This window comes from Aquarana catesbeiana, linkage group LG04, assembly GCF_042186555.1.
Source record: "Aquarana catesbeiana isolate 2022-GZ linkage group LG04, ASM4218655v1, whole genome shotgun sequence".
In the NCBI taxonomy this organism is placed as follows: domain Eukaryota; kingdom Metazoa; phylum Chordata; class Amphibia; order Anura; family Ranidae; genus Aquarana; species Aquarana catesbeiana.
Window position 1 is genome coordinate 402,200,192 of NC_133327.1, and position 288,358 is coordinate 402,488,549.

Sequence of the window (288,358 nt, forward strand, 5' to 3'; positions counted from 1 at the left end):
GGGTGTTCGCGGCAAATTCGAATGCCGCGGAACACCCTTTAAAAGTCTATGGGAGAAATCAAAAGTGCTAATTTTAAAGGCTAATATGCAAGTTATTGTCATAAAAAGTGTTTGGGGACCTGGGTCCTGCCCCAGGGGACATGGATCAATGCAAAAAAAAGTTTTAAAAACGGACGTTTTTTCAGGAGCAGTGATTTTAATAATGCTTAAAGTCAATCAATAAAAGTGTAATATCCCTTTAAATTTCGTACCTGGGGGGTGTCTATAGTGTGCCTGTAAAGGGGCGCATGTTTCCTGTGTTTAGAACAGTCTGACAGCAAAATGACATTTTGAAGGAAAAAACTCATTTAAAACTACTCGCGGCTATTGCATTGCCGACAATACACATAGAAGTTCATTGATAAAAACGGCATGGGAATTCCCCAAAGGGGAACCCCGAACCAAAATTAAAAAAAAAAAATGACGTGGGAGTCCCCCTAAATTCCATACCAGGCCCTTCAGGTCTGGTATGGATATTAAGGGGAACCCCGGCCAAAATTAAAAAAAAAAATGACGTGGGGTTCCCCCTAAATTCCATACCAGACCCTTCAGGTCTGGTATGGATTTTAAGGGGAACCCCGCGCCAAAAAAAAAAAAAAAAAAACGGCGTGGGGTCCCCCCAAAAATCCATACCAGACCCTTATCCGAGCACGCAACCTGGCAGGCCGCAGGAAAAGAGGGGGGGACGAGAGTGCGGCCCCCCCTCCCTCCTGAACCGTACCAGGCCACATGCCCTCAACATTGGGAGGGTGCTTTGGGGTAGCCCCCCAAAACACCTTGTCCCCATGTTGATGAGGACAAGGGCCTCATCCCCACAACCCTGGCCGGTGGTTGTGGGGGTCTGCGGGCGGAGGGCTTATCAGAATCTGGAAGCCCCCTTTAACAAGGTGACCCCCAGATCCCGGCCCCCCCTGTGTGAAATGGTAAGGGGGTACATAAGTACCCCTACCATTTCACGAAGAAAGTGTCAAAAATGTTAAAAATGACAAGAGACAGTTTTTGGCATGGGGGGGAGGCTCCCGCTCTTCTCTTCTTCTTTTCTTCTCTTCTTCTCTTCTTCTTTTCTTCTTTTCTTCTCCGGGCCGCTCCGCAATCCATGCTGGCATGGAGGGAGGCTCCCGCTGTGTGACGGTGCTCCTCGTCTGACAGTTCTTAAATAACGGGGGGGCGGGGCCACCCGGTGACCCCGCCCCCCTCTGACACACGGTGACTTGACGGGACTTCCCTGTGACGTCACGGGGAATGCCACAGGGAAGTCCCGTCAAGTCACCGTGCGTCAGAGGGGGGCGGGGTCACCGGGTGGCCCCGCCCCCCCCCGTTATTTAAGAACTGTCAGACGAGGAGCGCCGTCACACAGCGGGAGCCTCCCTCCATGCCAGCATGGATTGCGGAGCGGCCCGGAGAAGAAAATGAAGAAGAGAAGAGCGGGAGCCTCCCCCCCATGCCATGGGTGCGGAGCGGCCCGAGGAGAAGAAGACAGAAGACGCCGCGGAGGAGATGCTGGACGAGAACGCCGGAGGAAGAACCAGAAGAGCCAGAAGAACCAGAAGAACCAGAAGATGAAGGAAGATAGAAGAAAGAAGAAGCATTTAAATAAAGGAATTGTCAAAAACTGTCTCTTGTCATTTTTAACATTTTTGACACTTTCTTCGTGAAATGGTAGGGGTACTTATGTACCCCCTTACCATTTCACACAGGGGGGGGGCCGGGATCTGGGGGTCACCTTGTTAAAGGGGGCTTCCAGATTCCGATAAGCCCCCCGCCCGCAGACCCCCACAACCACCGGCCAGGGTTGTGGGGATGAGGCCTTGTCCTCATCAACATGGGGACAAGGTGTTTTGGGGGGCTACCCCAAAGCACCCTCCCAATGTTGAGGGCATGTGGCCTGGTACGGTTCAGGAGGGAGGGGGGGCCGCACTCTCGTCCCCCCCTCTTTTCCTGCGGCCTGCCAGGTTGCGTGCTCGGATAAGGGTCTGGTATGGATTTTTGGGGGGACCCCACGCCGTTTTTTTTTTTTTTTTTTGGTGCGGGGTTCCCCTTAAAATCCATACCAGACCTGAAGGGTCTGGTATGGAATTTAGGGGGAACCCCACGTCATTTTTTTTTTTTAATTTTGGCCGGGGTTCCCCTTAATATCCATACCAGACCTGAAGGGCCTGGTATGGAATTTAGGAGGACTCCCACGTCATTTTTTTTTTTTAATTTTGGTTCGGGGTTCCCCTTTGGGGAATTCCCATGCCGTTTTTATCAATGAACTTCTATGTGTATTGTCGGCAATGCAATAGCCGCGAGTAGTTTTAAATGCGTTTTTTCCTTCAAAATGTCATTTTGCTGTCAGACTGTTCTAAACACAGGAAACATGCGCCCCTTTACAGGCATACTATAGACACCCCCCAGGTACGAAATTTAAAGGGATATTACACTTTTATTGTTTGACTTTAAGCATTATTAAAATCACTGCTCCTGAAAAAACGGCCGTTTTTAAAACTTTTTTTGCATTGATCCATGTCCCCTGGGGCAGGACCCAGGTCCCCAAACACTTTTTATGACAATAACTTTCATATAAGCCTTTAAAATTAGCACTTTTGATTATTCATGTTCGTGTCCCATAGACTTTAACGGTGTTCGCATGTTCGAACGAACTTTTTTCCTGTTCGCATGTTCTGGTGCGAACCGAACAGGGGGGTGTTCGGCTCATCCCTAGTCCCTACCCTCAAGGAGCTTACAATCTAAGGTCCCTAACACACATTCATACATACTAGGGACAATTTAGACAGGATCCAATTAACCTACCAGCATGTCTTTGGAATGTGGGAGGAAACCGGAGTACCCGGAGGAAACCCACGCAGGAACAGGGAGAACATGCAAACTCCAGGCAGGTAGTGTCGTGGTTGGGATTCAAACCAGTGACCCTTCTTACTGCTAAGCGAGAGTGCTACCCACTACACCACTGTGCCGCCCTATATTGCTGTATAATTGAAACTGGCATGGAAGGGGTTAACACTAGGGTAACACTAGGGGGCGATCAAGGGGTTAACTGTATTCCCTAGGTGTGTTCTAACTGTAGGGGGGGGTGGGACTGACTAGGGGTAGAGAGAGATCGGTGTTCATACTTAGACTCTACTACCCTTAAAGAACAAGGATTTGTGTGTTTACACACACACATCCCTGTTCTCATTCTGTAACAAGCAATCGCGGGTGCCTGGCAGTCATCGCGCCCGCTGGGCACTCGCATCAGCTCTGGGGACATGCTTCGGGTGCGCACGCTGCCGGAGGCATCTTAAAGAGCCGATGTACAGCTACGACAGCTCAAGCAGGGGAGACAACCTGCCGCAGTATAACTGTGGCGGCTGGTCTGGAAGCGGTTAACAAATCTGCTGTCCAAAGATGCCCCATGTGCTTCTTCATCCATAGTGGGGGCACCCTAAGACCCCTTTCACACTACCACGACTTTGCCGTGATTTTGCAGCAGCCATTTTGACGTGTTTTTTGTCGTGATTTTAGGGAATGCCTGTGTAACTCACGTCAAAGTCGGACCAAAGTAGTACAGGGACTACTTTAAAGTCGGCACGACTTGTAGTCATACTAATATGAATGGTAGTCATTGGAAATCATGGGGAACGACTTGTCATATGACTTTGCAGTCCCAAGTCGTAGGACAAGTCGTATAAGTGTGAAAGGGGCCTAAGGCCAGGTTCACACTAGTATGACACGACTGTTGTATGATTGTCATCCTACTTTACCCTGCAACATCGGTCCTATATCGGTCCTACTTCGGTCCTACTTCCAGCCGACTTGAATGAACAGGATACGATTTTGCTCCAACTTTGAGATAGTTTGAATTGTCCTTTGACCAATCAAAACAATCCCAGTGTGACATAAATTCCTTTTCCTGCTGCTGTAATCACCATGTTAGATGTCACAAGTCGGTCGGTTAAGACAAGGATCCGACTTTGATCTGACTTCAATGATATTGAATGGGCTGAAAACGGATCAAAGTAGTGCATGAATGCCGGACCGACTTGTGTCGGACCAGTTAAGACGGCTCTCATAGGGAACCATTAATTTGCACATGTCATGCGACATGTGCTTCCCAAAGTCTGAACCGGCCCTAAGGCATTGGGAGCTCATGTCGCATGACATGTGCAAATCAAGTTTCCCTATGTGAGCCGTCTTAACTGGTCTGATACAAGTCGGTCCGGCTTTGAAAATGCTCCCTGCACTACTTTGGTCCGACTTTGATCCTACTTCAGCCCATTGAATATCATTGAAGTCGGATCAAAGTAGGATACTTGTCCTAACCATCTCCCGCTCTAATGCTGGGAGCGCGGTGTGCCGCTACTTATATTGGCATGGGGCGGGGTCACCGGGTGATGCCACGAAGGCCGCCCCCTATGATGTCACCGTCTCATCATGCCCAGGGAGGTGGCGTCATACTTATTGCGATTTCAAGTCCGATATGCATCTGACTTCAATGAACAGGGATCCGACTTTGATCCCCGACAATACCAGACACTGTCTGGTATGAATCTTTAGGGGGAACTCCACGCACAAAATACCGGCATGGGTTCCCCCTCCAAGAGCATATCAGGCTCTTCATCTGGCATGGATTTTAAAGGGAACCCCCACGATGAAAAAACTGCGTGGGGGTCCCCCCCAAAATCCATACCAGACCTTTATCCAAGCACACAGCCCGGAAGGTCAGGAAAGAGGGTGGGGATGAGCAAGCGCCCCCTCCTCCTGAACCATACCATGCCGCAAGCCCTCAACATGGTGGGGATGGGTGCATTGGGGAAGGGGGGCCCTGAGCCCCCACCCCAAAGCACCTTGTCCCCATGTTGATGATGACAAGGGCCTCTTCCCGACAACCCTGGCTGTTAGTTGTCGGGGTCTGCGGGTGGGGAGCTTATCGTAATCTGGAAGCCCCCTTTAACAAGGGGGCCTCCAGATCCCGCCCCCCACCCTATGTGAATGAGTATGGGGTACATTGTACCCCTACCCATTCACCTAAAAAAAAGTGTCAAAAATAAAACACAGTACACAGGTTTTTAAAGTAATTTATTAGGCAGCTCTCTTCTGACTTCTTCTCCCCTCTCTGGCTCTTTTGCCTCCTCCGCTGATGTCTTCTGCCTCTCCCGGTTCTTTTCCCCTCTCCGCTCTCCATTGATGTCTTCTAGCCCTCTCCAATTCTTCTCCCTCTGTCCGCTGTCTTCTGCCTCTGCCGGGTCTTCTCCACTGTCTTCTCACTCTTTTGCTGGGTCTTCTCCACTGTCTTCTCCCTCTGTTCTTCTTCCGATGTTGACTTGACGCTCTCTCCAGCGCTAATGCTGGGTGCGTTGTGTGCCACTACTTATATTGGCATGGGGCGGGGTCACCGTTTGACGTCATACGAAGGCCAGCCCCTTATGACATCACCTCCCAGGGCATGATGGGGGGTGATGTCATAAGGGGCAGGCCTCTGGTGTGCAGAGCTCTCCTCCTCTGCTCCTCCATGCTCATTGGAGAGCTGAGCAGTGGAGGGGCGTGGAGCGGCCGTCTCAGCCTCTCAGTGGCTCGCTGAGAGGCTGAGACACCTATCAGTCCAGGCACCTGCCGGATACAGACTTCCAGGGTCAGGATGACGCGGTGCCTGGACTGATCTTGGAGACATCAACAGAGAGCGGACTTCAGACTGGTCTCTGCTGAAAACGGGTCACAGGAGTGCAAAGAGAATTGCACTTCTGTGACCCATAGGAGAAGCCCAGCCGAATGAGCTTAGGCTGGACTTCTCTTTTAAGGGCCATGCCTATTTTTCAAACTTGGTGTTTAGTTGAAATAATTTTTTTTTGCTAGAAAATTATAATTAGAAAAATAGAAAATTACTTAGAACCCCAAACATTATATATAACACCCTAGAGAATAAAATGGCGTTGCAATACTTTATGTCACACCGTATTTGCGCAGCGGTCTTACAAGTGCAATTTTTTTGCAAAAAATACACTTTTTTGAATTAAAACATAAGACAACAGTAAAGTTAGCCAAATTTTTTTTTTATATTGTGAAAGATAATGTTACGCCGAGTAAATTGATACCCAACATGTCATGCTTCAAAATTGCGCCCGCTCGTGACATGGTGACAAACTTTGACCCTTAGAAATCTCCATAGGTGACATTTAAAAATCTCTACAGGTTACTAGTTTTGAGTTACAGAGGAGGTATTTTGCTAGAAGTATCTGAAGATCACGATACCTCACATGTGTTGTTTGAACACAGTTTTCATATGTGGGGCACTTTAAATTTACTTTTTCTTATTTATTTTACTTTTTATTTTTTATTTTTACACTGTCCTTTTAAAAAAAAAAAAAATTGGGTCACTTTTATTCCTATTACAAGGAATGTAAACATCCCGTGTAATAGAAAAAAGCATGACAGGACCTCTTAAATGTGAGATCTGGGGTCAAAGAGACATATTTACACTTAAATGCAATAAAATATAAATAAACAAATAAATAAATGTCTTTTTTTTTTTTTTTTTGGATGACGTCGCTTCCGTCATCCAATGTTATGGAGCCGAGCGGGGGCCATCTTTCCCTCACTCAGCTCCATGTCTCAGAGGGGAGAGGACCCGAACGGCTCCGCCACTACAGACGGCTCCGGTAAGAGGCGGAGATGACCAGAGCATGGCAGGAGGGGGGCCCTCTCCCACACCCGATAAAAGTGATCTCTCTTGTGGCAAATCCGCCACGGAAACCACTTTTATCAGAAAGAGGACCATCCACTGTTTAAGAATATACTGGGGTTATGGTAGCTATCTGTTGCCATTACCCCAGTATTCTACATCAAAGTACCGTCATACAACAACGGTGGGCGGTCCGGAAGTAGTTAAATATGTTTTGGGGTAAAAAATACCTTAATTATCCTATTTGACAGTAGTTGTACATTGTTCTTGGTAAGGCAGTGGTTATTATTATTAATATTACTATTATTATTTTCATAATGTTCCTGTTTAGCCACAGACCAATGTTAGCAAACCCAACCATTACTCCCACCACTTCCATCACTTCCTTTCTGTGTCAACCAGATGAAGGGTAGGTTGCACCTACTCCTGACATGAAATAGGGTATCAGGAGCAGGAAAATAAATAAAAAGCAACACAGCAGCCCTAAAAATGCATTTCAAGCCTGCCTTCGAGTTCTGCATTAAGCCAAACTGAGTGAATGGTAGGTCTTGTTTTACAGATAGCATTGGAAAATCACTAAATTAATTTACTTGTTACATAGAGTTAACCTTTAAAGAATTAATGTCTTGAAAACAGATTGCTAGCAATAAGCATCAGAAATATTTTTCTTTCATACGTTGTTACATTTATCATATTAGGCTAGAAGTCTGCTTCATTTATTAGGTCAGCTGCTGTGTGCTTCCACACAAATCACACTCTAGCATTTAGTATAGTAAAATGCTGATTGCATGATTTGCAAAGAAAAGACAAACTACACGAGGTGACGGGATATTTTTACAAGTGGTACATTTCCTGAGTCTTAAACATGGTAATACTTGTAGAGGGGCTCCTGAAGAGTTCAGTGCTATGCACATTTATTTCATTTGTATTGTAAATGTAATTGTATTATGGCATAGGCAATCAACCTTACTCCATGGCTACATGCTTTAAACCACTGAAGTGAGGTCTGGCGGAACCACTCAGAGTATCATAGACTGGAGCTTAGAACTTTTCTGCCCTTTCTGTTTATTTAATAACACTGCTGTTTGAGAAGGTGGTGCTTTCTTATCCACTAGAGTTGTAGTTTTTGTGTCTGGGATCCTCTGGTTTGGCAGCTTTAGCACCTCATTAATTACTAACTCTGATGGAGTCCTGCTGGTTTACAACCCCCTGTATAGCTGTTAGAAAATCACAATCCTGTGCTAGAATGTCAAGGGCTACACCCTGTTAGGCACCGTGTGAGCTGCTGCACTCTGGGTCACTGAACATTAATTAGCAAACTGTCCTTACTGATTTCTAGCTGCCTATTTAGCAGAGTTCATCTGATATTTATGTTTTTACGTTGAGTATGTCTAGAAGACTTCAGGAAATATAAGATGTATCTCCAACTTACTCTTCAGCAGTGGTGGGCAACCTGTGTTGACATCATTTTTACCATGTGTGCAGTTATCTAAAAATCTAAAACAGATTTAGATTGAAGACACAATTATAAAATGTTGTTTCAAATCACTCTAATCATCAAAAAGTCAAAAAACAAAACATACAAATATACAACAAACAAACTATATTATTTTAAATTAGGTGTCCTTTGGAGTGCAACATTAATGTAAAAGTCCATTAAATCAATAGTGTCCATGAATAGTGAAACTTTCCACTTTCCTCTTCCTTGTGTAATATTCAATTCTACATAAAGTGCTCAGTGCAAGTTGTGCAAAATATTAGCTCTCCAGATCATAAAGTGCTTGCTAATCACAAAGTGCTCCCTTGCTCCATTTCACCTTGATGAGCCACCACCACACTCGAGAACTCACCAGACAAAATTGACCTTCCACAATGGAGTAGGTCTGCTTTTTCCTCCAACAGTTTTAACATCCAGGGTTATACTGCTTCATCAGGGATATCTTCTTACATACATCCATAAAAGCCATTAGCTATTGTGTGCACATTTGCCTGTGCATTTTGCCCTGCACCCATGTTAAATAATGTGTTTGTATAACAAGCCTGCTCGACTATAACAAATGCTCATTCTCCCGATCAATCAGGTTTCTCACCACTTCCAGGTGTCTCCAGCGGAATGACGTCACTTCATGTAGCTCTACCTTGACATACATACAATTATGAAATGGTCTTGGGCAGGCTTCGTATTGTCTCAGTGTTACCTCTTGAGCAGCAGAATGGAAATTTCATGAAGCCACCTCCAATTTTATAGTAAATCTGTCTCATTGCTCCTGATTTACATTGTCTTTTATTTTACATAATAAATGTTTATTGAGTTTATAAACACGAACCAGCTCAAAGTTTCGACAAACAATAGGAGTTACAGACTCATAGAAGGCTCTTCAGTGGTCCGGTATACAACCATCAATTATTATGTGTGCATTAGAAATATCCAGCCCACTCTGTGGCCTAGAGGCCATGTTATGATGCTGTATATATCTTTAAAAAAGTAAGCTGTAAGCTATAATTACCATTTGGACTAATCACAATATTATCAGTATTAGTACTTACGTGTGTATGAGACCAGTGCCTTGAACAGGGAAAGCATGACCATAAAAAAAAAAAAAAAAAAAAAAAAAAAGACGTCAAGAAAAGTAGTCTAGAGAGGAGAGCTCATGACCAATGCTACACCAAAACCTCTGGCAGCACAGTTGGGTTAGTGAAGGTTGCTAGAGAAAATATTAAAGTTTATATTATGTGGAAAGTTCGATCCACATTTGCACAAATTTCTTTTCATGTAAGCTATCAGTTATTTCCTCCATCCACATAACTTATAGTTAATTTCCTCTACCCATTCCCTAACGGTAGGGGTAGTGGTCTTTTCCTATGTCTGGGGATAAATGCATATGTTGCAGACATGAGGAAGCAGCGAGGAGAGCCACCTCTGGAGTCCCTGGCCATGTTCGACCAGTGATCTGATGACATAACCTAAAGATGGTGGTCCAAGGGGGCCTAACTCTGGAACAGGTCCACCACAGATGCAATAGTGTACCCTCCAGTTCTCCACATTGCCAGCACATACAGTATCTGAAATGATTTGCATCATCTTAATGGCCCAAATTCTCATGACAGAAGAGGTGTGTTTAATCTTTTCTGCAATGGGACTCCAAAGCAAAAGTGCCTCGGGAGCACCACAAAGATTCTGGTTGTTAAATTGAGAGCAGACATAGATCCTAGAATCTTTTGACTCATATATAGTAACAAACATTTCTGCAAAGCGGGTCTGAACTGCATATGCTCCAAAGAACCATTCAGCACCATAGGGAATATGGTGCTTTGTTTTCCCTGCAACCTAGATAGCACCCGACTTAGAACCAAGACAAAACTATCAATTGCAAAATATTTACTCTTCAAAGAAATTGAGGACTGGAATGCCACAAGTCTCAGGCTTTTCAATTGTAGTAATGTTAAAGTAAACTCAAGCAGATGAGCACCTACTTAACCTTGTAAGCTAGAGCTGTTCTTTCAAAGAAAACATTTCTTAGCAGAATTTACTCTTAAGAGATTGATGTTGGAAACCATTGTGCTTCTATGGGAATAATAACATGTGAAGCACATCCAGTTGTACAAATCCTCCTATCACAGTGCAAACACAGTGCTGAACTAAATACTTGCTTGTTTAAGTGTATACAAGTGTACAGGGCACAGTGTCTATTTAAAGGGTAACTCCACTTTCAGGGGAAAAAAAATAACAAATAATAAAAAAAAAAAAGTGTATGCAATTGCGACACAAGTCATATTGTAATTAAATGTTATTAAAAACTACCTTTCCTTTCTATATCTGCATCTCTGTAATTTTCTGTAAAATGCAATGCAAAATTGGCTACCTAGAGGCGTTCTGTACACAGATGGTGTACAGGCCGCCCCCTGAAAATGTAATTTCCTGCTTGAGTGATTAGCTTACTGATTTTCCCAGAAGTCTGCACTTAGTTACATGTCAGATTTTGGGCATCCCCTGCAACAAATATGTAATTTTTGGTGAGATACTCTCAAAGGGAAATCACGTCTAAAGGTATGCAGATCTTGCCAATTTCCTCATTAGAGCCCTGCAAGTGTAGCAGCTGATTAATAATAAAAAGAAACTCCCATACAGATTCACTCAGACAAACAAGCAGCTATTTCTTCAGAATAGCAAAAGGTAGGAATCTGTAACAAAATTTGTAAAATCCTTGCAATGTACATTGATCACCCAGAGGGCAATGCTTTTTTCCCAACAAAAGTGGAGTTACGCTTTAAGTCAAAAATATATTGCCTATGTACAAATAAGCAAAACTATGCAAACATCAAGGCCTCTGTTATAGTGTAAAGAATCCCATTTTTGCATCAGGTAGAGTATACCTCTATAACCTGTTTTGGAGGAGAAAAGATGCAACTGTGATAGGCTAGCTAGATAGGATAGGATGATTGATAGCTGATTGTGGACCTGCAGAACACATGTAATGCTCAAATGGAGAAATGTTCCCATGGAGGATGAAATACTTGAATGAGATTCAAGAATGAAGATAGGTTAATTTACACTGGTGTTACTGGTGTAGTGAGTATTTTCACCCTGACTGTTAAAAGTACAACACCTACATGTAAGTATGTCATAAATGTTTGCAAATTTGTCCATTCAAGGCCTTTCAGAATTGTGCTTGGGCCATTGTACTCACTATGCTCTATCTCCCTGCATGTCAAAATTTCAAATCCTTTCAACAATTGCAAATAGAATTTAGTTTGGGCAGTAAGGTACTGCATCAGTACCTACACCTTCAGTACGCATTTACAACTCAAAATACTACTCTTGTTTTCGCTACTTCTGACATCCATGTTTTCAATCTAATCTGATTAGATCTAATCTAATCCCTAATTTTGAGCAAATTCCTTCCCAAACTCCCGTTACCCTGTAAACAAAAATGGGAAAGAGATCTAAGTCCTAAATTGGAGGATACCTGGGAAGATATATTACAAGCCATCCAATCCATATCTCTATCACCTTCGCACAAGTTAACACAGCTAGTTATCTTAAATAGAACATGCTATACACCAGAATTCCTTTATAGAATAAAGCTACTCTCTGACTCCTACTGCATCAAATGTGGTCAACCCAAGGGGAATTGATATACTTCCAATGGTAGTGCCCCAAGCTTAAAAGATACTGGGCAAAAGTTATAACAACCTTAACTCCCGTAATTGGTACTCCATTGGAGACAAACCCCATTACTTGTATCCTGGGGAATTTTGATGCTGCCTCCCTAGATGAATATGAGATTTTAGCAGTTTCTAGAACACTCTTTGTTGGACGGTGAATGTTAGCCATAAAGTGGATCTTTACATGCCCCCTTTCACTTAAGAAGAATAGTTGCAAGAACTTAATAGGTGAATGGCTTTGGAAAAGCACACTTAACATCTACAAAAGGCCATGCGGAAATGTGACTGTATCTGGTCCTGCTGGCTGGATTTCTTAATCTTTATAGTTAGACTAGTTAGATTACTAATGATCCATGGTGTCCATGGTATCATCTTTATGGTATCCTTTACAGCTTTTTTTATTGAACAAATATTTTCATGGACTGCATATTCAAGTAAAACTGCTGGTCTGATTTTGAATAATCTTGAGCTGTATTGGACTGTATCTTTCTATCTCTGTGTCTTGTTTAATGTGTTCTGTTGGGTTTGGCCTCTAATTTTAAAAATATCAATAAACAAAATGTGATTTAAAAATAGAAAAGGTTCTTAGTTAATTTAGTAAATCAAGTCAACAGCTTTGCCAGAATATGTTAACTTGATTTTAAAAGTATGACAGGGTGCTTCTGACCCCATCCATATGATGCTGTGTTTCTTGAAGGGTCTGGGGGCACCTTCATCATGATGACACCACCTTCCACTCTTCATTCTTTTTCTCCTTCCTCAACATACTTCCCATCTCTCTGCGAAGAACTCTTTACACATGAAACAATCCAGCTAAAACATATAATTTTCAGAAAATGATCAATCAGAACAAATCTGGCATGGCAGACAGAAAAAGTTTCCAACTTACAGATCACCTTCTATCCAGAAGACCACTGCAAACTGCCACTTGTGCTTTCCTTATCCTAATACAGTAAATATTTTAGTAAAAGATTGCAAACATAAAAGTGGTCGTAAAGCCCAAGTTCAGCAAAGATTTTTTTTGTGTTTGATTTGGGTGGAAATGGGTTGGACTTCTGCAAGGTTTTTGTGAAGTATTCATTGCTATGTTTGTTACTACTGGGAATTTACCTCTCACTTCCTGTATGAGCCACAGAGACAGTGGGGGGGATTTACAAACTGGTGCACACAGAGCCTGGGGCAGGTGTGCATAGTAACCAACCAGCTTTTATGTTTTATTGTCAAAGATTGATTGAACAAACTGAAGTTAGAAGCCGATTAGTTACTATGCACAGCCGCACTGGATTCTGTGCGCACCAGTTTTAGTAAATCTCCCCCAAAAAAGTAACAGAAAATCTCTCCAGTGTGAACATAGATAGTACTAATAATGCTCTTTTCTTTTGCAAAGTACGGAATGGTTAAAATCCTCTCTTGGATTTTTATTGCTGATTTTTTTTTTTTTATAGTAGTGCCTCCTGTTCTTTATTTATATTTCTTGTTCTGGAATCATAAGGGCAAAAAGTGGTGGCACAACCCCCTTATAAATAAAAAATAAAATTAAAACATTTTTAAAGGTGGGCTTCAGAAGACTTCTCAGGCTTTACAAGTCCCAGCATCTTAACAAAAGTTGGATTTGTCAGTTTTTACTAATGCTTGCTCCTTTGACAGTCAGCTGAATTCGCCTTGTAGGGGTATAACCTGCTCCCTAAAATGGTGCCAAACAAAAGCTAGTTTAGAAATACACTTTTACCATATATTTGTGATTTTTTTTTTTAGGCATTACTTTTACGTATTGTAATTTTTTTGATTGGCTTTGATAATTGACTTTGCAGAGATAGGCTGTGGTCTTCCACTGCTTGTTTTTTGGTATGCATGAAATTACAATGAAGGCACTGCAAACATGGCTAGTGATAACTAGTCAGCAGGTGAACCTTTAGCTTATCACTTTTGTGACATGACATGTCTTGAGTTGACTGCAGTATGTACTGAATTAACCTTGACTAATTCACTCCTAGTGCTGATCTGTTGTTTCTCCCATATATCCTGCTGGAATTACTTCAACATCATGATTTTGTGGAAAGGCTATTTCTGACGTATGTTCTAAGGCATTCAAAAACTTGGTAAAAAGAAATGAAAATGCTAAATGCTCTTTTAAACAACATGTGCATGAACTTCTGTAGGAAACTCGACATCCAGGCCAGCCAGAAAATGTTGCATGAACCCAGACCTGGGTAAGGTCAATCAATTAAGAGAGCAAACAAAAAAACTCTAGAGACAAAGGAGAGTCTTTAGAAATATTGCATTAATTTAAACATGCAACATGAGAATTCTAAGGTATTAGCTTCCTTCTGATGCCTTTTCTTCTTTTTGTATACCTCCCTGGACACTGTGAATCAAGGGTTTTGAGCTGGTAACACTCTCAAGCTGATCTGCCCCGTTGCCTAAGGCATCCAACCTTTGCCTCTGTGTGCTATTGAGTTACTGTAAAGTTCAGTGGTCTAAAGCTTGATAGATATATACCTTAATTTATGTCTACTAAACAAATCACTTATGTGTAATTCAGCACTAGACCAAGTAGTGACATAAGTAGGGGGTGGTTGGTTGTTTTTGGAGCTTTAAAAGCTTTCTAAAATACGTTTTTATGTGCAGTGCTCAATTGGTATTTGGTAATAAATGTCAAATGCTTAGTATCTTCTGTTTTAGAGTACAGTTAGCTGATTTATGTTAAAGTGTCTTTTGTCTATGTTTAGCAAATGGTTTACATTGTAATTTAAAAGCCATTACAATGAACACAATACTGAAAACAGACCATTTCTGTGTAAAGAGCAGCACTTCTTGAAATATCTGGCTATAAAGTGCGCGTTAAATAAATAAAGACACTATCTATTTACACAATTAACTGAAATAATTTGCGTATCTTTAATTCAAAATAAGTCAGAATTGAACAGCTAGAATTTCGAGACAACCCCACTTCCCCCCAAAATTGTGAAATTAGATAGTTACAAATGTGGGGGCAGGGCTGGTACACTAAATGACAAAAAATATTGCAATACGTTAGTAAAATTTTTCCATGTATTTACCATCAAGAGTTTTGTGTATATTATGCCACCAGAGTTTTCCAGATGTAAAATGATGGTTTTAACAAGCACCCTTAAAGCCATATCTACAGAAATGTATTTATTTATTACAGGTACTTATACTGAGCTGACAATTTACACAGCACTTTACTTATACAGTATATTGTACATTCACATCAGTCCCTGCCCTCAAGGAGCTTTCAATCTAAGATTCCTAACTCACATTCACACTAGGGCCAATTTAGACAGGATCCAATTAACCTACCAAAAGGTCTTTTGGGAGGAAACTGGAGTACCCGGAGTGGAGAGAATGCACATGGAGACCAATGAATGCAGTAAAGTGCATTAACACGACAATGTGGTGACAGGATCTATGTAACCTGGTACAACAACACTTTACAGACAGTCTTGCAAACACAGTTTCAGTATTACAGAGGGCACTCTGAATGGCTTACGATGCCCAGCAACATCTGACAAAGGAGACATCTAGAAGGCAGTCTAGCTACAAGGTACATGAAGATGGGTGAGCTCCTGCTGGAGACACAGCAGTCCCTACTCTGTTTCTCCTCCACTGGAACCTTTCCCTATGCTAGACAAGCTGTCCTTAGTCTTGCAACTTTGCAAATGCGAGACAACCTCAGTGGAAAAGCAGTATTTATTAGCATTGCCAACACTAAAGATGGCCACCAACATCATCCAGGGCAGCAGCTTTCAATCAGGCAGCTTCTCCCCTGATGACACCTATGGAGGCCTCAGAGAAACAAGAGTTTCTCCTGTCCTCTGCCCTCTCTGTATGGCGGTGGCCATCACAGTGCCACCTCTGCAAGGAGGCCATACTGCACCTGCCCACATGGAGGAAACCCACGCAGGCACAGGGAGAACATGTAAACTCCAAGCAGGTGGTTGGTATGCAAATTGATGACCCTAGTGCTGCCAGGCTGAAGTGCTAACCACGTAGCCACTGTACTGCCTGTGCCACTTTTCTTTTCACTGTGCATTTTTTTTTTGTTTTTTTTTATACCAGTTTGAAAGGATTCACAATATATCAATTTGTTAGAATTTGTGTATTTGTAGTGAAGATTGCACTAATACAGTAAGAACGATGCATTTGTGACACAGTACTCACCTATGCCTGTATCACTTTATGTATACACCCCCTTAAAAATTGTATTATACATACTGCAATAATTTCTTTGATATATGCATTTCTTGCAATATCCTCATCCAAAACATTTTCTCAACTTTTGCAGTAATTCAGTAAAACATTTGCAACTCATTTCTGGTGGTGTGCATATAGTCGGAAGCCTTGCACCAAATTCATCAAATCTGTACTATATTTTCATTGTAAGTACTGACGCATGACAGTTTTATGTAGTTCTAATTTGTGACACTTTTTTAAGGACTGAGTATCAGACAGTATAGGCCAGTTAAATAGAAACCAGCTGAGATTTGGCCCATGAATATGGCAACTGGTCGAAGAGGCATGACCAAAAAAAGGTCTGCTGATCGGCACCCAATCAGTGCTCTCCGCCAATGGCTGAGAGTGCTGACCAGTGTGTTCTGGCAGGGGTGCTGTTTCCCTGTTAGAACACAATAGCTCAACAGGGGCAATCGCTGTAATAATATTGAATTGTTAGTACAGCAGCTCCTCCTGAGCTCTTCAGTTTTTATTCCCGTTTAGCCTACTGGGATGAACAAAAAAGAACTACTAGTGGGCACCAGGCTTTACTGTCTGGAGCTATTGTTTCAACCAATAAAGAAATGCTGTCATATCATGATAAGGAAAGTGTAAGTAAATAAGACTTCTTTCATGTTGGAGGAAATTGTGTTGACCATGTAAAGCCTTGTACACAAGATCAGAAAACAAAATATTCCACTTTTGATGCGATCGTACGATAACCTGATTGTTAATACACAGCTGTCGTCCGAAATTTTCCAAAGGAACAAACACGAAAATGTTTCTCGTACGATACCATATCGTATGATTTTCGTTTAATCGGTACAGTTTTAACCTGAAAATACAATACAAATACATTACATTACTTCAGAATTTTTTTTTAGTCGTACAAGAATTTTCGTACTTTAGTAATCTATTCGCATTCGATACGGAGATTGGCATGCAAAAAAAATGGATGATCCTTCATCTGATAATCTCATCGTGTGTACTAGGCTTAAGTGTTTTGCCTGAGACAAAATTTTTCTGCAACAGCTTACTGACACATCCACTAATCTGTCACAAGTTACTCACTACCGCAAAAGAGATTTCTAATGAGTGCCCTTTATGAATTTCATAGTATATACTGTAGTTAGCGGAAAAATGGAAAATAGAAGAACATTTTAATAAAAAAAGGGCAAACATCCACAGCAAAGTCATTTATCAGTTTAGGTAAAAAAAAACTGTCTGAACAGAAGGTTAACATTAGTTTCTAGCAACTGTTTATATTTGTAGGGAACAGCATGCAATGTATCTGTATTTGTATTGGTCATCATGGGTAAACAGAAGAAGAATAGGAAAGTACAAAGCTTACACCACTCAGTTGTATGTTTTTTGTTTTTTTTTTACATTTACTAGCTCTAGATAAATGATTGGAATCTTAATGGTTACAATGTACAACACCATCACTTTCCCTTTCCTAACATTTATGTACAGGATGTCTATTGTTTTTAAAAGTTTGAAGGTACCAATAGATATAATTTATCTATGACCCTGGATTTACAGTGATTATGTGAGTGCCATGCAGCACAGAAATCATCATTAATATGGCAACTGGCTATAAAGAGCTCAAATCATACAGACATGTGGAGCAGATGTATTCTTTATTTTCAGTGCTTGCCTGCAGTTACACACAGCCACAATGTTTGCATGGCCTAGGACTGTGCTAATAGTTCTGAACGCACAGTGAAATAAAAGAGATGAGAGGTTGTTTTTGCAAAGTTACTAGATCCCTGATCTACTAAATTGTACTAAAGAACTACGGTATTTTAAAAGTACAGATAGCTTATGGGGCTATTTTAGTTCAAAATGATCAGTAGACACAAGTACAGGAAGTCCCCGGGTTACAAACAAGATAGGGTCTGTAGGTTTGTTCTTAAAGAGTAAGTTCACTTTTACAGAGACAAACTGTAAGGTGAACTTACACTGGACCCCTGCCCATCACACCCGACCCCGCTGTACCTGAATCGAGCAATCTCCTGCACTGACAAATCGTATCGCTGCTTTATGGATAGGAGGCATTCTGATTGGTCGCGTCATCTCATGGGTGGTGCCCACCAATCAGAACCCACATATGCCCATCCTGTCAGTGCTGGAGAAGAGGAGAGAAAGACGCCGGGATTTCAAATCCCTGGAGCCATAAAGCGGCGATACGATGTGTTTCTGTAAAGGTGAATTTACATTTTAAGTTGAATTTGTATGTAAGTCAGAACATTTTTTAAGTTTAACTGCAGCCAAAAAAAATGTTTTATGTTTATTGGCTAGCACAGGGAAGGGTTAACACACCTGTACCATTTGTTTTGCTATCTGTGCCCCTGTTCAGAAGATTTCACTTTACTTTCTGTTCCTGTGATAATTGGATTTTGAAAATTCTGGGTTGTTGTGGAAACAAGGATTGGTGATAAAGCTTCAGTAGAAACATCTTTTTTCCCATTATAATTCTAAGGCCCCTTTCACAGGGGGTGGATCCGCTCAACGGGAGATCGCTTTGTTGATCCCCGCTGAGCCAGCAGATGACAGGTCCAATGACAGGACTGACCTGTCAGATCCCCGCTGTTCTCTATGGGAAGATCGGATGAAAATGGACAGCAGCGTGTCTGTTTTCATCCGATCCGCTGAACGGATGGCGAACGTATCGCCATCTGTCTGTTTTCAGTGGATCTTGTTGGATCGGATGGCAGGTGGGTGTCAGCCGACACATCTCCACTGACATCCGCCTGCCCATACAAGTCAATGGGTGGTCCACTCAGATCCACCTGAAAAACGGACAGGCAGATCTTTGCGGGCCGATCATGTGAAAAGAGGCCTTACAGGAGTAAATTTCCCTTCCTAGGGGTAGATTTCCTCTCACTTCCTGTTGTCTACCTCTGTTTGTAAGTAGGAGTTGTTTGTAAGTTGGATGTTTGTAACCCAGGGAGCGCCTGTAAATAAATACTTACACAGTATATTTATCTCTGAATTTCATATGGAGTTCTTTTATGAACAAGAAGATATGAATTCTGTGTATATGTGTATATGTATGTGTCTATCTACCTATCCATGATGAATTCTATTTACATGCTTTTTTTCCTTTCATTTTAGATTGATTGTTTGTTTCTTCATTTCTAATTGTTTTACTTGTTTGTTATTTTACATCTCATTCACTTAAACAATTAATTTCTCTCGCAAGCTTCCCCCATTTTCCCACACTATCAGCCAAAGCTTGTAGTAGTCATCTTGCACATGAAAGGAATCATTTCTCTCCAGGCTATTGTACAAATGTGCACAATATGACCAGCTAGACTCCTGGAGTATACTGTGCTTGTGTGTTTATAGATGCTCTTTAGACTATCATACAGATGCACTGCTTACATGCTGCACAATTGCCTATATTTATGTGAAATCTGAAAGCATATTGTTGCCATTATGTCTGTAATTTATTCTATAGAAGTCCTCAGTGTGGCTGCATAAACAATTATATGGGCATAACGAACACCATCTGAATTGGAAACTTTAACTGCTCTTTTTTGTTTATGTCGCACATACTCAGGGTACATATCTGTAATTGATGCATATTATTTTGTCTTACCAAGAACAGTGTAGTGTATGCGTTTGTGCGTGTGCATGCACGTGTGTGGGTATCCTACTAAGTGTGTGTGTGTCTTAATACTGGTAGACATTCTGTAAATTAAATTCTATAATATCTGCACCTCAAATTAAATATCAGATTGGGATAACAGTGGTAGTGTCTCCATCAATAATGCTAAATTAGAAAGAAGACAAAAAAACAGGAGTAGTTGATTAAAAGTAAATTTCTTCCAATTATAGTTCATACAATCTCATATTTTTGGTGTTGGATCTATGTGGGAGGGGTTTGGGGTAACCAAACCAAGTTTCAGCAGAATAAAAAGGAATTTAAATTATGGATTGAGGAGTCAAGCCCTCATAGTGAAAAGTTTGCCATCCTAAATATCAGAACTCATACTTTTGTATGAAACAGCTATTTTAATGGTAACTATAGAGAAAATGAATTGTTGCATATAAAAACACAAGATTTTATGGTGCCTAATTTGAGAACTTAGAAAACGTAGTTATTTAGCAATTAGATCTTAGTGCCAGAATGTAATTCTAATGGTTAACACATATACTGGCACACACATACGTACACACAAAGTCTCTCTTTGTTTTTCAGAGATACCCATAGGATCTGGATGGTCATTACATAAGCTGGCCAATTTAGAATGATTTGGCTATGTGTAAAAAGGCAATGTTCTTTGAGCAGTATCCTACAGTAATAATAAAGTAATGTCAGTGCTCAACAGCGATGGAATCTACAAGTCTATGTCTGCCAAAGTTCTAGCTATTGGCATAGAGTCTATTTCTTCGATATAATGTAGTAGAAAAAGTTGGCTCTGATGATGAAGTGCTGCCTTGAAATGCATTAGCTAGTATATTAGAGGTTGGTCTTCAAAGGAAGCACTAATAGAGGGATGAATGTATTCACTGGTCAATGAGATGTTTCTTATGGAAATTATGTGAGAAGAGTGTCTTTATACCATTTTTGTGAGTTCAATATAGTTATTTTACCAATTAAAGATTTTTTGAGGAGCTTAGTCTATGCCAGCATTCATTTATGGTATCCTAGAGTAACTGAATTTACATTTTACAAATCTGTCTTCAGTAAACAGAATTCTGGTTGTCTACTCTAAGTTCCTTAACTTAAGTTAATTGTAGATATAGGCTTGAAAAATATTAGCACAAGGTGACATATAAATTTGAACGGGTGAGTGCAAAGAGAGTTATTTGAGTAGCTGTTGACTGACTAATGCCAACCAGCCCACAGCCAACCAGCCCACAAAACCCATGTAAAATAAATCCCCAAACCTTATTAAAATAATGCAAAAAATACATCTAATGGTAAGAGTTGGTCACATGTAGTAGACAATAGTAAGTTGATTTTCCTGTTCCTAATGCTGAAATTGAAATTGAAATCATTTGAACCAGATCTCATCACTAACACACAGAATGGCCCTTTACACCAGCAAGCACCCCTGAGGACAGCTTTAGACCATAAATAGTCTGCCACATGACCTGGGCTTTAATATTTTCAAAATGTTGTTTTTTAGGCTGGAAACATCTAATAAAATAGAGACATTCCTACAAATTTTCCCAAAGATCTGATCTCATGTCATATCACTAACATGGTCTGGCAGGCACTCTGCTTGTCGGGCAGCCAGATGTTTGTGATATTTAGCATACATGCATATGGCCAATTTTGAAAGATCTGGACATTCACTGTTTAGGCTAAATTTGATTCCTGTAATGAAATTAGTTCTTTAAAGCTGGTAATATATAGTTGTGTGGAAACATTCATAAAATAATGATCTAGCAAGGTCCATTCAGCTGGGCGTTGTCCAGCCATTGACTCTCTGTGTACCGCATTCTTTTAAATTACTATGGGAAACACTGCTCATTTTATCCACTTCCATACACTCACAATTTCATATTCTGAATCTCAGTTACTGTCATGGATTAATAATATATTTACAGATCGATCCCAAGGGCCAAATTGCTATGACCCATTATGCTAGATTAGCAATGTAAAATACTTTGTATATATATCTCTTTGTGCAAAATCCTCTCTTAGATATCCCCACATACTGGCACATTTTCCTGCGATCAATGAACAGTAGGACAGACTAGAAATATTTGAACCTAAAAAGGTATAGCTTCTGGTATAGGAACAGTGAAAATATATTTCACTTTCTAAAAATTCAAAAGGAAAATCAACAATCACTTCTGATGCTGGAACATTCTTCTTATCATAGCCAAGGATGACCCACACAACTAATTATTGGACATGTGCACACTGAAATATTTTGTTTCGGGATTTTGGTTTCGTGTGATCAAAAAATTTATTTAGTTACTCCCGAAATTCGTTTTTATTTACTTTGTTTTGGTAAAAAATGCATTTGTACGAAAATCTGAATTAATTAAGGTTGAATCTGTCAATTGAAGGCTTATGGTGTCTGTCGGATGTTCTAAGAAGATTCGATCAAGCAGCTAAACTATACGACGCTGCAATCGTATATTTATGGTCGAATGCTCCGCCCACAAGCTATAGTAGAATTCTAATGTTGTTTGACTAGTAATAATTATAATTATTAATTATTATTACTAGTCAAACAACATTATAATTCTTCTATAGCCTATGGGCGGAGCATTTGACCGTAAATGTCCGCTCGCGGCGATTGTATGCTTTTAGCTGCTTCGTCAAATCTTCATGTCGAACGGTATTATACTTATTTTTGATCGTATTGAATGATACGATACTTGTTTGTTTCTGTTCATGTCGAACGGTCTACTCCAACAGCTAATGAAATTGCGTTGTATCAAAATTTAAGCATATAACTTCCTTCCTGTTCACCCTGTGCTCCTAGCAGTTCTGGTTCACACTAGTGATGGCAGCATCCGACGGTGGCTCCGGGTAGTTCGACCCCATGGAGGTTTCTGGCCCTTCTATGGAGGCAGCAGCATCACCACCGATCAGCCAATAACATTCATCATCATTTTTCTCCCCCCCCCCATTTCAGCAGAGACCACTAACAGCTCTTTTACTATTGTCTCTTTAATGTCGAATCTTTTCTCTCTATGTCGAATAATCTTGGACTAATAGAGTTAGGTTAGGCACATACGAGCGCAGGTTCGATAGACACAGATCGCTATTGTCATCGTCATGTCGAATTTTCTATCTATATCAAATTGTTGTCGCAACTATATGAAAATATAATGGATATGAAAATAAAGCATTTTTTTATTTCGGTTCTTTCGAATTTCGGATTCTGCGCGTTCAAAAATCCCCAAAATCCGGACGAAAATGCATTTGGACGATAACGAATGCACATGTCTACTAATTATAGCAAACTTACTATCAGGGTGGGAGTATCAAAAGAGGTGAATAATGTACAGATATCATGACAATATATGGCAGATAGATAGATAGATAGATAGATAGATAGATAGATAGATAGATAGATACTCCCTAATAGGACAACACACGACTGTGCAGTGTGCTGCCGTAACTAGAATGAATTTCCATTTTTACCTCCCGATATGCAGAGTCTAATAAAAAAGTTGCAGCACCCATTGGGAAGCGTTTCAGACATACTGTATTGTGCCCTTGAAAGTCTTGCAACCTTAAGCTGGCCTTAGACAGTTCGAATCTCGGCCACTTCAGCAGTGACCAGCAGAGATCCAAACCATGTATGGTCAGGCTGATTTTACCCAAGTTGATTGAATGATCAATTAGGATGCAACTAGCATGTCAGACTCCACAAGCGATTAATGCCAGCAACTATAGCTGCTAGCAATAATGACTGTGTTCTCCTGGCAGGGATGGCTCCCCCCACCCCCAACCGGGAGAACAAAATAGCTCCATAGGAGGGTTTTCCCCATCAATACTGACTGTGTTGATGGGGCAATTGAATGATTTTCTTTCCTGTAACCCGTGGTTACAGGAAAGAAAATCACTCCATCTATGGCTGCCTTAAGACCCTATACATTTACATATTTTAAAACAAACATAACACAATTGTTTAAAAACATATAGAAAACAACTAACATAAAAGTCACTACAAATCCATTATAGTTTCCCTTTAACAAGGCATTGCTGTACAGAATTTAGTATTTAACAATGAGCTTATTCTACAAACAGTGCAGCAATTAAATAGGAGAGTTGCTTTTATAATTGAGGTAACATATCACCAACTGTAAATTAAATTATGCAAACTTTGGACAACTTTGATTTTCTTGAGTAGTTTTAATTAGCTAGGCATAGAATGAGAAGCTCTAATTCTGAAAAAGGCTCTCTGCATGGGTTCTTCACCAAGAAGGGTGTATAGTTTCTACTATGGCCTGAGGGAGCAATGTAGCACTGTAAGAGATCATCAAAAGCAAACATAGACTCTTCACAAAGCTGGAATATAGGAAAGTCATCCTAAGGACAGGCCTTTTAATGAAAACATGTGGTCATATGGTTTAACAGAATGAAGACACACATACACAGACAACCATGGTGAACCTCTGCACTGAGGATATTTATGGCCTTCTGTTAACTTTTGCTTAACCTCACCTTCTTTGTATGTGGTCCAAAACAAAGTGTTTTCCTTGTAGTGATACATCATGGCTAATTCATTATATCAGACCTGCTGTAAATCATTTTAAAATGGCAGCTAAAATGTGTAGGGATGTAGTAATTTTGCTAAATACCTATTTGTATTTTTGTGAATTCTCTAGCTGGCAGTGGGCTGTGGTCAGCCTTGCTGTACCTCAACAGAAGTGTTTCTCTAAGCATACAGGGTATTTTCTCTGCTACTTTTTGTTTGAGTTTGCTCCAACAGGGTGTGTTAGAGAGGTAGCATTATGTCTTAAGGGTGTTTGGTTGCCCGGTGAATCAGTGGGTCTGGGGAACCTGCAGAAGCATGCTGGGGGAACTATTAAATATCTGAGGTACTTCCTGTTCTTTCCCTTCCCTCCTGGACTTTTGCCAGCTTAAGAAGTCTCTCTCTCTCCCCTAGGCCTTGGGCTTAGCAAATGCAGTAGAAGAATGCAAGGATCTCCCCTCTTAGGAAAACCCCTGAAGATGTTGACTGCTGGAGAAAAGAGTGTAATACCTAGAGGAAACAAGTTGCAACTGTTTCCACATATGTAGATGTGGTAAGTGACTGGTTGAGTGGGAAGGTAAACTAGCCATAAACGGCTTGAATTTGAGCCAATTCCTGTTGAACTTTGACGTGTGGGTGACACTGTCAGCACCACCCAGCTCAAAAAACGTAGTTAAAAATAGACTGGGCAAGATAGACTGTATCAGATAGGGTATTCGGGCAGCTACAATTGCAATTGCTGCCTTAATACAATGGCCAACAGTGGAGATTTCTCTATCTGGGCTGTTTGGTGTGTTTCTAAACAAGGTAAAATCTACACATGCATGGCTAGCCTTATAAACAAGGACCTTCCTATGTTTGCCTGTCTTGGATTTTAAACATTGAGGTACCACTAGAACCTCAATTGCCAAGGTGCCAAGCTCTGGCAGAGTCCAGCCAGCACACGTAATAATAATATGTATTATCAGACAATGATCATTTAATATGTATAGGATATTTATCAGATATGACTTATAAAAGAGCCTTATCACATAGTATTACACTTGTTTGATAGCCTTTATTTACAGAAAACTAAGTGCCCACAAATTTATATCTTTTAAGACAGTGAAAAGTCATAATTTTCGTTTCACAAAAAAATGAAAAGCTATAGTTACTATGTAACTATGTAGGTGCAATCAAACCATATAAAGAGACAACCTACATCAACCAATCCAAATTCGTTGTGGCAGCTACACTATAATGAATCTTTTGTTGGAAAAGTTCCTCTTTGGCTGTTATAAGAGATCAGGTTTGGACACCCTTTGGACACACATTCCCAGGAAGACAGATTGAATATATATATATATATATATATATATAAATTAAATATAATATGTATTGGACGAACTAAGTTAGCATATCACACAGTGTTTGCAAATAGAAAGTTCATACTATATTAATTATGTGTTAGACTGTCAGTATCAACAGAAACAATGGTACAGGTACTTCATATAATGCATTTGCATGATGAATATTTAAAGCCCACTAGCATCATATTATGCATATTACAAGCCCACACATGGGACATGCTATTGTAACATAAGCCACAAGTGTAAAAAGCTGCTTACAATGCAAAGTCCCCAGGTTTCCTTGAATGCAGTGGAAAAAAACAATATCCTAGTGTGTAGCTAAGATAGAAAGTCCTATATTTAGGGGGGACCAAATACCACCCTTTATTATAACCTTAGAGCATTACAAATTAAAAGAAAGATGATGAGGGCAATTACTTTTTCAAATCACTAAATTATTAAAAAATAAAATAAATGATTCAATGGATAAGAAAGTATTCCTTGCTTTGTTTGCAGTAATGTCAATGTGCCATATGCAATCATGTCATTACAATGATGTTGCGGTGCTTATAGAGCCTGTTTCACCTACTGCAGCACTGAGTACAAGCTTCCACCCCTAGGTGTAAAAGCATGTCTGCTGTGATAAAATTCACATTTAGCATTTCTGTAGACCACAGTCTGTTTTCTTTCTTTCGTTTTCTCTTTGTCATCTCTGAAGTATAAATTATTTTTCTGAATGGTTTAAACGACTTTTCTCAAATTACTTTATGAGTTGCTGCAAAAAAGTAATACTTTTAATTTACAATTACTTTTCTTTGCAAACTTTACTTTACAGTGTGATTGGACCCTTAAAGTTTAAAATATACAATTATACAATCTTCAGAAGTTTACTTTACAGAGTGAACAGTGTCTGAACCTCTCAGTAACCAATCCTAACCACAAACTTCATTAATACTGCAGAGTCCCATTTATGTATGTATGCATATATAAATGGGGTTCTGCAGTATTAATGAAGTTTGTGTTTTTATATTTTTTCTTTCTACTGATAATACAGCTTTATTAGTTTTATATTTTGTACACAGAAGAATTTTTTTCAGCAACTCTCTCTCATCATTCGTTAACCTTTGTTAAAGTGAACCTTAATTGCCCAAACTATGAACACCAAAGTATTTACCCATTCTGAACAAGCAGTAAAGACAATTAAAAAAAAAAAAACTTTTTCACCTTATGGAGAAATTCATTTTCACAGTTTATAACAGAGGCACTGAAATCTTTTTTACTGCTTATTGGGAATATGTAAATAGTTTAATGTCCATAGGCTGGACATAAGTGCACTTTATTGCTTCATTTATATGGAGTTTTGGAGACACAGGCAGGGTCTGGTGTAAAGGTGACAGTTTTTTCCATGGCCAGGGATCTGTAGGTGGTACATACATGGTGGTGGTACGTTTTTGCATCAGCTTTTACCTGCACATATAACATCTTCCCTGAGAGTAAAATGTGCATATTTGGGGAATTTGTCAAACACACACATATGTGAATGAGGGCTACGCTTTATAAGAATGCATTTTGTGCTCTCTTTGTTACCTTTGTGTTAGCTATAGCTGTTTATTTAGCTTTGTCCCAACTGTATTTTTTTTTTTCAAATAACAATTTTTTTTGTCATCCCAGCAGAGAATAGTACAGGAACAGAACAAAGTAAGCTCCAAGTAATACTAAAACATGAGTACAGCAAGTTCAAGCAATGTCGTAACAATTGGCACAATCTCCATGCTAGATCATACCATGAACTGTTGGGTAACATATGGAGTTTGCCACAGCTGAGATATAATCTTATAAAGTAAAAGAAAGAGTGTGAAAAAAGAGGAAAGAAAAGGGTAGGGAAAAGAGGGTATTTGGAGGAAAGAGGGAATAAAATAATAGCAAATTAGCACATCCACCGGCTCAAGAGGGGTCCTCCCGAAGATGCCACAGCTCCCAGACCTTATCATGTATTTCCAGCCTATCCTGTTTTCTAGCAGTCGTTTTTTTCCATTAGCTCCACGTCTTTTATTCTGGCGTACAGAGCGTCTTGGAAAGGCAGGGAGCTCCGCTCCCAGTTGAAGGCAACCAGACAGCGTGCAGCAGTAAAGATGTGTCTGAGTAGTTTCTTGTGTGGTTTGGGAATTTGTAGCGGTGATACACCTAGCAGGAAAAATGTTGGCGTCAAAGGAACCAGTACCTCAAATAGGCGGGACAGCAGGTGCTGCGTCGAATGCCAAAAGGGCACTATCAGGGGGCAACTCCAGTAGATATGGTAAAGAGTACCTCTAGCCCTTTGACATCGCCAGCATCGGTCAAAGCTAGACGGATAGATGGCGTGAAGCACGTCTGGAGTCAAGTACCAAAAGTAAATTATTTTATAGGCATTTTCCTTGTAAAGCATACAAAAGGAGCTCTTAGCCGCCTGGGTCCAGATCTGTGTGCATGCGATGAGGGGCGGAATAAAACGTATACTGCCAGTCTGATAAGTTGACAAAAGAGTTTCGACTCCCTAGAGGCTCGGGCAGGCAAGTCCCATGGGTTCACCACGTGACGATCCAGAACCGCAGAGTGAGAGTGAAGACTGAAATGAGAGTGGAGACTGAAATCTCCACCTACAATTAGGAATTAGTTTGGTGTGCAAAAGAGATGCGCAAATTCCTTAGTTAAGAAGCGGATCTGGTAGACATTCGGGGCATAAATGACACAAAGGGTAACTGCCTGCTCCTGTCAGTGGCCGCACAGAATGATAAAATGTCGCCGCGGGTCATTGTACGACTCAAAGCATGAAATCCTGGACAGCCGCACTCAAAAGTAATCTTCGATCTTTATTGAATTATAATCATAAAAATACATGCCACAACATCACAAAGCAGGAAAACTGATGCATTTCACACTGTAGTCAGTGCTTAATCATGATTAAGCACTGACTACAGTGTGAAACGCGTCAGCTTTCCTGCTTTGTGATGCTGTGGCATGTATTTTTATGTTTATACTTTAATAAAGATCGAAGATTACTTTTGAGTGCGGCTGTCCAGAATTTCTTGTTTACCTCTCAATTACCAGCTTTGCCTGCACCTGTACCATGCTGTACTTCCAGCATGGAGAAAATGTTTGTTCCTCACAGACCTCCTTCAGAGCGGTGATATTTTTCTCTCACAACTCAAAGCATGTGAATGGTGCCCCCTGTTTAAATAGTATAGCTACACCGTAATGCTTGCGGGGGTTAAACGCCTGATAGGCCGGAGGATAGTATCTGGATGGGAATGCGAAGGAGTATCCCTTGTTAAAATGGGTTTCTTGAAGCAGGATAATATCTGCCCCCGACTGCCTCAACTCTCTAAGTGCCAGGTGTCTCTTTCTGTTGGAGTTTAGGCCATGAACATTCAGTGACATTACCTTAGCCATGGTGCTGGATAAAAGCAAACATAAAAGCACTTATCTGAGCCATCTGGGTAATAGATGTGATACCAGAGCCGGAAGAGTGCCATCTCCAGGAAGAAGACCAGGTGGTTGTAGGGGACCATAGGGTGAGCCAGTGGATGGGAGACAGAAAGAAGAAAGAAGCTAAGAAAAAAAAAGAACAATTAAATCAATATTTAGTATATTAAGTGCAGAATACATTGTTAACAGATTCTATGAGACCTGTGAGGCCTAAGTTCCTATATGTCCTCCCGACCAAATGTAATAAAAAACAGGCTGGGGGGACACAGAGAACCACAATAATAGATTAAAAAATAAACAGTGAGATGTTTAAAGGAACTCTAGGGGTAGATCAGATGGGTTTAGTGAACAGAAGTGTGACCACTCTCATATCTCGTTCGAGATATGCCCAAAATTCTTAGCTAAGGGAAGTTAGGGGCCTAAGGGGGCCAGTAGCAAGTTAGTAAGGTTAGCCATGGGTGTCATGCAATTGGAGACCCGGTCTACGGGTAAAAGTGACCGAGGGGAAAGTCCCATGGTAGTCAGCCTTTTTTTGGTTTGGTAGCTTTGCGGGGGGGTATCCGGTCCCCTGGAGCATTTGGAAGAGGGGACTTTCTGCCAAATTGCACGCGGTGGTGGTGGGGTGGCAACCAAGTCCCAGTCCTGAAGCTGGGGGACAGGAATCCCCAGAGTATCACAAAAGGCATCCATGTTTTCTGGGTAGCGCAGCACTGCAGATTGTCCCTGATGTCTTGCTGTAAGACTGAAGGGAAATCCCCAAAGGTAGATGATGTTCTTATCCTGAAGTATGTGGAGAAGGGGTTGGAGGAGCCTGCGTTTTCGTAGGGTGATCCAGAAGAGGTCCGGGTATAGCTGTACAGGTGTATTATTAAAGACAACTTTGCGGACAGAGCCAGCTTTGAGCATGATGTCTTCCTTCAAGGGGTAGGAGTTAACTCTACAAATTACATTGCGTGGTTTGGAAGCAGGCCCTTTGAGGCGTAGAGCTCGATGGGCCCTATCCATCTTGATATGTTTAGTAGATGGCTCACCCAGAAGGTTATTGAATAGGGCTTGCAGGGCGGTTTGCAAATCTTTAGAGCCCCCTGACTCTGCAAGACCCCTGACACGAATGTTGTTCCTGCGCCCTCGGTTGTCCAAGTCTTCAACGTGGCGCTGTATATCTCTCAATACTAAGCAATGGTCTGCACCCTGTAGTTGAGTGCGGTGAACTGCCAGTTTGGTCTCTTGCATCTCTTCCTCAGCCATCTCCACTTTATCCGCTAGATGTTTAAAGTTTGCATGTAATGTCTGAATCTCTGCACGGCATGTGGATTTAACATCTCCTATAAGTTGTTTAAAGCCCTCTTTAGTTGCTATAGTCTGAAGATAGGGTTGCCATAAGGGTGGAAACTGATGGTGGGGACCCACCGCCTCTTGTAGGTGCAGGGGGGGTGATAACAGAGGTTGCATGGTGGTTGCATATTGGACCTGTATGTTAGGGCCCATTGGAGTTTCCCATGGTTTACACCATGCCAGGGCCTAGGAAGGTGAAAAGGCCTGCGCTGCTGGGGCCCCTGTGTGAGATGGGACTGAGGAGCTGACAGCCTGGGCGTAGGTGGGAGCTGTGGTTCTCCCAGAGGAGCTGGTGTCTCTGGAGCGGGCCTGCCTCTGAGCTTTAGGGTAGGCTGGGGCTGAGGAGCAGGCTGGATGCGGTGTGAGATCCCTCTAAGGTCCGGTGTATGAGCCCATAGAACCCCGGGAGTGTGTGGGGCCCGACAGGGGTGGAAAGTTCCCCGAGTCTACCAAGAGAGAGAGGGAGAGCTGGGTCCTTCAGCCTAGAGACCGGGGGCTAATGCTGTGCGCAGCAGCCATGGGAAGGCATGTGTGCACTGAGTGTACGAGGCAGGAAGCAGGCCTAGTACAGATGGCTGGGTCTCGTGTGTCGCTGCCACCATGTAGGCAGGATGATGGGGAAGACTCACTGCCTCTACCAGTGCTGGATGATTGCCTGGTGCTGTCCATGGGTGTTCAGGTGTGCTCTGGTGCAGAGCTGGAGCTTGCCATGCTGGTTGCGGAGGGGTCCGCGTACATGTGGTGGAGCCGGCTGGCGCCACTTTGTCCGTCCCACCGGGCGGCATGTGAGGCGATGCAAAACAGCCGCAGAAGGTCATAGAAGACCCGAGAGGAGGTTGGGAACCCTATTTAATTGAACGTGGGGTAAACTTTTTGCCATAGGTGCAAAGCATTGTATACGTGGCATGTCACCCCATCCAGCTTCAATTGTAGCTTGAGGTGGGTGGTTGGGTGGCAGTAAAGCAGCAGCTCAACTATGTATTTTTACTGGACCCCTGGCCGCAAGTGTGAACAAAGCCTTAATTCACATGTGTAGATAAAATAATACAGTTTAAATGCAAAAGTTATATTAAATTAAATGTACACATCCTACCTGCTACAAGTAACCATTTTCATTAACACCAAGCCTTTTCAAGTGACAACATGCTACAATATAATGGCATCGGAGGAGCAGATGTCTCTTAGGTTACAATTGTTAATGAGCCCTAAAGGAACAAGGACCTCTTCTGCAGTTTGCTTCTCTATGAGTTGCTGCTGTCTGCATCTGTCATCATTTATCTTACAGTACCTGTGCCTGTGGGTTCTTTCTTCTTTCTAGGAAGTTGGAACATAAACATCACAAGCCAGGGAGGCTTTCTTCATGCTAAAAAGTTTCAGTTGTGGATAGTTGAGATCTTACTGCTGGGTTCAGGTGACTGTATAGCGCAGAGGACTGTAGGAGATTTCATGGAGAACAAGATCAACCCTGGACAGGACTTCTGCTTAATTTCCGCATATGATATTATTTCCATTTTGCATTTCCATAGAGCTGTAAATAGCGGAAGTGTTCTGAATTAGACTCTTATTGTTTGACAAAAACTGATTCAAAAAATCACAAGCTGGGAGGGTGGGCCACAGAGCCACCCACAGGTCAAATTTACCCAGTTCTCCAGGAATCAGCCAAAATTCAAGCAGCTAATAGTTGGGGTTAGACCAAAATAGAATATGGTGGTAAACCAGTTTGGGGTAAAAGGCTTTCATACAGGTTAGCTTGTAGCACTTTGTTACTCAAAGATAAAGTGGTAATGTGGTAATGTGAGTCTCAGATGTACATATACTAGTGGAATTGCATTATATTTAAGAGCCCTTTCACACTGGGGCGGGTGGGCGTCGGCAGTAAAGAGGCGCTATTTTTAGCACCGCTTTACCGTCGTTTTAGCGGCGCTATTCGGCCGCTAGAGGGACGGTTTTAACCCCGCTAGCGGCCAAAAAAAGGTTTAAAACCGCCCGCAAAGCGCCGTTGCGGCGGCGGTTTGTCGGCACTGCCCCATTGTTTTCAATAAGAAGGGGCGCTATAGGAGCAGTCTATACACCGCTCCTACAGCGCTGCAAAGATGCGGCTTGCAGGACTTTTTCTACCGTCCTGCAAGCGCACCGCTCCAGGGCGAAAGCCCTCGAGCTTTCACACTGGAGTGAGAGGAGAGGCTCTTTACAGGTGCTATGCAGGCGCTATTTTTAGCGATGTAGCGCCTGTAGTGTTAAAAAGGGCTCTTAATGTCCAACTTTGGTCTAATAGTTTTATAAACAAAATGCTAAAAGTGGGAACACTTGCATGATAGGGGGATTCCCTCCCGCAGAGCTATTATATTCTCTCATTGGTGGGGGGGCTAAGGAAGCCATCCCTGCCGGGAGAACACATTGTTTATTGCTAGTGGCTATGACAGCAATAATCGCATGTAAAATCTGGCAGGCTGGTTGTACCTGAGTTGATCGGTCAATCAACTTGGGTACATTCAGCTTGCCCCTCATAGGTGTGCACAGCCTATTATATTAGGGTGTGCACCGCAAAGCTCAAATACATATGGGTGTGTGCATGTGTATATATGCTGGCGGTGTCAGTAGAGCAGTGGACGGTGTCAGTAGGGCAGAGTTTGGTGTCAGTAGGGCAGAGTTTGGTGTCAGTAGGGCAGAGATTGGTGTCAGTAGGGCAGTGGATGGTGTCAGTAGTTTTTATTTGTATTTTTTTTTACACATTTTTTTAGGAGCCCCGTTGGGGCCTTGGTGAAATATCAGAGGTTTAAACAAGGGGAATCTGCACCACACAGGATGAGTAGGGTGTGCGACACACCCTGTGCGCACGCCTGTGCTGCCCATACATGGTATGAATCTCGGCTGGTTCAGCAGCAACCGTCTATGACCAGCTTAAGTAATTATGTGTTATGCTACTTTATGGTTCGCTATTTAAGTTTAACAGCTTCAGCCCCGGAAGATTTTACCCCCTTCCTGACCAGAGCACTTTTTGTGATTCGGCACTGCGTCGCTTTAACTGACAATTGTGCAGTCGTGCGACATGGCACTCAAACAAAATTGACGTCCTTTTTTCCCCATAAATAGAGCTTTCTTTTGGTGGTATTTGATCACCTCTGCAGTTTTTATTTTTTGCGCTATAAACAAAAAAAGAGAGCCAATTTTGAAAAAAAACGCATTTTTTTTTACTTTTTGCTATAATAAATATCACCCAAAAATATATATAAAAAAACACTATTTTTTTCCTCAGTTTACGCTGATATGTATTCTTCTACATATTTTTGGTTAAAAAAAATCACAATAAGCATATATTGATTGTTTTATGGCATTTTTATTTTTAATGTTTTTTTTTTTTTAGTAGTAATGGTGGCGATCTGCGATTTTTATTGGGACTGCGACATTATGGTGGACACATCGGACACTTTTGACACTATTTTGGGACCATTGTCATTTATACAGCGACCAGTGCTATAAAAATGCACTGATTACTGTGTAAATGACACTGGCAGTGAAGGGATTTACTACTAGGGGGCAATGAAGGGGTTAAGTTTGTCCTATGGAGTGATTCTAACTGTGGGGGGGTGGGCTTCAAGTCACATGACGGCGATCACTGCTTCCGATGACAGAGAGCAGTGATCTCATGACACAAGCCAGAACAGGGAAATTCCTTGTTTACATAGGCACTTCCCTGTTCTGAGGCTCCGTGACACGATCACCAGTCCCGTGGGCATGGTCACGCTGTACGCAGCTGGTGCGCAGCTGCTATGCCCGGCTCCTAAAGAGAACGTACACGTACTCCCATTTGCCCACCGCTGCCATAGTGCTAACGTATATCGGCGTGCAGCGGTCGGCAAGTGGTTAAAGTCTGTTGGTCTATTTTAATAAAACCAAAATAAAGTGCCACTGCCATTTTATGATGCCAAAAATTAATGGTATTTGTGTGTTATTTAAATATCTTATTTTTTATTTTTATATACTGTATTTATCGGAGTATAACACACACTTTTTCCTCCTGAAAATAGGGGGCAAATCACGGGTGCATTTTATACTCCAATAGTGTACATCGGAGGGGAAGAAGGGGGACGAGCGCCGAATTCACTGAGCCGTCATCTCCTGTTTACTCGGGTCTCACACGGCTTTCATGTCACACAGGTGTTGGTCCCATGCTGATGGCAGAGTCGGAACTGTGTGTATGACTGCCGACTGAGAGCCGAGTGAGACCCGAGTAAACAGGAGATGACGGCTCAATGATTTCCTGCACTGTTTAGGCTGCATTGATGAGAGATGGTGAGGCTGCAGATAGGCATTGAGGCTGCATTGAGGCTGAAAATGGGCATTAATCAGGCTGCCTTGATGGGAGATGGGTTGCAGATGGGCATTGATCAGGCTGCATTGAGGCTTCAGGTGGGCATTGATCAGGCTGCATTCATGGGAGATGGGCTGCAGATGGGCATTGATCAGGCTGCATTGATAGGAGATGGGGAGGCTGCAGATGGGCACTGATCAGGCTGCATTGATGGGCACTGACCCTTATTTTGCTTCAAAGTTCTTTATTTATTAAATACATTTTTTCCTGAAACTTCCCTCTTAAAATGAAGGTGCCTGTTATACAGTATCTCACAAAAGTGAGTACACCGCTCACATTTTTGTAAATATTTTATTATATCTTTTCATCTGACAACACTGAAGAAATGACACTTTGCTACAATGTAAAGTAATCAGTGTACAGCTTGTATAACAGTGTAAATTTGCTGTTCCCTCAAAATAACTCAACACACAGCCCTTAATGTCTAAACCACTGGCAACAAAAGTGAGTACACCCCTAAGTGAAAATGTCCAAATTGGGCCCAAAGTGTCAATATTTTGTGTGGCCACCATTATTTTCCAGCACTGCCCTAACTCTCTTGGGCATGGAGTTCACCAGAGCTTCACAAGTTGCCACTGGAGTCCTCCTCCACTCCTCCATGACGACATCACAGAGCTGGTGGATGTTAGAGACCTTGTGCTCCTCCACCTTCCGTTTTAGGATGTCCCACAGATGCTCAGTAGGGTTTAGGTCTGGAGACATGCTTGGCCAGTCCATTACCTTTATCCTCAGCTTCTTTAGCAAGGCAGTGGTTGTCTTTGAGGTGTGTTTGGGGTCGTCATCATGTTGGAATACTGCCCTGTGGCCCAGTCTCCGAAGGGATGGGATAATGCTCTGCTTCAGTATGTCACAATACATGTTGGCATTCATGGTTTCCTCAATGAACTGTAGCTCACCAGTGCTGGCAGCACTCATGCAGCCCCAGTCCATGACACTCCCACCACCATGCTTGACTGTAGGCAAGACACACTTGTCTTTGTATTCCTCACCTGGTTGCCGCCACACACACTTGACACCATCTGAACCAAATAAGTTTATCTTGGTCTCATCAGACCACAGGAAATGGTTCCAGTAATCCATGTCCTTAGTCTGCTTGTCTTCAGCAAACTGTTTGTAGGCTTTCTTGTGCATCATCTTTAGAAGAGGCTTCCTACCGGGATGACAGCCAAGCAGACCAATTTGATGCAGTCTGCGGCTTATGGTCTGAGCACTGACAGGGTGACCCCCCACCCCTTCAACCTCTGCAGCAATGCTGGCAGCACTCATACTTCTATTTCCCAAAGACAACCTCTGGATATGACGCCAAGCACATGCACTCAACTTCTTTGGTCGACCATGGCAAGTGGAACCTGTCCTGTTAAACCGCTGTATGATCTTGGCCACCATGCTGCAGCTCAGTTTCAGGGTCTTGGCAATCTTCTTATAGCCTAGACCATCTTTATGTAGAGCAACAATTCTTTTTTTCAGATCCTCAGAGAGTTCTTTGCCATGAGGTGCCATGTTGAACTTCCAGTGACCATTATAATGCCCCTGTACACACGGTCGGATTTTCTGACGGAAAATGTGTGATAGGACCTTGTTGTCAGAAATTCCGACCGTGTGTGGGCTCCATCACACAAAGTTTGAGAGCTTGCTATAAAATTTTCCGACAACAAAATCCGTTGTCGGAAATTCCGATTGTGTGTACACAAATCCGACGCACAAATTGCCACGCATGCTCAGAATAAATTAAGAGATGAAAGCTATTGGCTACTGCCCCGTTTATAGTCCCGACGTACGTGTTTTACGTCACCGCGTTTAGAACGATCGGATTTTCCGACAACTTTGTGTGACCGTGTGTATGCAAGACAAGTTTGAGCCAACATCCGTCGGAAAAAATCCATGGATTTTGTTGTCGGAATGTCCTATCAATGTCCGACCGTGTGTACAGGGCATAAGAGTGAGAGCAATAACACCAAGTTTAACACACCTGCTCCCCATTCACATGTGAGACCTTGCAACATTAATGAGTCACATGACACCGGGGAGGAAAAATGGCTAATTGGACCCAATTTGGACATTTTTACTTAGGGATGTACTCACTTTTGTTGCCAGAGGTTTCGACATTAATGGCTGTGTGTTGTTATTTTGAGGGGACAGCAAATTTACACTATTATACAAGCTGCACACTCACTACTTTACATTGTAGCAAAGTGTCATTTCTTCACTGTTGTCACATGAAAAGATATAATAACATTTTTACAAAAATGTGAGGGGTGTACTCACTTTTTTGAGATACTGTACGTTATACATTATATGTAGATAAATACATATATATATATATATATATATATATATATATATATATATATAAGAAGGCCAGTATGGTGGCCTGAATTTATGGGAGGAGCCCAGAGGGTATTTAAGCAGCCCACTCGCCCATGCTCTTTGTCGGTTCAGTGCGCAATTCGTTACGTCACCAGGCCAACTCTTCAGCTCACTGCGTGTTCATGAGTCTGTTGTTCCCGAGTAGTGCATTGCTTATTCGTGGTTTGTCAATCAAGTCTTTCTTGCTGTCGCAGGTAGGAGTCGTTACTTTGCATTTGCATCATGTCCTAAATCGTTGCCATTTGTTGTATTCCCCCATATCATGTGTTCAGTTCCCGCTGTGGAACTTACCAATCGTTTGTACACGGTCCCCCCCCCCCTCGTTACTTGCCAAAATCGAGTCATGTTGTGAGCGTCATGCACGGCGCCCCACCACACTCTTCGGATAAGTTGCATACCCGCTACAGACCGATGCAGAGCCAGTCGCGCGGCCACTGTTGCAGGTAGGATTTGTTACCGTATTTTTTCTTATGCCAATTCGTAGCCACTCGCAGTGTCACCCATACCATGTATTTGGATCCAGCAGTGCAACTTACAAATCATTCGTACGCGCTTCTCTCATTTTACTTTCTACACCAAACTTGTTGTTGCCTCGTGCACAGCACCACGCCACACCTTCCGGATAAGTTGCACTCCCGCCACAGTCTGCCGTGAACCACTCGCATGGCTCACTGTTGCAGGTTAGATTTGTCACCAATTTCTTTATGTTGTATCATTTCGTTACCATTCGTTTTCCCCCAGGTCATTCGTTAGTTCCCCCTACGGAATCTCCGAATCAAACGGATGTTGTCCTTATCCCTTATACTGCCCGCTTAAGGGTACGGTGAATCATCGAACAAGCCAAGTGTTTTTTTATCCTTTTATCACCAACCCAACTCCCATTCATTGAGACCCTGCACCCACGCAAAACCCTATCAGCAGCCTGTCACTCTTATTGAGACTCTTGCAAAAACGCAATATCATCTCAGCTACCCTCACTCATCAAAAAAAAAAAAAAAAATTATATATATATATATATATATATATATATATATATATATATATATATATTTATTTATTTTATTTATTTCAGGTACTTATATAGCGCCGTCAATTTACGCAGCGCTTTACATATACATTGTACATTCACATCAGTCCCTACCCTCAAGGAGCTTACAATCTAAGGTCCCTAACTCACATTCATACATACTAGGGACAATTTAGACAGGATCCAATTAACCTACCAGCATGTCTTTGGAGTATATATATGTATGTGTGTGTGTGTGTGTGTGTGTGTGTGTGTGTGTGTGTGACTCTTACAAAACGCAATACCGTCTCAGCAGCCTGACACCCTTGCAACCATGCAATATCGTCTCAAAACAACTCTCATATTCATTGAGACCCTTGCAATCACACAATATCATCTCAGCAACCGAACACTCACCAAGACCCTTGCGACCACGCAATATCGTCTCAGCAAACCAGACCGAGGCCCTTGTGACCATGCAATATCGTCTCAGCAGACCAGACTGAGACCCTTGCAACCACGCAATATCAACTCAGCAGCCTAATCACTCATAGTGACCTTCGCAACTACACAACTTCATCTCATCTCCAGTAGTGTTAAACATTCGGGACACAAACCAACTTACAAATACACCACGGGGGCACGCAATTAGATTCGCATGCACGCAGCAACATCCAGTTATACATTTATCCACAGTGGCGTACTGGCTACTCCTTGTCCTCCCTGTCTTTTCCTCAGGTCAGTCGAGTTCAGGTTTTCATCCTACACCAGGTTGGTCATTTCTCCCCAGGTAAAAAGAAAAATGAAAAAAAAATAAACTAAATATATATATATATATATATATATATATATATATATATATATATATAGCCAATCGCATGGCAAGGAACACACATGTCACCCTCATCGCAGGTTTCTGGTCGACCCAGTCTCGATCCGTGCCAGGACCCCGCTACTAGGGCGTCACTCAGGTGTGTAATTCACGGATCTTTCTCCAAAAAAAACAGTCACTGTGCCTCACTTGCTTTCTGTCCAATACTACATCTACACTTGCACCCCCTTATTCTCTTACAATCTGAGTCATGTCACAGGCCGGCAGTGATGACCTCACACCTGCCCCTCTGTCACCCTCTACAGGCTCAGAGAGTGGCAGCCTGGAATCCCTCCACTCATGGACCATTCCCAAGATCATAGCTGAGCTTAGACGCAAGGGCATCCCCTATCCTGCTACGGCCAGGAAGGAAGAGCTTTTCGGGCTTCTCTTCCCACTGACAGCTACTACAGGACCCATCTCCCATCAGGCGTCCTTGCAGTCCATATCTAGGGCCATCTCCCATGTGTACTCAATGGTCCCCTCACAGTCCGCAACAGTTACGTGCAGACCAGAATGGCAGCCCTGGAGGTTCGCCCGCCCAGGACCCTCCCTGACCCAGTCATGGTCACGGCTCTGGCATCTTCTTCTGCAGGTACGCCAGAGTCCTCTTCTACCATTCTCCCTGCTGAAATCCATAAAGAGTTATTTTTTTATCTGAGTCTTTTGCCCCCTTTTCTTGGCATACCAGACCACCAAGGCACACTTCAGGTCTATTTATGTTGTAAATCTTGTCGCGTGTTTATGTGATTCACATCTCTCTCGGTCATAGGGCCACGACCATAAAAAAGAAGGCCAGTATGGTGGCCTGAATTTATGGGGGAGCCCGGAGGGTATTTAAGCAGCCCACTCGCTCATGCCCTTTGTTGGTTCCAGTGCGCGATACCCTCCCACCCTTCCCTATTTCAGGGCACTTCTCAGCACATCCTTCTTCATAAACTACCCATTACTTACCTTGGGTATGCCCCCTTTTCTTGGCATACCGACCAGACTACCAAGGTACACTTCAGGTCTATTTATGTTGTAAGTCTTGTCACGTGTTTATGTGATCCACATCTTTCTCGGTCATAGGGTCACGACCATTTTATATAATATATATTTTTTTTTTTTATTCGTGGTTGTCTTGGGGAAGCTAAGAGTATGGGTGAGGGGGGGGGGTTATGTGTGGCCTACAGTCCCATGTATATATGTGCTTGTATATGTTGGAAACCCCATACAGGTTTAATGGAGACTAAATTGGTCATTACAACACACATTCTACAGGCATGGCCCACTAATGTCACCAACGGGAAACCCACCCTCAGAAATAACATGCAGCCATTACCGGAGTGCCTGCATGTTGACAGGAAGTGGCTGCAAAGGGTCTGCAGATGATCAGCAGCACTGAGGTGCAAAAAGGATGAAAAAAAAACATGAAAAAATGTACATTATTAAAAATGAAATTGGCAACCATTCATGATACACTCATAAACAAACTAAAATTTATTCAGTTAGGGTTTACATCCACTCTAAAAATACTACAAGACTTTGGTACAAAAAGACATTTTTAACCTAATTTAGCTGGTAACAGCATGCATGCTATTTCATTTACATTCACTCTAACTCTAACATTTACATTACACCTCGGTATTCACATACCCTGCTTGAATAACAATATATAAACTTCTTGGTTTAGTCAACTGATGACTTTATCACCTTAGGCAGTGTCATTGTAGAAAAAAAAGGTAGGGATTAGCATATGGAAGGTGAGGTTAATCCCTGTAATTTCTTACCTCCCATCTATCTTCCTATGTTTACTTTGTGAAAGAACAATCCTATTTCATTATGGTTGGACATGACAGTTCCTTTCTCATATGGAGTGTCATTACTGTGACTGGAATTTGGATGCACTCTTCAGAAAATAACTATAATTTAAATTTCCCACTGACTGCTTGGGGATTACTTTCCCACATTCCCCAAAAGTGTGGAAAAAAACCAAGTAAACCAGTAACCAGCTAAACACCATAAAAAATAAAAAGGCAAGCTGACAAATTTTAATTCAAATGATACATTTTGGACATGTATATACAGTATAAATTTTCTGAGAAGACTGTTTAGGGGAAAGTCTGTGCTGAGAGCCTAGCTTACTATTGCTGACCTGGAAATGCTCAATAACTGGTTCCCCTGCAGATCCTTTTCCTGTTCAGTGATTCCTGAATCGCTGAACAGGAAAATGTTTGCAAGATAGGCATTCTGAACTCTCTATACAGCCTCCTGGCTGCTCCCATCCCACACGGACTTCCTCTCAGGCTTGGGCCCTGTCCCAACCTGACCTTGATGTACGTCAGCATCTCACATGGCTCCCCTGGAGGGTGGAGCCCTGAACTCTAAGGCTGGTTTCACACGGGCGTTCTGTTTTTTAGTTCAGTTGAGTCACGTTTTTTTTTTTTTTGTAAAAAAAACGGATCAAAAAAGGATACGGATGTAAATTTTTACATCCGTTTTCATGTCCGCTGACATCCATTTTTTACAAAAAAAAGTGACTTAACTGAACTTCTAAAAATTTTATATAGCCGGTTGCTAAGGAGGGGACCAGGAAGCCGGCCGTCATATCCTTAAAGCGGAGTTCCACCCAAAAGTGGAACTTCCGCATGTTGTACTCCCCCCCTCCAGTGCCACATTTGCCACCTTTCAGTGGTGAGGGGGGACAGGATACCCATCTTTCACAGGTATCCTGTTCCCACTTCCGGGAGCCCCAACTGTGGGTATTGACGTCACCGCTCGGGCCCATCCTCCTCCCTTCTTCTACCCTTGTCACCAGGCCAGTAGGAGAGAGAAGCAGAGCCTCATGCATGCGCAGTAGGGTTCCCGGCGCGAAGCCGCAGGCTTCCCTGCCGGGGGTTTCCTTACTTGCAATGGAGGCAGCATGCACCCGACATGCGGTGCCGACATCGCTGGACTCCAGGACAGGTAAGTGTCCGATTATTAAAAGTCAGCAGCTGCAGTATGTGCAGCTGCTGGCTTTTAATTTTTGCAGCGGTGGATGGACCTCTGCTTTAACAACCAATGAGTCATCAGCTGTCAGCTGAAAAAAATCACAAAAAAAAACAGCATGGGGTCCCCCCCAGATTCATACCAGGCCCTTCGGGTCTAGTATGTCTTCCTCCGTTGTGTATGTGGCGCTAACTAAAGTGCATGAAAAGATCATAAATAATGTGATTAAACATAAAAATAATGACAATTCTTCGGTGTGACATCAATACACTAACAAAATCATGTACTTTAGTTAGCGCCACATATCTTTTTTAATCATATTTTTACTGTGTGGGAACACTTTTTTATGTTTGGCGGCTTCTTTGATCTCTTTATTTATAACTGCTTCAGCTAATTTTGGTTTTGCGCATTAGTTCCCTCCTTCTGTTCAGTTCTTCCTCTCTGGGTGATGTCTTGTGATGGCCACGTCCCATTGCTATATAACAGATGACAGACAGCAGGGGACAACACAACGGAGGAAGACAAGCACAGAAAAACAGCAGCGAGGAAGAAGAAAGCAACGGGAGAAGACTGCGGTGGGAGAGATGGTGGCAGGAGAAGACAGCACCGGGAGAGGTGCCGGGAAAAGACAGCTTAGTTTTTTTAAACTTTTTATGGCTTATTTGGTGAATGGGCAGGGGTACGATGTACCCGATACCCATTCACATAGGGGGGGCCCAGGATCTGGGGGATTCTTCCAGATTCAGATAAGCCCCCACCCGTAGACCCCAACAACCACCAGCCTGGAAGAGCACCCACCCCCCCATGTTGAGGGCATGCGGACTGGTATGGTTTAGGTGGGGAGGGGGGGCAGTGTTTGCTCTCTCCCCTCCCTTTCCTGACCTGCCGGGCTGCATGCTCGGATAAGGGTCTGGTATTAAACCCCGCTGACATCTAATGACTCATTGATTGTTAAGGATGCAGTGGCTGGCTTCCTGGCCCCCTACTTAGCAACCAGCTATACACAGTGTGTTTAATGAGGGAAATTTTTAAAAAAGGGTTTAAAAATGGATGTCAGCGGATTGGATGTAAGCGGATCGTCGGTAACATCCTTCTTCGTCCGTTCTGTTCTTTTCAACGGAAGTAAAATAGGGTTTTCTCACGTCCTAAAAAATGGAGCGCAGCTGAGATGGTTTTCAGCGGATGATCATCCGCTAACATGCGCTAGCCTATAGAGATATATCTATGTCCATTTTTCACCCACCAGCGGATGAAGGAAAAATGGACATAAGGAACGCCCGTATGAAAGGACCCTTACTCTGGCTCTATTATGAAGCCAGCATACACCTGAGTAATCAGTGTGCTTGCTTCTCTCAAAATCTGGCATAAACCACAATTTTACCGAGTAGCACGGGGTCCCCCTGCTACAATAGATATATCAAATACAGCATGTGTTAACATACAGTGTATACACTGTCACAGAGCATTGTTGGATTTCAAATTTTTCTAGTGAGATAACACAACAGTAGCTCTTTGCTTTTAGACTCCGTGTTCCTTTTCACATTGACCTGTTTTTTTTTCTCAGATGCTGTCTGGAAAAAAAAACTCTGCTGTTCACAGCACTCAATCAAGCTTAAACTGCAGTGCAATCAGAAGTTTGGGAAAGAGAAAGAGTCCGAAGGCAGTCAGCTTCAACTGTGCACTTAAGCCAGCCATAGGCGGAGCGAAAGAAAATCGCTTGATTCCCCCACAGTCAGTGTTGATGGGGGAATCCCTCCTGTGGAGCCATTGTGTTCTCCTGGTGGGGGCGGGTGAACTAAATGTTTATTTGCAAAATAAAGATTTTAAGTGCATATTTTAAAACGTTTAAAAATTTCTAGACATAAAAACTGAAAAAGAAAAAAAGTACCACCTGTGTGTCCTTTTCACATGATTTCTTCTTCTATTAACAGGCATTGTTATGATCCAAAGGACATTTTGCTTAGTTTTTCTGATAGCACTGAGCTGACTGTAGGCAGCTCAATAAAAGTGAATAGATACGCAGTGACTGTATGGACTTACCCACACAGTTGGATTTGACAGTTACATGTATATAGACCAAGATGCACAGGCTCTGCAGTAGTAGAAAAAGTAAACAACTAGCTCTTAATGCTGCAAGGGGTTGAATTCCTGTATGATTGAGCCCTTAGGGAGAAAACCAACCTGGAGTGATATGGGTAATCTTGGGTATACCTTGCCATGGTTTACCCTATCTGGGGCAAATAAACCAGACATGCTTAAAAATTTCAGATGGCATTGGACTTGCTGAACTCCGGTAATTAGACAAACTCTACCCTTGCAGTGCACCCTCCCCCCTGAACTGCATAGGTTAAATGCTCATTAAGTCACATTCGCTGTCCCTCCTTTCCTGGCCTGCCAGGCTGCATGCTTGGATAAAGGTCTGGTATGGATATTTTGTGGGGACCTCATACTTCATTTCTTTTTTTAGTAAGGCATTCCACCTGAATATCTATATTTGAAGGAGACCTCTTGCCTTTTTTTATTGCATGGGGTCCCTCTTAAAATTCATACCAGACATGAAAGGCCAGGTATGAATTATGGAGGGAACCTCCATGCCGTTGTTTTTTTTTAAACTATTCCTGGCTCCTCAGTTTATCCAGTGTTTCCTGGCCAGTAAATTAATGGGGTCAAGTGATGTCACTGGTTGCTAATGACGCAGCGAGCGCAGATAGGAAGAAGGAAGTTGTAATGCATAGTGGGGATAAAAAAAAACATGCTGCTATATACAATGTTCAGCTTCTGGTGAATGGGCTACAGTCCGGTGTTGGGACGAATGCCCAAACAAGCGAAGTTCGATCTGAACCTCTGCTTGGACCTAACCGGGAGCTCAACCCTACTATAGCTATTTTAAACAGTATAGCAATGCATAGCACTTTATACAGCAGCTCCAGTATAAATGATTTATATGATGTCATTGACCCATAGAAAATGGGACTTTACAGGTTTGGCTAGGGTTTGTCAGGACAGGAAGTCCTTATATTTAAACCTAACTTACAAGAGCTATCAGTTACGTACCTCTGTATTATTTCCTGTTGTCCCATCCCATAACACAGTTTACCTGCCCAGGGCACTTGTCATATAGGCATAGGACACCAGACCACACCACTTTCTTTTGTCAGTAATATGGTAATTATACATAAATTCAAAAATGTAATTTTTCGTTTTTGATTGTAGTACACCTTTTCTTAGTAGTGTAATGCCCCGTACACACGGTCGGACTTTGTTCGGACATTCCGACAACAAAATCCTAGGATTTTTTCCGACGGACGTTGGCTCAAACTTGTCTTGCATACACACGGCCACACAAAGTTGTCAGAAAATCCGATCATTCTGAACGCGGTGACGTAAAACACGTACGTCGGGACTATAAACGGGGCAGTGGCCAATAGCTTTCATCTCTTTATTTATTCTGAGCATGCGTGGCACTTTGTCCGTCGGATTTGTGTACACACGATCGGAATTTCTGACAACGGATTTTGTTGTCGGAAAATTTTATAGCCTGCTCTCAAACTTTGTGTGTCGGAAAATCCGATGGAAAATATGTGATGGAGCCTACACACGGTCGGAATTTCCGACAACAAGATCCTATCACACATTTTCCGTCAGAAAATCTGACTCTGTGTACGGGGCATTAGAGTAGCCATAGACTTGTTCTATTTGCCAAAACTGAGAGAATCCCAACAGCTACTAATCAGACCCAAACCTACCTTGTAAATTTTAATCTAAGAGGCACACCATGAAGCAAATTAACTCACACATGGTGGTGAGGCTCTCTGGAACATATCTGCAGTGGATGGTAATAAGATCAACGTATATGTAAATGCAAGAGTAAAACATTCATATATTGCAGCTTACATGTTCTTAGATGTGATGGCTGCATTAGCTTTCTTTTTTCAGACAAGTACATTTTCTGCAAGTTATGTTGTAAAGTGCTGCATAAACTGTTGGCGCTATATAAATCTTGTAAAATTATAATAATAAAGTACAGAAAAATACCTGCTGATCCTGATAGAAATCCAATAATCTTGTAACTTCTTATGTATTAAACTAAAATCCTGAACAATGTTATCAGCTTTCCAATCTACCTCCTGTAAACTACACAGGCCCTCCTCCCCTATGTAATGGAGATGAGGAGAGGAAGAGTGTTTATGGTCTAAGGCTGGCCATAGATGGAGAGATTTTCTTTTCTATAACCATAGGTTGCAAAAAAGAAAATCACTCGATTCCCCCATCAACACAGACAGTGTTGACAGGGGAATCCCTGCCGTTGAGCCATTGTGTTCTCCAAGTAAGGGGGGGGGGGGGTAAGTGGTGGAAGCTAACCTCACCGGGAGAACACAGTGATTATTGCCGCTACCAATAATCTCATATAATCGATCAAACAACTTGGGTACTTTCGGCCTGCCCATATATGGTTTGAATCTCTGCCGGTTCAGCAGGATTCGAACCAGCAATGGCAGGCTTAAATCAGGAGAGTAGCCTGGGGTCACAATGCTGCTCCTTCATTTAGTGTGAGTGAACGTTATCATCCCTAGGACCAGGAGTGGGATACTGACAGGATCAGCAGGTGAAAATAAAGGAAAAAAGCCTCAATAAAGGAAACAAATACAGCCACCGTATCTAGGGATTGGTAAGATGCAGCAAACAATTGTTTTGTTTTTGGGATTAGGTACCCTCTAAAACCCAACCTGGGAATTAGAAAAAATTGATCCTGACAGTGGGGCTTCCTGCAAGGGTTAAATGTCTGATATGTCTAAGGGGTAGAGCAGCCAATCTCAACCTTTTCAACAAAGAGGAACACTTGAAATAACTTTTCAATGTCAGGGAACCTCTGCTAAAAATTATTATAACTAAAACTCATGATACATTAGTGTGATGATCGGTTGGAAGAATATTCCTTCAACTTGTGGTCTTTGGGAGGACTTACCCCCTTACAGATAGCTAAAAAAGATCAATGATGTTAGTGGGAACTTATCTGAGAAGCAAAATTTGCTCAAGGAACTCCCAGGAACTTCTGGAGAAACTCTAGGGTTCCATGGAACCGAGAAACCCTGGGATAGAGGAACAAGTGATATTACTTACCCTGGCCCAAATCTTTGTTCCAGCAGGCTCCAGTGCTGTCCTCTTCTACATGAAGTTCCAATCTGTGGGGGTCCGTTGGCGTCATTACATACAATGAGGAGCTATTAACCCTATACTGTATGTGTAGAAGGCATGTGACCTCGGCTGGAAGCACCTTAGAGAGAATACTTTGCTAGACTGGTCACACAGCTGGAGGATCCCTGCTGGAGTGAGAAATAAAGTAGCTATTACCCCTTATTCATGCCCACCCCCAGGCTTAACAACATTTAACCCTTGCAGTGCAAGGGTATTTTTTTCTCTTCTTCCCAGAGTTTGGTTTTAAGGTAAGCTGGATAAGCATTCTGTCTGTAACACTGTTGTTCTCTTTTCTGAGTAACATTAGCAGTTCTGTGTTTTATTTGTAGTCTTTAAGTTCATGTATGTAACCTGGACCTGGATGTATGTCATTTGGACATACATGTGAAGCTGATTAATTAAAAAGTTGAGAGCAGTCACTAAAACAATTGTGTGAATATTTACCTAAATTATTCAGTCATGTAAAAACCATCTGCACGTGATTAGATATTTAAAAGGAACAGGAATTTGCTTGTCACACGATTTGATAATTAAAGTGAATATTCACAGAATTTTTAGTAAATCAGCCCTAATGCATAAACTGGTAAGCAGCATACATACCCCTCCTACAAAATTTGTATATAAGTATTTTCCTCCTATGTTGGATTTAACAGCCCTATAAGCCAGCTCAATCTTTATCATTCAAAACTATTACTGTTATTTTTATTTTTAGTTCTCGGTAGGAATAGTATTGCTGATTCATCACTTTTTGGTTTGACTTAATATTGGCACATAGATCTGTCAGCTTATTCAGAATCAGACAATTCTAGAATCCAGGCAGTCACAGGGGTTGGTTTACTAAAACTGTAGAATGCAAAAGCTGGTGCAGCTGTGCATGATAACAATCAGCTTCAACTTCAAATGGTTCTAAAGGCTCAAGGTTTTCTTACCTTAATTCAATCTATGCATAAAGGTAAAAACCTTATCCGTGCAGCAGCTCCCCTAATTCTTCAGAAGATACCACAGTAATCTCTCTCCTGTGCTGTGCAATAAGTCCCAACGTGGTGTCAAACTCCTATCTTGACATCTTAATGTATGTGAATGCTGCACTCCTCATCATCTTCCACTGACTGGGGATGCCCAAGTTGATTGCAAGTATAGGAAAACACAGATGGGGCATAGGCCAGACTTGAAAGGCATGGATTATGACCACAAGAGCTCCTCCCCCATACTAATAGCCATCCAGACGAGGCTCTGAAGAAGAGGGAAACCTCGAAACGCGTTAGACAATGTGTCTGCAAGCATTACGAAAAAGGATTTAATCAGTTGGTGTTATGTTAAAGCTATTATGCAAGCATTGGTTTGTGAGTATAATCACCTCCATTTTTTATTATTCAATAAAAACATGTATTGAGGATAATGCGCTAGGCCTACGTGCCAGCTGTGTTTTCCTATACTTGCCCCCTAATACTTACCAGAGCCCCATCGTGATCCAGTGAGGTGCACGAGAGCCTCGGCTCTCTGGGGACTCGCCCCCTCATTGGTTGAGACCGCAGCAGGAGCCAATGAGTAGAGAATGGGCACGCAGGAAAGTGGGTCGAGAGTGAGCCTGCTTGGGTGCCCCCACAGCAAGCTGCTAACTTTGGGGACACTTCAAAAAGCGAGGGGCCAGAAGTGCCAGCGAGGGGGACCCAAAAAGAGGTGGATCAGGGTTGCTCTGTGCAAAACCTTTGCACAGAGCAGGTGAGTATGACATGTTTGTTATTAACCATTTAAAGACCACCTCATACCAGTTTTACTGCTACAGGGTGGCTCTCCTGTGCAAAATCACACTTATATTGTGATTCTGCACTTCTCCCTGCAGGGGGAAATCTAGCACCCCCAGCGAGCTGCTTCTGCTGTGATTATTCAACGTTCAACCAATCATCAGTGAAACACACAGAAATGACATCTGCCTATGTAAACAAGGCAGATCTCCATTCTGGCTGGGAGGAAGGGATGGATTTTGTGTTCCTGCAAAGCAGGGAAGAAACTCCATCTCTTGCTTTGTAAAAGCACCTAACACAGTACACAAAAACCACTGGCTAGGCACACAGGTAAAGTGGTTAAAGTGGTTGTGCAGCAGCCCCCCAGCCCCCCAGTGATGTCCAGGAGAGCCTTGCCTCTCCAGGAACTCATACTCCTGAATGGCTTTTGGCAGCATAAGGAGCCATTGAGCCAGTGAGCCAATCAGGAAACGGAAGAGGTGGGGCCTAGCCGCTGCTCCGTGTGTGAATGGACACACTGAGCCATGGCTCGGGAGCGTGCCTACTTGGATGCCCCACCAGCAGGAGGGCATGGCCAGGAGTGCCGGCATGGGACCCAAGAAGAGGCTGCTCTGTGCAAAACTGCTGCACAGAGCAGGAAAGTATAACATGTTTGTTATTTTAAAAAAAGGCTTTAATATTACTTTAACCCTTTGATCGCCCTAGATGTTTCCCAGCCAGTATCATATATCCCATAGTTTAGACGCTTTAACATTAACATCAGTGGCGGCCCATCCATTAAGGGCGCCCAGGTGCCGCCCCCCTTTCTCCAGGCCACCCCTACATGGCAATGGATAGATTCATGCATAGCATGAATCTATCCATGGCCGCCATAGCCGCCCCCTATTCATGCGTCCAGCTCCTTTCGGGTCACCAGGCGCATGAATTACAGCGGCGGGGGATTTTTTTTTTTTTGAAGCACCTGATTAGAGCCATAGGCTCTAATCTGCTTCAAAATTGGGTGGGTTCGGGTCGCAGTGCATGCCCACCCAGGTGTGTTACAACAGCGAGTGAATATTCGCTGTTGAAACACTGATCCTCAATCTGACCAATCAGAAGCGGCTATGAGACCCATTTTCTGATTGGCTGAAAAGAGAAGACTACTGATTGGCCGCCGAGGAGGGAGGAAATGTAAGCCGCAGCCGTGGAGAGCAGGAGAAAAAGTAGCCGCCGGTGATGGAGAATGGGAGGCCGCCGAGCAGGGTGAAGTCGCCGGTGATGGGGTAAGTGCTCTTGACCGACCCAAACATTTTTCCTACCAGCCGCCACTGGTTCACATAAACCAATCAATATACGGTTATTGTGATTTTTATGATCCACAACATGTAGCAGAACACAAATTGGCCTAAATTTATGAATTTTGTTTATTGGATATTTTTTAGAGAAGAAAGTAAAAAATGTTTTTTTTTTCGAAATTGTTAGTCTTTTTTGTTTAAAGCACAAAAAAAAGCACAAAAAAAATAAAAACCGCAAAGGTGATCAAATACCACCAAAAGAAAGCTCCATTTGTGGGTAAAAAATGACATAAATTTTATTTGCGTACAGACAGTGTTGCATGACCGCCAGTGACAGCTGGTGGTTTTTTCTTTTGAGGGGGTGGAAAATGAAAGGGGCCGGACGCATGAAAAGGGGGTGGCTGCGGCAGCTGTGGACAGACCCATGCTGTGCATGAATCTATCCATTAACCATATAGGGGGTGGTGTGGATAGAGGGGGTGGCGCCCATACTGGACGGGCCACCCCTGATGACTGCACAATTGTTAGTTAAAGTATCGCAGTGCCGTATCGCAAAAAATGGCCTGATCATGAAGGGGGTAAATCTTCCGGAGGTCAATTTTTTAAAAAAAATGCCTTTAACCACTTCAGCCCCGGAAGGATTCGCTCTCTTCCTGACCAGAGCACTTTTTTCGATTCGGCACTGCGTCGCTTTAACTGACAATTGCGCGGTCGTGCGACGTTGTACCCAAACAAAATTGACATCCTTTTTTTCCCAAAAATAGAGCTTTCTTTTGGTGGTATTTGATCACCTCTACGTTTTGTTTTCTTCTGCGCTATAAACAAAAAAAGAGCGACAATTTTGAAAAAAATCCAATATTTTTTACTTTTTGCTATGATAAATATCTCCTAAAAATATATTAAAAAAATGCTTGTCCTCAGTTTAGGCCGATACGTATTCTTCTACATATTTTTGGTAAAAAAAAAAAAAAAAATCGCAATAAGCATATATTGATTGGTTTGCACAAAATGTATAGCGTCTACAAAATAGGGGATAGTTTTATGGCATTTTTATTATTCATTTTTTTTACTAGTAATGGTGGCGATCTGCAATTTTTATCGTTACTGCGACATTATGGCGGACACATCGGACACTTTTGACACTTTTGACACTATTTTGGGACCATTGTCATTTATACAGCGATCAGTGCTATAAAAATGCACTGACTACTGTGTAAATGACACTGGCAGTGAAGGGGTTAGCCACTAGGGGGCGATGAAGGGGTTAAGTGTGTCCTAGGGAGTGATTCTAACTGTGGGGGGATGGGCTTCAACACACAGGACAGTGATCGCTGCTCTCGATGACAGAGAGCAGTGATCTCTCTCATATCACAAGGCAGAATGGAGAAATGCCTTGTTTACAAAGGCATCTCCCCGTTCTACCTCTCCGTGACAGGATTGTGGGCACCCGGCGGACATCAAGTCCGCGGGACCCGCAGTCATGGTCATGAAGAACGCGGCGTGTGCACGCGCGCAGCACCACTTCTTAATGGGGACGTACCTGTATGCCCTTTTGCCCACCCGTGCCATTCTGCCGACGTATATCATTGTGCAGCGGTCGGGAAGCGGTTAACATCACTTTAACCACTTCGCTACCCCACCATAGACAAATGACGTCCACAGATGGGATCTCCCATCCTGGGTGGACGTCATATGACGGCCTGGGCTTCTCGGCCGCCTAGAGGGCGCACGCGTGCGCCCGCCGCGTTGCTCGGGACACGGTGCGTGTGCCCGGCGGCCGCGATGTCCGCCGGGCACCTGCGATTGCCCGTTAACCGGGCCGGACCGTGGATCTGTGTGTGTAAACACAGATCCACGTCCTGTCAGGTGAGAGGAGACCAATCTGTGTTCCCAGTACAGAGGAACACTGATTGGTCTCCTCCCCTTGTACGTCCCCGCCCCCTACAGTTATAATCACTCCCCTAGAAAACATTTAACCCCTCATGTCCCCCTAGTGGTTAACACCTTCACTGCCTGTCACATTTATACAGTAATCAATGCAATTTTATAGCATTGATCGCTGTATAAATGTGAATGGTCCCAAAAATGTGTCAAAAGTGTCCGGTGTGTCCGCCATAATGTCGCAGTCACAAAAAAAAATCGCGATCGCCGCTATTACTAGTAAAAAAATAAACAAATATTTTTTTTTTTAAATGCCATAAATCTATCCCGTATTTTGTAGACACTATAACTTTTGCGCAAACCAATCAATATACGCTTATTGCGATTTTTTTTCCCCAAAAATATGTAGAAGAATACGTATCGTCCGAAACTGAGGAAAAAAATGTGTGTTTTTTTTTTTTTTTAAATTGGGATATTTATTATAGCAAAAAGTCAAAAATATTGTGTTTTTTTCAAAATTGTCGCTCTTCTTTTGTTTATAGCACAAAAAATAAAAACCACAGAGGTGATTAAATACCACCAAATGAAAGCTCTATTTGTTGGGAAAAAAGGATGTCAATTTTTTTTGGGGTGCAACGTTGCACGACCGCGCAATTGTCGCTTAAAGTGCGACAGCGCTGAAAACTAAAAATTGGCCAGGGAAGGAAGGGGGTGAAAATGCCCTGTATTGAACCGGTTAAGGTTGTTCAATAAGGTTAGTTACCGCTGGCCATTTTTTCTTTCCCCTGCAAGGTAAAGTCATAATGTGCTAGTATTCATCAGACACTAGCACATTATGTAAAACTCACCTTAAAACTAAGCTGTTCCAGCGCCGCAGTATGAGTGCTGCAGAGGCTTCCATCTTCACTCGTCTTGCTTTTGGGTACGCCGACTCCGGCTCTGTGACTGGCCATAGCCGCGATCATGTCACTCCCGTGCATGCGAGCGGGAGCCGCTGTTCATGGCACAGGGCTCTGAAGAAACGGCACAGGTGGCTGTTCCTTCAGAGCGTATTCACCAGTGATGTCACTGCCTGCATGTATAGTAAATATGTACACATTTAGGAGATATTTACACTATCTATAGGTAAGCCTTCTTACCTATAGGTAAAAGTTAGTAAAGGAAACCTACCCCCACTTTAAGCTTTGGCTAAAAAAAACAAAAAACTAGAAACTGCACCAGATTTTACACCAGTTTTAGTAAGTAACCGCCTATATGATTTTCTCTGCAGATTGGGTAGTTTAACATGCAAGGGAAAATAAAACAAAAACAGCATTTTGCAGCTTTGCCAATTTTAGTTTTCAAACCAATTTGCTCATTACTAGTTGCATCAGTATAGTAATAATTATCAGCAATTAGAAACATCACCTTAATATTTACTAAGCAAAACCTCACCTTAATATTTACTAAGGGTAGTAAATCCTATTTGTAGGGTTTTATTTCCTAAGTATTTGTTTTTGCACCTAATTGAAACTTAAACACATTAAGGCTATAGAAGGTTAACTCTTCTGCCAAGTCCTCCTTTGGTGTTGCAGTCATCCATGCTCATAAATAAATAGTTAACAGAAGTGTGAGCACAGCCACATAGTGTGTGAAATGTTGAGATAAGTGGTAAAAAGTCAGCTTTACTGAAACTTTTAAAGCCAAATCAGTTTGTTTCCATCCTTTAAAAAAAAGTTATGTTCTCCTGGCTGGTGTGATGCACCTCTGCCATGCATTGCTGGTGTGGCATGCCAGTTTTGGGAAAGGCATTATATGCTACCCATTTTTCTGCAAACTCCAAGCTGCTTTTTTTATTTTCTTGCACCCTCACCCTCTGGATGGGCTAATTCGACCCAGAAGTGCAGTACAGACAAGGTTTGGCTTCCCCTTAACACTTTTCTTTCCCCCCTAGCACTGCCCACGTCCCATTGTAGTTTACTTGCACACTTAATCTTCGGCTCTCTTTTAAAAAGAGGAGGGGGTGTGCAGGGAGAGAGAGGGATAGGGGGAGGTTAAATACATGATCGGTGTAGTGAGGGGAGTCTGACAGAAGCAGCCAGTCCTAACAGTGTGCAGCCAGGGAGTAAGAGAGGCTAGGCAGTATGCTATAGTGGGAGTCAGATGATTTACAGTAACCTATACAAGGCACTCTGCCCCCCAATAAATGCTCTTCTGCAGTCTGATGAGCTTCCCAGACTGATGGCTCTGTACAGACAGACCACCCTCTGATGCTAGTAGTCCTGCCTCTGGATAGTACTCTTGGCAAACTTTGGAGGTAAAGTGCTCCAGCACAGGACCTGGTCATCCTCTCCTGTCTACCTGTGAGCTGTGCAATCCCAGATGGCTGGATGTCTGATGGATCTTTTCCCTGTGTAGGACAAACTGCAAAGAGGAGGTGGCTGCTGGCTTGACCCTGTGGTTTTTTTGGAAAGTGACAGATGATCCCGGGATTACCAGCACCACATGTGTGCCGGAGTTGGGTTTCTGGTGGGCTTATCTTGGTCAAGGCTTGCGTCTCCTGGGATGTCCAAGAACTTAGGTTCCTCCACGCAATATGCTACCTGCATCCCAACCAGGGAGCCTGCCTGCTGACTCTGTAAGGTACTCTACTGCCTATCTCACCATGCACAAACAGTCCTGTCTTCTTATCATCCTGTTTCACTAATTGCCCTGTCTACTTTATCTCTTGGAAGTCCTGGTGGATTGTGTTTGCTTTTTTGGATCGCTGGGAAGAGAAGAATTTGGAGGACACTGCACTCCATACTAAAGAACTTAAGGGGGGGAAATCATTACAAGGTTACTATGCAATTGCGACTGCTTTCTTTGTGTTTGATCATTGTGAACTTCTTGGAATACATTGAGAGCCAACACATCCCTAGAGGGAGGCGACATCGAAGAAGTAAGTGTCACTTGGTTAAGCATTCACCTGTTACCTGTGTGACTTGTGTGGCTATGGAGTCCTGGAGCTTCTGGGTGTCAATTTAAGCAATCTTTCTAGGAAGAGCTAGGTGCACTTGTCCCTTTGGGATGACTTTGCATAGCAACAGGTCAGATTTGAATCTTGGTTTCCACAAGCAACTGCTTCACTTTTGTTCCATTTTTTTTAAAGGAGCAGTAGGAGGTGTAGGTGACCTATTAGAGATCTTCCTATCCTGATGTACACATGACAATGGTGCCTAACTAGCTTTTGGGAATCTGCATACCTTTAAATAATATATAGTCATAATGACTCTCTCTCTCTCTCTCTCTCTCCCTCTCTCTCCCTCTCTCGTCACTAAGCTTCAGTTTTGAAGCTTGGTTTCCACAGACAACTGCTTCACTTTTGTTCCATCTTTTTTAAAGGAGTATAGTAGAAGATTTAGGTGACCTCTTAGAGATCTGTCTATCCTGATGGACACATGCCAATGGTGCCTAACTAGCTATTGCTAATCTTCATTCTTTATATTTTGCTAATCTTCATTCTCTATTCTTTATATACAGTATATATAGTCACTAAGCTTCAGATCTGAAGTCTGGTTTCCACAACCTGGAGTAGTAGAAAGTTTAGGTGACCTCTTAGAGATCTGTCTATCCTGATGTACTCATGCCAATGGTACAACGGTATCTAACTAGCTATTGTGAATCTGCATTCCTTAAAAAAAGAAACAAAAAAAAAAATTATATATATATATATATATATATATATATATATATATATATATATATATATATATCAGTGGAATGAGTATATGATTCTTTCTATGTTACTTTGTATTCGATACAAGATCTATTCTAAAAAAATATATATATATATTGTGAAAAAAAGATTCTTTCACTAAAAGTTTTGCTACAACTAGTATTATTAGAGATCTCCTATGAAGCCCTAATAACACATGCTATAGAAATAAGCTAGATACATCTCGTTATAGTAAAATAGCACTTTTAGTTATTCTGTTTCTGCATTCCTTTAAATAATTTATAGTCCAAGCCATAGGATATATTAAATGGTATTATCTAAGACAGGAGCTACTGATCTCTGCTGTTTAGGAACACATGCTCTATATTTTCTAACCGTGCTCATCAGCATGCTTTGGAGATGAATATATTATATCCATAAGTTGGGGTGAAGAAAGGAGTACATACAATTCTTTCAGTGCAGATTACATGAATAGTTTATCTGCAAATGGTATTATTATATATCAAATGCAGAGCCCTGTGGAAAGGTTGACAATATTCTCGCTTTACAGTCCCTAATCAAATACATGTGAATATAGTAAAATAGTCTTGCAGAACTGGGTAAACTCAGCAGCTACTGCAGTCAGAGAGATATAGGGGTAAGAAATCACCTTTTTTTTATTATTGTAAGTCTGTACCCCTCTTATCAGATACATATGAAGCTTGTCTTGTTTTGAGTGGGCTGGTTAATAGGTGAAACAAATACAGTTTCACCTTCTGACCGATGGATCAGTTCATTTAAAGTCAGATTAAGCCCAGGACCACACCAGTGGTAGACACCCAGCCACTGAGCAATGGAGGTTGCAGTCTACTCCCTCCTATTAATGCCTGTATATCCATTTCTGTCAGGTCCCCTATAGGCTTGCACCACCCAGTCCCCAATTTGGCATGTACTGGTATTTGGAAGCATTGATTAGGACACTGTTTTTACCCCCCAGGCTCAGCTTATGTTAATACCCAACACTGATGGGACACTATCAGTAACGTCTCCAGAAGGCAACAAAGGCATGGCATTGCAGGAGTTAAGTTTATTTGCTCAGTACCTCTTGGTGATCAGTGGTAATTAGTTTGTAATTGGAACGTCTCTCTACTCGCTAGCAAATCCTATTACCAAGGAAATCCTTGCTTCAGTGCTTCTGAGCCTGGTCGTCTGTAACCAGGATCCCATCCATACAAGATGTGTGCTGTTATCCCGGGATAGACCCCGCTTCTAGATATCCCATTTTAACCTCTTCACTACTCATGACATTCCTCTTGGCTGCCGGAAAACAGATCTGGAGATTATTATTTAGTTACAATAAATTGTTATATTCCAGCATCAAAGATCTGGCAGTGGGCTACATGCAGATCTCTCTACCTGCCCCCCCTAGAGCTTTCAAAAGGAAGGAGAAACAGATAAGCTTGGCTAGTAGAGGGTCATAAAATACAGAGTTGGCGACCAAGGATGGCTCACCAAGTGCTGTCACCCTCTGTGGTCCTGGAGAGGGTACATGTCAATCAGATTGAGATAGGGGTAATAAAAGTCAGGAAATTCCTGGCATTCCCCCTAAAAAAAAAGATTTGATACATGTGTGAGATCCACTTAGATGACTCCCTCTTTGTAGTGCCATGTTACCTGTCTATCCCTAGCTAAATGAGAGAGGAAAGTCCATCCATGTGTTATCCTGACTGGTTTGCTATCCTACCAGCAGCTCAGCAAGAGACCTCTGTGTGTTTCTAGCAAAGTGCTTACAGATGGTACATGAAGGGTGGAAAGTGAGGGAAGTGGTGCCCTCCAGCAGGCAAGAACAACGTGTTTTCTCTAAGCTCGTCCTAACTGATCAAATCTCCAGACTTTGTCTTATTAAGGGTATGTGGATGCTACATGCTGGGAGTGATAGAGCTGTGTGTGGCTGGGAGATAAGTTCTGGAAGCTCATGTTATCAGCCCAACATCCTATGAAGATGGTGAGGCTGGCTTACTAAAGTTCAGAATTATCACACAATATATTCATTTACATTGTTCAATTATGTCAAAAGAAAATCCATGCTAATTTATTATATCTGCATAAGATTGGATCATTTCTCATATAGAGATGGTGAGGCTGATTTACTAAAGGAGTCAAGAAATTTAAAAATTGTACAGATATTTACTTCCATTGTCCAATCATGCAAGAAGCAAATTCCTGTAAACTTATTTCATCTGCATATGATTGGATCATCTCTAGTATAGAGATGGTGAGGCTGATTTACTAAAGGAATTGAGAATTTTTACACTAAAATTGTGCAAATATTGACTTCCATCGCGCAAAAAGCTAATTCCTATAAACTTATTTCATCTGCATATGATTGGATCATTTCTCATATAGAGATGCTAAGGCTGATTCACTAAAGGAGTCAAGAAACGTTACACAAAAATTATGCAAATATTTACTTCCATTGTCCAATCGTGTGAAAAGCAAATTCCTGCAAACTTATTTCATCTGCACATGCTTGGATAATTTCCCATAAAAAGATGGTGAGGCTGATTTACTAAAGGAGTCAAGAATTTTTACACTAAAATTGTGTAAGTATTGACTTCCATTGTCAAATTGTGCACAAAGCTAATTTCTGTGAACGTATTTCATCTGCACATGATTGGATCATCTCTAGTAGAGAGATGGTGAGGCTGATTTACTAAAGGAGTAAGAATTTTTACACTAAAATTGTGCAAATATTTACTTCCATCGTCCAATTGTGCAAAAAGCAAATTCCTGTAAACTTATTTCATCTGCACATGATTGGATCATTGAAATTAATATTCACACAATTTACTGTGCAAAGATTCTCAGCTCATTTAGTTAATCAGCCCAGGTGCTACAGGTTGTACTCTGCTAAACAAAATAGCCTGCTTAAATAAGCACAAAAGTAACTTTGTAATTGCAAATTGTATCCATCAGACTAATCTTCATTATCATCATTGCTGTTTATTCAGTACTTTCATCAGCTTCATTAAACCAAACAGACACAGTGAGGCTGATTTATTATTTCATGTATTTATTTATTACAGGTACTTATATAGCGCCAGCAATTTACGCAGCGCTTAACACATATATTGTACATTTAAGGAGCTTACAATCTAAGGTCCCTAATTCACATTCATACATACACTTACTAGGGCTAGACAGGAGCCAATTAAATTACCAGCATATTTTTGGAGTGTGGGAGGAAACCGGAGTACCTGGAGGAAACCCACGCAGGCACAGGTAGAACATGTAAACTCCATGCAGGTAGTGTCATGGTTGGGATTTGAACTGATGACCCTAGTGCTGCTAGCTGGATTTACTAAAGGAGTTTAGAATCTTCACTCTAAAATTGTCTGAATTTTCACTTCAATTGTCCAATCCTGTGAAAAGCACATTCCTCAACTTTTGAAAAACTAATGTGCAGAAACTTTTTATTGGATTGGATAAGTGACTTGAATATTCCCACAATTTTGAGTAACGATTCTCAACTCCTTTAGTATATCAGCCCTACAGCTTTTAGCTGTGTCTAGACTAATTAGGCTGGATTCACACCTATGCATTTTTAGTGCTTTTTGCATTTTGCAGATTTGCACTACAGATTGTGTTCCATAGGAAACCCTGTTAAATTGACTGTAGTGCAAATCTGCAAAATGCAAAAAACACTAAAAATGCATAGGTGTGAATCCAGTCTAATAGGGGGTTTCTCTGTTTGTTTTGAATGTGTCTTGATTTAAATCTCATTACAGGTACAAATGAAATGTAAGGAAGGGTTTAAAACCCCTGTGGGTTTTTCTTTCTATATGTTTCCCATTGAAGACATTTCCCTGCATCTCCTGTCCTTAGGGATATAAAAGAAATTAGAAGGAAATCCCACTTAGACAGTTGTCACCAGAATAGGTGTCCCCATTGGAAAACATCCCTATACCTTCCTAATCTAGTGTCAATGGTCACTAGAATAAATAGAGAGGGGAACCTTCCCATGTGGGACACAGGTAGCAATAAAAACCTAACAGGGGTTCTGATCCTTTCCTATTCTATCTAAAACAACATTTTCAAAAGTTGCCTTTAGATACACTTTCATTTCTACTGATGTGAGATTTAGCAAACACTTTGTTATCACAAAAGTTTTGTAGGGTGTGAGCAAATAAATTTGGATCTGGGACTTTGCCATTCTCCCAGCAAAGGGACATAAATGTGTCACCTTACAAATTGTCATTTTCTCTGTTACAAAGTAGATGGACATTTCTGTAATGATACTTTGTTATATATAAATACATGATGCACTGTGTAGGCAGTGCAACGGACTGGTTTTTTTTTATATAATAAATGTATCAAACATACTATAATTATAAATATTCAGACTTTATGTACTGTAGTACCAACAGTCTGCACAGTGCTTACGAAATAAAAGGAGACAGTACACCTAAAAAACAATTAAAGGCAAGAGAATTAGGAAAGCCCTGCTCATGAGAGCTTACAATCAGCAGGTATTTGCAACTAATACCATTTGGGTAGTACATGGTGACTCTAAGATACAGCAGCAATTGCCAGTTTTATTATTTTCATTTGCATAAACCAATATATTTTGCATTTTGATTTCTTTTTTTCCTTAAATAAGTTTTTTCTTTAAGTAACTGACAGTGAAAGGCACATTTTAATCTCCAGTTGTTCCCATGCTCATTTTCATGTTATACAAGCAAAAAAAACACGTGATAATGTAGTGTGTAATAGTGGAAAAAATTGCAGGAGCATTCTGCTACTGTCCTTATCACTGTGACCACATACATGATGGAACAGAAGTCACTGCTATCAATTATGGGTCTTATAGTGCCCTCTAGTGAGTGATTGTGGGAATGTCAGGGACCTCGAATTCTGCATTGTAAGGTGGTCTGACTTTACTACTAAACCTCATTTTAAAGACCATAAACATTGTTGCAAGCACCTATCTCACTTTTTAAAGTGTGTAGCTCTGACACTCACAGTCCACCGCCATAATTCAAACTGCACACACATGGAATACATTTTAAGTTTCTTTAAAAAATCTTCACAATGGAAAGCTACTTGGTACAAATAGAAAAGCATTATCAACAAGATTAAACGGTAGCAAAGAGAACACCTGCAAGTCAGCGTGGAAAGTGAGCAAATATGCATTTTGTTATGATACAACATATATTTGACATATTACACATACAAACAGCACTTTAGCACAATGCAGTTGATTTACTAAAACTGGAAAGTGCAGGACCTGGTGTAGCTGTACATGGTAGCCAATCAGCTTCTAAGTCCAGCTTGTTCAACCTCCCTGGCGGTATTCCCGAGTGTGGCTCAGGGTAAATTTTTCATACCATAAGCGGTAACCCTGAGCCATACTCGGGATCGCATCGCAGGAGCCAGACAAAGAGACTTACCTTGTCCCCAGGATCCTGCGATGTCTCCCAGCTGTGTGTGCAAGCCGTGTCCTCCACTCAATTCATCGCTGTGCCGGGCTCCATTCCCTGCAAGTGTTGCGATGCATGGGGACGGAGCCCGGCGCTAAATTAAAGTTAAAAACACATAGCATATACAGTACAGTTTAATCTTACAGATTACATTACTGTATGAAATCATTTCACCTCCCTTTTGTCCCTAATGCTTTGTCCAGTGCCCTGCATGTAGTTTTATATTATATATATTGTTCTTTCTGCGTGGAAACTTGAGATTGTTCATGGCAACCAAAAAGTGTCCCTTTACATCAAAAGCGGTTTTAGACCAGCTAGAAAACAGCGATAATAAATTAGAATCACTTGCAGAATTGAGCGATAGTGATTTGTGGAGAAATTTACCATCAAACACTGAAAGTAACGACAGCGACAATTCTGCAATTGAGCAAATTTCAGTGTTTTTGATTCAATTACATTGTTGAATACATTTTATTATTACTATATTATTATTTGTTAGAATAATTTTTAGTTATTTATTATATTATAATTTATGATTTAGTGTTTCAAACTTTATCATACCCGGGATGTCTACTAGACTCTTGTTTGGACAGATTTAAGTGAGTTATTCCTAAGAATTACAGGCCTACAATTCAAAATGCCAACATTTCTATGCAAAACAATGTACCCCTTTTAGCATCAAAAATCTGAAAATCATACTGCCAGGGAGGTTAATGAAGCTTTGTCAATAAAACCTGGAAGCGGATTGGTTTCTATGCAGAGCTGCACCAGATTTTGCACTCTCCAGTTTTAGTAAATCAATCCCAGTGCTCTTAACTCTTGTAAATAAGGTAGTGCTGAAGTGTATGTCAGTGTAAAATAAAACTTAAAAAATAATTAGTACATTTTTTCAGTCTATGCACAGCTTCCCATATTTTATCCCTTTTATAAATTACGTGTGTACAGAAAAATACTTATTAATCTACTAGAAATACAGTGTGCTCTTAACTCACTATTTGGACTGTTCACATGGCCAAGGAATTTGCATTTTGTGAAATAATTTTCCTTTAGCTTGGTGAATGTGATGAAAATTCACATTGCAAAGAATACTGAACTGCAAGCAGGGAATTTTTTTTTTTATTGTATTTTTGCTTGTACATGATTGGATGATGAACATCAATGGAGTTTCACCTCATTCACTATGCCTAGGGAAAATTCCATTCAAAAGTGCAACATCCCTTGCAAAGTTTCCCAAAAAAAATACTGCAGCTGCCTGGACTCTATGGGGTTGATTTGCTAAAACTGGTACAGCTGTGCAGGGTAACCAATTAGCTTCTAATTTCAATTCGTGCAAATAGGTTTGAAAAAAACCTTGAAGCTGATTGGCTACTATGCACAGCTGCACCAGATTTTGTACTCTCTAGTTTTAGTAAATCAACACCCATGAGTCTGCCCACACACTGGATCTACGACTCTTGGGAGAAGTAGTTCTGGGGGTTGTACATACGACAGTAAGAACTAAGTTTCCAGTAGCTGCCCCTGCAAAAATAATGGGAGGTTTGGAAATACATTTTGGTAATGTTTGATAATACACTTGAACAAAACATGGGTGACTATCAATGGTCCTGTGCATTATGGTAATGGCATCACTGAAGCTGTTCTATTATGTTTAATGCATGGGTTTTTTGTACATGTCAGTATACTACAAGTTCCCCATAGTAGTGGCTATGTGGCTATGTGATGATACTATGGGGTTGATTTACTAAAGGCAAATTGTCTGTGCACTTTGCAAAGTGCAGTTGCACTCTGCAAGAACAGGTGCTTCAGAACTTAGTAAATGAGCAAAAGCTCAGCTGACTTCCATCGTCCAATCATGTGCAAGCAAAAATGCTGTTTTTTTTATTTTCCTTGCATGTGATTGGGCATTCTTTGCAAAGTGAAGCCATTTACTAAGCTCTGGAGCAATTGCACATGCAGAGTGCAGCTGCACTTTGCAAAGTGCACAGTCTATTTGTCTTTAGTAAATCAACCCCAATATGTCAAAGGAACTTGATATTTAATGTAAATACAGTACACTGTTACAGGCCTGTTAAAAAAAATGTTTTATATAGCATGTGGGTGTAGTTTGAGGGTATTTGTTTAAAGCTTATAAGTATAGGTGTTGTATACAACAGCCATCGTACCTTAATCACCGTGGCACAAACTAATGTTACTTCTGCACATTACAGTCACACTCATTATTATATAAATGCATATTCACACATAGAATATAGTCATGAAGTTTTTATAGTGTCTTTTTTTAAATTTATTAAAGTTATTTATATACGCTGACAATTTACACAGTGCGTTACATATATTATACATTCACATTAGTCCCTGCCCTTGAGGAGCTTACAATCCAAAGTTATAGGTTGATGCTAATGGAGGCTAAGCACTGGCATTTGTTGCTGGAAGCATATGAGTATATTAAGTGTGCTGTGCATAGCACAATTCTCAGAGCAGAAAAAATGAATAGAAATCAATGTTAGGACTATTGCAAACAGGCTGCCTAAGCTCCTTCAGCATGTTGCCTGGTGTATTTCCTTCGCTCAGGCAGCCCAGATGCAGCGCACAGGCTGTCATTACCGCATACTCGTGAATATGGTGGTACTACAAGTGCAGATATTGGCATTTGAAAACATATAACATTTTCTACACAAGTACAGCGGTGCACAGTCATTCACATTAATGACAGGGTGTATCCTACATCTGGCCTGCCTGAGCAGAAGAAATACGTCTTCACTTAGGGCTGAAGAGCTCTTATAATTACATTTTACTGTAACAACGAATAAACAGTAAATGTATTAAACATTTCAAATATTAAAGTAGAATTCCAGCAAAAGCCTTACTAGTCTTAAAATGCTCCCTCCTAACACCTATACGACCTAACCTGTGTAAGAAAGATGTACTTCCCTATTTTCGGTCTGCTCTGGTCTGTTCATCCCCTGTGTCAGCCAGTGACAACTGCTGGGAAATGGAGAGAGTACCCAACAACGGCTTGGAAAGCCAGGCTTGATGACATCACCCATAGGTTATCAAGGTACAGCCATTGTCGACTGTCACTCCTCTCCCCTGCAGCCACCACTGGCCGACACAGGGGAAGCAGGTCACATGATTGGACCAGAGCAGGCTGAAAATAATTAGGTATATACATTTTTTTTACACTTATTAGTTAAGTAGAGGTGTTAGGAGGGAGAGGGAGCAATTTAAGATTAGTTAAACTTTAGCTGGAATTCTGCTTTAATTGTGAAACAACTACAAAATATTTAGCAAAATACACAATGTATGACAAAATAAACCCAATATTATTTTTTATAAAGAGAGCTGCTATAATGTAGAAGTGAGCAAGAGCAATTACAGTATGTTATAATAGGATGCCTAATTGGATAGATACAATCCCCCCAATAGCTGGGGGGGGGGATATAATGTTGCAAAGATGTCTTTTTACACACACACATACAGTGTGTCTGGTCTTTAATGCAACAAACTGTCCTCTTCAAAAAGACATCAGTAAGAACACAACCTATCATTTCACCAAGAACAGCTGACACAGCCTATGCATTTGCATGTATGAGAAACAAAATGTTACCCCAGCTCCACTGCCAATATGAAAGTACGCAAGCTGTGATCCGGTGCTCTAGCCAGTACGTTCAGGCCCCAAATACAATACTTGAATCAAAAAGGGCTGGCAACTTGGATGCTCTTGAATAAAAGTCTGTTATTGGTTACATGGGTACAGGCTATATGCTGACGCGTTTCGGCTAAGAAGCCTTCATCAGAGCATTTTGCTTTGATGAAGGCTTCTTAGCCGAAACGTGTCAGTGTATAGCCTGTACCTGTGTACCCGTGTAACCAATAAAGGACTTTTATTCAAGAGCATCCGAGTTGCCAGCCCTTTTTGATTCATGCATTTGCATGTATGCCTATAGAAAGCAATGGTGGAGGAGCGAGTAGATGCATCCAGCAATAACTAATTTTAGGAGGAAATAATAAGCAACAAGGTTTTTCAACCTGTCCAAACATTATTGCACCCCAAAAAAAGTGTTTTAAGTGAATCACGGACATTAGTTTATTTCCTGATCTGACTTTTTTAATTCAGTTAATAATGTTAATTAATGTTCTTGGGTACTTTTATATTCTGTGTATTTTTCTCAATAAATAATAATTATAGTACCATTTCTGACAAGACAGCCAAATAAAAAGTTTATAAAGTCAGTTTCCAGTTCTATAAACTGGGTGTGTCAAGCCTCACAGTGTAGAACAATCCAAAAACATGTACTTCTTTCTTGGCAACTCCTGCTTTATGCCTGGATGTTTATATTTAGAGTGTTGTTTATTAGGCAGGCCATATACAGTTCAAAAAGTACAAGTGATTCTTAAAGAAGAACTGTGGCCTCCCACTTAAAAATATGTGCTGCAACACTAACCATCAATGCATCTGCGCTTACCGTTTTCTCTTAGTCCCCCTGCAAAGCCCTACAAATACCTGCAGTGTCTGATAGTGAAGTCTACCTAAGCCCCGGTTCACACTGCCGCGACTTGTCATGCAACTTGAGAGTTCAAAGTCGCATGGCAAGTCGCGCCCCATTAACGGCAATGGAACCATTCTAATCGGTGCGACTCAAGTCTTTCCCACTTAGAAAAAGTTTCCTGCACTACTGTTGTGAACGATTTCTAGTGGACACTAACAAGTGCTTTGTAAATGTAAAATCTGCCTGTCATCAAATTCCTTGACCTTTCATTTTCTATGAAGAAGTGTAAAAAATACAAATACAGAGCACTGACTTCTGTCAGTGAAGATGGAGGATTGCAGCAGATCCCAACACTCCTGTGACAAGGGTCAGATATCTTTCCACCTGTCTCTGGTAGGAAGTTATCTACTTTTCTATTGCTATTGGGGGTGATGGTAGTCTCAGTCTTGATATCCAATTAATCCTCTAAGTAAATCAAAGGTATATTACTTGGGTGACAATGTCAGCTAGTGTATGCCATGGTTGTTAATTCTGTCTAAATCACTGATTCTGAACAAGTAGTGTGATATGTGTGATCCACAGGTACTGCTAATGAGTTTAGAAGCCGCTTGTACTTTTTATAGTAAATTCATTTTAATGGTTTAATGTTTTAGAAAATCATACATAAACACACCGGTAATTATTTTTTGTTACAAAAAAAATGTATTGCTGTAAAACATTTAAGTGCAATCTGAGGTCAAACCAAAGTAATGCACACCATGGCACACTTAAGATCAGGTGATCCATATCAGGGAGTACACAGTAAACATTTGTTTCTTTAAATGGCATATACTTCAATAAAATCGAATGTGAGAAAAGAAAAATTTGTGTATATATATATATATATATATATATATAAAGGCAGCAGTTGGGCCTGGCCAGGAGTTCTTCATATGGCCATTGAGCCTCTAACTGAGCATTTCTCGTTTAAATTAAATGACACACTGACAAAGTCTTTTGCCTGTGAATAAAATGAATACATTTTAAAACTCAGATCTGTCGTTCAAAAAATGATATGATAAAAAAAAAATTGAAAAAATGGTAAAGGGAATGCATCACTGAACCAAATGCTAATGCGCAAAGTCATAAATCCTAGAAACAATGTAGATTTCAGTTTACTGAGATCATTGAGAGATGAATTCCGAATTGTTTATATGAGTAATAAAGCTTTACAGTTTGTTTTATTTAACAGCTCTTATAAATGTGGTGCATAGAGTCCGTTTAGTTAAAACTTTTGTACTGTACAAAGTATCTATCTTTATATGGAAGTCATGACTTACAACTTACAACTTGCATACAACATCACCCAATGAGCTTATCTTAAGCACTCCTGTAAGTCTGAAAAAATGAAATAGGATTCTAATTTATGAGCACTAAAATAAAACAACATAACCAGTAAAACATATTTTCTCACAAAATTAATTTGCTAAATGATTGTTGTACAACCTAGTCTAGCCTGTTTTATGTGATCCTTACAATATAAAATGCTGGAACTAAAAATGTGGAAAGTATCTGGTCTGCAAGCTATTGCCTTTAAACACTGGAAAAAAAATGTTAGGTTGTTTTAGAATAACTTTCTTGAGAACTATTATAAATTTCCATGCATTAATTTTAGGAGGTAGTAAAAATTCCAAGCCTATTCCTCCCCATCTGTAACATGCAATGTCTCCTTGCTGGCTCAATGCAAGAGATCAATGCAGCTACATTCCACAATTAACATGTGGATTCCATTCTGGACCTTCTCATTTATTACATACTAACTCTCTCTCTCCCTCTGTGTTTTTCCTTTTTTATTATATGTACCATGTATTGAAAGCTACACTAAAGGTATTGCAAACTGTGTATTCTACAGGTACAGCATATTGGAAACAAAAGTTAACAAAGCTGACTCTCATTCAAGGATGTAATGGGGTAGATTTACAAAAACTTGAGCACTCAGAATCTGGTGCAGCTGTGCATGGTAGCCAATCAGCTTCTAATTTCAGCTTGTTTAATTAAGCTTTGGCAATAAAACATGCAAGCTGATTGGTTCCTATTCAGAGTTGCACCAGATTTTGCACTCTTCGGTTTTAGTAAATCTACCCCAATGTGTTAATGGAATGGGAATTTAGTGAACTACTGGTTAAGTATTAAAATAATTTATTATGCACTTTATGTTAGTTATTTCTCATTGAGGGGTTGAAAAGGGAAAAATGAATAGGAAAGCTTTTGAGCAGCGATTATACATTTTGAAGTTCATTAATAAGGGTCAGTTGGTAAGTACGTGTTAATATAGTTTAAACAAAACATTGTTCCTGGGGTATGTAAAAATAAGGACTACTTATAGACATACAATTATAATAAATGTCTTGATCAAGACCACTGATATTTTTAGAATTGTATTACTTTGTATTGTGTATACAAAATATATAATTCAGGACTTACTCATAAAAAGAATGGGTTTTAATACTCCATTGATTTAAGAGCGTGTAAAGTCAAACTGTATTTAACTCTATTTGGTACATTCCAGGGCGCCCAAATTGGTGATCCTAAAGGCGCCTTTCAGACACAGTGCGGCTAGAACATGCTCTCCAACTATATCATTCCTTGTCTACATTCGCGGTCTTGGTTTTAAGAATATCTTTTATGAATTATAATGATGTGGCGTCTTCTGGGCCAGGCCCGTTGTACTTGCTTTGAAATGTTATGCTTCAGTATTCCGATAACTGGGTTTACTGAAAATACATTAACATTTTATTACGAACATGAACTAGATAGAAGTTATAAGTGCCTAAAGTATTTCTCCTGACCAGTTGACTGTAATAAAATTCCAAATTGGTCTATTTCTTTCCAATTGCCAAGTGTATGGTTTTAAGGAAAATCACTCTCTTTAAATGTATATCTTGAAATGTTAATACACGTAATCCTTTTTAGTAGATCCTTTAATGCAACTGGATTTTTTAAGACTAAAAACAATCTGGGAACAGATTTAGAATTTATTAAAAGAAATTACAATACTTACACAAGGCTATAAAAGATGAATACAAGTTACAAAAAGTATAAAAAGTTGGTGCAAAAAAAAAGTTTGATGCCTTGGCAATAGTGCTTTAAATATGAAGATCAAAGCCTTGCAACTGACCAAACATATAAAAAAGATATATACAGGATTCTTAGTGTAGCTGTGAAGGTTAGTTGAAGCGGTAAAATTGAATATCAGAGATAGGCATGGGTCATGTTTGGACACTCTGCCTCTTATGCCCCGCTGACTACTGGCTGAGGATTTCAGATTAAACAATTTCAGTTGGATGGGTTAGCTTGCGTTGTGTCCTACTTTGCAAAAAACAGGGTACTTACCTTGTGGTGACCTTTTTATTCCGATTCCTGGTCTATATATTCTCATCTTTCCCTTTTTCTCCATCCTTTTTGTTAATAAAGCCTTATATATAAAAATGTGATAACTGTTATTTAAGAATACTACGTGATTGGAGGTGAATCAAGATGGGGCTTGGTCCTAGGTTTATGATTACATGCACCTGGATCACCTATGTGTAACAGTAGTTCCAGCTTGATTTAGAATGTACCAGGAAGAAGTCCTCATTACCTAAGGCATATTGTGTTATAATGCTCATGGTAGATGTGCTATATGTCAACAAATGGAATGCTGAAATTATTTTTGATGTACATGTTTCTCTATTGCTTATTTTAATGAAAATTGTACTGTTAAAAAAAAGAAAGAAAATACCAAGGTCTTAGGACTCTTTAAATTTTTCTCCTTATCCAAGGGTCTGCTACAGTCCCAATACATAACCCACATGACTTTTTCCTTCTATACATGGAATTATATCACATACTGCACCTGACTTTCCTTACACGAGCAAAACTTCTATAACAGTCTATTACTGTTTGGCAATTTTCAAGGATTTTGTCAGTTTTTTGACATATGCACTCTCTTACTTGTAATGCTAAATGTACTAATCCTGTATAACATTTGATATGTTGGTAGCATTACTTATGCTGCCATAGGCTACATACCTAGTAGGCAGTTTGACATGCAGGATCTGAGCAGTCATATTTATGCTTAGATCCTGTCACCATAAAGAAGAATGCTCAACTCAGCTGGCAAATGTTTGTGTTTAAAGATAAAAGATTGTGTTGTTCTCTGTTCATTTGTGTAGTTGTCAATTGTCCAAAGACAGAAGAATGTTATGAAATTCAGGTGAATCAGTAGGTGATCATCTCATGTCTGTGGCAAAGGTCTACTCTACCAATATTTTCAAAGCATAACTCCACTTTTGTTGAGAAAAAAACACCCCCTCTGGGTGATCAATGTACATTGCAAAGATTATTACAAACTTTGTTGCAGATTCCTACCTTTTGTTATTCTGAGGAAATCAAGGTGTGTTTCTCTGTGCCTCTGTTCTCATGGGAGTGGTTTCATAATTAACTGCCAGGTTACTAATGAGGAAATCTGCTGGGCCTGCATCCCTTTAGACAGGTTCCTATTGAAAGAATCTCTCAAAAAAAATGACATTTTTGTTGCAGGGGATGCCTAAAATCTGATTTGTATCTTAGGCAGACTTCTGGGAAAATTGGTGAACCAATCACACAAGCAGGAAATTATGTTTCTGGGGAGTGATCAGTACACATTATGTGTACATAAAACTCCAGGTAACCATATTGCAATGCATTCTCAGAAAATAACATTGGCTGCAGATTCAAAAGGAAAGATAATTTCTAATAACATTCAGTTACAAAATGATTAGTGTCGCAATCATATGCGCTATATTATTTTTTCTTTATTTGAAATTATTTTTCCCCACGAAAGTGGAGTTACCCTTTAAGTATCTTTCTCAACAGAAAAACACCTGTACCTTTGTGTGCGCCAGTTGTACGAATTAGTTAGGTTCAAAATACTTTATTTTTTTTAACTGTACAAACAAAAATCCAGAAACGTGGGAGTTTCAAAACTGATCTAAAAATTTCTTGATTAATGGCATAATTTTAACCAGTTGCCGCCCGCCCACCATCAAATGATGGGTGGGCGGTGCGTCTCTCATTCTGGGATGACGTCATATGACAGTGTCCCAGAATGGCCGCTCTTGTGTGCCCCTGAAGGGCATGCAGTACGGCGGTCGTGGCCACGCCGCGTTGCTAGGACACAGCGCAACCCAGATCTCTGTAAAGAGCTGTGTCCGCGGCTCTTTAACCATGTGATCGGCTGCCGGTCACATGTAAACACAGAGATGCCAGTAATCCGCGCTCCTCGCCTCACACTGACAGAGTGTGTGGCGAGGAGAGCCGATCAGTGGCATCTCCTCGCAGGGGACAACAAAACATATATTTAGGGCACTGATCATCAGTGCCCTGATTACATTATAGCGCCAACAGTGTGACAAATCAGTGCCCACCAATGCCCACCAGTGGCAGCAATCAGTGACCACCACTACCCACAAGTGCCACCAATTAGTGCCCATTAGTGATGCCAGTCAGTGCTGGCTACCAGTGCCGCCTATCAGTGCTGCCCATCAGTGTCGCCCATCAGTGCCACCCATCAATGCCCATCAGTACCACCTACCTGTGTCCATCAGTGCCGCCTATCAGTGCCCAACAGTCTCGCCTATCAGTGCCAATCAGTGCCACCAAACAGTGCCCATCAGTGCCGCCTATCAGTGCTCATCAGTGCCACATATCAGTGCCACCTATCAATGCCCATAAGTGCAGCATATTAGTGCCTCCTCATGAGTGCCACCTAATCAGTGCCCATAAGTGCCGCCTCATCAGTGCCCATAAGTGCCACCTCATCAATGTCCACCAGTTCAGCTTTTTATTGCCCATCAGTGCCGCCTCATCAGTGCACATAAGTGAAGGAGAAAAATTACTTCGTTACAAAATTTAGTGACAGAAACTAAGTAAAAATTTTTTTTTTTCAACATTTTTGGTCTTTTTTTTCAGTAAAAAATAAAAAACCCAGCAGTGATTAAATACCACCAAAAGAAAGCTCTATTTGTGTGAAGAAAATAGTAAAAATTTCATTTGGGTACAGTGTAGCATGACAGCGCAATTGTCATTCAAAGTGCGACAGCGCTGAAAGCTGAAAAATGGTCTGCGAAGGAAGGGGGTGTAAGTGCCCTGTAGGCAAGTGGTTAATATTGACATGTGGTCATAAACAGCTAGAACCTGCACATGAAGAGTGGTATAAATGCGTAAAAAAAAAAAATTTTAATTGATTTAAGTTCCCTTAGCAACTGTGGATGTTTATAACGTCTAAAAGCCTTCTGTTCAATTTAAAATGCTCTATGTGTTTTATCTCATAGCTATGCAGAGGTTTGTTTGCCAGCAGTTTACATATGCAGTTAAAGCAACATATTTGTTTTTTTACAGACGCATCTCAGACCTAGTTCTTTTCAATGCAGGATTTACAGTACACCATTTAGTTTCCATGTAAAGAATAGACATGCCTGAGCTCTATCTGAAAATGCAGATATCGTGCAGTTTACTATACTCCACTTTGCCTTTTCTTTAGAAATATTTGGCCAAACTTCAAGCTAATAACAAAACATCCTTCTAGTTATCTATTATCTAAATATAGTAAATATATGTGATATCTGTCTGGATATTTGCTTGTGCCATCTCATTTAGCTGTATGTGGCTGTCATTTTAACTAAGTGTAGCAAAATAGGCTGTACTGTTGAGTTTTTGGTATACTTGGAATTTATTATTTTTTATTTTTTTTTATAGAAAAGGAGAGCTATGGGACTTTAAATGAGGCAACCGCCATGTCAGATATAGACAAAAACAACATAAAGTTGAAGCTACAGTACATGATTTATTGTAACATTGAAGAAAAATATTGTATCAAATAGATAGGTAGTCACATGACTTACACTAAATATGCTGCTACATAGCATGCAATACAAATAGGTATTAGACATAATAAATGTACATGATAAAATAAATTAGTTAAAAACATGTATTGTAGGAACAGATAACTTTGGGCATCTAGTGGCACTCAACGTCTTTCCTGGCATTACAGCCATTCATCAGGAGTGTTATGAAGTAATATACTGGAAAGGAAATGGACAGGAGTTAATAATAATACCCTTAGAACAAGGGAGGACAGAGAGATTATCCCAACAAGGTGGAGATAAAATGGAATACTTACTACACAGCCTCAAGGCCAGGTTCGGTATTCACCAAGGAAGATGGGGTAACAGGCAAGATGTCCCCCCTGGGGTGGAGACGGGGGAACCCTCCAAGGATGGAGAACAGCGCCAGGAGCCCAACACAGTGATCACAGCATGATCCAATAGACTATGTGTGCACGAAAAGTGCATAGTGTTCCTAGAAAAAAAAGTGTGTCAAAAAGGGATTAATTAATTGTGTAAAAGTATAAAAATAATGTTGCAAAATATCTGTGTTCCCACAAGGGGACTACATGAGGGGGTGTATGTGAAATAAAACCAAATAGAGGGTAAAAAAAACATATCAAAAGAGAAAAGCTGATGTCCCAGCAAGAAGGGTAACCTTTGTGTGGGAACAGTGTGTCCTTTCTTGTGATTGAGTCAAGCAAGTAAACCATTGGCTGCTCCAAGGCTACTATATACTCCCATTCCCAGGGAGGGGCCCTGTCAACGTCATGCCTGATTGGCCAATCTGCACCAGAGAGGTGGGGAGGAGATTCCCAGCTGCATGTGGGGGAGCCATCAGCAGTGGATCTCCACCCATCTCGTGCGTGGCTAAGGATGAAAAAAGACGTTAAGTCAACGTCAATGACACCGCAGTTTGCGGCGTCGAAGCATGACGCCGATGAGCAGGAGGCCAAACCCCGCCTCCACCAAAGGGTAGGGGGAGGGACGGGCTGCTGCACATCGCAACCCCAGAGACGGAGAAAACACCCGACCCCCCTCAAACCCAAGCTGAACCAGCAAGGGATTCAGAGGTGAACTGAAAAGGATACTGGGTCGAAGGTAATACATAGGGAGATATCAACATAAGAATCTAAATGGGAATAAGGGATAATTCTGATAACAAATTGCTGAGCACTGTTATGGCCCAGTGTAAGGGCAATAAACAGAAGTGGATAAAGTATGTTAGGTGTGACAGGTCACTGGGAGCGTGTGTCTTCCACCCAAATATTTCTCAAACAGTGAATTGGATGTGACCTGGCACACACACTATAGCACACATGGCGACCTCCATCAAATTTTTTTATGTTTATTAGTGCAGTCACAATCTAGAGTCCACTGTCAATACAATTTCTATTGCTAAACATTCCTAGCATATAGAGCCTTGGTTCACAATCAGTGACCCATGTAGTCTTTGGCATTAATTTTGTCAATGCCGGGACCCAGCAACAAGTAATCATTGTTTTTCTTGCTTAGGTTCCTACTCAGGCCAGTTAAAGAAAATATTAATTACACTGGCCTCTGATGGTTACATTGGTTTATTTCTTTCACAGATGTTAACTTTGTTGTGTGTCCACTTTAAATTCTCTGCTATGTAGTATTTTCTCTGATATTTTATCATCAACCTTGCTGGGAGGAAACTTAAATGTGACATCAGTAATATTCAAGGATGATGTAATATGATTTCTAGCAGTCTTTTGTCACATGTCTCCAGTCAGTAAATATCTTATGTAGCCTCCAACTATGCCTATATCATATCTGCAGTCTCTGACCTTCTCCTGTAGTATATCTGCAGTCTCTGACCATCACTTTTAGCGTGTCTGCAGTCTCTGACTATCTCCTGTAGTATGTCTGAAGAGTTTGACAGTCTTTTATACCGTGTGTGCAGTCAAAAACCAAATCCTGTAGCATGTCTACAGTTCCTGGCCCATTTCTTCCAGCATGTCTACAGTTTTTGACCATCTCCTGTAGAAGGTCTTAAGTTTGTAACCATCTGCTGTAGTATATCTACAGTCTCTGGCCATCTCCTGTAACAAGTCTGTAGTCTCTGGCAATCTACTGAATCATGTCTACAGTCTCTGACCACATCCTGTAGCAAGTCTGCAGTGTATGACTATCTCTATTGTCTCCAATATATTACCTTATATTCAGGGGCGGACTGACCAGTCGGTCCAATCGGACATGGACCGAGGGCCCGGCCGCTAAAGGGGGCCCGCCAGCGCCACCTGCTGGAGCCTTTAGGGCTGGCCTGGTGATCATCTTTTCGGGCCCGCACGGGCCCCAGCGCTGCCTCGGAGGGTAAGGGGGAGGAGGGCAGGCGCCGCCGCATCACATAGAGCGGGGATCTCCTGCTTACCGATGTCATCCGATGTCCCGCCTCCTTTGATAAATATCTCACTGGTCCAATGCCGGGACGTGTGATGTCTAACAAAGGAGGCGGGACATCCGATGACAGTGGTCGCCAGGTGTCACAGCAGGAGTTACCCGCTCTGTGTGATCCGGCGGCTATTCCCCATGCACTGATCAGGCTGCATAGAGGGGGGAGGGGGCACTCTGAGGCTGTATGGAGGGGGCAGTCTGAGGCTGCATAGAGGGGGGAGGGGCACTCTAAGGCTGCATGGAGGGGGAACTCTGAGGCTGCATGGAGGGGGCACTCTGAGGCTGCATGGAGGGGGCACTCTGAGGCTGCATGGAGGGGGCACTCTGAGGCTGCATGGAGGGGGCACTCTGAGGCTGCATGGAGGGAGCACTCTGAGGTTGCATGGAGGGGGCACTCTGAGGCTGCATGGAGGGGGCACTCTGAGGCTGCATGGAGGGGGCACTCTGAGGCTGCATGGAGGGGGCACAGTGAGGCTGCATGGAGGGGGCACTCTGGTGAGGCTGCATGGAGGGGGCACTCTGGTGAGGCTGCATGGAGGGGGCACTCTAGGTGAGGCTGCATGGAGGGGGCACTCTAGGTGAGGCTGCATGGAGGGGGCACTCTGGTGAGGCTGCATGGAGGGGGCACTCTGGTGAGGCTGCATGGAGGGGGCACTCTGGTGAGAAGGCACATGGTGAGGCTGCATGGAGGGAGTACTCTGGTGAGGCTGCATGGAGGGAGCACTCTGGTGAGGCTGCATGGAGGGGGCACTCTGGTGAGGCTGCATGGAGGAGGCACTCTGGTGAGGCTGCATGGAGGGGGCACTCTGGTGAGGCTGCATGGAGGGGGCACTCTGGTGAGGCTGCATTGAGGGGCACACTGGTAAAACTGTATTGAGGCTGCATTGAGGGGCACTGGTGAGGCTGCATTAAGGGGCACTGGTGAGGCTGCATTGATGGGCACATTTCAGGCTGCATTAATGGGCACTGATCAGGCTGTATTCATGGGCACTGGTGAAGCTGCATTCATGGTGAGGCTGCACTGATTGGCACTGGTGAGGCTGCACTGATTGGTACTGGTGAGGCTGCATTGATGGGTACTGATGAGGGCTTTTTCTAACATAGACTCTCAAATGGGCACAGAGAGGACCCGCACACGCAGGCAACGTCATTATGTGTTGCGCCACGTGTCTCCGCGCACAGGGCCTGCTGCAAAACCTTCTAGATCTACCGTCCCGATAGGGCAAAGGTCACCACTTCCCTCCAAGTACCTCCCTCACCTCGGCAAACAGTTCCCAAAATGGCGGAAGAGGGGAGGACACACCAGCCAGCCAGGGTGCCAGCCAGCCAGCCACCCACCCACAGCAGGGCCAGGGTGCCAGCCAACCACCCACGGTGACCCACCCACAGTGGGGCCAGGGTGCGTGCCACCCAACCACCCAAGGTGACCCACCCACAGCAAGGCCAGGGTACCAGCCACCCACCCACAGTGACCCACCCACACCAGAGAGCCAGCCAGCCACCCACAGGAGCCAGCCACAGAGGATGCGGGAGCCAGCCAACCACAGAGGATGTGGGAACCAGCTAGCCACAGAGGATGCGGGAACCAGCCACAGCTACAGTACACATAGTTAAGGTAAGAAGAGCTCTACACAGTGCCAATTTTATTTCTACTTTGTGAGAGGTTGGGGCAGGGGTGAGAGTCATGGCACAAGGAGGGGGTCCTATGAGGACCAGAGTGAATGAAGGAGTTCACTGTACACTCTGTTAGAAAGAGGCCCCCTTCCAGTTCCCATTATACTCCTTTGTAGTCTCTAATAGGTCCTGGAGGGGGGTCTCTCTCTCTCTAACAGGGATTCTCTAATGGACACTGTTAGAGAGAGACCCCCCTCCAGGTCCCATAAAAAAAAAAGGCAGAAGTTGTACTTTGTGCAAAATGTAGGGGCGAGGTCAGGGGCAGGCCATGGGCGGGGTTAGGGTGAGTCATGGGCGGGGCCTGACAGGGGGCCCTTGCTTTATTTGGTCCGGGGGCCCTGAGTGTTGTCAGTCCGCCCCTGCTTATATTATAGCATGTCTGCAGCCTGACCGTATACTATAGCATGTCTGCAGTCTGACCATCTCATGTAGCATGTTTCCAGTCTCTCGCCATCTCCTATAGCATGTCTGCAATCTCTGACCATGTGCTGTAACAGGTCTGTAGTCTCTGGCAATCTACTGAAGCATGTCTACAGTCTATGACCATCTCTTGTAGAATGTCTCCAGTATATGACTGTCTACTATAGCATATCTGCAGTCTGACCATCTCCTATAGCATGTTTCCAGTCCCTAACCATCTTCTATAGCATGTTTGCAATCTCTGACCATGTGCTGTAACAGGTCTGTAGTCTCTGGCAATCTACTGAAGCATGTCCTGTAGCATGTCTACAGTCTATGACCATCTCTTGTAGAATGTCTCCAGTATATGACTGTCTACTATAGCATATCTGCAGTCTGACCATCTCCTATAGCATGTTTCCAGTCCCTAGCCATCTTCTATAGCATGTTTGCAATCTCCGACCATCTAATATTGTATGCCTGCAGTCTCTAGCAATCATCTGTTGCATGTCTACATTCTCTGGCCATCTCTTTTAGCATGTCTATTGTCTCTGGCCAATAAATATAATGTGTCGGCAGTCTCTGACCATCTTCTGTAGCATGTCTGCAGTCTCTGCCCATCTAATATTGCATGCCTGCAGTCTCTAGCCATCAACTGTAGCATCTCTAAATTCTCTAGCTATCTCTTTTAGCATGTCTATTGTCTCTGGCCAATGAATATAGTATGTCGGCAGTCTCTGACCATCTTCTGTAGCATGTCTACAGTCCCTGACAATCTCCTGTAGCATGTCTGTAGTCTTTGACCATGTCTGGCAGCATGTTTCCAGTATTTGATCATCTACTGTAGCATGTCTGCAATGTGACGATCTAGTGTGTATCCAGTCTCTGACCATCTCCTGTAGTGTATATCCAGTCTTTGATCATGTCCTGTAGCATGTCTGCAGTACGTAACTGAGTTCTGTCACACGTCTGCCATCTTTGACCATCTAATGTAATAGGTATGCAATCTTAGGGCCCTTTCACATCTGCGGACCGTTCAGATCCACCTGTCAGTTTTTTTTAGACGGACCTGAACAGTCGCTCTATACATCTCTATGGAGCGACGGATGTCAGCAGTGACATGTCTGCTGACATCCAATCTGCCCCAATCCGATCCACTCTGCTAAATCCAGATGGATGGATGTCCTATTTTCCATCCGTCTGGCAGATCGGATCAGATGAAAATGGACAGGCGGTCCGTAATCATCCGATCCCCCCATAGAGGAGAGCGGAGATCTGACAGTGTGCAGAGACGGACTTGTCATCCTCCGGCTCAGCGGGGATCAACGAGCGATCCCTAACAGCTGTAGCAGAACTTATACTGAAAAGTATGTATGGCATTTTGTTGATGTCAGGTACCACACTTGAGAATCTCTTTATCTAGTAAGTTGGCAGTTAGTGATCAGGGAAATATCATAGAGATGTAACAATATGTACAACTGATTTAAAAAACAACAAATATTTGGTTTGCTTCGTAATATCAGGCATAGACCATCTTTTGAAATGTCTGTGTACATAAAAGCTGAATTTCGCTAACCAGTATACAATATATATATATATATACTCTCTATATACTGTATTTTATTTATAGCGCTATATGGTTATTGATATATAGGCAAAATTAATTCTATTACAAGGTAGTATATGGTATTATAACATGTAATATTTCATAATAATGACACGGGTATAAAAATGACTTTAGAGATAAGTGGTGCAGAGAATCATGCTCAGTCTCAACTATTTAAATGACTATTGTCGTAAAAAGTTATATGACGATTTTACTGCTGCTGACAAACTGAGAACAGCAACTCACAATTCATTTTTTTTTACGTAGTTCTTGTTCTTTTGTAGACTTATGAGGCACTTAAATGATGGACAAGAACAGCCTATGAAGATTGTTTTTTGAATTATTAATCTATTATTAAATAATCATTTGTTTTTAAAATCACAGCAACTGCAGTGAACCTTAGTAAAAACATAATAACAAACTGTATGTTTAGTCTGCAAGAATAATAGTTGGTAAAAATGTTTAAACCTAGGTTCACACATATGCTGTGCGGGAAAACGCAGCAATCCCTGAGCGTTTTCCACACCAAGTTGCATTCACACTGTGTTTGTGATCCGCTGTGGGTGTCTATACAAATTTAATATAGTCACAAAAAAAGGGCAGTGCTGTCTTTCAATATAGTGCATTCAAATTATAGTGCATAAATAAAATAGTGCATAAATAAAAATCTGAAAACAGTGTAAAAATCATCCATATAATAAATTTACGCGAGTCCTTCTTGTCTTTTGTCTTTTCTTTTAAACGAATATACAGTCCATAAATAAATGATTCAACGTCCATGAAAAAAAGGTTGCAGTCCCATACACCAAAAACTCTTCAGTAATTGCTTCTGATGGTCACAGTGCCCTTCATCCCACCTATGGGTGTCTTCTTACCTGCTTGAATGGACCTCACTAATTAAAGGAGGTCTATATGCGCTTTGCGATGTTATAAGTGGCACCGCTCCCACTGCCAGTACACTCCAAATCCATAGCCTGAACCTTTGAGAAAGCCCATTGGGCACTACGTGTGAGGTAGGTGATGATGTAATCACGTTGGGACTAGGTGGAGCTGTGTATGCTGAGGATTGTATTGTGAAACGCCCATTTTATACTTCAGAAATGTAAGTGGATTTTTATATGGAAATAAATACTTTTTATTAGCGATTTGCACTATGGTTCTTTCCTCTTGCCTCCTATATGATTGACACCATGCTCAGAGCTGCGGAGAATTGCTGAGAGCTATGGATTTGCAGTGTACAGCCACTGGGAGCGGTGCCACTTATAACACTGCAAAGTTCATATGGACCTCCTTTATTCCCTTCCCGACCAGCCGCCGCAGTTTCACTGCGGCAGGTTGGCCCCCCCCGGGGGCGAAACGGCGTTACCTTACGTCGCATCGCCTTTTGACCACTAGGGGGCACCCGCGATTCGCCACCGGAGCCAATGCGAGTGCCGGGAAGGCGCAATAACCTCATGACAGAGAGAGAACCGAGATCTGTGTGTGTGTAAACACACAGATCCCGGTTCCCTCAGGGGAGAGGAGAGAGATTGTGTGTTCATACAAAGTATGAACACTGATCTATCATCTCCCCTAGTCAGTCTCATCCCCTCCACAGTTAGAACACACACTTGGGAACACATTTAACCCCTTGATCCTCCCTAGTGTTAACCCCTTCCCTGCCAGTGACATTTATACAGTAATCAGTGCATTTTTAGAGCACTGATCACTGTATAATTGCAATGGTCCCAAAAATGTGTCAAAAGTGTCCGCCGCAGTCCCGATAAAAATCGCTGATCGCCGCCATTACTAGTAGAAAAAAATAATAGTAATACAAATGCCAAACCAATCAATATACGCTAATTGCAATTTTTTTACCAAAAATATGTAGAAGAATACATATCGGCTTAAACTGAGGAAAAAATTTGTTGTTTTTTGTTTTTTACATTTGGGATATTTATTATAGCAAAAAGTAAAAGATATTGTGATTTTTCAAAAGCGTACATGAATTTTAATGGCATCCCAGTCTATAAAAGCTTCAACTCTTCTGGGAAAGGTGTCCACAAGGTTTAGGAGTGTGTCTATGGGGATGTTTGACCATTCTTCTAGAAGCGCATTTGTGAGGTCAGGCACTGATGTGGACGAGAAGGCCACATGAGCAAGTTTGGGGTGGAGTAACTTGACTGGCCTGCACAGAGTCTTGACCTCAACCCGATAGAACACCTTTGGGAAGAATTAGAGCGGAGACTGCGAGCCAGGCCTTCTTGTCCACATCAGTGCCTGACCTCACAAATGCGCTTCTGGAAGAATGGTCAAACATTCCCATAGACATGCTCCTAAACCTTGTGGACAGCTGTTGGAGCTGTTATAGCTGCAAAGAGTGGGCCAACTCAATATTGAACCCTACGGACTAAGACTGGGATGCCATTAAAGTTCATGTGCGTGTAAAGGCAGAGGTCCCAGTACCTTTGGTAACATAATAATTTACCAGAGGGAAGATTATGAATAACAACACTGACTGAGATTTGTCTGTCAGTGTTGTTATTGCTGTCAGTCGGTTTTTTATCGCTGTCTGTGTCCCTGTAGCAAACCTCCCCTCACTTCCTGTCTAAAGAAATCGATGTCACCAGAACCATGAGGGCCTGTGTCATTGTGCTTTTGTTCACGTCAGAACTGCTTCTCTTCTTATCCAAGCATGTCAACTGAAAGTTAAAGATGCACCTGTGAATGAGCTCTGAATGATCTCAGAAGCTTCTGAAAGTGATCTTACATGCAAGAGAAATGCATATGAAAGTGCCATTGACACAGATCGTTAGTAATGGAAATTTTTCGAAAGGAGCAACAGACAGCAGTGGTTCAATTTTTTTTCGGACTTTCTCCAAAACTTAGAAAATAAGTTTTGGCTGAAGTTACAATTTTTTTATTTTTTATTTGTGGGTATTTGGCTGCATGGTAATATCAGCACTCGTATGAGGAAGGAATAAAGGAAAACACTTCCTGCCTAGCAAGACCCTCTGCATGCTCTGTAAATGGAATCAGAGAACGGGATGTGTCCAAGGGTACATTGTTTTGTTTCACAGGAGCTGCTGCCCTGCATGGTTGGTCAGCAACTGTACTGATATTAATTTCAAATGGCAATTCTCAGAATTCACAAGTTTTAAATACATTTAAAGTGTTACTAAACCCGCAACAGTAGGATCAGTCTGTATATGCAGTGAAGAATGCTTGTTATACTCACTATGGGACCTAAGGAATTAATCCTGTGCAATGTGTAAAAAGGCTGTTTGATCCTGTCTTCTCTGATCCTCCCCTTCTTCCACAATCCCTAATCAATCTCTTGATAGTTCAGTGCCTTGGGGGCACTCTGCACATGCTCAGTTTGGTGTGTATTGCTAGAAAGTTTTTTTTTTTTTTTTTGGGGGGGGGGGGGTAGTGCATGTGATCAGCACAGGACCAATCAGCACTGTCCAGACAGAGGGTCAGGGGTCCTACAACTTCATAGGACAATCAAAAGAGAATGAAAATCCTACAAGATTTAACTTTAGTCACTCTTAGAAGTCTTAAGACTGCTATATACTGCTGATAAGAAAAGATATTTAGCAGTTTATATTTACTAAAATATTTGCATTTCCATTTTCTGTGTACTGTGGGAGACCAGATATAGTGAATGCAGGGTCCTGGGTTTAGTAACACTTTAACAACAGAATTAATAAAACTAATATTTAATAATGATTTAAACAAAAAATATACTCTATATAAGAAATAAAATGTATTGGATTGACTGCAGATCACCTTTATTGTGTATGAACTTTATTTTCCCTACAGAATTATTTTACCCCTTTCTGCTCACAATTTTTAGAGGATGTCCCATGCTGAGGGTACATTAATCTATGTCTATCTATTCATCTATATTGTTCCCCTTGGACAGGTAGCAGTTGACCCTGTGAACGGTTGCTAGCTTTCCACCTAGGCTGTTACAGACAGGTTTGGTCCCTATTAAAGAGCTAAACATGCAGGCTGGGGGATTATTTCACAAATCAAATCTTCGACCTATCATTGTATCCTGAAGATGGCAATGTGCCCGTGTCTAATACTATAATTGTTAAATGTAAATAAAGTATTAAAAAAATGAATGAAACATGTTAAACAGCTACATACCTGATTTCACTCTTATGCACTGTACACACGGTCGGATTTTCCGATGGAAAATGTGTGTGGGCTCCATCGGATTTTTTCCGTCTGAATTTCCGACACACAAAGTTTGAGAGTAGGCTATAAAATTTTCCGACAACAAAATCCGATCGGTTAAATTCCCATCGTGTGTACACAAATCCGACACACAAAGTGCCACGCATGCTCAGAATAAATTAAGAGATGAAAGCTATTGGCTACTGCCCCGTTTATAGTCCCGACGTACGTGTTTTACGTCACCGCGTTCAGAACGATCGGATTTTCCGACAACTTTTTGCGACCATGTGTATGCAAGACAAGTTTGAGCCAACATCCGTCGGAGAAAATCCATGGATTTTGTTTTGTCGGAATGTCCGATCAATGTCCGATCGTGTGTACAGGGCATTATTGTTGTGAGTGCATTTCTACATTTAATCTTTTTTATATAAAAAAAGTTCTACATTATGCTGCTGCATTCCATTCCTGCACTCCACTCAACTTAATGAGCAGAGGGACTGGGACTGTTTGAGCTACAAAGGATAGGGCTTTTCAAAGATTGTTATATTATATTTCATGTTGTTTTATACATCTATTTTGAGTTATTTTAGTAACCTCATATATACATCAGTTAAATCTGTTTCTGGGATCTCCTGTACAGATTAAACTAAGCTGCAACTTTGTTTCAATTTGGTCATCTGATCTCTGTAAAAGGGTAGGATCAGATTTTAGATTGGTTTATCTTCATCTTCAGCAGAGATTATGTGACTAAAGGCTTAGGTATTTGGTCGTGTGATCAGCACTGAAGGGAGCCTGGAGCATTATCTTTTCCAGGAAAGGCAGTATTAAAGTGTTTGTTAAGGTACACTTTTTAATGCTATAGTTCCCGCTGATATATAACACTAAGCTCCCCAGTGAATGTCATTTATAAAAATATGCTGTATAATAGCTTACTTTAGAGCACCGTTCAGCGCTCAGCTGACTGCCCGCTGGTCTCCACTCCTGATGCGATAGCTGCAGGGGGAGGTGCTGGGAAACCCCTGCTGACGTCAGCCAAGATGAGGAGAGGAGGGTAGGAGACCAGCGGGCAGTCGCGTGAGCGCCAAGCGGTGCTCTGAAGTAAGCTATTATACAGCATGTTTTTATGAATGACATGCACTGGGGAGCTTAGTTTTATATATCGGCGAGAACTATAAAAGAAAAACGCTGTTATATTTAGAGCAGGTTAGGGGAGCAGACAGGCAGATGGGGGAGGAGGACAGAGGGTAGAGGGAGACACAAACATAGGAGAGCAGGCTGCGGATGATGTTGGCACATACTCTGAATACAGTGTCTGGGCTCAGCAGCCCTGATTATCGTGGTCAGTTTACAGGGGGGATGGTATAGCCAGGCAGGATCACCCAGGTATAGTGAGGAGTGGTATGGGTGCCTGGCAGGATCGACAGTCACTGGAAGTTCAGGAGTGGTGGCACCCTCTGGATCCAGAAGCTGAAGAGGAAGCTGGAATGCAGAGAGGACCCGGAGCCACAGCAGGTAAGGAAGCAGGTAAGTAAGCAGGTAAGTAAGCAGGACTGGAACCAGGAACAAAGCAGCAGGTAGTAGCCTGGAACGCTGAACTGGAACCAGGAGCAAAGCAGCAGATAGTAGCCTGGAACGCTGGACTGGAACCAGGAACAAGCAGCAGGTAGTAGCCTGGAACGCTGGACTGGAACCTGGAACAAGGCAGCAGGCAGTAGACTGGAACGCTGGACTGGAACCAGGAACAAGGCAGCAGGTAGTAGACTGGAACGCTGGACTGGAACCAGGAACAAGGCAGCAGGTAGTAGACTGGAACGCTGGACTGGAGCCAGGAACAAGGCAGCAGGCAGTAGACTGGAACACTGGACTGGAACCAGGAACAAGGCAGCAGGTAGCAGACTGGATACAGGTATCAGACTGAGGGATGGTCAAACAAGCCGGAGGTCGGTATCGGTCGATCAGCAGAGGTACCAGGGACAACACAGAGGGATGGTCAGGCAAGCCAAGAGGGTCTGGTGCAGGCAGAAAGCAGGATGGTCTAACAGGAAGCCGGGTAAGGTAGCAGAGTACACAGGTCAGATCAGGTTAAGGCACACGGAACGCTGTAGAGCAAACAGCGGGGATAGAGTGTGACAGGCCGGTTTAAATAGCCCACCTGGCACTAGCGGGAGTGCGCACGCGCGTGCCCGTGCGTGACAGCACCCGTGAACGCGCGCGCATGCACAGTGGAACCCGCGGCCGTGTCCCCCTGCGTCTGGATCGCTGATTACTGGCAGGATCTTCATGACATTGCCCCCCCTCCAAGGGGCAACCTCCGGATGCCCCTTTGAAGGAATTTCTCCGGATGGGCTCTTTTAAAAGATTGCAAAAGATTTTCAGCATGAATATTATCCTCGGGTTCCCAAGAATTTTCTTCTGGGCCGAACCCCCTCCATTTTGTCAGAAATTGATTTTGGTTGCCTCTTCTCCTATGGTCCATGATAGCCTCCACCTCGAATTCTTCCTCCCCATCTACCAAAATTGGATCAGGAGGATCCGTACTTCGGCCTGGAAATGGGTTAGAAACAGAGGGTCTGAGTAGAGACACATGAAATACTGGATGCACTTTTAATGAATCCGGGAGTTCAAGTTCGTATGCCACCTCATTAATTCTTCGCTTGACAGGAAATGGTCCAAGAAACTTGGGACCCAATTTCTTTGATGGGCAAGCCATCCTGAGATTTACTGTAGACAACCATAACTGGTCCCCGGGTGTAAGTAACAGCTCACCTCGTCTCTTCTTATCAAAAGTTGCTTTATTATACTCCTGGGTCCTGGTCATGGTCTCCTGCAAAACTTGATTGTTGGAAGTGAAGAAGTCCAACCTCTCCTGAACTGCGGGTACTGTGCACTCTGGAAGAGAATTAGGCAGAAATGAAGGGTGGAAACCATAATTTGCAAAAAATGGGGTTTGTTTGATAGCGGAATGAATAGAGTTGTTGTAGGCGAACTCAGCCAATGGAAGAACAGAAATCCAATCATCTTGGGCAAATGAAGAGAAACAGCGTAAATATTGTTCAAGAGTCTGGTTTGTTCTTTCTGTTTGCCCATTAGTCTGGGGATGATAAGCAGATGAAAATGAGAGTTCAATCTTCAATGTTTTGCACAGAGACCTCCAGAATCGGGAGGTAAACTGTACCCCCCGATCTGAAACGATATTAACTGGTACCCCATGGAGCCTGATGACTTCTCTAATGAATGCCTGTGCCGTTTCTGTAGCTGAGGGGGTGCCCTTCATTGGGACAAAGTGGGCCATCTTCCACAACCGGTCTACTATGACAAAAATTGAGGTGAAGCCCCCAGCCGGAGGTAATTCCACAATAAAATCTATAGAAAGCATTTTCCAAGGCCTATCTGGGACAGGTAATGGCTTTAGCAAACCCCATGCCTTGGTCCTGTGCCCCTTGTTCCTGATACAGGTGGTACAGGATTCAACAAATCTCCTACAATCCTCACGTAACTGAGGCCACCAAAAGGTACGCTGTACCAGATCAGTAGTCTTAGCCACTCCAAAATACCCAGCCAATGCATGGTCATGACAGAGTTCTAGTACTGAAACTCGTAGTTCTTCAGGTATAAAGATCCTATTCTCGTGCCACAATAACCCATCCTTAACTTGGAGTTCTGACCTAATGGAAGATCCCAACTCTGCGGAAGTCTGCTTAATCTGGGAAAGCAGGTCTCCTTGAAGCAAAAGAAAATTCCCCGGGGACAGAATGGTGTGCGGAGGGGAAACCTCTTGGGGCTTGTGAAACATCCTGGATAGGGCATCAGGCTTGGTATTCTTGGAGCCAGGGCGATAAGTGACATGAAAGGAGAACCTGGAGAAAAAGAGGGCCCACCTGGCTTGGCGTGGCTTCAACCTTTTTGCAGACTTCAAATACTCCAGGTTCTTATGATCTGTAAAAATTAAGACTGGATGAGCGGCACCCTCTAGCAGATAGCGCCACTCCTCCAACGCTGATTTGATAGCCAATAACTCTCTGTCACCTACATCATAATTTCTCTCTACCGTGGACAATTTACGAGAGAAGAAGGCCACAGGATATAACAGGGCCTTAGTTTCCTGTCTTTGGGACAACACTGCCCCTACTGCAATTTCGGATGCGTCCACCTCTAGTACAAATGGCAGAGAGGAATCTGGATGTTTTAGCACGGAAGCAGAAGTAAAAAGACCCTTGAGAGTCTCGAAAGCCTTTTGAGCCTCAGCAGACCAGTGGAAACGTGTACCCTGTTTAGTTAGCTGTGTGATGGGTGTGATGATGGCTGAAAACCCCTTAATAAATTTACGGTAAAAATTAGCGAATCCAACGAATCGCTGGATCCCCTTCTTATCTGTCGGGACTGGCCAGTCTAGCACTGCAGTGACCTTTTGAGGGTCCATCTTAATGCCCTTGCTGGAAATGATTAACCCCAAAAATGGAATACTTTCCTGTTCAAATTCACATTTCTCAGCTTTTGCATATAGACCGTGTTGTCGAAGCCGGCCCAACACACTTCTGACGTGCCTGCAATGGGATTCAAGGGAACAAGAAAAAATTAGTATGTCGCCCCTTACTGCGCCCACTACTGTGGTTAGTGAGTGCACTGGGTTAAATTTCTTAAATTTTAATTTACATTTCTCACTTTTAAACAGAGTGTGGTTTACCTCAATTATTATATTTACAGGGATCTGTCGCATCTGCTCCTGACGAGTGGAAATGAATCCACGAAACGCGTAGAGCTACATGATGCTACAGACACACTTATTATGGCCCATGATGTTACCTATATGAACCCAGCTATCTTAGATTTTTACCATGTGATCATCTATACAGGTGCCGGGCATGCTGTGTTTGGCTTGTTTAGGCCGTTTTGCTGTCGCATACTACCTACTTGATTGTCTTTAATTTATTTTATTCAGTTATGTTTTTTACACCTTTGTATTACCGTGCCCACATCTTGTACATATATGTAATAAACGAAATTTAATAATTTGATACTAATAAAACTTTATATATATACCATCACCTCTGCATTTCAACCGCTTCAATTCAAAGTCCCACCTTCCTTTTTATGCATCCAAATATAGGGATGGAGGCGCGCATGTGTACCTCATATAAAGTCCCACATTCCCCTTTTTTTCTCTAGTATGTCGTCTAAATAGACGATAACAAACAGATCTAGAAAGTCTCGTAAAACATCATTGATGAAGTACTGGAATGTAGAAGGGGCATTGCACAGACCGAACGGCATCACAACGTATTCAAAATGTCCATAACGGGTACGAAAGGCGGTCTTCCATTCGTCTCCGTCCCTAATACGAACCAAATTGTAGGCTCCGCGGAGGTCAAGCTTAGTGAATATGGTAGATGTCCCAAGTCTTTGGAACAACTCTGGTACCAGGGGAAGAGGGTAACGGTTCTTTACAGTGATTTTGTTCAGCTCGCGGTAATCTGCACATGGTCTGAGGGTCTTGTCTTTCTTTTGTATGAAGAAGATACCTGCACCTGCTGGAGACGTGGATGGACGAATGAAGCCTTTCTTTAGATTCTCATCAATATATTCTTTTAAAGCCCCTTGTTCCACTTCCGTCAAAGGAAATATTCTTCCAAAAGATATCTCAGCACCGGGGAGTAATTCGATAGGACAGTCATAGGCCCGGTGAGGGGGTAAGACCTCTGCCCCCTGCTTGCTGAATACATCTAAGAAGTCATGATATGCAGAAGGGATGGAAAGGTGTAGATTAGGATCTGTGTTCAAACAGAGCAGGGTAGGGTTCTCCTGAGTGTTCTGAAGTCTACAAGACTGTTGGCAATATGGGGAAGAAAAGGTAACTTCACCTGTGATCCAATTAATGTCAGGATTGTGGGCCTGTAACCATGGCATGCCGAGGATTATGGGGAACAGAGGTGAAGCGATGATATCTAGGCGTAACAGTTCTTGATGAGAATTGGAGATGGAGACGGGTATTGGAACAGTCTCTTGGGTAACAGGCCCAGACTTAATGGCTGTTCCATCAGCTAGATGGATGGAAAGTCCATGGGCTTTAGGCAAAAGAGGTATCCGGTGTTGGGTAGCAAAAAGAGAATCCATGAAACAACTGCAAGCTCCAGAGTCAATAATGGCGGTTATTTGCAGAGTCTCTCCTGGAAGCTGTAACAGGAGAGAGAGAGCAAGGTGAGTAGTGTTCTTAACCAGAGGTGCAACATAGTCAGTGGACAGGGATAGGCACTTAAGGAGTTTAAGGGGACAGTTCCTGACATAGTGCCCAGGTTCCCCACAATACAGGCACAGATTATTCACTCGACGACGTTGTCGTTCTTCCTGGGTAAGAGAAGGCCGCAGAACCCCTAATTGCATTGGCTCAGGTGGGTTAAATGTAGAGATTGGTGGTGTTGGTGACGTATGATGGGGAACTTTAGGGGTAACCCAAGTTGGGCGAGAAGTTCCCATAGCTCTCTCAGTCCTACGTTCTCTTAGACGTCGATTGATCTGGATGGTTAGATCGATCAATGCATTCAAAGTCTGTGGGGTACCCACCCTGGCCAATTCATGGCTAAAGAGCAAAGAACAATTCACAGGAGTTGCGGAAAGCCCTGAATTTGAGGCGATTTCCGGAGAAATGTTCAGGCGTCGGGACCTTGGGTTCTGGAGGGAGCATCACCACTGTTGAGGAAGGCCCGACTGAAGGAGCAGGAGCGGAAGGAACTCCCTGAGCCCCTATGGGATTAGACAAGGTTAACGCTCGTTCCTCCAGCCTGGTGTATCCTTGCTGTAGATTCTTGACTGCTTCAGTCAATCCTGCCCGGTGTGCACAAAGTTCCTCCATGGGAGACGTTCCCTGCTCAGACTCAGACATGGCTGTCTGCTACTGTCACGTACCTGGTAGGTTTTGAGCCCGAAGTGCAGAGAAGGACCTCCCTTACAGCTCCCAATCCTGTTCCTCTGGAATGGAGACAGAAGGCCAGGAGTGAGGAGTGGTATGGGTGCCTGGCAGGATCGACAGTCACCGGAAGTTCAGGAGTGGTGGCACCCTCTGGATCCAGAAGCTGAAGAGGAAGCTGGAATGCAGAGAGGACCCGGAGCCACAGCAGGTAAGGAAGCAGGTAAGTAAGCAGGTAAGTAAGCAGGACTGGAACCAGGAACAAAGCAGCAGGTAGTAGCCTAGAACGCTGGACTGGAACCAGGAACAAAGCAGCAGGTAGTAGCCTGGAACGCTGGACTGGAACCAGGAACAAGCAGCAGGTAGTAGCCTGGAACGCTGGACTGGAACCAGGAGCAAAGCAGCAGGTAGTAGCCTGGAACGCTGGACTGGAACCTGGAACAAGGCAGCAGGTAGTAGAATGGAACGCTGGACTGGAACCAGGAACAAGGCAGCAGGTAGTAGAATGGAACGCTGGACTGGAACCAGGAACAAGGCAGCAGGTAGTAGACTGGAACGCTGGACTGGAACCAGGAACAAGGCAGCAGGCAGTAGACTGGAACGCTGGACTGGAACCAGGAACAAGGCAGCAGGTAGCCGACTGGATACAGGTATCAGACTGAGGGATGGTCAAACAAGCCGGAGGTCGGTATCGGTTGATCAGCAGAGGTACCAGGGACAACACAGAGGGATGGTCAGGCAAGCCAAGAGGGTCTGGTGCAGGCGGAAAGCAGGATCAGGTAGCAGAGTACACAGGTCAGATCAGGTTAAGGCACACGGAACGCTGTAGAGCAAACAGCGGGGATAGAGTGTGACAGGCCGGTTTAAATAGCCCGCCTGGCACTAGCGGGAGTGCGCGCGCGCGCGTGCCCGTGCGTGACAGCACCCGTGAACGCGCGCGCATGCGCAGTGGAACCCGCGGCCGTGTCCCCCTGCGTCTGGATCGCTGATTACTGGCAGGATCTTCATGACAAGGTGATACGGGGGGCCAAATTACACAGCACAAGAAGTGTGCTGTACAACATGCTTTAAAAAAACAGGATCAATATTTTTTGGGGGGGTTAACAAACACTTTAACGCTGTTTGAATAATTTTAATTTTTGTTTATCCAGGACTTTATTAGGACTGTAATATGGGTTTCGGTATTGATAACAATTAGATTATTAATACTGGATGATGATCTGGATCAGCCTTTCTCAACCTTTTCAACACAGAGGATCTCTGTAAATAACTTTCTGGTCTCAGGGAATCCCTGCTAAAAAATATTATATCTAAAACTCATGATACATTATTGTGATGGTCAATAGGAAGAATGCTCCTTACACTTGCAGTCATTGGGAAGAAAACCCCCTTACAGATAGCTAAAAAGATTACTGGTGTTAGTGGGAACCTTTCTGAGAGGAAGAAATTGCTCATTGCTCAATGAACCCCTAGCAACCTCTGGAGGAACCTTAGGGTTCCATGGTACCCTGGTTGAGAAACCCTGATCTGTGGAGGTTTGTGGGTCATTATGCCCTGACACCCTTAGTAGAAGATTTATGAGAGCCTTTAAAAAAGTATAATCGTGCATTCTATCCTGGGCTCCTTTACGGGCAATCTGCTGTAGCTTTGCCTCTCATGAACTGGTTGACAAAACTCCATCTGACGACTTACTGCAAATCCTTACATGTTTCTGGACTACTTTATATGCCTTTGACAGAATGCCTGTGCCTTCTCTCTGAGGTGCCCTGTCACACTCTATCCTTGGTATACAAATTCATCTTGGCCCACACTCATAGCACACTCCCCACATACAAAAAATATGGTCAAGGGAGTCCGGTATGAGATCCCCCTGAAGATTGGCACATTACCTTCATCTTCACTCATAAATCCTCGGTTTCCAGCTACGCTCAAGAGAAGAACTTTAAACTGCTGGTGGTACTATGACCCGGTTTCAATTACCGTATTTTTGCAACATCTTTGGACATCTGCTGGCGTTGTTGCAGAGTGAGGAGTACGTTCCTGCACATCTGGTGGAATTGTGACCTGATCTGCTTGTTCTGGACTACAATCTTTCAGGTATATAGTGATATCCGTGATGAATCTCTTACCCCTTCCCCTACAATAGACCTGTTATCTATTTTACCGGGTTCTGTTAAATCTCAAAAATCTAGCCTTTTGAGATTTTTCCTCTCAGCAGCGAGGCAGTTCATTTACAGATTTTAGAAATCTACAACAATGCCCACCCTATGCCTTTGGGTAGATATAGTAAACAATACTATGCTTATGGAGGAAACGCAGGTTAGAGAAATGGATACATGGGAAAGGTTTACCGCTAAGTGGTACATTTGGATGCACTACTCCACTTCAGAGAAGCTACTTAATAGACTCATTCATTAGGTTTCTATGGGAGGTAAGTTGGGAAAGAGTGGAGCGAGAGATACTATCTTGCCACTTTCTCATCCTCATTAGCTTTAGTTTCACCTCAATATTCTCCTTTTTTTATTCCTTTTCAAGTTATATTACTGCCGGGAAACCTCGTGTTTACCACTCCTCTTTCTCGCTACTGATTTTTTCCTCTTTCTTTCTTCTTCTGTTTTTTTTCTTTCTTCCTTAATGTTTATTTAGTGTCTCTTGACACCGCACTGAACTTCCACCGTCGTGAGTGCCTTGGCACTATTACAGCCATCCACGCTTTTGACCCCTACCTTGGGAGGTTAACCCAAAGACATCTCCATATACGCAGAAGATGTTAAAGTGGTTGTAAAGTCAGAAGGCTTTTTTTACCCTAATACTTACCGGAAACCCCCTCTCTATCCAGCGATGTCCACGAGTGCCTCGGCCTTCCGGGACTTTCTTTCCTGATTGGCTGAGACACAGCAGTGGCACCATTGGTTCCCACTGCTGTCAATCAAAGTCAGTTAACCAATCAGGAAAGAGAGGGGTGGGGACAAACCACACCTCCATGTCTGAATGGAAACAGGGAGCTGTGACTCAGCTCGGGTGCCTCCATAACAAGCTGCTTGCTGTGGGGGCACATAACTGGAGGGAGGGGCCAGGAGAGCAAAAGAGGAACCCGAGAAGAGGAGGATCGGGGACACCCAGTGCAAAACCACTGCACAGATCTGGTAGGTATATTATGTTTGTTATTTATATAGAAAAAAACCTGAGACTTTACAATCACTTTAATCATTGCATTTGTATTGGGTTGTTGATTTCGACTGTATTCATACATTTGTGTGGAATTTGTTGAGTTTTACTCATAATTTTATGGAGGATTTCTCTTTGCATTACTCTTGAAATCTTTAATAATATTAAAAACTTATTCAACCTAAATACCTAAACAAGTATAGCCAGTTATAGTTCTTAGGAGCATTTTAGTAACTTAGTAGAAAAGTGTGGCTAAGATAGGCCAAAATAAATCAATCACAAATACATTAATACTTTATGAAATTAAAATAATGCTTCTGAAGTAGCATTAAGAGTGATATCCCATGTTACTAGATGGGAACTTACATAGCACGTTCCATGAGATTCCTTGCAGTACTTAAATGATCTGTTGTAAATATTTGTGTTAATCCTTTTCGCTGAAATTAAACAAAGTGTAAGCAGCAACTCCAAAGAGATAAGTTCTAGTTAATTTTAGTTACAGTGAAAAGCTATGGCTCATGTCATGCTTGGGCAGAATGGTTTAATGCTCTAAAGAGAAATAAAAAAAAAAAAGCATAATGTATCAGCAGCACTAAAGAGTGTAGCTGCAGTAATGGGAGTTACACTGTGTTATCATTAGCAACAATAATTGCAGATGCCGGAGACTGTTATTCTAACTAGTGATGCTTCACGGTCTGTATGAAAAACGTGTTGGTAAATCACACAGAAAGAATGTGGACATTGCACTTTGAATCTGTTCTGTTTTTTTTAATAATAGGCTTTGACTGAAATCTCTGAAAAGGCATTATGGGCCACTATTATGCCTTCAAATATGCATCAGTAAAAATGTAAAAATATACCCCAGGCTCATGCACAATTTACCAAAAAATGTTGGAATGTTGTATATAAATAAGAATCTAGCTAACCTGGAACGTATTGGATTTACTCTGTTCTCTCTGTATATATGGCTGTAATGTTTTGAATGGATGTGAGGACCTCATAGAATCTTTAAAAGGAATAGAATGTGTTTTATATATATATATATATATATTTATTATGTTTAGAATTTAAAAACAAAAGTTTTGAAAAAGTGTTGTTGTTTCATAGGTAAATATGAAATATTGCACATTAAATATTGTGTTATGTATTGCTGTGCATCTTTCGGAATATCAAGAGAATGTGATACACATATTCAGATAAATGCCTGAATACCTTCTCTCCCTTTCATTTAGCAGAGACAGCACCGATCTGGATTCTCAGTTAGACAGGGACTGTCAGCAAGTGAGCAGGCAATGCTGGGCCCATGACGCTCTATGATTTGAGTGTCATGGACGCATTCTGTATGAAATGTTTATTGGAAAAGGAGAGATATTGTACTAAAATAAAAGAAATGGCACAAAGGTTCAGTTTAAAAAACATTCAAACATTCACAAAATTGTACAATTAAGTTGGGCAGAAATAATTTTAGATTTTAGCTATTTCTTGAAAACAGATCAACTTTAATGGATTTGCCAACAGTTATTTGCCCATTCAAGGAAAAGTGTCTTTGTAAACCAACCCTGCCCAACAGACTCACACACTAAACTCAACCTCTTCAGTGGAGGAGCATGTGACCTCCTCCCATGATACAGTGCTCACGTCTATAAGGCCTAGAGGCAAATTCCTAGTCCTGAGCACTGTAACTTGACATGACATCACTGCTCCTTTTAGGCTCCTTTTAGGCTCCAACACAGTGTATTTTTCCTGTGGCTCTAATGGAGGAAAAAGTGGCAGGGGAGCATCAGAGGAATGAGTATCAGTGGGGGCTTTAAACAGGCATGGTCACTAGACTTTACAGTGACAATGTCTGCTTAAATGTTCCCATTATGGGACTACATAAAATAAATTACAAAGTTTATTCAATAAAGAAGTTCAAAATATATATGTAAACAGATTTTTTGAGATTTCATATTTTTTGAGATTTTTGACAGCAGTAACTTTAGTTTCACAGGTGGTCAATGCACCTTCCCAAATATCAGACATATGTATGCAAACCAGAAAGACTAGCACAGAAGCAGTGGTTTCATCCAAAAGCTAAGAAGAGATTAATAATGTTATTACCAAAACATAAAACTACAGACTTGCTGTGGCATTAGTTCAGCAGTAAGATGTGACATACAACTGGTGGTAGTGTACTGGTAGTGCTGGTGAATGTACTTTAGTGATTGGGAATTAGACATCACCTCTGGTCCTAGTCTTCCCAGTTCTGGACCATCAATCAAAGCTCTGTTTCCTCTTTTATATCATCCTAGTATACCATTTCAGATCACCTGCATTTTCAAATTAATTACTGCCGTTTTTATCTTTAAGGGACACAGGAGACACTGTTAGGGATGATTTCAAAAGACAAACAGACTATTCATTTGCAGGGGAATGTTAATTCAGCTGAATGTAATGTATGTGGTGAAAACTCTCTTTGCAAAGAAATCCTTGCGTGTGATTGGATGATGGAAGGTCGGCATAGCAAACGAATGGCTTGTACACATGGGCCGAATATCGGCCTGTATTGGCCAGTTCAACAGAAATGGGCAGTGTGTACAGTGTGTACAGTGTGTCTGACAAAAGTCAGCCTAACGTCTGGCTTCTGTCAAACAGGCGCGCTGGAAAACCAGCAGCTGACCGGCATCTGATCAGCACTCACAACCAATGGCTGTGAGCGCTGATCAGTGTGTTCTGGCGGGGGGCATCCCCCCTGTCAGAACCCAATAGTACAGATCATACTAACATCACATAGTTAGTACAGTGAGCTACTCATTTTTTTCATACAGCTCGCTGGGGTGAACAAAAAAAAAAAATGTCCTGTGTGTACTAGGCTTTAGGGAAAACTCCCCTGCAAAGTGACCAGCTTCTTTGCTTTTAGCAATTGAACTCCTATCTCTTCACCCAGTTCCCAGATCTATCCACCATACTGTAGCAGATAAAAGAGTTTTCACTATCGATTTGGATTCTTTAATTGGTGTATATTACAGACAATGCAGCAGTAGGTGTAAGCCTCCAGATTAGAAAGGGTGAGATAAGTAAAGCCAGGGATTAAATAAAGCAGTTTTAGACCCCAACCCATCGCCACCCCTCCCCCCAATTTCTTTTCCTGTTGCAGCTTACCATATGCCTAAATATAGTGACTGTGTTATTTTTTTCCTCTTATTTTCACCTGGTGATCTGGCTAGTTACATGCTTCCTGTCTTAGGATGTCTCCACTATGAATGGAGGAGCATTAGAGACACCTTTGGACAGCAACATTGTCAATCTAGGCAGAAGGTAGTGTTGGATCTAGATGGATTTGACTAACAAATTACAGATAAAAATAAAGGAAAACACTGAAAAATAAATCTATTGCAGCCACCATATCTAAGAAATGGTAAGCTGATACACAATACATTGTTGTTTTTGTGTTTAATACCACTTTAACCACCTCAGTACATGGCACTTACACCCCCTTCCTGCCCAGGCCATTTTTCAGATTTCAGCACTGTTACACTTTGAATCACAATTGCACGGTCATGCTGTAACCATGTAAAATTTTTATCATTTTCTTCAAACAAATAGAGCTTTATTTTGGTGGTATTTAATCACTTCTGGGTTTTTTATTTTTTCCTAAAAAAAAAAATTTTGAAAAAAAAAAAAGTTTTTCTTAGTTTCTGTCAGTAAATTTTGTAAATAAGTATTTTTTCTTCTTCACTGATGGTCGCTGATGAGGCAGCACTGATGGGCACTAATGGGCATTGATGGGTGGCATTGATGGGCAGCAGTGATGGGTGGCATTGATGGGGATCACTGATAGCCAGCACTGACTGGCATCACTAATGGCCACTGATTGCTGGCACTTGTGGGCACTGATTTCTGGCACTTGTGGGCACTGATTTATGGCACTTGTGGTCACTGATTGCTGGCACTTGTGGGCAAAGGTTGACACTGATTGCTGGCACTGGTGGGCACACATTGCTGGCACTGGTGGGCACTTAATTATAATCAGCACACTGATGATCAGTGCCCTGATTATATCCCTAGATGTCCTCTGTGAGGAGATGCCGCTGATCGGCTCTCCTCACACTCACATGGTTAAAGAGCCGTAGCTCTTTACAGAGATCGGGGTCGCGCTGTGTCCTAGCAACACGGCGTGGCTGCGATCACAGCGTGCGATCGCAGTGTCCACCCAGTACGAGAGCCACACTGCCCAGTCATTTGACGGTGGGCGGGCAGCAAGTGGTTCAAGTGGAACTTCATCCTCCACTGCCACATTTGGCACTTTTTGGGGGGGTAACAAGTACCTGGTTTTAACAGGTAACCGCTCCCACTTCCGGTCAGATGTGCCCTGAAGTTCGCTCCCCCCTCCTTCTCCTGCATTCTTCTGGGATACATCACAGGACCCAGAAAACTACAGGACCATTCACAAGGCCCAGCGCAGTTTGCACATGCGCAGTAGGCTGTGCTTCACGCCCTGTTTTCCTTACTTGAGATGCCAGTGCCTGCAACTGAAGCCGATTAAAGAATTGGCTCGGGTGAGGACATCGCTGGATCCCTGGACAGGTGAGTGTCCGTATATTAAAAGTCAGATGCTAAAGTATTTGTGGCTGCAGACTTGCAATTTTTAGGGGGAGCCTGGAGCTCCTATTTAAGTCAGATAAAGATGTCAGAAGCAAGTGGGTGCAACTAATTAACAGAAATAAATAGAAATAGATTTTTAAAGTATATCAAAATAAATAAAAGTGCTGACATTACAAGGAAATTATATAAATGAGCTAGCCCAGTGACATAGAGAAAAGTGTAGGAATGTGCAGTAACCCATAGCAATCAGTTATATCTGTAGCTTTAATTATTTTGTACAATTGTGTTTTCACCCAAAAAAGTGAACCCCCTCACATACAAACATTCCATAGGATATAAATACTCTTGTCTTTCCATCACAATGAAGGCATTGGGAAATTGATTGACAAAAATGTTTACATTTTTTTATCTACATTTATTTAACTTTGGTGACTGTAGATTCTTTTGAGTTTTTTGTGGGCCATACACAATCTGAGTGGTGTAGGACTATGCAATTATAGGTGCATATATATATAAATGGTAATTCTAGGGACTAACTTTATACTGTCAAATGTTTTTTCTATGTAGAATGGAAAAAAAAATCATGATTCAGTAAATATTTTTTTAAGGCCATTCCATGAAACAAGCAGAAAAAGAAAAACACCTTTAGCAATCATCTTCCATCTGTTACTGTTTTATAGTTTGCGCAACCCATTTATAATAAAACATATTTTATTGTTTGAACCATAACAGTTATATGATATATGAAATAATCCACTGCTGTGTTAAGTGTGTACATGCAGTAGATACATAAAAGTACACCAATGTATAAAGTACAAAAAAACACTAGGTGATGGTAGAAGGAGATTCAAGTATTAATAAAATAAATTACACCTATAAGGTTATATAAAGCTATGGTTTGGCTCCAAGCCACTGTGGAGATAAGCACGAAAGTTATTGGCTTAAGATGAAGTCTGATCAAATACCATCAGAGCAAACCATGGGAGCCAATGCTGTTCAAAGTAATACATGTCTGACCTTAGAATGTACATAATATTTTCCATGTGTAAAATCCACTAAACCTTATCTGCCAACATTTGATAAGTTTCTTCCAGGTGCCTTCCAGTACATATCTAGTGGCAGTAAAATGAAGTTCAAGGATACCAAGTGTATACTGTTTTTTTGGACAACTAACACGAGCATTTATGTGATGTCTGTATATAGCGATGGTTTAGGTTTGCCGCTACCATGGGTTTGAGGAGAATCTTACAGGATCAGTGAATGTGTGTGCAGATTCACTCGGGAGAATTTTTGTTTAAACCATAATACACTGCATGACCTTTGAAATATGGTCACCAGGCTTAGAAGGGCCAATCAAGGGGCTTTTGGATAAGCCACCCCACTCACTATAAAATGGGTGGACAGCTATAGTGTTAGTGTATTGGAGCTGCTTTAAGGGTAGGATAAGGAAAGATGACAAATGTCATAGGAAGAGGTTAGGGTCTTCAGATTCTAATTGTTAGCTCATTGTGCAATTAACCATTTTTGTTAATTATTGTTTTATATGGTTCATTTTAGGTGCATGGTTACTTATAGCTGCTGCCAGAGCCACCCAATTCATAGAAAACTTTCCTGCTTTTTCTAGTGAATTTAGGCTTAGGTTTGCTGTGTATTTTGTTTTGCTGTTGGCAAGTTATACACTGGTGTGCCATCTGTGGTCTGTTAATTTGCCCCAGTGTGTTTTTAAAGGATATGTGTATTTTCAATGTTAAAGTGATACTAAAAACACACTTTCATTTACATTGTCTGTTCTATTTCCGTTTATGGATAATGGCACTGTAATTATTTTCATAAAAAAAAATCTAAGTACCTTTTTCCTAGTCGATATACAGCTGTCACAAGACTCAGTTCTTTCCCAGCCTGTCTGCAGGGAAACATAAGCAGGAGGAGCTTCTAGTCCTTTGCTGCTGGTCACATGTTCAAAAAAAAAGAAAACAGCCTTTGCAATACGGAGTAAAAATAAATAATTAGTATCAATTAACTGTTTAAAATTGTCATACAAATATATATTTGAAATCAAATCTCCATTATTGTTTGGCAATAACATGATGTGGTTGGATTTCAGCCAGTCACAGGCTGTGTCATGCCCCTCCAGCCTGTGTGTTTGAATAAGAAGGGGGTGAAGCCTCCATTATTCTACATTTAATATCCCACCCCCATTGTGTTTAGCTGGTTAGTGAGCATGGAGAAGGAGAAGGGAGTGGGCTGTCATTTACCAATGTGTATACACCCACATGTGTGACTCTGTAGTCACATGGGCTGCTCCGATGTGATAGAAAGGAAATGCTCAGCATAGAAACTCACTGAAAACTGAGCATGTGCAGAGTTGCCACCACTGCAGCCGCAAAATCTCCAGCTGAATTGGGGACATGAATAAAAGATGGACATAGAGAACAGCAGGATCAACCAGGTTTTTTGCAAAATACAGAAAACTAGTCTTATAGTGACTGAGTGAGTATGAACAGCATGTAATACACTATTTATTGATAGTTTTTTATGTGGGTTTAGTGACACTTTAAAAGCTAAAGCTGCATGAAAAGATCCACATACACACGCACATTGTATGGTATTAATTTTATTTTTGTTTGTATTGATCTATATTTGCAATGACAGTGCCCAGCTCTCCTTGCTTTTTTGGACAGTAGTTTGCCTTTTAGCCCTTATAAATGGCCAGATGAAAGGATAGCCCCCTAGATAGACTTAAAGAGGATTTGCCACTACAATAAAGAGGAGTTCCACCCAGGGGGGCCGTCAAAAAAAAAATAAATAAAAGTCAGCAGCTACAAATACTGCAGCTGCTGACTTTTAATTGGACACTTACCTGTCCCTGGGTCCAGCGATGCGGGGGATCGAGGCCCCACTCGTCCCCCCCCTCCGCTCGTCGGCGCCGGCATTTCAACTGTGGGCGCCGGGCTGTGGCTTCACAGCCTGGCACCCACTGCGCATGCGCGAGCGGCGCCGCGCGCCGTGATTGGCCGCTCAATCACCTGGGACCTGTATTGGGTCCCAGATGATTGACAGGAGGGAGGGAGCAGAGCGGAGCCCTTCCTGTGCCTGGGGGGAAGTGATGTCACCAGCCCAGGCAAAGGAACAGGCAGACTACGAGGGACCACCTAGCAACAGGCATTTAGAGGTAAGTGAAAAAAAAAAAATATCCAAATGTTTTTTTGTTTTTTTTTTTAGAATTTTTACAGGTATTTTTATTTTTTGGGTGGAACCCCACTTTAATGTTTGATGACGATCAAACAGGATTTGACGAACCCTTGGGAAATCTAAACTGGGTAGATTTGGCCATCCCTATTTTTATACATTTATATGATTTTTAAACTCATGTGTGTCTACTTAAAATGCTTCTTTGAAGACGAGCCAGTGCTTAGCTAGTGCATGAGTTAAAAATCCTAACCTGACTGTTGGTGGAAGTGACATGCTGTGCTTTCTTATGACTTTGGGAATATTTATCTATGCAGGACATATTGGAGATGTCAAGGGGTTTACTCAAAATTTAGCAATAACTTCTGCTCCAGCTGTGTTCTCAAATAAAGCGTTAAATTGCCTGCAACCAACTCATATATGAGCAATGGTTGGGTTATTTGATAAAAAAAAAAGGAGGTGTGAACATGCTATATACGTTTTCTTTTTCTAATGGTAACCTAACAAATCCCTTCAAGGGGCAAGTGTCCTAAGGTTGCGCTAAATGTCACTAAAATGCATCTTACATAGGATATAGAACTGATAGCCAACAGTGTCTTGACTTCTTAATACTGAGGCTAGTTTATATCCATTAATGTGCACATTGCAATTCTAATAATCAGGCCATTAGACCATTGAACTACATCTTTTGAGATGGCCCTTCTAGCTATGGAAGGTCTTGTAAACTAAAATGCACATTTGATGGTTTATACTCATGTTTTGTATCAGATTTGATGGTTTATACTCTTGTTTTGTATCACATTTGATAGTTTATACTCTTGTTTTGTATTATAAACTTTAGTAAAAAGTATTGTACAAGAACACAGAACTGATAATGGAATATGAATTTAATTAAACAGTGTCTCTTGCTCACCTCCTCTCAACTAAGGCAATTCCATTATCAGCATGTATCTATTCAGGCCAGAAACATTATATTTAGGACGTACCTGACACCATAGGTTCAGTAATATTTGAGTCTCACTGTGGTTGTTTGTTTGCCTTTGCTCTGGCTGTATTTTTCACTGCCTGACCTGGCAAAACAAAATGGCAACCACTTGGTTCAGTTTATAGCTAGCAAAAATGAATAGTGCACCTGGGCAGAACAATATGCACAATGTACAAAGGATTTCAGCACACTCTTCAGTTTGGTAGGAAGCACAAAAAGTCTAAATAAACTATTTTGATATTTTAGGTTAAAACCAGAGCTTTTTTTACTGGATACATTTGCAAATACATGTAATGCTACTGTACACTGCTGCAAGGTACCTGTGCAAAGTGTGTTCTCTAACACTCATCCTTATAAACTCTAAATTGAAGGAAAGCTTAAGCCTTGCCACCTTAAAGTAGACCTTGCATGAAAGGCTAAAAAATATATTGATAAATAAGCCATAATAATAATAAAAAAAAAAAAAACTTACCCTGTTGTCTCTGTGCCTTCCCACTGCCTTCTAGAAGAAATGAGTATCCCAAGCCCATGGTCTAGGACAGTGCAGTATTACATAATGTATTAATAATAAGCCATGTATCCATTACTAGAAAGACTAATAACAGTGATCTCATCTTTTACGCTTCTAAAGTAACAGTATGGGCATCATAAAAAATGGCATACATGATGCATTCTGTCGCTAGCATTAACAGAGCTGTCACCCTGTGGACAGAGTTTATGATGAACATGTAGCTTAAATGGACTTCAAGTAATGCTATGTACACACGGGCAGACTTTTCGACTGGACTGGTCCGACGGACCGAATCCGGCGGACAATCCGACCGTGTGTGGGCTCCATCAGACCTGCAGCGGACTTTTTCGGTCAAAAAACTTTAGATTTGGAACATGTTTCAAATTTGTCCGACGGACTCGAGTCCGGTCGAAAAATCTGCTCATCTGTATGCTAGTCCGACAGAAAATCCACGCTAGGGCAGCTATTGGCTACCGGCTATCAACTTCCTTATTTTAGTCATCACGTACGAATCCGTCGGACTTTGGTGTGATCGTGTGTAGGCAAGTCCGTTCGTTCAAAAGTCTGTCGGAAAGTCCGTTAAAAGTCAGTCGAAAGTCCGTCAAACCAGTCCGGTCGAAAAATCCGCCCATGTGTACACAGCATAAGAGATTACCAAATTAAAGCCCAACTCGAATGCCGCGTACACACGATCGAATTTTCCGACAACAAAACCGTGGATTTTTTTTCTGAAGGGTGTTGGCTCAAACTTGTCTTGCATACACACGGTCACACAAATGTGGGCCCAAAATTCCGAACGTGAGAACGCGGTGACGTACAACACGTACAACGAGCTGAGAAAAAGGAAGTTCAATAGCCAGTGCGCCTCCTTCTGCTTGATTCAGAGCATGTGTGGACTTTTGTGCAACGGGCTTGTGTACACACGATCAGACTTTCCGACAACAAGTTTTGTTGTCGGAAAATTTGGGATCCTGCTCTCATTTCCCACAGCAAATGTTCGATGGAGCATACACACAGTCGGACTTTCCGACAACAAGCTCACATCGAACATTTCCCGTCAGAAATTCCGACCGTGTGTACACGGCATAACACTTTTAGGTAACTACAGGCTTTATTTACTAAAGTTGGAAAGTGTAAAATCAGGCTCACTTCTGCATAGAAACCAATGAGCTTCTAACCTCAGCTTGTTCAATTTAGCTTTGGTAATAAAACCTGGAAGCTGATTGGTTTCTATGCAGAAGTGAGCCTGATTTTACACTTTCCAGCTTTAGTAAATAAACACCATTGTGTACTTAAAAGTGGGGTATGCCTGTACATCTACAGTTTTTTTCTCTTTCTTTTATGATTGGTTCAACTGTCATTGTAACAAGCCAGCTTGGCCTGAATGTAAATGGAGACAAAACATAAATAAAGACATTTGACATAAAACAAAAAAAGAAAAAGAAAGAAAGAAACTGTCTTACAAGTACTGACCCCATACAGTTAACAGAATATTATATTTTTTACTGTAGTAAGCCTTTAGGTAACGCTAATGGGCATATTCCAGATATGTACATCTTAGCAAGAGGTCTTAGGCTAGGCAAAGTGGAAAGATTTCATATTTTGTTTTGCTCAGAAATGTATCGATATTCCTCAGGTTAGGCCAAAATGCTCTGGAACTGTCATTAGGATAAACAATACTAAACTAAAGATGATAATGGTGATGATGACAATTCTGATAATAATTTGGTTTTATGAATAATTGTATTTGTGGACTTAAATATATTGCAAGTATTTCCCCATAAGGTTACAATCACCTAAAATCAAGCTGATCTCTTTACCTCTCTGGATCTCTGCAGCTGTCTCTCCTCTAACTCTCTCATTCCTCCCACTGTCTCACTCGTCAAGCCATTGTTGCATAAGGGTTGAAAGCCCTCACTAATACCAAGGGCATAAGTTGTTTCAGATGGCAATGTATAGTGAACCTGCACACATGTAGGTTGTATATTCCCCAGATGACAATAACTCTTATGTAATCCTATGTGTGTTTTTAGCTTTTAGGTACATATGTGATTTATTGTGGTATCTGTGTCATTACATATACTTCTATTGTACATGATAAGCGCTAAAAATGATAGATGGGATGTGTGGCAACAAAAGGCCTATGGGAAAACATATAGAAAAAAATCAACGTCAGAAGTCTTTACAAATATGTATACAGGAAAAGCTTGTCTATCTCATTGGTCATCAACTTCGTGACATTTTTTTTCCACATCACAAATATTTTACAGATGTGTGAAAGTGACTACAGCTGACTGACAAAAGCATGTTTGCTTTTTTCACTTATTTTCAGGTTTTTTTTTTAATACAATCATACACAGATTAGAGGAATCGAGATGTGGGTTTACACATTCAAACTGTATTGTAAATAATTTGTTAAAATCATGGACATTTACGAATGTTGCATTTAGAACCTCTGGAGCCATGCAAAAAAATAGTTTTTACTGCTTACTTCTGTTTATCATATGCTTCTTTTATCAAGCATACTCCTAGATTGTAAACTCTAATGACGAGCAGGGCCCTCTGATTTCTCCTGTATTGAATTGTATTGTAACTGTACTGTCTGCCCTCATGTTGTAAAGCGCTGCGCAAACTGTTGGCGCAATATAAATCCTGAATAGTAATAATACTTAACACCTTGGGGCTTCTACAATATTAGTCCTCTGGCATATTTCTAACTTTCCATACATTAAAGCACACCCATCTCCCCAGGCCAAGCTGGCAAGCAAAAGTGAATGCCCTTTGTAATTTGTAATGTGGCATGGTGCCAGCCTTAGGCTACAAGTCAGAATAAGCATATAAAGTATTGTGCGCCTGAGCTTAGACTAGAGGCACTTATGCCGTGTACACACGACCAGACTTTTCGTCGGACTGAACACCGAAGGACTTTTCGACGGAGTTCCGACTGAGTTCCAATGAAACGGACTTGCCTACACATGATCACACCAAAGTCCGATCGTTTCGAACCTGATGACGTACGACTAAAATAAGAAAGTTCATAGCCAGTAGCCAATAGCATCTCTTGTGTCTTTTTATGTCCGTCGGACTAGCATACAGACGAACTGATTTTTTTACGGGCTCAAGTCCATCGGAAAAATTTGAAACATGTTCTATTTCTAAAGTCCGACAGAGTTTTCGACAGAAAAGGTCACATGAAGCCCACACACGATCGAATTGTCTGACGGATTCGTTCCGTCGGACCAGTTTGGTCGAAAAGTCCGGTCGTGTGTACACGGCATTAGAGTGTACAGGGGCAGTTCTAACAAAGAAAAAAATCAAATGCCTCTATCTACCACTGACTACTTTTTGGCAAATACCGTATTTATTGGAGTATAACACACGCCGGCGTATAACACGCACCCCAAGTTTAGGAGGGAATTTTAAGGGAAAAACTTTTTAAGGAAAAAAATTACATTTAAATGCCCATCAATGCAACCATATCAGTGTCCATCTGCAGCCTTGTCAGTGTCATTTGCAGCCTTGTCAGATAATTTGCAGCCTTGTCAGATCATTTGCAGCCTTGCCATTGTCCATCTGCAGCCTTTGTCAGATCATTTGCAGTTTAAATATGTCGGCGCCGCCAAGATACCGCCGAGATACACAGAGCCGGTCCTGTGTATCTCGGCTCTTCTTGGCTCCTCTCGGCTCCTCTCGCAGTCCCGCCCAGTCCCGCCCTATGATGGACATAACACAGGTCCAATGGCAGGACTGGGCGTGACTGTGAGTGGAGCCGAGCGCCGCCGATATACATACATAGCCGAGTGTACTCGGCTAGGCTTGGCTAGCTCAGCTCACAGTCACGCCCAGTCCCTGTGTTATGTCCATCATAGGGCGGGACTGGGCGTAACTGTGAGGGGAGCTAGACGAGCCTAGCCGAGTACACTCGGCTATGTATGTATATCGGCGGCTGGCGCTCGCTCCTTCACTCACAATCAGCGGGGGATGGGCAGGGATCGGCATATAACACGCACCCTCGATTTTCCCCTGATTTTAAGGGGAAAAATGTGCTTGTTATATGCCGATAAATACGGCATGTCTTTTTAATACATAGTTTTCTTTCTCTCCGAAGATTTCATCATTTTATTTTAAATATAGGCAATGGTAAGTGTTTAAGTAAAATTTTAGCATCATTTTACTATTTTCTTTTCAAAATGCTGCAGAAATAGCACATGATAATTCATTGCGCTCTACATTTGAAAATAATTTAAAGCTCTGATTATTTAATTAAAAATGATATAACCTATATAATCGCCACACAAGCTATTTTTAAATTGGTAATATTAAAAATTTGCCTTTCAATTTCAATCAAAACCATGTGATATCTTCAAAACTTCCAAAAATTTTATCTACTTGTCGCGCAGACATGACAACACTGGAGACGCTCTGTATGTGGTATGTGTATGGAATGCCCTAAGAAATATAGTTTCTTGAACATAAGATTGCTTCACTACTATTCACAGTGGGTTTACTCTTTTTATACCACTGACACTGACCATATAATTATAGCAGGCAGACACAGATTTAACACCCAGGATGTTGTAATTGTCTGGAATGTATGGATCCGTTTCAAGAAAACTGCAGCAGGAATATTTTTTTCACAACCAAACTTTATTGACAATCTTATACTGTATGTACACGAGTGCTACATCATTAGAGGGCATGTCTGTGCAAGAAAAAAAAATGAGCATGTCTCTGCAATGCATGCTTGTTTCATCATGTGTTGTCCATTTAAAAATGCTGCAAGTACAGAGAAAAAATTGTTGATCCTGCCGGAAACACAATGATCTTTTAACTGCCTTAGTGAGCAGTAGGCATGAGCTTGGGTTCAGTCTGAACCCATATTCAGACAATGCTGGAAGGAAGCTGTCAGTACCTGTCCAATTAGCTGTGGTCGGGACATTGGCCACCACACAACTGTACACACAAAGGAGTGGGGATGCTTGTGACATCATTGACCAAATATAGCCACATCCTTAGTGATTAGACAGGGTTGAGCTCTTCTCAGTGGACCACACAACACCTTACCTCCTTCTCATCTCCTTTTTTTATAAATCCTTTCTAGACATACATTTTAATAAACCCTGTTAGGTTTTACACTCAATAAAATATAAGGAAATAGGTAAACGATACAGATGTTAGACATTTTTTTTTAACATCAGATTTATAAACAGATGTAGAACTATAGGCAAAACTTTTTTTTTTCATTTTGGCTAGACTAAGGGAGGCTTATAACCCCCCTCAGATATTTTTGCCATCTGTGTCCCATAGGGGAGATCTCCCTTTACTTCCTGTCCCATAGCTGAAACAGAGAGTGAGAAAAATCTCATCATGTCACCAGGGATACCAGAACTAGTGTCCCCTTTGGAAGATTTCCCCTCTACTACTGTTCTGGTGTCAACCCAAAGAAATTGTGCTTTTCTGTTACATTTGATGATAATGGTAAACAGGACAAATAGAGAGACTAGTAGATGATGTAATTCCTCTCCACGCTGTCCAAAACTGAAAAAAAAAAAGTTTTGCCTTTATTTATACTTTAACCTCCTTGAGGGTATTCCCGAGTGTGGCTCAAGGTGGAGTTTCAGTACCAAAAGCGGTAACCCCACGAGCCACGCTCGGGATCACATCGCAGGATCCAGGCAAAGTTACTTACCTTGTCCCCAGGATCCTGCGATGTCTCCCCGCTATGTGTGTGCGAGCCGTGTCCTCTACCGGATCTATCTAGTGCCGAGCTCCATTCCCTGCAAGCGTTGCGACGCACGGGGACGGAGCACGGCGCCAAATTCAAAAAGTGAAAAACACATTACACATACAGTACACTGTAATCTTACAGATTACATTACCGTATCACATTATTTCACATCCCTTTTGTCCCTAATGCCTTGTCCAGTGGCCTGAATGCAGTTTTATATTATAAATACTGTTCTTTCTTCCTGGAAACTGGAGATTGTCCATGGCAACCAAAAAGCGTCCCTTTACATCAAAAGCAATTTTAGACCAGCTAGAAAACAGCGATAGTAAATTAGAATCACTTGCAGAATTGAGCGATAGTGATTTGTGGGGAAATTTGTCATTAAACACTGAAAGTGATGACAGCGACATCTGCAACTGAGCAAATTTCAGTGTTTTTGATTTGATTACATTATTGAATAATTTTTATTATTATTATTATATTATTATTTGTCAGAACTATTTATAGTTATTTATTATATTATAATTTATGATTTTGTGTTTCAAACTTTATCATACCCGGGATGTCTACTAGACTCTTGTTTGGACTGATTTAATTGAGTTATTCCTAAGAATTACAGGCCTACAATATAAAATGCCAAATTTCTATAAAAAACATTGTACTGCTTTGAGCATCAAAAATCTGAAATAATCATATCGCCAGGGAGGTTAATATAATTTTACAGGATTTGTTGCCAATCTTTATTTTACAATTAAACATTTATTTTACGATGCATGAAGTTTAATGAGAAAGCATGAAGGTCCAGCTTGCCTTCGTACATTTTGAAGAATGTGTTAATTCCCTGCTTAAATTACTATTGTAGTAAGAGAAATTCACTATATTGTCAAAAGAATTGGGACGCCTGCCTTTACACGCACATGAACTTTAATGGCATTCCAGTCTTAGTCCGTAGGGTTCAAAAGTTGGCCCACCCTTTACAGCTATTACAGCTTCAACTCTTCTGGGAAGACTGTCCACAAGGTTTAGGAGTGTGTCTATGGGAATGTTTGACCATTCTTCCAGAAATGCATTTGTAAAGTCACTCACTGATGTTGGACGAGAAGGCCTGGCTCGCAGTCACCGCTCTAATTTATCCCAAAGGTGTTCTATCAGGTTGAGGTCAGGACTCTGTGCAGGCCAGTCAAGTTCCTCCACCCCAAACTCACTCATCTACACTACAAAAAATAAAATAATGGGCCACCCCTCCAGATCATTTGGTGGAGGGGGGATTATAGTGTGGGGTTGTTTTTCAGGGGTTGGGCTTGGTCCCTTAGTTCCAGTGAAGGGAACTCTTAAAGCGTCAGCATACCAAGACATTTTGGACAATTTCATGCTCCTAACTTTGTGGTAACAGTTTGGGGATGGCCCCTTCCTGTTCCAACATGACTGCACACTAGCACAAAGCAAGGTCCATAAAGACATGGATGAGCGAGTTTGGGATGGAGGAACTTGACTGGCATGCACAGAGTCCTGACCTTAAATTACCTCCCTCTGAAAATACTTGTTACTTGGCAATCTCTGACTTCAGAAGCATGCAGCATGTGAAGTCAAAGCTAAGTCATAAATCTTGATCTGCATACCTGTTCCAGGCAAGAATCACTAAAAGCATCAAAGTAATTGGATCTGCATTGAAAGGCAGGCAACTAGAAGTTTTGGAGTGAAAGGTCAGCAATGGCAGCCTACATATTCCTCTGGTACAGGTTTTCTTTAAGACAATGCAGTCTGTGCTAGTTAAGTGGGGCGAGGGTTTACCCCCTCCACAGGCCTATTTTTAGAACAACAGCTGCTATTTTAGACTCCAAGCTGCTGAGACTTGTACAAGGGTCCAGCTGCTTGCTTGGCAGTGATAAAAATGAGATAGTCATATGTAATATTTCATATACAAAAAATGAAATTATCATTTAAAAATTGAATTATCATTTAACAGTACTTTTAAATAAAAATTTCAAAATAAAGATAAGACTAGCTGTATTATATACTGTATAAAGTGTATACTGTATATATACAGTACTATTTAGGTATGAATCACATATTCATTGGCATTGGTCTACTATGTTGGAGATAATGGGGTTGATTTACTAAAGCAGGAGAGTGCAAAATCTGGTGCAGCTCTACATAGAAATCAATCAGCTTCCAGTTTTTTTGTCCAAGCTTAATTGAACAAGTTAAAGTTAGAAGCTGATTGGCTACCATGCAGAGCTGCACCAGATTTTGCATTCTCCAGTTTTAGTAAATCAACCCCACAGTCAAGAAGATAACATTAATTTACATGTTTATAATTTCTTTGACTGCCATATAATTGTATTATATTGGAAGAAAATTAAACATGTTTTAAATAACAGCTTGCAAAGCTTTAACAGCTTAAAGTGTAAGTAACCCCCCTATCGTTTTCAGTAGGGTTGTCCCGATACCGATACTAGTATCGGTATCGGCACCGATACCGAGCATTTGCCCGAGTACTTGTACTCGGGCAAATGCTCCCGATGCTTCCCCCGATACCCGGAAGACAGCTGTGATCGGCGCGTGGGGGAGTTACAAGCTTCTCCCCCAGCGGCTTTCACCAGCTTTAGTGACACAGCGGTGATCGCTCACTGCTGACTGTCACTGCATCCTCCTCCGTGCCCCCTCCTTTCCTCTGTCCCTCTCCGCTGTCCCCCTCCGTTCTGCTCTCCTTATCTGTCCCCTCCGTTCTGCTCTCCTTATCTGTCCCCTCCGTTCCTCTCTCCTTATCTGTCCCCTCCGTTCCTCTCTCCTTATCTGTCTCCCTCCGTTCTCCCCCTCCGTTCCTCAGTCCCCCTCCTCCTTCCTTTGTGTATGGATAGAGTCAGCTGACTCTGTCCATTCACAATAACTGAAACATTGTAATCTCCTGTGATTACGATGTGTCAGTTTATGAATGGAGAGAAGCTGCTGTCTTCTCTCCATTCATTCTCAGTGCAGCTGAGGCTGCAGAGAAAGGGACTGGGGAATCTCTATCCTCGGTCTCTTTCTCTGTCTCAAGGGGGAGATATCAGAGGTCTGTTAAGACCCCTGATATCTCACCAAAGCCCCCCAAAAGGGCTGATTAAAAAAAAACAAAAAAAAAAAACAATAAAGAATAAAAAAAATATTATTGTAAAAAATAAAAGTTGTAAATAAAAAAAAAAAAACACACACACACACATACCCCGTTCACTCCCCCCCCCCCCCCCCCCCCCCAAAAAAAAAAAGCAAGCACTGTTAAAAAAAAAAACAAAAAAAAAACAAAAAAACACTGTCACGTGACATTTAAAAAAAAAGTATCGGTAATCGGTATCGGCGAGTACTTGAAAGAAAGTATCGATACTTGTACTCGGTCCTAAAAAAGTGGTATCGGGACAACCCTAGTTTTCAGCAAAGGAAGCTGCCATCTTTGCCTCTGTTTATTTTACAGCTGCCATAATACTGCACATGTTATCAGTTATGGCACCAGGTATTGGATGGTTTGACAGTTTGGTTGAGAGCACAACCAATGGGAGTGTTACATTTTTGTTTTATGGATGGGTTTACTTCCGCTATAATTATACCCTTGAGAACTTCAGTTAATGGCCCTAAAACCCCTGTCCCCACTCCTTTTTTGTAAAGTTTAGAACTATTTTTTTTTTTAAATAACTGAACTAGATGGTGTATCAAGAGCATCACTTAACTGTTGTATAAGACAGGAAAAACTGCAAAATACCAGATATTATGTATCTTCAGTAACAGCACTTGGTTTGAAACAACCACCGGTTCTCAGTGTTTTTTTTTTTGTTTTACTTTTTGCATTTAACGCGGTTGTAAACCGCGGCTGTGTGGCTTGTGAAAAAAAAAACACCTGCAAGGCAATGGCATAATGTGCTAGTATGCATCACATACTAACACATTATGAAATACTTACCTTGTAACAAAGTCCTCCAGCGCTGTACGGTCACAGCTGAGAGGACTGACATGTCTGTCTTCTGGGTTCGCGCAATCCAGATGTTTATGGCTGGAGCCGTGATGACATCACTCCCCCGCATGCACACCGGAGCCGTCGATTCTGGCACAAAGCTCTGAAGGTCCTAAAAGGTATGCTGGTCATTCAGAGCGCATGCGTCGGTAACATAATTGGCTGCATGCAGGGTGAATATCTCCTAAAGGATGCACATTTAGGAGATATTTATTTTACCTATGGGTAAGCCTTAACCTCCCTGGCGGTTTTCCCGAGTGTGGCTCGGGGTTAAAATTCAGGACCATTAGCAGTAACCCCGAGCCACACTCGGGATTACATCGCAGGATCCTGGTGCCTCCTTACTTACCTTGTCCCCGGGATCCTGCGATGTCCCCCGCAGTGTCCGAGGGCTCCGTCCTCCTCCGAAGCCTCTCCTTGCCAGGCTCCGTTCCCTGCGAGTGTCGCGACGCACGGGGGCGGAGCCTGGCGGCAAATAAAAAAAAAGTAAAAATCATAACACATACAGTACTGTAATCTTACAGATTACAGTACTGTATAAAATGATTTCACATCCCTTTTGTCCCCAGTGCTTTGGCCCATTTTTATATGATATATACTGTTCTTTCTGCCTGGAAACTGGAGATTGTCCATAGCAACCAAAAAGTGTCCCTTTACGTCAAAAGTGGCTTTAGACCAGCTAGAAAACAGAGATAGTAAATTAGAACACTTGCAGAATTGAGCGATAGTGAATTGTGGGGAAATTTATTTTATTACTATTTTTTTTAATTTTTTTTAATTATTTATTTTTATTTATTATATTATAATTTATGTTTTTGTGTTTCAAACTTTATCATACCCGGGATATCTACTAGACTCTGGTTTGGACAGATTTAAGTGTGTTATTGTTAAGATTTACAGACCTACAATATAAAACGCCAAATTTCCATGCAAAATAATTGTACCGCTTTCAGCACCTAAAATCCAAAATAATCATACCGCCAGGGAGGTTAATATAGGCTTCTCTGTAGGTAAATACAAGGGAGTTTACTACAGTTTTAAAATGCATAATAGTTCAATACCCAAATAAGAAAGCACTGCTTGTCTCCAAAGACACAAAGCACATGTACTATTCATTCAGATTAATATCATACAAAATTACAAAAAATCAGTGGCAAATCAATATGTTCGTAACGGAACCATGAAAACTACTGTGATCCTTGTGTTAAATAAGCACTTCTTCTCACTCCCCATGCAAAAAAAAATCTTTGCTAAAAATACAAAGATTACATTTATATTTACTAAAAATAGATATAGGAATCAACGCCTAGTTCCTATATTAATAAGCGCTCATGGATAAGGTGAAAAAACACACAGAAGGATAATATAGCCAATTTAGGCAACCAGCTGCTACCTTATGGCCTACTAAGGCTCAAACAGATAGTAAAACAACACACACACAAGATGTAGGCAGTGCTATTATGAACACCAGAGCTGCTCATGCTTGGCTGTTACAATCGTTGTAACGATTGTAACAGCCAAACATGAATCGAAAATGTCAGGGTATCTCCTACCGCAATCAGCTCTTTCTACGGTGGTAGTGAGTCTCTTACAATCGTTACAACTGCTTTATGTGATGCAATGCTCATTGTTTGTCTTTTTGCTGTAAGTGCAATTCTTAAAGGGGGTGGGTTGTTTTATGAGGAAATAAACACTTTTATACAGAATCACACTATGGAATTATTTTTGTTTTCCCTCATATGATTGGACACGTGACATTTATGTGCGCGATCAAGCCCCTGTGATAAAGTTGGTCCAGGGAAATCGAATACCAAAATGAGTGTTTACAAGTGCCATTTACCTGCTTACTACCTTGCTAGTTCTGGAAAGAGTTTTATTCAGAGGGGGATGTATGTGAGTACTCCCCTTGCCTTGCACGTGTGGTGGTGTTGGTAACAGTTTAGCCATCTTTATCTTAAAGAAACTTCACTCTGGATTATCCTATGGACTGTTTACCATTTTATTACAGATTTCATCATTTATGCACTTTATTGACTTTTTGTATTGCATGATTATTTATGTTTGATATATAGAGTTATTTAGTTCACATCAGCTCTGGTCTTCATAATAGCGCTGCCTACATCTTGTGTGTGTTGGTTTACATTAATATTTACTTTATCAATGCCCAGATAATACATATTCCCATTGTTTAAAAGAAAAGAGACACAACCATGCCTAATAAATTGGAGAATAGAAGTATGTCAGTGAAGGGTCTCATGCTATATTTTAGTTGGAATTAGCCACATTCATCTGGACTTGTTTAGTAAGGCTGAAAACATTTCACCACTTATTTAAGTGGATTTCTCAGTTCAAGTGAGGTTTTAATGCTGGGATATTCTTCTTCTTATTATTATTACACAGGATTTATATAGCGCCAACAGTTATGTCTCACTATTCAGTTTAATGTGACTGATTACTGGGGTTTTATTAAAGTAGAAAAATATTGTAAAATGTAAACTTTTTTTTAGTCTAACAAATAAAAATCATAACCTCGTTAACACAGATTAGTTAGTCTATAGCCAAGACACTTATCTCTGCCTGGTATATTGATGACTTTAGTTAGTATTCTATTTGTCACTATAATATATGTGTGTATCTCATTGCTACTTTTACCATTTAATGCGTTGGTAATATTGGATCTATAACATGGTTTATTCTCTTTCAAGTGATCCTGTGCTTTGCTCATATAGGTCCCTTTAATTTTATTTTAATTCTAAAATCTAATACTGGTACATTTTTAGAGCTGACTATAAAATATTCATTTGAGTTGTTCTTTTGGGCAACCATAAATCACTTCCCAGTACAGAAGCAAGATTGAAGTCTGGTTTGGACATTTTATTTCTTGTGAAAAAAGCCAAGATAGTTGTCACCTGGAAACCCGTAATGCAATCAGCAGAATCTTATATCTGGTTTTGTTTGATGTACTTTTTCATATTATTGTACTGACATTATATAAAAGACATTAGGCACAACAGTTCCAGTTTTCTGAACTGCAATTGATTCTAAAGGTGGCATATTTTTTATACAATTTCTGTTTTCCTGAAATGCGTGATAATTGGGTACATGCAAATGGTTTCTCCAGTTATAGTCTTACGCTTCATACTGAAATCTCACCTTAAAGCGTATGTAAAACAAACTTTTCCTATTACTCCATTATGGTCTGTTAAATATACTATTGGAATTAATTTGGTATATTTGTTTGTTACGTGTAAAAACATGCCTGTTTGTCATGCAAGTTGCAAGTCTCAAGGAATCTAATTAGGCCTTTTATTTCTTATCTTGGACTACACAATAATTTATTTATTTTTTTATTATGCCCTGACATACACTTTAATGCTGTTCATATACCCTAAAATCGAGTTCATATGGAAATGAAAATTTCCTTATCTCTAACATATTGTTAGTCATATGGGACTGTTATTGGATGATTCAATTTTTAAAAATGTTGAGCAGACATTGAAAGTCATCACAAGTGTAGTGTGATAATATCATTGGTCTATGACCTCAAATGTTGGAAACTACAGACATTGCAAATATTTTTACATGTATGTACAAACTACATGTGAAAGGACATTTTATTTCAGCTGCAGAAAATAAACTTTTGTTTTACAAGCTAGGCTGGTTAACTTTTAGTCCAAATAATTAACCACTTCCCTTCCAGCTCATTGTCAATTGACAGCTGGGTGGAACATTTGTGGTTCCGGGTGGACGTCTCAAGATGTCCTCCAGGAACGTGCCTTACGCGCGGCCATGGGGCCGCGCTGCAGCATGATCTGTCACTGGCTGTGTCCATCGGACACAGTATACCGACTCACTGCCGGTACCATGTGATCGCTGTAACCAATCACAGCAGATCACATGACAATTGTAAACAATGGATGGCTTCCTTTCTTGCTATCCATTGTGTACGATTGTGTTGCTAGCTGTGATTGGTCACAGTGATCACATGCTACAGACAGGACCAATCACCGCCCATCTGTACCATAATCATAACAATACACACTGAATGAATCTGTTTCGTTTAGTAAAAATGGTTGCTTATACCAATGAAATTCACTGGAATAAGCAAACATAATATGAGAAAAAAATCCTGATCACTTCCCCAGAGTAGTACAGTATTAATATGGTAACACTGTATTGCTCTGATCACAGTGTATAAAAAAATAGCAAAATAATGTAATAAAAAAGAAAGAAAATTAAAAATATATATTTTTTTTTGTTACAGACTGTCACCAGGCAGTGTCCCTGATCACTGCCACACCAGTTATATGATGACACTGTACTGCACTGGAGACAGTATGCAAAAAAAAAGTGAAAAAAAACAACCATTAAATTTCTTTATTTTTCAAAAAATTGTGACAAAAAAATTACAACTTCAAAAAACTCACCATGCCTCTTACTAAATACATTGGACTGTTTACTTTCCAAAAAGGTGTCATTTGGGGGATATTTGTACTGACCTGGTGTTTTCAGGCCCCAAGAAATGAGCTGTCAGTAGATCAAGATTGATCAATTTTATGATATGTATATACCATAGCTTGTGGATTCTATAACTTTTCTAAAGACTGAATAATAAATACTGATTTAGGTTATTTTCACAAAAAAATGTAGCAGAATACATTTTGGCTGAAATCTATGAAAAAAAGATATTTTATTTGCAAAATTGTATTACAGAAACAAAGAGAAACACATTTTTTTCTACATTTACATTTTTGGTCTTTTTTGTTTATTTAGCAAAAAAAATTTTTTAAAAATCCAGTGGTGATTAAATACCATCAAAAGAAATCTCTATTTGTGTGAAAAAAAAATTAATATGGGTACAGTATTGCATGACTGCCCAATTGTCTTTCAAAGTACGACACCACTGAAAGCTGAAACTTGGCCTGGGCAGGAAGGGGATGAATGTGCCTGGTATGAGGTGGCTAAAAATGTACAATTACTTGGGGAGATATTTGAAATATGGAAAAAATTAGGTGATAAAATAGTGACTTTTTTTAAAGCGGTTGTAAACCGCGAATGTTGTTAAAAAAAACAAAAAAAAAACACCTGCAAGACAATGGCATAATGTGCTAGTATGCATCACATACTAGCACATTATGAAATACTCACCTTGGACTTAAGCCTTCCACTGTCACCACTGAGAAGGCTGACATGTTCCCCTGATTTATCTTCCGAGTTAGTGCACTACGGCTATGGTGCCACAATGACGTCACTCCCATGCATGCACATGAGAGCCCTCGGTTCTGGCATGAATCTCTGAAGTTCCGGCAAGGTATGCAGGACCTTCAGAGTGCATTAGCCGGTGATTATATTGGCTGCTTGCAGAGTGAATATTTCCTAAACAGTGCATGTTTAGGAGATATTAATTTTACCTACAGCTAAGCCTTATTATAAGCTTTTCTGTAGGTAAAAATGTCCAAGCATCATTTACTACCGCTTTAAGGTTCTTGAAGTTGAATTTATGGGGTTTTTTTTGTTTGATTGCTTTGTTGAAAAAGAATGCCCCACCTCAATTTTCAAAGAAGTTTTACCTTGATTGTAATATTTGCATTTAATGGTACCACTAGTCTCTCTCTGTGGTGTTGCAGACTTTTAAAGGCCCTGGCCTCCAGTATTACATTATGTATCCCAACTCTTTCAATTGTTTTTGATCCATGGTCTGACATTCTCTGTTGAATCTTCTTTAATCCATTTCTTCTTTTGTCTTTCACTCTTCAAATCTTCATCAGAATTCTTTTACACATACTTATCCAACAGAAAGTCATCTAAGATGTAGTTTTCTTGCAACCACTACTGCAGTATGATGTTTTATAGATCTTGTATGACTATTTATTATACCGTACCAGTATCAGTGATAATATTAAGTGCTGTAAGCAGTAAATACACAAACTACTTTGACCAAATATGGAGCCATATGCTCATTTGTTTAGGCTAAACACAAAATGAATTAGGGTCTCTTTTTTAATACATCAGGCAGTTATCAACATGGTCATAATAAACATGTAAATGACCCAACAATAAACAAAAACCTTTACAAAGCACTTACAATTGCAATGCACAAACTCACAAAGGATACAGTATGAGAATCCAAGGCAAGTTTGTCACATATGGTCATATTGGTGTGCTCACCAACACTCTTTTAATCATAATCAGATACAATTCTAGTATGGATAACTTCACCCACCATGACAAATATTGTCTTCATTTTACTTCTTTCAATACAAACAAAAAATATGCTTTTCCCCTTTAAATGTATGTGTATCAACAAATGTGCACATAAAAATCAGGTTATTCCAAAACTCTGTACATATTATCCAAACAGATGAGTAATGGTGAAAGAAAAAACATAGTAAAAAATAATTCATATAAAATATAGTTCCACAACACCAAGCTAGCAAGTAAATATAAAGCACAAGTGAAAATGTTCCACGATATAGGAAGAGTCCATCCACAGTGAAGGTGCATCGCATGGTCACTCCAATGCTCCAACACCAAAAACAGCCTCTTACCAGAAATGTCAGACCTCTAAACAAGCATATGAGGATTAATCAGGATGATCATCAGATGAAAGCCCACAAACAGGCATCACATCTTTTTAATCATAAATTGACTGTAGAGAGAGGAAGAGGACGAACTCACAGCACACTACTGTCATACAATTTTTTATTGTAAAAAAGGTACCAATGGGAACATAGGAAGACAAAATATAGCATGTATCAGCCAAAAGCTGTCCGCCGGTGTGTGTGTGTGATTACATCAACCACTCAGGCTCCGCTCAATGCATTTCATCACAGAAGGATGTTTTCAGAGACCGGTACATTGAAGTGGCCAACTTGTACATTATATTTACTTGCTATTTTGGTGTTATGGATCAATACTTTATATGAACACATTTTTTAAATATTTGTTTTCACCATTACACATTTGTTTGCATAACATCTACTGAATTTTGCCATAATCTGATTTTCGATTGCACATTTCTTTATACACATATATTTAAGGGGAAGTGAAACAGCTTTTTTTTAATGTACTTTGAATGTCTTTTATTCATACAATCACTGAGTGCTGCTATTTATTACATTTATGAACATGTTTTATTTTATTGTTTAATATTACCTAGTGAAGACTTTTTTATTTATTTTATTTATATTTCAGTAAAGGGAAAACCACCAGTGCAGCAATGTAAACGTGAACTCTCTCTATATAACATATATTTAAATTAGAGGTCATAAATCGTTTGAAAAGCAAACATATCCCCTGTCAGTGACAGTTGAACTTGTAATGTGTTGGTGTAAATTAAAAAGACTAGTGTGACCCTTTCACCCAACATTCTCCTTTAATCCCATTCAATAAATACTAAGATGAATATTTCAGATTGTAACAATTCCAACATTATTAATTTCAACACCACTGTCTGAAATTAATTCCAGCTACAACAATTTAAAAATAATCTGTACTGAAAAATTTAATTCTTTTTGATTATAAATCAAAACATTAATAAAATGTCTTTCACATTCTGTTAACATTAGGAAAAGATATACATCAAAATGTGTTATAAGGTTTTAACTCATCCCATTCAGAAATATTTACCATGTTTCTGGCTGGCTGTCTGTACAGCAGTTCGGAGTTTATGTATGTTTTTGCCAACATAGTGGGTTTTATATTGCAGAGTATATATGACATATTTTAAAGATAAAAAGAATTGGGGCGTGAAAAGTCATAATAAAAATTAATTTCAGTACAGTAAAAATTATGAAGTAAAATGGTATATAGATAAAAAATGCCATAAAAATAGTGAGATAAAAAAAGTGTAAAAAAGGGAATAATGGTCTACTTACAGTTTTTTCACATATATAAAGAAAAAATGGCTAGTTGAATGTGGATTTGCAAGATACTTTGCATTTGAAGGATACTCTGGCTTTGCATTAGCAGGATACTTGTTTCCAGTGTGTAAAAAAGTTACTAATAAAATTTTAAAGCTTTTCAACATCTAAAAATATAACAACTCTCTTGGCTGCCGATTGAGGACTGTCTGAAGACCAACTACTCACTGTCTCTTACAAATAGCAGCTCTTCACTGGAGCTGAATTATTGATTATCATGCATCCTAAACTAGTCCAACAAATGGGATCCATGTTTTTATGCAGTGGCTTTATAAGGTCCCCTGTTCTGTCGGGACCCTCTGACATAAGTTCTGAGCTACTGTCTACCTAGCTGTGCTTTACTCACTACATCCACCACACTGGATAACATGAAGTGGTAGGAACTTTTGACAGCTTTCTAGCAGTAGAGAACATTCATGTAGCAAACTGAATAAAGTAAAATATGTCAATTATCCAATCATGAGCAATGTAAAATCCTATTTGCTATCTTTTCTTCCCTGAAAGTATTTAGGTATTAACGCAGCTTCACGTTGCATTGTAACTATTTGCTCTTCTCAGTGATTGCTACCTTCATCTATAGTAAATGAATCTCATTGCCTCCAAATATACACCATTTCTTTTACATTTATAGGAGCACAAAGATGCACACTCCTTTAGCTCCTGCTGCTATTAATCACAGCCAGTGAGGAGGGAGTGGGGGGCTGGGTTGGGCCGGGCCGTGTTGTGTGCGTCTATGGACACACACAGTGTGGCTTGGGAGCGAGCCAGCATGATTAAACCCATAGCAAGCAGCTTGCTGTAGGGGCACTCAGAGGGTAGGAGGTTCCAGGAGAGCAGGTGGTGGACCCCAGAAGAGGAGGATTGGGGCTGCTCTGTGCAAAACCATTGCACAGATCAGGTAAGTATGGCATGTTGATTATTTTTTTAAATCCTTTAGAATCTCTTTAAGCCCTTAGTGAAGTCTAATCAGTTTTCATTAATGCTTGTCTTTGTAAAGCCAAGTTTAAAAAATGTTCGGCAACATGATTCTAGTGTCTTTTTAATTATTCTTGCTAACTCATTCACCTTCCTTAACTTTTTAACCTTTGTAAGTAAATGTTTTAAATGTGTATTCATTTTTGCAATGCTAAATATTTGGGGGATTTGTAACATATATCCCTCCTGTTAAATGTGGAGGGGTCTGACATGCAGTGCCAACAACGGTTAGTTGCTCTACCTAGGTGTTGCAGTTTGAGAGATTCCTTATCCTAAGATGCTTATCATTCACTGAGAATTCCCAAATAGATGGTCTCATCACTTTTACGCATCGGAAACATAGATTGTCAGGGACATATGGTTCAGAGAGCATACATTTGTTCCATTGCTCTATGAGTTTGTAACAATACATACATAGAAATCTATGTGTAACAACCGTAAAATAGGCAGTATGTATGTGTACAATCTTGGCCCTACCCCATCAGATAATTCAGAAATCAGATAGAGAGAAATAACTATGTGAATATGTCACACTTTAAATCAGCTGTGGGTGTATATCAGGGTATCATACCTGTGGACATTATTGATTTAGTGTTATTTTTAAGGACAAGCACTGCAATTTTTTAAAAATGCTGATTTTATGAATTCTGTAATATAATAAATGACATTGATATTAATGTTTTATTGCTTTGTGAGAACTATTGAAGTAGCACTTAAAAAGACCCAGTGACCAATTTTTGCTATTTGTACATTTACGCTTGGAATGTGGTGCGGTAGCTGGTCCAGTTGAGTTAATTTATAATCCAATCATGTGAAAAGAAAATACCTGTTTAATTTTATTTATCTGCTTAAGGAATATTTTTAGTAAATCAGCCTCATGATCTCCATTCCCATGGTGTAAATTTTATTCTTTAGCTGCTGTATATGAGTAGTCTCGGTCAGCTGGGGATGACTTTGATGGTCAGATGTATAAATCTGTATTGCTATATACGGTCTGAATCTTTAAAAATATAACTATATACAGAGAATGCCATTTTGTTGTGCTAATTCTATTTTCTTTCTATTTGGTACAGCCATTAACAAATTTGTTGGTATCCTACCACTTAATAAAAAAAAAAAAACACAATTGTCTCTGGAAAAAAAGATACTCACAAAAGCAAATGGCATCCATCATTGTTTATTCCATATTTTATAAAATCTGATTTTGCTTTTGACTTTTGATTCAACAGAATATTTCAAATAATAAAATAAAATGGTATGGACAAAAATTATGTGACACTTAACCTAATATTTTGTTGCACAAATTTCAGAGGCATTTAATGCAAACAAGCAAATTCTTTAGCTCTCAATAAGACTTCTGCACCTGCAAGCAGGTAGTTTGGCCCACTCTACTTGAGCAAACTGCTCCAGCATATATTTGGAATACTTTGAGGTAACATCCATTATTAGCTTTAGTACCCCTTTCCCTTTATGCAATATACTAAAGTTGTATTTAGGGGGTGTTGAATCTAATTATGATCTAATCAGGAGATTTTCCTTCACTTCCTAACACAGAAACAGTGAATATCTCTTCAAAACAAAAACTTTTGGCTAGAACAGAAGTGCCATTTTGGACACTTGTTCCAGTAACAATTGTGAAAACTTGTAAAATAACTTGTAAGATCTTGTAGAAAAAAATTGTAAAAGAGATCATCACTTGACAATGGTCACCAGAGAGGTAATGCAAACCTGACAGAGATCCCAACCTTTCTCTACTCGATCCAAAAATAAAAAAAGATATTGTTATTGTTATAGATAAACTTTAAAGCAACAGTACTAAAATGAGAGGCAAGCAGCATGTGATCACCTTTACTTTATAGTAATTTACACAGTATAGTAATAAATAATAACAGGAGAAATGTAAAAGATGAAATAGCTCTAAGTCTGGTTTATGATAAAGATTACAGAGGCACAAATGTAAGAATACAAACTTGATATCAAAAGAAAATTCCTTTAAAATACACATGGTGTGTATCACCTGCAATCCTCAATGCAATAACTTTAAATCCCCTATAAAAGAAAAAGAATAATGAGGAAAAAAATGTGCAAAGTACAGGTCAATGGGTACCTCCTGCGTAACATAAAAGTGATAAACCAGGCAAAAGAACAAAGTTTAATCTCAAATGGTTGTGTGACACAATGGGGCTGATTTAAAAAAAGTTTACAAAACAGGGCTTTTGCTCATTACAGTAAATATACAGTATATATATATATATATATATATATATATATATATATATATATATATATATATATATATATATATTTTGTATACACTGTATATGCTTGAATGAAACATATGTCTTTATGTATCCTTTTTGTTAACAAGGGATTAACAAGGGATTAAAATGGATTAATAAAGGGGTTGTGTATGGGAAACATGAAGACAAAAGCCAAACTTTTTACACTTATTAAAAATAGTGTAATTCAATTAAAAATATTAACCAAAGAGGAGCTTGTCAGTGGCAATAGACCTGGTGATTCTCTGAGGGTAAAAGCACACAACACAGCCAGCCATGGAACTATGGTCAGGATAATCTGAGAATGGCACACACAGAATCCTGCTTACCAGTGATTTGACTTACTTTGGGTGATATAAGTTTAAGGGGTCAACCCCTTTGTCAACCAAACCTATATATATATATATATATATATATATATATATATATATATATTGAGCAAAATTATAAACGCAACACTTTTGTGTTTGCCCCTATTTATCATGAGCTGAACTTAAAGATCTACAACCTTTTTTTATGTACACAAAAGGCCTATTTCTCTCAAATATTGTGCACAAATCTGTCTAAATCTGTGTTAGTGAACACTTCTTGTTTGCCGAGATAATCCATCCATCTCACAGGTGTGGCATATCAAGATGCTGATTAGACAGCATGATTATTGCACAGGTGTGCCTACAATAAAAGGCCACTCTAAAATGTGCAGTTTTACTGTATTGGGGGTTGGGGGGGGGGTCCAAAAACCAGTCAGTATCTGGTGTGACCATCATTTGCCTCACGCAGTGCAGCACATCTCCTTTGCATAGAGTTGATCAGGTTGTTGATTGTTGCTTGTGAAATGTTGGTCCATTCCTCTTCAATGGCTGAGCGAAGTTGCTGGATATTGGCAGGAACTGGAACACGCTGTCGTATAAGCCAATCCAGAGCATCCCAAACATGCTCAATAGGTGACATGTTCGGTAAGTATGCTGGCCATGCAAGAACTGGGATGTTGTCCATAGCATACGCCTGCCCATACCATAACCCCATCGTCACCGTGGGCCACTTGATCCACAACGGTGACATCAGCAAACCGCTTGCCCACAAGACGCCATACACGCTGTCTACCATCTGCCCTGTACAGTGAAAACTGGGATTCATCCGTGAAGAGAACATCTCTCCAAAGTGCCAGGTGCCATTGAATGTAAGCATTTGCCCACTCAAGTCGGTTATGACGACAAACTGCAGTCAGGTCGAAACCCCTATGAGGACCATGAGCATGCAGATGAGCTTCCCCGAGATGGTTTCTGACAGTTTGTGCAGAAATTCTTTGGTTATGCAAATCGATTGTTGCAGCAGCTGTCCGGGTGGCTGGTCTCAGATGATCTTGGAGGTGAAGTTGCTGGATGTGGAGGTAATGGGCTGGTGTGGTTACACGTGGTCTGCAGTTGTGAGGCCCATTGGATGTACTGCCAAATTATCTGAAATGCCTTTGGAGATGGCTTATGGTAGAGAAATTAACATTAAATTCAAGGGCAACATCTCTGGTGGACATTCCTACAGTCAGCATGCCAATTGCATGCTCTCTCAAAACTTATGACATCTGTGGCATTGTGCTGTGTGATAAAACTGCACATTTTAGAGTGGCCTTTTATTGTGGCCAGCCTAAGGCACACCTGTGCAATAACAATGCTGTCTAATCAGCATCTTGATATGCCACACCTGTGAGATGGATGGATTATCTCGGCAAAGGAGAAGTGCTCACTAACACAGATTTAGACAGATTTGTGAACAATATTTGAGAGAAATAGACCTTTTGTGTACATAGAAAAAAGTTGTAGATCTTTAAGTTCAGCTCATGATAAATAGGGGCAAACACAAAAGTGTTTCGTTTATAATTTTGCTCAGTGTATATATAAATATATATATATATTTATATTTATATTTTTTTAGCAGCATAGTGGCTTAGTAGGTAAAACCTGGCTTGCTATGGTTCAAATCCTAATCAGTACACTATCTGCATGGAATTTGCATGTTCTACTTGTACAGGTTCTCTCTGGATGATACTCCAGATTCCTCCTACACTTCAAAGACACACTGGTAGGTTAATTGTCTCCTGTCTAAATGACCTTACTATATGAATTGGGAGTCCCTGCCAATATCTAAATGTGTTTAAAATGGACACAGGACTCAAAGAGTCAGTTTGAGATGTGCCAGAAGATATGTTGTGAGTAGAAAAAACGGTATCTTATGTTTTCTCTGGATTTAGTAAATCTGGATCGAGGCTGGAAGCTTGAAAGCTCCAAATAGTATTGGGTGGGACAGAGTCTTCGGTCCTGTGTCCAGGCTTTTCTAATTGCCAGCAGCCTGTGTAAGTGCACAGGTGTTCAGGAGTGATATAAGGCAAATCTGAGCATAGCTCAAGGCAGGTGGAGTTGGAGCAGTTGCAGTTGCTGCCATTTAGAGACAGACCCCTCTCAGGAGACCTGGTTGTTTCAGTCAGAGACTGCATCTCTGGTGAGAGGGACCTCTTGACTGAAGAACTGGGAAGGTTGGGATGGCCATGCCAACCTGGGAGACCAAGAGAGTGTCTGGGAGGATGGGAAAGCCGAGACCGCCAGTGAGTCCAGGGAGGGTGAAGTCCAGAAGTCTCAGAGAGAATGAGCAAACCCAGGGGGTACTGGAGAACCATATTTGGAGGCCAGGTGTGGGCCCAGGCAGCAAGGTACTGCAATCGAGGCTGAGTGAGCCTATGAGCCAGGTGGCTCTGTATTTTTAGTTTGTTGTGTTTGCTGAAAAAGGACTCATGGGAAACCTGCTGTAGCTATCATTCTGTTTCCTTGCAAAAAAACGGGCTGTCACGCCCTTAAACAAAAATGCTATCTGCCATGGACTTACTGTAAAAATGCACCTACCACTGAGCTAAACACCCCCATATCACAGTATATATGCATGTGCAATAAGGACCCTAGATTGTAAGCTTTTTGAGGGCATGTGCCTGATATGAATTTACAGTGTGTAAAACACTGTGTAAATTGTCAGCACTATATAAATACCTGTGATAAATAAAAATAAGCAACAATATGAAAACACTCTCAATATAATTGATCAAGGTGTACTATAATTGACAGTTTCATGAATACAGATTGTCTTTCACTGTTAACAAAGTTTATTCTTCTTATTTCTCCTTCCAAATTCACCTGTTTGGTAACTGTAGCATTACTTATGTTTTAGTGGCTTTTAGATAGGTATAAAGGTGCACCCGGTATAAAGTTACATCACACTTGAGGGTAAATTTAAGGAGTTTATTGGAGTTGACAGTTCACAGGTAACAGGTAAATCCAACGCGTTTCAGGGGCGATACCTCCCCCTTCATCAGAGCTGCAGCAGTAGTGGCTTAGACTAGTGGTGTGATGCAATTTTGGAGCATGTAATGAGAGTGGATCAGAACTGTCAGGTTAGATACCATGCAAAACATATGTTTTAGTTGGTTACACTAGAGTTAATTTTCCAGAACAAACATACCATTGCTTTTCTCTTTTTCTGGAAAATCTAGTTGTCTGGCTGATATGCTTATCTAGTAAGAGTTTCCAAGTTCTAGATTTGAAACAGTATACAAGTAAGGATTCCTTTCTTCACTATTTTTTATTGGCTGTTTGCCTGTGATTCGAAGTATTAAAGGCAGAGACAGCCAGGCAGCCAGCAAATTCATAAATACTTCAGTGATGACAGTCTTTATATTTCTCTCAGACAAGAGTAAAAAAACAAGTAATGAGAGAGATGTGAGAGGCCAGACATTGCATACTTCCTTGTGAACATGCTAGTTGCCTGGCAGTCTCTGATTTCAATACGTTTACGTCAAGCATGCAGTAAGACAATTCTGAGTGGAGTCTGAACTCCGAATTTGCATATTTGTTATATGAGAGTGACATATAGATCTTAAAGTCACTGAACCGTTATGAAAATTAGGCAAGGAAACATTTTCGCAAGGAGACGTAAACATTGGCAACTTCCAAGCTTCCTTCATTACAGTATCTACCTAATGATATTTCAGCTAGTTTGAAGAACTCTGTCATGTACCTGATGGTACAGCCTGACCTGTAGAAGAAGGGCTCTCTTAAAGCTCTGACTCAGTGACCATTGGTAAAGAGACAGTGGCTGCAAGAGCACAGTGAGGTACGACCACCTGTAGAGTATTCAGCAGACCCCACGGATGAAGAGCAGGTGCTTCACCAGGAATGGATCAGATAGCCAGTACAGCGGATGGCAGCAGGAGCAGCTGACCCAAGACTTGGCACACAGCAGGCTGGCAGTTGCTTGGCTTGCAGGTTACTGGTCACAGGTGCAGGGTAGACTGGTAACACATGGCAGGTGGATGACCAGCAAGGGCCAGTTAAGTAGCAGACAAAGCCGAGCTATGGACAAACAGGATGTGTAGTCAGACGAGCCAGGTCAGGAACAGACGGTCAGGTGCATGCATGGACGGCAGGCAGGACAATGGTCAGGATACAGGCCGGAGTCAGCAACACTGGAGCAGGCAGATGAGCAAGAGGCAGAGGAGAATCCAAAAACAGGCCGAGATCAGGGCAGGCAATGTTCAGGAGGGGTCAGGACAAGCCTGGTCAATCACAAGAGTCAAGTACAGGAACGGACACAGGAACACAGGAAGAGCTGCAGATCAGACAGCACTGGCTAATACAACTGCTGCACTCAAATAGTCTCTTTGCCAGTGTCAGCGACAAGTGCATGCGCTCCCACACGTGCGTGCGTACGTACGCAAAAGGTACATGGCTATGCACAACAAAACGTGCACCCGCAGGCCTGCGCCTGTGCATTTATATGCATCTTGGAGCTTCAGCTGTACTACGGCCAGCAACTCCCTGACAAACTCTGTGCAATCGGCATTATATTTTTCATGAAACACTTAAACCTTGTACTATAAATATGCACTGTGCCTGTGCTACAACAATAATTTATGTAACAGAGCATTATCCCTTCAAATTAGATTGAACTTAAAAGCATTAGGCTCTAGTCCCGCATTGCCTCTGGAGAACATCTCCATTCTAGCACATTTACGGTGGTGAGAGAAAGGAGAAACCACAGAAACAGATTTTAGTCTATGGACAAATGAGCCAAACACAGAACAGCTAATAGTATGTAAGCAGCAGAGGAGTCCGATTACATGTAACCTCGTCATTCTGTGTTTTTTCTCTTCATTGACACTTCAGCAATATACAGTAGTCACAAGTTTATCACCCTTTTTTAGAAATCTTTGCCAGAACTATATAACAGTTTGGGTAGATGGTCCTTCTTATTTATAATACATGAGTGAGGTCCCTAATCCCCTAATTCTGGTGAAAATGAAAAACCCTAAAAAATCTAATCTATTCCAAAGCTATTAGAGTCTAGTCGGGATTGTAACCTTCATTAAATGATAACTTCATTCTGTAATCTCATATAATATTGGGTTAGAATGTTCTGGTATTTTTTCAAGGATTCTGTGAAGGAAAAAAGGGATGTTCTGTTAAACGCAGACGTTGCTCTACCAGAACAGTGATAGCATACCACTGGCTCAATTTAAAAAAATCTAATTCACCAGGATAAGGATTTTTCATTTCAGCCATGGAATTGTAATTTTCAAATCTCATTGGGCTCAGCTTAAAAGGACCCTCATCCTGGTGTGTTAGCTTTGTGAATCAGGCCTAATGCCAGTTGATCTAACAGTGTAACCTATTCAGAAGTAAATTGATGTTGGAAAAACTTGTACTGGACATTGAAGTCAGTTACCAGCTGTGGCAGTTTTTATAATTACAACTTGTGCGGGTTTGGGAAAGTCTGAAGGACAATACCTTAGTTGCATTTGTTGTTTCATTATTTATATTACTTTACATACTGTATAGTTTAATATCAGTTATGGATCACCTTTTGAGTTTAGAAGTATTGGCTATAAATGTAAAAGCTGTGAGCCCCATTGTTTTAAGTGATATAAACCCTTCAAATTTTTTATGCTGTCAAGTTGTTTCACTCAATTTCAAACTGTGATTCTGCTAAATTCTCAAGCAATCCTTTTACAAACTGTTATCTTTTTAGTGTCATCAATCACTTCTGCTTGGAATATGTTGGGAATTTGAGTGATGCAAAGTGACAATTTTTTCACAGTTTTCTTTTTTACTCTAATGAGGCATAGACAAGTTTTTTTGGAAATACCCCATTGTAATTTGCTTGTAACCACAAGCTCCCAGCAATGAATGTGAACTTTTGAGCAGTTTACATTCTTTATTTAATCACATTCCTTTACTGATGTGTAGCTGGATACTGTTAGATGTGAAATGTCAGCTGTCTTTATTTTTCATTTATAAGCAAATTAATATGAGAAGTAAGAATGGCTTGTTATGTTGTGGGACATCAAAATTTACCTAAAGTCAAAACTTTTTTTGGTTTTGTTTTGAATAGCGTGGTGAGGGGTTGTATTGCTATTTGCATCCAGGTTATGGAGATTCACTCTCTTTATTTAGCCTGGTAACATCTATCACCAAGAATGAAAGTAAGGGGCAATCCAAAACTTTGAGTGTTACCACAACAGAGGGAAAATCTTTGTTTTGGTGACAACTGCTAACAGGGCATTTCCATCACTTCTGGTTGTGTCTAAGAGGTTTTAAGCATTACCTACTCCATCCGATCCTTGATTTAAATATACTTGACTTTTATGCAAAGTTCAGTTACAATAAAATATAAAGTTTTGTTAAAGGTATTTCTCCTAACTTAGAGGAAAGGGGAAACCCCTATGTTCATCTAATGCCTGATACACATGATGAGATTATCGAACGAATGATCGTCCACTTTGTTTTGCATGCTAGTCTCATATCGAAAATGAAGAGTTTACTAAAGTTACGAAAATTCTCATACGACAAAATAAAAATTCGGAAGTGATGTTATGTGTTGTAGTGTATTTATATTGTATTTTCGAACGACAGTTGTACTGATTAAACAAAAATCGTATGATCTGGTATCATATGAGAATTTTTTTTGTGCTTGTCCCATTGGATAGTTTTGCATGAATTGTCGTGATCCGCTCTCGAAAGCTCTTGAAAGGGTACTAAGGATCAGATTATCGTACGATCGCTTCGAAAGCGGTATTTTTTTTTTTGTACAATTTTTCTGATTGTATGCATTATTTGTGGCAGAGGGAGTGTCCACTACTTGACCTGCTTTGGGGTTGTCCTAGGCTGATGGGTAGCCGCTGGGTGTCACTCTTTGTTATAGAATCATGGATTCATGAAACAAAAGATACAATCAAATATGCAAAGATAAATCAATAGCATATTGGGATAATGTAAGATCAAGGCAGCACACATTAAGGTACTAGATGTATGTATAAGTATATGCAGATGTGAATCCATGGTCAACATCAGTATAATTCTAACTTCCTGGACCAGAGGAATGATGCTCATTAAATGGAAATAGCTTTAAAACTCGAAAACTATTTCAAGCTAAGATTTTCTGTCTGCATTTCACCTCCAATACTGATCTCTAAGATTCAGCTGAAAAATTGTGCTGATTTAACCAGGAATCCCTACATGTATGACACACTATGGGTGGAATAACAAAGACTGGTGCATGGCAAAAAACGCCCCAACATATCTACATTACCACTTTATTAGCGCTTCCTGTGACAAATGAATAAAACTGGTGCATACATTAATTAATTTGTTGCATGGTGGTGGTCCTATACTCTCTCCTCTCCTTGCTGATTATTGCTTTCCACTCCTCCTCACTACTGTATTTATGACACTAGTAATGTTATATCATTTAGAACTGTTTTTAAATTAGAACATTGGCACAAAAGTTTTAATATTTTGGTGCACACAATTGTGCTTTTAAAGAAAATGTTCCATCGCATTTGTAATGTAATTTGGCAGAGCTGGTGTGCCAAGATATTGAATTTGTGTAATGCAATTGTTGATTTGGCACACGGTAAATGCACATTTTGGTCCCTAGTTTGAATCCTGGCCAGAACTCTATCTGCGTGGGGTTTGTGTGTTCTCCCTGTGCTTGCGTGGGTTTCCTACCACACTCCAAAGATATGCTGATAATGTTGTTGGTGTTAATTAGCTCCTCTTCAAATTGTCCCTAGTGTGTGTGTATACAGTATATGGATGTGAAATAAGGACCTTAGATTGTAAGCTCCTACAGAGTAGGGACTGAACAAGGAGAACTCGCTGCTCCAGGTGAGAAGGAGAAGCCTGATGGATCCAGTGGGTGCCCACCCCGGCTCATCTCTGTGTACAACAGAAATAGAAGAAATAGCCATATTTTTATACCACCAACAATTTACATACTGTACATTCACAGCATGCCCTACTCTCTAGGAATAGAAGAAATGGCCACACACCACTATAATGATCCAAGATCCTTTATTAGGACATCCCAAAAGACACTACAGGAACAGAATACCTGGTAGATGCGTTTCACACACTTCAGGTGTGCTTAATCATTGCCAATAATTTTACAAAAATAAAATGTGTTTTGTTATGATTATCAATGCTTTTTTTTTTTTTTTACCAAGAATCGAATTTTCAGATCTTAGTTTGCAGTGAAAATATTTTTTTAATTTATTAAGATGACTGCTAAGCCCTAATTACTGCTAAGCCACTCTCAAAATTGTAGAGAGCCCTTTCCCTATTTATCTTTTAGGCAGGGGTGTGAAGAAAGGCAGTGCAGTCAACGTTCTGTTGGTGTAGGCTGTCCAAGTATACCTAACACTGCAGTGGAGGAGCTTCAAAATATTTTCTACACTGCCCTCTACTGCCCTGGTCTTCTTCAGGGCTCAATGTGTCTGTCCAGTGATAAAATACAAGTCATGTTCTGGTCATTTAAAAGATTAGTGAGCTCATTTTAACCAAAGGAGAAGTTCATCCAAGACTGCACATAATTTAAACATTAACAAAGAATATATGTTGGGATTGAGCTGAAGATTTCCACAATACCTTAACTTGTCTCCATATTTCATTATTGTTTACTGTTGGATATAAGGACATGAAACTTTACTATGCAGCCCATAGACCTCTATTTGTATTTCCTATGAGCATACATCTATAATAGTATGTATGTATATGCAGATTTTATTAGCATGTCATATGTCACGGAGTCATATTATATGGAATATTGTATATTATACTGTATATTATATTTGATTTAAAACAACATATTATAAACTAAAACTAAGTAATCTTATCTATCTTTATCTTCTTCTCTCAGTGCATCCCAACGTGAGCCAGGGTTGCCAAGGGGGATGTGCCACATGTTCCGATTACAATGGCTGCATAACATGTAAACCAAGACTGTTTTTTGCTCTAGTAAGGAATGGTATGAAGCAAGTTGGGGTTTGTCTTTCATCTTGTCCAAATGGATACTATGGAATGCGCTCTCCGGGAATTAATGAGTGTAAAAGTAAGTAATGGCTATATAGAACATAATGCACAATTTACTAAAGTTGCTACATTTTCAGTGCTACATGTGAGCAGTGTGATTATTTGCACAAACAGCTAAAACAAGGACTGTTATTTTGAAGATTAGTTTCAGCAGTAACTGTATAGTTTGTTTTTATGTGCATTTTAGGACATAGCACAAGACATGAGAATAATAATTTTCCCACACTTGTAGCAAGTTTTTCCTGTGTTGATTACTCTCAATTGCCTGCAAACTTGAATCCCTACAATATAACCCTTTGAAGCGGCAGCCGCTATCTTGAGCCTACCTTTATTTTCTGCTTCAACAACTTCAGTTATCATCAATATTCTCTTCTCCTAAACCATACTGTTGTTACCTGCCTCTCACAGCTATTGGCTTTCTCTGCCATCAGTCATTCTTGGTCTTTGTCATGTATGGATGGGATCTTTAGGGCTGGAGTCAGTCACTGTACTGTTGTCCCCAAGCATTTTATGATATGAAATAATACATTCCTGGCATCTCTTTAGATGTGCATGCACTTCTCTGCTGGCCACTGGGGGGTGCAGACTTTAGCCATGCAACCTGTTGATCAGTTGCCTATCTACATTATATTAAAGTATAATCTATTAATTGCTTGATTACACTCTATTACACATGTGTCAAACACAAGGCCCGTGGGCTGAATCCGACACGCAAGCACATTTCATGTGGCCCTTGCACCTTTCCTGCAGCTGTGGCACCCCCTTTCGTCTTTGCCCTCACCTTGTCTCAGATATTGTGCCACCCCCCCATCTCTGCAGTTGGTAGAAGAGAGGACGACAGAATTCCTCCTACATATTCTATTCCTCTTGCCCCTTCCTCCCCTGGTTTTAGCATTCAGCAGACTCTGGCAGCTGACACTGACTCCTGCCCTCCTCTGGTTCACCTCCAGACTCTGTACTTTCTGCTTCCCAGCTCTGCCCCAGCTTCTTCCCGACAGTAGCACAAGGTAGGAGGGATGCACTGTGATGTAAGAGATTCTTGACTTCTGGTGGTGGGGGGCTCTTAACATCTGATACTTTTCAATCCTGTGATCATAAAACTTTTGATGTCAATATTTCAAATACAAGACCCAGGATAATTGTAGGGCTGCTACTAAGTTTATAAACCTTCAAGCATTAAAATAGATACAATTCCATTATTGTTTCCTTTTAGAATTGATTGAGTCTTCTTTTTGGTTCTAGGATGTAAAGCTGACTGTGAAACATGTTTCCACAAAAGCTTCTGCACGAAATGTAAAGGTGGTTTTTATTTGCACAGTGGAAAATGTCTTGACACATGTCCAGATGGGTTTGAAAACAATAATCACAGCATGGAATGCAGTACTATAGGTAAGTTATTACTTAAATGTTGTAAACTATAGTAGATGTGAGCATTGGCGAAAACATTAATTTGGATTTTATATTATATGTGTAATAATGGTTTTCCTGGACCTGTGTTATGCACCACGTGGTGCATAAAGCTCAGCCACAACTATATGTAATAGTATGAGTTAACCTGTTGAGCACCAGACAGTGTAAGTAAGCATTAAATAGATCATCAACAGAAGGGAATGTGATATTTTCTATTGCATTATCACTGAACACTCATATGCACTACCTAGAAGAGCTCTATTTTTACAGAACTGGATCCAAACAGAGTATATATTCAAGTGAAGAAAGGCAACCCTTTACTTGCTTAAATGTTTTCCCAATGTATGGGATGAAAGCCACTTTATATTCAGAGCTACTTTTGAACTGTACCAACCACCAAACTAGAAAAATGAAAGCTAGTTTAATGTTTCAGCAAAGTGCCTACTGACTCTTCTGAAGATCACATACACTCTTCTTTTGCCCTACAGTACCATTTCCCTTCTTCTGGGCATGTGTTGGCTAATCAGGAGTACTGTGGAGTGAAAGGCATGGTCGCATATTCATCTTAATGTGGTCGGTTTCTGACTGTGAAGGGAGCACAACTTGCCTGTCCTCCAAAGATTAGACTTGTGCTGAGTGCTAGTATATTGCTATTTCTCCACCCCACGTCTAAAGTCCCCTTATGCAGCTAACAGAGATTATGTGATCACTGTGTTGGGTGGTCTGTATACTGCAGATGTAGCTCTGAATATAAAGTAGACAGTATGCTGGCTCGGCTCCAATAGCTCATTCTAGTGATAGGGTTTACTAATACAAGTGCATTACACAAAGGGAAGAGCTTGTATATGTGCCTGTGTCATAAATTATGTCTTAAACAAGACATGAGGGAATTAAAAATAACAACATACATACTCACTTAGATGGCTGCTGCATCAATCTGATGCTGCAGCTCTCCAACGCCAGCTCTACACCAAGAACTGAGCATTCAAAGACCACAGATCGCTCATTTCTCATATCTGCTATGAACACAAAGCGGTGAGGACTGTCAGTGACTGCTCTGTGCTCTGCCGCTCCAGCACTCACTGGAGCATTGGACTGTGGAGGGGGAGGGAGCAGCTGTCTCATGCTCTCAGGGGTGCACTGAGTTGTTGAACCAGCTGCTGGTCGGGCATTTGAGTGGATCCCAACATTTTTGTAGAGATCCCTATAGAGCCTGGACCAGCTCTGTGACACTGAATCTGGGTCACAGGAGTGCAGAACTAAATGCACTCCTGTGATCAACAGAAGTATAACCAAAAGAGCTTTGGCCATACTTCTCCTTTAATGCAGCCCTGCTGACAGTAGCATGGAACATTGCGGTGTGTTGCATAACATCACAATCAATACCTAACCACAGTTATGGAATTTATTATCCAGCATGCGTTTGATGGTTTGGAAATGAAGGATATGCAATTATAGATTATTGTTCCAGGATCTTTTACATTTCTAAAAATTGCCCCCAAATCCTTCAGCACTTTCCAGTCATACTGAAAATATCATCTGACGGCCCGCACATGTAGATGCAAGAGAAAAACCATGGTAAATGTTAGAGTTGCACCGATACTGATACCGGTGCCGATACTAGGCATTTGCACGGGTATTATTATTATTATACCGGATTTATATAGTGCCAATAGTTTACGCATCGCTTTATAACTTGAGGGTAGACAGTACAAATACAATACACTTTAATACAGTAGGAATCAGAAGGCTCTGCTCCATAGAGATTATAATCTTTTAATAAAAAAGTACCGATACCTGAAACCGATACCTTCTAGCTCGGTTCTTTCATCTGTCAGTGGGATTTCCTTGATAACAGCTGAAATGTAAAGAAAAGAATGCCAGCAGGTATTGGTTGTCCTTAACAACCAATGGCATTTCACCTGTCCATCAGATTCCCCTCCCCGCTGCCTCCTCCCCTCCCTCCAGCTGTCACCTTCCTGTCCTAAAGGACAGAGAGAGAGCAGCACCATCTAAGTGCAGTATGACTGCAATTTAATGTATAAAAGGAAAGAAATACACTCACAAGGTTAAAAACAATTCCAGCATAAGTGATGAATTTGGTGTTCATCCGCTCTACTCTTGGGTGGTAGCCACTGGTGTGTCGGTGGCCAGAGGTTCAGGGCTGCTGGTGGCTCCCATCACTTTCTGGTAAACTTGGAGACACTCAAGTGCACTGATGACATCACTTCCGGGTTCGCAGAGTCCCTTCTAGCTCCCCCCCAACCTGCCCTCACTTACCCCCCCACCCTGCCCTTACTTACCCTCCTACTCCCTCCTCCACCCTGTCCTTAATTACCCCATACTCCCCCACCCTGCCCTCATCCAAGCATCACCCAACTCCCTAACTCCCCCCCCACCTCTCAAACCACTCCTTTACCTACTCTACCTAGGAGATAGGTATCAGTGGGGGTTATTTACGAAAGGCAAATCCACTTTGCACTACAAGTGCAAAGTGCACTTGAAATTGTACTGAAAGTGCACTTGGAAGTGCAGTTGCTGTAAATCTGAGGGGTAGATCTGAAATGAGGGGAAGCTTTGCTGATTTTATCATCCAATCATGTGCAAGCTAAAATGCCTTTTTTTATTTTCCTTGCATGTCCCCCTCCGATCTACAGCGACCTGCACTTCCAAGTGCACTTTCAGTGCAATTTCAAGTGCACTTTGCACTTGTAGTTTGCACTTGTAGTGCAAAGTGGATATGCCTTTCGTAAATAACCCCCAGTATTTGGTAACAGCGAGTCCTTTTAAAAAAGTGTCAGTACTCGTATTTGGTGTTAAAAAATGGCATCAGTGCATCCCTAGCAAATTCCCTAACATATAAACCTTATTTACTGAGAAGCTTCAGTTATTAGCCCTCTATTTGTCTTTTCACATTCCAGAAAATTTTGGATAACAGGTTTCATTTAGGAGATCTTATACCTGTTAAAGCAATTTGTTGCTTTGCAGTGTGAGTATAAAGCTAAATCCAGAAGTCTAAACATTCTCTTCTGCATTTTTGTGTAACACAGACTTTATCTCTTATTATGAAAAGACTTATGTCCTGTATAAAGTAAAGTGCTAAATCAAACAGACCATCAACTTGGTTCTACATATTATGTGAAACAATGTTAAACACTCCAAATACATTAGGCCTTGTTTAAGTTATTTTTACTCAGCTGCATAGAGTATTAAAAAAGAAAATCTTTTGGTGCCAGTTCAGGTATAAATTTTATAATATATTTCACAATCAACAATAAAAAATTGAACAAATCAAAAAATGGTATCAAACACAGTAGGGTTGGTCAACATATCAGACATACAATACAGAGTACATACAGCATATATTTTACAATGCCTAAATAAAATAAAAACATCTAAATTACAATCGGTTTCAAATTATGCCAAGGTTGGTTAAGCCTTACACTGCTAACAGTTCCACAGTACATTAAAAATGGTGCCATGCCTTGGAAGCCCATTCTCGATGAAATGTCTGCCTTAATGCAAAGCATATTAACTTGTATGCAGTAGCGCACCACAATGAAACAGCTTGGCGTAAACTGGCATGTGATGTGTAAACTATTAGGACTTAGGTACAGTTTACGCTTTGCATATATTTTAGAAACAGCCCAATAAAATGGTAATAAACCGTTTCTTATGCTGCGTATACACGGCCGGACTTGCCAACGAGCTAAACTCTGTCGGCATTTCCGAAGGAGAGATTTAGAAGATGTTTAGAAATGCCGACAGAAAAAGTCCGATGGGGCATATACATGGTCGGAATGTCTGACCGAAAGCTCCCATTTGATTTTTTCTGTCGGGAAGTCCGGCCGTGTGTACGCGGCATAAGAAAAAAAAAAAACCTGTAAGACAATGGCACAATGTGCTAGTATGGGTTGCATACTAGCACATTATGAAATGCTTACCCTAGAACTAAGCCCTCCAGCAGCACGCTGTCACCACTGACAGGGCTTCCATCTTCACGCGGTCTTCTTTCTGGGTTTGCGTGCTCTGGCCGTCTGATTGGCCAAGCCACAATGACATCACATGCATTTGGGAGTGACGCCCGTGGCACAGAGCTGTAAACGGACAGCGCGGTTATACTGTCCCTTCAGAATGCATGCGCCAATGACATCACCGGTTGCATGTAGTGTGAATATCTCCTAAACAGTGCAGGTTTAGGAGATATTCACTGTACCTACAGGTAAGCCTTATTATAGGCTTGCCTGTAGGTACAAGTGAACAAAAAGGCTTTACTACCACTTTAAATCTAAGCTGATATATTTTACATTTGGAATCTTAGCAAATATGTTTTAAAGCAGTTCAGAATTAATAAGCTGGGTGCTTTTATTGTTAAAAGAATTATCTTGCAATATTTTGAAAACGCACATATAAATAATGCATAGATATAATATATATATATATATATATATATATATATATATATATATATATATATATATTAGGGGTGCAACGGATCGTCATCGATCCGTGATCCGATCCGCGGAGGTTGATCCGTACGGGACACCCACGATCCGCGGAGCGCTCTGTGGCCTCGGCCATAGGAAAGGCCGCGGCTTTGGCCTAGCTCCGGAGCGGCGGCCATCTTGGTACACCCGGCGGCCGTTTAGCACGTGATCGCTCCGTCATGACTCCGGTTCCTCTCCCCTCTGTGTACTGATCTATACAGTGGAGGGGAGAGATCGGATGGCAGCAGTGCCAATACTCTGCAATGCCCTGCCAATACTCTGCAATGCCCTGCCAATACCCTGCCAATACCCTGCCAATACCCTCGCCAATACCCTCGCGCAATACCCCCGCCAATACCCCCGCCAATACACCCGCCAATAGGGGGATTGTGGATATTACAGTGGGGGAGATTTTTTTTTTGTTGATCCGAAAATGATCCGAACCGTGACTCCTGATCCGAGGAACGATCCGAACCGTGAGTTTTTTGATCCGTTGCACCCCTAATATATATATATATATATATATATATATATATATATATACATTAATTGCATTATGATTGATTTTAAAGTGATTGTAAACAATCACATTATAAAACAACTCATTTGGTTTTAAAATAGAAATGAAAGGCAAAACATTTGTGCATAGATATAAAAAAACATCATAAATACCTTTTTGTCCCTTTTTTATAAGTGATCACATTCCCTCTGTTCCTTCTGTTCTCAGCTGCATAAGAGCTGGGGGGAGGAGAAGCAACAGCACACTGAGCTTCACCGTAAACGGCTGTGCAGGTGGGGGGGGGGGTGTCAGGACATGTTTGAACATTGGAGAAGAGTACACTGAGTACCCAGCACAGCTAGAGAACTGACCACAGTGTGCTCTCCTGCTTAGTGTGGTCAGTTTTTAAAAGACAAGGAGAGGGACTGGCAGGAAGACAGGGATTTCACACAAAGGAAGAAATGCAAAGAGAACAGGATATTTTTACATACAAGTACATAGTACAGCAGGCACATATTAGGAATATGAAATGTTGGGGTAACAAACACTTTAAGTTAAAAGATAAGGTACATTTGAAACAGCATTTTCTGAACATTTCCTCACTTTTCCCACCCTTCCCCTCCACCGCTGTATGTTCACACAGTTATGTCACCATGTTCACCAGCAGTAGCGGCTGGTGGTAAATTTTTTTAGGGGAGGGCAAACAGTGCACCCCCTGCCCCCTTCAGGTAACCCGCATCACCACCCCCCGGTCCGGTCGGTGTGGTCATCCGGAACACTTACCCCATCTGTGGCGGGCAACATAGGCAGCTTCCCCTTCCCCTGCTCTCCTCTGCGGGCATCGTAGTGGCTTCCATCTCCAAACAGCTGCCTCTGCGCTCGTTGCCACCATACAAATGCACCCTTCTGTACTTGGTCCACTCAATGGACAGGCACATCTTTGCTGGTAACTTTGTGTGATTAATGCGATAAAGAATGATGTGGTCCAAGGCACCAAAAGTAATTGGCCTCCATCCCAAATTTTAGACAAGGAAAAGGGAAAGTGGTCAGCGGTACTTTAAATGAGGCCAATCACTATATAAAGTAAACATGTGGGATATAAAACACAGTGTTGCTTTTATGGGTTCCAACAAAAAGGGAGAGTTTTTGAATGAGAGATGTATACCAAAAAGCAGTCTTGGCAAAGAACATTTTATTATACCGTGTGAGATCATGTATAACATACTGAATAACACAAAAATGCATACACAGAATCGCATACACTCAGGGCATGCTGAAAACCGCATGTAAATATTGACGCCACGGTACTTGGCATATCATAAAGTAAAAACAAGTCCTGGGGGGGCGTGTCCAAGATGGCGCTGGGAGCGGACGTTTAGTACCAGAGCTCCCACTCCGGACTTTTTCCTTCCTACATCCTGGTGTGGATATTGCATTTAAATCCCTGCCATTTATCATTAGAAACGCCCGGTGGCTCAGGGAATGCGCAGATACAAAAAAGGAACCCAGAAATCGCGAGTTCCGGAGCATACAAGAACGCCGCCGAAATTTGGGCCTTCCCCTCCTAAGGCCTGCAACATGGAGACGCAGACCTCTGCCCCGCCGGATGGCGTGATCCAGGCTGGATCCCAGGCGTTTGAGGCTCTGATGCATGCCATCTCCACCTGCCAGTCCACCCTCACTATCAAGATAGACCATGTCCAGGAGGAGACGGCCCTCATCCGTCGCGACATGGATCGATTTAGAGAGCGTGTGGGGGAGGCGGAGCGGCGGATCTCCACCACGGAAGATGTACAAAGAGCACATCATGAGGACATTCAGATCCTCAAATCAAAGGTTAAAGCACTTGAATTCAGGGCCGAGGACGCCGAGAACCGGAATCGGAGGAATAATCTCCGAGTTCTCGGCCTCCCGGAAGGCGCGGAGGGAACGGATCCGGTTGCCTTCATGGAGAAATTACTCCCAACCCTACTACCGAAGGCGCAATTCTCCTCACATTTCTCCATCGAACGCGCCCATCGAATGCCTGCCACCCGGGGCCCACAGGGAGCGCCGCCGCGCACTTTCATTTTCAAACTTCTTCACTACAGAGACAGGGACACTGTCCTCCGCTCTGCTCGTATGCAAGGAGAATTGCATTATGAGAACACGAAACTTCTCATCTTCCCAGATTACTCTGTGGAGACACAGAGACAACGAAAATCTTTCGACCATGTCCGCGCCATGCTCAGACAAAAAGGGATCAAGTACAATATGCTCTTTCCCGCCAAGCTCAGAGTACAAGACGGCGAAAAAGTGCACTTCTTCACCTCCCCCAGAGAAGCTGCCGCGTGGGCTGACACCATCCACAGATGATCCTACTGGGGAAACTGTGAGTACACTGCTGGAGAGGTTGCGGGCTTTTTTTTTTTTTTTTTTTTTTTTTTTGTTATTGGGGGGAGAGCCTGACCCTTTGTATATTTCTGCGGACCCCTCTCATGTCATAGTCGGCTGGCGTGGACTGGATGTTCCTCACTTCTTGGGTTCCATGCATTTGAGACTGAGCCAGGCTTCCCCTTCCTTGCGAGCATACCCATTCAACTCCCAACCCGGAAGCAAGCACGACACCGGAGCGGATCTCTGAACATCACCTCCGAACAGACCTCCCTCATCACTGCGGTCCTGTAAGGGAGAAATGCTAAACCCCAATCTCCTTCCCGAGAGGGCACTGCGGTCCTGTTACTCTATCCTTGAGGAGACCGGTCCCGCTAACTACAGTCACTCCTGTTGTTGCATCTCCCCCTACCGTGCACTTTCTCTGTCAACTTCTCCAGCATCACCTTGACCCCGGCTGGGGTCGGGGGGTTTATTCGGACCACTACAAGTTTTGTACCCCCGGGGCTCCGGGTGATTCACACCATCTTATCCTTACCGGAACTTAAAGCACACCTACTCTTCTTTGACTCACAGAGGTCGGTTGCCTCTAGTTCACTGCCTCCATGAGCAGCCGTCGGGCTGAAGCAAGTTTGGGGATACAAACCTGCCTCCTGTTCTGGGGGTCGGGTGGGGTGGGGGGGGGTTTGGGGATGTTGAGCCGCGTTCCTGGCTCCCAGTTTTTTATCTTTGATTTTATTTTTATCTCATATTTTTTGGCAGTGCTGTGTTTGCTCTCTGGGCCTAAAGTAATGTCAGACTCTGATTCGCCTCGGGCATCCTCTGGGAGGACCTGTGCCGAATCAGGAAGAATATATAAGTTGTATCCTGCTTTTCTTATAACTAAGATGTATATATGCCTAATCTAAACATTCTCTCCTGGAACACACGAGGCTTAAATTCTCCACTAAAACGCTCTTTGGTATTTCAATTTATAAAGAGGCATAGTCCCCATATCTGTGTGTTACAGGAGACGCATCTGATTGGTAGCAAGACCCTCAGTCTGAAAAAACCGTGGGTGGGTCATCACTACCACTCTACCTATTCCAATTTTGCAAGGGGTGTTAGTGTACTGGTTCTGAAAACTCTCCCTTTTAAGCTCCTTGACTTAGTCTTGGATCCTGAAGGGAGATACGTATTGATACATGCCTTGATATGTGACACGCCCTGGGTGTTGGTGGGGGTATATCTGCCCCCCCCGGCCTCATTCAGACTCCTTAATTTGATCTCGGGGGAGCTGGCCCGCTTCCCCTCAGATAATGTTGTATTGATGGGTGACTTTAACCTTGTCCCGGACTCTGGGTTGGACAGGAGCTCAAGGGGAGACACTACACGCCGTGACTTGGCGGACTGGGCTGACACGTATGGCCTGGTGGATGTGTGGCGGTGGAGGAACCCTCAGACCATGGCCTTTACTTGTCATTCTGCCTCTCATAGGTCCCTCTCTCGCATAGACCTGGCCTATGTCGCGGCGCCTGTCCTCCCCAGGGTTCGGGACATAAGCATACTCCCACGGGGGATCTCGGACCACGCCCCGTTGCTGTTATCCCTGGAACTGTCATTAGACCCAGCAGATAGACTCTGGCGGCTGTCCAGGTTCTGGATATCCGACACAGTTGTTGACTCTCAGTTGCGGAGCACGGTGCAGCAATTTTGGGAGGTCAATCCGGGGTCCGCCTCTGACAATATGGTTTGGGAGGCCTTTAAAGCCTCATCGAGGGGGCACTACCAATCTATTATTGCTAAGGTGAGGAGACTACGTAGAGCAGAGCTTACTAGACTAGAGGCGGAAGTGATCAGACAGGAAGCCCAATATGTCCGTTCCCGTGACCCGCGAGACTACATAGTACTCCAATCTCTTACCCAACAATCCCTTCTGCTACAGACCTCCCTGACACAAAAGAAGTTGTTATACCAATCTCAGCGAATATTCGAGCAGGGGGAGAAGACAGGCCGTCTCTTGGCCTGGCTATCCAGGGAACAATCAGGGGTCACAGCTATAGCACAGATTCGTGACATGGATGGGTCGCTTCATTCTTCCCCGGCGGAAATTAACAAATGTTTCACTACCTTCTACCAGCATTTATATAGCTCACGAGTAATATATGACCAACAAGACCTTACTGACTACTTGGACGAAATTGACATCCCAGTTCTCACACAATCCGCAGCTAACACACTAGACGCCCCTATTCAACTAGAGGAGATACAAAAGGCTCTCAAAATGATGCAGGCAGGGAAGACCCCGGGTCCGGACGGATTCCCGGTGGAATTCTATAAGACATACATGGAGGAGATAACCCCTAGACTCCAGACGGTTTTTGCCTCAGCCTTAAAAATTGGGACCCTCCCGGCCTCGATGAGCGAGGCGGTCATAGTTCTCATCCCTAAACCGGGGAAGGATCCTACCCTCTGCGCATCCTACCGCCCTATTTCTCTCCTAAATGTTGACGCAAAAATCCTGGCCAAGATATTAGCCATTCGTTTAAACAAAATTATCACTGCCCTAGTACACCCAGATCAAACGGGATTCATGCCCGGAAGAGGCACAGACATAAATATACGTAGACTACACACTCACATCGCAGTGGCTGATCAGGGGAGCCCTGGGGTGGTGGCCTCACTCGACGCGGAGAAGGCCTTTGACTCGGTCGAGTGGGGCTACCTGTGGAGGGTCCTCTCTAGATTTGGCTTTGGCCCGGTCTTCCTCACATGGATTCAAATGTTGTACATGCAGCCTAAGGCTCGCATACGCACGGGCAGTACCCTGTCGGAGCCCTTTCTTTTGGAGAGGGGAACCCGGCAGGGATGCCCCCTATCCCCGGCACTGTTTGCCTTGGCCTTGGAGCCCCTGGCGGCCCACATTAGGAAGGACAAGTCTATTGGAGGCATCAGAGTAGGTCCACTAGAGGAGAAACTGTCCCTTTATGCCGATGACTCCCTCCTTTATTTGGCGGATGCATCTGACTCCTTGAGGGCTGCCTTGTCTCAGTTTGATACCTTCAGCCGTTTTTCAGGAGTTCGTGTCAACTGGGACAAGTCGGTCCTCTTCCCACTTCACCCTGCCATGCCCCGTATCGACACACGAACACCCCTTCAATGGGTCGAGGAGTTCACATACTTGGGCGTAAGGGTAGCCTCGACCCTGGACAAATACCTCGACCGTAATCTAATTCCAGTGTTGGACAAACTTACCAGGCAGTGCACAACCTGGCGTAGACTTCCGCTTACGCCAGTAGGTAGAGGGAACTTAATCAAAATGGTGTACTTACCCAAACTGTTATACTTCTTTCGTCACACCCCTGTCCATATTCCCCGGTCGGTGTTCCGGAGACTCGACAGTACTGTGAGCGAGTTTGTCTGGGCGGGGAGACCTCCGAGAGTGGCCAGACAGACCCTTTGTCTTCCCCTCTCTGGTGGAGGTCTGGCCCTTCCGAACTTCCTTATTTACTATTGGGCTGCGGTCTTGGTTACCGTCCGCTGGTGGTTCTCCCAGCCCAGACAGAATCCAGCAGTCACCCTGGAAGCAGCGATAGTTGGTTCATATGCAGCCCTTTCTAACCTAGCCTTTAGGGGATGTAAGGCACATCCGGGCGTCACGACTCCTATGAAAACCACGATCCGGGTCTGGCAGTGTTCACGGGTGGCTCTCCGGGATCCCCTGGTGGTCTCCCCTCACACTCCCCTGTGGGGCAATCCCCTTCTTCCCCATCTAAATACGGTGCCTGATCCGGCGGCGTGGGCGGTGAGGGGGGTTGTCACCCTTAGGCACGTAATGCCGAGGGGGAAGATTCTAACATTCCTAGAACTAAGACAAACATTTAAACTCCCCCGATCCTTCCTATTTAGGTACTGGCAGCTCCGGCATGCTCTAGCCGCCCAGTTTCCTTCTCCAATTACTCTAGATTCAGATTCTATAGAGCGACTTCTCACTTCAGAGCTCCTGCACAAACCTCTCTCCACCCTATACATGTATTTCACAGTAGCTCTTGACACGGACACCTCACACCTGATGGGAAAATGGAGGTTGGATATCCCTGACCTGGACGAAGACATATGGGAGGAGTGTGTCTCTACATTTATTTCCTCTATGATAGCCTCTAGAGACCGTTTTGTCCAACTGAAATTTCTGCACAGGGCATACTACACCCCACAGAAGTTGGCCTCCATCTACCCCTCTCTCAGCCCACTCTGCACAAGATGCTCCATTGAGAGGGGCTCCTTCTTCCATATGGTCTGGACTTGCAACAAGATCCAGCCCTATTGGAGAGGGGTGGCGGACGTATTGACAGACTTTTGCGGTGCCCCGTTGACACTGGACCCTCTTGTCTTTCTACTTAGCTACCTGGGGGATGTGGAGGGAGACCGTCACACTAAACTAGGCTTAACCTTTGCCCTCTATTATGCTAGGAGAGAAATCCTCCTGAGATGGAAGGGTACTGATCTCCCTACAGTAGCCTCCTGGAAAAGTGCGATTAATAAAGTCCTTCCTTTATATAAGATCACATATGAGAGCAGGAATTGCCCTGAAAAATTTGAGAAAATATGGTCACGGTGGTCAGATGTCTGACTGAACTCCTGGTTTATGTGAATATGATTGTATCGTGTGCATTGTTTGGTGGGGAGCTAGGGGCGGCTATGGGGGAGCCGGGGGATTTTTTGCCCCCCCCTCCCCCCTCCTCGCCCCCCCTCTTCCTTTCCCCCAGACTGAAAATACCTTCCACTCTCCATTCTTCTGGAGGCGGAATGGTGGGACTGATCTTGGAGCCGTCCGGGACTACTGTCCGCTCCATAGTATACACACACCCCTCTTTTTATTTGTACCGTTCTATTGCTTACCTGTAACTAACTATAGACGTAGTTCACATCACAGGCTGTCTTCCACCCTTGGGTATCCTGACCTCAATGCTGCCTGAAAATGAATACTTTATGAAATGCTGTAACCTGATTGCAAACACTGTACTCCTCATGCTACTGCTGTTTTGTATTCTTATGATTTCTGTCAAAATAAAAAACCTCTTCTGTTAAAAAAAAAAAAAAAAAAAAACAAGTCCTGCACAACATGGGCCACTGGAAAGTCTAGAGTAAAACAAAATAAGAGACATAAAATCATCTGTATGGACATCATGCATCTATGTAAGCTTGACGCGTTTCATTGGGGTATACCAACTCTTCAGGGGTGAATGCAATGGTGATCTATAAAGAAACATAACCGTATGGTATAATATTGTAACTGAATAATAGGAATAAATAATGTGTAAGGGACAGGATGGACATCCCTATAGATACTCACGTCAACTGCATAGATGTGAACAGAGGATCAGAGCCTTTAAAAAGGTCTGGCATGGGAGAGGAGGTAGAGACACGTGGGACAAGCAGGGAGCACTGTAGATTCACCAGGACAAATGTGCAAATGTGGGTGACGGTGAGCCAAAATTTCAGTGAATTGAGATCAGTAATATATATTGAATGTATAATATTATTGATGAAGAGTGTGAAAAGCCAGGTCAGATGAAGGGAAAAACAGAGCATAGATAAAAAAAAGATACTCAAAAACCACCAAATAGGAAGGAGAAAGAAATAAAGGTGTAAAAAAGAAAGAGAAGAAAATTATATCCTGGGTGAGATAGTGAAGGAACCAAAGAGAATGAAGAACAAAGTGCTAAAAGTATAGGTGAAAAAGGGTGTGATTAATGTACTCATACGTGGCCTTATTATAACTCACGACACGTTCCTTTGACTTGGCACACGTGTGAAATAAGATATTTAATCTTGGCTTTGAAATAGATGTGTATATATAAACATGTTAATTTTGTCTGTTTTGGCTCATTTTCAATATGCTTTTATGACTGGTTAAAATCAACCTTATGTTTCCTTTGTAACAACACTTCTGATGTTAGAAAACAACAAAAACATTTATAAAAGAAATTCTGCTCATAACTCTAGACAAGGTAATTTAGAGGTATTAGCAAAATATAACATCTGGTATGATCTAGAATTCAAAGCACATCATTAGACGTTAAATGTTATTTTTTATTTTTAGAAAATGTGTATGCCATGTGGAAAATTGTTTTTCACCTGAAAGTAATCCATGAGTTTATGGCAAAAAAAAAAAAAAAAAAAACCTGTAATAACTTGTTAAAAGATGAACATACATCTATGAATTCTCTATGTTATGACGGGATACATTCTTGGTAGCTTAAAGCCCAACTCACATATTCTTGCAAATTTGATATTGTAAGCCAAGGTAGGACAGTATTCATCTTTGTAAATTATGTTTGCCTCCTGTCTAATTGTCATGTGTTTGCATCTAACAAGAAATATTCAAGCCAATACATATTTTAGTTTTTGATAGCCAGGGGAAGTTTATATACATCAGTCAAGTTTTATTGCGGTCTCTAAACCCCGTTAGGGAGATTTCACCTTACTTCCAGTCATCACTACAATAGCAGGACACAAACAGCAAAAAAAGGCTAATTAAAGAGGAACTGCCGTCTCTTCACATAGTTTGTAATAAAAACATATTTGCCATTCTGAAGTTTCCCTCCAACCACTTTGCATATTATTTTATACATACTGTGCTTCTGTACTTGCCAAATATGCTGCAGAAATCTCCCTCCAGTGAGTCTAGCTGCATCCATTTTAACTGTGGGCAGCTGAAGCTGCTGCCTGTTCACTTCCTGGATTTACACAGACACACACCTCCAGCTCTGCAGCTCTCATTGGCCCTCTTATGACTCATCCCCCTCCCTTGCTCACACACACGGACTAAAGTCCGCTCATTTTGAACGTGATGAGGTACGACGGGACTAGAAAAGGAAGTCAATCTCGTCACTTTTATCAGCGAGATTAACACCTTGCGAGCCCCGTCGCAGAGCATACCAGGCCCTCAGGTCTGGTATGGATTTTAAGGGGATCCCCCTATGGTGAAAAACGGCGTGCTGGTCCCCCCAAAATCCATACCAGACCCTTATCCGAGCACGCGGCCCGGCCGGTCAGAAAAGGGGGTGGGGATAAGCCAGCGCCCCCCCTCCTGAACCGTACCAGGCTGCATGCCCTCAACATGGGGGGTGGGTGCTTTGGGGAAGGGGGGCGCCCTGCTCTTCTCCCGCTCTCCGGCCTCTTCTCCGCTCTCCGGTTCTTCTCCCGCTCTCCGGTTCTTCTGCCAGGCTCCTCCGCTATCTTCTGCTCTTTTGCCACTCTCTTGCTAGCGGTGGCCTGGTCTTCTCCATCGTGTTCTTCCCTCTTTTCTTCTTCCGATTTTGACACGACACTCTCTACTGCTGTAATGCTGTGTTCACAGTATGCAACGACTTATATAGGCATGGGGCGTGGTCACCGGGTGGTGACCCCGCCCCTTATGATGGTACAGTCCCAGCATGCCCTGGGCTGTGACGTCATAAGGGGCATGGTCACCAGGTGACATCACCCGGTGACCACGCCCCATGCCTATATAAGTCGTTGCGCACCGTGAATGCAGCATTACAGCAGGAGAGAGCATCATGTCAACATTGGAAGAAGAGAACAGGGAGGAAGACGACAGGGAAGACCGGGCCACCGCTAGCAAGAGAAAAACAAAAGAGCAGAAGATAGCGGAGGAGCCGGCAGAAGAACCGGAGAGTGGGAGAAGAACCGGAGAGCGGAGAAGAGGCCGGAGAGCGGGAGAAGAACCGGACACTGGGAGAAGAGGCCGGAGAGAGCGGAGAAGAGGCCGGAAAGAGCGGAGAAGTCGGAAGAGACCCCCGAAGTCGGAAGAAGACCCCCCCCGGAGCTGCCTAATAAATTAATAAAGAACCACACTGGACAGGTTTTTAAAGTGACCCTTTTTTTACCAGGTGAATGGGTAGGGGTACGATGTACCCCATACTCATTCACATAGGGCGGGGGGCCAGGATCTGGGGGCCCCCTTATTAAAGGGGGTTCCCGGATTCCGATAAGCCCCCCGCCCGCAGACCCCGACAACCAAGACCAGGGTTGTCGGGAAGAGGCCCTTGTCCTCATCAACATGGGGACAAGGTGCTTTGGGGTGGGGGGCCGCAGGGCGCCCCCCTTCCCCAAAACACCCACCCCCCTATGTTGAGGGTCCCTTATCCGAGCATGCAGCTTGGCCGGTCAGGAAAGGGAGTGGGGACGAGTGGGCACCCTGGTAGGGTTCAGGAGGGGGGGTGCTCACTCGTCCCCACCCCCTTTCCTGACCGGCCAAGCTGCATGCTCGGATAAGGGTCTGGTATGGATTCTGGGGGGACCCCCACGCTGTTTTTTTGGTGTAAGGGGGTTCTCCTTAAAATCCATACCAGACCTAAGGGACATTGTCGCCTCTTTCTCGCGCTATGCAATAGGAAAATGTGTTTTTCTTATTGCAGCAAGCGCGAGATGTACAGTACCCTGTCGCCGAGAACCAGCATGATAGGATCGCGTTGGAAACATTCTCGCGGGCAGGTGCTGGTCCGTCGGACCAGCATACAGACGAACTAGCTTCCCGATAGATACTGGGTGCGGCGGAGTTCCAGCGGGAAGATTTGAAACATGTTTCAAATCTAAAGTCCGTCGGATTTTCGACCGAAAAGGTCAGTCGGAAGTCCGATAAAGCCCACACACGCTTGGATTGTCCGACGGATTCGGTCCGTCGGACCAGTCCGGTCAAAAAGTCTGCTCGTACAGGGCATTAGATGCTGTGGCTGCATTTGTTTTCTGTTTTTAGTTTTATTTTCCTTTATTTTCTCCTGGTAATCCAACCAGCAAAAAACTTACTGTCTTAGGGTGGCTCCTCTATCTATGGAGGAGCAGCACAAGGAGGGATTTACTAAAACTGGAGCACACAGAATCTAGTGCAGCTGTGCATTGTAAACAATCAGCTTCTAGGTTTTATTCTCAGAGCTTAAAGTGATTGTGAAGTCTCGTTTTCTTTTTTGTGTGAAAATAACAAACATATCATACTTACCTGTTCTGTGTAGTGGTTTTGCACAGAGCAGCCCCGATCGTCCTCTTTTCGGGTCCCTCTTTGGTGCTTCTGGCCCCTCCCTCCTGTTGAGTGCCTCGCCAGCAATGGGGCACCCAAGCCGAGCCACCGTTCTGCGTACCCATTCAGACACGGAGCCACTGTTCGGCCCCACCCCCTCTCTCCTGATTGGCTAACTGACTTTGACAGCAGCAGGAGCCAAAGGCGCCATTGCTGTGTCTTAGCCAATCAGGGGGGTAGAGTCCCGAACGGCCGAGTCACTCGTGCACATCGCTGGATAGAGATGGGACTCAGGTAAGCATTGGGGGGCTGAGGGGGGCTGCTACACACAGAAGATTTTTTTATCCTAATGCAATGCATTAACCGTTTCCGGACCAGCCGCCGCAGTTGTACTGGACAGGTTTGCTCCCCTGCGCGAAACCATGTAGCTATACGTTGGCTCACGGGGTCCCGATAACAGGCGCACGCTCCCGCTGCACAGCGAGGGTGCCGATGCTCGTGGCCGATGGTTGCGATGACCGTCGGCCATGAGCGATCATGAGCAGGAGACACAGAACAGGGATGTGTGTGTGTACTGTATACACACACTTCCCTGTTCTGTTCTGACAGGAGTGACAGATTGTGTGTTCCTATTAGCTAGGAACCACGATCCGTCACTTCCTCTAGTTAGTCCCCTCCCCCTTCAGTTAGAATCACCTCCCAGGCAACACAGTTAACCCCATCGCTGCTCCCTAATGTTAACCCCTTCACTGCCAGTGACATTTTTACAGTAATCAATGCATTTTTAATCGCACTGATCGCTGTATTAGTGCCAATGGTTCCAAAAATGTGTCAAAATTGTCCGATTTGACCGCCATAATGTCACAGTCATGATAAAAATCACAGATTGTCGCCATTACTAGTAAAAAAAAAATAATATAAAAATGCTATAAATCTATCCCCTATTTTGTAGACGCTATAACTTTTGCACAAACCAATCAATATACACGTATTGCGATTTTTTTTACCAAGAATATGTAGAAGAATACATATCGGCCTAAACTAAGAAAAAATGTGCTTTTTTTAAAAAAAAATGGGGATATTTATTATAGCAAAAAGTACAAAATATTGTGTTTTTTTCAAAATTATCGCTCGTTTTTTGTTTATAGCGCAAAAAATAAAAACCGCAGAGGCGATCAAATACCACCAAAAGAAAGCTCTATTTGTGGGAAAAGAAGGACGTCAATTTTGTTTGGGTACAACGTCACACGACCGCACAATTGTCAGTTAAAGCGACGCAGTGCCGAAACGCAAGAAATGCTCTGGTCAGGAAGGGGGTAAATTCTTCCGGGGCTGAAGTGGTTATGATAAAAAAAAACTTCTGCCTTTACAACCCCTTTAATTGAACAAGCTATAGTTAGAGGCTGATTGGCTACTATGCACAGCTGCACCAGATTCTGTGTGTTTTAGTAAATCTACCCCCCAGAGTCTACCTTGGATAGCAGCATTGTCCTTAGATCAATGAATAACAAAGTAAAGCCCAATTCCAGCTAACACTTTTTAGGCAGTTACAGCAACAGTTTTTTCCTTTTGGGATGAAAGTTTTAGCTACATGAATAAAAGCTCACTACTGTAAGCATCCCTGTCAGTGTTAGATGGTTTGTCTCAACCCGCAAATTTCCAAGTTCTCTGCACAGCTTGGTATGTTAAAGGAAATATAACACCAGGATCAACAGGTAAAAAAAAAACTCAATCATGTCAAGGGGGAACTCAGAAAGACAAAACCGCTTTGTTAGTTCTAGTGAATTCTAGTGACTGCATCATATATGCCATTTTTTTTATTTTGCGTTAAGTACCATTTTAAGAGTTCACTATGCAATGAAATGTATGCATTTTCAGTATCATTTCATGTTCCTTCCTCTTGAAATGTCATGCTGATTATTACAGGAAGTAATGGTGTACTCATTTTTCAGGTTAGGTAATAGGCAATAGCGTACACATCTTTTTAGGAACTGTAATGTTTTTAATTTATTTTCCATACAAAACAAACAACAAAGAAAACAAAATTGTATATAGAGCTAACATCACTCGAACCATTACAAAATCTGGTAAACTGGTATACATTTAGTGGATACATAACAACCTAAAGGTCAAATGTCTATTTTGCTTAATTGGAACCAATCAGTGATCAGGGGTTTCATTTAGTCTTTCAAGGAGCAGGTGGTATGGTACTTTCGGAGCTGACCCAAGAACCCCAAATCTTTAGGAATTTTTTGGGGCATCCTCTGGCTTCATACGTCAACTTATATAACGATATAGCATGATTAATGGTAGTGAGCCAAAAGGCTATAGTGGGCGAGGATTGAGACTTCCAATGGATAGTTATCGATTTCTTAGCATAGAACAATACTATGCGCAGAAAGGTTTGTACATTTTTAGATATACCTTTATCATCATCAGTATAACCCAGTAAACACCATGTAGGATTGCAGATATTGGGTATCTGAATTAAGGAGCTGATGAAGGTCGTGACCTCCGACCAGAACTTCTTAATTGGAGTGCACTCCCACATCAGATGAAAGAATGTGCCATCAGCTGTGCCGCATCGAGAGCATAATGCAGAGGGTATTCTGTTTAATTTATATAGTAAACATGGTGTAATTTTAGGAACTTTCCAATCATTTTTGGAGCTGAAGGCTATATTTGTTAGTTTAGTCCCCCCTATGCTAAAACAATTAAATAATGGACCCTATTAGTCCACTAAGGGACACCACATGTTTAGAATTCTATTCTACATAATTGACACATTTTATTAAATTGGTAATAGATAATTTATGGTGGTCTTGTATAGCTTGATTTTGGCTTGGTAACCTTGTGACTGAACAATCTTGTGAATAAACAGCTCTGTATGCTAAAAAAAAAAAAAAAAAAAGTAAAAATTGTTTTGACTCATGGTTTTGTTTTACTCCCACAGTACACTGCGCGGTCAGTGAGTGGAGTCCTTGGGGTTCCTGTACAAAAAGGGGGAAAACATGTGGCTTCAAGCGGGGCAACGAAACAAGAACCCGTGAGATACTACAGCACCCTTCAGCACGTGGCACACCTTGCCCGGCAACAAATGAAACAAGAAAATGCATAGTGCAGAGAAAGAAATGTTCAGAAAGGTAATGTATTCTTATTTTGTGATGCTCCTCCAAAATGTTTTTAGCCATGGTGGCAGATAGAGCATATGGACCAGTACTTAGATAAATTCCTTAATGCTAAATTGCCTGTTTTGCTGTTATAAATACCTTCATTAAAAAAAAGATTAATAGAAAGTCTACTAATGCTACTTTTGAAGAAAATGCTGCTCTAGGATACACTTAATGTTGATCACATGACCAAAATCCTAGGCATCTGGGCACTTTGGAAAACAAGTGTATAGGTGCTGCAACCTTCCCAAATAAAAGCTCCGCCCGGTGCTCAGACCTTGAGGCTGCTGACATCTCCAATGCACCAGAATAAGGAAAGGGATGACATCCCAAATGGTATTCCTTTATTAAATACATGTTCAGAGCTGTAAAACAGCCTATGCGTTTCAGGCGTTAGTCCTTAGTCATGGCTGATAAAAAACAAAATAACTAACACCTAAATAGTATATACAAAAGTCACATGATTAACCAACACAGGTGAATTAAAAATGCAAAAGGGAAAACCCGGCACGTTTTTAGTTGCCTATTTCCTGTAGAAGGGAAGTTTTCTGATTGGCTGCCCCACGCTTTAGCAAAGATAAAGTGCCCAGATTAAGAAAAAGGATGGTCGGCACTCAGGATGACATCCAAAATGGTATTCCTTTATTAAATACATGTACAGAACTGTAAAAAGCATATACAAAAGTCACATGATTAACCAACACAGGTGAATTAAAAATGCAAAAGGAAAAACCCGGCATGACTCAGTGCAATGGAACACATCACAAAAAGTAGACATATGAAAAACCAGGCATATAAAGAGTGACCCACAATAGCATGCATAGTTCATATTTTTTCCAAAATTATGATGTTCCATTTTGCCTGGTTTTTCATGTCTACTTTTTGTGATCTGTTCCATTGCACGGAGTCATGCCGGGTTTTCCCTCTTGCATTTTTAATTCAGCTGTGTTGGTTAATCATGTGACTTTTGTATACACTATTTAAAGTTACTTATTTTGTTTTTTATCTGCCATGACTAAGGACTAATGTCCGAAACGCGTAGGCTGTTTTACAGCTTTGTACATATATTTAATAAAGGAACACCATTTTGGATGTCATCCTGAGTGCTGACCATCCCTTTCCATAATCTGGACACTTTATCTTTGCTAAAGTGTGGGGCAGCCAATCAGAAAACTTCCCTTCAACAGGAAATAAGTAACTAAAAACGTAGGCTTTTGGTCATGGAAGCAGCCCTAAAGATAGCCTAGTTCAGTAATGTTTTCATAAACGATAAGTATTTCAGCCCTTTTGCTAATTTCTGCATATCAATCCATCAATCCATATCAATGGAATATACTGTATGTGTACTTTCATGATCTGCTTATTGGTTGTTGTCACGGAACGCCCCACACTCCGCTTGAGTGCTTCCGTCATATACCGCTTCCTAAGTTCTGGAACATGAGTCCAATGGATCTGGCTATAGGAACCCCAAGAACTAGACAACACCAGTCTTGGAGTACATCAGAACTACTTTTATTTTGAGATCTCACAGACCTTTATACAGCAGGGATGACTCAAAGCTAACCTAATTAACATGAGCTAATTTACTACAAAATGTACCCAGACCAGATGACAGTCTTGTGGGCACCGAGCTTCACACATTAATACAATTAACAATACAAACAACAATCTCCCCCCTCCTCAGCCTAGACCATTCGTCTATTAGCCAGTGCTGGTGGCTAATGTGATCAGCTCTCTCAATTAACATAAACACATGTTGATAACACCAGCATCTCCTCACAGGATGTGTCCCAACAGAATGAATCAGTCTTATCAGCAGGGGGCTGCTGGAGGAACCCCCCCTCCCTCTTCAGGGACACAAATCTACAGTAAGGAGTCCCCATACAATATATACATGACTGAGTCCGATTAATACAGTTCAGACTGGATTTCTCATTCACCTCAAATGCTAGGGCCCATAATCGGTGGGCAACAGGCTTGCATACAGTCCTCTCCAACAGCCTCTGCTCCGGCCAGGTCCGTGACAGTTGTGATATTTAGCATTTTTTTAAAATTATTTTTAAAACATTATTATTGTTTTAAATTTGATGTAATGAGCGGTGCAGAACTGGACAAAGTGCAAAAAACACATTTGTAACTTTAGCATTTTAAAAGGGATATTCCATTTTACAAGGTGGTTAGCAAACAATACAAATGCAACACAACTAGCAGATTATAATATACATTGCGGTGTTTTGTCAATGAAGCTCTAAGATTAATCAAACAGCAGGGGCATTGTTGTTATTTCTGTCTGCAACTCTGGAGCATGCTCTGGTTGGCAATAACACAGTCAAGCCCTAAAAAACCTCCTTTTTGGTAGTATGACATATGCCAAAGTTTATAAAGGCCATTCAATTGATGCATTGCTGCTCTGTAAGAAAGTTCGCAGTAACCTGCCATGAAATGTATTTGTTTTGGCTACTTTGTCTAAACTCCCAACGAAACCAGAGGAGCAGGTCTTCATCCAGCCATAATCCGAAACAGTATGTACCAGTCTCAAGCTATTGATTTAACACCAACACAAATATACTCTAAGCTCATTTATAGGGTGATTGACAGGGCTTTTTTCTCAGAGAATAGGTGCAGGAACCCTCTCTTCTGAGTCACCCCTTGTCTCCACCCCCTACCCACCTCTGAGCACCGTCCCTTCTCTCCATCCCCCTACCCACCTCTGAGCACCGTCCCTTCTCTCCACCCCCTACCCACCTCTGAGCACCGTCCCTTGTCTCCACCCCATACCCACCTCTGAGCACTGTCCCTTGTCTCCACCACCTACCCACCTCCCAGTACCGCCCCTTTTAGAGAATACAGAACCAAGTATAATTTTGTGATGCTAAATAATTTGTATGGCATTTGTTAATAACAAGAAATGCAGTAAAATAGATCCCCTGCAACCAGCAACAATAGACCCCACCCCAGCAGCAAAACACCCCCACACAACAATAGCCTCCCCCAGCAACAATGGACCCCACCCCAGCAAGAATAGACCACCCACACAACAATATACTCCCCCAGCAACAATGGACCCCACCCCATCAATAATAGGTCCCCCCGGCAACCACAGATCCCCTGCAGCAACAATAGACCCCACCCCAGCAATAACAGACCCCGCACAACAATAGACTCCCCTAGCAACAATGGACCCCACCTCAGCAACAATAGATCACCCACACAACAATAGACACCTCAAGCAACAATGGACCCAACCCCAGCAACAATAGACCCCACCCCTAGCAGCAAAACATCCCCCACACAACAATAGACTCCCCCATGCAACAATAGACTCCCCCAGCAACAATTAACCCCACCCCAGTAACATTAGACCTTTCAGCAGCCAGCAACAATAGACCTCTCCCTCAAAAGTAGATCCCTACCAGCAACATAAGACCCCACCAGCAACAATAGACCTTCACACAAAAACAGATCCTCACCATTGAAAGTAGATTCCCCAGCAGCCAACATCAATAGACCCTCCAGGACACTCCACACCCCTTACCATTACATACATTTAGTGCTGGAGGTGTCGGAACTGCATTCCCCTGCATTCCCGCTGAAAAAAAAAGCCCTGGTGATTGATAGCATGAAAATCCTAAACACTTTAAGACCAGGCCTTTTTTGACATTTGTTGCTTACAAGTAAAAATCCATATTTTTTAGTAGAAAATTATTTGGAACCCCCTAGAGAATAAAGTGGCGGTCATTGCAATATTTTATATCACACTGTATTTGCGCAGCAGTCTATTAAACGCATTTTTTTTGGGAAAAAACACACTTTCATGAATTAAAAAAAAAAAAACAGTAAAATTAGCCCAATTATTTTGTATAATGTGAAAAATGATGTTACATGGTGTAAATAACATGTCATGCTTTAAAATTGCTCGTGGATTGGCAACAAACGATGGTATCTAAAAATCTCCATAGGCGACGCTTGACATTTTTTTACAGGTTATCTGTTTAGAGTTACAGAGGAGGTCTTGCATTAGAATCATTGCTTTTGCACTACGATCACGGTGATATTTCACTTGTGTGGTTTGAACACCGTTTACATATGCGGGCGTAACTTACGTATGTGTTCGCTTCTGCATGCGAGCTCGGAGGGACGGGATGCTTTACCCCCCCCCCCCAGGAGATGGGCAATCAGAAGCATCTTTACCTTAGAAGGCAGATGACAAGGTTCCGGGGTAGGGCTGCTGCTCTTCGCTGCTGCTCCTCGCTGCTACTCCTCGCTCCGGGGCCATTGCTTCTCCTCCCGGCCGAACAGTAAGTGGGTCAAGAGACCTGATTGGCAGGAGTCCTAAGACTCCCTGGCCATTTGGGTCTCAGGACCCATTTCCCAATTGGCTGGGAGGAGAATCAGGAAGACAATAGCGAATATTAATTCGCTATTGTCACACAACTGGGTGGGCTCAGGGAGCAGTGCTCTGTGCCCCGAGCCCACCCTTTTTTGAAGCCAATTAGAGCCTCAGGCTCTAATCATGTGCTTAAAAAAAAAAAAAATTGAAATCCATATGTCCGGTGCCCTGCATGTAGATTAGGGGCCTGGCGCATGGATTAGGGGGGCAACGCCCTGCTCCCCCGTATGGGTGGGTCAGCACTGCTTTTAAGCTCAGAAAAGGTACCTTGATGCCTATAAAAGTGACAAACCCGCTGCTGGGATCACTTTTATCTTAAAGTCGACCACCTAACGAAAAAAAAAAATATCTTATGGCAGTTAGCTGCTGCCACAACCCCATTATTTAACGTCAAAGTAAGGACGTACATTTACAGTTGGGCGGTCGGCAAGTGGCTCTAAAGGAGTGTCAGAGAGAAAACAGAAAAGCTCTTTTCTTTAGAATAGTCATAAAAATAAAATATTGGTTGGAATTAATTTCAGATTTATTATACACAGTAGGATTTAGCAGTAACATTTTGTCAATTGATTATTCCAGTTTCCTAGAGATAGTAGTCGTTCTAGTGGAGGATGATGTGTATGAATAAATATGACATAGAATATTACTATCTGCTGGCACAACAGAAAACTTTCCATTCTCGGATATTAGTAGTTTTGGTTTTGTGTTCCTGGCAAGCTGTATACATATTGTGCTAGAGAGAAAATCTGTAAGACCGATGGGAAAAAAAAAAAAAAGATGAACTGTCTAAATTATTTATGAATGCTATCAGGATTTATATGAATCTAGGTGATCAACATGCCGGAATTAGAAACTATATGGAATCCCCCATCTCACAAGCAAGTTAATTCCTAATATACTCCCCTGTCAGAGAAATAGATCGTTATATTGGAGCATATGTGTGGCTGGACTGGGTGGGAGAGCAGCAGTTACATGCAATGTTTGTGAAATTTCTAGGCAGAGGATTTGATAAGTATGCAATTGGCTTACACTCGCTGTGTTTTATCATACTTTGATTGGAGTTCAAAAATATGCTGAGGAAAAATTCCCAAAACCATGCATCAAGATTAGAGTAAATGTTACTTTAGCTGGAGATAATGTAACATAATACCGAGAGGCTTAAAATATTAAGTGTTAAATTCCCTACTCATCCACCCACTCACACTCATCACAGACACAATCTGATGTAACACAGAAGACAACCATCACGTTTAATGATGTGCTTGATGATAATGCGCAATGAATCTGCTATATTTCTTCCTGTCAATAAATAGATCTCGCCCAGTTTTGTAACTAAGTTGCCTCTGAACTATTCTGTAACTTATGTATATACAGTATATAGTAGACTTGTCATGTGAAATAGTGAGTGGTATATTTGTTGCTCTATAGTTGAAACAGAGGCCATACAGTAGTATTAGTTCACTTCAGTACACAGCTTCATCCACATGTTTTGGAAGCATTTATTTATTTATCACAGGTACTTATATAGCACCGTCAATTTACGCAGCTCTTTACATATACATTGTACATTCACATCAGTCTTTACACTCAAGGAACTTGCAATCTAAGGTCCCTAACTCACATTCATACATACACATACTAAGGTCAATTTAGACAGGAGCCAAAACCGCTTAAGGTCTACCCTATAGCAGTTTTACTGCTACAGGGTGGCACCTCTGCTTCATGCAGCGGCAGCTCACTGTGATCATAGGCAGCGGGAGCCCAGCGGCGGCTGCCGCAGACTCAATGTCCGCCAGCACCTGCCAATCATCCAGCAGAGAGGCAGAACAGCGATCTGCCTCTGTAAACAAGGCAGATCGCCGTTCCGACAGGAGGGACTGAAAATGGGGTACTTTGACGCAGTAGTGGGCTTAAACACTGTATGGCCATACGGTGTGACCAAATCCCCATATTTGCTTATTTGCTTATTATGTTCAGGTGCTTTAAATAGCCTTGTAGGATCTTAATGACATTTTTATATGTGTGCGCTATAATCTTTTGTTCTGTTTGTATGGTCTTATAGCAGCACCATCTTTAATGCAATGCATTGTTAGGGCTTGCCCTTCAAGTCTTTGTTTGACAGGAGGGAAGGCATGTATCCCGTGTCTCTACAAAGCAGGGACTAGGATCCATGTCTTCCCCTAGTAAAAGCACCTCCCACAGTGTAGTAAATCACTGGTTAGGCACACAGTTAACCCTTTGATCGCCCTTGATGTTAACCCCTTCCCAGTCAGTGTCATTAGTACAGTGACAGTGCATATTTCTTAGCACTGATCACTGTATTAATGTCGCTGGTCCCCAAAAAGTGTCAAAAGTGTCAGGTAGTGTAAGAATGAATGTAGATATTTGCCAGCACACCAAGGATCAGCACACGGTGGCGTCCAAATGGTTTAGTTTATTGCATGATCACAACACAAAAAGGTGCAACGTTTCAGAGTCAGGCAGGACCCCTTCGTCAGGCATGTGACTGACGTCAGGCATCACATTCCTGACAAAGGGGTCCTGCGTGACTCTGAAACGTTGCACCTTTTTGTGTTGTGATCATGCAATAAACTAAACCGTTTGGATGCCACCGTGTGCTGATCCTTGGTGTGCTGGCAAATATCTACATTGTGACTTGAACCAGTATCCAGCTGGTTGTTGCTGCAGCACCCGACCTTTAGAGCTTATACCAGGAACGTGTGCGATGGGAATATGAAACATTGCGTAGAGTAAGAATGTTCACAGCAATATTGCATTCCCTCTATAAGTCACTGATCACCGTCATTACTAGAAAAAAAAATATCTCATAGTTTGTAGATGCTAGAACCTTTGCGCAAAACCAATTAATATACACTTATTGGGATTTATTTAGAGTACATATTTGCTTAAATTTAAGAACAAGTTCGATTTCTTTTTTCAATTTTTCTATTGGATATGTTTTATAGTTTACAGTAAACAAAAAAACGCGCTAATCTTAAAGAGATGATTATAGACTCAATCTTAGATGTAATATGACACACTTAGTGCATGAAGAACATCCTAATACTTTCAAATGCAAAAAAACAGAACAAAGAAAAATAAACAATTCAAAGTTTGTGCAAAGAGTGAATCCTTATGGTTGATATATGAAAGACCAAAAGGTCGATCAAACAGATATTCCACCACCAAAATGTCACGCAGAGCCTTCTGTGGCACCCCACACCCAGTGATCTTACCTATCGCTAGGATGGTCAGACAAACAGGCAGAACAACCTCTGCAGGTTAATCGAAACAAGGAAGCCTCTGGGACACTCTGATGGTGAAAGTATATCCTTCGATGTAATCACCCTCACAGTGGGATATCCAAGCTGGCCAAGAACAGGAGGTGGACCATATAAAAGAGAGCTCCAATAATGTGATACTATTTATGTAACTTTTATTGAAAAAAAAGGCAAATGGCTACGTACAGGGGATAAAAAAGCAATTGCACATAAAATCGTCTGCCAGCAAACATAAGTCTATCACCCGCACTTCCAGGGTCACATGGGGCTCAATGGCATCAGCGCGTAGCTCCGCTCGACATGTTTTGTCTCACGTGACGTCTTCCTGTGGCATGGGCGACACACCGAGCCCTCGCTATAATTACAAATATGAAAAAGCCCAAGCCTCGTTTTCACACTGCGGCCATATTAATCTAGTTCAAGTCTCCTTCCCATTCACCACTATATTTCCAACCACACCTCGGTTTCAGATATAGATTAGATAAACTGAACTAACTGATCAAATCATGGTTAGATTTTACTACTACCACAAATAGAGTTTCTAAAAAACAACTAAACCATGTATCCCATAAAAAAAGGTATTAAAAACCTATAAATTCAAAAGGATATCAAATAGCCTTAATATAAGGCAAAGAGGACACTGAGGACCTCTAGTGGATATCTTTAAATATTATTTAATGATATTTAAAAAAAAAATGGTAAATGGGAAAAAAACTTCCAAATATATCTAATAGTATATACAGTATTAATACTATAAAGCCAAATATTCTAACTCTCCAATCAAAATAAATACAGTTCCTTGCAAAAGTATTCACCCCCCTTGGCATTTTTCGTGTTTTGTTGCCTCACAACCTAGAAAGTAAGTAAGAAAGACAAAAGAGGGTTCCTGCACACTCACATTTTCATCCAGTACATTTTATTAACATCTAGCATTACCATCAAAATATATACAGATCACCAAGACATTCCATACAATAAACACATAAACCGGACATTACAGTATATCTCTAGGCAAAAGTTATTTTTAGTTTTGGACCCTTAGTTAGTTTAGGGTGTAATTTTTGGTCGATTAAAGGTGTGTGAAATAGTGGATTTCGGTGTGCGCCTCATGATTATCAGTGACTTTAGATTGTAAGATGGACACAGATGGGTTATTTTGCCACAGCAAGAGAGAGGCGCAGGTCTGGAGTGTTGCTGTTCACTTTGGGTGCTTTATCTACCATTATTCTGTAAAACAGCCTCCAAATACCTTATGTATATGTATTTCTTGAAGGTTATGTGATTGACCAAGGCTCCAGCTCGGTGGGATGGGGACGGAAACAGAGAAGGAAGCTTATTGGCTTCCACCAACGTCATGTATCTCAGGAGCTCTGTAGCTCTATGCAAACTAGGGAAGCACTGCAATACTGTAGGTGGAGTTATTGCAATCCCCAAACCACCCCTACCTACAGCTATCCTTTTACAGGTCTGGACAGGAGGTAAGGTTACAATCACATGATTACAAGACATTTCTGCCTGTGACATGGGCGGCTGAGAAGATGAATAACCATGGCTTGACCTTCCCAGGATTGGGGGCATATACACTGCAGTGGCAATGCTGCAGAGGCTCTATGAGCTGCCAGATTTATGCCACTGAGTGACTGGCAGGATAAACAGGTAGATACTATCAAAGAAGTTGTAATTGTAATTAAAAATAATGCATACAGAGAAGCCAGAAAAATGATTAGGAATGTTTTTTTCAGGGTGGGGAGGGAGCTTGCAACCACTTTAAAGATTCACGAAATTTGAGCTGGGCACATATATCTGCAGTGTTTTTTTTATCTCTCTTCAAAACATTGAGTCCTGTGGCTTTCTCCTTTCTTCTGTTATCATCATGATAACTTCTGACAAGTTCTCTGACAAGTGTGATAAAACCAGGCTGAATTTTGTGTCATCTAATAAGTAGATTAGCAAAGAGCTGGTCCATTCACAGCACAGCTTGCAAGTCTCTGCCTATGAGGAGAGGGGGTGTGCCTTTCCTCCAATCAGCTGTCACACAGTGTATGGCAAGACTCCCCTCTCCCTGCTGGAACAAGAAGAGAAAATTCTATCAGGAAGCGCACTTTCCAAACAGTATATAAACCTGAAGATAGCAGATATACATGTAAAACTTATGTTGGAAGATTTGTTTCATCTCTGTGTATCATCTGAGGCTGTTCACTTCACTGGGTATAGGAGAGGGTTTACATCCACTTTAAGTCAGCATCAGCTTTGTAATATCAGGGCATGAGAATGTATCTGAAACATAAATAAAAATGTTTTTCATAACCTAGTCATTTAGATTTACAAATCTCACCCCTGCGGCGCTCCTTTGATACTCCCCATGTTACATAGTTAGGCTGAAAAAAAACATACGTCCATCTTTTTCAACCAATAGAAGGGAAAAAACAAAACAAAGCATACAATCCCATATACAGTAAAACCTTGGATTGCAAGCATAATTTGTTCCGGAAATATGCTTGTAATCCAAAGCACTTGTATATCAAAGCAAATTTTCCCATAAGAAATAGTGGATACTCAAATGATTATAGCATGTATGTGATAGGTTGTGTAACCATAAAATGTCCATCCACAAATGGCAGCCTCCACAAGGGGATTAGAAGCAAAATCCAGCAGGAGCTACAGAGTATAAAAGAGAAGAGAGGCGCCTCTAAGTGTAGCAATATGGTTACATTTAATGAAGGTACAACATGTAGCAACTCACATGGTTGACAGGCACATCTAAGTATGTAGGCATCCGTGGTAAAGCTATCAATATAGACCATCCTCCGCACTGCCGGCTCTCACCAATGTCAGTCTGCACCTGTGATCGGGAAGACTACCCTGCAGTATAGTGATCTGAAAGCGAAACTTGAAGCGCTCATGGAGTGCAGTGTGGAAGGGATGATGTCGATGGCGGTGAGGAGGATGGTCTATGGGGACAGCTTTACCCCGGATGCCTGCATACTTAGATGTGCCTCTTTTAATCATCAACCATGTGTGTTTCTAAATGTTGTACCTTCATTAAATGTAACAATATTGCTACACTTAGAGGCGCCTCTCTTCTATTTTATACTCAGTTGTGACATGACGCTACTTGTATATCAAAACATTGCTTGTTTATCAAGTCAAAATATGTTAAAAAATGTAGCTTGTCTTGCAAAACGCTCTCAAACCAACACTCTCAAACCAAGGTTTTACTGTGCACAATCCTATACCCACAGTTGATCCAGAGGAAGGGGGAAAAAAAACAGCAAAGCATGATCCTATTTGCTCCAGCAGGGGAAAAAATTCCTCGAGAGGCAATCGAATATTCCCTGGATCAACTTTACCCTATAAATGTTAGTACCTAATTATATTATGTACATTTAGGAAAGAATCCAGGCTTTTTTAAAGCAATCTACTGAGCTGGCCAGAAGCTGCTCTTGAGGGAGTCTATTTCACATTTTCACAGCGCTTACTGTGAAGAAAAATTTCCGTATTTGGAGATGAAATCTCTTTTCCTCTAGACGTAAAAAGTGCCCCCTTGTCCTCTGTGATGACCTTAAAGTGAATAACTCAACACTAAGTTCACTGTATGGACCCCTTATATATTTATACATGGTGATCATATCCCCCCTTAATCTCCTCTTCTCAGGAGAGAATAAATTCAGTTATTCTAATCTTTCCTCATAGCTGAGCTCCTCCATGCCTCTTATCAGTTTGGTTGCCCTTCTCTGCACTTTCTCCAGTTCCCAGATATCCTTTTTGAGAACTGGTGCCCAAAACTAAACTGCATATTCTAGATGAGGTCTTACTAATGATTTGGGGGAATGACAGGGGAAGAAATGATATCTCTCTCTCTGGAGTCCATACCTCTCCTAATACAAGAAAGGACTTTGCTTGTTTTGGAAACCGCAGCTTGGCATTCCATGCTATTATTAAGCTTATGATCTACCAAAATACCCAGATCCTTCTCTACCATTGATTCCCCCAGTTGTACTCCTCCTAGTATGTATGATGCATGCATATTCTTAGCCCCTAAGTGTATAACTTTACATTTATCAACATTAAACCTCATTTGCCACATAGTTGCCCATCAGACATCATGCAAGGACATTATTCCACTGCATAGCTTGGTGACATCTGCATGTTACTTTGTCAAAGCTCTTAGGAAATACCAGTGCTTCCATATATGTGGGAGCATGTGACCTCCTCCCCTGCCTTACAGGATGCAGTGCTTGGGCCTGAGTAGCCAATCCCAGGGCCAGAACATTGTCAGGTGAGAGAGGGGAGAAGGTCATTAACCCTGTGTATGCTCCGATACTAATAAACATGGAGTTTGCATAGGGTTTGGAATCCTGACTCTGATGAAAGCAGTGGGAAAGTGCAGCAAAGGTGACCTAGAGGGCTATTCTTTCAGGTGACTCTATCACTAGGCCTTGGATGTGAAAAGTGACAGAGTCTCCTTAACTAGCTCTCACCATGGTACATTTCATGGTATGAAGTGAATGAATTACTGTTAGTGCCAATAAAACACATGTCTGAAAATATATTGTTTGATCTAGAGCCTTAGCTGTCATCAGTTTGCAAAAAAAATCCTCCACATACGTCATTCAGTTGCTTACTGCAATAAAATCATATGTCTACATTTAAAATGCAGAGATTACAAACATCATTTTACTTTAAAAATAAAAATGTTTAGCTTACAAAATCAACAGGAAAATTAGTTCCTAATCTCACAGTTTACGCAGCGTGGAAATAAATGAGTTCTGGTATATTTCCGGTTACTTTATCAAATATGACAGCATAAACAAAGCACAGTGGTGTCAAACACTGAAATGTAGGAGTTTTTTTTTTTTTAAAGGTAACCAGTATGCGCTGCTAACAGAGCCGTCATTATGACATTTTAACTGGGTAGTCAGTGTTTTTGCGCACATTATAGGCATGGTTCAGAGCAAGAGGACATGTTAATCAGTGAAAAAAATAAACATGTAAGCCCATGTAGCATTATGAACACTAATCAGAGTCAGAACAGCTTGTAAAATAACAGACAGCAGATTGTAGTAACACAGCTGAGAGACGTGTTTTATGTGTTAAAGACACTAGGCTGGTTAATGACCTTACTGTGTGATTGTTCCCCAGGCCTCTTAGGCTCTAAAATTAACTTAAAACTAATTACTGTTTCCTGATGTTTATACAATGCATATACTACAAGGTCAACAGTGGGTGTTTAAGAACCCATTATGTCGACGTTCTATTTTCGTGCTATTGATAATGGCTCACATTCCGTATTGATTCTACTTGTGACATATCACTATATGTTTAAAGCATAACTCCAGCCATTTTTCTTAGCTATTGAAAGAGCGTGGAAGAGTTAAAGTGTTACTAAACCCAGGACCCTGCATTCACTATAGCCATACCTCCCAACATTTTGAGATGGGAATGAGGGACACCTACTAGCAAACGTATTTAGCCAAAGGACACGCCCCCTGCCACACCCCCTTAAAGGAGACATAACTGAAAAAAAAGGTTAATTAAATCCTCAAGGGCTTTTTTTTACCACTACTATTACTTTATAATGGCTTTTAAAATTTACAGATGCAGCAATTTAGAATTTTGAAAGATAAAACGTACATTTTATATACAACTATATAGATCAGACCAAAATGAAGGACAAATGAGGAGAAAAGAGGGACAGAGGGACATTGCTCCAAATCAGGGACAGTCCCACTAAATCAGGGACAGTTGGGAGCTATGACTATATCTGGTCTCCCACAGTACACAGAACATGGAAATGCAAACTGCTAAATACCCTTTCAGCAGTATATAGCAGTCTTGTGACTTCTATCAGTGTCTGGTTGAGCACTGGTTAAAGCTTGTAGGGGTTGTCATTCTTCTATGACTGTCCTGTGAGATTGCATGACCCCTGATTTTCTGTCTGGACAGTGCTGATCACATGCACCCTCCCCCAAAAAACAAAAAAAAACTCTCTAGCAATACACACCAAACTGAGCATGTGCAGAGTGCCTCCTAGTGCCCTGTTCTATCAGCAGATGGATTGGGGGACAGTAAAATAAGGGGAGGATCAGAGAAGACAGGACCAAACAGCCTTTTTACACGATGTGGAGGATTAACCCCTTAAGTTCCACAGTGAGTATAACAAGCATGTTTTACTGCATATACAGACTGACTTTAACGTTGTGGGTTTAGTAACTATGTAAAACTTTTTCAGATTTTATTTCAATCTTTGACCCCCATTGGTGACATCGTTACGGCACAGAAAGCGATCGAAACACTGTCAGGAGTGCCAACCCTTCCCCATTCTACTAGAAATGTGTTTGCTTAATGAAAAACTCCAGAACTTTTACCAAATATTCAAACTGCAGTTTTTTTGGCATGTATTGCATCCAAACTAATAAGAGCTAACTTTTTCTTGGTTGCTACAAGGCTTACACTCTTTTTAACAGTAGAACTATTTTAAAGCAGAACTATAGCCTCTAAAAAATGGGCTCTGAAGCACCTAATTAGTCGCCCTGAATTAAACCTGCTAATGAAGTTCACCATATGTAGTTTCCTATGATAGTGCTGCACTGCTTCAAAGCAGAGTTGCCACTCTCATATAGGCTTTGCCTGCTTACACTACAGTTGGATGGTAAATGTTACTCGTTTAGATTGTCATACAGGAGCCTTTATTTGTACAATACGAAAGCCCAATCCTATAAACAGATGTTTTTTCAAGGCTTTCTGGGCTTCTGTTTTAGAACTGAAAAAGGGGCTTGAGACTCTGCAGTGGGTACAATCCAGCATTCATTTCCTGTATGGACCTGCTCATTGTCTTCCACACTGCAATAGATTCCTTAATTCTCATTATGAAGCATTATATCACTGTTAGGTAGCTAATTTTAGAAGGATTACCCAAAGCTGATTTACTACTATGCTGTAAATACACAGCTGAATAAGTCAGAGGAATTGCACGCAACGGTTTCTCTTTTATTATACATAGGTACTCTTCACTTAACGACCAGGTTCCGTTCCAACGACCAGGTCGTTAGATGAACTGGTCGTTAAAACAAGGAGCCACAAGTAATCAATATTTTAAGCATTCTTACCTACTGTACTGTACTGTATTGTGAAAAAAAGGTCTGAACACAAAACTACAAACTCTATAGCGTTCCCCTGCCCCCCACCTGCCCAGGCCAATTGTCAGCTTTCAGGACTGACGCATTTTAAATGACAATTGCGCGGTCAGGCAACACTGTACCCAAACAGAATTTTTATCATTTTGTTCCCACAAATAGAGCTTTCTTTTGGTTGTATTCAATTAACACTGGGGTTTTTATTTTTTGCTAAACAAATAAAAAAAGACCGTAAATTTTGAAAAAAAATAACGTTTTTCTTTGTTGCTGTTAAAATTTTTTGTAAATAAGTATGTTTTCCCCTTCAGTGATGGGCACTGATGAGGCTGCACTGACGGGCACTTATAAGGCGGCACTGATGGGCACTGATGAGGTGGCACTGATGATGAGGCACTAATGTGCAGCTCACTGATGGGCACTGATAGGCAGCACTGATGGACACTGATATGTGGCACTGATGGGCACTCATAGGCGACACTGATGGGCACTGAAAGGCCACACTGATGGGCACTCATAGGCAGCACTGATGGACACCCATAGGCGGCACTGATGGGCACTGATAGTTGGCACTGAAGGGCACTGAGGGGTGGCACTGATGGGCACTGATAGATGGCTCTGATAGGCAGCACTGACGAGGAGGCACTGGCAGGCATTACTGATGGGCACTGATTGGCACCTCTAATGGGCACTGATTGGCACCTTTAATGGGCACTGATTGGCAACCCTGGTGGTCATGGGTGGGCATACCTGGTGGGCATCCCTGGTGGGCACAGGTGGGTATCCTCGGGGGGGGCTGTGCTGATAATTAATCAGCGCAGATCCCACTGTCAGGAGAGCAGCCGATCAGCTCTTCCTGTGTACGCTGTTATCAGCTGTGACACAGCTGATCACATAGTAAAGAGCCTATGTCAGAGGCTCTTTACCGAGATCGGTGATGCGGTGTGTCAGACTGACACACCACACCAACGATCGCCGCGCTGTGCGCCCCTGCGGGCGCACAATCTCAGATTGTCCTGCTGGACGTCAGTCAGAATAACTTAACCACTTTGTGCACGTCATTCTGTTATATGGCGGGCGGGAAGTGGTTAATTTGCATAAGTACAGAACACAATCAAAAATTCTGTACTGTACTGTACAATACTATGATGTATAGCGCATCGTTCGGGTGTCGTAAGTCCGAGCAGTCGTTAAGTTGTGGAAAAAGGAGTATCTGTATATGGAATTTGTCCAGATCTTCCATCTTCAGGAGCTGTAAAAGCACATTGCTAATGATGGGCTTTCAAATGAGAAAGCTGTTATCTATCTCATGCTGGGTCTTTTATTCTGTAAAAAAAAAAAACTTTAAATAAATGAAGTGTAACTCTGCTTTGTGGTAATACTCTAAAGCACATCAATGAGATAGGCTTTGTAAATAGTATGCATTCTATACATTTTTTTGACAAATCTTCAGTTATGGCTATTATTTACTTTGGGTAAATTCAAAAGGCATATGGGGAGCAGTTAACGTGGCAGGGGAGGCTCACTATAGCTACCAAGTTGACCACTACTGATTTACTTTACTTTTTTCATTTAGTTATCCATAACCCTTATTAAAGCAGCATTAAACCCAAAAACAATAATATATTAAATTGCAGTCTTACCAATTCTTAGATGTGATGGCTGCATTTGTTTTCTTTTTTAGGCCTTTTTCCCTTTCACCTGGTAATCCAACCAGTAAGTGTTATTTTTCAGCGTACTTTAATAGACCAAGCTGTCAACACACAGTAGCAGTTGGAGGGTTGGGAAAAACTCTTTAACACTGACAGGGGTGCCTTTAATAGTCAGCTTGTGTTCATTTGTGTAAATTCTTTATCCCAAAAGAAAAAACTGTTGCTGTAGCTGCTTATAAAATGTGAGCTGGAGTTCAGCTTCACTTTGTTAGTCAAGTCCATCTAAACCTGCCTGTCTAACACCAACCGCCATACCAGACTGATAATGCTGCTGTCCATAGATGTCTCTATTGCTCCTTCATCCAGAGTGTGGGCACCCTAATACAGTAGGCGTGTTACTAGCTGGATCACCAGGTGAAATATAGAAAAAAAAGCTTAAAAAAAATAAAAAAATAAACGGTGGCCATCACATCTAAGGACTGCTAAGCTGCACTATATTACATTTTTTTTTTGGGGGGGGGGTTGGGGGGTTAATACCGCTTTAATCATCAAATCAAGTACTTTCTTCTTTAAGGGAATCACATTTTCAAGCAGTGTTGTAATCGATGACTCAACACAATGTAAGGAGGTCAACAACTTTGCCAAGGTGAACTTTCACCATCAAGATGAGTTACAGACATTGCAAGTTACTTCATAGTATATACAAGAGCGATCCTGAGTTATCAAAATGGAATGTGTAATTCTCTATATAATTGAGTATTAGGTTATTAACAACTGATGTTAGGGCGGATTTGAAAAAAAAATCAGAGTAGTAAGAAAACTACAACAGAAGCTGCTTGTATAGAGTGGAAAATCTTGCAAGTATATGCTCATTATTATTATTATTATGTACTGTACAGAGTGTTACTAAGGACAACAATATATAATTATATGACAGAGCAACACAACAAAACAAATTGCAGTAGTAAAAAACCCAAAGAGGGAGGTTTATTAATTTTGGCACACAAAAAGCCATCATAACAAAAACCACAAAACAATAAGCAAGGCAAAAAAAGCAATACCATACTGTAGAACCCATCTTCAGGTAGAACAAAATTGCTTCCTTAATGATTCATGTCTAGGGCAGCGCGACTAGTATTTCTACTTACCCGATCCTCTGCTTCCCTGGCACTCTCCTCTTCTCCCCTATTCTCTGGTAGTAATTCATTTATGTAAACTCTTTGGCTTCCTCATGCCCATTGCAGAGCTATAGGCTCTCCATAAAGCCTAGTACACACGGGCCCAATGTCGAGTGGCATCAGCCGGTTCAATAGAAGCTTGCCGACATTCGGCCCATGTGTACTGCAGTCAGTCCAGCTTCTGTCAAAGAGGCATGACAAAAAAAGTTCTGCCGATCGGCTCCCGATCAGCGCTCTCAGCCAATGGCCCGAGTGTTCTGGTGGGGGGGCTGTCCCTCTGTCAGACCGCAATACAATAGCAGGGGAGATTGCTGTACTAACGAAAAATAACTAACAAAAATGCTCCCTTTCGGTGGTATTGCTCCCGCACTGCAAAGATGAATTGCTCATTTAGGTCTAGAGGGCTGCAAAAAGCATTCAGGAGAGAGAGGGGGCGGGGCCGAACAGCGGCTCTGTGTTTGAATGGACACACGGAGCTGCGGCTTGGCTCGTGTGCCATAAAAGGATGTGAAAAAAAATTAAGACAAAATTATACTGAGATAAAAGTAATACACCAGTAGGTATGGTTAGTGAGGTCTGGTACTAGAAGTCCCCACAACAATGATAATAAAAAGATAAAAGTTAAAGCAGAAATCAAGCCAAAAATAAATAAATCGGTCCATAAATAAAATAAAAGGCAAATCTGCTGCAATAATCACATTCAAAATCAAGCAGTGATTCTTTTCCATCACTAGATGTTCTCAGTCTGCTAGGCAGAGTGCTACAGCACTAAATAGCATTCACACATCATTATGTTAGTAGTCGCCCTTAGGCAGCAGGAACCGGCCGAGATTCCAACCGTTAATGGGCAGGCTGAATGTACCAAGTTGATCGACAACTTGGGTTCAACCAGCCTGCCGGATTCTCTGGTGTTTATCGCTAGCGGCTGTTTTGGGCCGCTAGTTGGGTGCTTTTAACCCCCAAGAAGGGGTTAACAAGGGTTTAAAAGTGCCCGTGTTGCGGCGCTTCTGAAGTGCTTTTTTTAGGCGCTTCGGAAGCGCTGCCCATTCATTTCAATGGGCAGGGACAATTTAGAAGTGATGTATACACCGCTCCTACACCACCGCAAAGATGCTGCTTGCAGGACTTTTTTTCCTGTCCCGCAAGTGCACCGCCCCAGTGTGAAAGCACTCGGGCTCTCACACTGGGGAGGCTTGAGAGGCAGTTTTCAGGCGCTCTACAGACGCTATTTTCGTTTAATCTGTTTAATTCGTTTTTGGAATTTATTTTGTTTATTTGTATTCGAATCAATTTGAATTTTCAGATTTGAATTCGGATTGATTCTAAACATTTTCGAATCAGTTTCGAATAGTTTTCAAATTCAAATAGTTTTCCAATTTCCAAAGAGAATAAAATAGAATAGAAAATAAAGGATTAGAATAGAAAAAAATAGAATAGAATAGAAAATAATAGAACAGAAAATAAAAGAATAGAACATAATATAATAGAGTAAAACAGAACAAAATAGGATAGAAAATAAAAGAACAGAACATAATGGAATAGAATAGAAAGGAATAGAATAGAATTTAAAAAAAGAATAGAATTAAATAGAAAGATTATAACCATCTTCTGAAATCCGAATAGAATAGAAAAGAATGGAATTAAAAAAACAATAGAATAGAAATAATATACCATATTTCTCGCTCCATAAGACGCACCTGACAATAAGACGCACCTAGATTTTAGAGGAGGAAAATATGGAAAAAAAAATTCTGAACCAAATGGTGTACTAAAATATTTAATACAATATAACAGAATAATATTTCTACACTGACAACCAATGTAGGGGGGCTCCCTACACTGATCCCCAATGTAACTGGGACATTTACACTGACCTCAACACAACAGGAGTATTTACATCAACCACCAATGTAATTGAGACATTTACACTGACCAGTGATGTAACAGGTGTATTTACAGTAAACCCCCATCTCTCTACTAATCTCTACATTCTTATCTCCTTCTCAGATGAATTGTCGTGATTGGCTCTCAAAAGCTCTGTACTAACTATCCAATTAATGTACGATCGTGTATTTTTCGTCCGATTTTCAGATCGTGTGTATGGGCCATAAGCCTCTGATCTGCAACTGCCATGGTACTGCACTGAATTCAGTTATGACACCAGCCATTTGATGGTTTGACAGTTTGGTTGAGGGCACAAGCATATGTTATAGTTAGCTTTCCCAGCATCGCCTGGAATGTAACTATTTTTGAAACCGTTAAATTGATGGATTTAGTTTCGCCTTAACCGCTTGCCGATCGGCTCACACGGTATATGTCGGCAAAAGGGCACGTACAGGCATATTAACGTTCCTGTACATTGCCCTTTAAGATGCGGCTTGTGGGCATGCGCACGCCGCCGCAAGCTCCGGGAGTGTGATCGCGGGTCCCGCGGACTCAATGTCCGCAAGGATACCCGCAATCCTCTCACGGAGCGGAAGAATGGGAAATGCTGACATAAACAAGCATTTTCCCATTCTGCCTAGTGACACTGATCACAGCTACCTGTAATCGGGAGCGGTGATCATTGTCATGTCACACATAGCCCATCCCCCCCACAGTTAGAACATATCCCTAGGACACACTTAACCCCTACAGCGCCCCCCTCCTGGTTAACCCCTTCACTGCCAGTCACATTTACACAGTAATCAATGCATTTTTAATCGTACTGATAGCTGTATAAATGTGAATGGTCCCAAAATTGCGCCAGAAGTGTCCGATCTGTCCGCCATAATGTCACAGTCATGATAAAAATCGCTGATCGTCGCCATTACTAGTAAAAAAAAAAAATGATTAATAAAAATGCCATAAAATTATCCCCTATTTTGTAGACGCTATAACTTTTGCGCAAACCAATCAATAAATGCTTATTGCGATTTTTTTTACCAAAAATATGTCGAAAAATACCTATCGGCCTAAACTGAGGAAAATTTTTTTTTTTTATATATTTGTGGGGGATATTTATTATAGCAAAAAGTAAAAAAATAATGCATTTTTTTCACAATTGTCACTCTTTTTTTGTTTATAGCGCAAAAAATAAAAACCGCAGAGGTGATCGAATACCACCAAAAGAAAGCTCTATTTGTGGGAAAAAAAGGGCGTCAATGTTGTTTGGGAGCCACGTCGCACGACCGCGCAATTGTCAGTTAAAGCGACACAGTGCCGAATCGCAAAAAGTGCTCTGGTCTTTTGCCAGCCAAATGGTCCGGGGCTGAAGTGGTTAATGGGAGTACAGTGGTGTTCACTTTAGCATTTTCAGTTTGCCATATGGGCACCTTCCGTTACCAATCAGGCCACCTATCCAATAGACCCCATAGGCTGATATCAAGACACTCTTTTTGACATCTGACATTTGTACAGGACTGAGTATTCACTTCTTGTCTTCATATGACAGTGCTGGGGCAGTCAAGAAGCGCAAGCACTGTTATATTAGAAAAAGAGGACATCGCATGTTCCTCTATAACCTAGAAGTATTAGCTTTTTTCTTCTCTTCCACCATATGTACAGAGCAGCAGGGTAGCTGAGGAAGAGTACAATTACAATGTTGCTGGAAGGCATTTACCAAAGTAGGCTAATGTTTAAGAAATTATTTGTTTTAAAAAAAAAAATTAAAAACAGCAAAACAGTTATAGCCAGAGTAAAAAAAATCACAGTATTCCAGCAGCAACATGGTGTTAATTACACCATTCATAAGCTTTCCCGCAATAAAATGGACAAAAAGCATATACATTTTAAAAGTACTAAGGATGAATATATAAGTTGAGATCCACAGTAAATAATGCCATTCGTGTTAAATTTTCCTGAGAGTAATGTTAGCTAAAATAAAAGGCACTAGATTAAAAAAAAAAAGTAAGAAAGAGAACTAAGGTTATCTATAATAGTTAGTGGTCTAGTTTGAAAAAGTCCATGTACTGTCATATCATATTTTATTTCTTTACAACAATAGCAACAACATTCTCAGTGGTGTATCCGTTTATTCTACGCTTATACTAATTAGTTCCAAATCTGCCAAGTGTCTTAGATTCTCTTGAGCTGTATGCTGTCAGCACTGCATAACAATAAAATGATTAGTGCAATTTGAAAAATACATGTGTTACTGCCTACCCACATCAAGGTGAAATACAAATTCTTGGTCCAAAAAAACGTTATATGTCCTTTCATAATATCAAGGAGCATGCTTGTTGATGAACCAGAGGATCCTCTTTCATTTTACAAGGATGTCCACTAAGTTGGTCTGTTTGAAGTTTTACATTTGAGTGCAACTGTACAGCAAAACTAAAGCTGCCATCTGCATTTGGTTTGTTAATACAATACAAAGTAATAGTTCCTCCAGGCAAAGTTTTTAACATGTCTACAAGAAAGGAGGGCTTCCCTCAACAATATTGCCTAGCCACACATTTACAGTGCAGAGTATTAGGTAGTATGGAAAAACAGTAGCTCAAACATCAAGATTTACGGCACTGAACACTGCTCCCTTGATATAACTTTTACCCATTAGTCATCAACTTTCTGTTTAGGAAGAAGGAGGCTTTAGACCTGATATCTCAGGAATGTAGCTATCTTTTATCTATGCAGACCACTGCAGAGCCCCTAACCCATGAAGTTCACATCCTGTAATCCATGTAACCTATGATATGCACTAATTTTGTCTTTGAAGATCTATAGCTGCATATCTTACTTGACTGTTAGCCAACTTGTTAACCCTTGCCAATGCCTGATAAGAATGTAATAGGTTGAAGATGGGTTTTACAAAGTATAGTATCAGGATGTATGAGCTACAAAAGTGGTAGACGGATTCTAAAAAAACATACATTTCTACAGATTTTTTAAAACATACATTTAACATCTAAAACCAAAATGATAATTAATGGCTCAAGTCTTCAGTGACCTAACTGTTGTTTTAGGGTTAAATGAGTTTGAAGTGTATCTAAAATAAAAACGTTTCCTTTAGTATTGCATAAGGTGGGGAGGGGTTAGAACCTCTATCAGATTTTTGTAGCTTTTTGCTTGAGGTGAGTGTAGCCGTATTAGTGCACTTACGACAGAAAAAATTAAGTACTGTCTGTTCATTTTTTTATTTGCACTAACATACAATTTTTCAAGACAAGCTTTCAGGGTATGTTTGTGCATCAGTACTTCTTGGACCTTGATGAAGGGGACATATCCCCGAAAGCTTGTCCTGAAAAATTGTATGTTAGTGCAAATAAAAAAAGTAACATAGACAGTATTTAACTGTTTCTGTAGCTATTTGCAAAGAACCTGTCCTGTACCTATACACTGACCGCCTTGTAACGGTGGGTGCATACCCTAGAGCAGTCTCCATACTTTTTAAACAAAGGGCCAATTTATTGTCCTTCAGACTTTAGCAGGGCTGGATTGTGGCTAGCAGGAGTAGAAATTGTCCCGGCATGAGTGGGAGTAAACATTGGCATATTTGGTATTGGGGGGGGGAATAGTGCCCCATTGTTCGTATCCTAGGGTTGAATAGTGCCCCTATTATTGGTGTCGGTGGGAGAAATGGTGCCTCATTTTTTGTGTCAGATGGCAGAATAGTGTATCATATCAGTAGGAGAAGTAGTGCTCCAAGGGCTGGATAAAGGCAAGCAAAGGGGCACATCTGGCCCCCAGGCCACAGTTTGGAGACCACGGCCCTAGAGTGATACTTTTCAAAGCATAGCAGAAGGTAGATGGTCGGCATTCTGGATTGCGAGCAAAAAGATTTACTGAAGATCTATGTGATTCAGATAAAAATCCCCCAATGTTTAGCAGACATGCAGCCCCCTTTTCTCAGGGTAACAAATACGGATTTGAGGCCTGTTCAGATGAATGGAGAGGCTAGCGAGAGTAGATAAGCACTAGCAGAAGACACCATTGCCAGTAACTTTAGGGGAGTACAATAGTGATTACAGCAGGTTTTCTAAATTGTCTGAATGAATAATCCTCCAGACGAACCCAAATGGTTGGATTGTGCCTTTGGGGGGCTTAAAGCATCAGCTCACATTGGTATAGTATGTAAACACTAGATTTTTTAAATTGTGATCACTGTGAATGGTCATCACAACGTCCCAAGGTACAGAGCAACTTTGACCAGATCTGTACATTGTGTCTGTGATCTAAACCTTCCAATGACAGCCCAGATAATATTCATGCACTCCGGAAATACACATTCACCACTTCTCCATTCTTAAACAAATGGCTGTAGTAAGGTGGTTAAATGAATCCTGTAATGAGGGAATTATAGAAGTTGCCATTGCTGACCTTTCATTTTGAAAATGCTGGTTGTATGGCTGTCATGCTGATCCAGGAATGCCATTAGTGTCTAGGTCACTGGCTTGGAACAAGCATGCATATCACAATTCTGACTGCATTTCTTGCATGCTTGTTCTGGGTCATTATCTGAAAGTATTTAAACCAGTGGAGGAAACTGGTATTTCACAATAGCAGGCCCAATATTTCTTGCAAAACAAGCTTTTTTACATTTATCAGGATGCCATATTCAATGGAAAAACCGCATGATGATGAACAAATTAGATTCCCAAGTAAATGTATTTTCACAACTAAGTTGTTTTACATGGCAAGAAAATAGCAAATGAAAAAAAAACTCATCATGAGAGCAGTATTGATTCTGCAATGAAATGGAACATTTTCATGTACTAGTTCTTAATGCATTGCAGCTGGAACTGTAACTTAGGCAATACTTACAGATGGCCTGGTGTTTTAAGTTGCTACAAACATTTCATAAAACAGTATGTGATTTAAGCACTAAAACCAGAACTGGATCAATACAAATACAGATAATAAGTTCACCTTGTATTTCATTTGCAACAATAAGTTAAACTGTTTTAAAGATAGCAACGTTTACTTGAGAATAATAATTTTACCAAAATAATCCATGTTTTTAGGCATTTATAAATAGATAATTTAGTGATCAGATTTAAAGTATATTGATCTTAACCCTAATTAGAGCCATTTCCTTCATTTATTGCATAAGTGTTACATGTACATTTTAGGCATTAAGATTACTTGAAAATACCCAAAACATTATATATTTTCTAAAAGCAGAGATCTCGCAGGAAACGATAGTGGCAGTTGTCATTTTTTGGTCACATGGTATTGTTTATTAAATTAATATTTTGATTAATACCTACACTCAAATTATGTTAAAAACACTGTAGAAGTGATTGATGGTTGGACTTGAAGTGACTGGGTGGCTTCTATTAGAAAGCTGGAGGCCAGGAGTAAAAAAAAAAACTCCTAGCTGTTATAGTGTAGTATATAGATGTTGGTGCTGCTAATAAAGTAATAGTTACTTCAGTGGCAGCGAAAGAGTTATTATAACTACAAAGCACAAAAGAAAAGCATCCATTATAGGCTAAAATATTTTTACATTGAAAATGTAGATTGCATTAATGTAATATATAATCCTACTGTATATGTAAATTGAAAACAAAGTCAGGGAGCAACCCACATTTAATGAAGATTTCTTTATTCAGCCAAACGATAGGCAAAAAATATGTAAAAATGTAGTACCTGATTACAATTGTTCTAGTTACTGGTATTTAATAGGCAAAAACAAGATATGAATTCTGTCTCTAGGAAGATGAATGTAGTATGTTTTGTGAATTGAAGTATCGTATCTATAGGATGTGATCTTTAGTTTAGTTTCCTGATTACACACCTAAACGTACAGCATTATCTATCATCTGAAGAGATACTGTAGATTTCTAAGTAGATATTTAGATTTACATCTACAAAGGGATGCTAGACTTTAACAATTTTTGTTTGGCTGATAGCTGCTTGCAAAATTACATTTTATAGAGAAGAGAATACAAAACAAAATTGGTCCCAGTTGGAATGTTTCTCAATCTCAGGGACTGAGCCACAGGGACCCCAAGAACAGTATTTGTTGTTATCAAACTGCAGTGAAATTTTCTAAAGGAGAAGGTTTTGATATAAATTCTGCATCCTGACATTCTTCCTTTAATATTAATCTGAACAACCTCTATTTCCTATTAACAGCCAGTGAGGTCAAAGGCACTAAATTGAACCACTTCCCATTTATATCATAGCTACCCAAAATTTGGTAGGTTATATTTAACATGCTTTGGGATCATGCATGCTAAGTCCATCAAGGACTCATATGAAATCAATGGAAACATGATACCTGTAGAGCTCCTGCCTCTGGGCTTGGGGATGTCACTATTTACAGCTGGTATATGTATAATACTGTCTATACTCTGTACAATTTTCTTCCAGTTCCTATTCCTGTTATAAAATACTCTGACATCCGAGATTTTTAATAAAACACTCTATACCTATTTCGCCTCCCAGTATCTTCAGGAACAACACTGCCCCTGTAGTCACATTCCTAACAATATTTGTTGAAGATCTGCAAAATATGCAATAAAGATGGTCTCACATATATTTTGCTTAAAATAAAACCATAGCTAAAACATTTTTCATTGTGGATAGGGAATAGTGAAACCCTGTCTATTTCTTTTGTCATCTGTGACCCAATCCAAAGATTTCCTTTCACTTCCTGTCCTGTAGATCCAGCAGGAAATTAGGGTAAATCTCTTGAAAGTAGAACTATAGGCAAAATATTTTTTTTCTTTTTGGATAGAGTAAGGGATGGTCATAACCTCTGTCAGATTTTTTTTTTCGCCATCTTTGTCCCATTGCAGAGATTTCCCATTACTTCCTGTCCTATAGCCAAACAAGAAGTGAGAGGAAATCCTTGAAAATTAGTGGAATTTCTTGGGGACCCCCAAGTCACCAGAACTAGTGTTTCTATTGGAAAATTTCCCCTACTATATTTTTCTGGGGACAACCCAAAATTTGGGATTTTCTTTTACTTTCACTTTCAATGATAATGGTAAACAAGACAAATAGAGAAGGTAAATCACCCTAACGGGGACACAGACAGCAATAAAAACTGACAAGCGTTCTAATACCTCTGCACTCTATCAAAAACTAATAAAAAAAAGTTTTGCCTTTAGTTATACTTTTGAAGTATAACTAATCCCCAATATGACAGTTGTCATCAGAACAATAGTTCTCACTGGAAGATTTCCCTTCTATTCGTGTTCTAGTGACAACTGAAAGTTTTGACAATCCCTTTACTTTCAGTCCCAATGACACCAGTCATCAGTATGAATAAAGGAGGAAAATCACCCAAGCAGAGACATAGACAGAAATTAAAATAGTGCCATAGGTATTAATCCTTTGCTACTCTTTCTAAAAATAAATTAATTTAGCTTTAAATACATTTTTGATTTGTCAGTTCAACAAATTAATATGTAAATTGAAGGCCTGCCTAAACAATCAGTTCAAGTTTTACTGCACCCAGCTAAAGAGACCCCCGCACTACAAAATTAGTCAATTCTGTAGATCTGATGTTCAAATCAAAAGGCATGTTTTCTTGATCAGAGTTGTCTGCCTATATGGTCAGAGTTATTCAAGTATAACAAAAGAGGCCTGGACACAAAATTATTTCATTGACACAAGTGAATTGAGTACGTAACTGAGGTTGCATCACAAGTTTTATGCTGTACCACAGGCAACTTCTTTTACTGTTCCATTTGCATTATGTTTTACTTTTGGAGGTCCTGGCCTCTTTTATGAGCTCACAATAAAAATGACTCTACAGGTGACACTCAGCAAAGTTATGACCCTTTATGTTAGGAGTGGGGAGGATCAACAGTAAAGAGGATGCAATTTATGTATATCTTTAGTCAAAACTTTTCTTTACTTTAGATAGAATGAGAAAATATTAGAGCCCCTTACAGGTTTAACATCTGTTCGGGGCCCCGTAAGAGAGCTTTCCTCTTACTCATTGTCCAAGGGGACAACCTTTTCTCAGACACAAAGTGAGGGAAACTCTCCAACAGCAACACAGACAAAAAGTAATAGGGTTTTTTTTTTTTTAAGTTTAGTAAGGGAATGCTAGAACCTCTGTCAGCCTTTTATTGTTGTTTTTTTTTCCCTGTTGCAGATTTTTGGTAAACTGTTGTCCCCAGAACAGGAAATAAGGGAGATGGAGATTTTAACCATTCCCCATTAAAGTTACACTTTAACTTTAAGCTAAATATATAGAGCCCCACACAAGTTTTTAACCTTTGATGTGTGTGTATTTGGACATTAAAAGCACTTGCTTACCTATATCAACTGTCAAAAGGAAATGTTACCTTTTGTTGGTACAGTGATTACTGTCGCTTGATTGCCCCCTTAATTTTCAAGATTCTGCTGTAAGCTACAGACATAGTACAAACATGTTTTTCAAGTATGATATAATTGGTTTTGGGTGCGAACATATAACAGCTGTAAAGTGGTAAGTTATCATTTGGGGAATAATATAAAATATCCCATACCTGGACTGGTTCCATAGGAAAGTAAAATGTATCAAATTAGGCCTCTGAATGTCCTTTGCTGGCAGGCACAAGTTAAATAATTTTTCTACATTTTTTCCCCTCATGTATTATACCAAAGTTTGCTCATTCTCCCCATTTGCAAGGCATTCTGCATTTTCAACATATTGTTTTTTAAGAGTCTACAGAAGATATGTAACATACCAAGCTAAAATGAAAAGATAAAGATGCATTATGTGAAGATTAGTAAGACAATATAGTATCTTTAATCACTACAAAAAAAACAAAAACGTTTATGTTAGTCATATCACCACATCAGTGAATTTTTACTTGTACTTGAGCATATGCATTACTTGAAATGATTTGATCTGTAACATTTATTGCATTAACTATATATTGCTTCAAGGGTGTCTCATTTATCTCATTTGTTGCATTTTGTCTCATTTAGAATAACTGAAGGGAATGAAAAATTAAGTTAGTCACTATAAAAACATTCCTATCATATTTTCTAGTGCAGTTTAACCATTTCAGCTCTGGAAGGTTTAGCCCCTTCATGACCAGGTAATTTTTGGCGATACAGCACTGCATTACTTTAACTGACAATTGTGTGGTTGTTCAACCCTGAGCCTAAATAAAATGTTTGATTTTTTTTCCCCACAAATAGAGCTTTCTTTTGGTGGCATTTGATCGCCACTGTGGGGGGTTTTTTGTGCTATAAACAAAAAAAGACTGACAATTTTGAGGAAAAAAACAATATTTTTTACTTTCTGCTATAAAACACACCCAACAAAAAGATTTACAAAATCGAATTTCTTCATCAGTTTAGGCCAGTATGTATTCTGCTACAAATTTTTGGTAAAAAAAAATCCTAATAAGTGTATATTAATTGGTTTGCGCAAAAGTTACAGCGTCTACAAATTATGGAATATTTTTATTTATTTATATTTTATTTGTCTGTTTTTTACTAGTAATGGCAGCGATCAGCGACCTTTAGCGGGATTGCAATATTGGGCACCTAACTGAAACTTTTGACACTTTTTGGGGGCCAGTAACACTAATACAGTGATCAGTGCTAAAAAATATGCACTGTCCCTGTACCAATTAAACCATGGCATGGAAGGTAGTTAACATCAAGGGCGATCAAAGGGTTAAATGTCTTCCTAAGGAGTGCTTACTAACTGTGGGGGAGGTGCTTTGACAGTTGGAAGGTAAAGATCCGTGTTCCTGCTTAGCAGAAACATAGAATCAGTACATTCCCCTCTCACAGAATGGCGGTCTGCCTGTCTTCCGCTGTATCCAATCACAGCGGGAGCGTGTTGCCACCGGCATGCAAACCCCAGACGCGGAAGTGTCAGATCATGTACTAGGCACGTGATCTGGCACAGAGTGGCCACCCTGCCAAAGTATATGTGTGTGAGGCGGTCCGCAACCCTATCTCTAGTGCAGACTCCACTTGGCAAAATATTCATGCCACCTGCACCACCAAACAATGCTTCCTTCAGTAGAAATTGTCTCCTGAAGTCTCCAGGGAAACCAACACTTCCGAGGGTGTCAAGCTGCTGGCTCCCCAGCAACTCTCACTGGTTATTCCTGCTCATCCACACACCACTATTGCATCCTGTGATAGGGTGACATACTTTAATACACCTAATTTCTATTACCTACTATTTATACTAATGAGCTCCAATCCATCAATAAATGCTTTCTGTATTGTTCTAGACCAATGGTTCTCAGTCACTATTGCTGGGCCACAGCCTCCCTTCTTCCAGGTCTCCAGCCAGCTGCAGGACACTTAAACTCCCACAGTTCCTCCTAGCTCTCATAGTGCCCCCCAACCTTCCATAGTTACCCCAGTGCACAGAGCCCTCAGCATCCACAGTTGTGCCCAGCCTCTCTCAGTGCAGCTCAGCTTCCCACAGTGCACCCCAGCCTGCTGCAGACCCTCCAGTTCCCGATAGTGCCCCCAACCTCCAACAGTGTCTCACAGTGCCCCCCCCCCCCAGCTTCCTACAGGATTAGCCAAGTCTGTTGCAGAATCTCCTAGCTCTCTCCACAACTTCCATCCCCCTACAGTGGCACCCAGCCACACCCATAGCCATCCAGAATTTCTGTACATTTTTTGCATTCCTACATGTTTGTTGTTTGAGTATAAACTGTATTTATAACTGTTGGTGAATAGACAATTTTTAACAATTTACCAGACCATGGTCACAAAAGTTTGAGAACCACTGTTCTAGCCAATTCCTACCATCCTTTTTTCTTTACTTCTTCATAAATTTCTACAGAACAGAAAAAATTATAAAATATCAAACATATTAAAAGCAGGTAATATGCTTTAATTTTAAGGGATAATGAAACTAAACAGTTTTTGGTTTTCATTTCAGGGTAAAAGGCAAAGATGAGACAAAGAAGAACAAGCAGAGAAGAAAGGAGGGAGATGTACAGAGGAAACAGAGGCAGAAAAAACAAGACAAACCTCAGCGAGGAGAAGGAAAGCAACGAGAAGTCAAAGCCTAGAAATTGGAAAATGCAGACGATGCAGCCATAACCTTCTTGTGCTCTTATCGGACATGTAAGGCCGCATGCCTCTATGACCGACTTCTGATGCTGCTATACTGATCACATCCCTGGCTGACTAAACCTTTAAATGGAGTGGAGAGCTTTCATACAACTAAGGCCTTAACAACATTCCAAGCTTCTCTTTTGAATTACTGATATGCTGAAAAAGAAAAAGAATCAGAGACACCTAACAGAAAAGAATTATAAGATGTGCTCCATGGATGCTTTATATTTTTATGCTTTTATGCATATGTAAAAGACAATTAAGACTCTCTTCAATTAAGACTCTCTTCCTTGTAATTATTAATAGCAACATCTTAGCCTATTTTGTAAAGTATTTTTTCAAGCTGTTTTTTTTTTTTTTTGAGAATTATAGACAAGTTATATATGGAAATCTACAGCACAGTTGTTCTCTAACACATTTCTGTGGTTGAATCACGAAAAAAGAAAAAAAAAAAGAAAAAATAAAGCATTTACCAGTATGTACACATTACTGAGGAAATTATCATACCATATCCAGCTAAATTATGGTTACCTCACTCCATGCCAGCTGTAGGACTGGAACATTTCCAGGATGTGTTCTTTTTTGGTTCTCTTTACAGTTACAGTAGTGTGAACTGAGTTTTATTTGGGTCGACGCTGCCTCGTAAGTCATAATGAGCAATATTAAGTTTAGTCAGTGCTGCAGGATAACATTTATACGTTGTATAGGAACAAAATGCGGTACTAATCTCAAAGCAAAGCTGCTCTATGGTTAGACATATTTTAATTTATTAGCACTCACAAATTTGGTCAATTACATTTTCCTATGCTTGTTGTAGTTTTAGCCTTTGAATGTTTGCAAAGGAAAAATCAGTGGAGAAATGGAGGAGAATGACATCTTAGGATATCCCTGTAAACTCTAGAAGGCTAACATAGAGAAGTTAACAGGGAGAGACAGCCGTGATCCTTTGTCTAAAATTCATATTGGATAGGGCTCAACATCAGCTAGAGTACTGAATTCCTTACATCCCTATGACTTAACCACAGCCATGCAAAAATAAGGATAGAATGTGAAAAACATTTAAACAGTGCCTTTGGTGCTTTTCCAAAATGTGTCCAAGGTGTCACTCATCAAAAATAAGTATTGAATACATTCTGCAGCTTGTCATAGTCCTATAAAAAGGGCATGGCTAGATGGTGTGATTGAGCAAAGAGCAGGATGTGAACCACATAATGTTAGATCGCAAATACAAAAATTCAAAAATAGCACTGGGCCTAGCCTACCATTCTTTTTTTCTGGTGAAATAAATGAAATATAATATCCTCTTGCATTGTAAAGGAGCAGTTTGCAGTCATAAAAGTTTGTAGTGGTTGTTTCTTTGCAACCTTGGAAGAAGTTCTTGGATGGAATATTATCGTGCTTTGCTAGAAATGCTGTTTAATGTATTGAACATCAGAATGGTTTCCAGACGGACGTAGTGTCCCAGACATAATTGCTTTTTGTGCAGGGCAGCATGTTCTATCCCTCTGCTTTCATTTTACTGCTATATCTATCATGCATCTGTCTGCATGTTAAAAAAAAAAAAAAAAAATCTACAGACCAAAACCTTTAATCCTTCTGCTTCTGGAAGGATCTGCAAAGCATTGATCTGCCAGTCACAGCAGATCCTAACAGCTACATAGGTATTTGGCTGTGAATGGCAGAAGAGCTAAGTAATACAGTAAAAAAGCAGTATGTCATGGAAACTTTGTGTATTTTCCAGTATTGTTATCTTCTGGAAAAAAAATATTATTTTATAATCTGCTTGTTGATCAGCATGGAGAAAGGGGTACAACTTCAATAATGTTGTGTGTATCTATTGAGCGAAATTCCACTACAATAAATATATTTCATGACACAGTTGAGTTTTTAGTTGGCTACACATTTTCCTAATTGTGTTAATATGTTATATGCTGCTAAATTGCAAAATTGTTTGAGGATGTTTGTTTAAGGATGAATTATTTGGTATCCAGTATGTCAGGACCTATGCCATATTTCCATAAAACGTTAAGGTAGATAATTCCATTATGGAGATAAGGGGGTGGGAGGGGAGCGAGGAGGGATAAGGAGCTGTCTGTGTTCTTTGAAGTAGGCAAGGCTGACAACATGTGCACGGAACACAGAGCTGTGTTGTCATGTCGAAGAGGAAGTTGGGAGCATGCTATATTTCTGGCACATTTACAGTTATTTTCACTGCTTGCAGCATGTTTAAAGAAACAAGGTTGGAAAATGTGCATGCATTCCTGTTATGCAAATTTTTCTTAGCTTAAGCAATTGTAAAATAAATTATCTACTGTTTCCCGTGCCTGGTCATCAACACTATTCAGCCACTATTGAAATGGCTGATTCCCCAAGCCTTATTGGGACCCGAAAGCTATGCCACTAAGGAATGCTTAGTCTTTGGAATGTCGGACTGTTCCATCTAGTGAACATGCTCTGTAATTGAAAAATTAGCTCCGAAAACACAGTCCACCACTCCTTCATCCCATACTTTTGCATTCAGGAGAGGAAAGCTTTTACTATAAATTCCAAGTTTTTTTAGAAATAGCATTATAATTAAATTTCCTTCCTGCCCACATTGTTTCTATTGCAATGTCCTTTCCATTCCCAATGTCCTCAGGGAAATCTCCACCCGCTGCTTACTGTAGGAAGGACCAGCAGTGAGGGTTAGTACTCATATGACCGCAATGAAAAACAAAGAATAAAAATATTTGAATGCCAATTATTCTGATTAAACAGCAGAGATTGAAAATGCAATGTCAGAGGAACCATTTGGGTCATGAGTGATATCTTGTCTTCTACTTTAGGATTACAAGTCTGGTAAACATACTGCATTGGTCCTTAGTCTTTCTTGTCTAACAGCATGAATACAAGTGCTATGCCAGAACCAGTGGAACCTCTTGGCGACAGGGAATCCCATCAAAGGACACCATAGCGGTTTAATTCTCCCTTCTGTTTTGCAACCCAACACTCTTTTAATTAGGCATATTACTGACTGGCAGCTGAATAATTGCAAACTATTAAACTAGTTACTTCATTTCTAGCCAATGCTTAATTACCTAAATAAAAACAGATTTAAGAGAGAGAAATATATATATATATATAGTTAAATATGTAAAAGCTGCTGCATGAAAAGAACACGTTGGGAGTGTCAATCCAACAGCAGCTGAGGAGCCAAAGGTTAGTATTTAACGTTCATATGGTAATAAGAATGTAAGCGAACATAAGGATTCCTCATGTTTCCCATTGCTGAACTTGTTACAATGAAAAGCATTGTTTTGAAGAACATGTCTAGCACCATGAAGTTTTGTTGCAGCCATCAACACATATCCTCTCTTGAAGATGACAGAGTAAATGCTTCCACATGAGCCAGTTTTTTGCCTTTATGATAAACGATGTACAAGGATGCACTAAATATAATATACCATAATCAGCGGTGCTTTGATGCCATTGTTTGGAACACCTAACTGTCCACAACTACAGTGACAAATATCGAATGACAAAGTGATTTCCAAGCTCCATTTTCAGTTAAAGTAAGTGGAGACAAGCAAAACTTTGAACTGTTGTGATTTAAACAAAAAGTAATAAGTGAGAGCTGATAAAATATTCAACAAGCAGCCAGCACTTATAAAGGTGAATATACAACCTTTACTAAACACCAGAATAACAAAGAAGTGCAGTGCTACATAAAATATAGTGAATGTCCTTATATTAAATAGTTATAGTCCCATGTGTAATCAATCCTGTTAGGTAGAAAGTCCTTAATAGGTTCCAAAAGATCAACCGTGACCGTGTGGTGTGCCAAAACACTCACCAGAGAGAAAATGTGAAACAGCATATAACTGTTGTATCCCTTCACCATTCTATGCACTCACCAGATATCAAATCACTATGAGCCTTGTATTAATATCCTGGAGCCTGGTGATATCCCATTCAGAGTTGTAATTAGCAGGGGTGAACCTCATGGGAGACCAGCATTGAATAATTTTCATTATTCAAATATCGATAACCTAGAGATTAGAAACCCAGTTTATCAAAATTAGTCTAGACTGACTGATTATTGGAAGTTTTCTTTTATTCTGCAAAAAAAAAAAAAAAAAAAATATATATATATATATATATACTATTTTAGGTTGACCAAAGGCTTGTAGACCCTGCTGCCCCTTTTTTGCATGCCAAGCAATGTAGACATTTTATGAAATATGAAGCATATCTGTAGACAAATGTAATTGTTTAGCTGCCTGAACATTACAGGTCACAAATTTGCAAATTCACCAAGTTGAAGAGCCATATTCAAACTGTGGCAGAGCAAAATACAGAGCTGTAAGAACAAAACATTATTCTTTGCCTATAATTTGTTAATACCAATGGGTTTTACATGCACAATCACACTTGTAACTATGTTATTTTCTATATTTACTGTCAGACTCTTTATTAATGTATATGTAAACCCTGTCTGGATGACATTTAGTTTGCTAAAGCAGCACAATCTTTTGTCATTTTTTTTTTTAGTTTAACAAAAATACTTGTTTTATACTTTGTTGCATCTCAGTGCTGCTGATCGCCTGCAGCCTCTTTAAAACCACTTTTTGCCTACATGCCGTAACTCCAGTTTTGGCTATATGTCATTACTCAGAATGTGATTCCTAATGGTGACAACATTGGACCACACCTGCATAATGTATGTTGAAACTACTACATTGAAAGCCATGTGATAAAGTGATAACACATTTGAGAGGCAGGGACAGAGTGTTGACATTCCATAATAAGAATTGTCTGCACAAGGCCCTCCATCACAGCATCAGCAGGCATTATTTGAATAAAGTCTGCAGAATACATTGAAAATTACTTAACCAGTAAACTCTAAACGTTTTGCATTAGGCTTTATGCACACAGATGTACAGGGGATATACTTTCCCGGGACCTGTTTATGCAGCCTACAGCCACCCACTGAAATTAATTGGATGATGTGGCTGCATGCACACAGATATACACTCTGAACACACACTATCTGTGTTAGAAGCATACATTCGAAGCAAAAGGTTTAAAGTCTTATGATATTTTTTCTTTTTAATATGCCACAAATTAGATCTTGTGTCCTGGCAGCATTTATGCTTGTACTGGAGGAAAGTCGTTATCTTTTTGCAAATGTATCAACACATCCTCTGTTAATTCAAAGCCATAGTGGTGGCGAGCGTCAGCTAATTGCAGAGGTATAGGTCTGACCCAGTAGGGGGCGTGCCGGACCACTGCAGTGAGACCACTGCTTCCTTACAGAGTTGCTGTCAGGAGAGAGGACTGTACTTCTGCTGCTGAGGCTGCTTTAGGAAGAAAATTAACTGTAAGACATTGAACACCTTTTGTTATGTTGCACCTGGAATTTTTTTAGCTAAGCTAGACTCAAGATTCAACTGGGCTTCAAGCACTGGCCACACAGTTGTTTTTCTTAGGGGGGGGGGGTCTATAGGTTTAAAATGCTTAACATGACTGACTAGTTTGCTTTAGAGCTGACCTCCATTAAGGAAAAATAAACTTTATTGGTTCTGATGACGTGGGCACTGCCCATTTGCTTGGCAAGCAATCACTCAAATTGTTTTGCACTGATTACAGTGCTGCATGATAACATTGACATGAGATGTGGCAACAAGACCAGTTGGCTTCACAGACACCAACATATAGAGTAACTTCAACTGACCAGCCCCCTTAAGCAGAACCATTTCAGCTTAAGATCATGGGATCCCAGAACAAGGTAAATACAGTTATGCTCAAAAGTTTGCATAACCTGGCAGAGTTTGTGACATTTTGGCATTAGTATTGAAAATATGACTGATCATGCCAAAAAAACTGTCTTTTATTTAAGGATAGCAATCATATGAAGCCATTTACTATCACATAGTTTTTTTGGATCCATATTATATCATAATGATAACAGAAATCACCCTGATAAAAAGTTGACATACCCTGGAATGTTTGCCTTGGCACAGACGCCAGAAGGTGGCACACAAACGTTAAAATGGCAATTAAAGGTTAATTTACCACATTTGTGGCTTTTCAAATCACAATTAGTGTCTGTGTATAAATAGTCAATGAGTTTGTTAGCTCTCACATGGATGCACTAAGCAGGCTAGAAACTGAGCCATGAGAAGGTAGAAAAGAACAGTCAAAAGACCTGCGTAACAAGGTAATTAAACTTTACAAAGATGGGAAAGGATATAAAAAGATATCTAAAGCCTTGAATATGCCAGTCAGTACTGTTCAATCACTTAAGAAGTGGAAAATTTTGGGATCTCTTGATACCAAGCCAAGGTCAGGTAGATCAAGAAAGATTTCAGCCACAACAGCCACATGAACTGTTCAGCATACAAGGAAAAACCCACAGATAACCTCAGGAGAAATACAGGCTGCTCTGGAAAAAGATGGTGTGGTTGTTTTTAAGGAGCACAATCCTACTTGAACAAAAAAAGCTGCATGGTCAAGTTGCCAGAAAGAAGCCTTTATTGTACAAGTCCAACGAAAAAAGCCTGGTTACAATATGCCCAACACCTTGACATGCCTCATTGGCTTTTTTGTGGCATTAGCGCAGTAAAGGCTTCCTTCTGGCAGCTCAACCATGCAGCTTTTTTTGTTCAAAAAGACCAAGGAACTCTCTAAACAAGTAAGGGACAATGTTGTTGAGAAGTACAAGTCGGGGTTAGGTTATAAAAAAATATCCAAATCTTTGACGATCCCTAGGAGCACCATCAAATCTATCATAACCATAAGGAAAGAACATGACACAACAGCAAACCTGCCAAGAGACAGCCGAACACCAAAACCCATGGACCGGGCAAGGAGGGCATTAATCAGAGAGGCAGCACAGAGACCTAAGGTGACCCTGGAGGGGCTGCAGAGTTCCACAGCAGAGACTGGAGTATCTGTACATAGGACGACAATAAGCCGTATACTCCATAGAAGAAAGCCATTACTTTCAGCAAAAAACAAAATGGCACGTTTTGAGTTTGCGAAAAGGCATGTGGGAGACTCCCAAAATGTATGGAGGAAGGTGCTCTGGTCTGATGAGACTAAAATTGAACTTTTTGGCCATCAAAGAAAACACTATGTCTGGCGCAATCCCAACACATCACATCACCCAATGAACACCATCCCCACAGTGAAACATGGTGGTGGCAGCATCATGCTGTGGGGATGTTTTTTAGCAATCGGGACTGGGAAACTGGTCAGAGTTGAGGGAAAGATGGATGGTGCTAAATACAGGGATATTCTTGAGCAAAACCTGTACCACTCTGTGTGTGATTTGAGGCTAGGACGGAGGTTCACCTTGCAGCAGGACAATGACCCCAAACACACTACTAAAGCAACACTTGAGTGGTTTAAGGGGAAACATGTAAATGTGTTGGAATGGCCTAGTCAAAGCCCAGACCTCAATCCAATAGAAAATCTGTGGTCAGACTTAAACATTGCTGTTCACAAGCGCAAACCATCCAACTTGAAGGAGCTGGAGCAGTTTTGCAAGAAGGAATGGGCAAAAATCCCAGTGGTAAGATATGGCAAGCTCAGAGACTTATCTAAAGCTCCTTGGAGCTGTGATAGCCGCAAAAGGTGGCTCTACAAAGTACTGACTTTAGGGGGGTGAATAGTTATGCACATTGACTTTTTCTGTTATTTTGTCCTATTTGTTGTTTGCTTCACAATAAAAAAAAAAACATTTTCAAAGTTGTGGGCATGTTCTGTAAATTAAATGATGCAAATCCTCAAACAATCCATGTTAATTCCAGGTTGTGAGACAACAAAACACGAGAAATGCCAAGGGAGGTAAATACTTTTGCAAGGCACTGTACTTACCTGCTCTGTGCCATCCATGGTTTTGCATAGGGAAGCCCCGATCCTCCCCCCTGCTGAGTACCCCCCCAGCAAGCTGCTTGCTAAGGTACTCATACAGACTTACTCCTGAACCCTACTGTGGCCATAGACACAGACATTGGGGCTTTGCCCCTCCAATCGCTCCCTCGTCATAGAATTTGATTGACAGCAGCAAGAGCCAATGGCTTCCACTGCTATCATTCTGCCCTGTGAGGAGGTAGAAAGCGAAGAGAGCCGCTGTTCTCCTGCACAGCACCCGATTGAGATTGGGGTCAGGTAAGTATAAAAGGGGGCTGATTACAAAAGGTTTTTTACCCCAATGCAGAGAATGCATTAAGGTAACAAAAAAAAAAATCCTTAAAGGCTTTACAACCACTTTAAAGCATCCCAGTTTCTTCCTCAATGAGAAAAAAATAAAAGTAGCCATCTTGTGTACCCAGTTACCATTAGCTATTGAAGGAAATGCTATGATTAACGCTCTGTTGGCTAGAAATGCATTAGAAATTGCTTTGTTCTAGTGGTGTTCTAAAGGAAGATTTGGAGGAATTATGTTTGTGCTGCATACCTTTACTTTTACACCTGTATCCTTACCAAAGAAGAAGGCTGAGTCTCCGAGCACCAACAGGCGTTGTATATCCAGGAAAGGGTGCAAGGGTGAGTTGTACAATTTTCTATTTGCAATGAAGAAAACAACCTATAAGATGAAGTGCCTGGTTTAATTTTTGTGAACACAATCAAAATTTATTGCAACAGAAAATACCGAAGGGGTGGCAGGAGGAACCAAAATGGTCAGCAGGGAGCTTGCTATCTGATATGATATATATGATATGATCATCAGACATGATGAGTAGCAGTGGCACGCGGAGTTCTCCAAGGGAGGAAAGTCTGCACGCATCGTCTAGTTAGAATTTCTCTACTTTCAGTTTCATTTATTTGAGGGAGCAACAGGGTCAGCTCAAATCCAGAGAAGTTCAACTCTAGTAATAAAGTGAAACGGTATAAGAGATCCACCTACAGGAAGGTTTTTCGGCATGTAACGTGAATAGCAGGCACCTTGTGATGCTGACCTTTTTTTTTTTTTTTATTTTAAAATGGCTGAAAATGTTGCCCTAAGGAAAGTGATAATAAGGTCAACTATCATTTTATGGGTTAATTGGATCACTATGAGCTAATTTTTATTAATGCAAAATACTGTTTCTTTTTCTCTAGTTCTTTCAAAGCCTGTTGTTTAATTTCATGACCAAATTCCCCAAAAAATATCTAGATACATAAAATAAACATTTTATACACTGTTAAATATTTACAATACAAAAAATAAATAATAAGTAATTGCAGAAAGGATCATTTTTTATGCAGCAACATCAGTATGAATCTGTTTACCATTCTTCATGTTTAGTAAACCATTATGTCACTTTGTATACATTTGAATAAATGAATATTTATTTTATCTTCATACCTATATTTAGTCTCATCACACGCAGTTGTGTTCTGTTGATGTTTATGTTACTATGAATGGTGAATCTTAGAAAGGAAATACAAAACGTGTCATAAAACGGCCACCTCTTTGCCTTAAGCATTTCATGCTTCATCAACCATCCGCTTCTGATGCCATGGGAGAGAGAAACAACATCACTAGTAATTCATAATTGTAACTAAAATAGACACTTTACTTCTCTAACATTGCTTTGGTTACTTTACTGGTTTTGCTTAAAAAACAGAAACCAACAATGGCAGCTGCCCAAATTAGTTTGAAAATAGTTAAAAGGAGAGAGGTGACCATGTGCAGGGCAAAATAAAAGCAATACAAGGGAGGTCCCCAGCACACTTGCAAACTAGCTAAAAAAAACGAACTAACCTAAACAGGTACATATACAATAACACCCTCTATTAGCTCTCCATCTTCAAACATACAATACAGTAAGTCCCCTTACTACGAACCTTTGAGATGCAAACTTTCAAAGATGTGAACATGTATTTGCACAGTTTTTTTTCATTCAACCCAACGGGCTGAACGAAAAAAAAAACTGACAGATCGCTGTACTAACACAAGAAATGTTGGTGCGGCTATCTCCCCACTGTGCTATTGTGTTCTGACAGGGGTACCCCCAACCCAGAACACACTGATCAGCGCTCACAGCCTTTGTCTGCAAGCATTGATCTTTGTTGGACCTACGAACAAGATGGACTTATGAACGAGCTCCCGGAATGGAACTCGTTCATAAGTAGGGAACTTGCTTTATTATGTTATTCTGTAACCCAGAATTGCACCCAGGGTATGTGCCAAACAGTGTTTAACTACTTCCTGCCCACGCTATAGCCGAAAGATGGCTACAGCGCAGGCAGAGTTTGCCAGGAGGTCGTCCATGGACGTCCTCCAGTGATCGCGCTGCCCACTTGCCTCCTGTGGCACATGGGCGGCACGTTCTGTGATCAATGAGTCCTTCGGACTCAGCTGATCACAGTTCAAGGCAAAGGGCAAATCACAGTGGCCCTTTACCACATAATCAGCTGTGTCCAATGACAGCTGATCACAGGATGTAAACATGAGCCGGTTATCGGCTTTTCTTTCTTCGTGCTGACAGTGTGAGGAGAGAAGAAAGCTGATAACTGGCTTGTGTTAAAGGCTTGTGTTTTAGTTTGTTTATAAAAAAAAATAAAAAATCAGTGGTGATGAAATACTACCAAAAGAAAGCTCTATTTGTGTGAAAAAAAATGTCATATGGGTACAGTGTTGCATGAAGTGCAATTAGGGTTGCCACCTTTTCTTCAAGACAAACCCGAACACTTTAGCGGCGCACAGCAATTATTTTTTTATAGTATAAATATATATTTTGCTATTAAATAACATTTCTAAACATATGAAGTTAATAACAAGAGTTCCCCTTTACAACAGAGTCCACAGAATTCCCCTTTTACATCTGAACTCGCAGAGTTCCCTTTCACTGTAAGGGGTGGGGGGGTGGGGGGGACTCTGCAGACTCTGAGAGTGAACAGACAGAGTGAGAGTGTAAGAGCCGGTTCACACGGGGGCGACTTGTCAAGCGACCTAGCCGCCTGACAAGTCGCCTCCCGTTCTGTACAATGGAACCGTTCTAATCGGAGCGACGCAAGTCGCTCCGACTTAGAAGAAAGGTTCCTGTACTACTTTGGGGGCGACTTGCATAGACTTCTATACAGAAGTCGTCTTGCAAGTCTCCCCGGCAGTCGTGTGCAGGTCGCCTCGGTGAGGCGACCTGCAAGTCGTGCCGCGTCTAGTGTGAACCGGCACTGACAGACACCCTCAGCTTAGACAACTGCAGCCAGCAACCCTGCTGGGAAGCCATAGTCCAGTCTGAATAATGCATCCGCGTTTCAGGCAGTCTAAAACCCGGACGCATGGTTCCAAAGCCAAACTGTCCGGGTTAATCCCGGACAGGTGGCAACCCTAAGTGCAATTGTTATTCAAAGTGTGACAGAGCTGAAAGCTGACAATTGGTCTGGGCAGGAAGGGGTAAAAGTGCACAGTAGGCAAGTGGTTAATGCATAACTATGGTCAAAATGTGTTGAATTATATTAAACATTATTTCTAGCCTCTCCTATTAATCTGAATAATCTTGAAGTTTATAAACTTACTCTGGGATGATCCACACACACTGACTTTCTTGAATCCAGGGACACGTAATTACTATGCCCTGTGAGTAGACACTTATGTGTCACAGAATTCACAGAGCCTGCCTTCTGAACAACAGAGGTGCTGAGAGGAGGAGTTTCAGGAAGTGGAGTCAGTACAGGAATTACTGGTTGCAGGCAGCAAGGTACCGTGGGACATGTAGTCCTTAGGTATTGAAAGTAAAAAGCAGAGGAGAAGCTGCAAAGCATGCAGGGAATCCAGAAGGTTGTGAAAAGAGATAACCAGCAGACAAGCAAAACTAACATGAAAGGAGATTTTCCAAGCCAGGTTATTTTGGATTACATAGTTACATAGTTACATAGTAGGTGAGGTCGAAAAAAAGACACAAGTCCAACCTATGTGTGTGATTATATATCAGTATTATATTGTATATCCCTGTATGTTGCGGTCGATCAGGTGCTTATCTACTAGTTTCTTGAAACTATCGAATCCCCCCCGCTGAGACCACCGCCTGTGGAAGGGAATTCCACATCCTTGCTGCTCTTACAGTAAAGTACCCTCTACGTAGTTTAAGGTAAACCTCTTTTCTTCTAATTTTAATGAGTGGCCACAAGTCTTGTTAAACTCCCTTCCGCTAAAAAGTTTTATCCCTATTGTAGGGGTCACCAGTATGGTATTTGTATATTGAAATCATATCCCCTCTCAAGCAGCTTCTCCAGAGAGAATAAGTTCAGTGCTCGCAACTGTTCCTCATAACTAATATCCTCCAGACCCTTTATTAGATTTGTTGCCCTTCTCTGTACTCGCTCCATTTCCAGTACATCCTTCCTGAGGACTGGTGCCCAGAACTGGACAGCATACTCTAGGTGAGGCTGGACCAGAGTCTTGTAGAGTGGGAGAATTATCATTTTATCTCTGGAGTTGATCCCCTTTTTAATACATGCCAATATTCTGTTTGCTTTGTTAGCAGCAGTTTGGCATTGCATGCCATTGCTGAGCCTGTCATCCACTAGGACCCCCAGATCCTTTTACATCCTAGATTCCCCCAGAGGTTCTCCCCCCAGTGTACAGATGACATTCATATTTTTGCCACCCAAATGCATTATTTTACATTTTTCTACATTGACCTCATTTGCTATGTAGTTGCCAACCCCATTAATTTGTTCAGATCTTTTTGCAAGGTTTAACATCCTGCTGAGAAGTTATTGCCCTGCTTAGCTTAGTATTGTCTGCAAATAGAGATTGAACTGTTTACCCCATCCTCTAGGTTGTTTATGAACAAATTAAACAGGATTGGTCCCAGCACAGAACCCTGGGGGAGCCCACTACCCACCCCTGATCATTCTGAGTACTCCCCATTTATCACCACCCTCTGAACTCGCCCTTGTAGCCAGTTTTCAATCTATGTACTCACCCTATGGTCCATGCCAACGGACCTTATTTTGTACAGTAAACGTTTATGGGGAAGTGTGTCAAATGCTTTTGCAAAATCCAGATACACCACGTCTACGAGCCTTCCTTTACCTAGATGGTAACTCACCTTCTCATAGAAGGTTAATAGATTGGTTTGGCAAGAACGATTCTTCATGAATCCATGCTGGTTACTGCTAATGATACCGTTCTCATTACTAAAATCTTGTACATAGTCCCTTATCATCCCCTCCAAGAGTTTACATACTATTGATGTTAGGCTAACTGGTCTGTAATTCCCATGCATGTATTTTAATTGTCAAAATAACTATTGTTTGCGTTGCTATTACAATGCTGATGTTGGAAAATGAAAGTGTTAGCTTTGATTATAGATCTACTTTAGGTTTAAGTTCTTATGGTTTAGAGTATAGTTGCATAGCTCCCAACTGTCCCTGATTTCGAGGGACTGTCCCTGATTTGGAACAATGTCCCTCTGTCCCTCGTTTCTACTCATTTGTCCCTCATTTTGTTCTGATCTATATAGCTGTATATAGAATGCACTTTTTATCTATCAAAAAGTGTTTAACAGTGCTAAACCTTTCATCTGATTTCTAAATTGCTGCATTGGTAAATTCCAAAAGCCAATATAAAGGAATAGTAGTGGTAAAAAAAAAAACACTTGTGGGTTTAACCAATCTTGTTTTTTTTGTACAATGCTCCTTTAAGGGGACGTGGCAAGGGGTGTGTCCTATGCCTGCATACTTTTGCTGATAGGTGTCCCTCATTCCCATCTCAAAACGTTGGGAGGTATGTACAGTCAGGTCCATAAATATTGGGACATCTGCACAATTCTAATCTTTTTGGCTCTATACACCACCACAATGGATTTGAAATGAAACGTATAAGATGTGCTTTAACTGCAGACTTTCAGCTTTAATTTGAGGGTTTTTACATCCAAATCAGGTGAACGGTGTAGGAATTACAAGACTTTGTATATGTAGAAAAAGGATTGGAAAATCCCCCCCAGGGGGGTTTTTAGCGGCATAATAATGTATGGATCATATGTTGAAAGTATATTAAAATCATTTATTGATACAAGCGGCAACATACAGATTATTTATCAATTATACAAGAGAATATGTACTCTGGTTACAGGCATGTCTCAAAGAATATTATATCAATGTATGGAAATACAGTACATTTAAGATATTAAATATTAAAAAATGTATTGATATCCACATGAATACCCGACACGTTTCGACCAATGATGCTGTCTTCTTCAGGGGATTTGTATTTTAGTGAAATACATCAAAAAGAAGGTTCATTATTCTAACACTTTGTAACGTACTAGCATCTATGTATGTGTAATGTTCTATTAGTATAATTACCACTTAAAAAATGGATTCCAAAAAAATTGCCACATATCCAGAGATTCCTAAGTAAAAGAACTAATCTAGGGATCCTCATATGTCAATTCTCACCCCTCCAGACAGGTGCCAACACCAAAAGGCTTGCAAGGAGTCACACGTTATTGGAACAACAGAGGGGGAAGGGATGGAGGGCACCTGGAATATATTCCAATGAATAGTTGGGTATTAATATTTATTTGATAATAATCATAACCCCCAATGAGCTCATCCCCACCTGTATGTACAAGTATGTTGATTCTTAAATAAATATATATTAAAGGAATACAGTCTATTGAGATGTATTGTATTGTTGCTACTATGTCTTAGTATTAATCTGATAATGTCATGCCAAAAAGATTATGATGAGTGAGATGAATGGCATAGTATTAACAAATAGCGTATTTCGATGTGATAATTCATAAATCATGAAAAAATGTGAGTGAGGTAAGTGAATGCGTACGTCATAAAGTAAACAGTGAGTATGTGTATAAAAATTCTGAAAGCCTGTGTATGAGAAAGTGATATGTGAATGTGTGAGGATGCATGTGTGAGGAGCAAGTGGCAAGAACAAACAAAAAAACACAAAACGAAAACAAAAAACAAAAAACAAAAAGCAACAAACAATAAACTGTGAAGTGATAAAACTATGTGACCAAATTATAGTGAATCGTGAGAGTGAATTAATGGTGATGAATGATTGTTGAATCAGTGCCATGTTACCTATAGTGTATGGCCCAAATGATATAGTCTCTTATTAGGTATGCAATATAGTGAAAGGAGATAAACAAGACACTTAAATGCTCAATTATCAGTTGTTTAAGGTGCACTGGAATTGTGTACACTAATCCAAAGGTTAATCTAGTATACTGAGTATTGTACTTACATTTAACCTCAATCCTTCCAATATATGTGTGTGGGGAGCTCGCCTGGGATCACATCGAGATACGCTTCTTGTTTGGTGAAATAAGATTTTTGTACCAACCATAAAAACATTTTCTTTATGTTCATTGAGGGACACAGGAAATTAAGTAAATCATAGACTGTGGGTTATTTGCAGCTGCCTTCAGGAGGTGGACACTAGGAAAAATAAAAAAATAAAACATTGAAGGTCAGCGACTATAACCCCAGGCCAAACCTCAGTACTGTACAGAGGACTAAGACACAGAGGGGTGAGACCTGTGTCCCTCAGTCAGCTTCAAGAAAAATGTTTTACAGTAAGCGCAAAAATCGTATTTACTTTATCATCCATTGAGGGACACAGGCAGAGATGGCTCCCTAATTAGGCAAATTAGGCAGCCACCTAAGGTCTCGCACTCACAGGGGTCACGCCGCTAGGGAAAAGGTGTGCGAGCAGTTCACCTGGCCTCTCCGCTTCTGGCCGGCTGCCTTTTCGGGTCAGGAGTCGGGCCAGGCAGTGGAAACTATCCAGCTGTCCTACAACTGTCTGTGAAGGGGAAGGAGGAGCTCTGGTTGATGGATCCCATCCCAGCGCCTGCTGCAGTTTGGCCAGGGAGAAAGTGAGTGCCTGGCCGTGCAGCCCTCCTGTGTGCCTGGATAGTAGGAGTGGCGGGGACAGCTGCATATGGAGGAATTGATCTTTCAATATGCCTTCTGCAGCCGCTGAATGCCTGCTTCTTCTGCGGGCGTTCATTGGCTGAAGAAAGAATATGGAAAGATCAATTCCTCCATATGAAGCCGTCCCTGCCGCTCCTACTATCCAACTTCTTTTACTGCCCAGTTCTCCGTGGTTCCTCCCAGTTCACCCTGCCCACCCCCCATGCTTCCTAGCTCCCCCCAATGCTCTCTGGTCCCCGTGATCCCTGGCTCTCCCATGCTCCCCCCACTGTGCTATCCAGTCCCTCCCCACTGCTCTATGCTCCCTGGTTCCCCCACAGTGCTCTCCCCCCACAGTGCTCTCTGGCTCCCCCCTACTCTCCCCCCCACTGTGCTGTCCAGTTCCCCCCCACTGCTCTCCAGCTCCCCCCAGTGCTCTGTGCTCCCTGGTTCCCCCACAGTGCTCTCCCCCCCACAGTGCTCTCTGGTCCTCCCTGGCTCCCCCCATACTCTCCCCCCCAGTGCTCTCCGACCCCGTGCTCCCTGGCTCCCCCCAACAGTGCCCTCCAGCCCCCTAAAGCTCTCTGCTCCCCCCATGCTCCCTAGTCCCTCCCAGTTCTACCTGCCCCCCAGTGCTCTCTGCCCCCTGTGCTGTCCAGTCCCCCCAGTGCTCTCTGCCCCCTGTGCTGTCCAGTCCCCCTCCCAGTGCTCTCTGTCCCCTGTGCTGTCCAGTCCATCCCCAGTGCTCTCCACCCCCACCATGCTCCCTGGCTCCCCCTGTGCTTTCTATTCCAAACCGTGCTCTCCAGCTCCCCCCACAGTGCTTTCCAGCCCCCACAATGCTCTTCAGGTCCCCCCGTGCTCTCTGCCCCCTTGTGCTTTCCAGCCCCCACTTTTCTCCCTGGCTTCCCACTCCACTGTGCTATCCAGCTCCCCCCAGTGCTTTCCATCTCTCCCATCCCCCTGTTCTCCCTGGCTCCTGCCATGCTCTCCACCTCACTGCTATCCAGCTCCCCCAGTGCTCTCCACCCCCACCCTCCCTGTGCTCTTCTGCCCCTCCCCCAGTACTCTCTGGCCCTCGTGCTCTCCACCATCCCTCCGGGCTCTCTGCCCCGGCCAGGCTCCCCGCTCCCACCAGTGCGCCCTCTAGTGCTCTCCAGCTCCCCCAGTGCTCTCTGCCCCCTCTTGCCCCCCACACTCTCGCCCCCCCCTCTGCTGCTCTCAGCCTCACTCTCATGCGCTCCACCACCCCTGTTCTCTTTTCTGGCCCCCTCACCCCCCGGCAGCTCTGCTAGGTCCCCGCTCCTTTCCCTCTGGCTGCTGCGGGGGGGTCTCCAGCTGGAGAGTGGGGAAGGGACTGCTATCATGGGCTGCTCAGTCTATTTTTTGTCCCAGTCTGGGCCTGGCAGGCAAGGTGAGCAGCGAGGCTGGCAAGGATCGATAGTCCTGGAGGGAGAAGAACTCTAAAGACCTCCCAGGACTGGAGGACAGGCTGACTGGGCCCGGAAAACGAGGACGGGTGGAAGGTACAGGTGACCAGGGACCACTTCATCTCACAGCAAACAGATCCTTTGGAAGGAGCAGGACACTGTTCCCACCCAGAATGAGAACGGACCCTGCCTGATACTGGCCATCATGAACATCCTGCTGGCATGGAAGGTACCGTACCAAGCATCACACACATCTTCCCACAGAGGGGCACTGCAGACTGGGACATGGAGCACAGGAGGGGCTGCAGACAGGGACAGGGCTAGGGATCTCTCTCTCACCCCCCTCTCTCTCTCTCTCTCTCTCTCTCTCCCCCCCTCCCTATCTTCCCCTCTCTCATCCTCTCCCTCTCTTCTCTCTTCTCTCTCTCTCTCTCTGCGCTGGGATCCCCCCACTCTCCTTCCTCTGTGGATGTGGAATTATTCAGTGACACCGCCTTCCCATTCTCCCAAGGCACAGGGGAAAATCCTAGAATGGTTGTCACCTTGCTGGGTCCCAGATGTTGTATTGGCTGCATATGTCTGATGGGTGAGGAGGGTGCCCTGGAAGTGGTGCTGATCGCCTGTGTGCTGGATCCATGCATCTTTCTGCAGCCATTTTTACTTGCTTGAATTTTTTTATTCATTATGGGTGTGAGTGGGGCCTCATGTCTAAATTTTGCCTAAGGCCTCACAAAGCCTAGAGCCCCCTCTGGACACAGGGATATAGTAAATTGTAGATGTGTGGGAGGTTCAAATGCAGTGCAACTGAAGGGAGGGCAGCAGCCACTGAGAGATCCAATGGATGATGAAACTGTACATGAAGAGAAGCCAAAAGAATAATTGGCTGAAGGGCCAGTGAAAAAATGTTGGAGTAGTATGGAAAATGCTACTATAAGGAAAGGAACCAACAGTGAATCTGGTGTTCCAGATCAGGACAGGAAGCACCATTAGAGGGAGCCTAACTTCTGAAAGGGTAATAAACCTCAAAAATAAAATGGGGGAGAACCCAACAACCATAAGCAGACAACAGGTGAAGGAAAATTTAGATAGCCGTCAACAAAAAAACAAGAATGTTAGTAAGGAAAGGCTTAGTAAGGAACCTGCTATCCAACATTTGTCTGCTGAAAATCCGACAACAATTTTCCGATGGAGCATACACACGGTCGGATTTTCCGCCAATAGCCTGTCATCACACATTTCTCGTTGGAAAATCCGATCGTGTGTACGAGGCTTAAGACCCTTCATGGTATTTCCAGTTTGCATAGAGGAAGTCCTCAACAGCGGGTGAGGACCAAGGGCCTAAAACAGCAGGGTGATTTGATGAATGCAGGCCCTGCATTGCAGGGCAACATGCAATGGTTCAATATAGTTTAAAACAAGCCCTTGCAGTGACCAAAAAACAGCCTCTCATATATTTTGTGATTCTGAATCAGAAATGGCAATGGGGCTACAGACCCGGTTTAACTTATGGGCTACTACTGGGCTTGATGCTTAGAACCTCCAAGAACAGAATGATCCAGTGGCTGGTCACAAACAGCTAGGAAATCTTTAGACATAGAAGTCCCTGTGTACATGGGAGAAGCTTCTGCCCTGCCCAATGAAGCTAAAACAGAATCGGCAGATGAAGACCCTATAATGATGGGGGTCCCAGGTTACAGATTACAGGTAAATAGGAATACTGGGTAAATTCCCCAAGAACTATTAATAGGTAGTAGCATAGGCTCTGGTCACCTGCCTTCTGTGTGTCTCTGTTAAGACATATTTTACTGTGTGGTAGTTAGCAACTAGGCTCAATCTCAGAAAGGCCAAACAAACCAGACAGCTTGTACTGATGAAGGATTCAGGCATTGGGATGAAAAATATCTATGATGTACCAGGTAACTTGATTGATGAAAAAATTAATTCAAAAGAATAAAGGCTAGCTGTCATTACTTTGGTTGGAGGCTGAAGTGATGAGAGGGCTCCCCCTTGTGGCTCTCTCTGGTTTGAGCACACCTTGAGTATGGAGACAGAGGCACAGTGCACAGGTGCTGAGAATCGAGTAGCAGTAGTCTCCAGACTGTAGCCAGCAGCAGTTGAGGCACACCGAAAGAGGACTAAGGATGGCGGTCCACAAAATGACACCTATAAACTGGACCTTGGAAACTTCGAAGTCTGCAAGAGCACTTAGTCAGATGCAGGTGAAGGTACCCATCAAGATCAAGGATCAGCACAGTTGGGCAGCAAGGATTTAGTCAGTAGCCAAGGCAGCATCATACACGGGGAGCAAGAGTAAACCTAATCAAGCAGCAGGCCAAGGTCGATATCAAGAAGGCAACAGAGTGTAGTAAGAGGCAAGTCAGGGTCAGCGTCCAGGATTCACAGAGCAAGGTTAGGAGTAGACCAGGTCAGCAATAGGTCAGACAGCAAGAGCAGAAAAGCAGGAACACAGGTGATGGGAAGCTGAAGAACACCCAGTGATTACCACACATCAGGGACACCTTTAAATAGGCAGCTTAGCGCCATCCCCAGGATTAAGAGTGCGCAGGCATTCGCCATTGCACGCTAATGTGTGGCAGTCCCCACACAGATGTGTCAGTGCATACCAGTTAATAAATAAAGAGAATATTCCTGCGCTACCTGGATAATAATAAATAATGGAACACTAGGTGCAGCAGACACTGGATTGGTCAATCCATACCAACAATAAATATATAAAAATCAATATGTGGTGTTGCGCTCTAGTGAATGATGGCTCATTACCTAAATAAAGTGCTAAATAAAGTGTACATCGCATGTGCAAAATTTCATTAAAAAATTGCATACTAAACGCTACATAAATCGCATAGAATTCAATGTGCACAGAAAATTGAAAAGATGGCATAGAAAAATAAGATAAAAGTGCTAATGCTGACACAGTAAAGAAATAGAGTTCAACAGTGCACATAGGTATTCCGAAAAACTTGATAGATAAAGTGCAATAAATAAAGTGCTGTGCTCCAAGTGACAATCTGTGCAGATACAGTCTTTCAATGAATAAGGGATGTGAATCCTCTTCAGTGTATAAACACCTCAATGTGTAATGGCTCCTTACCTTACTGCTGTAAGGTAACAGCATGATGTAAATAGTGATGATGAGTGAATACAGGATCTTGCAGTGGCTATCGCCTAATATTCTTCATGTACAATGGTGTCCAGGGAAACATCGATGGGGTTGGTGTCCTAATGTGCCTTGGTAACCTGATATACGATTCTCATATACAGTGCTATATTACCTCTGTGTATACCTCTGTAGCAGTGGACAGCCTCCCAAATCTGTGAGCATGAAGTAAAAAGGAAAGAGGGACCCAAATAGTGAAGTATGTAAACACTGGGTAATTTATTGGGGTTACAGCTTTAAGGTACTCATATAATAAACAGGTAAAAAAACAAGATAAAAAACGAGCAGCGAGCTCGTGGCCTGACGTCACTTCCGGGTGCCTGTCTAATCCAATCCAACGTGTATCATCACGGTCACGTGACTTCTTCAGGGAGTGATTCCGGATGCACATTAGGACACCAACTCCATCGATGTTTACCTGGACACCATTGTACATGAAGAATACTAGGCGATAGCCACTGCAAGATCCTGGATTCACTCATCATCACTATTTACATCACGCTGTTACCTTACAGCGGTAAGGTAAGGAGCCATTGCACATTGTGGTGTTTATACGCTGAAGAGGATTCACATCACTTATTCACTGAAAGACTGTATCTGCACAGATTGTCACTTGGAGCACAGCACTTTATTTATTGCACTTTATCTATCAAGTTTTTCTGGATACCTATGTGCACTGTTAGACTCTATTTCTATACCGTGTCAGCATTATCACTTTGATCCTATTTTTCTAAGCCGTTTTTTAAATTTTCTGTGCACGTTGAATTCTATGCGATTATGTAGCGTTTAGTATGTGATTTTTTAATGAAATTCTGCACATGCGATGTACACTTTATTTAGCACTTTATTTATGGTAATGAGCCATCATTCACTAGAGCGCAACACCACATATTAATTTTTATATATATTTAAAAAGCACTTTATCTATCAAGTTTTTCTGGCTACCGATGTGCACTATTGCACTCTATTTCTATATTGTGGCAGCATTAGCACCTTGATCTTATTATTTTTTATGCCATTTTTTCAATTTTCTGTGCACGTAGAATTCTATGCGATTATGTAGCGTTTAGTATGCGATTTTTTTTAAATGAAATTTTGCATGTAAACTTTATTTAGCACTTTATTCATGGTAATGAGCCATCATTCACTAGAGCGCAACACCACATATTGATTTTTATATAGTGCATGCCAGTTACTAGCCAGAGTCTGTTTGTGTGGTAGTACTAGCAAAAAGCCAGGTCAGTTGGATGCAGGGTTATATTGGGGCTGCTTTTTTTTTCTAAATGTCTGCACCTCCTGAAGGCAGCAGTATAACCCAAATGTTTCAGAAATCCTGAATTCCCATGTACCTCAGTGGACAATAAAGAAATACTTTTCTATTCCTTTCTAAAATATTACATTTGTTTTTGTTTTTCTACATACAGTATCTCACACAAATGAGTACACCCCTCACATTTTTGTAAATATTTTATCATATCTTTTCATGTGACAACTCTGAAGAATTGTTACTTTGCTACAATGTAAAGTAGTGAGTGTACAGCTTGTATAACAGTGTCAATTTGCTGTTCCCTCAAAATAACTCAACACACAGCCATTAATGTCTAAACCACTGGCAACAAAAGTGAGTACACCCTTAAGTGAAAATGTCAAATTTGGGCCCAAAAGTGTCAATATTTTGTGTGGCCACCATTATTTTCCAGCACTGCCTTAACCCCCTTGGGCATGGAGTTCACCAGAGCTTCACAAGTTGCCACTGGAGTCCTTTTCCACTCTTCCATGACGACATCATGGAGCTGGTGGATGTTAGAGACCTTGCGCTTCTCCACCTTACATTTGAAGATGTCCCACAGATGCTCAATAGGGTTTAGGTCTGGAGACATGCTTGGCTCATCATCTGGAGGTGTGTTTGGGGTTGTTATCATGTTGGAATACTGCCCTGCGGCCCAGTCTCCGAAGAGAGGGTATCATGCTCTACTTCAGTATGTCACAATACATGTTGGCATTCATGGTTCCCTCAATTAACTGTAGCTCCCCAGTGCCAAGAGCACTCATGCAGCCCCAGACCATGACAATCCCACCACCATGCTTGGCAGTAGGCAAGACACACTTGTCTTTGTACTCCTCACCTGGTTGCTGCCACACACGCTTGACACCATTTGGCCCAAATAAGTTTATCTTGGTCTCATCAGACCACAGGACTTGGTTTTAGTAATTCATGTCCTTAGTCTGCTTGCCTTCAGCAAACTGTTTTCGGACCTTCTTGTGCACCATCTTTAGAAGAGGCTTCCTTCTGGGACGACAGCCATGCAGACCAATTTTATGGTCTAAGCATTGAAAGGCTGACCCCCACCCCTTCAACCTCTGCAGCAATTCTGGCAGCACTCATACGTCTATTTCCCAAAGACAACCTCTGGATATGACGCTGAGCATGTGCACTCAACTTCTTTGGTCGACCATGGCGAGGCCTGTTCTGAGTAGAACCTGTCCTAATAAACCACTGTATGGTCTTGGCCATTGTGCTGCAGCTCATTTTCAGGGTCTTGGCAATCTTCTTATAGCCTGGGCCATCTTTATGTAGAGCAACATATCTTTTTTTCAGATCCTCAGAGAATTCTTTGCCATGAGGTGCCATGTTGAACTTCCAGTGACCAGTATGAGAGAGTGAGAGCAATAACACCAAATTTAACACATCTGCTCCCTATTCACACCTGAGACCTTGTAACACTAATGAGTCACATGATACCTGGGAGGGAAAATGGCTAATTGGGCCCAATTTGAACATTTTCACTTAGGGGTGTACTCACTTTTGTTGCCAGTGGTATAGACATTAATGGTTATGTGTTGAGTTATTTTGAGGGGACAGCAAATTTACACTGTTATACAAGCTGTACACTCACTACTTTACATTGTAGCAAAGTGTAATTTGTTCAGTGCTGTCTCATGAAAAGATATAATAAAATGTTGGAGCAAAATGTCAAACTAAAAATATGTGACACAGTTTGTAAACATGATCTCTTTAGGCTGTCCTTTTACTATTAAATATGTAAACCTGTCCAATATTTTTCTTACATTATCAACACTCTTCAATATTTATATATTTAATCTAATCTAATCTAATTTATATGCGTGAAATAAATGTCATGAAAAAAATGATTGTAACTGAAACAGAATATGATCTCCAGCAAGAGGAACATAGAGGCATATGGTGAGTTAAAGAAGAAATCAGTACTGGGAAAAGATGGTCTGTCATATACAACTGTTATCAGTAGTAGCCAGCCAGATGCATATGCTGATAAGTAATTATTAACATACCAGAGAGGTCATGAGAAACATATCACCTGTTTTCGGCAAACTTTTTTTTTTTCTCAAGGAAAGAGTTACATCCTCCGGTGGAGAACACTGAACTATGCAAAAGGTAGACTATGTTGATGTTTGGTTGTTAGAAACCAGTTTTCAATATGCATGGATGTATATTTTATGAGGAAAAATATTATTGCGCCATTTTAGCCAATGATAAATATGGTATTATAAATACACTCCAGTACAAAATAGGTATATACAAAATGCATCATTGTCAAAGCAGTGCAAAGAAAAATATTTACTATGAACATTTTTTGAGGTACTAAGGACCCTTCATAATATGTACTCAGGTCAATTTATAAATAAATGTTTAATACAGGGTGCACCAATAGCACTGAGGATTTTCTAAAGAGGGAGCACAGGAGCTGTTTGCCTTCTCTCTCTGATTAAAACTGCATAAAGCCTATTCTGAAGATAGCAGGTTGGAGGGCAGGGTGCGGGATTAGTCAGCCCACTGACTGATTCACTTGGGTGTGCAAACCTGAGCTTAAGCTACTGTGCTCTATAAACAACAGACTTTTTTTTCAACAGAACAGCTAAGAATAGAAAAGTAAACATGAGAAAATAATAAGCCAAGAGCTTAATGCGCTGACTGTGAATGTAATATGAAATGATTATATGCAATATGTTATATTTGTCAGATTAAACATGCTTTAACTAGAGCCACCATTTCTGAAGAAAGATTTAACTACACTTTGGCAGTCACTGCAACACACTGATATCAACATGGATAAATATTTCAGTAGCAAAGATCTTTAATCAGCCATTCACACAGATATCAGAGTATGTTTTCAGCTTCTCTGGCCATTTATAAAGAAACTAAGGAGGGTTCATATATCTGTATGCCTTCCACAACATTCTCTGGCTGTACTTTCTTGGGTGGGCAATTGATCGACCGGGATGGGTTTTGCTAATTGATTAATATGATTTTCACCTGTAAGGGGTTGAGACCAGGGGTGTCAAAAGAACACTTCCTCATCTATCTCCAGTGGGACAAGCATTGATGTTTGCCTGAGAACATTAATTTACAGGAACATTAAAGCGCAACTCCAATAAAACCTTTTTATTTAATTTTGTCTGTCAGATTTTTATTGTTGTCTGTGATCCCATTGGGGAGACAGTTTGTGTTTAACAAGCAATAGGGGGCGTGGCCTAGTGCGGGATGTGAACAGATGTGTTCCTGTGCAGCTCCGGTCTCTCCTACAATCCTGCTCCATCCTGATTGCCCATAGCCAGAAAACAACAAATTTCTCACCCAACCCAGTCCGAAGCGTCTCCTGCATTCCAGGGAGGCGTTTTGGTGGACGGGAAAGCGGCGAGGGAAGAAGCAACCCGTGCCAAAGATAAGCTTTACCACTCACTCCTGCCAAGATGGCTGCCGCAACACCGTCCATGGGCCCAGTGCATCACCAGCCTCCACTCCTGATCTCTTTGGGGACAGCCAGGACGCCTTCCCGCTGCCTTCTCCCGAGATTCCGGACCCTCTGGCCGTGTCCCTGCAAGTGACCCTGGGCGCGGCGGTCACGGATGGTGGCAGGGAGCCTACACTGTCGGAGGTCCTCGTCTTTATTAAGGTAAACCATGCAGACCTTATGGGGAAGGTGGATGGGCTAAAGATTGACCTAATTATGCAGCAGGACATGCAAAAATTACATGGTCGGGTTACTGAGACCGAGCAACGTATTAGTGACCCAGAGGACACCATTAACCCCATCCTGCCCAAACGCAATACATATGGGGGGAAGATTGCAACCTGGAGGATAAATTCGATGCCTTTGAGAACCGACTCCGCAAGGAAGGGAAGTCTTCGGATTAACAACGCCGTGGTGTCCCTCTTCCCTGACTACTCTGCAACAGTCCATATCCAAAGAGCCAGTTACCAGCATGTCAAGCAGAAACTCCGGGAGCAGGATATCCAATACTCCATGTTGTTCCCCCGCTACCCTCCGGGTTACCTACCAGGGGAAAGTTCAATTCTTCCAATCCCCACAGGATGCCCTGTCCTGGTGGTAATCACTACTCCGCCCTCCTAAACCACTTGCCTGATGAAGGTCCGCATACTTTGATGGAAAAGCTGGAGAAACTGAATCTTCTTCCTCCCCTGACCATTTCCCATTATCCCTTGTTAATCACCACTGAAGCTCTGTTAAGTGATTAGTATGGTTGATCATACACATCTCTGGTCGGAGAGTACCAGGCCCTCAGTTTCTGAGCAGGCCTGAGCTGCCTTTGGGTTCACCCCCCCTCTTTGATACTTGTTGAACACTGACTATTTTGTTTTTTTTACATCTCTTTTACTTTCTGTTGCTGGCCATGCTCCCCTCGTATGGTACAAGTTTAGGGTATAGGCCCACTCCTTTTTTTTGGAGCTAGGCAGGGGTAATGCTACCTCACTGGGTAATGATTACGTTATTGTATATAGTTTTATTGTTGTGTGTATGCTGTATGTGTGGACGTGTGTTTTTGCAGCACTGCAACCCTCATGACCTTCTGTAGCTGTGACCAGAGACGGGGACCCCTGCAGGAGCCCCTCCACTCCCCCCTCTCCTGCCCAAGTGGTTTCAACATCGATCCCATGTTTGAGGTAAACACTTGTTCGTGGAATGTCCGCGGGCTGAACTCTAAATTTAAAAGAGCATCTGTCTTTGAGGCTCTGAGGCATAGCAAACTGCATGTTCTGTGCCTCCAGGAAACTCATCTCATAGGGTCTAAAATCCTGGCCCTCAAAAAACATTGCGTGGTCCATAACCACCACTCTACTTATTCCAACTATGCCCGGGGTTTTGCGATCCTAATACGTAAAGGGTTACCTTTTTTGTGCTACCAAGTTATCCTGGACCCTAAGGGGCAGTATATTATTCTACATGCTACTGTGCATGGAACGCCCCTCATTTTGGTCACAGTTTACCTCCCCCCTCCGGTCACGACTGCAGTGTTCTCTGAACTCAGTGTGCATTTAGCCTCTTTACTTAACTGCCCCATGCTCATCCTTGGGGATTTTAACTCGGTGTTGCAGCCTGACCTAGATAGGTTGAAACCTCTACAGTCTGAGTCTAAATTGTTTTGTGTGTGGTGCAATACCTATGGATATGTGGATCTATGGCGCTGGAAATATCCTAGTGACAAAGTGTTCTCCTGCCAGTCCATGTTCTATGCGGCCCTCTCCAGAATAAGCTATGCCCTGGCCACGGGGGACTTTTTACCCCATGTCCAGTCCATAGCATATCTGTCCCAGACGGTCTCTGATCATTCTATAATACAGGTGGGTTTGACTATGGGCCACAGACCATCTTTCCAGGCAGACTGACATGGCCACTTACTGGTCCTTTAACACTGACTCTGTAGCCGGGGGACCTGTCCGAGACGCCTTTAAGGCGTTAGTCAGGGGCTCATATATTTCACGCATTAAACAATACAGATCCGCCGGGTGGCCACGCAAGAAGCTCTCCAAAAGTCATTGGAGGAGGCACGCACCCACCTTATAGGTAGCCCCTCCTCTGAGACTTGAGGTATGCTGACGGATGCTCATCAGGCACTGCAGTTTCATATGGTGGATTTGACCAGGAAGCAACAACTATACCTCTCTGCTCGCATTCATGAGCATGGGGGAAAAAAAACGGTAGATTCCTTGCGTATCTTGCCCATACGGACCTTCAGGACAGTTTGATTGCTGAAATTCAACTCCCAGACAGGTCAACTACCTCTGATGCACTGACTATTAACCAAACCTTTGCAGAACTCTATAGCAAACTATACGTAGGTACATCTGTCCCTTCAGAACAAGCCTTTCTAGGTTTCTTTGAATCACTTGACTTCCCAACACTTAGTAGCCCCCAGCAGCTTCTCCTAGATAAACCTATCATGATAGAGCAAGTAACTATGGCAATACGCCTATTACCAACCAATAAAACTCCAGGCCTGGATGGCCTCCCCTCAGAATGGTATCAGACACACATAGAAGAACTGGCTCCCAGACTCCTTAAGACATAACAAGACTCTCTTAAGCTGGGGAAACTTCCTGACTCTATGAACGAAGAATTCATTGTTGTCATACCCAAACCTGGTAAGGATAGGCTGCAATGTGGGTCCCATATCCCTCCTAAACAACTATGCCAAAATTCTAGCAAAGATTCTCACCCTCAGACTTCAGACGGTCATTCTATCCCTCATACCGCCGGACCAATCCGGTTTTATGCCTGGCAGGAGCACATTTGATAACATTCATAGATTATATTTACATGTCCATAATGCAGCACACGCGAAACGTGGTGGACTGGTCCTTTCCCTAGACGTGTTGAAAGCCTTTGACACTGTGAGCTGGCCCTTCCTGTGAGAAGATATGGCACGCATAGGCATTGGTCCACATTTTGTCCAGTGGACTCGATTATTATACACAGACCCGAAGGCCAGAGTCCGCACCAACAAAGATATCTCTAGACCATTTTCATTGAAGAGGGGTACCAGGCAGAGGTGCCCTCTCTCTCCACTTCTGTTCACATTGGTCATTGAGCCATTGGCCCTGGTAGTGAGACAGACGTCAGAGATAGGGGGCATCCGATCTGGTCCAATAGAGGAGAAGCTCTCTCTATGCGAACAATGCCCTTACATACTTGGACAGTAGTGAGAGCTCATTTACTAAACTGTTGCATGTTGTGGAGAAGTTTGGTGCAGTTTCGGGGCTTTGGGTGGGTTGGGAAAAGTCTCGGGCCTTTCTCATAGGCCCCCCTTTCCTATTGAATATCTACAGAGATCACATATCCAATTAATGGTAAATACCTAGGTATTCAAATACATACTGATCTCTCTAAATATGAAGAACTTAATGTCACTCCTATAGTCAAACAGATGATGGATTGGTTCCGTACCTGGTCGTCATTGCCCCTCATTCTAATGGGCCACATAAACATATTTAAAATGATTTTTCTACCAAAATTCCTCTATTGTTTTCGAGCTGCCACAGTTTTTTTTACTAAAAATTTTTTGGGAAAAATAAACTCCACCCTTTCCTCCTTTGTCTGGAATAGTCGCCAACCTCGTATAGCCAGGTCCCCCCTACAGGCGGCAAAGGCCGCGGGTGGCTTGGCCTGCCCAAACTTAAGAAATTACTTTCTTGCTTCCCAACTCACCTGTGTCCATGCTTGGTTGCACGCTGACCCCCAAACTCCCGCCACAATGCTCTTATTGACCCTCTGGGACGAACTACATAGATCAAGGAGATCCGGTGACTCCAGATTCTCCCCTGTTGAGGTTAGCTTTATGGCTTAGGAAGGGGGGAGAAACTCTGACGCAGTCTTCTCAGGGTATCTCGCCACAGACTCCCTTATGGCGGAAGCCTAATCTCTCTGAGCTCTTTGGCCACCCAGACTCGACATGTAGGGGTCGATTTGGAATTACACACCTCTCCCATATAGTCAAGGAGAATACCCTTTGATGCACTCAGGCTTATATATGGCATGGACAATAAATTCTTCTTCAAATATCTTTTATTAAGACACCCCATTCAGGCACAGTTTGGGTCATTGACCATTGAGCTCATGGAATCATCTGTTGAAGACCTCTTGTCGTTCCTGCAAATTGCCAAGCTGGTGACAACCTTTTATGGTCGCCTCCAGGTGGTGGGTGCAGATCCTTTCCAGAATTCTCATCGCAAATGGCTGTTGCCTATGCCTGAGATTTCTGAAGAGGACTGAGAAGAAGCAACCAAGATATGTTGTCAGGATATAATTAGCACTGCTGACCTACTGGTACAATTTAAAGTGGTGTTCCGGTCGAAATGATACTTTTTAAATAAAAATACCCCTATAATACACAAGCTTAATGTATTCTAGTAAAGTTAGTCTGTAAACTAAGGTCTGTTTTGTTAGTTTATAGCAGTAGTTTGTTGTTTTATAAACTTACAGCAGGCCGTGGCCATCTTAAGTGTGGGCATCTGAAGCCAGACTGTATTTCTTCCTGGATCTTATCCTTGCAGATCTCGCACATGCTCAGTGCAGCACAAGCAGTGTAATAGGTTTCAGGTCAGTTTTCCATAGCAACGGCATTTTCAGAGGAAGTTGCCGCCCCTTCCCAGAAGGCATTGCAAACAGGAAATGATGCGATGGGCCGCGGCCAGGGAGGAGGAAGTGAAAAATGAATACAGCAGATATACAGTAGGTGCTGAGAAAAAAAATAAAAAAACAGTTTAGTGAGGGATGCTGAAGAGTGGGTGGAACTCCACTTTAAGCTTAGATACCACCTGCACTACACACCAGCTAGGCTGGTTCGGATGGGTTTGGGCCGGGATATTGCATGTGCTAGATGTGATATGATTGCTGCTGATTTTTTCACAGGTTCTGGACATGTTCTGGACTTTTAACCTTCTGAAAGGACTTATTTGCCTTTTTTTATCACAAACTTCACCCACCGATACCTCACACTCCGGAAGTTGGACTTTTATGCCCTGTACACACGGTCGCACATTCCGAAAACAAAATCCATCGGATTTTTTCCGATGGATGTTGACTCAAACTTGTCTTGCATACACACGGTTGCACAAAGTTGTCGGAATTTCCGAACGACAAGAACGCAGTGACGTACAACACGTATGACGGGACTATAAAAGGGCAGTTCAATACCAAGCGCCCCACCCTTTGGGCTCCTTTTGCTAATCTCGTGTTAGTAAAAGTTTGGTGAGAGACGATTCGCGCTTTTCAGACTCGTGGTTTTCAGATCGTTTTTCTGGTGTTCAGTTTGTGCTTTTGGGTTTTTATCTGTTCTTCAGTGCGTGCAGTGAGTTCGTACTTGTCTGCTCGTTGCTGATTTTCAGGTCGCTCTTCACAGGTCTTGCTGTTCTTCAGTGCGTTCTGTTACTTCGTTCTTACCAGCCGACTGTTTTGAAGCCATGTTGCGTGTACGTACTCGTCGTAGAGTTCGTGCTGTGCAGGGGCTTGGTGTTCAGCTTTTAGCTTTGACCCAAGCCCAGTCTATGAACAGGGTGAGGAGGAGTTCATGGACCAAGAATTGGTTGCTCAAGCATGACCAATTCTCTCACATGCCTTTGCTCCGTGAGATCCGTGAGAATAATCCTGATGATTTCAGGAACTTTCTCCGGATGATGGACCCTGTTTTTCACCGTTTGTTGGCTTTGCTGACCCCTTATATCAGCAGGCAGGATACCTGTCACGACTAATACTCACCGAGGCCAAGATGGCGAGAGCGGCTCGCCCTTAAGACCACGCGCACCCGAGCCCCTGGAGGTGATACAGGGAGTCGGGGGCACGCGGAGGAACGGGCTTCCGGTAGCTGCAGGATATCAGGAAGGCCGGCTAGAAGTCCTAGTTGGTTATTGGAGAACACCGGCGGGTGCCGTGCAGGACCGGGGAACTGAGAAACAGAAAGTCCGTAAAGCAAGCAGAGGTCAGAACCGAGGTATCAGGCAGATCAGAGTCCGTTAAACAGGCAGAGGTCAGGGGTATCAGGCAGGCAGAAGAATCCGTTAAACAGGCAGAGGTCAGGGGTATCAGGCAGGCAGAGTAATCCGTTAAACAGCCAGAGGTCAGGGGTATCAGGCAGGCAGAGCAATCCATTAAACAGGCAGAGGTCAGGGGTATCAGGCAGGCAGAGCAATCTGTTAAACAGGCAGAGGTCAGGGGTATCAGGCAGGCAGGGCAATCCGTTAAACAGGCAGAGGTTCAGCACAGGTAGACAGGAACAAGGAACTAGCAATGGTTCAGGGGAACAGGAACAGCTGACGACAAACCAGCAACCCGACTGGGTGCTGGAGCCATCACTCCGGAGCAGAGGCTAGTTGCCACGTTGCGGTACTTGGCGACAGGGAGAAGCCTGCAGAACCTTAAGTTCTCGACAGGCATGTCCCCCCAGGCTCTGGGGATCATTATCCCAGAGACCTGTTCTGCCATCATCCAGGTCCTGCAGAAGGACTATATTAAGGTAAGATTTGCTGGGCCCATATTCACCTTGCCTAGTCACTTAACAATGTATTTTGTCAGCTCCATAGTAGTGCTTTACCCTAAACACCCCCCTAAAATGTCTAAAAATGTTATTTGTGTCCTTAAATTCATGCAGAGTGCAAGAGGCTTTTTTTTGGTTCCCAAAATCATTTGGACCCCCCCCCAAACCGCTAAGTCAGCTGATACCAATCCTTTATCTGCTGACTTTGCCAAATCCATACATACTATACCTACCTCTTTTGTGGTCATATTTATGGATGAATTCCCCAAAGCATGTAGTGCAAGGGCCTGCCTGAATACTTTCAAATGGTACTGTTTAAAGTTTTTTTCTCCTATTATTATCTTGATAGGTAATAGCAGAATGTAAAAAAGTGCTACAATTTGTACAGTGTGTATTTATATATTTGGATTATGACACTTCTTACCTGTCCAGTGGGCTGCCAATAGTGAGGAGTAAGGAGGGGCTGGCCAAAGTAACACACATTATGTATGCATTCATCTCTCAATGAAGTGGAGAGGGTTACCTGTCCAAAACATCTCCCCCCCTAAAATTTTTACAATGGGCCATCAGAGGGGGTGAGGAATCTGATAGGTGGACCTTATACTTTTGTCTTTAAATACTCCTTAAAATAAATGTTATACTGATGTTGGCCAAGAATGTTTGTGTCTAATCTGCTTTCAATGTTTATGTGCAAAATTACAATTTTTTTTTTCTTGTTTGACTCCATAGTTTCCTTCCACGCTACAGGAATGGCAGACTGTGGCCTCCCACATTGCCCAGTGGTGGGACTTTCCCGACTGCAGAGGGGCAATTGATGGGAAACACGTACACATCGTCCCACCCCCCAACTCAGGGTCATACTATTACAACTACAAGGGGTTCAATAGTATTTTGATGTTGGCGGTGGTGTCGGCTACTTACGAGTTCCTGTATGTGGACGTGGGGAAGAATAGCCGGATGTCGGATGGTGGAGTCATCGCCCAGACGGAGTTCTACAGGCTTCTTCAAAATGGCAGCTTGGGCTTGCCACCTCCAGAAGACAATGCGGAAGGACTCCAATTTGTCTTTGTTGCGGATGAAGCGTTTACGCTGGGGGAAAAATCTTATGCAGCTATTCCCTATGAGGACCCTCACCCCGGACCAGAGGGTTTTTAATTACCGGCTGACCAGAGCCAGAAGAGTGGTGGAGAACACGTTTGGAATAATGGCCAGCCGGTTCCGCCTATTTCTTACACCGATACACATGGCAGAATATAAACTGAATCACATCATCCTGCCTTGCTGTGTTCTCCACAACTTTTTAAGGAGAAATTCTGTGAACTATGCTGCCTCAGTTGGGCCTGAGGCCGGAATTCATAATGAACCAACCCTGACGGCACTGGAAACTGTCCGTCCTGGCTTGCCAACTCAGAGTGCCCGCAAGGTCCGTTTAAGATACCTTGAATACTTTGCAGGTAGGGGGGCAATTGATATGCCAGACAATGTCTGAGACATTTTTTAAATAAAAATATATTTGAATCTGAACTTGCTTTTATTTACTGCTTGTCTTTCTTTTAGCTGTCTCCTCGGTTATCTTTTAATGGTATTATTTTTTTGGCCTTTTTCTTCAACAGTGCTAACGAAATTTCTTTGAGACATGAGGTGACAATCTCCTCTTCAGCTAACTATTATTATTATGTTGTGGGTCTGCTACACACACCTTGTTTATGTTGTTAATGTATGTAATGCATTACTGACAAAAATATTCATCATTTTCAGCACCATGACCGAAATTTGGGGAGTCCTGAAAATGGCGTGATTGTGTATAATTAGAAGGCACCGTGGGTGTTATTTACTAAAGGCAAATGCACTTTGCACTACAAGTGCACTGCAAAAGTACACTTAAGACTGCACTGAAACTGCACTTGTAGTGCAAAGTGGATTTGCCTTTAGTAAATAACCCCCATTGTTACTGAAAAAAACAACTTTACTCCGAAAACTGCTTTTGAGCATTGAAAGAAGAAGCCACACATTGTTGCTTATCAAACTTTTTACTCAAAGCACAATCACATGTGCGTTTATAAAAGGGTTTTTGAACAAACCAACATGTTTGTTGTATAACATTTTTTTAGGTCACATTAATTTGAAATAGCCTTTTAGAGGTAAAACAGGCATGTTTAAAACCATAAAACAGTACACAACTCTGGAACTTACAAAGTTCAACTTTTATAAAGTGAAGGCAATATCAGACATGAGTATGTCGAAACTGGGTTGATATTGCCTTCATTAGATGGGGTGATGTCACCCCTGTAAAAGCCAAATTTTGAAGATGCACACAAATTGGGATTCAAAATGGTGATTTCCCTCCTGATCCCATGCCTAATGTCAACATGTGCTAGCTCCCATCATGGGGGATCAATGGACGTGTTTTGGGGGTGCAACCCCTTCCTCTCAGCTACTTTAGTACATTGATCTTCCGTGATGGCAAATAGCACATGTTGACACACTGTGTGCATCTTCAAAATTTGGCTTTTGAAATACGTAAAAAATTAGTCATAAAAACAAAAATAAACAAGAAAAAAGTTAGGGATTTCTGGGTGTTTTAGATTCCTCCTAAAACATCAATGATGTTCTTCATTTTTTTTTTGAAAATCATTGATGTTTTCCTTTAGATGTTCTAAATCCCTGTTGCACCCCATTATCTCCCCGATGAGGATCTGGGCACTTTCACTGGTGAAATGACATTCTTCTTCAACAACATCCCCATCACCTAAAAATAAAAAAAAAATACAACATGTATTATAAATATGCAGGCATCCATATATTACATGAAGCTGAGGTCGCAGACACTCACCTGTTGTGGTGACAATTTTGCCAATTTCAAAGACGTCTCCCTCCTCCTCCTCTGGTTGGGTTTGGGGGATTTCCCCTTCTTCCGAGTTGTGGAGTCCCTGGTCTCTGATGTCCCGAGTCTTTTCTCCCCTACATGAAAAAAAGGTATACTTAGCACACAGATATTTGATGGCAGAAATAGTAATATGAAATATTACTTGGAAGTGTTGTACTATTAGTACCACAGTCAGGCAGCTAGACTATTTACAGTTAGTGTAGTGCGTCCTCCTCACAGTGTTCAGCTAAAGCTACAAGTTAGTTTAGTGTGACCTCTGCACAGTGTTCAGCTAAAGCTACAAGTTAGTGTAGTGTGTCCTCCTCACAGTGTTCAGCTAAAGCTACAAGTTAGTGTAGTGCGTCCTCCTCACAGTGTTCAGCTAAAGCTACAAGTTAGTGTGGTGCGACCTATGCACAGTGTTCAGCTAAAGCTACAAGTTAGTGCACTGCGTCCTCTGAACAGTGTTCAGCTAAAGCTACAAGTTAGTGTAGTGCACAGTGTTCAGCTAAAGCTACAAGTTAGAGTAGTGCGTCCTCCTCACAGTGTTCAGCTAAAGCTACAAGTTAGTGTAGTGCGTCCTCTGAACAGTGTTCAGCCAAAGCTACAAGTTAGTGTAGTGCGGCATCTGCACAGTGTTCAGCTAAAGCTACAAGTTAGTGTAGTGCATCCTCCTCACAGTGTTCACCTAAAGCTACAAGTTAGTATAGTGCGTCCTCCTCACAGTGTTCAGCTAAAGCTACAAGTTAGTGTAGTGCGACCTCTGCACAGTGTTCAGCTAAAGCTACAAGTTAGTGTAGTGCGTCCTCTGAACAGTGTTCAGCTAAAGCTACAAGTTAGTGTAGTGCGTCCTCTGAACAGTGTTCAGCTAAAGCTACAAGTTAGTGTAGTGCGACCTCTGCACAGTGTTCAGCTAAAGCTACAAGTTAGTGTAGTGCAACCTCTGCACAGTGTTCAGCTAAAGCTACAAGTTAGTGTAGTGCGTCCTCCTCACAGTGTTCAGCTAAAGCTACAAGTTAGTGTAGTGCAACCTCTGCACAGTGTTCAGCTAATGCTACAAGTTAGTGTAGTGCGTCCTCTGAAAAGTGTTCAGCTAAATCTACAAGTTAGTGTAGTGCACAGTGTTCAGCTAAAGCTACAAGTTAGTGTAGTACGTCCTCTGAACAGTGTTCAGCTAAAGCTACAAGTTAGTGTAGTGCACAGTGTTCAGCTAAAGCTACAAGTTAGTGTAGTACGTCCTCCTCACAGTGTTCAGCTAAAGCTACAAGTTAATGTAGTGCGAGCTCTGCACAGTGTTCAGCTAAAGCTACCTGTAGGAGGTTGGTGGTGTTTTCCTGATCCTATCACTACCGCAGGCAGCTACATTATTTACACGTTAGTGTAGTGCAACCTCTGCACAGTGTTCAGCTAAAGCTACCTGTAGAAGGTTGGTGGTGTTTTCCTGATCCTATCACTACCGCAGGCAGCTACATTATTTACATGTTAGTGTAGTGCGACCTCTGCACAGTGTTCAGCTAAAGCTACCTGTAGAAGGTTGGTGGTGTTTTCCTGATCCTATCACTACTGCAGGCAGCTACATTATTTACACGTTAGTCTAGTGCAACCTCTGCACAGTGTTCAGCTAAAGCTAACTGTAGAAGGTTGGTGGTGTTTTCCTGATCCTATCACTACCGCAGGCAGCTACATTATTTACACATTAGTCTAGTGCGACCTCTGCACAGTGTTCAGCTAAAGCTATCTGTAGAAGGTTGGAGGTGTTTTCCTGATCCTATCACTACCGCAGGCAGCTACATTATTTACACGTTAGTCTAGTGCGACCTCTGCACAGTGTTCAGCTAAAGCTACCTGTAGAAGGTTGGTGTTTTTTTCCTGATCCTATCACTACCGCAGGCAGCTACATTATTTACACGTTAGTGTAGTGCGACCTCTGCACAGCGTTCAGCTAAAGCTACCTGTAGAAGGTTGGTGGTGTTTTCCTGATCCCATCACTCCCACAGGCAGATACATTATTTTAACGTTAGTCTAGTGCGAGCTCTGCACAGTGTTCAGCTAAAGCTACCTGTAGAAGGTTGGTGTTTTATTCCTGATCCTATCACTACCGCAGGCAGCTACATTATTTACACGTTAGTGTAGTGCGACCTCTGCACAGCGTTCAGCTAAAGCTACCTGTAGAAGGTTGGTGGTGTTTTCCTGATCCCATCACTCCCACAGGCAGATACATTATTTTAACGTTGGTGTAGTGCGTCCTCTGCACAGTGTTCAGCTAAAGCTACAAGTTAGTGTAGTGCGACCTCTGCACAGTGTTCATCTAAAGCTACCTGTAGAAGATTGGTGGTGTTCTCATACTACAGGCAGGCAGTTTATTTTGCTAGCTGCAGTATCAGTATATATATATCCTCATCAGCACGTGGCCGTGGGACACGCTTGGCCTTTTTTTCGGCAGCTGGCCATGTTGAGCTGCAACATGCGGAACACTTGGTCGAGTGGATGACCAAGCCGTCCTCATCCTCTTCATCCTCTCTCACCCATGTTCAGGGTACTTTGTCTGGCAAAGCAGCTGCCAACGCGGCCTCTTCCCTCGGCTCAATGGCATCAGTGACTCCTTCCCTAGCCCCACCATGTCCTCCTGAGGAGTCCCTCGAACTGTTTGACCACAGTGTTGGTTACATGCTCCAGGAGGATGCCCAGCGTTTAGAAGGCTCTGATAATGATACTGAGCTAGATGAAGGCAGTAATGTGAGCATGAACAGAGGGGGTGCCCAAGAAGGACAGAAATCTGGCAGTCATGCTCCCCCTGCTGCAGCATACTGCCAGGTTTGCTCCAGTGATGAGGAGGGAGGGGATGATGAGGTCACTGACTCAACGTGGGTGCCTGATAGGAGAGAGGAGGAGGAGGAGGAGGAGGCACATCACCAACAAGGCAGGATGCCCTCTAGGGGCCAGCCTAAGGGCAGCACACTGATTGCATCACACCACAAAGCTCTGCATGTGCAGGGCGCTGCTGTCTCTGCGTGTTATTCCAAAAGTTCTTTGGTGTCGGCCTTTTTTGAGACGAGTACATCAGATTGCACCACTGCTATTTGCAACATATGTCTCAAGCGTATCTCGCGTGGCCAAAACATCTCCCGCTTGGGCACCACATGCTTGACTAGACATATGTAGACCTGCTATGCAGTTCGTTGGCAAGCGTATCTAAAAGACCCACACCAAAGAACAAAGAGGACCTCTCCTTGCTCCTCATCAGCTGAGATCTCCAACCCCACTATACCTTCAGTCCTCTCTGAGACCTGCACTGAGAGGAATGAAGGTGTAGAATTAGGTGTGTCACAGCCAAGTACTTGTGGGCAATCTGCTTTTGGTACACCGACGTCAGATTGTACTTGGCAAATTTCCCTGCCCCAGCTGCTGCACCGCCAAAAGAAGTTTGCTCCCAGCCATCCACATGCCCAGCGCTTGAATGCTAGCTTGGCAAAATTGCTAGCACTTCAACTGCTACCTTTTCAGTTGGTAGACTCTGCCCCCTTCCGTGAGTTTGTGGAATGTGCGGTTCCTCAGTGGCAGGTACCCAAACGCCACTTTTTCTCACGGAAGGTGATTCCGGGTATCTACCGGCATGTGGAAGGCAATGTCCATGCCTCGCTGGACAGGGCGGTCAGCGGTAAGGTGCATATTACCGCTGACTCATGGTCCAGCAGGCATGGACAGGGACGTTACCTAAGTTTCATGGCGCATTGGGTGACTCTGCTGGCAGCTGGGAAGGATGCAGGACAAGGTGCAGTAGTGTTGAAGATTGTTCTGCCACCATGCCTCCAAAATGCCACTACTAATGATTCTGACTCTCTCCTCCACCCCCTCCTCTTCTTCTTCCTCCATGGCCTCTTCCTGTGCTTTGTCCTCGGAACCAGCGGTGCTCCGTAGGCGTTCAAGGGGCTACGCAAGTATGCAGGCCAAAAGATGCCATGCGGTGCTTGAGCTGGTGTGCTTGGGGGACAGGAGCCACACAGGGGCAGAGGTTCTGTCAGCTCTGCAGGTTCAGAGGTGGTTCACGCTACGCTACGCCACGCTATGCCCGCCAACTTAAGGCAGGAATGGTGGTTTGCGACAATGGCACCAACCTCCTCTCCGCCCTCCGACAGGTACAAATGACCCATATGCCCTGTTTGGCTCACGTCCTTAACTTGGTGGTGCAGCGGTTCTTGGGCAGGTACCCGGGCTTACAGGATGTCCTGAGGCAGGCCAGGAAAGTCTGTGTGCATTTCCGCCGGTCATATAATGCCAGTGCTCGGCTGGCAGACCTCCGAATTTAACCTGCCCAAGAACCGCCTAATCTGTGACATGCCCACCAGGTGGAACTCAACGTTGGCCATGCTGCGGCGGCTGCACACGCAGCAGAGGACCATCAATGAGTACCTGTGCGACTATGGCACCAGGACAGGGTCAGGAGAGCTTGTTTTTTTTTTCTCCACGCCAGTGGGCCATGATCAGGGATGCATGCACTGTCCTGTCACCATTTGAGGAGGCCACGAGGATGGTGAGCAGTGACAGTGCATGCATCAGTGACACTGTCCCCCTTGTCCACCTGTTGGAGCACAAGCTGCGTGGAATAATGGACAGGGCACTTGAGGCAGAACAGAGGCAGGAAGAGAAGGACTTCCTTAGCTCTCAAGGCCCCCTTTATCCAGACAGTGTTCCTGCATGCCTGCCGATCACACAGGAAGAGGGCGAGGAGGAGGAGGATTGTGTCAGTATGGAGGTGGAGCCTGGCACTCAGCATCAGCAGCAGTCTTTAAGGGATCATTTACAGTCCCAAGAAACACATGGACTTGTACGTGGCTGGGAGGAGGTGGCTGCAGATCATGTCGTCCTTAGTGACTCAGAGGACTCCGGACCGAATGCCTCATCAAACCTACGCTGTATGGCCTCCCTGATCCTGCAAAGCCTTCGGAAGGATCCTCGTATTCGTGGTATCAAGGAGAAGGAACAATACTGGCTAGCAACCCTTCCACATTACAAGGGTAAGGTTGTGGACCTTATCTTGCTGTCGCAGAGGGAGCAGAGGATGAAACATCTTCGGGAGGCCTTGCAGAAAGGTCTGTGCGACGCGTTCCCAGAGACTGGGAGGTTACAAACTCCTGTTTTTGGACAATGTGTTGCTGAGGCTTCGGTCAGTCAAAGAAGGAGCGGTGGAGAAGGTGGCCGTCTGACTGATGTGTTCAGACAATTTTTTAGTCTGCAGCCCCAAGGTATGATCGGTTCCAGCAACCATCACCAGTGTCTGTTTTACATGGTGCAGGAATACCTAGGGGCAAGATCTGACTTGGACACCTTTCCCACCGAAAATCCTCTGGGTTACTGGGTCTTGAGGATGGATCACTGGCCAGAGCTTGCACAGTATGCAATTGAGTTACTGGCCTGTCCTGCATCCAGCATTTTTTCGGAACGCACATTCAGTGCTGTTGGAGGCTTTGTAACTGATCACAGGGTGCGTCTGTCCACCGACTCGGTCGATCAACTGACCTTCATAAAAATGAATCAGTCTTGGATCACCACCAGCTACCAAGCACCTGATGCTGATGTAACCGAATAATTTTTTTTGAAATGTCAGATCCCTTCAAAGACTGCCTATGCTGATGCTGAGTGACTATCCTGTTATACTGAGTAATTATCCTCTTCCTCCTCAATGATCATTATGATAGCTTGTAAGAACATTTTTGGTTCTGGGCGCTGCCAGTCCCGCCACCAGTGCCTAAGGCCCAATGTTTCAGCCCCTGTTTAACAGGGGCATGTAATTACAATTTTTCATGCAATTCTTTGCAGCAGGGCTAGTTCCTGCGCTCCAACTAGAGTATCTGCGAGGGGTTGCAGTGTTGTGGTACCAGCACCAGTGCCTAAGGCCCAATTTTTCAGCCCCTGTTTAACAGGGGCATGTAATTACAATTTTTCATGCAATTCTTTGCAGCAGGGCTAGTTCCTGCACTCCAACTAGAGTATCTGTGAGGGGTTGCAGTGTTGTGGCACCAGCACCAGTGCCTAAGGCCCAATTTTTCAGCCCCTGTTTAACAGGGACATGTAATTAGAATTCTTGATCTAATATTTCAATGCAGGGCCCGTTTCTGCGCCCTCCAAGAGTATCTGTGAGGACTTACAGTGTTGTGGCACCAGCACCACCACCAAGGGCCCAATTTTTCTGCCCCTGTTCAACAGGGGCATGTAATTGCAATTCTTGATCTAATATTTCACAGCAGGGCCTGTTTCTGCACCCACCAAGAGTATCTGTGAGGACTTACAGTGTTGTGGCACCAGCACCACCACCACCAAAGGCCCAATTTTTCTGCCCCTGTTCAACAGGGGCATGTAATTACAATTCTTAATCTAATATTTCACAGCAGGGCCAGTTTCTGCGCCCACCAAGAGTATCTGTGAGGACTTACAGTGTTGTGGCACCAGCACCACCACCACCACCAAACGCCCAATTTTTCTGCCCCTGTTCAACAGGGGCATGTAATTACAATTCTTGATCTAATATTTCACAGCAGGGCCCTGTGAGGGCTTAAAGTGTTGTGGCCACAACAACACCTAAGGCCCAAATTTCTGCTAAGTATATATAGGGCAGGCCCCTACTTTCAAACATCCAACTTAAAAAAGACTCCTACTTGCAAACGGAAGGAGACAACAGGAAGTGAGATGAAATCTACCCCTAGGAAGGGAAATTCTCTCCTGTAAGTGTTAATATGGGAAAAACTTTTCTCCTTTCCACTGATGCTTTATCACCAATCGTTGTTTCACAAAAAAACCCAAATTTTCAAAAAACATTTCTCATTGGGACAAAAAGTGAGGTGAAATCTTCTGAAGAGGAACACAGACAGCAAAACAAATGTCACAGGGGTGATAATCCTTCCCTATGTTTTCCAAAAAGCTTAAAATAGATTTTTTGGCTGGAGCTAAACACGTTAAAAATGTACCAGTTCAAAATTACAAACAGATTCTACTTAACAACAAACCTACAGTCCCTGTCTTGTTTGCACCGCCTGTATACTGCTGTTCAGAGTATATAGGGCCTGGGGGCCACACACCTTTCCTTTTTTAATTTGGGTGCGGGGTTCCCCTTAATATCCATACAAGACCCAAAGGGCCTGGTAATGGACCGGGGGGTACCCATGCCATTTGTCTCACTGATTTTCATCCATATTGCCAGGACCCGACATTACATTAAAGCCGCAAACAGTTTTAAATGACTTTTTTCCTTTAAAATTGACATTTTGTGCAGGGACTGTTCTAAGCACGGGAAACACGCGCCACTTTACAGGCATACTATAGACACCCCCCAGGTTCGATATTTAAAGGAATATTTCACTTTTTTTTTTTTTTTTTTTTTACTTTAAGCATCATTAAAATCACTGCTCCCGAAAAAACGACCGTTTTTAAAACTTTTTTTTGCATTGATACATGTCCCCTGGGGCAGGACCCGGGTCCCCAAACCCTTTTTAGGACAATACCATGCAAATTAGCCTTTAAAATTAGCACTTTTGATTTCGAATGTTCGAGTCCCATAGACGTCAATGGGGTTCTAACGTTCGTACAAATTTTCTGTCTGTTCGCAGGTTCTGGTGTGAACCGAACCGGGGGGGGGGGGGTGTTCGGCTCATCCCTAGTGCTGAGCAGTGTGGTGCAAAATGCATACTGTTTCTATGCACTGCAACTGAGCTGTGGTGCATAAAAATGAATGAAATGTATTTGCATAAAGAACTATTTACGATCATCTTTGGGTCAAGAAAGACTGAACAGTTTAGCTTTACTTGCCATTGAGTCAGAACTTTTAAATACTTTGTCCTACGAAGATATTATCGATGAGTTTGCCAAAAGAAAAGTTAGAACTAAAAAATTGTAGGGAGTTTCTTACTGCTATAATCTTTAAAAGGCATTTTCTGCATTACAGAGTATTTTCAGTCTGTACAATTAAAGCCAGTTATTTTCATTGTTCTCATGTGTGGAGATATGTTTTTAATTGACCCATTGTAGCAGTCATCGATAAAGGATGAGAATGGTGGTGTGTGTGTGTGTGTGGGGGGGGGGGGGGCAATTGAAGGACCCAGCCTTGGGGCGGCAAAGGGAGTAAATCTGGGCCTGAATGCATAAAAGTATTATGTTGGTTTTTTCTGTTTTTTATCAGCTGCTATATTAATCTATTCTACATACTATGTGATTGGTTCTGCTATGTGCATCTTACACACCTGTAATAGCAGTCCGTCCCTATTTGTTTTTCTGTTGTAAAACCAAAATAAACACCTTTTAAAAAAGAAAAAAAAGAGCAATTCAAAACAATGAAACTAATTATTACACTATTATTGCAATTCTGCAAATGCTACAGCTGTGTCAGAATGTTCACTTAATTTACCTTAAAGTGGTTGTAAACCTCAGACATGAAATATGAACAAAGCCTATCCCTCTATAGTGTATACTTGTCTTTATTAAGACCACAAAGTGTCATTTCTGTCCACTGCTGCGTTCCTCTGCTGTCAGCATGATTCACTTCTGACCAGTTTCCCTGACACCAAGAGAAAAAAAGAGACAGGGAAGGGAGCTCCAGCAGATAGGCAGCATCAGCTCTGTTCCTGTGTTCTGTGTGGAGGAGGGTGTGTCCCTTTCCTCCAATCAGCTATCAGAGCTCTCCTCAATGAGAGCAATTTTAGCTATCGGCCCCCTTTTTTCTGACAGCTCAGACAAGATTTATACCTTCTGGACTTTGACCGGATGTAGAATAGAGAAGACGGCAGATAAACAACTACGACTTATGTAGGAGGATATGTTTTTTATCTCTGTGTATCACCTGAGGCCAGTCACTTCACTGGGTATATGGAAGGGTTTACAACCACTTTAAAACAGAGCCAATTTTCCAAGGCCACTAGCAGTATAGTTCCTGGAATGTGCAAGGTAACTTCCTCTCTCTGATACATTTCCTTTACATCAGGCTATTACAGGCAGTAAAGATCCTGTAGTGGAGCTTTTAGTAGCTTTTTCTGTATCGTTACAAGGATGCATTCTCAGATCACTATATTACTGATAAAAGGAAGTGTGTAAGCGGGTGTAGGGTGTAGTGGCTTCACAGAGGGAATCACACGTACTGACTTTATGAACCAGGCAACGTTTATTACCAGAGAGAAGGTAGTAGAAACAGTATTTACAGCAGTAATGCAAGTAGTTTCACTCCAAGCATTAAGGCATAGATACACAGCACAGTCACTTCTGATGTAAGCGGTAGTTGTATTCGCCAGCACTATAGGCACTTTCCACTGACTGACACAGTATAAACCTAAGCACACAATGCCTATCTGTAGAGGCTGATATTCACACACGTTAACAGCAGATGGATATAGGCATCTGATACACTTGTCCCTCCCTCACAGCGAGGAAACCGGATTTATTATCCGCAATGGGGAGTCTTTCATCCAACCAGTCAATTCAATATTCCAGTCGCACACGTTCCCGGATAAACGGCATAGAGCATTAATGGGTGCTGTAACGATTACCAGTTGGGTTCTGGAAGCATCAAACAGAAGTACATCTTCGCCAGCACACCATGGATCAGAAAACAAGGTTGTCCAAAGAAGGTTTTTTAATCGAAAATGGTCACATCACAAGGGGGGTGCAACGTTTCGGTGCCTGACGAAGGGGTCCTGCGCGGCCCCGAAACGTTGCACCCCCCTTGTGATGTGACCATTTTCGATTAAAAAACCTTCTTTGGACAACCTTGTTTTCTGATCCATGGTGTGCTGGCGAAGATGTACTTCTGTTTCATCCAACCAGGATTGCTGATACAGGACTCTGTATGAACCCTGAGCTATCCCTCACAGGCCGGAACACTCTCCTTATTTTCTCCTAACGCTCCCTGACAAGTGGGTTCTCTCCCCCTGTCTATGCACACACATGAACTGCACTAAAACGTGGCTGGGCTTTCTTATATAAAGTATCCACCCAAAAATGGCCGACCAAATCTCCCGAGATATGCTTGTCCTATCAGGACACCAGGCTTCTCCAAAATGGTGCTGGAGACAATTATAGAGGCCAAACAGCTCTGAACATATGTACACATAAACATATAAAAGAGGCATTGAAAGTGAGAATATACACTTGCTAACCCACTATCTCTTGCAGCCAACTAGGCTGCCCTGCACCACAGCTGCCTACACACCCCCCCCCACTTTAAGAATTACAATCCCTTGAATTGTAGGGAAGGGAGAGGTAATTAACACAGTGCAATAATATAGCAAGCAAGAAAACAAGCAATACATAACAGTTCAAGTCACATAGTTAGAATACTTGACAGGTTTCAGTCCCCTGGTAATACGCTTGGGCAAGCGAGGCTCTGGGTCTTCCAAATTTCTATCTCCATCTGAGGCAATAGGATCGGTAGGTGCTATTTCTTCCACAAGAGGCTCATCCTCCTCCAGAGTGGGGGCACCGTGCACATCTGGCTCCTTCACAGATAAGTCCCATTCAGTAGCAGCAGCCTGGTTCTCTGTATCTCCCCCAGCTAGGGATAAGGTCTCTACCGCCGGCAGAGGGGGCAGGTACCAGGTTGCACAGTCACTGTTGAGGACATCCTGGCTGTTGTCCCATCTAGCAGATGGGGGAAAGACAGGAATAGGATTATCCATTCGTGAATCAGCACTGAACACACAGGGACGAAGGAGATTACGATGCAGTCTCTTCTGAAACCAGATCATACACAGGCCACCCAGGGAAAGGTTGTTGCTTGACTCTATATGGACAGGGCTCCCACAGGTGTTTAGGATTCATCACCAAGACTCTGTCTCCCGGTGTAAGTGGCAACAATTGAACAGTTCTTTCCTTGGCTAAATCCTGGTGCCATCCCACAGTTTTAGAAGCTGACACAACATCGGCGAGAGCCTCCTTTGCTCCCGCAAATCTGGTTTCCGATTCCTGTCCCAATATCTCATGAGCTGATCAATGTCAGGGTCTTGCTGCTGGAGTTGCAGCCACTCTGGAGGAGTATGAATCTCTGGCCCTCTTGGCGTAACTTGGTTGCTCTGCAGAGCCGTTGAAGCCAGTTGCTCTTGCTGGAGAGAACAACCTTATCCTCTATGAGTTGTTGACCTAGATCATCCTGAGGCCCATCGAGAGGAAATCGGGAGAGAGCATCAGCATTACTATTGGAGCGTCCTGGCTTGTAGTGAATGGTATAGTTGAACCGTGCCAGTCGGGCCACCCAACGTTGCTCCAAGGCCCCCAGTTTAGCAGTCTCTAGATAGGCAAGAGGATTGTTGTCAGTATATATGTCTACGTGACCACCTACTAAGTACTCAGCAAACTTTTTGGTGATGGCCCAGACTACCGCTAACAACTCGAGTTTAAAGGAACTGTAGTTGGTTGGGTTACGTTAGGTAGGGCGTAAACTCCGACTTGCATAGGCGATCACCCGCTCCGTCCCATCTTGTTCTTAAGCCAGCACAGCCCCCAATCCTTGGAGACTGGCATCGGTGTACACCCAGAAGGGTTTATGATAGTCAGCGTAAGCCAATATGGGAGCGGAAGTCAGCTCCGCCTTGAGGGACTCCAATGCCTCACTTTGTGCTGCCCCCCAACTGTCAGTAATGCTGGGGGAAGATTTTCCTTTTCGATGGGCTGGTTGCCTACACAACAACTGGGTCAAAGGGGCTGCGATAGTAGTAAAGTTTGGAATAAATCTGCGGTAGTAACCCACAAGCCCCAAGAAAGAGCAAAGCTCTGTTACTGTTTTAGGGGTTATCCATGTCTGTACAGCCTGAATTTTGTCGGGATTGGGGGACACCTCTTTTGCCTCGACCACATGCCCAAATTCTGGATTTTTGTTTTCATGAGAGGACATTTTTCCGGTTTGAGCCGAAGGCCATACTGTGCTAGCCGCTGGAGGACTTGATCCAGATGTAGCAAATGGTCCTTGAACGTTATGGAAAATATGATGATGTCATCTAAGTAAATCAGGACAGATTCAAAGTTCAAGTCTCCCAAGCAATGTTCCATTAGCCTTTGGAACGTACTGGGCACATTAGTCAGGCCAAAGGGCATCTGATTAATCTCGTATAGTCCCAGAGGGGTGATAAAGGCCGTTTTTTTCACGATCTTCCTCTTTTACCGGGACCTGCCAATATCCGCTGGCCAAATCTAGCGTGGAGAAGTACTGGGCCTGTCCCAAGGCCATTAGGGATTCTTTGACCCGGGGCAAAGGGTAAGCATCTGGATGGGTAGAGGTATTCAATCTGCGATAGTCCACACAAAAACGTAAGTTGCCATTCTTTTTCCGCACAAGAACTATGGGCGCAGCCCAGGGACTGCGACTCTCTTCAATCACCCCCCCTTGCAGCATGCCGCGTAATAAGTCTTTAATCTCTTGGCAAAGAGCCAGGGGTATATTACGATACCTTTCCCGAATAGGAGCCGTATCTCCAGTGTGGATAGAATGACCCAAAGCATTAGTACAGCTGTAGTCTTCAGGGCCTTGAGAGAATGCCATCAAATGTCTGCAAACTAGTTGCTGGAGCTTGTTGCTTTGTTCCGGGGGTTTTGCACCGGAAGTGCCAGTTGTGTTAAAAATTTCGGGAGTTGGGTCTCTGCTGAATCAGGTAGAGCCGTCTGCAAAGCAGCACAGGCGGCCTCCACCCCAGGGCAAGGATCAGTAATGCAGCTTTTGGGTACTGTAAACAAATCTGCAATGGCCACGTCCGTGGGCACTTGTATCGGTGTGGACCCCAAGTTAACCAATTGCACCAACACTTGTTCCAACCAGACAACAGACAGAGTTCTGTCTACCAACCATTCACCTTTGGTTTCCAGGTTGCCTTGTGGTTCGACCATCACAGTGGCCCCTCTTATGTGTCTTCTAGCTACCACAGGAAGGGAGCACACCAACTCCTGACGTGGGGGTATAATAACCCGATGACAGGCAGGGAGACGGATGACCCCAACCTTCTCTGTGTGTTTATGACTCTGCGTCTGAACAGTCCGACAAGCGTTGATCAGATTCTGCAGTTGTGGTTCTGACTGCCCGGATGCTTGCATTGAAGCCTCCCGCAGAAGGCGAGTTAAGTCCAGTTCTTTTAGGGCGTTCATACCCAACACCACTGGAATTTCTGGGAAGGAGGACTTTCAGGTCACCATGACCCTGACCCTAGGGAGGGTTTGCTCATAAACTTTCATGGACATCCAAGTGACCCCTACTACTGGAATTGGTAGGTTGTTAGCAGCTTTCAGCCTCAACCAGGAGGGGTCTAGAGTTGGGGTTGGCCCAAAATGTTGCTGGTAGAACGAATAGGCCACAGTGGTGACTTCTGATTCAGTGTCCGCCAGACATCGGGCCGGCTGAGTGAGGGTAACCTGGCTTCTGGCACCAACCTGTTCATGGTTGGGCTCTTCCTGTTCCCTCTCAATGGCCTTTTGTAGGATAGCAGCGAATTTCACCGTATCATCAGCCCTCACTCGATCCCTTAAGGCTCTCTTTAATGAAGAGGACCATACACCATACACCGCTTTACCGTGCTATTCGGCTGCTAGCGGGGCGGTTTTAACCCCCGCTAGCGGCCGAAAAAGGGTTAAAACCACCCGCAAAGCGCCGCTGCAACGGCGGTTTGGTGGCGCTGCCCCATTGTTTTCAATGGGCAGGGGCGCTTTAAGAGCGTTGTATACACTGCTCCTACAGCGCTGCAAAGATGCGGCATGCAGGACTTTTTTTACCGTCCTGCAAGCGCACAGCTCCAGTGTGAAAGCCCTCAGGAGAGGCTCGGGTGAGGCTCTTTACAGGTGCTATGCAGGCGCTATTAGCACCTGTAAAGCACCTCAGTGTGAAAGGGGTCTTAAGAATGAAGCTTAGAATTTCCCCTGCTGGAAATTTAATAATATTTTTCAATAGTTATTTACTTCAATGTCCTTTGCAGTATAACGGTTATATTTAACTTTGAATCTACTACATTAGTTCAAATTCTAGTTACGCACTTTTGAAAATGTTATATTTTGGTTATTATTGTTTTAAATGCATAGACCTATATTATTAATCGCAAAGAGCTAGATTAAATGACACCTTTTTGCTCCCTTATTAATCCACCAATATGAATATATTCATTTAAGTAGATTCTTGAATACCTGAGCAGGTAGCGCTACATATGCTCCCCCTACATGATTCCCTCCCTTTCTTTTTTTTTCTCTCCCCTCATATATTTAGCTAGATTGCCCCCCCCCCCCCAACTCGTCCTAAATTAATTTGATTGAGTGGGAAACGGTGTCATATAGGCCCTATGTTTTTCTCTTTAAGAGTAGTCAGACATAGTTGTTTAACATTTACCTAATGCCTAGCAGGTTACGTCAATAAATATACATCACTATGATTTTTTTTTAGGGTTTTTCTCCTGCACACGGAAGTTTAGTGTGCCCCATTTCCCTCCCTTGATAGCCCACTCATAATATGTGGGTGTTTGACCTAGGCTCCTCCCCCCATAGGAAATCATTTCCCTCATAACGGGCAATTTATGGATTTTTCAATAAGTAATTTCAATTGATAATTTACCTTACCTCACATATTTTTAATTTTTTTCTGTTTTCCTTTTACTTTAGATTATACTGGACCCTTCTATTCATCCTCTTTCTTCATGTCCACACAGGTTGATCCATCCAGCCAAAAATTTGTGAATATAGGTGAGTACTATATCCCTAATTAACTACCATGGCACCAATAATCATTCTATCCCTGAATGTTCGGGGTATTAACATACTAAAGCGTTCCATTCCTTTCAGGCTTGGAAAGCGCACATAGTATGTTTACAGGAAACTCACTTTACAGTAAACTCCTAAATTTATGAGCTCCTTTTACCCACAAATTTTTACGGCCTCAGCTACTACCAAACAACATAGCTTTTCACCGCTCTACCCCATTCACCCCTAAATCCGAAACTAAAGACCCCGAAGGACGGTATTTAATTCTAATGGGTCACATCATAGACACAGTGGTTACTGTAGTCTAATACCATGCTCCAAACAAACAACCATTACCTTTTTTATCACACCTTTTGCAGGTAATATCTGCGCATAAGATGGGAACTTATATAGTTTGCGGTGACTCGAACCAGATCCTACTCCCATTTCTAGATAAAACACCCTTCAACCCTCCCCGAAATTCAAATAAACATTCCTTCTCTCAACTTCTCTCTCGACATAATCTAGTTGATTCTTGGAGAGAATGCAACCCAACTAAAAGAAGCTATACATATTATTCACACCCACATCAAACTTCTACTCATATCAATCACGTATTCCTAACATATTCCTAACAACTGGTATGATACCTGAGTTACTCACATCAAGTATAATCCCCATCCCTTGGTCAGACCATAACGCAGTCTATACCACTATAGCCTCCGCTATTCCCAGAGCTCATGATCCATCATGGTACCTCCCTGACACAATACTTAAAAACCCATCCCACTGCTTAATAATCGAACAAGCTTAATACTTTGACACTTAATACCAGTCCGGACATCTCCCCATTAACACTTTGGGAAGCACACAAGCCTGTGATGCGCGGAGTAATACAAAGACAAACTGCAATGCATAAACGTGAACGTAGAAATCTTGCTTGTAAATTAGAAACTGAATTCAACTCTGCCTTCGCAAGCTTCCAAGCTAATCCCTACCCCACAGCGAAGTCCCACCTAGAAAAGGCCCACCTAGAATACGACCTATTCCTCACGGAATCCGCAGATAAATCTCTATGCCGATCTAGACACACGCCTTTTATATAAAAATCCAATAAACCTGATACTTTTTTTGGCATGTGCACTAAAATCCATAAACAAACCAACCAAACCTATTTGACTCAAATTGTCAAAGAATATTTACACTAGCAATCCTGGTAAAATTCTCCACAAATTCCGATCTCACTAAGTCTCTTTATACTCAGCATCAAAAGAATTTAACCAAACTGATGCTGATGCCTTCTTTTCCCGTATTAACCTTCCATTACTAACACAAGCACAAAGAAGTTTACTTGAAGAACACATCACATCAGATGATGTTGTTAGAACAATTAAAGAACTAAAAATAAACAAAAGACCAAGCCCTAATGGCTACTCAGCCTTATATTACAGAACATTCACAGAAACCCTCTTCCCCTGTCCTAGCAGATGCATTCAATATAATACTAAATGGATATTCCTTTAGACAAGAATCATTAGCGGCAATTATATGTATGATCCCTACGCCTTACTCCGACAATACTTCATGCACAAATTATCGCCCCATTTCCCTTCTAAACCAAGATATTAAAATTCTAGCCAAAATTTTAGCAACTCGCCTTAATAAAATCATAGGTAACCTGATACATCAAGACCAGGTAGGCTTTATGCCTACACGTCAAGCAAGTGATAACGTGCGCCGGGCAGTTCTTTTGGCACATATAGCCAAAACCCTACTTCCTCTCTCTTGATATCAGAAAGGCCTTTGATTCTGTGTCTTGGCCATATTTACAACACACCCTCCACAAATGGGGTTTCGGCCCCCACTTCACTAAATGGATCGTTGAATTGTAAACCTCAAGCCTACATTAAATACGCGGGATGCAAATCTGACCCCTTCAATATAGAAAGAGGCACACATCAGGGCTGCCCACTCTCTCCCCTTATTATTTGCCCTTTTAATAGAACCACTTGCTAAATTTATTAGACTGGATCCAACAATAACCGGGATAGAACTAGGAGGATATCAACATAAACTCTGCTTATTCGCAGATTATATTTTACTATTCCTATCATCCCCTCAAGTTTTAGGCCCCAATCTCTTCCCCATCCTCAATAAGTTTGCCAATATCTCTGGACAAATAAATAACCCAAAAAAATGTTTAGCATTAAATATATCCCTCTCTAATATCCTCTCCTCCTGCTTTGTCTCCTTCAGTGGGCACTGGCAGTGGCGGTGGAGGAGTCCGCTCCTCATACTTCCTCCACTCGGGCGCAATGAGACTCGGAGAGAGCAAACCAGAAGTGACATCTAACTCGGATGTCAATCAAACCACCCAGCCGTAGTAATACATACTATGGGCGCCGGGCGAAAGCTGCTCGGCACTTTGGAATGCGCTGCAAGGTGGGACAAAATCCCGCAAATAGAGCGCTGCGTCTGCAATCTCGTGATTGCATAGACGTGGCACTTCCCATAGTGCACTGTGTCTGGTGCCCGAACACAGTGTACTTAAGATCCTTTTTTTAAAATTTTTTTTGTGACTGCCTGGAGGGGGGGGGGCTGCGCCCATGCGTCCCCTATGGATGGGCCGCCACTGCTATTGGATCAACCTTGTGGACCTCCCCTTCTTTTTTCTTACCTTCTCTTTATTCTTTCTATCCTTTTTTATCCCACTTATAATTTCAAAGCTCTCTGTTTCACAGTTTATGATATTCTTCTTCAGATAATACTCATTTATTCTTGTTGGTTCAACCTAAATATGTCAATGTAAAATACAGTGGGAACGGAAGGTATTCAGACCCCCTTAAATTTTTCACTCTTTGTTATATTGCAGCCATTTGCTAAAATCATTTAAGTTCATTTTTTTCCTCATTAATGTACACACAGCACCCCATATTGACAGAAAAATACATAATTGTTGACATTTTTGGAGATTTATTAAAAAAGAAAAACTGAAATATCACAAGGTCCTAAGTATTCAGACTCTTTGCTGTGACACTCATATATTTAACTCAGGTGCTGTCCATTTCTTCTGATCATCCTTGAGATGGTTCTACACCTTCATTTGAGTCCAGCTGTGTTAGATTATACTGATTGGACTTGATTAGGAAAGCCACACACCTGTCTATATAAGACCTTACAGCTCACAGCGCATGTCAGAGCAAATGAGAATCATTAGGTCAAAGGAACTGCCTGAACAGCTCAGAGGCAGAATTGTGGTAAGGCACAGATCTGACCAAGGCTACAAAAAATTTCTGCTGCATTTAAGGTTCCTAAGAGCACAGTGGCCTCCATAATCCTTAAATGGAAGACGTTTGGGACGATCAGAACCCTTCCTAGAGCTGGCCGTCCGGCCAAACTGAGCTATTGGGGGAGAAGAGCCTTGGTGAGAGAGGTAAAGAAGAACCCGAAGATCACTGTGGCTGAGCTCCAGAGATGCAGTCGGGAGATGGGAGAAAGTTGTAGAAAGTCAACCATCACAGGGGGCACATGCGCGCGAGCGAAGGAAATGGCCCCCTGAATCCTCCGCTCCGCGCCGTCAGAATCATTAAAGCTGCCAGATAAAGCGCAGACCAAGCGGGGACGCAGCACACTCACCTCCGCGGACTCCGGAACATCCCTGGATCCTGCCGGTAATGCTCTGGTCCGGTAAGCTGAAGCCAAAAGCCCGGCAGCCTCATAAGCCCTCCTCAGTCCCTGGCAAGGGAAAATCCAATATGGTGCCTAGACCTCCGGAGCCAGAAGACGCTGCTCACCAACAGACAGCTTACAGCAATTTCCCACAGATCTGGTGTGCCCTCTCCCCCTGGACCCTGACAATCTTCTGGTAAAATTCCGCAGTATAATGAGGGATGAAATCACTGTGGCCTCTTGCAAGCTTTCCTCTGATTTGGTGCGGGGTCTTAAAGAGATAGACCACCGCACCAATCAATTAGAACAGCGCATGGATTTGGCCACGACAGTGCTGGAGGGTCATGAAGAGGAAGTAGACAAACTAACAGCTTGAGACCCTGAAAGACAAGTTAGAAGATGCAGAAAATAGGGCCCGTAGGGATAACCCACGCATTCACGGTATCCCGGAGGGGGTGACTGACCTGCAGGGCACAGCTACTGCTTTCTTTCAGGAATTGGCCCCGGAGATCCCTGTGGACAGGCTCGAGTTCGATCAAATACATAGATCCCTGGCCCCTAAACCCACAGATGGTCCCCCAAGAGACGTTATCATAAAGTTTCACTATTACCGCACCAAAGAGAAACTTTTACAGGCTGCAAGAGAACAGCAAACTCTCTCCTTCCAGGGAAATTCCCTCCAGCTATTTGCTGATCTCACCGGTCACAATTGCCAGACGGCGGGGCCTCAAACCATACCTCCAAGTCCTGCAAACCCAAGGGATCAAATACAGATGGGGGTTCCCCTTCAAGCTATCCTTCTCTCATTCGGGCCGCCAATTCCAGGCCACATCCCCAGTGGATTTGAGAAGCCACTTCCAGGATCTACAGCAGGGCCTCCCTATTAACGCTAGCATTTAAAAACATTTTGAGCACAGAATCTAAGTGCACCATTAAATGCAGCCTGTGTCCCATCAAATGCAGCCTGTGTCCCATCAAATGCAACCTGTGCCCCATCAAATGCAGCCCGTGTCCCATCAAACCCCCCTTTCCCCCCGTTCTCCGCTGGAGGTCCTGACCAGCACTTACATTACCTTGCTGTGGTGTCCTCTCCTCCTGCTGTGTCTCCTTCAGTGGGCACTGGCAGTGGCGGTGGAGGAGTCTGCTCCTCATACTTCCTCCGCTCGGGCGCAATGAGACTCGGAGAGAGCAAACCAGAAGTGACATCTAACTCGGATGTCAATCAAACCACCCAGCCGTAGTAATACATACTATGGGCGCCGGATTATAGATTATACTGATTGGACTTGATTAGGAAAGCCACACACCTGTCTATATAAGATCTTACAGCTCACAGTGCATGTCAGAGCAAATGAGAATCATTAGGTCAAAGGAACTGCCTGAACAGCTCAGAGGCAGAATTGTGGTAAGGCACAGATCTGACCAAGGCTACAAAAAATTTCTGCTGCATTTAAGGTTCCTAAGAGCACAGTGGCCTCCATAATCCTTAAATGGAAGACGTTTGGGACGACCAGAACCCTTCCTAGAGCTGGCTGTCCGGCCAAACTGAGCTATTGGGGGAGAAGAGCCTTGGTGAGAGAGGTAAAGAAGAACCCAAAGATCACTGTGGCTGAGCTCCAGAGATGCAGTCGGGAGATGGGAGAAAGTTGTAGAAAGTCAACCATCACGGGGGGCGCATGCACACGAGCGAAGGAAATGGCCCCCTGAATCCTCCGATCTGCGCCGTCGGAATCATTAAACCGGCCAGATAAAGCGCAGACCAAGCGGGGATGCAGCACACTCACCTCCGCGGACTCCGGAACATCCCTGGATCCTGCCGGTAATGCTCCGGTCCGGTAAGCTGAAGCCAAAAGCCCGGCAGCCTCATAAGCCCTCCTCAGTCCCTGGCAAGGGAAAATCCAATATGGCGCCTAGACCTCCGGAGCCAGAAGACGCTGCTCACCAACAGACAGCTTACAGCAATTTCCCACAGATCTGGTGTGCCCTCTCCCCCTGGACCCTGACAATCTTCTGGTAAAATTCCGCAGTATAGTGAGGGATGAAATCCCTGTGGCCTCTCGCAAGCTTTCCTCTGATTTGGTGCGGGGTCTTAAAGAGATAGGCCACCGCACCAATCAATTAGAACAGCGCATGGATTTGGCCACGACAGTGCTGGAGGGTCATGAAGAGGAAGTAGGCAAACTAACAGCGGAGCTCGAGACCCTGAAAGACAAGTTAGATGATGCAGAAAATAGAGCCTGTAGGGATAACCTACGCATTCTCAGTATCCTGGAGGGGGTGACCGACCTGCAGGGCACAGCTACTGCTTTCTTTCAGGAATTGGCCCCAGAGATCCCTGTGGACAGGCTCGAGTTCGATCGAATACATAGATCCCTGGCCCCTAAACCCACAGATGGTCCCCGAGAGACGTTATCATAAAGTTTCACTATTACCGAACCAAAGAGAAACTTTTACAGGCTGCAAGAGAACAGCAAACTCTCTCCTTCCAGGGAAATTCCCTCCAGCTATTTCCTGATCTCTCACCGGTCACAATTGCCAGACGGCGGGGCCTCAAACCATACCTCCAAGTCCTGCAAACCCATGGGATCAAATACAGATGGGGGTTCCCCTTCAAGATATCCTTCTCTCATTCGGGCCGCCAATTCCAGGCCACATCCCCAGCGGATTTGAGACGCCACTTCCAGGATCTACAGCTGGACCTCCCTTCCTCCCAGACGGAGGCGGCGTCCTCCTTCTCCCGACCAGGACTCTCCAGGCCCCCTCGACAAAATTCCCAGCTTTCTCAACCCGGATCCCAAGCTCTACGAGATCTGCAGTCCCAAAGATTCCACAAGTCCAATAACAGATGAAGGTACTTTACTTTATTTGTATTTTGATGACACCTGACCCCCTTTAGTTGCCCGACCCCGGGCCATGGTCGTCCCATCCTATTCATTTTCTGGCTTATACACCTGGAACTTTTGGGAGTGTTGGGTAACGTGCCCCTGGTCCCCAGCACACCTTGCTCGGTCCTCTGCTTTGGTAACTTAAATGGACACCCCACTACAGTCCGCCCCATTAACGAGATGGCGGTGTGGAGTGTAAGCAGTTATATTTAGGTTTGGCATGTGGACACGGACAGTGGAGAACACTCTCAACCCCTTTTCCAGGCAGAAGATAAGCCGCATTTAAAGAAGGACTCTTTTATTTTATTTTTGGTTCTCTTCATTTTTCTACTCATTATAGGAATACTACCCTAACATCTTTGTTCCTTCAAGGGTTCGACGTGGTGGGGGGAGGGTGACGCCGATGCTGCAGGGACGGCCTTCACTGGTGTTCTACTGCGGCAAGGGCAGTTGTATCCGCGCCCTCCTCCACCGCCTTCATTTGGGGGGGCATGGGGGGGGCAGTGGGGTTGGGTCAGTCCCCACGGTGGCCTGGGGGCTGGGGGCCTTCGGGCTCTCATGTCTGGGCCATCGGGGAATAAGATTGGTTGTACCTTTATGCCTTTTTATGTTACATTAGTATTTGTTTAGTTCTGCTGTTTAAACTCAGTTTTACTAATCTTGTTTTCAAACGTTCTTAGATTCTGTGCTCAAAATGTTTTTAAATGCTAGCGTTAATATGCGATAGGCCGGTGGTCCCGACGGACCAATGCTTCCTCCTATGAGTCAGCACTTGGCTGAGACGGCTGTCTCGGCCAACGTCTTACTCGAACGTGGGTCTTACAGCCCACAAACTAAAGCAATTAAGGTATTATTGCTTACTCTATTCCGAGATTTCCTCACTACATCCACCTTACATGCCTCACTCTTGCTCTCTTGCTCTTTTCTTGTCCCTCCTCTTCTTTTCCCTCCCCCTTGGTCCGCGGGGTGCCCGGCTGGGAACTTACATAGGAGAACCCCCCTGTTCCCATGACTCTTAACTGGCTCTCCCTGAATGTTCAGGGTATAAACTCCCCCTAGAAAAGGGTCAAGATTTTCAAATATCTTAAACAACAAAAAATAGATATTGCTTGTTTGCAAGAAACCCATTTTTCTACTACCTCTTGCCCCAAATAATGCATCCACTAAACACAGGGGTGTCCTGATTGCCATAAGTAAAGCGGTTCCATTTATTTGCAGTAAACAAATAGCAGACCCAAATGGCAGATATCTAATTTTGCAAGGCACTGTTCAAGATAATGAAGTAACAATTATGACCTACTATGCCCCAAATCAAAACCCAGGGCCCTTTCTCACCCACGTCTGCTCCCTGTTACGGTCCCACCAAAGAGGTACCCTCCTGCTGGCGGGAGATTCTAATGTAACTCTAAATCCCTCTCTTGACAAATATCCATCAGACCATAAACTTCCTTCCCCGGCCGCCAAATCTTTTTCACAGTCCCTACAAAATTATGATCTGACAGATATTTGGCAGGAACTTCATCCTCTGGGTAGGGATTACAGCCACTATTCCCATCATCACCATTCACATTCTCGGATCGACCATATGTTTGTCCCGCGCAAACACCTTCCCTTAATAGAATCAATCTCTATCCTTGCCGCCCCATGGTCAGATCATGACCCCATCCTAACGGTTTGTCATTCTCTCCTGAGCAAACCACAATTTTCTCCATGGGTGATGAATGACTCTCTTCTATCCTATAAAGAGATTCTTGCTGACATTCATGACGCTTCAGTCGAATACTTTAGAATTAACACAGAAACAGTATCATCTCCAGTCACACTTTGGGAAGCATACAAAGCTGTCCTCAGGGGTCATGTTATCCGTATAGCGTCTAGACGCAAAAGAGACAGAGCAAAGGCTCGACGCGATCTCGAATTAAAATTAGAGGCTGCGTCCATGGTTTTCAAACAATCACCCACCCCCTGCTAATCGCACACTCTTAGATAAGGCCCGCACAGAATTAGACTTGTGTCTAAGTGATGAAGCAGAACGGACTCTACGTTGGGCCCGGCAGCAGTGGTATATAAAAGCGAATAAGCCTAATGCAATGTTAGCTAATAGGTTACGCACCTACATCCCGAAATTTACTCCTATTACTCTTCGCACGCGCCACAACTCCCTAACCGGTAATCCCCAGCGAGTTCTGGAGGAATTCCGCCATCGCCTCACTAAACTTTATTCAGAGCCAGATCATCTCTCAACCCAAGGCCTTGATACCTTTCTCGCAAATCTATCTTTACCTTCCCTGTCTGAAACCCATACATCCCTGATGGACCGTGACATACAGGTCTCAGAAGTCCTCCAATGTATCAAAGAGTTGAAGGTGGGTAAGAGGCCTGGTCCAGACGGCTTCACGGCACTTTATTACCGGAAAATGACAGACGTCATTGCTCTGTATCGGACTAAGATGTACAATTCAGTTAAGGAAGGTTGCCCCTTCACATCCAATCAACTGACTGCCAATATTGTCATGACACCTAAGCCAGATAAAGACCATTCATCCTGGGCTAACTTCCGGCCAATATCCCTAATTAATATCGATATGAAAATCTTAACAAAGATCCTGGCCACTCGCCTCAATTCCTTTCTTCCACGCTTAATAAAAAAAGAGCAGGTGGGCTTCGCCCAAAGGAGACAGGCAGGTGACGCCATAAGACGTCTTCTTCAAATACAACATATTGCTCATAACAGGTCCCTAGAAACTATGTTTTTGTCATTGGACATCAACAAAGCCTTTGATACACTGTCCTGGCCCTACCTGACACAAACACTTAAGCACTTTGGCTTTGGCACCTCTTTCATGGGCTGGGTCTCAGCCATCTATATTGCCCCCCAAGCCAAAGTGAAGTATTATGGGTTTGAATCATATACCTTCCCTATTAGAAGGGGCACCCGCCAGGGATGCCCACTTTCCCCACTATTATTCATTTTAGCACTAGAACCCGTGGCGGAAGCCATTAGATCCCATCCGGATATAACAGGCGTGGAAATAGCGGGCACCTCGCATAAACTGTCAATGTTTGCGGATGACATCTTATTGACTATTACTAAACCGAGAATCACCCTCCCTAATCTGCTATCTCTTCTGGATACCTTTGCCATCTTTTCGGGCCTTTCTGTTAATTCCGCTAAACCTAAAGCAATGTCGATAAATCTCTCACCCTCTGAATTAGCAACCCTACAGTCACACTTTTCTTTCCAATGGTTAAATTCCTTACCCTACCTTGGTATCCGGCTTACCCCAAATTATTCGGGCCTATTTCAAGCTAATTTTCCCCCACTGTTTAGAAAACTCACAGGTATGCTCTCCTCGTGGTCCACTCTCCCGTTGTCCTGGTTTGGCAGGATTGCTACCGTCTGCATGTCCTACCTCCCAAAACTGCTTTACTATTTCAGGGGTTTGCCGGTCCAGGTCCCCTCTCCTATCCTCCGCATTCATCAGCGCAAAATCATGCAGTTCATTTGGGGTTCCAAGAGACCGAGGATTAAGAAACAGGTGCTTTTTGCTCGTAAGATTAATGGTGGTCTATCAGTGCCCAATCTACAGGCTTATTACACAGCAGCAGCCATAGCTCCATTATCCCATCTCCATGAGAAAAATCAGATGCCGTTATGGGCCACTATGGATGTGGTGGACTCTCATCCGATACCCTTAGCCTCCCTCCCATGGCTCCCTCAAGCACACTGTCCAAGTATCATGGGTCCATGCTTGGCCCATTCACTATGGTTATGGGACTGCCTGTAAAACCATATCATCTCCAATGGGAGGCAGAATTGGGTAAAAGGCTAGACCCAGAGGATTGGCAGGTCATGACTATTGCACTATCCAAGTGTTCCAAGAATGTTCTTTTCTTGGAAAACGCTTACAAAGTACTTTACAGATGGTACTATACCCCAGCCAGATTGGCAAGTTTCATCCCATCATATTCCCCTTTATGCTTCCGTGGGTGTTCACAAGAAGGCACGATGGCACACATTTGGTGGAAGTGCCCTAAGGTATGCAGACTGTGGGTCAGAGTTTATGCACTTCTTCGAAATCTCCTCAACACTACTATAAAAAGGGACCCCTTTGAGGCCATTTTGGGGAAACCAATCATTGAACTGCTGCGACCAGAACGCCAGTTGGCGTCTCATATATTTACTGCAACTAAATTAACTATAGCAAAAGCATGGAAAACCCCGGCCCTTAGTTTTGAAGCGGTTAAAAACCGTGTTAATGACATCATGGTTAATGAAAAACTGACAGCAGTGTTATCAGACACACATGACAAATTTCTTCGAACATGGCAACCATGGGTAAGCTATGCCCACCCCTCCAGATTTGATTCGTGGTGGTGGCACCATCATGCTGTGGGGGTGTTTTTCAGTTGCAGGGACAGGACAACTGTTTGCAATCGAGGGAAAGATGAATGCGGCCAAGTACAGGGATATCCTGGACAAATACCTTCTCCAGAGTGCTCAGGACCTCAGACTGGGCCAAAGGTTTACACAGCTAAAATAACAAAGGAGTGGCTTCACAACAACTCTGTGACTTTTTTTGAGTGGCCCAGCCAGAGCCCTGACTTAAAACCAATTGAGCATCTCTGGAGAGACCTAAAAATGGCTGTCCACCAACGTTTACCATCCAACCTGACAGAACTGGAGAGGATCTGCAAGGAGGAACGGCAGAGGATCCCCAAATCCAGGTGTGAAAAACTTGTTGCATCTTTCCCAAAAAGACTCATGGCTGTATTAGATCAAAAGGGTGCTTCTACTAAATACTGAGCAAAGGGTCTGAATACTTAGGACCATGTGATATTTCAGTTTTTCTTTTTTAATAAATCTGCAAAAATGTCAACAATTCTGTGTTTTCTGTCAATATGGGGTGCTGTGTGTACATTAATGAGGAAAAAAAATGAACTTTTAGCAAATGGCTGCAATATAACAAAGAGTGAAAAATGTAAGGGGGTCTGAATACTTTCCATTCCCATTGTATATTTTCTTACAGCTTGCCACCAGCACATCAGACTCTCTATGACTATCTATCGAATATCTTGTACTCTTACCAACTTATTTAATAATGAGCTTCTATACCTTTCTCATTATATGTTCAGCAACCATTCTGTATTGTCTATGTTGATGCAATAAATAAAATCTTTTGACAAGGAAAAATGAAACTCAGGGAAGGTAGCCCTTGCTTCCTTTATGTACTGTATAACAAGGCTTTATTTTTTAATCTTGTGTGCAGATATCCTTAAACCAAATCTTATCCCCCCCCCCCCAAAAAAAATGTTTATACAGTATATTGCAGCTTACCAGTGCTTAAAGTGAGCAGCTCGGCTACAAGGCTGGATTTCCAGATCCGTGACGTCACCCGCGGGCTTCCATTGCCCTTCCATTGTTAGTGCTCCCTTCCATTCACTGCACTGACACAGGGAATTCAGAGCTTATAGATCACATAACTACACTGAAGCGGCTTAAAAAGGTATTTACACAGAACTCTTTTACAAACATTAGACAGTATGGGTATGAGGATGAAAAGGAAGTAACTTAAATTATATAAGCCTTTACTATCACTTTAAATGTGTGGCTGCAGTCATTTTCTTTTTTAAGGTTTTTTCCTTAATTTGCATCTGGTGATCTCATCAGTAACAAAATTCCTGTCCTTGGGTAGCTATTTATTCAATTGCTTCACTTCACTATAAATGAAGAAACAATATTGTTTCCCTGGGCTAGTCTCCTGATTTAGTGTCACGTACCTGGTCGGAGTCTGAAGTGACGAGGTCAGCCTCTCTTGTATCTCCAACCCGGGTCCCACTGAGAATGGAGACAGAAGAACCCAAGGGACAGGAGGAACATGAGTTCCTGCAGATGTAGCCCCGGGAGCTTGTAGTAGGTGATGCGACTCTTGGAAGACAGAAAGTCGCAACAGGTCAAAGGAACATAGTTGCGGACACCCGGGAGACAGCGTTGAGCCAAACAGGAGACAGAAGCTAAGTCACAAAGATAGCCGTGTTCGGTAGCAGGCGGGCAGCAAGGTACCAAGTCATCAGGCAGGAGCAGGGTCAAATAATAATAGGATCAGGAACCAGTAATCAGAAGTGTAGGAGAGTCCAGAAGCAAGGTCAAGGAAAGCCAAGGTTCAGCAAAGGATATCAGGCAGGTAATAGCAGGATTCAACAGGATACGGGTACAGGAACAGCTGAAGATCAGTCAGCATCTGTTACAGGTCAGTGTGTCCCTTAAATAGGCGCGCTCCTATTGAGCGCAGCGATAGTTCTCTTAAATTTAAATGGCAAAAACATCTTTCTTGCTCATTCATGGGGATGGGGGGGATTTGTAGTTTGCAGAGCATAGCTTTGAAGGAGGATAACAGTTTGAGATTTTAGTTCAGCTTACAGGAAGTGACAATGACATTGCAAGTCTATAAAGATCAATGGGTATTTTTGGATTTGCCACCACATCTAAGGATTGGTAAGCTGCAATATATTACATATTTCTTATTGGGTTTAGATATCATTTATAGTAAAGAAATCAAGCACACTTGTTAGGACCTGGACTTGAACCTGGGACCCTTGCTGTGTCTGGCAGGGACTCTGGTTGCTGAGCCGCCTGGAAAGCTGGACAGCTTTGTAGACAGTCTCTTGGATGATCCTACCGTGAATCTTTTTTGCCTTAAACCTTGAACTCTTTGCTCCTCCCATGAGCTTCCTGATTTATGCCATGACTCTGCACTTCCTGGTTGCCAGAATATTACGCCTTCACTAGCCAAGATCTCGCTCTTGTCTCTCCTGCTGCTGACCGTATCTTCACTACCATTGGTTACCGACATTTGGCTTGTTCCTCGACTATGCTTCTGCTTAATTCCAACCTGAAACTATTCGTTACCTACATTTGGCGTTACCGATGTTGCGCTTCTGCTTGATTCCTTCCTGCTATAACTGCTACTGGACCCTGGCTTGCTCACCTTCTGGTGGGGCTATCCTGAGGACCTGGTACTAACACGCAGCAAAGCCTATCTCCACCATCAGGAGCTCTGTACTCAATGCTGTATTACTGATCTCTACTCAGCTGTGTGCAATGTCCCATAGAAAACAATACTTCTAATTTCAGATCAGTAAAAAACTCTGCATTTTTTACTTCTGTGTACAACAGGCCTAATGGCATGGCTGCACAGTGAACCACACTTGGTCAGGACTGAAGGTATGTATTTGTCTTAGTAGTATGAACTCAGAGTTGGGGGGGGGGTGGGATTTGTCAAAAGACAACTGTACATTGGTTGTTCTCCTTTAAAGCTGAAGTGTAGGTATGGACATTTTTACACGTGTGCCATACCTGTGGGATCTGCTGGGAATCTCTGTAATAGGCACCTCTCCTAGATCTCCACTAGCTTCTGGGTCCGGTTCCAAGCGGCTACAATGTTGCTTAGTGAACACAAAAGGTTGCTCTCTGAGCATTTGGTGCCATTTAGAGAACACACCGCATTTTCTCAATGAATGAAAAGTGTTCTCTGATTGGACGAGGTGGAGATCATGACACAACCGCCCTTACTCTTCACCTAGTCCTCTCAGACATTCATAGAGGAAATGCAGTGTTTCCTGCATGGTGCCCATGCCTGGGAGCTAGTGGAGATCACTGGAGTAGCAGTGCGTACTACTGGGGAACCCACAGGTATGACACATACATACGTAGATTGGTCCAAGCTGAACCTGTAACTATATAAAAATTGCTATATCTAAACTTCAGCTATGGGTTAAGCCAATAACACACAATGAGATTATTGGATGATCGATCGTCCGTTCTTTGTTTTTTTTTAAATCTCCATATCGAAAATGAATAGGTTACTACATTACGTAAATTCTCATATGACAGAATAAAAATTCTGAAGTGATGTAATGTGTTGCAGTGTATTTGTATTGTATTTTTGGGTGAAAACGGTACTGATTACATGAAAATTGTACTATCTGGTATCGCACAAGAAAAATTTTCATGTTTGTCCCTTTGGGAATTTTATACGATCGCTTCAAAAGCTGTATTTTGGTACGATATTCTGATCGTGTGTACGGGGCTTTACACAACTATAAAATAGTAGTATGGTCTATCTATGGCCATACCACTCCTTTCCTATTAAAAGCACTGCTGCATGCTTTATAAATGTGCTTTATGCTTTGTCCCAAAGCAAGTGAATCCCACTGATGGTATTTCTGTTATTCAGATAGTAAAAGCAAATTTCCTCAGAAAAATGGGACTTTGAATGGATCATAGACAGGAGGTGTATGGAAAAAGTCCACCACATGCATGTGTAGGTCACAGTGCCATGTACCCATGGGGGTTTTTTTATCCCTAGGGAGATGCTGTAGTGAGCAGTGGGGAATCCTAATCGCCGGAAGCATCAAGGGATTAATATTCTCAGGAGTTTAATAATGGTATAACAGCACAGGTCCGTGAAAGATCAGCCAGACTGTGGTATGATCTGGTAACCGTGTCCTAATTTTATCTGGTAGTTTAGACAGGGCACAGTGGAGGAAAAAGTATAACCTCAACTGATAGATCTGTGGTGATCTTTCTCCTAGAATAACTAAGTATGACTCCTATTGTCAGTCAGCAAAATATTTTCCCCCACCTGTTTAGGGCCAGGCTTAAGAGGAAACTTTAGATGAAAAGATTTCACCAAACAGGGAGCAGAAAAGGTGGCAACACTGAGAAGCATTGGCAACCTGTAAAGGAGCTTGGACATTACCCAGCAGGCGCTGGCAGGGGCCAGTGTAGAGGAGGGTGGAGATATGGAGGCACATGAGCCAGAGGTAGGTAGCTGGGTGACATTTAGGAGGGGTAGAGGGAAGAGCGCTAGGGAGGCCAGTCCTGAGTTATTACACCCCAACTAATATGCCAAGTTGCATGATGTCAGGGATATCAGTTTAGGAGTGGCAGTGCTGGAGCAGGCACCCTCCCCTAGCTGCCAGAGGAGTGATTGCTCTGGAAAGGAGTGGGGCAGAGATGCAGGAAAGGTTAGAGAGGTACTGTTAGTAGGGGACTCAATTATTAAAAGGACAGAGAGGGCAATCTGCTACAAAGACTGTGGACACCGAGCGGTATGTTGTTTATCGGGCACTCGGGTTCGGCACATCGGGGATCGGGTGGATAGATTATTGGGCGGGGCTGGGGAGGACCCAGCGGTCATGGTACATGTTGATACCAATGACAAAGTGAGAGGAAGGTGGAGAGTCCTAAAAATGGTTTCAGGGATTTAGGAAATATATTGAAGAGTAGCACCTCCAAGGTAGTATTCTCAGAAAATACTACCTGTACCTTGAGCCACACCAGAAGGCAGAAGGAGCTTAGGGAACTGAACAAGTGGCTGAGGAACTGGTTTTAGGAAGGAGGGATTAAGGTTCCTGGAGAACTGGGCTGACTTCTCAGTTGGTTACTGGCTCTTTAGTAGGGTCGGGCTGCACCTTACTGGGAAGGGTGCAGATCTTTTAAAAAAGATGGCCAGGAAGTTGGAGGAGCTTTTAAACGAGGTTATAGGAGGGGGGAGGGTTCAGAGGAAGTGATGGCCAGCAGCGAGCAAAGGACAGAGGGTAATAGTGGAGTCAGTAGTGATAATATTGAGAAAACATAAGGAGAAAATAATATGCACTCATACAATACTGAGAGGCGCATGCCAGGAGCCTAGCTAACAAAATAGTTGATCTTGATCTTCTATTACACAAGGAAGACTAATGCCGCGTACACACGGACATTCCGGCAACAAAATCTATGGATTTTTTCAGACGGATGTTGGCTCAAACTTGTCTTGCATACACACAGTCACACAAATCTTTTTGGAAATTCTGAACGTCCAGAACGCGGTGACGTACAACATGTACGATGGCACTAGAAAAGGGAACTTCAATAGCCAGTGCGCCACCCTTTGGGCTCCTTCTGCTAATCTCGTGTTAGTAGAAGTTTGGTGAGAGATGATTCGCGCTTTTCAGCCTCGTTCTTTTCAGATCGTTACTGCTCTTCAGTTTGTGCTTGTGGGTTCGTATCTGGTTTTCAGTGCATGTAGTCAGTTCGCATTTGTTTTTCAGTGCGTATTTTATAGTACGTATTTGATTTTGCAGTGCATTCTTGTCCACTCGTTTCTGATTTTCAGCTTGCTCTTCTCAGGCCTTTCTGTTTTTCAGTGCGTTCTGTTAGTTCGTTCTGACCAGCCGACCGTTTTGAAGCCATGTTGCAGTTACGTACTCATCGTAGAGTTCGTGCTGTGCAGGGGCTTGGTGTTAGGGTCCTTATCACTTTGACCCAAGCCCAATCCATGAACAGGGCGAGGAGGAGTTCATGGACTAAGAGTTGGTTGCTCCGGCGTGACCAATTCTCGCACATGCCTTTGTTGAGGGAGATCCAGGAGAATAATCCTGATGATTTCAGGAATTATCCCTGGATGACAGACCCCGTTTTTCACCGTCTGTTGGCTTTGCTGTCCCCTTATATTACCAAGCATGCGGCAAGCCATCACTCCCGAACAGAAACTAGTCACCACGGTACTTGGCGACAGGGAGAAGTCTAGGTGAATGTGAATGTAGCGCTAATAAAAGCTGTGTGAAACAGCTACATAATCTGAAAAATACTGAAAAAGGTAATAATAAAAAACATGTGGATAAACTTGTAAGAAATCTAAGCACGTGAACCTAATAAGGTGACAAAGCACAAGTGTAATAAAAAGGAAGGGTGAATCTCGGATGGAAAGTAATGGTGATGACAATAAATGGTCCTTCAAATGATGGACAACTTAGTGTAAAAAAGGACAAAAAAGTGAATGTCTTGACTAATGTCCCAAAAGAAAAGGAGGTTTGTGGAGAAACCAAGGAGTCCGTCAGATAATAAACATCTTCATGTGGGCAATCAGAGACATCAAATAAACTGTTGTCAGCAGATATCACCAAGAAGGAATAAAATGGGTACTCTTACCGGAACGTGTGGAACTGGATGTCAGCGACACCAGATCAAACAAGCATGGATTGAAGCAGCACAAGATATCCTAGGATAGTCAGCAGTGGCGGCCCGTCCATAGGGGACGCATGGGCGCCGCCCCAAGCCAGTCACAAAAAAAAAAAAAAATTTTAAAATGTCTCTTAAAAAAAAAAAAAAAAGTTCCTTTAAGTGCACTGTGTTCGGGGCGGGCACCGGGTACGGTGCACTATGCAAGACACTTCATTCGCAGTGTTTTTTGATGCCCTGTGGTGCTCTCTCTGTCTGTCTGTCTGTCTGTCTTGATCGATCGATCGATCTAACTGCATATCTGTATAACTGCATATCTATCGACCTGTCTGCATATATATCTGTCTGTCTATCTCTCGATCTATCTATCTATCTAACTGCATATCTGTATAACTGCATATCTATCTATCTGTCTGTCTATCTATCTATCTATCTTATCCAATTGATCCCTCTGTCTGTCTATAGACCCCATGACGGGCGAGTGACGTTGGGGGGGGATGGTTGGGATTTTGTTTGCGCCCCCCTAAAAAAATGGAGCACCAGCCGCCACTGATAGTCGGCATAGTCTTTCTACCAGCCTCAAGAACCATTTCCTCTGCTGCTTCCAGTAATGTCTGGAAGGAAGACATTACTGGAAGCAGCAGAGGAGATGGTTCTTCAGGCTGACAGAAAGACTATGCCGACTATCCTAGGATATCTTGTGCTGCTTCAATCCATGCTTGTTTGAACTGGTGTCGCTGACATTCAGAGCCACACGTTTCGGTAAGAGTACCCATTTTATTCCTTCTTGGTGATATCTGCTGACAACAGTTTATTTGATGTCTCCGATTGCCCACATGAAGATGTTTATTATCTGACGGACTCCTTGGTTTATCCACAAACCTCCTTTTCTTTTGGGACATTAGTTGTCAAGACATTCACTTTTTTGTCCTTTTTTACACTAAGTTGTCCATCATTTGAAGGACCATTTATTGTCATCACCATTACTTTTCATCCGAGATTCACCCTTCCTTTTTATTACACTTGTACTTTGTCACCTTATTAGGTTCACGTGCTTAGATTTCTTACAAGTTTATCCACATGTTTTTTATTATTACCTTTTTCAGTATTTTTCAAATTACTTTTCATCCGAGATTCACCCTTCCTTTTTATTACACTTGTGCTTTGTCACCTTATTAGGTTCACGTGCTTAGATTTCTTACATGTTAATCCACATGTTTTTTATTATTACCTTTTTCAGTATTTTTCAGATTATGTAGCTGTTTCACACAGCTTTTATTAGCGCTACATTCACATTCACCTTGAGTTCACAAATTTTAGTCACATTTATATGTAGCTGCTCTAGTTTTTCTAATTTCTTCCCAAATAGTGCAGTTTTATCTCTTTACGACAGGTAGAAGTCTGCAGGACATCAAGTTCTTGACAGGCATCTCCCCCCAGGCTCTGGGGATCATTATTCCAGAGACCTGTTCTGCCATCATTCAGGTCCTGCAGAAGGACTATATTAAGGTAAGATTTCTCCTTTAACATCACATTATATGTATTTAGTGTTTGCTAATGTATTGTATTTCTTTCATCATTCCCTAGTTACCATGATTGTAATATGCTGTGAATGTCCCCTTTGTCCTCATGCATGCTGGAATTTTTTAAAGTTCATTTTTTGTCCTTCATGCATATTTGCCTTCACTAACCTCCCCAGCATGCTATCCAGGGCCCATACACACCTAGCCTAGTCCCTTAACAATGTATTTTGTCAGCTCCATTGTAGTGCTTTACCCTAAACACCCCCTAAAATGTGTACAAATGTAATTTGTGTCCTTAAATTCATTCAGAGTGCCTGAGGCTTTTTTTGGGGGTCCCAAACTCATTTGGAACCCTCCCTCCCCCCAACCACTAAGTCAACCGATACCAATCCTCTATCTGCTGACTTTGCCCAACCCATACACACTATACCTACCTCTCTTGTGGTCATATTTATGGATGAATTCACCAAAGCATGTAGTCCAAGGGCCTGCCTGAATACTTTCAAATGGTACTGTTTAAAGTTTTGTTCTCTTATTATCTTGATAGGTAATTGCAGAATAAAAAAATATGCTTCAATTTGCACAGTGTGTATTCATATTTTTTTATTATGACACTTCTTACCTGTCCGGTGGGCTGCCAATAGTGTAAGTAAGGAGGGGCAGGCCAAAGTTAAACACATTATTTATGCATTCAGCTTGCATGAATGTGGAGAGGGTTACCTGTCCAAAACATCTCCCCCCCTATAATTTTTACAATGGGCCATCAGAGAGAGTGAGGAATCTGATAAGAGTACTTTATATATTTGTCTTTAAATACTCCTTCAAATAAATGATATACTGATGTTGGCCAAGAATGTTTGTGTTTAATCTGCTTGCAAAGTTTATGTGCAAAATTACGATTTTTTTTTCTTGCTGGACTCCACAGTTTCCTTCAACGCCACATTAATGGCAGACTGTGGCATCCCAGTTTGCCCAGCAGTGGGACTTTCCCAACTGCGGAGGATAATACTCAACTCGGGGTCATACTATTATAATTACGAGGGGTTTAATAGTATAGTGTTGTTGGCGGTGGTGTCGGCGACTTACGAGTTTCTGTATGTGGATGTGGGGAAAAATGGCCGGATGTCGGATGGTGGAGTCAACGCCCAGATGGAGTTTTACAGACGGCTCCAGAATGGCAGCTTGGGCTTGCCACCTCCAGAAGACAATGTGGCGGGACTCCCGTTTGTCTTCGTCGCGGATGAAGCTTTTGCGCTGGGGGACCATCTTCTCTGCGGCCATTCCCGATGAGGACACTCACCCCGGACCAGAGGGTTTTTAATTACTGTCTGGCCAGAGCTAGAAGAGTGGTTAAAAATGCCTTTGGAATAATGGCGAGCTGGTTCCGCCTATTTCCGACAGCGATCCATATGGCGGAATATAAACTGAATCATAATGTCCTTGCCTGTTGCATTCTCCACAAATTCCTACAGAAAAAAGCTATAAACAGTTGGGACTGAGGCCGGTGTTCCAAATCCAACTACCTGGTCATCCTGGCTTGCCCCACCAAAGCGCCCGCAAAGTTAGACAGAAGTATCTCAAGTACTTTGCGGGTAGGGGGGCCATTGATATGCCAGACAATGTGTGAATCTTTTCTCAAATACATTTTTTGGTATAAACTGAACTCATATTTCATTTGATTTACTGCTTGTGTTTCTTTTAGCTGTCTCCTAGGTTCTCCAATGGCCTTTTTTATGGCCATTTTCTTCAATAGTGCAAATGTAATTTATTTGATAAATGAAGTGACAACTCTTCTTCTGCAAAATATTATGTTGTGGGTCTACTACACACACACACACACACACACACACACACACACACACACACACACACACACACACACCTTGTTTTTGTTTTTAATGTTTGTAATGCAATAATGATAAAAAGATTCATCATTTTCAGCACCATGAATGAATTTTGGGGAGTCACGAAAATGGCATGATTGTGGCAAATTATAAAGCACCGTGTGAGTTATTTACTAAAGGAAAATCCACTTTGCACCCCAAGTGCACTGCAAAAGTGCACTTGAAAGTGCACTTGTAGTGCAAAGTGAAATTGCCTTTAGGAAATAACCCCCACTGTCACTGTAAACAATAGCTTACTCCAAAAACTACTATTGAGCATTGAAAGAAGAAGCCACACATTGTTGATACTTAAAATTTTTACTCTGTGCACAGTCACATGTGCATTAGAAAAGGGTTTTTGAACAAACTAACATATTTTAGGAATAACATTTTTGGTATAGACAGTACAAATAGCCTCTTTGTGTTAAATAGGCATGTTTAAAACCATAAAACAATACCCAACTCAGGAATTTACAAACTTACTTACTTACTTACTTTTAAAAAGTGAAGGCAAGATCAGACATTAGTATGTCCAAACTGTGTTGATCTTGCCTTCATCAGATGGGGTGGTGTCACCCCTGTGAAAGCCAAATTTTGAAGATGCACACAAATTGAGAGTCAAAATGGGGATTTCCCTCCTGATCCCATGCCTAATGTCAACATGTTCTAGCTCACATCATGGGGGATCAATGGGCGTATTTCGGGGGTGCAACCCCTTCCTCTCAGCTACTTTAGTTGCAAGGACGGGGTTGCACCCACCAAACACATACATTGATATCCTATGATGGCAGATAGCACATATTGACACACTGTGTGCATCTTCAAAATTTGGCTTTCAAGATACTTAAAAAATTGGTGAAAAATATAAAAAAAAATGAAGACTTTAGGTGTTTTTTAGATGCTGCCTAAAACATCAATCATGTTTTTGAGTCTTTTTTCAACATCATTGATGTCTTCCTTGATCTTCTATAAATCACAATTGCAGACCATGATCTCCCCGATGGGGATCTGTGCACTTGCACTTGTGAAATGAGTTTCTTCTTCCACAACATCCACATCACCTTAGAATAAAAAAACACCATGTATTACAAATATGCAGGCATACATCTATCCTAGAGCTGTGGTCGCAGACACTCACCTGATGTGGTCACAATTTCGCCAACTTATAAAACCTCTCCTTTTTCCACATCCTCTGGTTGTGTTGGTGGTATTTCCCCTTCTTTAGTAGGTTGTGGGGCCCTGGTGTCCTCAGATGTCCTGAGTTTTTTCTCCCCTATGTGAATAAAAAAAAGGTATACTTAGCACGCAGATATTTGAGTCCAGAAATAGGAATTTGAAACGTTGATTGGAAGTGTCGTACAATTGTCTTTTTGGACAGAGTTCCAAGCTGAAGACATTTTTTTTCCTTTTCTAAAGCTGGAATACTCACCTTTTTTTTAAATACAATTTTCACATATGGAGACACCCCTAGTATCCATTGTAGCACCTGTGTGGGACACCCTAAAAAGTTTGTTCTGGTGTCCCACACTAGTGCTCCTGCATCCAGATGTGTAAGCAGCTGCTGAGTGTCCTCTCCTTACACTGAATAAAGTTTACATTTCATTCTAGTTACAAACCCATCTAGACAACAATGTACTAAACTTATTTTAATCCAAATAGGCCTGAACAAATATAGTTTACCCACATCTGCCAAAAACATCGTATTAGTGGGCGAACGAACAATGTTTACTACGAACGATTACTGTGCCCACAAACCTGAAAATTGCCATTTTAAACTGTACAACAGTAAAGAAAAGCACATGGAGCAGCATGCAAGTAATAATAATAATAATAGGAACACAAGACAACAATTTACTTTTTTGAAGAGCTTTCTTGATCCTTCTGTACTGATCGTGCCCCCTCAATTTCAGGTCTGACCAGCGTTTCCTCAATTGATCCTTGGATCGCCGTACTCCAAAATTCCGGCACAGACTCTTTACAACTTTAGTCATGATCTTGGCCTTTCTCACATTTGGGTTTGGGTAAGGTCCATGCTTCCCATCATAGTCGGCCCTCATCAAGATGTCCACCATCTCCACCATCTCTACAAAGGACATATTTGAGGCCTTAAATCTCCTCCAGGATCGGGACGTTCGTGGCTCCTGGCTTTCGTCATTGCTGCTGCTGTCTGCATGCACTTGCTCTTTCTCCACCATGTGCTCTCCCCATTGCGCAGAAAGAGAAGGGGCAGAGAATAGACTAGAAAGAAGTTCAGGGGCGGGCAGAGTTTCACACATGCGCAGTGTATATAAAGCGTAACATGCATGTGTTCTACGTACGATCTGTGAGCGGAGGAAGGAGTATCGGAAGTGCTGATCATTAGAACTAAGGTACAATTTGAACTTGGGGCATCAGTGGTCTATACTGCTTATAGATTGAGGCCTATATTGGGACAAGATTAGGAGAGTTTAGCCTGACATTAGGGTTTGTCTTGTGTTGTGTCTTGCAGAGAAAATGGATGGCTTCAATGACCACAACTTCTTCCCCATACTCATAGACAAGTACAGGGAGCTGCTCTGTCTGTGGCAGGTGAAACATCAGCATTATAATCATAAACAAAAGAGGCAGGCAGCGCTGGAGAAACTACTGGAGTTGGTGAAACCGGTGGTCCCCACAGCAAACATCACCTATTTAAAAGCCAAAATTGATGGCCTTAGGAGCACTTATAATAGGGAGCTTAATAAGGTCCAGGAATCCATGAGATCAGGTTCAGTAGCAGATGCCATTAATGTCCACAGGCTGTGGTACTATGACAGACTGCATTTTCTGACTGACCAGTCTGAAGTCAGGCAATCCCTGTCAACCCTTCCTTCCACTCTACCTTCCACGCTTCCTTCCACCCCAGCTGAGGCTTCCGACGTCCAACCTGGGCCTTCCAGCCAGGAAGAAGAAGTGGAGGAGCCCGGCTTGAGTCAGGTATAGCATTGTTCAACATATTTCTGGTCGTAAAATTAATGATGTTAACTAGATGTTATTATTGATCACTAATTGCTGATTTAATAATGTGTTTTACATATCAATAGACAGTAGTGTCCAAAAATGTTTGAGACAAGTGGGAAAAATGCAGGGGACAGAACGATAGTCTTTTTTCTATTTGTTAACATTCAATTTGCAACAGTCATGAGCTGAAAATTGTGTGTGATTGATGAACAAAAAACTAAACCTATGTTCTTTTTTCATACACAGGAAAGCCTCAGCCAGGAGGAGGGCGTGGAATGTGGCAGCCAGGAGGAGGCTGTGGAATGTGGCAGCCAGGAGGTGGCGGGGGAAAGTGGCAGCCAGGAGGTGGCCGGGCCCAGTAGTAGCCTGACAGAATCCCAGGTCCCTCCCCTCCGCCTTCCAACCAAAAGGCCCAGGAAGGGGAGTAATGTGCAGGAGGCAGCGCTTTGGCTGATTTGGGAGGCTAAGGCAGCCCTCAGAGCCACCCCCACTCTTAAAGAGGCCTTTGCCTGCATGACTGCCAGCAAAATGCAGGAAATGGAGGAGGGCCAACGCTCTTGTGTGAGGAAATTATGTATATGACCCTAAATAAATAAGGGGTTGAGGGGCCAAATCACAACCAAAACACACCTGTGTGAGTTGGACCATCCTCCTCCTCCTCCACCTCCTGCCTCACCTCCAACACCACAGCCACAGCCTGGAAGCAAGCAGGGAAGGAAGAGTGGAAGAAAGTGATGGCCTGGGTTCAGTCTGGTCTGACAAAAGATGCAGGCTGTGGTATGACCACAGCCTGGGGACATATATGTCATCTGCTGCTGTTCATGATCTCTTGTAGTCCAGGACCGGATTGTGCTCACTATTATATGCACTCCTCAGGCTACCAATTTTGGGTGTAAAATAGTTGATGTGTGCCCTGGGGTACAAAGGCTTTGCCAATTTCACCAGTTTCTCCAGCGTTGCCTTCCTCTTTATTTTATTATGACCCATAATAAATGGCTATTTTGTGTTCACAAATACTTGCCTATGTGTTTTACTTCAAAAAGGACAGTTTGTTTGAGAAGGCAGGTACATTTCCAAAATTCAATGTCAAATTAACAAGGGACACCAACACAAACCAACCACCTTGAGGTTAAAATAATACAAGATGATAATGGTGTTGTGGTAACTTGACACACAAAATGAAAAACAATATTATGGAGAGCACTAGAAAAAAAAAAAACAAGGAGATCTTGATTAAAAAAAACACTAGAAACAAAAATTAAATACATTATTATGGAGATCTGATGAAAACCAAAAAATAAAATATTCAGGAGATCACAAGAAATAATAAAGAAATCATTTTTTCAGAACTCTGTGTGAATATCAGCAGCAAAACAACTTCATTATTCTAGCATTCTAAAGAAGAAGAGAATGCGCTGCATTAACAGATTTAAAAAATTGCAGAGTGACGAATGTGCTATCTCCATTACGGACGCTAGTTTTACCAGACCGAGCGCTTCCATTTCGTACTTGATTCTGAGCATGCGTGGAACTTTGTGCGTCAGAATTGTCTACACACGATCAGAATTTACAAGAACGGATTTTGTTGACGGAAAATTTGAGATCCATATCTCAAGTTTTGTGTGTTGGAAATTACGATGGAAAATGTCCGTTGGAGCCTACACGTGGTCGGAATTTCTGACAACAAGCTCCCATCGAACATTTTTCGTCGGAAAATCCGACCGTGTGTACGGGGCATTAGACTTTGTGGGAATAAAAGAAACTTGGTTTGAATTGACAGCTCACACGACTGGCTGGCAAATATCCAAAGGTATTCCTTGTATCGGAAGGACAGGAAAGGTAGAAGGGGGAGGGGTGTGCCTATATATCAAAAATTAGGAGTGACATTGTGAACGAGACAAGGGGGGAAGTGGAATCCCTATGGGTAGAACTTCAAAGAGAAGACATAAGTGGGAAATTAATAGTGGGGGTATGTTACAGGCCTCCCAACCTAAAGGAGGAGCTGGAGCTCCTTTCACAGTTAGAAATGGCAGCGAGGCAGGGAAATGTCATCGTATTGGGGGACTTCAATTATCCCAATATTAACTGGGCAGAGGGGACAGCTCGCTCATTAAAGGCCCGTCATTTCATGAATGTCTTACAGGACAACTTCATGTCTCAACTGGTGGATTCCCCGACTAGAAAGAATGCATTGTTAGATTTATTAATTACAAATGATCCAAGTCTGATCTCAGATGTGGCAATAGGGGACAACTTGGGATCTAGCGATCACAGGATGATCACATTTACCGTAAATCATAGGAAAAGGAGCCACGAGGGTAGCACAAAAACACTAGATTTCAAATGAGCAAACTTTTCTGAACTGTGCTCAATACTACAAGACATCAATTGGGACCAAATCCTAAAAACATTGAACATGAAAGAAAAATGGGAATGCTTTAAGAACATATTAAACAAAGGTATCACACAGTACATTTTTATGGGAAATAAATACAGAAGGGCGAAGCTTAAACCTGGGTGGCCGAACCATAACGTAAAAAGTCCTATTAAAGAGAAAAAAAATGGCCTTTAAAAAATATAAAGCAGAAGGGTCATTGGCAGCATTCCACCACTACAAAGAATGCAATAAGAAGTGTAAGAACAAAATCAGGGTGGCTGAAAAAGACTACAAGGGGCACATAGCAGAGGAGAATTAAAAAATCTTTAGCTATATTAACAGTAAAAATGCCAGATCGGAGCACATTGCTCACATAAAAGACGATGATGGGAGGGTGGTTACAGATGACACAGAGAAGGCAACTGTACTAAATGCTTTTTTCTGTTCAGTTTTTACACAGGAAAAGGAGGGGTATTCTGACCACAACATGTGGTATCAATAATTTAAAAAATGGCAGAGACTCTTTCCAGCTGCCAAGCTATCAGCATAAGCCACCATGAATGCCTACAAGTACATGCAAGAGCTATGGAGGAAGTAGCAGTTAGATATGATGAGATTTCTCCTGCGTGTCTGCTGCTGGCAGTATCGCCAACTGTCTTCTCTACATTGCGCACCACATCCTACTTGCCCAGACAAAGCTCACAGACTAGGCTACAAGGCCAAGAAATGGTATGTCATCTACCGTGTCAGAGTTTGCTGTGGTGGATGTATGCGTCCCATGACCAAGGGTGCAACCTATTGTAAACCTGTGCACCATGGGGTTAACCAGATCAAGTTTGCTCGCAGCCTGCAGTCTGTTGCTGAGGAGTGTGCTGGCCGTCACTGTGGATGACTGAGAGTCCTGAACACCTACTGGGTTGGTGAAGACCCCACTTATAAGTTCTTTGAGATCATCCTCATTACACTTTTCACAAGGCCATCAGATGCAATCCAGACACCCAATGGATCACAAAAGCTCTGCACATACACAGGGAGATGCGAGGGCTGACAACCGCTGGCAAAAAGTCGTGGTCTTGGCAAAGGTCACAAGAATCTAGGATGGAAAAAGGATCTGGGGACCCTAGTAGATGATAGATGAAACAGAATATTGGCATGCATTAAAAAGGGGATCAACTCCAGCGATAAAACAATAATTCTCCCACTCTACAAGACTCTGGTCCGGCCGCATCTTGAGTATGCTGTCCAGTTCTTGGCACCAGTCCTCAGGAAGGATGTACTAGAAATGGAGCGAGTACAAAGAAGGGCAACAAAGCTAATAAAGGGTCTGAAGGATATTAGATATGAGGAAAGGTTGCGAGCACTGAACTTATTCTCTCTGTAGAAGAGACGCTTGAGAGGGGATATGATTTCAATTCATAAATACCATACTGGTGATCCTCAATAGGGCTAAAACTTTTTTGTGGAAGAGAGTATAACAAGACACGTGGCCACTCATTAAAATTAGAAGAAAAGAGGGTTTTTTACTGTAAGAGCGGCAAGGATGTGGAATTCCCTTCCACAGGCGGTGGTCTCAGCGAGGAGCACCGATAGTTTCAAAAAACTATTAGATAAGAGCCTGAATGACCACAACATACAGGGATATACAATTTAATACTGACAAATAATCACACACATAAGTGGGACTTGATGGACTTGTGTCTTTTAACCTCACCTACTATGTAACTATGTACTAAGTTCCATCTTACAGCTGATGGCTTTTATCGTGCTGCCACTCTTCAGCTCCACTGTTGCCGCTAACTGGGATCGTACTTGTAAATTTGATATTAAAATAAAATTGTTTTTGGACAAAAAAAGGACAGAGACATATTCCTGGAAACTACAGGCCATTTAGCCTAACATCAATAGTAGGTAAACTATTAGAGGGGATGATAAAGGACTATATCCAATTTGCTGAAAAATACATGTGTTTACAAAGGGTCGTTCCTGCCAGACCAGTCTGTTAACATTCTACGAGGAAGTGAGCTGCCATCTAGATAGGGAGAGACCTGTGGATGTGGTGTATCTGGATTTTGCAAAAGCATTTGATACAGTTACCCACAAACACTTACTCTACAAGCTGAGATCTGTAGGCACGGACCATAACATAGTTACATAGTTACATAGTTAGTCAGGTTGAAAAAAGACACAAGTCCATCCAGTTCAACCTTAAAAACAATAAATAAATAGAATAAAAAATATCGTACAATCCAATATACCCAATTTTATACCCACAGTTGATCCAGAGGAAGGATTTTCCCTGGATCAACTTTACCTATAACTTTACCTATAAATGTTAGTACCCAGTTATATTATGTACATTTAGGAAAGTATCCAGGCCTTTCATAAAGCAATCTACTGAGCTGGCCAGAACCACCTCTGGCGGGAGTCTATTCCACATTTTCACAGCTCTTACTGTGAAGAAACCTTTCCGGATTTTGAGATGAAATCACTTTTCCTCTAGACGAAAAGAGTGCCCCAGTGTCCTCTGTGTTGACCGTTAAGAGAATAACTCAACATCAAGTTCACTATATGGACCCCTTATATATTTGAACATGTTGATCATATCCCCCCCTTATTATCCTCTTCTCAAGACTGAATAAATTAATTTCCTCTAATCATTCCTCATAGCTGAGCTCCTCCATGCCTCTTATCAGTTTGGTTGCCCTTCTCTGCACTTTCTTCAGTTCCCTGATATCCTTTTTGAGAACTGGTGCCCAAAACTGAACTGCATATTCCAGATGAGGTCTTACTAAAGATTTGAACAGAGGCAAGATTATATAAGGTATGTTCTTGGATAGAAAACTACACTGAGTAAAATTATAAAACGCAACACTTTTGCACATCTCCTTGGCACAGAGTTGATCAGGTTGTTGATTGTAGCCTGTGGAATGTTGGTCCATTTCTCTTTAATGGCTGTGTGAAGTTGCTGGATATTGGCAGGAACTGGAACACGCTGTTGTATATGCTGATCCAGAGCATCCCAAACATGCTCAATGGGTGAAATGTCCGGTGAGTATGCTGGCCATGCAAGAACTGGGATGTTTTCAGCTTCCAGGAATTGTGTACAGATCCTTGCAACATGGGGCCGTGCATTATCATGCTGCAACATGAGGTGATGGTTGTGGATGAATGGCACAGCAATGGGCCTCAAGATCTTGTCACGGTATCTCTGTGCATTCAAAATGCCATCAATAAAATGCACCTGTGTTGTCCATAGCATACGCCTGCCCATACCATAACCCCACCGCCACAATGGGCCACTTGATCCACAACATCAGCATACCGCTCACCCACATGACGCCATGCACGCTGTCTTCCATCTGCCCTGTACAGTGAAAACCGGGATTCATCCGTGAAGAGAACACCTCTCCAAAGTGCCAGATGCCATCGAATGTGAGCATTTGTCCACTCAACTCGGTTACGGTGACGAACTGTAGTCAGGTCGAGACCCCAATGAGGACGACGAGCATGCAGATGATCTTCCCTGAGATGGTTTCTGACAGTTTGTGCAGAAATTCTTTGGTTATAAAACCAATTGTTGCAGCAGCTGTCCTGGTGGCTGTTCTCTAACGATCTTGGAGGTGAAGATGCTGGATGTGGAGGTCCTGGGCTGGTGTGGTTACACGTGGTCTGCGGTTATGAGGCCGGTTGGATGTACTGCCAAATTCTCTGAAACACCTTTGGAGACAGCTTTTGGTAGAGAAATGAACATTAAATTCAAGGGCAACAGCTCTGGTGGACATTCCTGCAGTCAGCATGCCAATTGCATGCTCCCTCAAAACTTGCGACATCTGGGGCATTGTGCTGTGTGATAAAACTGCACATTTTAGAGTGGCCTTCTATTGTGGCCAGCCTAAGGCACACCTGTGCAATAATTATGCTGTCTAATCAGCATCTTGATATGCCACACCTGTGAGGTGGATGGATTATCTCGGTAAAGTAGAAGTGCTCACTAACACAGATTTAGACAGATTTGTGAACAATATTTGAGAGAAATAGGCCTTTTGTGTACATAGAAAAAGTCGTAGATCTTTGAGTTCAGCTCATGATAAATAGGGGCAAACACAAAAGTGTTGCATTTATAATTTTGCTCAGTGTATAATCCTGCCACTTTATAAAACTCTAGTTAGGCCACATCTGAAGTATTCTGTCCAGTTCTGGTCACCGGTCATAAGAAGGGATGTGCTGAAGCGGGAGAGAGTCCAGAGAAGGGCAAATGAAATGAATAAGGGGACTGGAGGACCTAAATTTGTTCTCGCTGGAGAAGCAACGCTTGAGAGGGGACATGATAGCGATTTACAAATACCTCAATGGTGATTCCAATGTAGGAAAAAAAATATTCAGTCTTAGGGAGTGTAAAAGAACACGGGGCCACACAATCAGATTGGAGGAGAAGTGGTTTAATCTTAAACTGCACATGGGGTTTTTTCACTGTCAGGGAAATAAGGATGTGGAATGCCCAATTCAGCAGTCAGGGGACTGCTCAATAAAATTCCTGGCTGCCCCAGAGTTCACTTATGCAGATATTTGATATGAATTCAGGGCCCAATGAATAGAGGCAGGTATGATGAATCGAGAGAATGTGGTGGGATTTAAGTTCAAGTTCACCTCTCTCTGAAGGACCTAGACCTGAGAGGTTTTCTGGGCAAACAGGGCAGAACTAATATGTGAATGTTCACCCCACAGTAAAGGTATAGGCTGAGTTTCAGGCAACAATATCGCACTTGTGGTATAAGGCATGTTATCCCTAATTGCATGGGTTTTCTGATGCCAGGATAGTTGCAGAGGTGGGTTGTTCAAGAGCTTTCAGGAACACAGGTGCTAAACAACCTACTGGGGGTGACATGGACCAGTCTTCTCCAGCTCTCGCTCGTGGAAGCGGACATCAATTTGGATGCTAAGGGCAATCAGATCATCCAGGGTAGAGGGTATTTTATTATTTAATACTCTAAAGGATTTATATAGCGCCAACAGTTTACGCAGTGCTTTACAACGTTAGGGCAGACAGTACAGTTACAATACAATTCAATACAGGAGGAATCAGAGAGCCCTGTTCATTAGAGCTTACAGTCTAAGAGGGAGGGTCAAGTGATACAAAAGGTAATAATTGTGGGGGGTGAGCTGATGAAGAAAATGAAAGTACAGTTGTTAGGTGGAGGCAGATTAGGCTTCTCTGAAGGTAAAGGTTTTCAGGGATCGCCGAAAAGTGAATAGAGTTGGAGATAGTAGGACAGATTGGGGGAAGGGAATTCCAAAGGATGGGAGAGACTTGGGAGAAGTCTTGGAGGCAAGTATGGGAGGAGGTGACGAGGGAGGTAGAGAGCAGGAGGTCTTGGGAGGAACAAAGAGGGCTATTTGGTTGGTATTTTGAGACTAGGTTAGTGTTGTAGCTGGGGGCAGAGTTGTGGATGGCTTTGTAAGTTATTTTTAGTATTTTGAATTTAGTTTGTTGGGTGAGTGGCAGCCAATGAAGGGATTGGCAGATAGGGGTAGCAGACGAGGATTGGTAGAGAAGGATATGGTTCTGCCAGCTAGTTCATTCTTTATACAATCTGCTAAGCCTTGCCAAAACATTGCAATAAGGGCCTCATTATTCCATGCTAGTTCCGAGGCCAAGGTGTAAAACTGAACCGCGTCTTGACCAACAGTCATGCTTCCTTGACAAAGCCAAAGAAGTGCTCCAGCAGCAGATTAGTCCCTGCCTGCTATGCCACCTTGGAGCAGTCAGTGGGGAAATGGTGGGCTGTTAATTCAAAATGAACTGAACACTGATAAAGCCCCAGTAAGCATTTGGATCACCAGAAAAGCAAGGTGTGGAGGCAGCTGAAAGTCAGATGGACAGTCTGACATAGGAAGAACCACGGAAGCCAGGAGCAGCAAGAACCTGAGCAGGAGTAGGAACAGAAAGAGAAGGAGTGGTCTCGACTTGCAGCTAGTCCAAATGGGAGGAAAATCCCTGCTGAAATTGTTCATGTAGAGCAGGGGTGTCAAAAATTCTATTTCACGGCAAGCCGCATCAGCAGTATGGTTGCCCCCAAAGGGCCGATTGTAACTGGGGTGTGCTACGTACAGAGTGCAGGGTTCAGGAGTGCGTTATGTGCAAAGTGCAGAGTTTAGGAGTGCGTTATGTACACAGTGCAGTTCCAGGGGTGCCCTATGTACAGAGTGCAGAATTCAGGGATGCGCTATGTACAGAATGCAGGGTTTAGGGGTGCGCTATGTACAAAGTGCTGGGTTCAGGAGTTCTTCCTCACATCTCTCTCTTCTACCTGGCCGGGCTCTAGTATCTCTCTGTGTAGGTGGTTCAGCCTCTGGCTTCAAAACTGGGTGTGAGGGCCACATGAAAAGGCCTGGCGGGGCGGGTACTGCCCCTGGACCTTGTGTTTGACATATGTGATGTAGAGGCTGCAGTGTTTCCAAAGATGAGTAAACTGTCAGGTTTCATTAGCAGTGAGCCCTTCTAGAATGCTAACTAAGGATTCTCCAGGGCACAGAGTCTAAGCCCCAGCCTGCTTTTTCACCAGGGCGCCTGATGGTGGAGATGGATTTGCACCAAGCTGGTACCCTGTCACGGCACCCAGATATGCCCAGCTGAGGATGCAGAGACCGCTCACGCATGCAGAGTACAAAAGTAGGAGACAGAAGAAGATCCAGGAAATTAGCTGAGGTCAGGGCAGATGGCAGGAATTATAGATCTAGCAGAACCACGAGCAGAGGTAAGAATTTCACAAACAGAACGCTGCAGGCTAGACCGTGGCAGAGAGAGCTTGCCAGAGACTGTCAGATCACTATTTTTTCTTTGCCCCTTAGTCAGGATCCTATTCGTGTAGGGATTAGGGGTAAAGTCGCTGGTCTGCTTGCTATTTACTGAGTTGTTATTTTATAATTGTTTCTGTGTACTTAGCAAACTGTTTATTACTGCTTTTCCATCCTTTGGTTATTGTTTTACTGTGTGTTGTCCAAATAAGGACGTTGACATCTGGAGTCAGGGGACCCAAACGTCATCGGCTCCTTTGGGAGTAAGCACTACATATATCTTTTGCATATGCCTGTATGCCATACTCCATTTACATCTGGCTGCCCATAAAACTATCATGGGTCTGCCCATGTCCGCTGGGCACAAAGTGATATCATACCAATTCAGTTCCAGTTCAGCAGGGGATCAGCTCATGGATCTCCTGTTGAATAGAGCAGGTTGGCTTCCTCTGAAAGAGCCCTAACAGCTATAACACACACTGACAACGGCACCCTTTTTATAGGGGCTAGGTTATCTATTCTTTCAAATTATTGAATCTTGTAACTCAACTGATCAGAGAAAAGGCTATACACTACATTATAGGTTGTTCCATATCTGCAAAATTTTCAGCTGCAATTCCATGATTTGCGAATCCAGGGGATTTGAATCCAAATCTCATGCCTCTCCAGAACACTTGATTCTGCTGACTCATCGCTTACACATATTCACTGTGCTTAAAGTCCTTCAAATGAGGATCGTTGCCTAAATTGTCCATATGTATCATCATTCACCCCATGCACCCAGTACAGAAAGTCTTATAGGTGGTTGAGGGACATTGCAGATTTCTGTGTCAGGATTCTAAAAGTGTTTGGAGTACAATATCGCCATCTCCTGGCATGTGTAAATACCAAAAAAAGTTTCTATGCAATAGATACAGTATATACAACTTGAACAAGTTTTCCATTGATTTATATTTTCTTCTTTCTAATATGCAGAAGAACATTCTTGAAAATGTGCAATAACTTTATCTCCAGACAAATAGCCCTGTTTAATTTAACCAGTATATATTAGTGATGAAATTCATGTGAATGATAAGTAAAGACAATGAGAAGAAATTTCAAAATATCTTTATGAGAAATCACACATGTTGGATACACATGCACCCAAAATAGCAAAACGTCAAGCCCCAGCGTAAAACAGTCCCGGGCTCAAAGTGTGTCTATAGCTAAAACTTTTTTTTATAGTTTTTTTTTAGTTTTGAAAAAATTAGAATGCCTGTCACAGATTACTGCTGTTGGAGGCTTAGCTAGAGAGATTTCTTCACTTTCTTTCTGGTAAGAAGGTTGTCCCCAGGACAGGAAATAAGAGGAAATCTCTCTAACAGCAACACAGAAAGAAGTATAAGTTAAGCATGGGGATGCTAAAACCCCTGCCAACTTGTTTTTGTTGCCTGGTTCCCTATTGAAAATTTTTCCTCCTTTCCTGTCTGATAAAATGTTTTTCCAGTAAAGCAACTGAGTAGAAATCTCTCCAACGGAACCTTGCATAGCAGTAAATCCTGACAGGGGATAAAAAGTTGAGAGTCGCACTCCATCTTAAAGTCTCTGTATTGTTTTATTCCATGAAAACCGATTTGAATGCATACGTTCTGTCACCACCTAATGCACCACCCTCCACTGACGCGTTTCACCCCTAAGGGCTTGCTCAGAGGGATTAGAGTAGGTACAGGAAGTGGTAGGAGGTAAAGGATTTAAATATCCCTTGATTGGGGTGGCTGCGATTTCCAAGCATCAGCAACAGCTGAACCGGTATTCATATACTGTATATACTCAATCTGGATCATTAATGGGCTATAAAAAAACAGAAATTAAACCAAGAATATGTAAAATGTAACGAAAAAATCAGCAAATAAATCATGCCAGCTTCACAAGCAGAGCGCAATTCAAAATATATTATAAGCTGTCAAGCAATCCTCTAACATCTCTCAGCATGGCTCCCCAAAGGTAATCCAAAAAAGGAATCTGATAGCAAAACTCCATGTAAAAAAGAGTGCTCCAGCTATGACACAACAGCACACATTATACGATCATTGCTCAGGTGCTTATCTCAGTTAGGGTACTCTCACTGTAATACATCAGCTCCAAACAAAAGCCATTAATATATAAGTAAATTATATTATATATATATATATATATATATATATATATATATATATATATATATATATATATATATATATATATATATATATATACATATTGACAGAAAAACACAGAATTGTTGACATTTTTGCAGATTTATTAAAAAAGAAAAACTGAAATATCACATGGTCCTAAGTATTCAGACCCTTTGCTCAGTATTTATTAGAAGCACCCTTTTGATCTAATACAGCCATGAGTCTTTTTGGGAAAGATGCAACAAGTTTTTCACACCTGGATTTGGGCATCCTCTGCCGTTCCTCCTTGCAGATCCTCTCCGGTTCTGTCACTTTGGATGGTAAACGTTGGTGGACAGCCATTTTTAGGTCTCTCCAGAGATGCTCAATTGGTTTTAAGTCAGGGCTCTGGCTGGGCCATTCTTTTTTTTTTTTTTTTTTTATCTTTTTATTGATAGCAATATAAAAAGTTACAATACTTTACATGACAAATTGAGTTTGAGGTGTAATTATCGAGAGCAGTAAAGCTTAATTCAAAAGCAATAGTGAATCTCAATACCTCACATGTCTGCTGTGCCTTATGGTGATTGCAAGCATTAATACCTATGTAAGTGATAATATATTACAGTGTGCTATTTTTACCCCCTTTTTTCCTTTCCCTTACCCTCCCTACTTTTCCCGCCCCTCTTTATCTTCTACCCGCCTTACCACCCCCCTCCCTTCCCTTATAGTCAGCGCAAGTATTGGAATCGATAACACTAGGACTCGCGACATACTATAATTGTTTAAGCCCCAGTGGAGCCTGTTCCCTCACTCTGGCTTATCTGGTTTGGGCTATTATTCGCCCCCGCATTCGTAAGAGGTTCAAAGATAATTAATTCAAAGTAAATATCGAGTGTTCAGCTCCTGGAACCAGGGTTTCCATATGCCAAGGAATTTGCTGTAGTTCCCTTTTTTAGTGTATACTGTCCTTTCTGTCCAAACCAAGGAGTCCATTGTTTTAAGCCATTCCCCTATAGTTGGAGGGTTTATTGAGAGCCAGGATTGTGCTATCAGCTTTCTCGCTTGGTATAGACATCTAACTATGGCAGTGGTTGTGCTGGTGTTACCCATATTAGCTCCCACTAACCCCAACACACATACTTTAGCGTCTAATTCCAAGTTAACCTTGAATCTGCAATTTATTGTCCTGACCACTTCCGTCCAATATCTTGCCAATTTTGGACATCTCCAAACCATGTGTATGAGGTCTCCTGTCCTGTAGCACCTGGGGCATCTGTCGTCTGGTCTACTCCCAAACCTGTATAATCTTCTAGGAGTGTAGTATACTCTATGTAAAAGGAGTAGGTGTGAGGCCTTCTGTGAGGGAGAGACGGACACCATCTGCCCAAGTTCCAGTATTTTTTTCCACTGGGCGTCCGACATCTCCCCCACATCCACCTCCCAGCCCACTCTGGACCCGAGAGACACGCCTTGAACCAGGATCTTGTCCAATAGCTGCATATACACAACTCCAATCAACCCCTTAGTGTTTGTTTCTTTAACTACTTTATTGAGAAGCGGTGTTTTACTTTGCTTCATAGGGGAGGACCTAAATTGGGTATTCAGTGCGTGCCTGATCTGCAGATAATTATAGAATGCATTATATGGAATTCCGAATTCCATTCTCAATTCCATAAAGGATTTCAAGTTAGTATCGGTGTACAGCTGCGCCAGTCTATAGATTCCGTGGCTTTCCCAAACAGGGTTCTTTTCTAAAGCCCTTATTTCCCCCAGGGATTCGTTAGACCATATGGGCGAAAACTCAGTAATGCCTCTGTACCCCATGATCTTCTTAACTGTCTGCCAGGTCTTATTTACTAGTTTAAGTGTTGGTAACTTTCTCTGGAGTGAACCGGCCTCTAGTGCATCCACCAAACAACTGTGTGAACTGCCTTCCAGCATTATTTTATTACTAGCACTTGCTTCATCCAGGGATTCGCAGCCCCCTAGATGCTGCATTTGGGCAGCTAGATAATACCCATACAGATGGGGAATTGCCAATCCTCCCTCCCAGGTAGGTCGCTGCAATATCTGCAGTTTGATCCTAGCCGGGCCCTTCTTCCAAATAAGGTCCCTAAATAAGGAGTTTATTTTTATGAACCATTTTCTCCCGACCCATACCGGGGAGTTATGGCGAATGTAGAGTAGTTGTGGCAGCCAGATCATTCTGATCAGATTTGAACGTCCTGCCAGCGACAGGGGAAGCCAACACCAGATGTCGCATTTTCTTCTAAACTTCACAAGCAGAGGGGCCAAGTTATCTCGAATGTAGTCATTGGGGTCGCTAGTCATTACTATTCCCAGGTACTTTATCCTATCGGTTACTTTTAACCCAGGGAGACCATCAGGGAGGGGGTTGTTGACTGAGTCGATCTGTAGCAATGAAGATTTATCCCAGTTAACTACTAGGCCCGATACCTTCCCAAATCGTTCTACCAGTTGCATCGTTTTATCCAGAGATGGACCCATATCCCCCAGGAATACCAAGACGTCGTCTGCGTAAAGTGCGACTCTTTCTTCGCTACCCTTCCTCCTAAAGCCCCGTAAGCCTGGTGCCCTTCTTATAGCCTCCGCCAGCGGCTCCATTGCCAGAGTGAACAGGAGGGGCGATAACGGGCACCCCTGTCTTGTGCCCCTCTCTAATGTCAAACTATCTGTATACTCATTGTTAATCTTTAGCTTAGCTGATGGATGACTATACAAGATTTTTACCCAATTGATAAAAATCGGGCCAAACCCAAACTTGTCCATTATTCCCCAGAGGTAGCCCCACTCCAAGCTATCAAATACTTTAGCAATATCCAGGGACATAATGGCTCTAGGGTCCCTGTCTACAACTGGGGTCTACAGGTTCAGGTATGCTCTCCTAATATTGACACTGGTAGACCTATGGGGGATAAATCCTGCTTGGTCTGGATGTATCAATTTATTAATACATTTACTTAATCTAGTTGCTAATACCTTTGCTAGGATTTTGATGTCCGATCAAAGCAAAGAAATTGGTCTATATGACGCTACCTTTAGTTGGTCCTTCCCTTCCTTTTGAATAAGTATAATATTAGACTCTGTCATTGAGGCAGGGAGACCACCGTCCATAGACGCCTCCTCTAGTGTCCTCAGGAGAGTGGGGAGCAAAATCTCCCCATAATATTTGTAAATTTCCAGGGGGAGTCCGTCTGGGCCTGGAGACTTATGATTGGGCATAGCAGCCACAGCGCTCCTCAATTCCTCTAGGGTTATAGGGGATTCTAAGTTAACTTTATCTAGTGTAGTTAAGGTTATTAATATAATTCCCTCCAGTAGTTTATCCAGCTCTCCTCTTTCTGTGGGCTGTTTCGATTTGTACAGGGAACTGTAGAAATCGAAGAAAATCTCCCTGACTTTCACAGGATCCGTCACAATTTCCCCCTTTGGGGATCTAATCGCGGAGATTGTTGAGGACGGGAAGTTGGTGCTTGCCACTACGGCCAGCATTCGACCCATTCTTTCCCCCTCCTCTAAGAACCTCTGCCGCTGAAAAAGTCTTTTGTTTTCAGCTTTTCTCATTGTTACCGCTTTGTATTCCTGTTGTTTCCTAACCCGTAGCTCCCCTAGCTCTGTAGTGGGGCCCAAAACATACTGCCTTTCCAACTCCGTAACCTCCTTTCTAATGCGATCTTCCTGCATTCTTGTTTTCTGCTTTACCCTTGCTATTTGCTGAATTAGGAGCCCTCTGAGAAAGGCCTTTAGAGCGTCCCAGACCACCCCCCCACCGCTGTGCCTGAGTTGCATAACATAAACTCTTTTAGACTAGTAGAAATTTCTTCCATGCTCCCTATTACTCCCAACCATGCTGGGTTTACTGACCAAGGCCTATGTATTTGTCTATCCCCGGTGCGCATCATCAGTTTTAAGGGCAAATGGTCTGATAGTCCTCTTGGGCCGTAGTCTATTTTATGTACTAGGGGGTGCGCTTCCTTGTTGCCTAAGGCTAGGTCTATTTGAGATAATGTGTAGTGCGTCCCTGAATAACAAGAGTATTGTCTAGCATTTGGGTTGCGGATTCTCCATAGGTCGCACCACCCCACTTCCTCTAAAAACTGCTTAAGCCTACCCTCCATTGCCCTCCCTGTCCGGGTACCAGGTGGGAGTCTATCCTGCCGACTATCGAGGACTGTGTTGAAGTCGCCAACCAGAATCAACGGGATCCCTGTCTTGTTCTCCATATATTCTAACAGATAATATAGGATTTCCAACTTACTAGGAGGAGGGATATATATATTTGCAATAACAAATTCTCTACCAGTATATATTAGTGATGAAATTCATGTAAATGATAAGTAAAGACAATGAGCAGAAATTTCAAAATATCTTTATGAGAAATCACACATGTTGGATACACATGCACCCAAAATAGCAAAACGTCAAGCCCCAGCATAAAACAGTCCCAGGCTCAAAGTGTGTCTATAGCTAAAACTTTTTTTTATAGTTTTTTTTTAGTTTTGAAAAGATTAGAATGCCTGTCACAGATTACTGCTGTTGGAGGCTTAGCTAGAGAGATTTCTTCACTTTCTTTCTGGTAATGTAATGGAAATTTGTAAGTTCTGTATATAATTGTATTGTATTTTGTATGTATTGCACACTGCCCTCACTGTGTACACGGCACTAATAATGTTTTCAGTAAATGTTTACATTCTTTTGAGTCCTGATTAGAATAAGCCTGCCTATGTAACGCCCCTTGTTACGATAAACCTACAATTGTAATATTAATGTGATACCTACGTAATCATGTGCATAAAAACCTTCAATTGCGTCATAATAAAGCAGAACAGTAATTTTGGAAAGATGCTGAGCGTATCTTTTGTGTCTGTTCCCTACTGCAGTAGTTATTATTAATTTGGAACCACTAATCAATATGAGGATAGGAGTTGCCTATCATCAATTCAACCGAGTCAGCATGGCGAGCTTTGCCTTAGGAGGGGATTCCAGGTGACCCTGAGTATCCGAAACGAGGAGCTTGAGACGATCCGGGAATTTCTGATAATCAGCCGGCTGAGGTAAGCCTTTTGCTTACATTTGAGTTATCAGACTTCCTTGATCGGTAAGGCATTTTCGGGACAAAGGGTACCTATTTTACTCCCCTTAATCGAACTGTATTGATTGGTGGTTATATGTTATGTTGTCCCTGTCTATTGTCCATCGGAGTGTTATAAATAAGAAAGGGAAGAATAGTACTGTTCACAGGTATATGTAGTACATCTGCTAGATAAAGTAGTTTAGAGGCAAGAGGGTATAGGCACAAGTAGAGAAGAGAGAAGACTGGCCAGTCATTATGGGCATTGAATTAAGTAAGGGAATGAAGGGTAAGAGACCCTCAAAAATGCCCAGCGCAAGAGGAGCGCTACATATGAACCAAAGGTGAGGTTCCGCCTATACTGAGCCCCTAGATTAATGGTTAGAGTGGACAGGGATCCACAATGGGTAACTGGGTTACCAAAGTCCACAGGGACTAAGAATCGTGCAGAGTAAATAGCTAAAGAAACAGTTATCTATGTGAGCAGGATGGATCAAGGGTGACATTAGAACTAGACAGAAAGGGACATTTTCATGTTAAGTTGTGGGATGAATTTGGGATCAGGCACTACAACTAGTAAAAGTCAGAAACAGAGAAATGAGAGGTAAAACAGAATACTTTATATGTTGTCAGAGAGGGAAGATGGGATGAGCACTGTGGCTCCCCATCTGATCATAGAATCATAGAAGCTAGATATAAAAGTTATTTAAACAAAATAAGGAAAGCAGAATTTAGGCAGGAAAATATTAAAGAGTTAAAAGAAAGTGAGAGAATGATATGCATGTGTTGTGTACAAATGGGAAAAATGTAAGCGATTTTAGAGAGATATTGGTGTACGTGTGTGCGAATGCTGGGACCTTTAGTTCTATTGCTTGTGTGTGTCATGTACGCAGATGTGACCCCCTCCTTTGTGCTCTCATGAAAGAAATGTGGCTGGGATGAGAGGTTAGTGATAAGCTGGAAGGACATCATGCCAATTCCAGTTTTTTAGACAAAACATTTATAACAAAATGTGCCGGGTTAACGAATCTAATGGTAAACAATGTGATCACAATTATTTTGAATCTGTTTTCCAAACATGGTAAAATGAAGGTTACATTTAACCGTGTATTACACAAATTGAATATCCTTTGATAGTGGAAACAGTGCATTTAAAAAAGGGAAATTAAGTAAAATTAAGTAGTAATGAGTATTAATTTCTAATATGAGTTTAACAATTTTAACAATAATATAGATATATTGAAACTGGTTTAGACAACCTTTGGTTGGAAATGAAGTCCAGGTTAATGGGGAAATTTGTAATGAATGAGATTAGTTTAGATTAAGATAACAATTTTGTAATTTTACATTTATACAATAAGCCCTTATTGAGAGAAAAAAAAGATTAAGATGAGGTTGTTATTTGGAATAAAGCTGCCATAATATTTAACAAAGCCAAGATGGATGGAATACATAAGAAGTTTTTCTACAAAAATGATATTGTAAGGTTTTTGATGAAAACTTGATGTGCGGTCCATGATGTAAGAGTAATATTAAATAAAATTTAAATATAACAGACCCATCACATCAAGTCCACACACCCTGTTAGGATAGATGCCGCCTGCAGCCAGTTGTTTTATAGTTTTTGATGCTTTCTGGTCCATCATACAGATTCTTGGTCCTTTTTGTTTTTATTTATTTTTATTTTTGAAATCCAAAGCAGAATGTGTGGATTGTGAAATGATGTGCCCATTTTTCTTGTAAGTGAAGTGGTATAAGCAGAAGAATAGTTTGGATTTATGGGCATCTCTCCATGACCGCAGGGTGTTGTTATCATTTATTATAATATTGCCAGGAAGAAGTTGTCTTTTGAAACATGAAACTGGAGTTCTTACACAAATAGTGTGATAGAAAACAAGACATTGTAATATATTTATGCAAGCTGGACCCAGTAATGAAGGGTTCACCCCGATATATCAGAGCTGTAGCTTTTATGCAAAGGTGCTATTAGACAAAGTTAGATATTGTTTTGGTCAATGGTCCGACATTCTGCGCAGCAAATATACAGATAACTAAATGTTTGCCTAATGAAAGGTTTAAAATATGAGTTTATTTATGTACAAATCTAACAATGAAAAATGTGGACATTTATTCAAAAGAAAGGAAAAACCACATGTGTTAAATTGATGGTGTAGGAATCAGCTGCTGTGAGCCCAGTGCGGGACACACTCCCTGAAGACCCAGATATTACATTTTTTGTAGATTTGAGTATGCAGTTTATCACCCAGAAGGATACTCTGTATTCAAAGTCATTGGATCCTTTTTCCCCAGCTCAAGAAGCAGAGCTCCATGTTTTAGCAAAGCCTGTGAGCTATAAAAAGAGTGTATATTTATATAGATAGTCGAGATATGGAGAGCTTTTGGTTCCATTTGAAGGGCCAGAAGTTTGTTTTTACTTCGGCAGGTAAACCAATAAAGCATGCCAAGTTAATTTGATTGGCTGTTTTCAGCCTTCCAGCTTCTTGCTGAGGTAGCCATATTAACTTTCACACATGGAAGCAGACCAGGTGACTCTAAGGATGCTGCATTTACAGCCCCGGACACTTGATGGGTCTGTGCAACTCACAGATTCCACCCTAGTTCTGGCCCAGTATAGCTGGGATTAATAATTCAACTTTAAGGACCCCAGAACGAGAAGAACAAGTGGTCCACAGGGGGCAACTTCTTATGAAACAGGACTTTGGAAAAGGTGATCATTTATGTCTGCCAGCCACTCTTTTCCCTTCAGCTTGACACATGGACCGTGTCATGAGTCACAAGCAGTTATGGCTGCCTTAGTAAATGAGCGTGGGATAGAGCCAGGGTTCTCCACAGTTGTTTTTATAACATACCACTTCTTGTTTTACCTGTTACCAAAGGGGTTACCAAAAGCTGAACATCCCTCCCAGAGATTACAAAAAAGATATATCCAGATGCCCAAGTCAGGATCTTACAAGTATGCATTTTGTCTGTATGGACATGTTTTTTGGATGTCCAGTGGCAAATGCTACTGCAAAGGCCACAGTAAAAAGTGTTATCAGAAGTAGTTTGTAAATATAGAGTGCAGAAAGTACAGAGAGTAACAAAAGAAATCATTTTTTATAGGAGAGTCCTTACTAGAAGTTTTGAGGTTTTATTTTTACACCCCTTACTGTCTACAATGTAGCGGACAAAGTAGAGTAAGAAACTAGAAAACTTTTGCCTGAATGTTTTCTTATATTTTATGAAGCCCCTAAGGGGGATATTGGACTCTCTCCCTATGAGATTTTGTTTGGGAGTGTGTTACTCATTTGCTTATATTTTGTCTCAGCAGCTGAAGTCCTCCATTCGGATCTCACGGAGAATGCTGATGATCTTTTAAGGTTTTTTACAAACTCATTTATGTGTTTTCTCCCTAATTCCAGATCCTAAAAGTTTGGAAGGATCTAAAACTAAAGCCAGGTGACTTGTGGATTGTTAAGAGACATTTATATATAAGGAAATGTTTGGAGACTCAATACAGCATCTATTTCATGTACAGTTTTTGCAAAACTTGAAGGAAAAGTCACCTGGATCCACACCAGACACTGCAAAAATGACTAAATTAAAGAAATCTCTGTGTTTGATTTGTTTCCCTCTTGTGATCACAGTCTAGGGTACTTTTTGATTAAATTACTTTAATTGTAAGGGATATATATATATTTGAAAAGTAGTTTAGCCATGTTGAAGTCATATCTTGTCTTTTGTACGTCTTCCATTTTATGTAGAATTGTCTGTGTTTACATATGCTGATAAGTCAGCATGCCAACAATTAAGCTAGAAGGCCATTCTGGCCACAGGAGTGTACAGCCAGTACTCTGTAAATATGTCTTATCAATCATTTGTTTTTCACAATGAAAAGTCATTTGGTAATGAAAAAGTTGCTCAGCTATTATTTTCTCCACAATGGAGTTTTTTTTTGCCTCTTTGGCCAGGACTACCTCCACCTAAGCATGTGGAGGTTCCAGGTTAAAGGTGATAGCAGGTATGGTTAGTGATCAAAATATTGATCAAAAGAGGGGAGACTGTAATGGAAATTTGTAAGTTCTGTATATAATTGTATTGTATTTTGTATGTATTGCACACTGCCCTCACTGTGTACACGGCACTAATAATGTTTTCAGTAAATGTTTACATTCTTTTGAGTCCTGATTAGAATAAGCCTGCCTATGTAACGCCCCTTGTTACGATAAACCTACAATTGTAATATTAATGTGATACCTACGTAATCATGTGCATAAAAACCTTCAATTGCGTCATAATAAAGCAGAACAGTAATTTTGGAAAGATGCTGAGCGTATCTTTTGTGTCTGTTCCCTACTGCAGTAGTTATTATTAATTTGGAACCACTAATCAATATGAGGATAGGAGTTGCCTATCATCAATTCAACCGAGTCAGTAAGAAGGTTGTCCCCAGGACAGGAAATAAGAGGAAATCTCTCTAACAGCAACACAGAAAGAAGTATAAGTTAAGCATGGGGATGCTAAAACCCCTGCCAACTTGTTTTTGTTGCCTGGTTCCCTATTGAAGATTTTTCCTCCTTTCCTGTCTGATAAAATATTTTTCCAGTAAAGCAACTGAGTAGAAATCTCTCCAACGGAACCTTGCATAGCAGTAAATCCTGACAGGGGATAAAAAGTTGAGAGTCGCACTCCATCTTAAAGTCTCTGTATTGTTTTATTCCATGAAAACCGAATTGAATGCATACGTTCTGTCACCACCTAATGCACCACCCTCCACTGACGCGTTTCACCCCTAAGGGCTTGCTCAGAGGGATTAGAGTAGGTACAGGAAGTGGTAGGAGGTAAAGGATTTAAATATCCCTTGATTGGGGTGGCTGTGATTTCCAAGCATCAGCAACAGCTGAGCCGGCACTCATATACTGTATATACTCAATCTGGATCATTAATGGGCTATAAAAAAACAGAAATTAAACCAAGAATATGGAGGCTTAGCTAGAGAGATTTTTTCACTTTCTTTCTGGTAAGAAGGTTGTCCCCAGGACAGGAAATAAGAGGAAATCTCTCTAACAGCAACACAGAAAGAAGTATAAGTTAAGCATGGGGACGCTAAAACCCCTGCCAACTTGTTTTTGTTGCCTGGTTCCCTATTGAAGATTTTTCCTCCTTTCCTGTCTGATAAAATATTTTTCCAGTAAAGCAACTGAGTAGAAATCTCTCCAACGGCACCTTGCATAGCAGTAAATCCCGACAGGGGATAAAAAGTTGAGAGTCGCACTCCATCTTAAAGTCTCTGTATTGTTTTATTCCATGAAAACCGAATTGAATGCATACGTTCTGTCACCACCTAATGCACCACCCTCCACTGACGCGTTTCACCCCTAAGGGCTTGCTCAGAGGGATTAGAGTAGGTACAGGAAGTGGTAGGAGGTAAAGGATTTAAATATCCCTTGATTGGGGTGGCTGTGATTTCCAAGCATCAGCAACAGCTGAGCCGGCACTCATATACTGTATATACTCAATCTGGATCATTAATGGGCTATAAAAAAACAGAAATTAAACCAAGAATAAACCAAGAATATGTAAAATGTAACGAAAAAAGCAGCAAATAAATCATGCCAGCTTCACGAGCAGAGCGCAATTCAAAATATATTATAAGCTGTCAAGCAATCCTCTAACATCTCTCAGCATGGCTCCCCAAAGGTAATCCAAAAAAGGATTCTGATAGCAAAACTCCATGTAAAAAAGAGTGCTCCAGCTATGACACAACAGCACACATTATACGATCATTGCTCAGGTTCCTATCTCAGTTAGGGTACTCTCACTGTAATACATCAGCTCCAAACAAAAGCCATAAGTAAATTATATTATATATATATATACATATTGACAGAAAAACACAGAATTGTTGACATTTTTGCAGATTTATTAAAAAAGATAAACTGAAATATCACATGGTCCTAAGTATTCAGACCCTTTGCTCAGTATTTATTAGAAGCACCCTTTTGATCTAATACAGCCATGAGTCTTTTTGAGAAAGATGCAACAAGTTTTTCACACCTGGATTTGGGGATCCTCTGCCGTTCCTCCTTGCAGATCCTCTCCAGTTCTGTCAGGTTGGATGGCAAACATTGGTGAACAGCCATTTTTAGGTCTCTCCAGAGATGCTCAATTGGTTTTAAGTCAGGGCTCTGGCTGGGCCATTCAAGAACAGTCACGGAGTTGTTGTGAAGCCACTCCTTCATTATTTTAGCTGTGCGCTTAGGGTCATTGTCTTGTTGGAAGGTAAACCTTCGGCCCAGTCTGAGGTCTTGAGCACTCTGGAGAAGGTTTTCGTCCAGGATATCCCTGTACTTGGCCACATTCATCTTTCCCTCGATTGCAACCAGTCGTCCTGTCCCTGCAGCTGAAAAACACCCCCACAGCATGATGCTGCCACCACCATGCTTCACTGTTGGGACTGTATTGGACAGGTGATGAGCAGTCCCTGGTTTTCTCCACACATACCGCTTAGACTTAAGGCCAAAAAGTCCTATCTTGGTTTCATCAGACCAGAGAGTCTTATTTCTCACCATCTTGGAGTCCTTTAGGTGTTTTTTTAGCAAACTCCATGCGGGCTTTCATGTGTCTTACACTGAGGAGAGGCTTCTATCGGGCCACTCTGCCATAACGCCCCGACTGGTGGAGGGCTGCAGTGATGGTTGACTTTCTACAATTTTCTCCCATCTCCCGACTGCATCTCTGGAGCTCAGCCACAGTGATGTTTGGGTTCTCCTTTACCTCTCTCTCCAAGGCTCTTCTCCCCCGATAGCTCAGTTTGGCCGGACGGCCAGCTCTAGGAAGGGTTCTGGTCATCCCAAACGTAATCCATTTAAGGATTATGGAGGCCACTGTGCTCTTAGGAACCTTAAGACCCTTTCACACCGAGGGTATTTTTAATGCTATAGCGCCTGCAATCCGCCCTCAAACAGCTGCAGCATTGTCTCCAGTGTGAAAGCCTGAGGGCTTTCACACCGGAGCGCTGCGCTGGCAGGACATCAGGAAAAGTCCTGTCAGCAGCTTCTTTGGAGCGGCGAAGGAGCGGTGTGTTTACCGCTCCTCCACCACTGCTCCCCATTGAAATCAATGGGGCAGCGCTGGGATACCGCCGGCAAAACGCCGCTATTGCAGCACATTGTGGGGGGGTTTAACCCTTTCTCGGCCGCTAGCGGGGGTAAAAGCGCCCCGCTAGCGGCCGAAATGCGCCGCTAAAAATAGCGGTGTTTTACCGCCGACGCTATGGGCGGCTCGGTGTGAAAGGGCTCTAAGTGCAGCATAAATTTTTCTGTAACCTTGGCCAGATCTGTGCCTTGCCACAATTCTGTCTCTGAGCTCTTCAGACAGTTCCTTTGACCTCATGATTCTCATTTGCTCTGACATGCACTGTGAGCTGTAAGGTCTTATATAGACAGGTGTGTGGCTTTCCTAATCAAGTCCAATCAGTATAATCAAACACAGCTGGATTCAAATGAAGGTGTAGAACCATCTCAAGAATGATCAGAAAAAATGGACAGCACCTGAGTTAAATATATGAGTGTCACAGCAAAGGGTCTGAATACTTAGGACTATGTGATATTTCAATTTTTCTTTTTTAATAAATCTGCAAAAATGTCAACAATTCTGTGTTTTTCTGTCAATATGGGGTGCTATGTGTACATTAATGAGGAAAAAAATCAACTTAAATTATTTTAGCAAATGGCTGCAATATAACAAAGAGTGAAAAATTTAAGGGGGTCTGAATACTTTCCATCCCCACTGTATATATACTCAATTGACTTACAAAACAAAAAAAAGACACAGATAAAGCACTGGTTACAAGTGAAACTAACACTAAATTGTTGAGTTACTAAAACTGGAGAGTACAAAATCTGGTGCAGCTCTGCATAGAAACCAATCAGCTTCCATTTTTTTTGCCAAAGCTTAATAGAACAAGCTGAAGTTAGAAGCTGATTGGCTACTATGCACAGTTGCGCCAGATTTTGCACTCTCCAGTTTAAGTAAATCAACCTCTAAGGCTCTGTTTACATTATTGTGATTTCTGGATGTGACTTCAGTTGCACAATGTCGCATTACAATGGAAATCACATTATTTTCAATGGTACCCGTACACATCAATGCAACACAACTGTGATGCAATTTTGAAAAGGTCCCTGTGCTACTTTGGTGCGACTGCAACTTGGTTTTGGCCCCATAGATTTCAGTGGAGTAGCACCGAAACGCATGTACATGTGCATTTTTGCCTGAGAGTTTTAAATGTTGTTAAGAGCTATCATCCACCCACATCCTGACAACCAGTGACTCATCCCTGCTGTCAGTAACAGCAGTTGTTAAAGCAGTTGTAAACCGCTGGACAATTTTTTATTTTTATTTTTTGAACCTGTGAGGTAAAGGCATAATGTGCTAGAATGCATCACAGGTGAAGGGGAAGGTGAGGAAGGGAGGTGCTTGCCTGGGGAGAAGGAAGTGGAGGAGAAAGGTAAAGGATGTTGCCATGTGACCCAACCAGATAAGCATATCAATGATAAACTGTAGGGCTTTTCATGTCAAAAGTAGGGTAAAATCTATTTTCAGGGGATCATTGTAAGTTATCCAAGGGTCCCAGACCTTCAATAATTATATGGGAGTATCATCAAGTATATAAGTGAGTTTCTCATGCACCATAGTGCCCATGAGCCCTTGTTTAACCTCAGCAAAATTGAGAAATGGCTGTCACCAGGCTCTGGCTAATGTCTGCAGGGCTGCCAGGACCATAAATCCCACCAGTCTACTCTGGTTGTGGGTGAGGGTTGAGATTGGCTTGTGTAGTAGGGATTCCCAAGGGTTATGGACAAGGGAGATGTTTAGGACTTCCCTAATCATAATATATACCTGTATCCAGAATCAGGTAGCTTTGGGGCAGGACTACCAAATGTGAAAAAGGTTGTCCCGCTCCCTGAAGCCCTGAATACACATCAGCGATGCAGTGTGGGCAAACTTAGATATAGTATTAGGTCAGGGGGTCATGTACCATCATGAGATCAGTTTGTAGGCATTTTCATGTTCCATAGCATTTGAAGGAAGCAAGCCAAATCTTATTCCATGTGACTTGATCTGGGATTGTGGCAAGGTTCATTTCCCATTTTGCCTCTGTAGGGAAGTTTGCAGGAGCTCACTGAGTCAAGGAGAGGGTTGTAGAGGTCAGGAACTAGCCCCATTAAGTGAAGGTCTTTCCCTCATTGGGCTCTCAAACCAAGTTAGGCATTTGGGTAGCACCTTCCAAAGGCTGATGGAGAAGACTGTGGGTGACATGAGCCTGATCGAGGTGTTGGTGTACTTAGATGACATCATCGTGTTCGGCAGAACTCTGGAGGAGCATGAAGAGCATCTGGAGAAGGTCCTGAAGAGACTCCATGACGAAGGCTTGAAACTCTCTCTGGAGAAGTGCCAGTTTTATCAACCTTCGGTCAACTACCTTGGCCACATCGTGTCTACCGATGGAGTGGCCACAGACCCCCAGAAGCTGGAAGCCCTCATCTCCTGGCCAAGACCTACTAATGTGACCAAGATTAGGTTGATTCTGGGAATCTGCTCATATTACCGGAGATTCGTCGAGGGTTGTTCTAAAGTATCTCGCCCACTCAATGAGCTACTGAAAAGCGAAGAGGGAGGCGATGATCCAGACTCAGTTAAGCCTGTCAGACCAGCTGGAGGGCCCAGGAAGCCCAAAGAGTCCATTTAGGAACAGTGGAGCACCCAGTGTGAAGAGGCTTTTAGGCAGCTGAAGTGGGGCCTCACAACTGCGCCAGTCCTGGCTTATGCAGATCCAGCTAAGCCATACGAACTACATGTGGATGCCAGCCGAGAAGGGTTAGGCGGGGTGCTGTATCAAAAGCATGATGGCTGCCTATGACCTGTTGCCTATGTGAGTCGGAGTCTAGCACCCGCCGAGAAGAACTACCCCACGCACAAACTCGAATTTCTGGCCTTGAAGTGGGCAGTGGTGGATAAGTTGAGGGATTATCTGTATGGAGCAGGATTTGTGATTAAAATTTACAATAATCACATACCTACTCACTACCGCCAAGTTGGACGCCACGGATCACAGATGATTGGCTGCCCTATCAGGGTTTACCTTCAGTCTGAAGTACCGGCCAGGGATCGGTAACAAGGATGCAGATGCTTTGCCAAGAAGGCCCCACTGTCCCCGAGACTCCCCAGATGAATGGACCCAGCTGACCCCTGAAGGGGTGAGGTCCCTATGTCAAGGAGCGGAACAGCAAGCTGGAGGTGGAGCCAGTGCTGAGGACGTTGGCGTGTCAGCCGCTGGGGTCCCCAGGTGTTATTGCAACATCACCCAAGTCGGGGATGAAGGTCTGTCCAGGCTTTCAAAGAAAGACTTGCAAAGGGACCAGTTGAGGGACCCTCTCTGTAGCTTGGCATTGATGGCCTTGGAGAGTCAGCACCCTGACTTGCTCCTCACTGGCTCCCCGAAGGAAGCTCATTTGCTGCACAGGGAGTGGGATCGGTTGCAGCTGCAACAGGGGGTGGTCTACCAAAGAGCCCCCTGATGATCCCGAAGAAAAATGGTAGTTATTCCTACCGGAAAAGCATAGGGAGACAGTGTTAACTGCTTTACATGCCCATCAAAGCCATCTAGGGTCCGAGAGGACTTTCCAACTGGTGAGGGACCAATTCTATTGGCCCTGCATGCAGGCTGAAGTTGAGGGCTATTCCCACTCCTGCCTTAGATGTATTCAAAGGAAGACTTTGCCTCACCGAGCTGCCCCAATGGGCCATCTTCAGAGCCAGGGATCACTGGAGCTGGTGTGCATTGACTTTCTGTGTTTGGAGCCTGATCTGAGTGGACAGGGAAATATCCTGGTAATAACTGACCACTTCACTTGCTATGTCCAGGCATTTCCCACAAAGTATCAACAGGTGGCCAAGATCTTAGTAGAGAAGTTCTTTGTACACTATGGCCTGCCTCAATGTATTCACTCTGATCAAGGGAGAGACTTTGACAGCAGTCTTATTAAGAGACTTTTAAACCTGCTGGGCATTAAGAAGTCTAGAACCACCCCGTACCATCCTCAAGGAAATCCTCAACCAGAGAGATTCAACCAAACTCTCCTGAATATGCTTGGGACTCTAACTTCAGAGCAAAAGCAACACTGGAGCAAGCACATAGCGGCTATTGTGCATGCTTATAACAGCACTGCAAATGATGCTACAGGGTACTCTCCTTATCGTTTGTTTGGGCGGGAGGCTACCAGTAAAATTGGTGTTCGGCACATCCCTGGACCATACCTCAGCAACGTCCCACATTGGGTATGTGGACCGCCTGCGGAGATGCTTGAAGACTGCCTATGATAAGGCTCAAGCTGCTTCAGATGCCCAAGGACAGAGGAACAAGAGAAACTTCGACCTCAGGGTACAAGTGCAGGACTTGTAACCAGGCGACAGAGTGCTGCTGAGGAATCTAGGTGTCCCTGGGAAGCATAAGTTGGCTGATCGCTGGAAGTCACAGCCCTATGTCATCTGCAAGCAACTCCCAGGACTCCCAGTGTACCAGATCCGGCCAGAGGGAAGCACAGGCCCGCTAAAGACTTGGCATCGCAATCATCTGTTGCCTCTGTCGGAGGCAGTTCGTGTACCACAGCAGCCAGGTTCCCAGCCCACATCCACGGCCTCTCAGAGATCCCGACCAGTGACTTGATCCCAGTCTGTACCTCTTGCTGTAGACGATGAGGACAACGAAGATGAAGAGATGGGAATAGACTGGTTGTGGCCATCTCACACATCAGAGACTGCTACCCCCCCCCCCCCTTCATCTCCTTCCAAGGTGACTGACATTGGGATTCTCAGACCAGAGGCTCCTGAATTTGTGCCTCAGAATAAACCCCTGGAAGGTCTGGAAGACCCCCAATCTTCCTTGCTGCCAGCAGATTCTGAGGACTTTTCTTCTTTCATTGAAGCTGAAGTGGATGTGCAGGAGGAAGATGTGACTATGGATGAAGACGATACCAGTGTGCCTGTAGCACCAGAACCTAAAGATCAGAGAGAGTGGAGGATTATTCACCCACCCAAGAGACTAACCTATGACGCTCTGGGTAAAAGCTCAATCGAGGGAAAGATGAATGTGGCCAAGTACAGGGATATCCTAGATGAAAACCTTCTTCAGAGTGCTCAAGACCTCAGACTGGGCCGAAGGTTTACCTTCCAACAAGACAATGACCCTAAGCGCACAACTAAAATAACGAAGGAGTGGCTTCACAACAACTCCGTGACTGTTCTTGAATGGCCCAGCCAGAGCCCTGACTTAAAACCAATTGAGCATCTCTGGAGAGACCTAAAAATGGCTGTTCACCAACGTTTGCCATCCAACCTGACAGAACTGGAGAGGATCTGCAAGGAGGAACGGCAGAGGATCCCCAAATCCAGGTGTGAAAAACTTGTTGCATCTTTCTCAAAAAGACTCATGGCTGTATTAGATCAAAAGGGTTCTTCTAATAAATACTGAGCAAAGGGTCTGAATACTTAGGACCATGTGATATTTCAGTTTATCTTTTTTAATAAATCTGCAAAAATGTCAACAATTCTGTGTTTTTCTGTCAATATGTATATATATATAATATAATTTACTTATATATTAATGGCTTTTGTTTGGAGCTGATGTATTACAGTGAGAGTACCCTAACTGAGATAGGAACCTGAGCAATGATCGTATAATGTGTGCTGTTGTGTCATAGCTGGAGCACTCTTTTTTACATGGAGTTTTGCTATCAGAATCCTTTTTTGGATTACCTTTGGGGAGCCATGCTGAGAGATGTTAGAGGATTGCTTGACAGCTTATAATATATTTTGAATTGCGCTCTGCTCGTGAAGCTGGCATGATTTATTTGCTGCTTTTTTCGTTACATTTTACATATTCTTGGTTTAATTTCTGTTTTTTTATTGCCCATTAATGATCCAGATTGAGTATATACAGTATATGAGTGCCGGCTCAGCTGTTGCTGATGCTTGGAAATCACAGCCACCCCAATCAAGGGATATTTAAATCCTTTACCTCCTGCCACTTCCTGTACCTACTCTAATCCCTCTGAGCAAGCCCTTAGGGGTGAAACGCGTCAGTGGAGGGTGGTGCATTAGGTGGTGACAGAACGTATGCATTCAATTCGTTTTCATGGAATAATACAATACAGAGACTTTAAGATGGAGTGCGACTCTCAACTTTTTATCCCCTGTCAGGATTTACTGCTATGCAAGGTTCCGTTGGAGAGATTTCTACTCAGTTGCTTTACTGGAACAATATTTTATCAGACAGGAAAGGAGGAAAAATCTTCAATAGGGAACCAGGCAACAAAAACAAGTTGGCAGGGGTTTTAGCATCCCCATGCTTAACTTATACTTCTTTCTGTGTTGCTGTTAGAGAGATTTCCTCTTATTTCCTGTCCTGGGGACAACCTTCTTACCAGAAAGAAAGTGAAGAAATCTCTCTAGCTAAGCCTCCAACAGCAGTAATCTGTGACAGGCATTCTAATCTTTTCAAAACTAAAAAAAAAAACTATAAAAAAAAGTTTTAGCTATAGACACACTTTGAGCCTGGGACTGTTTTACGCTGGGGCTTGACGTTTTGCTATTTTGGGTGCATGTGTATCCAACATGTGTGATTACTCATAAAGATATTTTGAAATTTCTGCTCATTGTCTTTACTTATCATTCACATGAATTTCATCACTAATATATACTGGTTAAATTAAACAGGGCTATTTGTCTGGAGATAATGTTATTGCACATTTTCAAGAATGTTCTTCTGCATATTAGAAAGAAGAAAATATAAATCAATGGAAAACTTGTTTAAGTTGTATATACTGTATCTATTGCATAAAAATGTTTTTTTTTGGTAGCCGATGCAGCCGATGACCTGTCATTACAGTGAACGGGGCCGGCAGCCAGTCTACGACCTGTCATTACAGTGAACGGGGCCGGCAGCCAGCCGATGACCTGTCATTACAGTGAACGGGGCGGAAGCCAGCCGATGACCTGTCATTACAGTGAACTGGGCCGGCAGCCAGCCGATGACCTGTCATTACAGTGAACGGGGCCGGCAGCCAGCCGATGACCTGTCATTACAGTGAACGGGGCCGGCAGCCAGCCGATGACCTGTCATTACAGTGAACGGGGCCAGCAGCCGCACCAGGACTCCAATTTCTGCTGCTACAATTTGCACAAGCCTATATCGCCAGTGTGAAGGTAACCTTAGACAGCCTGAGCTGTACTGTGTACAATATGTTTTCATGCACTGGGGGCTGTCCAGGAGGTAAGAACAACAAAGCTGATCTCAGTGGTGATCAGCAATAATACCTCATAGTGATGTCCTCATCCATTCTGTGCAGCTTGTCTGTAAACCACAATAACAGCTGAACAGGAATGCACGTATTTTGGCCGATGACACCTCTGACATACATGGAGCTCTGTACATTCTGTATCTGCTCGAAGTTCTACATCAAGCCTGCCAGAAAAATACAGATCCATTGTGTAATGACAGGCACACTTGCCACCATTGCTTATGTAAGTGCCATTTGTGGACGGAGACAGGACGGACCCTCATACTGGAAGAAT

At 42.2% G+C, this 288,358-nt stretch overlaps 1 protein-coding gene and 1 pseudogene across 1 annotated transcript; both read left to right on the top strand.

Annotated features, from left to right (window-relative positions):
• The first annotated feature begins 54,123 nt into the window (after positions 1–54,123).
• RSPO3 (R-spondin 3) lies at positions 54,124–185,927 on the top strand. The gene is made up of 5 exons (XM_073627212.1): positions 54,124–55,006; positions 132,342–132,533; positions 133,757–133,903; positions 153,235–153,424; positions 183,873–185,927. Exons 1-5 carry the CDS (start codon positions 54,910–54,912, stop codon positions 184,003–184,005), a joined length of 759 nt encoding a protein of 252 aa, XP_073483313.1. The 5' UTR covers positions 54,124–54,909; the 3' UTR covers positions 184,006–185,927.
• Positions 185,928–260,252: 74,325 nt separating this feature from the next.
• LOC141141260 (large ribosomal subunit protein eL15-like) lies at positions 260,253–261,493 on the top strand (annotated as a pseudogene).
• Positions 261,494–288,358: the final 26,865 nt, after the last annotated feature.

Coding starts and splice junctions, on each gene's coding strand:
- RSPO3 (XM_073627212.1), top strand. CDS start 54,910: ATGCAATTGCGACTGCTTTCTTTGTGTTTGATCATTGTGAACTTCTTG. Junction 132,534..133,756: donor GGGAATTAATGAGTGTAAAA/GTAAGTAATGGC, acceptor TTTTGGTTCTAG/GATGTAAAGCTGACTGTGAA. Junction 133,904..153,234: donor CATGGAATGCAGTACTATAG/GTAAGTTATTAC, acceptor TTACTCCCACAG/TACACTGCGCGGTCAGTGAG.